The sequence below is a fragment of the Dermochelys coriacea genome, chromosome 4 (assembly GCF_009764565.3).
Source record: "Dermochelys coriacea isolate rDerCor1 chromosome 4, rDerCor1.pri.v4, whole genome shotgun sequence".
NCBI classification, from domain to species: domain Eukaryota; kingdom Metazoa; phylum Chordata; order Testudines; family Dermochelyidae; genus Dermochelys; species Dermochelys coriacea.
Window position 1 is genome coordinate 30,597,331 of NC_050071.1, and position 288,358 is coordinate 30,885,688.

Below are 288,358 nucleotides of genomic sequence, written 5' to 3' on the forward strand. Positions count from 1 at the left end.
ATTTTTAAAAAAATGTATTTATTTATAAATATTTGCTGAATGCTTTATGCAAACACATTTCAGGCTAGTTTTGTGTGTGTGAACTGTTCACTTCAACAGTTCATTATTTGCTATTCATAATAGGTGATGACTGGTCACCTAAGTCAGATGGTATTGTTTCTGTTCCCCGATTAGATGATTGAAATTTTTTAAATAGAAGAATAGTAATGATGATAGCAAAGAACTAAGAAGCCATTTTTATTGTGAATTTTCAGACAATAACTTCTGCTAAAAATCCAGATGCTCCTGCAGTTAATGAATACTTTCACGAGTAAACTGATGGTCATTTGAATGCTTCTGAACAAGTAAATAGTAAGGACCTATGATGAAGCAGAGAAACTGCTAGTCAGCACAGGAAGAGTTAGAGAGCCGTTGGATCCAGTTAACCCCATCCCTTTATATGTGCATCCAATGCCAGGCCTGGAGGGGGCAGAAAAGGAGGGAGTCTGGCTCCGGTCAGGGCTGAATGTTGAAGAGACAGGAGCTAGCTGTCTCCCTATCTGGTAGGAAGGGTCACTAGCCTGCCAGCTAAGGCAGCCACCAGGGAGTAAGTATTGTCTCCTTGGCCACTGGGGAGGAGACTGGCAACTGAGGTAACTGGATGACTGAAGCACAGAGACATTGTGGGGTTCAGCCTTACCAAACTTACAGCTACCCTGTCCGAAGGAGCCTGGGACTGTGGCAGGGTGCCACCCAAGTTCCAAGGGGAGGTGCTACTGGAGGCAAGCCACCTCAGTGAATTGGGTTATGGGGCCATGCCCAAAACTGAAGAGAAAGTGGTAGGATGTAGCACTGGGCAGTGGATTTAGACTCCCTGCTTGGAGGGCACCCCTGTTCAGGGGATGACTCACATGGGTCCCTAGGCTGGGACTTGGTGGAGAGGGAAGCCCTGGGTTCCCATACTCCACCACCTAAAAGACTGAGGCACCTCAATCAGGAAAGCAAAGGGCTGGAGATCAGGTAGGCCTACCGCTGGCTGCCTGGCTCTCCAAGCACTCTGTTAGACCCTCTAAATAGTGGTGCAATTAATTTGCCACATTTGCAAACTATTAGTGGATAACTTTTGGAATTATTTGGGAAACTATTTGTCAATCTAATACATTCCCTTTTGTGCTTGTATCTGTGCTAGAACAGGGCTCTGAAGCTGGACAATTGTGTTAAATGATTGTCATGTTCAAATGAGATTTTTTTCTCCCAAGGGAAATTAACTTCTGTTCATTTGCTTTCTATTCACAGCTTTTTCCAAATGTGAAATATAATTCAAATAAAATGTTGCTTTAATTGATACACAGTGCTTCATTTTTATGCTGTTTGTTCAAAGGGAAATGAACAATAGGTGTCGACTGTTCTCTTTTTGTAATGAAAAAGAGTGGTGCTGATCACAAATTAGTGTACTGCATTGTAATTCAGCTTCCGTGACCTTGAATATCAATGACTCAGTTTTCCAAAGATGACAACAACAAAAAAAATGTTAATCTTGTTTACTCTTTTAGGGCTAGACATTCAAAAGGCAGTGCCGCTTTTATGTAACTTTTGCCCCATATTTATATGCCTGTATGTATTTGTAAGTTGTTGCACAAGGATGCTATTGAATACTAATCAATTGCACAACATGCTCAAGATACTTCAAAACTGGACAGGGAGCTATAAATCTAAGCCTGCAAATAACATCTTTAAAGATTACATAGCTTCCTCTAAATCTTTCCATATGTACCCTGCCTAACAGGTCTCTCTCTCTCTCTTCTGTCCTATCTGATTTTATGAGGAGAGTCAAAAAGAAGCCATGGAAAATCATAAGCTATTTTTGCAGAAAGTGTGACTGACAGTTAAGTAGACCAGTAAAACAAATAAAAGAAATAAATTCAATATTTAAGTGTATATCAAGAAGACACCAGCACAAAAAGTAACAAATTTTATTACTCTTAAAAAAATAAATTTTCAATTCATATTTCGTGTGTCACCATGTCCTTTCACAACAGATAACGCTCTGCTCATTTTGTGCACACTGCACACTCAAACGCAATGGAAGCGAATTCGGGCCTGGAACATGCAGACCTTGCATGGCATAGTTCCTAAAGATGTCAACATGATCTTTTCCCTGTGCAAGCACTAAAGTAATGAAATTAGAGCTGGTGAAGTCTTTCGGTGAAACCATTTTGCAGATTTGGTATCACCAGGGCTGGCTCTAGGATTTTTGCCCCCACTTTTTTTTATGCCCTCCTCCTGCTCCGCCCCAACTCTGCCCCTTCCCAAGCCTTTCCCCAAATCCCCGGCCCCACCTCCTCCCCAGGTATGCCGCATTCCCCCCCGCCCCATTGCTTTCTGCTGCTATCCCCCGCAACAGCTCACCTCCGCTCCGCCTGCTCCCCTGAACACACTGCTGCTCCGCTTCTCCCCCCTCCGTCTGAGGCGAGGGAGAAGCGGGGTGTTCAGGAGAACAGGCGGAGCAGAGGTGAGTGAGGGTGGGGGGGGGAGTGCAGGAAGTAACAGGGGGGGTAGAGGAAATGCTCCCTGCCCCAACTCCACCACTGCCGCCTTCCCCAGGCGCACCGCCACGCTGCTCCTCCCTTGCTCCCTCCCAGGCTGGGCGCGCCAAACAGCTGTTTTGCGCTGCAAGCCTGGGAGGGGGAAGAAGCGGAGCAGCGGTGGCGTTCTCAGGGGAATAGGCAGAGGCTGAGCAGAGGCGAGCTGGGGCGGCGGGGGCACATTTCTAGGGGCGGCATGGCCAGCACCAGAATGCCGCCCCTAGACATGTGCCGCCCCAAGCACCTGCTTGTTTTGCTGGTGCCTAGCGCCGGCCCTGGGTATCACCAAAATGTTTCACAAACTTGTTTTGGTTTTGCCAAATTATTTCTGTGGGGGGGGGGGGAGGGGAGGTCCAGAATCCAGAAAAGTCAGTGTTTTGTTTTGATATTTTCAGAATGAACCATTTTGATTTTTCAGTTTAAAATTACTTTTCAATTTGAAACTTCCTTAAATTTTATTTTTAAATATTCGTAAACATTAAGTGCTCCATCTAAACAAAACACTGTTAGACCCAAAACTACTCTTTTAAAATACATTTTGATACACCAAATATTTGGAAAAAACCTGTGTTTGGTTCAACCCAAAACATTTTTTTAGAATTACCAGAGGAACAAAAAAGCTATTTGCACAACTCTAAAGGTGATGCATTGAATGGTGTAAGCAATCTTTCCCCAGATTTTTAAATCTTATTTCAAATTTTTTTTTAAATATGGGCATTGATTATTTCTCAACAAGCTTATCCTCTTTTCTGTTTGTTTATTATTCTATCAAAGAATTGCACTTAATTAAAACTACACTTAATTAGAGTATTTTAGTTTTTGTTGTATGCCTATTAGCCACTCAGAAAACAAGCCATAATAATAATATCCATAAATAGGACAAATGTTCTTCAGTTATCAGTCATATATTTATCAGCTAAACTGCAGTCTATGGCTTTTAAGCAGAGGTGAAAGTAAAGTCGGGGCTCTGGCAGCCGGGCTCCAGCAGGAATTTAAAATGCCCGGAGCTCTGTGGCGTCCAGGAGCCCCGGGCTCTTTAATTCACCCCTGAGCCCTGGATCTCCCAGCCGCCTCTGCAGCGGGGTGATTTAAAGGTCCTAGGGCTCCCAGCCAGAGCCCTGGGACCTTTAAATCACCTCTTCCGGTTGAGGCCACGCTCCCACTTAGGACTCCGGCGTACCAGTAAATCCTTTAAGTTACTTTCATCCCTTCTTTTAAGCCATGTAACGCTTTAAGGAAAAAGTAAACCAATGAGGTTAAAGCTACTAATGGCTTAACTGAGAGAGCAGCACTTTATCATCCATAGAATCCTTGAAGGGGGAAAGAAGCAGAAGTTAATCATCTTAAAAGTGTAAAATTATATCCATGGAAACTAATTACTTTTATTATCCCAGCAAGTGGGATAATGATAATAATAATGATGAGGTGGAAATTAGATTTCTATAGCTTAAAGGGCAAAACACAGACAAAAATACCTTTACAGTTTTGAAAACTGAAGGTGAACAGTAATTTGCAGGTGAATGGTATTGCTGAGTCATACTGGGAACTTTTGCTCCAAATACTTGTTAGAATTTGAAATGCAATGGTGTCAGTGAGAGTTTTGAATAAAGACTGAAGAAAAGTGGCAGGATTTTGCTGTAACTGAATGTGTGCCTTTACGATTATTTATATCTGATGCTAGAGAGCTTTTTAATCTAGCAGACAAAGGCATAACAAGATCCAATGGCTGGATGTTGAATTTAGGCTATGTCTACACTATAATCTTAAATTGACTTCTGTTAGGTCGACTTACAGCCACTACATTAATTACTGTGGTGGCTGATGTCCACACTACCCTCCATCTATTGGTGGTGGGGTCCTCACCAGGAGCACTTCCACTGACTGAAAAGGGGCAGTATGAGGGACTGAGAGCCATAGCTCTCAGCTCTGCCCACTCCCCACTGGGAGCCCAGCTGCTCCACAGGACTTCTTGCTTCCATGCTCCCAGCTGAGACCAGGGGTGGGAAGCTGCCGCAGGCTTCTCGCCTCTGGCAGGGAAATCCATGTCCCGGAGTCTAATTGGCTGCTGTGCTCCCAGCAGGGAGCTGGGACCCCAGGCAGCAGCCCAAGCCAGAAGCCTGGGTGGCAGCCTGGCTTGGAGCAGAGACGTGGCAACAGCCTGGCTGGGGAGCCTGTAGCTGGCTTTCTTGTTGGCAAGAATGACCACCAACAGCCAATGTAAGAAACACAGTGTCTACACAGACACAAGTCCTAGCACCTCTCGTCGAGGAGTTTTATTACGTCGGCGGGAGGAGCATTGCAGTTTGTATACCTCCACTGTTTTGTCGACAAAAGCTGCCTTTTGTTGACAAAACTGTGTAGTGTAGACAAGGCCTTAGAAAAATTCAAAGTAGAAATAAGACATGCATTTTCAAAAGTGACTATAGTTAACCATTAAACAGCATATGAAGAGATGTGCTAAATTCTCTGTGCCTTGGAGTTTTTAAAGCAAGACTGGGTATCTTTCTAAAAGCTGTAGTCTAGTTCAAAGCAAGATATTGGGCCCGATGTTGAAATCAGTTGGGTGAAATTCTATGGCCTGTTTCAGAGTAGCAGCCATGTTAGTCTATATTCACAAAAAAGAAAAGGAGTACTTGTGGCACCTTAGGGACTAACAAATTTATTTGAGCATAAGCTTTTGTGAGCTACAGCTCACTTCATCGGATGCATTCAGTGAAAATACAGTGGGGAGATTTATATACACACACAGAGAACATGAAACAATGGGTTTTATCATACACATTGTAAGGAGAGTGATCACTTAAGAGGAGCTATTACCAGCAGGAAGGAGGGGGGGAAGGGAGGAAAACCTATTGTGGTGATAATCAAAGTGGACCATTTCCAGCAGTTAACAAGAACGTCTGAGGAACAGTGGGGGGTGGGGTGGGGGGAGAAATAACATGGGGAAATAGTTTTACTTTATGTAATGGCCCATCCACTCCCAGTCTCTATTCAAGCCTAAGTTAATTGTATCCAGTTTGCAAATTAATTCCAATTCAGCAGTCTCTCACTGGAGTCTGTTTTTGAAGTTTTTTTGTTGAAGGATAGCCACTCTCAGGTCTGTAATCGTGTGACCGGAGAGATTGAAGTGTTCTCCAACTGGTTTTTGAATGTTATAATTCTTGACGTGTGATTTGTGTTCATTTATTCTTTTACGTAGAGACTGTCCAGTTTGACCAATGTATGTGTGGCCTGTGTTATACAGGAGGTCAGGCTAGATTATCAGCATGGTCCCTTTGGCTTTAAAAACCGATAAATGTATACATATTACTGTGATGGGGTGTCTGCCCCACACTGGCCCATACAGGGTAATAGAGCCCTAGGGAGGCTGCACAGGAAGCAGCCAATTAGAGAGGGGCAGTCAGGAGCAGCCAATCAGGGCCGGGGAGACCCATATAAGAAGGACTGTAGGGCAGAGCAACTTCAGTTGCTCCCTGGAGCTTGAGGATGGAGGACTGGCTGCCTTGCAGGAGGAAGAAAGCTAGCACCTTGGACAGAGCAGTGCTGGGCAGGATCAGGGGAGTGAGGGCATGCTCCTGGCTGGCTTCTAAGACTGGCATGCTGAGGCCCAGAGATAAGGGTGGAGAAGGAGCTGGTGCTGGGGGGAAGTGGCCAAGGGAAGTAGACTGAGAGGTTGGAGGGGATGAAGCATGTGGATGCCATCTACAGGGTCCCTGGGCTGGGACCTGGAGTAGTGAGTGGGTCTGGGTTCCCCTCCTTCCCCCCACTCACTACTGCGGAAGTGGCTGGACATTCAGGCTGCAGTACTGTGCTAGTGATGACAGGTGAGACACCACTGGGAGTTGGTGTACTGACCTGTGGAGCTGATTTGCAAGGGGACCAGCAGGAGGTGCTAGCGTGATGAGTCACACCCTGTCACAATTACAAATACATATATTTTTAAAAACAAACGGAAGTTTCTTTTTTTACCTGCCAAAACCTGAGGTCAGAGTTCTCTTTTTCAGTCCTTCGACTCAGGCCCTGGGAGCTAAGAAAGAAGAAACAAATCTCTAGTATTTAGTGTTCAAATGTATGTGTTACGTCCTAGATCCTCAGCCATGGCTCTGTCCTCCCTCACCCCTCCATTTACTTATGGGTAGAGAGGGGAGCATCAGGCATAGAATTCCTGTTCTCTCCAGCATGCTCAGAGGTGATGTCTGGAACACTGAATGCAGCCATTGATTGGGGTGCATTGGGGCTGGCCCTTACTCCTTTCTACTCCATTTGGGCAAGGGACAAGCTATCCTAGTTACTTTCAGAGGGATACTGGGACAGATTGTGACTATTAGGTACTGGCCTGTACTGGGGTTGGTGCAGGGCAGCACCTCCCCATGGTGTACCAAGGGATTACAGCCACAGTTACACCTCTTAGGACTGAACATCATGCTACTTCCCTTGCATTCAGCCAATTATGTTGGCTGGTGCAGAGTGGGGCAAGGACATGGCCCCTACCTCCTTGCCCCATTTGGGGTGGCAGTGCCTATGAGGATGTTGTCAGAGAGCAGTCTCTATCTTCAGTACCTCTAGCTGGATACAACCCCTGTGCCTAGAGGATGTACAGAAGGAGGGATAATGATACTTCATTTCCCATACACATTTGTGATGGCTGGTCTCTTGGCTGAGACACCAGGACCTCTGGACATAAAATCACAAATTGTTACAGCTTAAGCTAAAGAGTCAAGGTGTGATGAGGCACCTGCCCCACTCTGTGCTCTAAAGGGTTATTAGAGCCCAGGGAGGCTGCAGGAGGCAGCCAATCAGAGAAGGGCTGAAGGGAGCAGCCCATCAGGGCCAAGCAGCTCCCGTATAAAAAAGGAGCTGCAAGGCAGAAGAAGGCAGTTCTCTGCTGGAAGCCCAGGGAGGAAGGACTGTATATTTGGAGGGCTGATAGAACTGCCAGAACCCTGGACAGAGCAGTGCTTCTAGCAGGGATGGGGGGAGCAATTGAAAGTCCTGGCTGGCTGCTGGGGTTTGCAGCTGAGGCCCTTAGGCAAGGGCAAAGAGGATGCTGGGGCCGAGAGAAAGTGACCAGACAATTTGCTGCAGTAACCACTAAGGGAAGTGGCTGAACAGCGGATTGCAGGTCCCCCAGAAGGGAGGAGCACAGTGTGTGGCAGGGCCAGTGGGCTGTGTCGCTGAAGAGGATGCCACGGTCCTTGGAGAGTTGTGGGTCCTAGAGCAGTAGTGTTGGCGACAAGGCACCGCCCAAAGAGTGCACACTAACATGCAGACCTAATTGCCATGACAACCGGCAGGAGGTGCCAGAGTGGTGAGTGAACCCGTTACACAAAGCTTTGTAGCTAGGGGCTGTAACAACTCATATCCTCTGTGGATCATCTGACATTCACCAGTGGATTACACATTCTTTCGGGGACTGGTCTGACCCAGAGTTAATAGATTTGAGCATTTATTAGCAACTAATTAAGTCAGGTTTCAGAGTAGCAGCCGTGTTAGTCTGTATTCGCAAAAAGAAAAGGAGTATTTGTGGCACCTTAGAGACTAACAAATTTATTTAAGCATAAGCTTTCATGAGCTACAGCTCACTTCATCCGATGAAGTGAGCTGTAGCTCACGAAAGCTTATGCTCAAATAAATTTGTTAGTCTCTAAGGTGCCACAAATACTCCTTTTCTTTTTAATAAGTCAGGGTAACTCCAGAAAGACACAGGGTAGGCAGATGCAACACAGCTTTGAGAGTGTGCCTTAATCTTGACAATAACACAAAGTGGAGTGGAAAAGTAGCCATCAAGGGATTACCTGTCAGCAGGTTGCAATTTACTAAATATATCCTGTAACAATTCAGTTTCTTGTTAGTGTAACCATTCCTTCATCTTAACAAGGAATTCTGGTTAGTTTGTTCTGAGTTAAAATGATTTTTTTCTTCTTAAAGCTGTTACTTCCTTTACTCCATTAATTGGCTTTTAATATGCAGAAACCCTAGCTTCTCACACTTGTTCAATTTATTACAGAGACGATATAGATCTTTATTAACTCAGGGTTGAGCACCAGTTAGGCTTATCTTCTTGTTATACTGGTTCTTTTGCCATCAAAGACTGCCACCAGCATGGCCGGGGAAACTGATGTTCAGGAAGTCTGGTTGTCCCAATGGATATGAAAGTTGAAGTCACCTGAACTACACTGAAAAAATCTGTCCACAGAAAGATTGGTACCTAAATTCAACAAGGTTTTCAACAAAGACTCTTCACTAATGGGGAGGTTGAGCTTTTAGATTCAGCCCTGAATACAGGGTGATCTATAGCTACACTACCCCAGTAAGAGTTCTGAGAAGGAAATATGCCCCGGAGAACCAGGATTCCTCCCCTCTTTTCTTTGTGCTGTAGGGGAAGGTAAGAGATTACACCACTTTTCATGATGTGGCTACTTTGTCTTCCAGTGCAGGCCAACTCTGCCTTTCCCTGTCCCCTCTCCACCCACTTGGTTATGGGGGAAAGAGTATTTGGAACACAGGCTGAAAACAGAATCTGAGATGGTCCTACATGGCTGCACAAGTGGTGGGAGGCAGGGGCCTTACTTGTGTATTTGTACTGGGACAAGCTGTATATAAACTTCCATTGAGAGGAGTTGGGTAACAGTTGGCATATAACTTAGTGGAGATGTTGTTTCATTGTTGTTGAAAATATTTGTTCAAAAACTGCTAATGAAAACTCAGGCCTGTGCCAACCAGAGCTTTTGTTTAGCTACAAGTGTAGCTGTGTAATCTATCACTTCCTCTGGAGCTTGACAGTCAAGGGACTACATTTCAAAGCATGTGCCACACAACTATTATTGTGACATTTCACCTAATCAGTGATTTCTTCCACTTACTGCATGGACTGACTAATATCAACCCAAAAAAATAGCCTTGAAAATGTGCTGAATAAAGAAACATCATTTGTAACAGTAACCTCAGGGGGCTGGGGGAACCTTCAGGAATGATGCAATGCTCCTCCCTGAACCCCTCTTCTTAGTATACCCTCTCACTATTCTGATTAAATTTAAGTACAGGTTACTTTCCATCAGATCATGTTCAAAAATACTTTACTATGTACTTTCCTTTGAGTTATTGGTTTTAACTCTCTTTCCTTCTAAAACATCATCTTAGAAGAAAGAGACACTTTACCACATTACTAAAAAACCACTTGCTGGGATTTTAATGTTTCAATCACACAAGACAATCTATGAAGGTGATAGCTTTTTATGACAACAATGAGGCAAATGCTTCAGCTGAATTACACCGGTGATTTTTGTCACATAGTGTTACACATATCAAGCAAGTCAACACAATCAGTTCCAAATGCTGGTTCTCTCCTTCACTTCGGAAGGGAGATGTAATGGGTAGGGCAGATGGCTCATTGTCTGGATCCTTGAGATGTGGGCCCTACCTTTGGTTCAGACTCAGTAGTGAGGCAGAGCATCAGGCAGATATTTGATCCCTGCCAGTTCTGTTTGAGGGTAGGCTGGGTGATAACATGGAGCAAATCCTGAGTCCAGCACCCTTGCTAAGTAGCCAGGTCAAGCGCTAGGTATATGTGTACTGGGGACATAGAGAGGAATCCTCCATATTTATGTGACAATGGCAAAGCATCACAGATATTCTTGTTGTTTTGTTGAAAAAGGGGTCTTGTGAAAAATTTTCAATTACATTTTAAAAAAAAATCAAACCTTTTGAGGAAAAACATAGGAAATGTTTGGTATTTTTGAAATTTTTAATTTTGAAATTGTGGCAAAATGCTCATCCCCAGGACCAGATTAAGACCTTTAGGAGCCCTAAGCACTGAAAAGATTATGGTGCCCCCCCCCGTAATTCAAAATAAAAACAATACTATATCATAATATAAAGTTTTATTTTTTGAAATGACACAAAACTTACATGTATGCTGAAATTAAAATAGCTTCTTTCTAGATTTTCTGATTGCAAAATCTGATTGCAAAATTCGGGATAAATTCATCGAAGCTGACTCAACGAAGCATGTCTGCTTCCATACACAATAGGGAAAGTGAATCAAGTCTGTCCTGACACATTGTTGTTCTGAGGGTTTTTTATTCTTTTCAGCTGAGAAAAAGAGCGTTCTGCGGAGCAGTTAGTAATCATCAATGTTAGAAAAATACGTAGTGCGATCTCTACATTTGGAAATACACATTGTGATCTTCATGACACAATATTGAAAGAGGGAATAAAGTGACTGAATTTCATTTTTCCTGTTTCATTAAACTTTGTGCGGATATAACAGTGGAACTACTGTACTTCTCCACAGAGATTCATGCTCAAGCCAACAGGGTATGAATCAACTAGCTTTTGGGAACCTTGTGAATATTGTTCGTCGATAAGTCCATATCATTTAGAAAAGAAAATCCTACTTGATACTACTTTGTACACTTCACCTCTCCTCTTCATATGAGCTTCAAGTGTATAAATTATAGCATACTAAGTAGATACATGAAACTTGTCTCTAGGATTCAATGCTGTTTCTGTTGCACTGCTATCATTTGCTTGTTTTTTTTTTCCTGATTCGCTTGTGGGACTGGGCTGCTTTGTAGTCGGTATCAGGCAAGGTATCTTTTGGTATGTCTTCAAATCTTTCAAAATTATTCCTCAAAGTATGTAAGTGGTCTGCTAATGATTGACAGAGGTCTGTACATGTTTTCAAATCCAATTCTTTTTCTTGGAGAGCTTGATTTTTGTGTGGTAAAAGTGTTGTAAAATTTCATTCCACATGGTCAACAAAACTCTAGTTCTTGCATCTTGTTTGCAGTGTTTTCTGCCTCTCGTATAGTTTCTCTCTTTTATGATTGGTCTTCAGCTATACTTTCTAATGCATCCACAATCTTTGAGTAGGACTCCAGAATTGCACTTGTTGCCACTGCATGTGCCTCCCAGCGAATATTAGAAAGATTTCAACACATGACCATTGCCCAAATATGTTTTAAGAACTGCCATCAGTGTGTTGAGGCAGAGAAAAAGGTATAACGTAACTGGACTCTTGAGGAAAAAAACTTACTGCTACCAGACAACAAACAATCTTGTTGGCCGCAGTGCTAAGAGTATGCAGCACATGATATGAATATGGCATATTTGTTCTGTTCTAAAAGCTTCTGAATTCCTTGATAATGCCCTGACATGTTGGCAGCATTGTCATAAGATTGACCTCTGCACTTTGAGAAATCTATTTTGCAAACTTGGCGCAGATAATGCAGTGCTTGATTTGCCATTTCTTCACCATTGTGGCTTTTCAAATTGAGGAATGTTATAAATCATTCGACTGGTTTTCCATCTGTGGGAGACTCGCATCTTAGTACAATACTCAATTGATCAATATGTGAAAGATCAAGTGTAGAGTCGACAGATAAATACTGCTGGGTACTTCAGTTTATTTCATCCACAATAGCTGAACGAACTTTGTCACTCATTAGACCAATGAGTTCATCACATATTGTCTTGGATAAGTATGATGGGTTACCTTTGCCAGCATTCCCATATTTTGAGATATGGCCTGCTAAAAATGGATCAAACTGAGCCACAAGCTCTAACAATCCCAAGAAATTTCCATTCTGCAATGATCCAAATGTGTCATTTGATCCCCGGAAAGGCAGATCGCATTCAGCTAATGTTTGAATAACAGCTATAACACACTGCAAGACATGTTGCCAGTATTCACGCTCCCCTTTAATTTGTTCTTCCAATTTTTGTGTCAATTCAAAGCCCTGTCTTCGATTTAAATATGTCAACATTGAATCTCTGTGAGTAGTGCTATTTTCATGTTGTTCAATTAAAACAGTATTCCACCAGTCACTAAATCAATCTGCAGGAAACCGGGATGTTGAAGGTTTATATGCAAAAAGTTTGCAAACAAAACAGTACACAGACCCTGTTGGCTACTGTATTCACCATCATTCTCGAGTGTATTTCTCACCATTCGCTTTCATGCCGAAAAATATTTTTTGTGGACAAGATCTTGTTTTTTGTCATTGGTAAAAGTCTGACATGATTTCTCAAATGGCCCAATGTGGTGTTGACCGTCATTGGTCCACAATCTATCCAGTAAGCTACATCATCGATACTGAAATCAAGCCACATACCAGGATCTTTTCTCCTATTATTTACAGCGTGAGCAGGTTCAGTCTCTGACACATCCACAACTCATAAAACAATGTCTGTTTTACCACCAGGAATAGGATGATCAGTTACAGTCTGACACATCCACATGTTCTGGAATGGTGTTTGTTTCATCACTAGAAGAAGGGTCAGTCTCTGAAACACCTACAGATTTTGGAACTATGTCTGTGCTACTGAAAGAAGATGTTGTTGTTTCTGATGGATTCGCTTTGAAAAACGTCAGCTTTGGAAGATTTTTGGAAAATTTCACTAGTGTCTTTTGTTTTGTTTCTTCCGCCAGTTTACATTTCTGTGCTCCACTCAGTTGGTTGTTTCATCCTGCCCCTTATCTCAGTTATCTGAACTTAAACAAAAAAAAATTACACTATGTATACTATTTTGTGTGTGTTGTGACAAAGCTCTGTCCTTGCCTCCGTGGGTCCTGCATTTCCTGGCAGATTTCGCTAGCCTCAGAGACTCTCTGTGACCCTCTATGTAACTCTTCTTTCTCTAGAGACAAGGGTCACAGTCTACTGAGCCATTTTCATCATAAGCCAGCAAAGGAGGTGAGGAGAAGTTATCCTTCCTTGAATAGTCTCTGTCTCTCAGTCTCAGTGATTAATCAGGGGGCAAAGGTGGGTGGGAGGGAGCCCGGGTCCACCCTCTACTCCGGGCTCCAGCCCAGGGACCCTAATAGTATCAGCTATGGTAGCTGACCTTTTAGAAACATGACATGTACAATTCCGTGGACTACTTCCCCCACAGCAGCCCTCAATTCGTCAAGCTCCACTTCTCCCTTACTTCAGGGCCTCCTTCCTTGTGCCTGATATGGTGTGTACTACTCAGCCTCTCCAACTGCGCAACTTCTTCCCACAGCTCCTGACATGCACACCCACCTGACTGACTGAGAGGCTTTTAACTAGTTTCAGCCAGCCCCTGATTGGCTTCAGGTGTCCCAGTCAACCTAGCCTTCTGCCTGCTTTCTGGAAAGTTCTTAATTGGCTCCAGGTGTCTTAATTGACCTGGAGCAGCTGCCATTTCACTTATCCTGGTACCAGGGATTTGTTTAGCCTGGAGCTAATATATCTATCTCCCACTACTCTTTCATAGCCATCTGGCCTTGCCCCATCACAGTGTGTGTGTGTGTGATTTTATATATAAAGGGAAAAACCAAATCAAGTACGTATAATTCAGAAGAATATATCAATAATAAAACAAATTTATTGCAATACATGACAGGATCTGATTTTCTCGCATTATTTTGATCTACGTTAGTAGGACGCCCCCCTCATTTAGGTGGGGATAAGAAATAAAAAGAACAGAAAAACGGGGGAAGAGTGTGTAGTGGAGTGTAAGGAAGTCTAACAAAGTTCTGATTTTTTCCCATGATGATTACTTTGATGTGTTTTTTTTAAATATCAAATTTTTTCCAAGCCCCCCCTTTTTTGTGCCCCCTGTTTTGCTGGTGCCCTAAGAAGGTGCTTAGTCTGCCTATTGGGTAATCCAGCCCTGCTCACCCCAGAAATGGATGGGAGCAACAATGTAGCAGCGGATCCTCCTACTACACCTGCATCCTGCTGCTGTGCAGGGTGTTCCTATGGAGCATTTAAATGCTCCCCCTTTAAATCCTGCTCTGCCCCCATGCTTCTGTGCTTCTTTCTTCATTTCTTTCATGGTTCTTTCTCACTTGCTTCTTTCCCTGGACTCCCTTTTCCCCTTTTGATTTCTCCTTCTACACAGGCCGCAGGCTCATTCTCCTTTACACTCATCCAAGATTACCTTTGTTCTGTGGGATTTGGAATAATCATATGCTCTTATTAATGCTACCTAGCTGGAGGGATCAGACAGCAGCTCTTAGCACTTATACAGTGAAGAATATTTTTCTATGGAAAATTTTCATTTCCAAAAATGTAGTTCAGTCTCTCTTCCCTCCCCACCCTGCACTTTCTCTCATTTTTTAATCCTTAATAATAACCCTCAATCTAGGGCTGGCAATCCAAAGAAGAAGACCTACCTTGGAAGCTCTCCGAGAGGACCAGAGCTAAACTTGCAGTGAGTTGGTGAGCCACAACACCAGTGGCTGTGACAAGGGCTGGAAGCCCAGAAGGTGACGTTCCTCAGAGATGCACAGTGGCTGAACATGATATGGACTGGAGTAGGAAGTGGTCCTGGGAAGCTGAGTGGAGACTGACACCATATGAGGACAGATGAACAGCCGAACCATCCTTACAAGGTCCTGAGTCAGAAGCTGGTGGAGTAGGGTGGCCTAGGTTTCCCTACCCCATCCAAACTGTAGCCACTGGGCAGGACGGCTGCCATATTGGACTGTGCCCGCTAGATAGGAACCCCTGCACCGTCCTGATCACAAAGCTGTATTGTATGTTGGAGTTCTCAGAGGATGCATCTGCATATGAAATTTTCTGACTCTTGTAGTGTCACATCTACTGTGCATTCAGAATGGCTTGGCAAACCAACTGGGCAAGTTGTTCATCTTGGATCAGGAGTGGTCTGTCAACACAACGATACTAAGGTCAATATTTCAATTAGAAGGAATCCCTTTTGTGGAATTATTTGCAACCTGTCAGAACAGGAAATGCTGCCCGTTCAGGGGCAGGCTATAGCCCCGAAAACATCTCACATGCATTTCTCTGTCCCAAGGACAAGGGCCTACTCTATGCTTCTCCTCTGGTTCTGCTGATTCCCAAGGTCAATAAGCTTCCAAGCTGAAGCAAGAACAAGGCAAAATGATATTCATTGTGTCAGCCTGAGCAAGGCAGCCAGACTTGCACAGATTGTCCATCAGGGAACTCTTACCTGGTCTCTAGGCAAGGGCTTGATATCCTAGAATCATGGGGCAGATGTTGCACCTGAATCTTCAGTTGTTACACCTCATGGCCTGGTTCTGCAGTGGCTAAACCTAGTGGAGGGACACTGTTTATCTGGAAGCAGTCCAGAAAGGCCAACTTAATAATAGGAAACTAATCCACAAGGGCTACTTAACTTAGTGGAAGTATTTCTCTATCTGAGCAGCTAGCTATGATATATTTCCTATGCAATCTATGATTCAAAAGATTTTGGACTATTACACTTAAGAGTCAGGTTTGGTGATCAGTTCTATCAAAGTGCACCTAGCTGCAATTTGTGTTTTATTCTCATGTAAAGGGTAGGATGGTATTCTCTAACCCTATGTTCACCAGGTTCCTTAAAAGCCTAGAAAGATTGTTCACATCTATCAGAGATCCTACTTCACAGTGGGATTTGAACTTAGTTTTATCAGCCTTTATGGATCCCCCTTTCAAATCATTAGCCACCTGTTGGTTGCTTTACCTTTCAGCAAAGGTGGCCTTTCTAATAGCCATCTCTTCAGCAAGAAGAGTAGGGGAACTACATGCTCTAGTTACAGACCCTCCATACACTTTTTTTTAAACATTTTATTTTATTAATTTTTACAAGGACAAGGTGCAGCTTAGGCAGCACCCTAAGTTTCTCTTCAAAATAGTGTCTGATTTCCACCTCAGCCAATCTATCTCTATACCAGTCTTCTTTCCAAAACCATATGATCATAAAGATATCCAATAGCTCCATGCTTTGGATGTTCACTAAGCATTAGTGTGTTTTTTTTTTTTTTTTTTTTAATCTGCAAAGAACAAAGCCTTGGTGGATCTCTTCCCAGCTGTTTGTCTCCTGCATGGAACAAATGAGAGGACATTCTGTAACCACATACTTTCCAAGTAGATCACCAGCTGTATTGTCATGTACTACAAAATCACGGGTATTCAACAAGAGCACACTCAGCCTCTGTAGCATATGTGGGTCATGTCCCTATCATGGACATCCGAGGAGCAGCAACATGGTCTTCAATCCACACCTATTGTAGACATGAATGAGGATACTACAATCTGCCCCTATTTTAACTATTTACCTAACATTGTCTCCATTCATAGAATCACAAAAATGTAGGACTGGAAGGGACCTCAGTTGGTCATCTAGTCCAGTCCCCTGCACTGACGCAGGACTATAAGTATTAGCTAGACCAACCCTGACAGGTGTTTGTCTAACTTGCTCTTTAAAACCTCCAATCACAAAAATGTGTAATTTGTTCCTGTGTTTAACTACCCTGATAGTTAGGAAGTTTTCCCTAATGTCTAACCTCAAACTCTCTTGCTTCAATTTAAGCCTGTTACTACTTGTCCTGTCCTCAGGGGCTAAGGAGACAAATTTATTGCCCTACTCTTTATAACAAATGTTTATGTACTTAAAACATAAAACATCATGTCTCCTCTCAATGTTCTCATCTCCAGACCCAAAAAAATGGGTTTGTTTACAACTTTTCCTGTAGGCCATGTTTCCTAGACCTATAATTTTTTGTTGCTCGCCTCTCCAATATGTCCACTTCTTTCCCAAAGTGTGGCACGCAGAACTGTACACAGTGCTCCAGTTCAGGCTTTATCAGGACCGAGTAGAGTAGAAGAATTACGATTTGTATCTTGCTAATACATACCAAAAAAGGAAAAAAGCCAATATCATTTTGGGAACAGTTTTACATTGTTGACTCATTGAGTTTGTGATCCACTATAACTCCCAAATTATTTTTCTGAAGTATTCCTTCCAAGGCAGTCATTTCCCATTTTGTACTTGTGCAACTGATTATTCCTTCCTAAGTGGAGTACTTTGCATTTGTCCTTTATTGAATTTTATCCTATTTATTTCAGACCATTTCTCTGGTTTGTCATGATCATTTTAAATTCTAATCCTGTCCTCCTAAGCACTTGCAACCCCTCCCAGCTTGGTATCACCCACAAAATTTGTAAGTGTACACTCTATGCCATTATCCGACCCATTTATGAAAATATTGAATAGAAGTAGACCCAGGACAGGTCCCTGTGGGACCCCATTTAATATGCTCTTCCAGCTTGATTGTGAACCATTGATAACTACTAAGAGTACGGTTTTCCAACTAGTTGTGCACCTCCCCCCTTCTAGTTCGTTCATCTGGGCTATATTTCCCTAGTTGTTTGAGAAGATCATGTGAGACTGTATCAAAAGCTTTACTAAAGTCAAGATATACCACATCTACTGCTTCCTCCAACCACAAGGCTTATTTACCACATTCTCTGTCTTCAAGAGCATTTTCATTGTTCTTGCTATCATCAGCATTTGAAAAGTGTATATAGAGTAGGAGGAAACCTGGTACATTTCTGACCTTGGATTGTCACAAGCTACTTGTAAAATTCTACATCTGTCTTTTTTAAGCTTAAAATAAGAGAGGAAAAACCAAAATAAGCTCACCACAGTCACACAGTTTAAAGTATACAATGTATATTCATATACTGATTTTTATTAATACAATACCTATTTTTGTAATAGCCACACTTTAAAAAAGACAGTTTATTCAACAACCATACATTTTCTATACATAACTTCCTTATAGACAGAAATTGTACATGAACAACCAGAAGTTTACAATACACACACATAATATACAAGCACAAAGTTACTATGCTTAGCTTTTTGTAACCAGTCTGAACTCTCCCAGCTGAGTTGTGTTAGTATATCTTCATACATATTTAGAACTTTAAAATCAGGACATTTGAGGCAAAAAATGAAAATGGACATTTTGTATGCATCACATTACATATACTGAATTAGGAGAGGGGTGAGGTTTTTTTTTTAAATTATAAATTTTATAAATTATTGTTCATAAATACAGGCACTTGGCATGTATGAGCAGTGACTTAAGGTCTGGTCCAGAAATCAGTGGGACTTTTTCCTTTGATGTCAATGGGCTTTGGATCCTGCCCTTGCTGAGAAGGGCATATGTGACACTAGAATTGCAAGTTACTATATTTTTATAATTTTCTAAGATAAAAGAGTAATGGTTTCTTTAAATGACTTCTGCATTCACCTTTGGAATGAAGTTCTTGAGGTTAATGCAAAAGATGTCTTAATAGGGGGTCACAATCATACAACATTTCTCCATCTTGTACACATTTCTGCCCCGCGCACTACAGCTCTGAGTTGGCTTGTTTTGTGTGATAAAGTCAAGGCTCATTGTTGACTCATTTAGTCTGATCCACTATAACTCCCAAATTCTTTTTTTCTGCAGTAGTCCTTCCAAGGCAGTAATTTCCCTTTTTGTATTCAGGTTACATAGTTTCTTATCTGTCACAAAAGACTCTGGCTGGTGATGTGACAAAATGGGTCTCAAATTCATGAAAGCAAACCTATACTGCAGTATGCACATTTTCATGCATCTTGAAATACGATTTCTCTCAAACCTTGTTGCAGCTCTGCCAAACAGCCATTTAAACATATTGAGATTTTTATAAAGTCAGCTGTCATATCCTAGACATTTTAAAAAATTTTAATATTAATTGCACAAATTCTAACCATTGCCCTAAAATACCCCAAATCAATCTCCTATGTCCAGCTTTACCCACCCATCAGATCACCCTTTCCCCTAATGCTTGCAGAAAGAGAGAGGCATTGCAGTGTGTCTGGAAAGTTAATAAATGTCCAGAGCTGTGGCAATTCTAGGATTTGGTAAAAGATCTGTTTATAGAGCAACAGGAACTCCATCAGCAGGAATTTTTCATTTAAAGAGATTGTGAGAGAATTAGATGCATTTTAGAAATGAATTTTATTTTTTAAATCCTGAATTTCTAGTGTATATGAATACCTCGCAGAAGTTGAGCACATATCAAACATCTGTAGCATATTTTGCTCCCAAAGAACCTCTGAGCCAGATTCTTATCTCAATTATTCCAGTTTTAAAGCCTGAATAATGCCACTGCAATCAGTGTAGTTACCCTAGACCTCAGTGGAGTAACTGAGATCAGAATTTGGCCTTCTATTCTTAAGGGATAGTCTGGTGATGGGTTTTCTTCCATTGGGGAAATTGTCTCCTTTCTATCCTAGGAAAAACTAGGAAAAATGGCACATATTTTTTTCATTGTTTTGTTTATCTGTTTTAGGTAAAAGAAAACATTACAACATGGCATACTGACCTTTCTGCTTTGAATTTTTTCTTCTTTATTTGTGTATGTTAGTTAAAAATCTCTAGGAGAAATCTTGACCCCATTGAAATCCAATGCCAAAACTTCCATTGACTTCAGTGGAGCCAGGACTTCTCCCTTAGCTACCGGAACAGTGAGCTATAGTACATTCACCTAAGCTAATACAAAAAATACACCTCAAAAAGATATTTGTTGTTACTGCCACACCTGAGATGATGATTCTGGTTAAAATAAGTAGCAATATTCTCATTTTAATTAAATGTCATATAATGTATTCTATTAAGAAGCTGATGGTTCCATTATAATTTAATATTTTTAAAGATGTTTTCAGCTGTAGACTTTTCCTGACATTTACATTTTATCTTGTACAATTACACAATTGAAAACAAATAGTATTTTTTAAAGTTATCAAACATATTTGTACAAATAAAAATATATAAAGTACACCTATTCATGTTTATAAACAAACTCCAGAGTTTCCTGAAGTGTAATATCCATTGTGTTCTTGCTCTGAATTACTGTATTCTGCTTCAGCATAAGATCGTATTTATTCTTAATCATACTTCTGTCACAGAAAACCCTTTAGTCTTTTTTTCCACCAAATGCATCCGATGAAGTGAGCTGTAGCTCACGAAAGCTTATGCTCTAATAAATTTGTTAGTCTCTAAGGTGCCACAAGTACTCCTTTTCTTTTTGCGAATAAAGACTAACACGGATGATACTCTGAAACCTTTAGTCTTTATGCACATTAAAAAAAGCTTTTGGTTTTGTGTGATAGAAGTGCTGTATGATTAAAAATAGATACTATGTATATTATAGAAAAGATTCTGTATATTATAGAAAAGAACTGTATTTGTTCCAGTTCACCCCAGGTGTGTATTAGGTGGATGTGGATCTAAACTCTGTCACACACTAATACTTCTGGACTATACAACAGTTCTTGTTAAAGAAAAATGGGAAAATTCTGATATTAAAACCATTAAGGGGTTATGTTCATGGTTAAGTGTGTGGGTAATGTGGCAGTTAGCCTGAATAGTGATAATACTGGATTCTCTAATGATTTCCTAACATGCTGTTGCCTCATCCACCTTGTCTAAGTATCAGAAGTTTTAGAAATTTCCCTTGCTGTCCAGCAACAATAGGAGTGCGACATTAAAGATTCAGGATTGACAAATTTATGGTCTGACCTCCAAGGTTCAGAATGTCTCTTAAATGGTCCTGAGTGCCCTCAACCCATGCTGGGTGAAATCCTGAAACTTTTACTCAGTTCTTCAGTGGCAGTTTGCCTGACTAAGGACAGGGTAAAATCTGGATACAGATTTCAAGATTTGGCACAGTGACTTCAGTGGAAAATGAGGGTGTGCAGGAGCTCTCAAGAGGTGCTCAGCTCCTTGGGCTTTTACCACAGTAGGTAATTGTTAAAAAAGAATATTTTTTAATCTAATATAAAAATATAGGATGCTTAGATTTTTGTTTCATATTCACAAACAAGCTTTCAAAAATGTGATCACAAGATTTCTACATGCACCCATAAGAATGCACATTATTGAAGGAAATGTATATTTGGAAAACTATGGTCTATGAGGACAAATTTCTAAACATTGGGATCTTGGTTTTTTGCCTCTACAATTTGCAGGTGCAAGTAGCTGCAGGCTCCCTGTACAAAATTTGTTAGTTATCAGGTATTTAGACATTTAAATGATTTATTCTATTTTGTGGGTGCAGGAAAAAGAGCCCAAATAAAGGCTGGATTCCAAAGTAAGCCCTTAGAGTTCAATGAACAGCACTGCAATTCTCTGAAGCACCATGGAGATCTTGATGATGGATATTTTTTTTTCATATGTCATAAACATCACACACACGTCTCAAATGACTGTTGGAATCATGTTCCCAGTGTAAAGAGCCCTACCCGAATGGATTAGGATTAAGCTATCATTCATCCCTGACTCAGGCTTTAATCTGGAGTTCAAGTTTTGGGTTTGGAGTCAATTATGTCAAAATCCTGTGAACTGTTTTTAGCACAAAATGATGGAAAAAACTGGCAAGATAACATGATCTCAAAGAAGTTCTCTTTTATCTTGAATTAAAATATAATACGTTGGGTCAAAATCTTGCAAGAAAAAGATGCTTGTGTGAGAGAGTGGCCATATCTGAACCTGCACTGAAATACACGCTTTATAGTTTGGGATTCAACCCAAACCAAAACTGAGTGTGTGTCTGGGGACAGAGCAAGCAAGCTATTTATTACAATCACTGGTTTGCTTTTGCAGGAAAATGGATATCTGACCATAAGCTTCAGTTGTCTGAATTTAATTATGTATACAAGTTGGCTGATAGTCAAAATGAATACAAATGCGGTTATGTATTTTTGTCTGTCTAGTAAAGCATTATTTTAGCAGTGCCTTACTGAGGAAGTAGCTCTTCCTACTTCAGTGGGAGAGCACTGATCCATGTTTAACAAAGATCTCTTGATACAGACTATGTTCTGTGACCTTCACTTTGAGGTTGCAGTCTGGTGTAGCTACTGAAAGACACTCCAACCGTGGGTCAAAAAGTCCTACTTGCATCACACAGGGTGGCATTCCTGCATGTGCAAGGGCCAGAACAAAGCCTATGAACCACTTAAGCCCTATTTGGGGTTTGAGTTAATCTTAAGTGGATTTAAGTGGTGCACAGAGCTGAATCCCATCCACCTTGACTTCAATAGGATTACTCACATGAGTTTGTGTAACAGCAGACTGGGTTTGGAACTTATCAGGACTTGATACAAAAGCAATTTTTAACCCAATCTTGTGTAACTTTCCTCCTGTAGAATTCACAAATAATATAGGAGTACTTGTGGCACCTTAGAGACTAACAAATTTATTTGAGCATAAGCTTTCGTGAGCTACAGCTCACTTCATCGGATGCATTTGGTGGAAAATACAGAGGGGAGATTTATATACACATAGAGAGAACATGAAACAATGGGTTTTATCATACACACTGTAGGGAGAGTGATCACTTAAGATGAGCCATCACCAGCAGCGGGGGGGGGGGGGAGGAGGAAAACCTTTAGGTTTTTTTAGTCAAGGTTAGTTACCATGAAAGGTTTTCCTCCCCCCCCCCCCCCCCCGCTGCTGGTGATGGCTCATCTTAAGTGATCACTCTCCTTACAGTGTGTATGATAAAAACCCATTGTTTCATGTTCTCTCTATGTGTATATAAATCTCCCCTCTGTATTTTCCATCAAATGCATCCGATGAAGTGAGCTGTAGCTCACGAAAGCTTATGCTCAAATAAATTTGTTAGTCTCTAAGGTGCCACAAGTACTCCTTTTTTCTTTTTGCGAATACAGACTAACACGGCTGCTACTCTGAAACAAATAATATAAAAATTCAGGACAGTTTGAACTGTAGTTATTTTGAAGCTGCCTGGTTACATTTCAGTCAGTAAAATTTTAAATATCAGCAAGTCACCTATAAGTCTGCATTTGATCCTAATACAGGAGCAAGAGTTTTATGTTGTATTGTTTTAAATAATTCTTACAAACACTTCTATGTACAAGATGCCACTGTGTTTTTCGTACTCATGTAAACAGACGTCTTATAGTTCCCCCTTTTTTTTTTTTTTTTCCAAAGTACAAACGTAAGCAGGGCCAGTATTTACAACTAGGGTTCATCGACTGAATCTTGACTGCCATCCTGTAGCTTGGATATTGGTTCTAAGGTAGAATAGCATTGTCTCTTTCATGTACAATACTGCTCTTTTCACACTCAACACAAATTTACCCAGTGCTTTAAGAATACTCATCCACTGATGTATAGGGTGAGCCGATAAAACTCGAGGTTGAAGAGGTGGTTTTGGAATTCCTGCGTGAACAGCCATTAAAGCTTGTGTTCTGCGAAGCAGCTCTTTTCTTACGGGTAGACTTGAAATGATCTCCATCATTGGGGTCAAACACTACTGTTGTGCTAGACTCCATTCTGGACATCGTGTACAAGCTACTTTGTCTGGTGGGATGAAAACTGGCTGCCTTGAGCTCCAGCTCATCATAGCTGGATACCTCGATAAATGGGCACCAACGGAATGCTCTCTTGAAACCAGCTCGGAATCTGAAAGGAAAGATACTTGGTGAAAGCATTTATAGGCAATGCGCGGGGGGTCAAGTGGCATGCAGGGTCAAGTGCTCCTCCCCCACATATTTCTGCTCAGCCTTCCTGTGGGGAGGGAGAGGGGTTCTGTACTTCTACTGCACCTGGCACCTGTTCCTGGCAGCCAGGTCTGGGCAGGGAGCAGAAGGGGAGGGACAGAGTCGCTTCTCGTGCTGGCTGAGTGTGGCTACTCCAGGTTGCTGCCTCTGTGCAGCGCAGCAGCTGCCTGAGAGACAGCCAGGCTGGGAAGGTGGCAGCTTCCTGCCTCCTCTCCTACCAACCTGGGTTTCTGACTTGCTCAGCCCCTGTCCCTAGTAGCCTGACCTGGGGGGGGGGGGGAGTGAGAGGGTAGGCCGCTGCCTCCCCAGCCAGGTTCTCTCTCAAGCTCTTGATGGCTTTAATTCAGTAATACTAATGGAATCACTGAAAAATTAGCAGGTTTGTAAAAGTAGAGGCAGTATCATCTGTGAAGAAGTGAAATGGCACATATTCTGAATAGTATTTATTTAGACCCTGATCCTGCAATCTGGTCCAGGCGAGGTGACTCATGCCCATAAAGAGTCCCTTAAACAGTCGTGGCCTGATTTTTCAAAACGGTAAGCACCCAAAAATTCCAGGGAAGTCAACTGCAAATGCAGCCCCCTTGAAAATAAGAACCTAGGAGTATGTGTGACGTTTTTCCCCCCAGCATCTCCAACTACATATACTTTAGTACTGAGTAATAAGGCTATGAACATTCATTTTATCATCCAATTCAGACTGCACTGTATAATAAAAATATTGTGATGTGATCAATAAAAGCTTTATTATAAATTGCATTCTGACCCCCACCTCGTAAAGTTACGCTATGCATATCTTTGGAGTAATGATTAGTTAGTGGTGTATGCTGCAATCTGTTTGCTAACAGCAAAGCAACCTTGATTTACATGTGGTGTATTTTAAACAATTAGGGCCTGGTTCTGCAAGCCCTGACAAGTGCAACTTCCAATGATTTTTATTACGTGTTCTGTATGTGGAACGTGGCAGGCGGACTAAGCCCCCCCCCCCCAAGGCTAAATTTTGCTCTTACATTTGTCAATGCCCCAAGTGTTCATTGGAAGAATAGTATTAGCATTGAACAGAACCCTGAAGAAGGCTTTTACCTCACATGAGATGTATATAATTTTTCTCTCATTGGGAATCTTTACTAATGAAGTGAAAATTACTCTGTCTCTTTCACATTCAAATCATTTATATACTGGCTAAGCTCTCACACACCCAATAGTTTCATAATTCTCTCTTACCTCTTATTAAGGCAGCAGTAGATAATGGGATTGTACATTGTGGAGCTCATGGCTAGCCAAAAGCTGGCTAGGTAGATTTGCTGAATATATTTCCACCGATTTAAGTGTTGGTAGATCCCAGTAACTATGAAGTAAATGTGGTAGGGCAACCAGCAGATTGCAAATGTCAACACAACGACAATCATCATTTTTACCACCTGAAAGAAGGAAGCAATAAGGCCATTTTATAATATATGTTGTCTTGTGTCGTACCTAGTACAAAAGTGTCCACATCACAAGCACCACTGCAGCTAGCACCAATTGGACCTCTTCTTGATCATCTCCCTATTAAAGTTAGTGAAGTTGTAGCAGGGATGAACATTTTTTAACAGCATTTTTGTTTTTAATCTGAATTTCTTGTCTCCATTTTTCTCTGGAGAACAGCATCCTCCTCAATAATAGTATGAGAGACTTTTATCCACATTGAACTTTGTACCAAAAATTGAAAAAAAATTACTGACTGAAGCTTGGACTCGTTCAATATTATCATTTTCCTAGGTCATTAGCCATAGACTACGGTTATCCTATTTTCCATTTAGCCGCCCCTGCATGGCCTTTATTGCCCCAAAGTCTGTTGTAGAGAAGAGACTCCTCTCTAGCTGCTAAACAACTATATCCCTGGGCCCTTGATGGGAGTTGAGTGATCAGTGACCCGCAGGGAATGCCCACTAGAAGCAATATCTGAAACTAAATTAAGAACAGAGGGCATACATATAGAAGTATGACAGGCTGGTAATCTTCATCATCCCTGGTTTTGTGTGGCATCACAGTCCCCAAATCACAATAAAAGACAAATGAAGAGAAGCTTTGGTCAGTGTGAAAGGCAAGGAGAGAAAGTCTTGCAAGACAGAGGAAGTCATCATTAAACAAAAGGGTTTCTAGCTGCCATCTTGCCCTCTTCAGCTACAGATATTGCTAGACTAGTCATTCTCAACACCCAATGTCAGAAATAAGCATGGTAGATTTATTTTATGTGTATAAAATGAAAACTAGCCTGATTAGACTTGTGATGTAAATCTGTTGGCCGTGTATATATATGCATGTTACAAGCAGATCTGGTATTACCACCTATATTTAGGGTTGCCTGTCACTTCCCATTAGAAAGACCCTGTTTCCAGTTGCTTTCAACTTTGCCAAACTTTAAGCGCACGAGCTGAAATTTTCTATGTCAAGTGTCTCTCTCTCATGCTGTGTGTGGTGTTTTTTTTTTTTTAAAGCTTCAGCTAAACCTGTTCAACCTTAATTTGATCCTGTGGTACATATGGATGATGGTACAGATTGTAATTACATGAATACATGCTCATGTTTTTCACACACAAATTACTTTTCATTAAATTTCTGCTACCAGATTCAGCAGGCTAATAGAAATATTGTGTTTGAAACAATCATAGTTCAGACTGGGTATATTTCACTCTTTTTTTGGACATACTTTCCAGCTGTTCATCGGTGAGGAAACTACTCCTGCAACTATAAATTGCTAGAAGACTTGATGCATACTTGCACCACATGTTAGCATTGAATCCCCTGATTTTCAGAAGGGCCTCCAGTTTTGCATCCACATTTTTGTGCTGGTTAGGAACTGTTATCATTTTGAACTTGCAGGCATATTTCATAGCACTTAGATGTTTTATTACTTGTAACCAAAATTAGTCAGCTAAAAACCTGATACAAATATTTTAATAAAATTACCCCTGAAAATATTTACCTATGGAACAAAATAGGTGGAAAATGGGAGGCTGCTAATGAAAATCAGGCCCCAATTCTTTATAGTCTAAAAAGTCAGTTTAGCATGTATGCAAACAATCCATCTACACAGTGCTTGAGAAACTGAAGCAGCAGAGCCTTTCAGTAAAGTATTTGGTTTAAACTGGCTGCACACTGATTCTCATGCCCTGGAGCTGCAGGAATTGCTCCAACAGTAACATTACAGGTTACCAATTCTGGCATCACTAAAATGTGTTAGCCTGACAATTTCCAGAGAAAGTAGCCTTTCCGTTTCTAACACCTAAGCTGTTACAAAAGCAGGTTAATATGTAGACACTTAAAGGGCAAGTCAAGCCTCTCTACAGGAGTTGCTGATTTAAAAGATCGTCTGAAGGTCTCCTGAAGAAACACAAATAAGCCAGTGAATGCAGGGTCAGCTTAACCTGTTGCTGTCTCTGCCTTGATTTTGTTATATGAAAATGTTGTATAAGCACTGTGGCAGGGGAGAAATTATTGAAGTGAATTGCTTAGATGGCTGTACTGGACTTGTACAAAATTGACTTGTTTAGATGGCTAACATTCTTTCTGTTTAGTCTGCTACCGTGAAGTTAAGGAGTACTTGTGGCACCTTAGAGACTAACAAATTTATTTGAGCATAAGCTTTCGTGAGCTACAGCTCACTTCATCGGATGCATTTGGTGGAAAATACAGAGGGGAGATTTATATACACCTGTATTTTCCACCAAATGCATCCAATGAAGTGAGCTATAGCTCACGAAAGCTTATGCTCAAATAAATTTGTTAGTCTCTAAGGTGCCACAAGTACTCCTTTTCTTTTTGCGAATACAGATTAACACGGCTGCTACTCTGTACCGTGAAGTTGTGCACCACAGGAAAGTCAGGCAATGAAGCACATCACAATGTGATTGTATGGGGCTTTCTTGGGATAATGATTTAAGATGCACAAATTTGTTCTTAATGAAAAACAAAACTACTATGATAGAGGTCTATAAAATCATGACTGGTGTGGAGAAAGTAAACAAGGAAGTGTTCTTTATTCTTTCTCATAACACAAGAACTAGGGGCCACCAAATGAAATTAATAGCAAGTTTAAAACAAACAAAAAAAGAAGTGTTTTTTTCACACAGTGCACAGTCAACCTGTAGAACTCCTTGCCAGAGGTTGTTGTGAAGGCCAAGACCATAACGGGGTTTAAAAAAAGAACTAGATAAATTCATGGAGGATAGGTCCATCAAGAGCTATTAGCCAGGATGGGCAGGGATGGTGTTCTTAGCCTCTGTTTTCCAGAAGCTGGGAATGGGTGACGGGATGGATCACTTGATGATTACCTGTTCTGTTCATTCGCTCTGGGGCACCTGGCATTGGCCACTGTCAAAAGACAGGGCACTGGTCTAGATGGACCTTTGGTCTGACCCAGTAGGACCATTCTTATGTTCTACTTGAATGTGGTAAGGGATAGCTCAGTGGTTTGAAGCATTGGCCTGCTAAACCTAGAGTTGTGAGTTCAATCCTTGAGGGGGCCATTTAGGGATCTGGGGCAAAAGCTTTCGTGAGCTATGAAAGCTTATGCTCAAATAAATTTGTTAGTCTCTAAGGTGCCACAAGTACTCCTTTTCTTTTTGCAAATACAGACTAACACGGCTGCTACTCTGAAACCTGTCTTTAACTCTTGTGAGACATCTGCATAAAGACAATGTGAATAATGCAGGATTTCCTATAAAGAAATTTTCTACATTTGTTATATTACTTAGGGCTGATCTTGCAGATCCTCATGTAGGAGCAGGATTTTATAATTGTACTATAAGAATAGAGGTACTAATGTATGTCTTGATTTCATTTTACCAGCCACCCCATTTGAATAGCAGAAAGGAATGACCCTCTGGGACATTGGTAGAAATGCATCTGACAGATTGCCAGTGTCTCTATTGATGTTAAGGCAGGGACAGACCAGAACAATCCTTATGACTGATTATGGTCACCCTTTTGTTTTAGGATAAGTTATAATGTCTACTATGGTTTCCTATATGTATTACAAATTAAGCACTCTAGTTAAATATACATTTTTTTGTTTTAAGGTTTAGTAAGTAAGAGACAGGATCTTGTATTGTGTCTATGTTAAGGAGATTCAAAATAAACGGACAATGTTTGTATTCTCAAAGGTCTCTGTAAAAGACAGTTTGTGTGAATGAGGCATGTATGCATCAGGAAAAGATAAGGTGTGAAGGCCATTGTTATAGCCAGATGGTCAAGGAAGAAGGAGTGAAGAGACTTAACGACACAAGAGAATCATCAACGCACATCCATAATGAAGGAAGGGCAGATTGACGATCCTGAGGTGAAAGCTGGTACCCCTAAAGACAGGACAATTGATTAAATCAGAACCAGGACAGGATGACCCTCTCGGAGGTGTATTGGAATGTTTACATCAAAAGATACACCAATTAAGAAGTAACCGGTCACAAACTGACACAGGATTATCCATAGACTTCAACAGAGAAAAAAGACTATAAGAACAGAGTGCTTGGCCGTGGGACTTTGGGTTTGTCTTGCCACACTCCAGGAGCATCAGATCACAACTGACAGAGCCCTGCTTCCCTCTGTGACCAATTTGGCTGGCCACTAGATTGATCCAGACTCTGGACTAGTAACTGTAAACATCAACTGGCAGGACTGTGTGTGTGTGTGTGTGTGTGTGTGTGAGAGAGAGAGAGATTGAAAAGCATATGCTAACTCTTGTATTCTCAATAAATGCGGCGTGCTGCCTTCTCCCCTATAAAGGTCCCGTGTGCTTCTTATAAGTATAACACTCAGTTAGGAGAGTAATCCTTACTCATGCAAGGAGTCCCGTTAGATTACTCTCATGAGTGCAGCCTTACAGGACCGTCCCTGTCTGATGAATCAAATAAGGATTTTATTTAAGGGCAATCCTGGACTATTTATACAGATTTCGCACTCAACATGGAGATTATATAAAAATGAGTTAAATTGTGTACTTTGCAGCCTTGCTTACTTCTTAAATCCTTTCCTCACACAAGTTGCAGTTTCTCATTAATCAGCAGTGTGCAGCACAGCAAAGGGAAGAGTCAGCTGAAATGCAGTGTATCAAAAAGAACAAATTATGCTTATCTAGTGTGGGCAAGGGTACTTATGGGAGTGAGACTTTGCAGGATCCCCTGCCTTGTGAAATATTTGATGCTATTTTAAAAATGAATGGGAACTAAAGGATTCTGCTAAATTCACAAAGAACAGCAATGATGTTTGGTTTGTTGTATTATTATAATTTTATTTTGCACACATGGGAAGGGTTAGCCCAGGATGGCTAGAAAAATTAGTCTGGCTGATTCAGATGTAACATACAGCATGGCTACACTATAAATTTAAGTTGACCATATGTTAGGTCAACTTATAGCCAGTGCAGGAATTATGTGGTGGTTCATGTTCACACTGCCCTTCTGTTTGTGGTGCGCACCCTCACCAGGGAGAGCTTCCACTAATTTAAGAGAGACAGTGTGAGGGGCTGAGAGCCAGGGCTGCTCTCAGTTCTTCGTTCAGCTCCCTGCTGGGAGCCCAGCTGGCCCCTGGCCTCCTCAGTTCTCCGTTGGGAATGGGGCGGCCACATTCGAGCTTCTCGGTTCCCCGCTTCCCACCCAGAAAGGGACAGGTGCCTGGACACCGGGTATGGATCTCCCCGCTGGGAACCCGGCTGCTACCCCAGGCTCTTGGCTCCCCATTCCCCACTGGGAGCTTGGATGCCACCTGGGCTTCTCAGCTCCCTGCACTTTGAGCTATTCAGTATACTTCGAACAAGATTCTTAGGCAGGTCAAAATCCTTCTCTCCAAACTGCACTGCATCATTTTATTGCCTTTCTGTTGCAAACCTGATTCTGTTATTTCTACGAGGTGAATGGGATTGGATTCTGATCTCATTTGCACCATACTGTGTAACTTCATCAGCTTCAGTGGAGTTACAAAGATGGAAGTAAGAATCAGGCCCAGTTATTAAAGACCATATCTCTGTAAGTATATCTTCATTTATCCATTCATGGATTGTTTAGCTAGAATAAAGTGATAAAATTGCAACATGTACTTAAGGTTTGTAAGTAAGTGGATAATTTAATGTAAAACTAAATAGTGTGGCTTTGCTTTTGATTTTTGCCTTGTTATAGCTATATATAAGAACCTTCTCATTGTTACTGATATTTTTGCCTCAATGATTTTCTGAAAGATGAAATCTGTGCCATTTAAGGTAATAAGAGACTTTAAATTTTGATGTCCAATCTCCCTATTTAATAGACAATTTTTTTCTCTCTTGAAGTACTATAGTATACTTTAGCAATCAACCTTTCTTTTGTTTCATCTTTACACTTAACAACCCAGAAGGAAAATTCTTTTGTAATCTGATAAAGTGTATTATTAATGAGACTTCTCATACCCAGAGAAGGTTAAAAGGAACCTCTGTTACAAAGTGATGAGACTTTTGTCTTTGGTTATGAAAACCAAAATGTATGTGTCCTACATGCTCCCTAAATCAAAGAATCATAGTACTTTGATGGAAAACACCTACTAGATCATCAAATCAATTCTCCTTGAAGGGAAGAAATTAATCCACTCTAGAAATGTTGCCACATTTTTAATTATCCTTGATTTTGCCATTTTAGTTTTTTACCATTGCTAACCCTAGCCAAATACAAATTGCTAACTGTACACAATAGCCTGCATTCTTTCATATTAGTCTCTCTCACACACACACTCATACAGAGAGCGTGAGAGAAACAGGAGTACTTTTAGTGACAGCTGGTTGGTACCGACGACTATATTAAGTTCTTGGAGTGTTATTAAGGCACCAGTAAGTATGTGTTTCTTCCCTTAAATATGTCTCGTTCCATCTTTCTGCCTATCTCTTTTTAGGGATAAGGAGAAGGGAAAATACAGCAGCAAATGCAGATTCTTTTCTCTGTCCTCCTACTGTTGTTCTCATTTCCTTTTTTCACTATCCCTTCCTCTCCTTCCGCTTCCTTCCCCTGATCCCCAAGTCATTACCATCAGTGACCTACTCTGAGTGGTTGGTGCCTTTTCTCCCACTGCTTGCTAACACTTGACTCTTCATATGCCTAACCCTTGGCTCGAACCTTCCATTCTCCTCACTAAGGCTAGATTGTGGCTTTGCCACAGCCCTCAGAAAGGGGCAGCAGTTAGTTGCATTGCTCCAGGGCAGACTGGAAGCCAGATAGTTACTCGGAGAGTCAGACTGGTTCCTGGTTCCTTCCTCCCTTCCCCCTCTTTAGGGGGAAATAATCTATCTGCCCTATACCAGGTCACTTCCACTCACATGCTGGCTGAGCTGCCTTGACAGGCATTTTTGGGGAGTGAAGCCCAGGCTCTGCCCATTCCCTGCCCGTGGCTACCACCTGCTATCCTCTGGGTAGCAAGCCAAAGAAAAAAGGGGTGTTACACCCCTTTCTGCCATGCACTGTGCAGGTAGGATGGACCACAATCTGACCCTTTTTAGATAATTAGCATTAGAAGCCATAATCATTACTGGTGTAATTCTACTGATATCATTAGACTTATGCCACAGATGAGATGGCGCTTGAGAAGTCAAACATTGTTGGACATAATAAGGTTTACCATGACTTACTTTCAACACAATCATTCCTTTATTAGTCCACAGGCCACTTAGTGTTGGTTACATCCAAAATATCAATACAAGCCTATACATCCTTATATTCTGTACCCTAGCAACAATACAGTTATAAGTATTGGCTAAAATACCTACAACCGGTTCAGGCCTAGGTGACACCTTCCTATCACGGCATACTCCAGAGCAGTAAGGAAAAGCTCTGCCGAAGAACCCCTAGAAAACTTTTCTTTTTATACACTGTAACAAATGAATGATAGCATTGCTGGTTATTGGACCTTCGCTAAAGTTAGCTGAAGCAGTTTAGGACTGCATTCTGCTTTCTTCAAGTTTTTCACCTTATTGTGTGTAGCCTATTTTTACCCAGCTACTGGACTAAGCCTTTCTTTTAAAAACAAACTTGTATACCTAATTATTTTACTGACCCTGGTACCTAATATACCATGTTTTCTGTATTTCTATTGCTCCGTGCAAACTTTAAATAACACTGGTATTTCCAGGACCACTACAAGTTTAACACAAACAATCCCTCTGTCTCATGATCTCATTCTTTTGGTCACATGATTTGGGCTAATCAGTCGTGCCAAACTCAAAATCCAAACTCAGTTTAAAATGTATAATTCACTCAGTTAGTGCGGGCCTATATTCCTATAGACACTGAGACTTTTCACATAATTTTCACAAACCTAGTGATTTTGTTAACTTTTTAGTCTATATCAACAATGCTTTCATGATAATAGTAATGTACTCAGGAACAGTAAAGAATCACAAGGTTTGAAAGCACAGATAGTCTTTCAATCAGATAAGACAGGTGACAATTTCAGCAGTTCATAAATTTGTTTTGTTCTTCTGATTTATAAGACACTTTCTGCCAGTTTTTTAAATATCTATCTCTACATTTCATTTGAATAACCCAAAAATAAAAGTTTGTGATCAATTTTTTTGTTATTTAAATAGGAAAGTTAAAAAAGATAGGATCTTCATGTAGACTGGTTTCACCATCATCTATGCAACACTTCTGTTTCTTAGTTTCATAAATTTGCAATAATCTCTTACAAACTGTGGTCTGTTTTACAAAATCAAAGCCATTTTGACATTTTTAGAAACAGATTTGGCTCCTGGCATTGTTATACTGCACTTCACTGATGTTGCTGGTCCTCTGGAATTAAAGCTGGTAATGTCTGAGTTTTGCCAAAAGAAAATTATCCAGTCTGACTCTTTATGAAATTCCGTCAAATAGAAAATGGACATAGAATTTCCTCCAGTCTTGATAATTTTCGTTGGATTTTGCTTAAATGTCACAAATTTGGATTAATCCACAATATAAAGAGGGGGATGGGGGAACTCCAAATGGGCCTCCGGGAGTGGCATTGAGTAAGAAAAAAGCAGAAGGAATCAGAAACTAGAGATGTGAAATATCTATTAGGAAATCTAATACATCCCCTGCCAGTGCAGGATTGTAGTGTATTGAGAGCTTTTCCTGTTTTTAAATGACTTAAGTGGGAACTGTGTGATGCTCCACTAAGGTGGCTGCTTCATAATTTAGATCGATTAGACTTGCCTGCCTTTTTACATTAAAAATTAAATAGTAATGTTCTACCACTAAACTTCATATTTAACCCCCGATTATGTGCCAAATGTGTCTCTCTGAGTCAATGAGGGTGCATGGTGTGAAAGTGAATGTAGGATTTGGCTTTGGATCATTATGTCCACCTTCAAGTACTTGAAATAGAAAGTTCAACAGACAAGTTAACTGGATGCAAGAGGCCAAAGCATTCTTCTGCATCACCAAAGAGGAAATCACGTTTACCCAGTTCACAGAATTTATACTTGCTATTTCACAGATGGCAAAAGGTTATTGTTCCTGAGGAGAAAAAGTTACACTTGAATAGGTGTTTCACTCCTTGGCTGAAATTAAATCAGAAATCATTAGAGCAGTGGAAGAAATGCAGAGGCTTTCAGTATTGCCATTTTGGAGGATAGTGCAGGGTTCGTGACCTGGAAGATGGACTTAATTCAACAAAATTGCTCAGATTAAGGAGACCAAGGAGTCAAAGAGGAGGAACCAGCCTTAATTTTTGAGAGTTACCAGAGCAAATAGGGGGAGAAGACCTTATTGCATTTATCTAATCATACCCAAGTACTAAGTTTTGAATGGCTCAGCAGAGGTGTGCGGGGAGGGAAGAAGACACCACAAGTCCATTTTTTCCCAGTGCACCCATCAAAGCATCATCCATAATTTTGCTACTAGGACAGGGGAGAACTGGAGGGTGAACTCTAGCATTGCAGATAGTGCTAATCAGGTCAGAGGGGTCATGTCTAGGAGTATGTCTACACTGCAATCACAGGCTGTGATCACAGCTCCTGTAGACATTCCCAAACTAGATTTAATCTAGAGCACTGAAGCCGTGACAGCACAGGCTAGCCACTTGAGAGACTTGTGCAGGCCACGCATAATTCTGTTTTGCCACAGCTTCACTAGTTCAGTACCTGAGCCAGCTAGATTAAAGCTAGCTCGGGTGTGTCTAAGGGTATGTCTACACTACGAAATTAGGTCAATTTTATAGAAGTCGATTTTTAGAAACCGATTTTATACAGCTGATTGCATATGTCCACACTAAGTGCATTAAATCGGCGGAGTGCTTCCTCACAACTGTGGCTAGCCTCAACTTACAGAGTGGTGCACTGTGGGTAGCTATCTCACAGTTCCCGCAGTCTCCACTGCCCATTGGAATTCTGGGTTAAACTCCCAATGCCTGATGGGGCAAAAACATTGTCGCGGGTGGTTTTGAGTACATGTCATCAGGCCCCCCTCCCTCCCACCCTCTGTGAAAGCAATGGCAGGCAATCGTTTCATGCCTTGTTTGCCGTGCAGACGCCATACTGTGGCAAGCATGAAGCCCGCTCAGCTCACCGTCACCATACGTCTCCTGGCAGACGCGGTACTGCATTGCTACACAGCAGCAGCTCCTTGCCTTCGCGGCAGATGGTGCAGTCTCCTGGGTGCTCCTGGCAGACCTCGGTGAGGTTGATCAGGGATGCCTGGACAGACATGACTATCCTCCTCTTAAAGCACCAAATGGGAGCCAGAGACTCCAGGTCATTCATAGAATATCAGGGTTGGAAGGGACCTCAGGAGGTCATCTTGTCCAACCCCCCACTCAAAGTGGGACCAATCCCCAATTTTTTCCTCAGATCCCTAAATGGCCCCCTTAAGGATTGAACTCACAACCCTGGATTTAGCAGGCCAATGCTCAAACCACTAAGCTATCCCTCCCCCATTCTCTTCTTTAAGTTTTCTCTCATGGAGATTCAATCCTGCCTGGAATATCATGCGAGCTGGAGGCTTCTGCCTCAGGCTGCTCTCCCAGCCGGCAGCACCGCGCGGTCGCACCTACCTCAGCCTACCCCTCGCTCCCAGGGCTCAAGAAGCCTGGACAGTAGTAAGGAGCAGTTCAACTATAGGCTGAGCAAATGCAGAATGGTGGTAGAATGTGCCTTTGGACGTTTAAAAGCTCACTAGCGCTGTTTGCTGACTAGGTCAGACCTTAGCACAACCAACATTCTCATTGTTATTGCTGCTTGCTGTGTGCTCCATAATATAAGTGAGAGTAAGGGGGAGATGTGTATGGCGGGGTGGGAGGTTGAGGCAAATCACCTGGCATCCGATTTTGAACAGCCAGATAGCAGGGTGATTAGAAGAGCACAGAAAGGCATGCGCGCATCAGCATTTCAAAACCAGTTTCATGACTGGCCAGGCTTCGGTGTGACAGTTGTATGTATTTCTCCTTGATGCAAACCCACCTCCTTTGTGGATTTTAATTCCCTGTAAGCCAACCACCCTCCCCTCCTTCGAAATAAAGTAACTATTGTTTTGAAACCATGCATTCTTTCTTAATTAAAAAAAAATGAGATAATGGACAAGGTAGCCCGGGTCGGGTGAGGGAGGAGGGAAGGACAGGCCACATTGCTTATTGTAGCCACACTAAAAATCAAACTGTTTGAATGACTGCCTTCTGTTGCTTTGGCCATCCTCTGGAGTGGAGTAGCTGGGTGCCCGGAGCCTCCCACCCCCGCGTTCTTGGGCATCTGGGTGAGAAGGCTATGGAATATGGGGAGGAGGATAGGCAGTTATACAGTGGATGCAGCGGGGGTCTGTGCTCTTGTTGGCTGCCCTGCAGCTTCAACAGATGCTTTATCATGTCCGTTTGCTCCGCCCATTAGCCTCAGCATTATGTCCTGCCTCCGCTCTTCGCGCTCACTTTATTTTTTCCTGGCCTCTGCCACTGAATTCCTCCATGCATTAAGCTGTGCCCTATCAGTGCGGGAGGACTGCATGAGCATGTCATCGCGAGTGCGGTTTTTTCACCTTTTAATCTGCAATAACCTCAGGGACGGAGATGGTAGGGGGAGCACAGAAACATTTTACGCTCTATGATTCTGGGGGGACTGCATGGTCACCTGTGCTGCTGAGTTCACTACGCTGTCCAAACAGGAAATGAAATTAAAAAGTTCCTGGGGCTTTTCCTATGTAACTGGCTAGTGCATCGGAGTTCAAAGTGCTGTCCAGAGCGGTCACAATGGAGCACTCTGGGATAGCTCCTGGAAGCCAATACCATTGATTTGCATTTGCACTAACCCAAATTTGACCCACCAAGGTTGATTTTAGTGCTACTCCCCTCGCCAGGGAGGAGTACAGAAATTGATTTTAAGAGGCCTTTACGTCAATGGAATGGGGTTGGTTGTGTGGACGCATTCATTTTAAAATTGACCTAACGCAGCTAAATTTGACCTAATCCTGTAATGTAGACCAGGGCTAAGTGACCTGCAATCCCATTACCAAGCTCGGGCAAGAAAGCACAGCAAGAGGGGGAGAACAGCTTATTCACAGTTCAGTCAACTCCCAGTGTCCATTGTAGGCTCATAATAGCTCCTCCTGTCATCACAAGGGCGCATGAGGTTCTTTACTTCCTGCAATGATCCACTGCTATAAAAGCCATAATTTTGGTCTATACTGTTAAAATGACCTTGATCACACTGTTCTTTTCTTTTCTTTTTTTTTATGTTTTTGATTTGTTGTTGTGATTCTAAATTTTGAATTTTGAAATTCATCCCTGTGCAATGGGCCACCACAAGGCCTGTTCTCTGCTTAAGCTCTCAGCATTGGACTTCAGTGTGACTTAAAAATGGTGCATGAGCCTTGGGCTGGCCCTCGGCACAGGCAGGAATTTCACCTCTAGAGAACTCTAATGGGCACAAATGGAAATTAAATATGAACAAATAGGTAAATCAATCAATCTAGGGCATGCAGGTAAGCAGAAAACACATTTCAGCTCTAGAAATGGGGATCACATCATGCGACCTCTACCAATGGAAAGTATTCCCTTAGAATGAAAAGTAGCCTGCATAGCTTGGTACTCCTGGAGACCTGCAGGCACCATGACTGGGGAGTGGTCATAAAGGCCTTCTTCATTTATTCACTAAATTGAATTAAGTGCCTGCTTTTATAAGTAAGCCCTTTTCCCAGTAAAGTTATACAATAAGATACCACTTAAGATAATTACTGTATTTCTTTATAATTTATTATATGAAAATGTCATGGGGAAAAAAAGTGCTAAACATTTAATAGAAGAGCTACTTTTTTTTCTGTCCTGATGTGAACGAAACTGTGTTGGCTAAGATAAAGGCAGCACTTGTCTGTAACAGCACTTTTTCAAAATACATGGCTTAATGCAGCTTGCAAAGCAGTTAGACCTAGTCTTTTATTTCCATCATAATTGTGAATTTGCAAAGGTAGTAACATCTTTTCTTCAAAAGGTTGAAGCAAAGGGCTTCATTACTGCAGAAACAAAACAAAAACATAACCATAAAGCATGTGTTTGGCATTTCATTTAAATTGAGTTTGAAGTAAATTAATGTGAATGATGTTGGAGTTTTACTTATTGTATTTGAAGTGCTCAGCTTCTTATTCTGATTCAGTAAGGCAGTGATCTTCAAACTTTTTGGCTCGCGCATCCCCAGGGTGAAGACTGGAAGACCTGCCGCAGACGTGCCACTGACGGAAGAAGACCGGAAGATGTGCCGCAGGCGTGCCACAGACAGAAGAAGACCGGAAGACTTACCACAGGTGGGCCCCTGGAGAGGAACACCAGCTATGGATGTGCAGAGCTGCTGCCGAAGGAAAAAAATGGCGGAGTGCCATCTGGCGGCGCTCCTGGTGCCACGCACCCCCTGGGATCATCTCGTGCCCCAGTTTGGAGATCAGCCAGGTGTCACTATCCTAGTGGTAAGGAGAGTACTGCATCACACTGGTGCAAGAATCCCCAAATCCTTGCCCACTAATGGCCAGATTTTGCCAACTTGCCAACATTAGTTTGAGCAATTAGTACCTTACTCCCATATGGTGACTTGTGGAGTATGGTACAACCCAACTTGAGGAAGGGTGGTAGGATCTAGCTCTAAGAGGGCCTGATTCAAAGCCTATAGAAGTCAGTGAGTCCTTTCATTGATTTCAGTGGGTATTGGATCTGTCCCAGAAAGCAAATACAACAGCGTGTTGGATGGGTACAGAAAGTGCAACAAACTCAGTTGAGGGATCAGTCAAGGATTATGCCAGGACTGGAATTGTGCCTGGCTTCTGTGCCTGGCACAAAGGAGAAAGTCTGCTAGTAATATCTCCCCACCTGTGCAGGGCCGTGTTTGAGCACAATCTAGCGCAGGGATCAGCAACCTTTGGCATGTGGCACACCAGGGTAAGTCCCCTGGTGGGCCGGGCTGGTTTGTTTACTGGCTGCGTCTGCAGGTTCAGCTGATCGTGGTTCCCACTGGCTGTGGTTCACCGCTCCAGGCCAATGGGAGCTGCGGGAAGTGGCACGGGCCGAGGGATGTGCTGGCCACAGCTTCCTGCAGCCCCCATTGGCCTAGAACCGCGAACTGTGGCCAGCAGGAGCCGCGATCGACCGAACCTGTGGACGTGGCAGGTACACAAACTGGCCCAGCCCACCAGGGGCCTTACCCTGGTGGGCCGCGTGCCAAAGGTTGCCGATCCCTGATCTAGCCCATACTGAGTTTCATTTCATTCCAGTGAGCAGTTCCATTTTCACATGTGGTTTATCAATCACAGACTTGGGCCAGTTTTGTGCTACACTTTTCACTTTATGTCTTAGTATAATAAATACCCAAATATTCCAAATATTGATGAGTAGGTATCATTTGGTTTTTGTGTAGGAATTTTGACTCTATTGTTAAGAAATGTCTGACTCAGTTCAGCAAAACACTTAAGCACATGCTGAAGTCCTATTCCTGTAGAGTAGTCACTTAAGCCTGTGCTTAAAGTTAAGGTGCTTTACTGAATTGAGGCCTATGTGACTAAACACTATTTAGGATTCACATGTTGAGGTGGGATCAGTTATTCTGGCTTTGTCTAATACATGCTTAAAAATCTGGGATTAAAGTGATCCTATAACACCTAATTCAATGTCTTTGTTAGAGAGTCTGACTTCAGGTACTGACCAAAAGTTGTTGCTACCTGGTGGTTGTTTGGTGTTCTACATGAAATGAGCTAATGGTCTCAGTCTATTTCCCAGCGGACATTATCAAGCTGTAGTTAGAACTCTTGTCTAATTGAAACCTGCCTGTTTCAGGCACCTCCTTGCAGATGTCTAGCTATCAGCTCACATTCAACATGGCTAAAACACAGCTCTGAATCCTTACCACTACCTCCTTTCGTAGTCTTTGTGGACAACACCACCGTTCTACTTGTCACCTGGGCCCATAATTTGGGTATCCTCTTATCACTTGGACTCTCTCTCTATCTTTGTCCTACATCCAGGCTATGTTAAAGTCTTACAGATTCTTTCTGTATTAACATATCTAAGATATGACCTTTCCTATCCATCCAAACAGCTAAACTTCTTGTCCAAGATCTCAGTTACTGCAATATTCTTTTCTCTGGCCAGGTCACATGCAGTCTTGCCCTGCTTGTATCCATTCAGAATGCTGCTTGCAAAGATAATTTTCTTAGCCTGTTGTTTTGATCATGTTGTCCCTCTCTTAGCATCCTCCATCTTCTCTGTTGCATCAAACATAGGCTTCTTGTCTTCACTTACAAGGCCCTTCAGGACCTATCACCACTCAATTTGTCATCTCTGATTCAATATCAAGTGAGATTCCTGTCTCCAATAAGACCATGATGCCAGTCGGCATTGCTCACTTATTAAATCAAACAAGCACATCTGTTTTTTTCTCCCATGCTGTCCCTCACGCTTGGGAGAAGCTCCACCTAAACATCTGCAAAACTAATGCATTATCCTCCTTAAAACTCTCCAGTGCCATGACGTGTACAAAAAACTTGACAGTGGTTAGGCTGCTGCTGTGCTGAGACCCCTACTTATTATGCTAATCAGTTTTGTTTCATTGTTTCCTTGTACTCCCCCATCTGGGTGTATCCATCTGTGTTGTCCCTCGTCTTGGACTGTAAGTGCTTTGGAGCAGGGACTACCATTTGTTCTGTGTTTTTACAGCATCTAGCATGATGGGATACGGGTCCATGACAAGGGATGCTAAGTGCTACCATACCGGTACTACTGCTAATTTAGCAGTCTTGATGGATAGGCTAAAGGCTCTGAAGAAAACCTGAAGCAGAGTTCTGTGTGGCTTGAAAGCATCTCTCTCTCTCTCTCTCACACACACCAACAGAAATTGGTCCAGTGAAAGAGATGACCTCACCCACCTTGTCTCTTTAATATCCTGAGGCCCATATGGCTACAACAACACTGCACAGGCTAAAAGTGTCAGTCACATCCTGCAGAGTTTGCTCAAAACTTCTACAGCACAGGAGTACGTAGCTCCCCTCTTAGTCATGGTGGTCCTTTCTGCTTAGGAAAAGGTGGAGGGCTATGTGGGGAAGCATGTACTGCTGCTTACTATGCTGTACCTGTTCTGTGGATAAACAGCAGACTCCAGGTTTCCAGAAGTATCAAGTGGTACATTTTAGGAGCAGAACATTCACACTGATATAGAAAGGATCAGCCAAGCCTGACTTTCATTTACTTCTGCTGCAGGAAGGCAATAGTTATGGATAAATTCTAAGATTAATTGCCAAAAAGGTCTGTCAGGTGCAAGGGACAGATATATTAGGAGAAGGCAAATGATGTCTGATAGCCTATGAAAACGAGAAAGGATTAATCCCATCCTTTGAAAAATCTAAACCTGTACAATCATCCTAAAATATTTTGGTATGGGTATATTAATTTTGGTTTCTTTTAATAAATTCTAAGGAAATAATTTCCATTCTCTCATGTCTCATTTTTTTCCTGGGCAATTACTGAGTGCATGAAGAATGAAACAATAAAACCAAAAGTATGATGCATAACAGTGAGCTGCCTTTACAGTGGGTATTAGGTCCATTTAAACTTTATATGCAATATGATGGAAAGGATTTAATAAGTTATTTTAAACGCTTTAAAAAAACTTTCTCAGAGTAGGAATCATACAGCCTCATGTCATTTTAGGCTTGGGCCATGTTATCATTATGAATAGTAAGGTTATTCATGGAACCTCAATAAAGTTCAAGTTAATGGTATTCAGGAACACCTGAATAGAGTTGCATATCTTGATACTGTATTTGTGTTTACAGTTCTCATTTTTTAATGCCTAAGGGAGCCAATTGTTGGGCAAAAATAACAGGATATCTGTTTTTATCATATCTTCACCATCTGGTAATTGTGCTCATGGTATTTTGGCCCTTAGCCATTTAAAAAAGCTTGTGATGAACATAAATAAAAATAAACACAAAGTTTGCTGGGCTGTGGTGTATACCACACACTGGTGCTGAAATGGTTAATTGGAGCTGGAACATTCAATGAGGCCACCAGGTTGTACCTGGAGAGTGGGCTCTGCTCAATGAAAGATAAGTGCCAGCTGGTTGTTAAAAGAAAAGAAGCCCAGAGTAGAATGAGGTGAAGTCAAGTAGGAGCTGCGGAGAGAGAGAGAGAGAGAGAGCACGGTGGAGGGAAAGAACTCTGAAGTCCCTCTCTTGGCAGTAGAGTCCTGCAGGGTTGAAAAGGAAGCCCAGGGGAAGAGAGAGCCTAGGGATCCTCTCCTGAGTAGAGATCTCTGGCAAGAGGCCAGGAGACAGAGAAGCCATTGGGAGTCCCTGCCTTGAAAGGAGGGTAAACCCTGATTGGCTCTGGAGCATGAGGAGAATACAAGTACATAGTGGGCCTAGGATGGGGCTGTGTGAAAAGCCTATAGACTGGCTAAGGTAGGAGGAAGCCCAACGAAGAAGCAGGACTGGTCTGAATAGATGACATTGCTTGCTTATTATAGATTCCCTGGGCTGGAACCCAGTGGAGAGAGAGGGCCTAGGTTCTTCTACAGGCCCACTCAGAAAGGTGGTGTGAAGACACTAGGGGCAAAAGGACTAGTAAGTTTGGAATTGGACTTGGTGTGAGGCTGTTGAACTCTATTACCTGGGGGAGTGACTATAAGTGACCTGGCTGGAAGGATGAATCACAGAATCATAGAAATATAGGGCTGGAAGGGACCTCAAGAAGTCATCGAGACCAACCTTTTGTGCTGAGGCAGGACTAAGTAAACTTAGATCATCCCTGACAGGTATTTGTCTAACCCATTCTTAAAAATCCTGCAATGATGGGGATTTCACAACCCCCCCTTTGGAAGTCTATTCCAGAACTTAAATACCCTTATAGTTTATATATTAGGAAAAAGTTTCTAACTTAAATCTCCCTTTCTGTAGATGAAGCCCATTACTTCTGCTCCTTTCGATAGACATGGAAAACAATTGATCACCATCCTCTTTATAACAGCCATTATAATATTTGATGACTGATGAGGTCCCCCCCAGTCGTCTTTGCTCAAGATTAAACAAATCTAGTTTTTTAACCTTTCCTTATGCCAAGTTTTCTAAACTTTTATAATTTGTGTTCTCTCTCTCCAATGTGTCCACATCTGTCCTAAAGTCTGGATCCTAAAATCGGATACAGTTCTTCAGTTGAGGCCTCACCAGTGGTGAGCAGAACAAGACAATTACCTCCCTGGTCCTACATATAACTGTCATTAATACATGCCAGACCTTTTTCACAAGGGCATTGTATTCACTCAAATTCAATTTGTCATCTGCTTTAAACCCCAATAGCTTTCCAGCAGTACTCCCACCTAGCCAGTTATTCCCTATTTTGTAGTTGTGCATTTGACTTTTTCCTTCCTAAGTGAAATACTTTCACTTATCTTTGAATTTCATCTTCAGACCAATTCTCCAGATTGTAGAGGTTATTTTGAATTCTAAACCTGTCCTCCAAAGTTCTCCCAAGTGCTCCCAGCGTGGTGTCACCAGCAAATTTTATAAGCATACTTTCTGTTCCATAATCCAAGTCACTAATGAAGATATTGAACAGATCTGGACCCAGCACTGATCCCTGTGGAACCCCACTAGACATGCCCTCCCAGTTTGACAGTGAACCATTTACAATGCTCTTTGAGTATGGTCTTTCACTTAGTTATGCATCCACCCTACAGTAATTTCATCTAGACCACATTCCTCTGGTTTGCTTATGAGAATGTCAGGTAGGACTGTGTTAAAAGCCTTACCAAAATCCAGGTATATCGCATCTATTTCTTCCCCCTTATCCACAGGCCAGTAACACTTTGGATCTGCACTAATCGTCTTTGGATCTGCACTTCTCTTTCAAAGTGTTTGTTGGCAGGGAGACCCAAATGCGGAGAGCTTGCTATGCCATGATGAGGCAAGCCAGCAGTGAATACGCTCTTCAAAAGTCCCTGTCCTGTAAACTTTTATTCATGTAAGCATCCTAACCTGCATGAGAAATCCCATGGAAATTAATGGGGTGTTTGTAAGTCTGTACTGAATACTGGAAACACAGATGAGAAATACTTTTTATTGGAAAGATTTTTTTTGTTTGTTTTAAATTTTGATAGAGTAGAACAGATTTGCATGAAAGCATGGGAAACAAGAGATTTGTGTCAGGATTCAGAAGCATTCCCCTGGGCCTGAAAAATAAGGAGTTAATAATTCCCCATGTGTTCCTGGGAGGGGCTGTAAAAGCAGCTGCTTTTCCAGACTCAACACTCCTCACATCCCATTTGACACTTATGGATTCAGGATGTTTGTGGAAGCACTTTCATTACTAGTCTAATCACTATAAAGGATTTATGGATGTTGCACTGAACAGTAGAATTTTTATAGGCCTACAATAATCTAAAACGTTTTTCTACTTAAACTTCATGCGTTCATCCAAGTAACATTTTCTAATGTTCGATCAGAAATTGACAAAATGTTTGTAATTATTAATTATGGATCCAACAGAAGAAAATTTACAATAGTTTGGCTGGACTCTTTCATAGATAATGTACTGCAGTTAGTGAGGTATAAATTATTTTAGCCCATGGATTATAAAATTGCTTCAATCAAAAAAAAAGGCTGAAATTCAACCTTGTATGAAAAGAGCTTACTTACTAAATTGGTCCTGGAAGGAATATCCAGTTAGCAGTGCCACTGCAGTGACATACCGATTCAGGGCAAAACTGAAACCAATCTGCACTTGAAATAGCTTGGTTACTGTGAATATGTTACATCATTGCCACCAACCATGGTGCTATCTCACCAATTTAATTACCTATGCCTCTCTAGTGTAGACAATGCTTTAAAAGGACAGTTCAAGAGGACTGAATTTGTTGACTTACTCCATGGCTTCTGTGTTCATCCATCCTTGATACTAATTTCACATATCATAAGTCTGAAATTAATTTTCTTTAAGTCCAAAGTTAATTCATCTAGCTTCATTACCCAAGCCACTTGTCCTGCTTGTTCACATTTATCAAACGAGGCATTGAAGTTTAATGGTCTAATTAATCCCATAATTAATTTTGATGGATGTAATAGGTGGCAGCATGAACTACCATAATAGCCTCAGATTTTGAAGTATGGTCTCTGTCAACACATCTGAACAAATTCTGTTGTCCACTTTATGCTATGTAGTAAAAATGTCCTTTTTGTAGTTTCTTGTCTTGTAGCTAGGTCTTCTGTTCTTACCAGCTTATTCTTAACAAGTTTTAATATATAGTCACTAACCCTGCTTTCCAGCATGTTGCACATCTACCATGTCAGACTATTGCTTTATTTGACTGAGATGGTGAGAAGGTTTGAGAATAAGTCTGGCAAATCTTGATAGGGATAATAATACCGTCTCATTAATTGCAGCTTTAACCCTTTGACTTTTTCCTTTTCACACCCTATAGGAAGCTGTTCACATAATGAATACTATTATCTTTCCCTGACACATTTTAATAGCAGGCACATCTATTTATCATCTTTTCTACAGATGGGAAGATTATCTTTTCATGTAAAGATTAGGTTACAGATGATGAAGCTTTTATTTAGAGAAAACATTTTTAATATATTTTTCAGAATAAAAAAGGGCTTGTGCCAATGACATCTGTCTGAGATGCAGCATAGGAGGACAAAGCACCAAAAGTGATTTGACTTGAAGCATTGCTTCCCAAGCAGTATCTTACTTTAGGTTTAAAGAGATAGTGGAAAATGCGTAAGATCATGGCATGTGTATGGCTTTGAAGCCTGTCTCTCTCACCAACAGGAGTTGGTCCAATGAAAGGTATAATCTCACCCACCTTCTGTCTCTAATATTCTGGGACCAACATGGCTACAACAACTCTGCGTACAACTTTTGAGGCTGACAGTTCCAGAAATAACTTCTGGGTATGGTAGGAGCAGATAAAACAGGAATAGCACAGGTCAAAGCAGGTGACGATCACTTGGCTATGAAACTTTGTAATGATGTGCTAGAAATGCACAATTTAATTTACTTCCAAGAAGGAAATAATTTCTCTCCCCAGTCTACTTAGACAAACTTGAATGGCATATGGAATGGCTCTTAACTGGAGGCAGGATCTAAAGCTTTCAGAAGAAAAAAAAATACTAAGAATGCCTGCCACCTAGTTTAAATAGTATGTGAATTATTCTGAAAACAGAAACAGTAGCTGAATGAAGGGAAAGGGTCCTCCTCTGATCAAAAATTGTGAGAGCATGAAAGAAAATGTTGTTTAAGGTTGCCAATGATGAGAATTCTAACCCTGAAGTAAAAAGTATGAGAATTCAAGCATGTGAAAACTCTTTAGACTACTGTCTAATGTCCGATGGTAGCACCCCTACTTCTCTTTAGTATTTTGTGCATTTCATATAGGATAGGGTGAATGTGTATTACCAATGGATTCTCTGCAGTACTATACAATAGCATTGTATAATGCATATACACAAGCCTTGACATGGTGTCTGGACATGGCAACGTGTCATTAGTCTGTGTGTGCTGATAACTTGGACAACCTGCTCTTCCTATATGGGTTGTGTGGAATGCCAGAGAAAAGCCAAGAGTATTTCCTGAGGATTCATTCGTTGAGCTACACTCATAAATACCTTCTCATTCGTGAATTTGTTAAGGATCATAATCTTAATATTCTTGTTGTGATGGAGAGAGGGCTCAATCCTATATGTAAGGTGAGGCTAGCAGAATTCTGTCTGGTTACATGTGGAGAAGTGACTATTTCTTAGTGTGCTTTATTGTCATTTTTAAAATTTATACTCAATATTGTTTTCAGCACATTACTGTAAAGTGTTTGCTTAGGGGTGTCTTAATATGAGGTTGTGTTGAGCCTCTAGAGGTTCACTTGAAAAAATATATATTTAAAATTTCTTGAACTTGTCACTCTTTTTTATTCTGGGTGAGTTTTCCAATTTTCACCTCAGTATTCTAACTCTGCCTCAGAAACAAGTAATTCTGTCTTCTTTTTATATTTGGCTCCCCCACAGTGTGTGACTTCTCAAAATCATGTCAAAGATCAGAATCTTGACTTTATTAAATCCAAACAATCAACAAACTATTTGGAGTATCTTTTTCTCTCTAGACAGCAATCTTATATATCTATGTTCTTGTATTCTGGGCTTCCGTATCATACACACAGTATGTTAATTCATCAAATAGAGGGTTCTCATCTTAGTGGTTATGGTCATCTTTCCTCTTGTAACCACTATTTCAATATCTAGCTTTCCAAATTTGTTCATGTAATTGACACTATTGCACCTGTGTGCTTACCGATTTACTTCCTGGGATACTATGGCACAGTGGGAAACGTTCTGTATACTTCCAGGCTCATAGGACCACAAACACTTAAACATTTTGGTACAGGCCAAGTCTGGCTTTTATTTATACTGCAACGAAGAAGGAAGTTGAGTTAAGGCTGCATGTTGACAGTGTCAAGAGAAGAGAGAATGTGGACAGAGTCAAGTGTTGGGGTCGTGAAAATTGTCAAAAAACACACACACAGTGGAGGATCATTATCTTTACCTATTAATTTTATGCTAAAGTTAGAGAAACGATGAAAAATGCAGACGATTGAAGAATAGAATTTCCTATTCTTGGTCTAATCATTAGCCCAAGACTCTTCATCTTATCAAAACAATCTTTTTCACAAAAATGTTGTACCAGAATTGTATTACTATCATCTCTCACAGAATAGATAGAAGCAAGTTATTACTTTGACCTTTACAGTATAAGTTGGCTATTCCCTTTTTACAGTCTCTGTAAAGTTAGAAGGGGAATTGGAATTGATGAACAAAAAAATAAAGAACATGGTAGTAGTTGAAAAGCTAGGGATGAATGTGCATTTTAATGCTCAGGTGATTTTGATACTAACACTTAATAGTTCCCCATATTTATACACTTATTAAAAGTTTCTCATCTACAGACAATTGGGCCTGGAAATTGTTTTCTCATGAAAATGATTATAGAATGAGAGTACAGCCGAGAAACATGAGTAATTCTCATTCTCAAAGATTTTAATAAGAAGGAAAAATATCTCCCGAGTCTTGTTCTTGTTCTAAAGTTCAGATTGGTGTTGGGTAAACCTCAAAGGTTGGCCACTGAATTAGATTCAGGGAAGCATCTAAAAGTTCAAATGTGTATTAGTGGTATCTTGTAGACCTGTGTATGTTAGCAAAAAAAAAAATCTCACCCCATTTTCAGTAATTTCTGGTCTTGGCTTGGCCAGAAATAATGCAACAATAGCCTCTGTTGGAATGTTTCTGTCCTTTCCTCCTAGCTCTGGCTGAAACAGGAAACTGAAAGATTCACAAATGGCGAGTGTGGGGAATCCAAGACAAAAGTCAATTCCTAATATCAGGGCAGGGCTTAGTTCAAGTTTTGAGCATAGATGTGACAGGTGCTGCTGCAGCTGGTCAGGGGGTGACGGTGGGGGCCAAGTCCACTGGTCTATACAGGTTAATCTGGCCCAGGGATGGAGCATCATGTGGGTGGTGGGTCCTCTTCTGTCTCTGTCTTGGAAACTGATACTCTTTAAATTCACCCATATTGTCCTGAACTTTTGAAATGCCACAAAGCTGGAGCCCTCCAAAATACCAGGAATGGTTTTACTCATCTCTAGATGTAAAGTGATCTTCCTTGATTTCCATGTAATTTGGAAGTTACTTTGAGAAGAATGTTGGTATGTTGCAGTGCTGCATAGAGCCAGACAATGGGAATGTCTCCAAAGCTGTTGATAATTTGATATGTTGTTTAGGTGTTAACCATTTTCTTAGCAAACTTCTAATGACTTTTAAAGAAGTTTTACAAGTGCTATTCATTAACTGCTAGCATTTTATATGCTTTGCCCACCATTCCCAATAATCAGTACCTCATTGCTTAATGTCAAACTCCCCTAGTGTCGTTGTAGATTTACTTTTCAGAATAAATTGCAACCAGTGCAAGCCCTCCATGTGTTTAGGTAACTAGCCAAGTTTCTCTTCATTTGAATAAAGGCAGAGCTGTAGCTTTTTTTCCACCAAATTTTTTTTCCACCAAATGCATCTGATGAAGTGAGCTGTAGCTCACGAAAGCTTATGCTCTAATAAATTTGTTAGTCTCTAAGGTGCCATAAGTACTCCTTTTTTTTTTGCGAATACAGACTAACACGGCTGCTACTCTGAAACCTGTTAAAAGATGGTTGCTTGAGCAGGGCCTAACAATTGCTTCTTTAAGAAATGCTGGCACTTTGCCCTCCAGAAAGGAGCTGTTCAAAGTCCTTTTCAATGTTTTCTACAGGGTGTTACTAATTATTAAGGACATGGGTCCAACTTGCAGGTGGTAGCCTAAACTTCCTTAAGCATCCAGGACTTGGGTGAGTGAAACTGTTTGCACCTATACATAGAAGACATTGCATTCATCCCACTGTAGAGTGACCATATTTCCCAAAGGAAAAACAGGACACCACATAGAGTTAGCCTGAGCCTTCCCCCATTCCCCCAGGTGGGACTGGCCCAAGCCCTCACCTGGGCCTTTCCCACCCCCAACCCTGAGTTGCATTGCCACTCGCTCCCCCCCTCACACCCAACTTTTTGACAAAAGTGGGAATTTGTCCTGTTTGCTCTTGCCAAGTGATCAAGGCTGTATGATGTATACTGGGCTCAGAAACACTCTTGGTAGCCCTGACATCTCCCTTCCTAGGCCCTCTATTCTAAGGGTGATCATTTGTACTGTCTGGGAGCACTTCCTTCTATGTTCCTTTGTATGTTTTTGAAAAAACTGAAGCACCCAAGAATCCATCCCATGGTTTAATGCATACTGCATCAGGACTTTGAGGGTCCCCCCCGTTATTGTGGAGTGATAGCAAGCCAGAGTTTTATATGTAGATGGCCAGAAAGTATGGATGGGTTTAATTAAGGCTAATAGTTATTTACATTAAATTTTTGAATTCCAAGGTCACAGCTGTCTAAGACACAATTCTGTAACACTAGTAGTAAGCAGAATTTGGTGGTGTCCTCCTATGTGAATTTTAATTGTGATGGAGAGCTTGTGGGAGAGTTGGAATAGCTGATTCACGAGTATTTCACAAAGTGTTTTTGTTCAGTTTGTTATGACTCATGGGATTATGTTTATTATTCACAAATGATTGGATAACTTTGGGATGACCAGTCAGACTAATTGAGTATATGCTCACCAAAGCAAGTTAGAGTTCCATCATTGGGCTCAATGTTTGCAAATCCATTTTAAAGAATTTTAGCACAAAAATAAATAATTATCTGAAAATGAATAACAGAAGGGCTTATTTAATCGGTTGCTATCCTACTTAGAATGTTCTGTCATCCACTTAAGAAGCAGAAACAATACAATCTGATCCATGTGACCAATTGCACAACTACTGAGTGAATTGTCAAAGTAAATGGTTCACTAACAACGTATAAACTGAAATATTGATTATATAAATAATTACAACTAATTGGAAAAAATAATTGAAAGGATCAGTTGATTTTCACTTTTTCTTTTTTTTTTTTTTTTTTTGCGAATACAGACTAACACGGCTGCTACTCTGAAACTTGATTTTCACTGTAAAAGGTGCTAATTTCTAATGCATAGCATTCATTACATGAATAGGTAAAGCAGCTCTTATGTGTGTACTGAAATAGGCCAGATCCAAAACCTATTAAGGCATAGAAAGATTCCCATTGACTTCCGCTGGATTTGGATCAGGTCAATAAAGAGCTACTGTTCAGAGAACAAACAAAGCTGAACCCAAAGTTCCAGGATCATCACTTTAGTTCTGTTAATAAGGCAGGCCTTCTGTTTCCACATCTCAAGGACACAATTGTATGCTTGACTAAATGTAACTCAGAGCCGCCTAGAATTGGAGTAAAGAGTTAAAATCCAAACATTTACATCATTTGTTTGAACAACCACCACATGGTGGGGGTGGGGGGGGAACCCTGTCAAAATCAATTGCAATTTAAACAGTTCTTTTATAACAGTCTCAAATGCCATTCTGTTTGAAATAAAACACTTCCAATACTTTACAACATAATTGCTAGTGATTTCAGCAGGAAAAAAATCAATATAAATTTACTTAGCAAGGTTTAATGCAACAGTACCTTTCTCTTAGCTTTGAGCTGCTCATGATATTTGTCAGATGTGTCACCTGGAATCTCGCCTCCCCAAAGGGTAATTCCAACTATGGTATAAGTGATACCCATGACAAGCAGTGGAAAGCAATACACTAATACAATCACAATGACATGATACCTGCAATAAAAGAGCATTGAACTGATAAATGCTTTGAAAGGAACTATTCAGATAGAATTTTCTGAATGTTTGAGAAATAAACAAGACATTTTCTCTACTACCTAAGGGGTCAGTCTCAGATGGAGTAAATGGTGACTGTTTACACCAGCTGGGGATTTGGCCCAGTATTTTGTTTTTTACTGTTGGTCATGAAAGTCTTAAGTAAACTGCATTAAAAGCAGACAGAAAACTGTTTAAGATCTGAAGTCATAATTAAAACCTATAGTTCTGATTCTGAACTCATACTGGCTGCTATTAATCAGAAGTAACTCATTGAAATCAGTGTCAAATAGTGTCACTGAGACCAGTTTTCTGGATAGACAAATATTGCACAATAAAGTACCCATAAACAACTTTTAAAATCCAAATATTTGAAAAACTGGCATCTTCAACTACTGAGATCAGTGTACAGACTTCCTCGTTCACCCTGCAATGCATGGGGTTGCCTCAAAAACTTATATAACATAAGTCCTAGTTTTGGTGGCAGTGTGGTGAACTGCTATTGAAGAGCAAACACAGAATTTTAACTTTGGTCCTGACAGGTAAATGAAAGAAGATCTCCTTCCATATAAATTTGTCACTCATAAGTAATGCACCATCCCAAACTCCCACAGATTAAGGGCTAGATCCTTAGCTGGTGTAAATTGTTGTAGCTCCATTGTCTTCTGCAGAGCTATGTCAATTTACACCAGCTGAGGACATGGCTGAAAATCTCTGTAACCCAGATTGTGAGCATGGGATAGGTACAGGGCTTGGTTTCTTGGCCTGCAAGTTATTCTTGCCATCCCTCTGCAAAATTAAAATAAGCCTGCAGTTTAGATATAGCCCGGCCTGAGTATAAAAGCCGAAAAGCTTACGTAAAGTGCTGTTTTGGACCACCTGGCCATGCTACATAGCAAAGAGTTCTTCCAGGCATCACTTTGGTTATGGAGTAGAGGCACTGGGGAAATGCAAGCAGGAAAGCCAAAATCCATATACTCCCAATGACCACCTTTGTTACAGTTGCAGACAGTCTGGGCTTCAGGGGATCGATAATGGCCATGTATCTGTACAAAAAACAAACAAAAATCGTCAGTGATTACTGTGTTCCTATATCAAACCAGCTTGTCCAAAGGAGTGACAAGATCATAGTTATTTTCTTGTCTTGGGAAGGCCCAATGGTATTATATTCTTCAAATGATCAGTAACCTGACCCAGCTCCCATTAAAGTCAGTTGGAGGTGGTGTGTTTTTTTTTTTCTTTTTTCATTTGCTTCAATGGAAGTTGATTCAGACTCTTACTGTACATCTACACAGCAATTGAAAACCGCTGGTTGGTCTGTGCCAGCTGACTCAGGCTCACAGGGCTTGGGCTAAGGGGTTATTTAATTGCAGTGTAGACATTTGGGCTAGAGCTGGAGCCTGGGCTCTAGGACCCTGTGAGTTGGGAAGATCCCAGATCTTGGGCTGCAGCCCAAGCCCCAAAGTCAACACTGTAATTAAATAGCCCTGTAGCCCGATCAGCTGGCATGGGCCAGTCACGTGTGTCTAATTGCGGTGTAGACATACACTATGACAACACATGTTCTGTAACTAAGAATGAGGTTTGGGGAGAACCACTAACCTAAAACCATGGCAAAGAAGGTGGTTTTTTGTTTTTGTTTTTTTAATTTCCAGCTAAAGGAAATTATGTTCCAAATACTTTAACAGTTTTCCCTACTTTTCTGTATCTAGTAAAAGGTTAAAAGGAGTTTTAACAGTGTGCCTGCCATGGTACTAAGGCTGAGGACTCTTGATGCCAAACCTAAACCTTATTTTACACTGTTTAATGTTGGACAGTGATTGGGTTATGTTAAAACTTTGGCCTGTGTATTCCATCTACATTAATACAACAGTTGTCTCACAGAAAAACCTGTAGTAATATAGCAAACCACATTTGGCTCGTGATCAAGGTAGGATGCTTCAGTAATCTTTTGCTGCAGAAAACAGATTTGTTGTTAAATTGAAAATTAATGACCAAATTCTAATAGTTACAGTGGTGTCCAAGACCAGCATATGGCTAGAGTCTACTTTAAGAGCTGGCCTGTATCTAGAAAAACTGATACATACCCATGCATTTTATCAAGTAGGCATAAGTTTCCTTCAGTTTCACACAATCAGCAATACAAACAAGGCCAGATTGTGACTGGCCCTGCAAGGTGGGAGGATGGTGAGAGAAACTTTATCTCCTTGTTGCACCCTTGCCAAAACAACACAAAAGATAAAGGCACGAGTAGAAATGTGTGGCTAAGATAGGAAAATTATTGCAACCTCTTGCAATTTTGTTAGTGATGCTTGAGACAGAATATCATCTATCTGGCTCTCCTATAACTGTGTTGGCTATACGTTTAAGGTGGTACCTCATAGAAAACTATCAAATAGGAAAATACAGTCTTTCAGTAACTACAGTCTCTTCAGGAGAACACAGGATAAAGAACATGACGGAAGGAGCAGAGGGTCTGGGGAGAGATGTACATTAAAAAGTGAAAATTAACATAATCTTTCTGCCTTTTGATCTCTGAGTTGATGGAAAAAGCAAATCAAAACAAGGACCTCCAGTCCACACTTGTATATTTAATGTGCTTTTTACATAGCTCTGCATAGCTCTGCTTTGATCTCTAAACTGAGTTCCAAATTAACACCTTCTCCACTAAATTCTCTGATCACCTTCTCCCATTTCATTTACCAACACCCGATTAAAAGACTGATTCACAAAGGGTTGTTTTTCATTACCTAATTAGCACGTTGCAAGGCATGGGCCAACACCGTCTTTTAAAGAAGTATTTCTTTTTGTGAAAGGCAAAATAGCTCCCAGACTTACTGAGTATGTTTATTTGATCTGATGCCCTAAAGTTTTCAAAGCCATGAAATGGGAAACCTGGAACTATGGAGGCTCTCAGAGCTTCTAAACTCCCTGCCATGGAGCTGGGAGCCTGGTAGTCCTGGGGTGAGCATCCAGGTCTGTGGCTGTACGGCAACCCTGCCCTGGTCCTGGATACCCCAGGGCTATGAGGCTCCTGGGCCAGCTGGTTCCCTATGTTGCCTGACCCTTAAGCAGACAGCCCTGGGATTTTGGAAGTCCTGGAGTCCCTGGCACAGGGCAGTCTGCATAGTAGGGCTGCCCCAGAGTTGCAGACCCTCAGAACCCCAGCAGCTGCTGCCTAAAATTGACATTCTTATCTATTTGAGTCAGCAGCTCCTATGATCCGAGGGAGCATATTTTGTTTTAGAAATACCATGTGTCAGTGTTCTTGAAATGAAACTTTTTCGGGTTCATGGGAAATTTTAATTTTTTTTTGTTTCAGTCCAAATCAGAACAAAACCAAGTTTCCAAATTTCCCTGGAACTGGAAATCTGTAGTTTTGGCCAGCTCTGATCCCCAATTACTGATGTTTTCTATTGGGTTTCGTAAACTATTGCTTTTTCCTCACCAGCAACTGCAGTTGTTGTGTAAATTGCAAATCACAAGTAGACTAACAACATTAAAGGTTAAACTGTTACTCTCACTTCCACATAGTATTTATCTGTTATGAAAATATTAAGCATAGCCTCTAAAGGGAAAAGAAAACCCAGGGGAATATGGCTCATTTATCATTATCTTCTTTTTAAGAGTTCAAAAACAGCTATGTCTTTTCAGGTTTCACTGGCTTATCAGTCACAAAGTTGAATACTAAGTCAGCAGCAATTTATGACTAAGGATTATTATGGTGTTCTCCTCTCTCTCCTCCAGTGAACACCCTTAGCATCTGCCAACTCATCAGTTTGTTCTTTCTTTCTCTTTCTACCCTCTGTTTCGAGGATGGGAGCCAGAGAATATCCAATCTTGCTCCTACTAAAGTCAAGGGCAAAAAATTCTCACCGACGTCATTTGGTTCCAGATTGGACCTCAAAAGACTTTTGGCATCAGTGGGAACAGATATGCTGTGCTGCTGAAAAGTCATGCCACAAATGACGAATTCAACAAAAATAAATGGGGTGTGTGTGTTTGTGAATCAAAAATGCAAATCAACAGAAAAGATTTAGTGCAAAAAAATTAACTCTATGCTTGTTCATCATAACAGCCAGTTGAAAACTGTTGCTATCCCATCCAGCATAAACACCAAATCAACACTTGGAAAGTAATTACAAGATAAGATATACATATCTAGAAATGGATATATGTAAATACAGCTAAGAACTGATGACAAGTAACCTCAAAAAAAAAATCAGTTAAGTCACCACCTGCAAGAATGACTTGTGAAATTATTCATCCTCCGCAGTGAGTTCTGAATTTATATTTCGGATTTTAAGAATCTTTAGCAAAAAGAAAAGGAGTACTTGTGGCACCTGAGAGACTAACAAATTTATTTGAGCATAAGCTTTCATGAGCTACAGCTCACTGCATCCGATGAAGTGAGCTGTAGCTCACGAAAGCTTATGCTCAAATAAATTTGTTAGTCTCTCAGGTGCCACAAATACTCCTTTTCTTTTTGTGAATACAGACTAACACGGCTGCTACTCTGAAAAGAATCTTTAGGTGGCAGTTAATTCTTAACTTTCATCATTAAACTTTTGTTATTTGCGTTGTTGTGACCATATTAGAGCAATCATATGCCTACTGAAAATTTTTCTAGGTATCAGTTTGGACTGACGCTACTCCTATTAAAGTTAATGGTAGTCTTTCCACTGATTTAATCAGAGTTGGAGCAGGCCCCAGAATACCAAAGCTGATGTGTAGTGGTTTTCAGAGACACTGAACTCCTCCTTCAGGACTGATCTTATCTGTTGTGCTCAAAAGAGAAACAAATCTTGTTTCCTTCAGGTCCGCTCAGTTTGTCTGGCCAAGCTCCAGGATTTACTGTATGGTACTTGCTTCTTAGTCTCCTAAATCAGGAAAATCTGTCTCACTCTTCAGGAATCATTAAAGGTCCAGTCCTCACTCAAATAACATTAATGAGAGGTTTTAGTCATTGACTTCAGTGGGAGCAAAATCAGATATACTCTATATTTGTGAGAGAATGTTGCACTCTATTGGCTTGTTGCTGCTCATATATAACATAAAATCATTCTATAGATGATCCATAATGTAAATTTTCTGTTGGTTCATGTGTTTAAAGGCCTGTACAGTATGTTTGAAACTATAGGACCAACAATACAGTCCCAGCTCTGCAGGCATTATGTTCAGATAATAGGCTCTCAATAGCTTATAGCCTTATTTAGATTTCATTTGTGTGAAAAGGAAAAATCAGTTTGCTTTCAAATGTTTAGTGCTAAGTCTCCTTAGCACATATTTTTAAAATTGTGAAACAACTGAGTAAATACTTTTTTTCTTATATCCCACAATATATAAGAATATTCTTATATTCTTGTCAGGAACCAAGAAATGTGCATGTCTAAAACAAGCTAAATGCCATTCCTCCATTACAGAAGAAGCATCATTCAGTCCAGTGAAGAGTAATAGAACCTTCAGAGGATGGGGGGAAAAAGGCAGCTAAGATGGATAGGGAACTGCAAACTGTGTGTTAGTAAATAGAGATCAATTTTCCTGCATTTAATGCATTATTTGGACAATTGCGATAAAAATACATAGTCATTTTAAAAACAATGCCAAGTTCCAAATTGAATTTTACAAACACCCATCTGCAGACACAGTTGGAATCCATTAAAAGTCCTAAATGATTTGTCTAGCTTACTTACAGTTTGCTTGTAAACTCATGCCGGGGTGAGGGGGAGAATTAACCTACTCAGCCTAAATTGGAACAGGTAACTGGGATGCTGATAGAGGAAAGAGATTAGAAAAAAATTATAAAGTTTGCATAAAAAGATGTTCATCTGCAGCAGAGACCACTACAGTTCTTCACAGTACACAGACCCTTTTCCTCAAAGGTGTGATTAGTTACCCAATATTGTCTACTGCATTGGTGTTTGGATTGACTGGTAATTAAGAAACTCAAGGATAGAAGGGCAAGAATCCTAATTGTGGATGGATCTAGTTAAAAACACTGCAGTAAAGAATCCTCCAGGAGTTGCCTGGGAACAGCAACACAAGCTAGCAACCTGGAGGATTCTAAGACATTTTCTAAATGACCAAAATAACTCTTTAACCTTTGCATTGTTTTATGTACACCTACAACAGACACATGCAACCCTCGCCCTGCAAACCCTTGCTCATGAGAATAATCCACACTCAAGCAATTTAGTGTATTTGATTTCATGGGACTACTCTAGTGAGCAAGGGCTACCCACATGAGTAACGGTTTCCAGGACTGTGCCCTTGGATGCTGAACTACTGTCGCTGCCTGATTTTTATGGCCAAAATTATCAAAAGTATCTGATTTTGGGAGCCCAACTTGAAAGACTCTAAAATGGTTTTGAAATACACTTCAAAATCTTTCATCATATGAATGAGCTAGTATAAAAAGGGTCACACTTTATGTTAAATGATCATTTATAAAGGGTTAATACATGATTAAAACATCATTGAATCATTTAACTGATAAATTATATCAAGTCAATTGAAAGTATTTTGTCTGGTTTTTAGTTATTTAGTGACTGGTTAGACTATAACAACTGAGCAAACATCTATGAATTGCGATTAACCTTTTAAAATTATTTATAGATGTACCCTTAGTATAAAGTGAGACCATAAAATGTAAACAAAAAAGGAGCCTCCCTCCATGACAGTGGAATTCTCAGGATGATTCAAATTATTGTTAATGTATGTAAGTGTACACATTTATGCAGTTGAGCTTGATGCCCTAGAGTAGGTGAATGTATCAGACGAGTAACAAAGTACAAATTATAAGCAGCCTGACTTTAAAGATGATGAGCACCTGTAGTGGGAGGCCATAAACACAAAGAGCCATGTTTTAAACAGCAGCTAGAGGATGTCCTAGCCTGGAATTTCTACATTTATTAAGCTCCCTGCTGCAACACATCCTGATCCTCTCTGGTAACTCTGGAGGACCAGAAACTCTATAAACACTCATGTCCCTTTATTTATAATAAATTAAAATATAATTATAAAGCCATGTATATACACACAGCAGTTCAAAATAAACTACAAATTCCTTAAAACTATTTACACGATTATGTCCTCTTATCAATTGCATTTAAATAGTACTGAGCAGTATTCTAAGGATCAAGTCTTTGAGGAGGTTTGATCAGTCTTCCAGAGTGTATTCTCACTTCTATTGAGTTTGTGCATAGCGTTTTCTGTGGAGGGGGCTCATTTCCTGACAAAATACTCACAGGACCCAGATCCTCTCTTTGTTGTGTTGAAAAATGATAAAGATGAACCTGATTTCACCAGAGAAGGCTTCTCTGGAGTCTCCGCTAGGAAAGAATTATAACATTCAAAAATCAGTTGGAGAACACTTCAATCTCTTTGGTCACTCAATTACAGACCTAAAAGTGGCAATTCTTCAACAAAAAACCTTCAAAAACAGACTCCAATGAGAGACTGCTGAATTGGAATTAATTTGCAAATTGGATACAATTAATTTAGGCTTGAATAAAGACTGGGAGTGGATGTGTCATTACACAAAGTAAAACTATTTCCCCATGTTTATTTCCCCCCCTACTGTTCCTCAGACCTTTTTGTCAACTGCTTGAAATGGCCCACCTTGATTATCACTACAAAAGGTTTTTCCCCCTCCCCTCCCCCCGCTCTCCTGCTGGTAATAGCTCACCTTATCTGATCACTCTTGTTACAGTGTGTATGGTAACACCCATTGTTTCATGTTCTCTGTGTATATAAATCTCCCTACTGTATTTTCCAGTGCATGCATCTGATGAAGTGAGCTGTAGCTCATGAAAGCTTATGCTCAAATAAATTTGTTAGTCTCTAAGGTGCCACAAGTACTCCTTTTCTTTTTGCGAATACAGACTAACATGGCTGCTACTCTGGTAGCTGGTGACAGTTAGCAAGTGAGATTGCACTCTGACACCAATTAGTTCTTCTGGATAAGGCTGACTGGGGTAATTGAAGTTAATTACCTAATTAATTGAGGAGGCTGGGTGAGTTAAAGAGCCAATTAGCCCATCAGCTCGACTGATAAGAAGGGCACTGAAGGCAGTGAGGGAGAGAAGAACTAGGCTTGCTGAGCTCAGTCTCACTGACATCTCTGGAAAGAGAGATCTCAGGCCCTGGGGAAAGGGCTGGAAACACAGGGGACACTACACAGCATTACTGCACAGGACCATAAAGGTGTTAGTGGAGGGAACATAAATAAACAGCATGGTGTCGATATACAGTCACTGGAGTTAGTCATTTATGTGATGCTAGAAGACAGGAGCAGAGTGCACCCTACTACATAGCCCCACATAGAATCTTATTTGGTCTTTGCAGATCTCCATCCTGGAATCAATTATTATCTTTTTTGGAAATGCAGTTACTGCTGCCCCTGTATCAATTTTAAATTTACGGTTTCAACCATTTTTATTCATGCTTGTGCACCCAGGTGTTCTCTGTTCTATTAAGAATATAGTCTCTAGAAGTAAGCATTCACTATTATCTGATAACACTCCCTCTTGTATCGTTTCCACTACTCTTGGCGATCTGCATGCTATTGACAGTGTCCGATTTTGTGGCATCTCCTACCTTCTGCCTTGCTAGCTGGACATAGTTGCAAGCTGTGTCTTGTCACATATTCTATAGCTTTTCTAAGCTTCCCTCCTACTAAGGTTCTTCGGTCTCCCACTCTCCAGTTGTGCACTGTTCTTATGGTATAAATTTGGTCTGATTGCTCCTTTCACATCTGGGTCTTTTTCTCATTACTGTGTCAATTTTGTCTCAAGCAGTTTCCCATATACTGTTAGTATGCAAGTCACAAAGCTGTTTCTTTACAGCTTCTTAGATTCCTACTTTTGCTAAAAGAAAAGGAGTACTTGTGGCACCTTAGAGACTAACAAATTTATTAGAGCATGCTCGGGGATCGCATAAATAATAAATTTGTTAGTCTCTAAGGTGCCACAAGTACTCCTTTTCTTTTTGCGAATACAGACTAACACTGCTGCTACTCTGAAACCTACTTTTGCTAGTGTGAGATCTGAGTCTAACTGAAGCTGTACTGATAAACTGGTGTCTCTTATTAGTTCTGCTAGTTTATATTCAAATGTTCAGCAAGACTATGAACTGCAATAATAAAAGTCTGAGACTTTTCCCTTGTGCCTGGCACCTCCTACTAAATTTGCCCTTTCATATGTAATATTCTGTCTGCCTATGAAATTGGCATCAAAAGCCTCTTTCACTTTGGAGTATTTTATCTTTTCCTCATAAAAACATAACATCAGAATGGCCATACTGGGTCAGACCAATTGCCCATCTAGTCCAGAATCCTGTCTTCCGACAGTGGCTGGTGCCAGATGCTTCTGAGGGAATGAACAGAACAGGGCAATTTATTGAGTGTCCAGTCCCAGTTTCTGGTAGTCAGAGCTTAGGGACACCTAGAGCATGGGTTCATGAAGGATGGACCTATCCCCTGTCAACCCACTTATATTTTGACCTTCACAATGTGCCTTGGCAATGAGTTCCACAGGTTGATTGTGCATTGCGTGAAGAAGTACTTCCTTATGTTTGTGTTAAACCTGCTGCCTGTTAATTTCATTGGTTGGACCCCTAGTTCTTGGGTTCTGTGAATGGGGAAATAATACTTCCTACTTTATTTTCTCCAGGCCATTCATGATTTTATAGACATCTCTCATATCCCCCCCTTAGTTGTCTCCTTTCTAAGCTGAACAGTCCCAGCCTTTTTAATCTCTCCTCAGATGGAAGTTGTTCCCTATTCCTAATGATTTTTGTTGCCCTTCTCTGTACCAGTTCCAACTCTAATATACCTTTTTTGAGATTGGGAAACCAGAACTGCATGCACTTTTCTAGCTGTGGGCACACCCTGGCTTTATATAGTGGCATTATGATCCTCCAATAGGGAGTAGCGTGCACAGGTTATCAGCAGCAGCATCACCCATGGCAAATATCAGGGCATTACATGGAATTCTTCTGCTTTCTCTGTTAAAACAGAAGTCATCTAGAATTGCTCAAATCTATGGACCTCAACTGCCTGAGTTGCCAAAATCAGACTTCTCTCACAGACCCATTTGTACTATGGGCTCCATTGCAGTGCTGAGACAAGGCTCTGCCTCCGTCCTGCTGAAGCTTTCACAAGTCTCTTCCCTGATTTTCCATTTTCACTGCTTTGGCAGTTGGGGCGGGGGGGTGGGGGTCGGGTCTCATCTTTCCTTTATTCTGTCTTTAGAGAAAGGGATTCATTCACTTCTGAAACCATGTAGTATAAGGACATAGACACAAAGATCCACGCTTTAAGCAGCACCTAGAGAACTCCCTAACCAGGAAGTTCCTATGTTTAAACTCCCTGATGCACCACATCTTGGTCCTCTCTGGTAACTGTGGAAGACCAGCAACTCTGTTGCTACCCATAAATCCCACAGAGGTCCATGCCAGCTGTAGATGGTCAGCGCCGTTGAAATATAGGCTACTTCTCTTCTGGTGCTTAAACGTGGATTTAGGACCCACACTTTTGACACCAGTTGGCTCAGTCTCTGTCCGAAAGCAGAAGCGAGTTTAATGCAAAACATCTACCAGAGACTAGAAGATAAACACGGAGTATGTGGCAGGGGACTTACTTTACTTTTTCAGGAGGAAGACTGGAAATGTTCACATTTGAAATCATATTCTTTTCTTTAGGCAAAAATATTACACACATGTGCGTTGTCTGTAGAAAATGGCATAGTGTCAGCTTCTGGCTGGCAGACCCTTGAGAAGCACATGGACATAACTGAACTGGGAAAAAAGTATTCAGGAAGAAAAGCCCTATGATTCTGCATCCTTGCTCCAAGAAGACAGAAATGTATCAACCTGGAGTGAAATATGTGGAAAATCCAAAATAAGCCTTGTAATTGTTACCATTATACTGTAAGTGAAGTTACTGAGAAAATGAAATTTGAGACACACTGTCAGATTTGAATTTCTTAGGTCAGCATTTGGTTTGAACGTGTCAGATATTTCCTGCTTCAGATAGGGAAATTTGAGGGGAGGGACTATTGTAAATATTGTCTATATATCTGGAAAGATTGGCAGGGTAACCTCACTTTCCTCGCTACATGTAATAAAGTAGATATAAAAACAGTCTTGTTCAATGCAAAACAAAGAAGAAAACAAATAATGTTGTTTGTCCCCAGACTATCTATCTAGTTATCAATGAATCTGTTTGCAGGCACATTCTGAGTTCATAAAGCTCATATAGAGTAAGACACCTAATCTTTCTCCTGTGTCTTAGATTGGCTGACCCTAATACCATGTTGGGGGGGAGGGGGGAAGTTCAACAGAAACTTATTTCTCTTGTTTTCAGAGAGGGAACACTATTACCCACCCCCCAAAATCATGAGCTTTTTTACAACAACAAAAAAAATACATGTGATGTTCTTTTGTCTTTTGATATTTGGACTCACATTTGTTTTTCTCTGAAACTATTAGGACTAGAAATTTTAATTTTAAATGAAACCTGAGATACTCATATAATCACAAGACGGGGCTATAAGAAAAACACCAAATATCATAGAGACTAACAAATTTATTAGAGCATAAGCTTTCGTGAGCTACAGCTCACTTCATCGGATGCATCCGATGAAGTGAGCTGTAGCTCACGAAAGCTTATACTCTAATAAATTTGTTAGTCTCTAAGGTACCACAAGTACTCCTTTTCTTTTTGCGAATACAGACTAACACGGCTGCTACTCTGAAACATACCAAATATCATGAGACTCACAATAAAATTGCTACACAGACAGGGAGAAGCTGGTTTTCATCTGAGCTCTCTGATCTAATTGGCAAATCACGGAAAAAAGCCCACAAAGCCTCACAACATTTTATACCAATGTCTGTCTCTGGCATGCAGTGACCTGGGCTAGCGCAATATTATTAGTATTAATTCCATCAGTTAGTGCGAAGAGTGTTTGTTTCATCAATGCAGAGATCAAGGCAATTATATATTTTTGTACAATTGTGTTACACTAGGGGCAAATAAAATTAATTACCCATAAACTGCATCTTGAAAGTAGCATGTTTTGGAAACAGCAGCTTCCCCGCATCCATCTCTTTGGAATGTCACTTTAGAGGACTCTAAAAGAAAATGTCTTCTTGCAAAATCCCAGGAGAGATAAATCCACTATCATATTTCTTACAGTTTAACAACAAAATATCTCTGACTACAAAGTCCCAGCCCCATAATGCCTCTACATACAACATATTTGAATAAAAGATATAATGGAAGTCACAGTACTGCTTTTTTGTACTCATACATGAATACAATTATGATGAAAGGTAACTAAAATTTGATTCCTAGCCCCTATCCACATTTATTATTGCAAAAGATTTGTATATGACTATTCTTTCTATACATAAACTTTGACTTCTCCTGGGCAGATGGGAGAAAGAGCATATGACATTTAGCTTAGAATAAACAAAAAGTGTATTTTTACAATTTTTTGAAAAGTGACCACATTTGCTACTTCCAAAACCTAGAGGGGACCTAGGCTCCCAATTTAATTTCTCTTCAGCTGCTTTAGACATACATTTTGCATTGTTTAAAGCAGGGGTTCTCAAACTTCATTGCACTGCGCCCTCCTTCGGACAACAAAAATTACTATATAAACCCAGGAGCAGGGACTGAAGCCTGAGCCCGCCCGAACTCCGCCACCCCCTGTGGGCAGCGCAAAGCCTGAGCCTCACTGCCACGGGTGGGAGGGCCAAAGACCAAGGGCTTCAGGCCCAGGCTTCGGCCCCTTGGACTTCAGCTTTGGCCCTGGGTGGTGGAGCTTGGGCTTGGGCTCCAGCAAGTCTAACGGCAGCCCTGGTGACTCCATTAAAACAGGGTCGCAACCCACTTTACGGTCCCAACCCACAGTTTGAGAACCGCTGGTCTAAAGTAATAATAGGCAGTGCTATTTTGGCAGTGAGGTGGGAACAGGTCCCAGGGATATATCTCTGTCCTCCTGAAAGAATGCTACAATAGGGTCAAATCCTATTTCCATGTACCAAGTCCAAATAAGTGGCACAGAGCACTAATGCCAGGGTGGACAGGAAAGAATCCTTCCTTCTCCACCTTGTTGGTAGGCTGAGGAGCATTGGAGCTGTTGCAACCTCCACGTTCACCCTTCACAGGGATCTTGGCCAACAGATTTATATAGTTGCAGACCTACTAGCCACATCTTGCTTTTTTCCCCTTGCTGCTGCTCAAACCTCCCTAGTTGCTATATAAAATGTACTGTCCCTGATGCATACTGGTGCAAGTGGTGTGTTCTCTGTGCAATGGAACCATGATAGTTCTGCAACTTTGGAAGCCATCTGTGCTTGTGCAGAAAAAGCAACTCTGCCTCACATCTTTTATGGCCCTGACTTGCTACTCCACAGCCATCGCCTATTTCTCAAGCTCCCCCTGCCAATGGCAGCAATGCTTAGACAATGTCATCATGTCCTGCACCAGCCTGACCCAATATCTTTCAGATCCAGCAGATGCAGTGGGTACATACGTGACGAATATGAATGCTTATCTTCATGGCACCTGAATACCACATCACGTCTGCAACCATGCAGGTGCCATGCAACCTCTAGCACCTCTACATGTCTGAAGATTTTTAGGTACATGCACATAGCTGTGATCCTTAGACACTTCCCTGGACCTCAGTTCACCACATTGTGAAATAAAAGGACGAAGTGTCCATATGAAATAGGTGATGCTTTAGAATGTAGCTCCCAATTTCATGCAAAGTTATACTACTTGAAAGGTGCTGGAGGTGAGTTTGGCAGGCAGCAGCAATAGCTGGCAAGGGTTCATTGTACAAACATGCCTCAAGTGGTTTGTCAGGAGTAGAATTCAGGCAGAAGTAGATATCAACAGGGAGTCTATTAAAAATGAAAAGCTCTCTTCTATATGCAAAACTGCTTGTTTCAGAATTTCTAATGACTAATACCTTTTAAGGGGATTAAATTATAATCTGTTACAACAACAGAAGTTTCAACACCATATGTTTAATAGCTTGATGGGTCTGATTTCAACCCATAAAATCAAGGTATAACTTCAGAGTTCAGGGACTGAGATTTAAAATGACAGCATCATAACTAGTACCACACGTCTGACATTTGCTTTCGTATTAAATCAACATGTAAGACGCGCCATATGTTCATTACTGGGATACAATGGGAGAAGTACAGGCTAATGTAAAACCAGATCTTTAAGCGAAAATGGGTATTTGTGAGGTTTTGAAATGAGTGACTTTTTCTGTGGACAGGACAAAGAAATCAGTAAGGGTGGGATTTTTGTGGATGGGATTTTCAAAAACACTTGTTAGGTTAAAAGAAAAGGAGTACTTGTGGCACCTTAGACACTAACAAATTTATTTGAGCATAAGCTTTCGTGAGCTACAGTTCTCTTCATCAGATGCATTCAGTGGAAAATACAGTGGGGAGATTTATATACACAGATACACAGAGAACATGAAACAATGGGTGTTACCATACACACTGTAAGGAGAGTGATCACTTAAGATAAGCTATTACCAGCAGGAGAGCGGGGCGAGGGGGAGAAAGAAAACCTTTTGTAGGGATAATCAAGGTGGGCCACTTCCAGCAGTTGACAAGAACGTCTGAGGAACAGTGGGGGTTGGGGAGGTGGAATAAACATGAGGAAATAGTTTTACTTTGTGTAATGACCCATGAGCTGTAGCTCACGAAAGCTTATGCTCAAATAAATTTGTTAGTCTCTAAGGTGCCAAAAGTACTCCTTTTCTTTTTGCGAATACAGACTAACGCGGCTGCTACTCTGAAACTTGTTAGGTTAGAGCTGGTCAAAATTTTTCAGTTGAAACTTTTTTTTGGAAAATGGCTTTTTGACAAAATCAGAAATTTGTGACTACATTTGTTTTGGTTTAAAAATTTGGGTTTTTGCGGTGGGAGGGTTTATCATAAACCAAAAACTGAATATTTTATATTTCTTGGCAACTGAAAAGTGAATATATCTGGATTATTTAATTTTATTTTATATAATTAGAAAAAATAGATTTTTTTTTCCTGGTGCAGGTAGTAAGAATCTTTTCCCAACCAGCTCTAAGTTAAATCCCCAACTCCCATTGAAAGCCAGTGGGATTTGGGAATCCCTTTGATGCCTTTGCAAAAAGAAAAGGAGTACTTGTGGCACCTTAGAGACTAACAAATTTATTAGAGCATAAGCTTTCGTGAGCTACAGCTCACTTATCTTATGCTCTAATAAATTTGTTAGTCTCTAAGATGCCACAAGTACTCCTTTTCTTTTTGCGAATACAGACTAACACGGCTGCTACTCTGAAACCTTTGATGCCTTTGAAAATCCCATCATAAATGAACAATAACTTGTAAGTGAAGTGAAAACATTCCTAATTATATGGATGCAAGCTTATAATTTGTCAGTTCATATGGGCCATATGCCTTCTAGATTGGTGTGTGAATTCCCCTCTATGCACAGAATGCCTGGACACATGGTAGGGATGTTTGTCACTTCGGTGAACAGCGAAGGAAGAGGCCAGAAGCTGGGCAGGACAGGGCCATCTTCCTTTATCACCAATGGTAAATTAGAAGAAAGGATAATGCTGTTTCAAACTATGTGAACATTTCCATTGAGCCCCCACCACACTAGAGGCCACCCGAAGCAAGACAAGTTACAGTTGCAGCTTTGGGAAGACCCTGATAACATGGATTCTGAATATTCCAACCCCAGGCCAAAGACTCTGGGCTGAATTCTTTGCATATCTCTACTGACTTCAGTGGAGTTACACAAGGGATGAATTTTGTCCATGATTTCCTTTTTTACAGAAACTTGTCACTGGCTCCTTTAGTTTTTCAATTGCATATTCTCTCCAGAAGTAGTTGCCTGGACAGTACAATAACAAGTTACATTCACAAGGCAACCTGGTTCTTTGACTGTGAAAATGTGTCACAGTGTCAGTTTTTTATAGCAGCCCTTGTTTAGAGTTGTATTTGGGCACATGTGAGTGGCATTAATGAGCTCTCTAACACAAACATTTAATCTACTTAATATAACTCATAGCTTTTACAAGGTATTTCATTGTAGGTCTGTAACAAATGAAATTGATGTGTGAAAAACACTTTAAAGGAGAGTTTTTTCAATATTTCACCTAAAAAGAGTGGGTCAGATTGTTAGCTGATGTACATAGGAATGTGTCAATGGAGCTCTTCCATTTAAATCAGCTGAAAATCTGGCCCAATATTGTGAGGCTACTGCCCACTGGAGTCAACAGGAGTTATTCTACTGCTTCAGTGGGATTTGGATCGGCCCTTGGTCTCTTTGTCCAATTTAAAAATACAATCAAAAGTAAAACCAGCAGCTACTCCCCACCCCTAAATCAAAAATAAACAAGCAAAATTAAAAGCCCAATAATATTCTCCTTCCTTACACACACACACCAGCCCCTCTCATGTCTCTCCTTCCCCAAATGCCTGAGTAAATAGATGGGCCTGCCCTGAAGATCACTAAATCCTGGATATTCTGGACCAAGTGGGATAGCTAATATTTAAGTTGAGGGCCCCTCATGGAACATTCTATTGTCAGCTCTTTCTTTTGTACTGAGAGGGCTCCATCTGGAGTACCTCTGTGGGTTACAACTAATGTAATGTGGCCTGGAGGGTAAGGCGGTTTCTAAAAGAGGCTGATCCTAAGCCTGGTTTAGACACATCACTTAATAAACAGGCTGCTGCAGTTCACCCCACCCACTCCTGGCTTCAGTTTCTGGATTGTGTCTGTAAAGTTTCTAGAAATTTCTGCAGTCCCCACCGTGAAGGAAAGTTGGAATAATCAGGCTATTCACCTCTTCAAACAGATCCATTGATCGAGACTTTGCGGATGTTATGGTGGAAGCAAAGAACACTGTTGTTGCTTCTCACACAAGCATTGCAGAGAAGTTCAAAGAAGTCTTTATAATGCAATCTTAGGCAAAATTGAAATTGGATTGAAAATCTGATTTTTCAGGGACCTTGGCAGATAAAGCAGATTTCCTCTCTGATACTAAAGATGATCTTTCTCTCACCCTCAGTTCTCAAAGATGAGGAAAATTGAAGCTAGTTATGAAAAAGTGTCAGTTTTCCTCACAAAAGAGCTGCAGTTTCCTTTGTGGTTTTATCTTTCATCCCAGGCTATTCTAATTTGCAATATGTCCTTGGTTATGTATTTACTTAGCCTTAATTTAATTCCTCAGATTAAAGAGCTTCCTTTTAAAATAGGAACACTACCCAGCAGGGTGCTGTTGAAAAGTCTGGTAGAATCAGCCTTCCCAGCTCTGGAAGGGCTGAGGAGAGTTCTTTTTTTCTCCTGACCCTCCTGATTCCACTATGCTTTATTTATTGTCTGTGTTTCATTATGTATGTATGCTAGAGATGGGCATAAAAGTATCATTCCATAAACTTTGGGAGCAGTCAAAATCTGAACCTGGACGCAATAAAAATTTGCTACAGCGACACATTTCTAGTATAAATAGCTTATTTCAGCAACATTATTATATCCTATCTTTTATTTCCAGCCCCATCAGATAAATGCAAATCTCACACAATTGTGAACAATTTTATTTGGAGCAGAATACTAATGTTGTGTAATGTACATCCCAACCTGTAGGAAAATTATGAAATTAAAGATTTAGGGTTATCTTAACTTTGGTTAAGGAAATATATGTGTTGTGAAGAAAGGCACTCATTAGCAAATAGAAGAAAGGTCTTCTTCTAAATAATAAGTTATAAGGCCAGAAGAAATGAAGTAGGGAGGATGTCTGGTTCAAAGAATAACGAATGAGATAAGAGGAAGTTTCTAAAAGGAAGGCCTCCGCCTGAGAGGAAGAACTGCAGATGGTTTTAAATAAAACAAAGAGAATCTGTGTTAAATCAGCCATCATAGCCCTTCCCAACACACACACTAGTGTTAAATCCTATGTGAACCCGGGTGCAATGGAAAAACTGTTGGCAGTAAGAAGGAGGGGAAAAAAGGCCTTGGGAAGAAATGAGGTTTTAAATCGTCTGGATTAGGACTGGAAATAAGGGTGAACTATCTCAAGTTGTTTTTTAGCTAAAGTCAGTAATTGGCAATGACATTACTTGTTTATTAAAGGGTATAAAAAAGAAACTCTTAAAGGGTTCATTGCTAATACCTTCTTGATCACACCGGACCTGACCAATATGGGTCTAAGCACTCCTGGGTTTAGCCTGTTGGTAAGTATCTTCAAATGCTTATAAATGTTTTGTTACTGTATGGATGTAGTCAATTGCTTATTATTTAGGCTTTTTAGGCATGTTAGAGCAATTGTATAAGTACCATTTGGCCTTTGGATTTAATAAATAATTTGTTTAAATTAGTGTTTGGTTTCCATATTAATATTAATAATTTTGAATATTATTAATAATTCCAAGGCAACCCAATTCCTGTTAAAGCTGATTGAATTCCCATTGGCATCATTGGAAGTTGGATCAGAACCTTAAATATTGAATCCACATAAATCTTATTTAAATTATATAAAATTGTGAAAAATTTGATAGCTATAGGTGTTCATCAGCACCTCAGCCCTGCAGGGAGGGTCAAGGCTAGAATGTACAAAAATTATTTTGTGTGTATGTGAGAGAGACACAGAGATAGAGTGTATATGTGTGTGAGAGACAGAGTGTGTGTGTGTGAGAGACAGACACAGAAACAGTGAGTGAGTGTGTGTTTGTGTGATACAGAGACAGTTTGTATGTGTGAGACAGAGACAGTGTGTGTGTGTGTGCATGTGTGTGAGAGACAGAGTGTGTGTGTGAGAGAGCTACAGAGACAGAATGTGTGTGTATGTGTGTGAGAGAGAAACAGAGTAAGTAAGTGTGTGTGTGAGAGAGATTGTGTGTGCGCTGGCTGCTATGTTGGCAGGAGAGCGTCTCCCGCCACCATCGTGCTGCTGTCACCTATGTATTTTTTTCAAACCTTTTATTGACAGAAGTTTTACAGACAAAAGTGCTAGTGCAGACATACTATAAGACAACAAATATGCCATGAAGTCAATTGGTGATGGAGAAGTGCTGAAAATCAAGCCCTGTGTGTCTTAGATTGGGCACTCAAAAACGGACACAGTCAAAAGTAGAGGACATGTTTGAAAAAGAAGTCCTTGATTTCTCTGTGCTTTACTGTCCCTGTCTGTGAAATGGGGGAAAATGCTAATTGATCTCACTGGACGCTGGGAGGTCTAATCCATAAACTATTAATATTTGCAAAGTGGCTAGAGATATTCAGGTGGAATGGCACTATCCAAGTAAATTTTTACAATGTGAATATTTTTGTTGCTGTGATAAAATCCGAGGAGGATAATATATTAAAGTGATATTCAAAGCAAGCAACCTATCTTTGACCTAGCTGAAAGAATTAACTATCTGGATACTCAGATATTCTCTGAGTACAGATGTCAAAGTGCAGAGTTTTTTAGCTCCTCAAAGGAATAAGTCCAACAGGCAAACATGACAGAAAGGGTAATTCATATGCACATGTAGTGAGAGGAATGGGGCAAAGTATTGCTTACAGTCACAAAGAGAATTTGCATTCCAGATTTGTTAGCAGATCGCCTTCCTGAAAACCCCCCTCTATACTGCAAATTTTGTTTTGGAGGGTTGGTATGTTTCAGAATATATAACTATGTTGAGTAGATTCCATTTTGGGTCTGAACTTTTCAAAGCAGATGAAATGAAAAATAAAGATGGTTAGTAAAACATGGAAATATATATGTGTGTGTAATATGCTTAGACTTAAGATCAAACAAAGGTGAATCATGAACTGCATGCTTTGAAAATGCCAAAATGGCAATGGGCTGGCCATGTCACATATTGGGTCTATGGTATGAATCCAGTGTTATCAATAAGGAAAAGGAAAATAAGGAATTGAGAGACCTTGAGAGACCCCCTTTACACATTACGGCTATCTGTGGAGAGCATACCTTACCATATACAAAACAGCCCTGATATGAAGAATTCCAATTTCAGTAGGGTAATTTGTTGAGGTAGGTATGTAGCTACCCCTTCATTTAAGTCTGGAGCCTGAGAAGATTTTAGCATCTGCGGCTCCAGGATTAGTTGACTGATTTTTTTGATGCTGTTAGAGAGTCAATGACTCATTTCAGGATGTGATGTGTTATCCGCGCTGGCCACGATATGAGAATTATGATATCAGTATTTTTTAGCAAAAGAAATGAGGGTCTAAGTTATTGCACATAGAAAGAAACATATTGAACCAAACTTCCATATAAAATCAATCATGTATTCACTTCCATCAAGACGATTAATCTTAAAGTATAAAAAACTATGAAATCAATGATTTTTTGTGTGAGTTTTCCCCCAAAGCAACTAGTACTCTTGAATGCACTGTTTAGGAGGAAGCTTTTTCAGCAACCAGGCCTGTTGGGATACCATCACACCATCAGGAAGAGCTCTGCATGGCTCGAAAACTTGTCTCTTTCACCAACAGAAGTTGGTCCAATAGAAGGTATTACCTCACTCACCTTGTCTCTCTAACGAAGGCAATACTGGTTTTGCCTAAAAGAAGGCTGTGGGATGGGCCTGATTATGAAAGGAGTATGGATTTATTGGAAAGAAACAAGCTTTTCAGTTTCCAAGAGAAACATCAAGCATAGACTATTTATATGGAGCAAACAAAGAGCTCTAACACTATGTAATTAGTTCACAAGCAAAGGCAGTGATGATGTATGGAACATTCATATGTTCAAACAGAGTGTTAGATAAATTTGCTCAGCAGGGGAAGGGTGATGCAATAGAGGAAAAAGAAAATATTGAGTAGAATACAAGAACACAAGACATGGGCACAGAGCTGCACTTTTAAGAGTTTCTTTTGTTAAAGTGAATGGAGTAGCTCAGTGGTAGAACAAATTAGTCACTTTCAGTTTAAAACAGTAATTTTATATTGTAGAAAATGTATTGGATTAATTATTTCCTCTTTGTTTAAGAAAGGAGTGGTAATTAGGGCAACGGGATCTTTACATATTTTGCTTTGCAAAGAGGTTCCTGACATCTACTGAACCCTGCAGTTTGGTTCTTGTGGGTTGGAGACAAATCACCCTTGCAGAGTCATTTGAAGCTCTGACAAAATGCCTCTTCCTATTTTAGACTGAACCCTTCTGCCAAAGAGACCCCTCACTACTCCCCAACAAGCCCTATAATGCCTCATGAATGGCCTGAGCTAAACCTTTTGAAATCAGCCAAAAGATTCCCATTATTTCTTTTTTTTTTATTAAGCCCTAAGCCATCTAAAGGTCTAATGAAATACGTTATGGGGGTTGTAGGAGGGAGTGTAGTAATGGAGCGTAATTCAGGGAGGGAGGGTCACTGGCTTCTAACTTTTGTAGTTACAGGCTCTGGCTAGTTTGAGGCTCAGTACAAGTATTTCACAGAGCTCAAGTCATAATTGCCTGCTTTCACATGAAATAGTATAGCCCTAGAGTGAGGGGATGTGCACCCCACACCAGCCCTGAGAGGCCAGTTAGGTTATCCTGCCTCACCTGAGAGAAGGAGGGCCAGAGTTAACTGAGAATGAAGCCCAGCTGGAAAAAGGGGTGGGACAATAGTATAAAACCAGGAAGCTGAAAAACAGAGGGGGCTGCAGTGGGAGGAGGTTCTACTCACTTCCTGGGATGAGGGTGGTTCAGTGACAAGAAGGAAGTCTAGGGGGAGCATAAGGCCTGAGTGCCTATCCTCGAGTAAGCAGTCTGGTAAGAAGCTAGGAGGGGGTGAAATAGCCATTGGGAGCAGAGTAAGCTCCTGGGGCAAAATGACATAGGGAGGTTTGGCAGGAAGGAGCCTAGGGATGAGTACTGAGGACCTTGATTTCTAGTTATAGGTTCTCTAGGTTAGAACCCAGAGTAGCGGATGGGATGGGCTCCTTTGCTAGCTACTGATAGAGGCATTGACCCCTAAGCTAGGATTGAATGCTATTGGACTCTTGTCCTATGGGATTTTGTAACTTGAAAAGGGTGTATTAAATCATGTCTGGCCTGGAGGGCTGAATTTTGGGGAGAGAGACCACTGCGGTAATGGAACAACTGTCAGCAGGGGATGCCATATGGGGAGAGCTGCTATGCCACACCTGCCCATGAGGAAGTGCTCTTGTGGTGAGTGAACCTCTTCATATGTAAGCACGATGGTATGAGTTAAATATAAAGTAGAAACCTGAATCTCCAGACTAGGAAATTCAGAATGTAAGTTAAGATACTTATGTCAAACTTTATGCATTCATTTCTCTCGAGGTCTTGTTTTGCTTTATCAGAAATATGAATAAGGTAGGAAAAAACCAATTTAATATATATACACACACACACACACACACACACACCCCTCCTCTCTTTCCAATACCGGTGTCCTGCTTCTGATGCCATTGTTGCCCTCCTGCTGAGTAGTAGCAAATTCTGGGACCTTGCATGTTGATTTTCAAGTGAAGGAGAAATGAGTGATGCAGAGTCTGGCTATATCCTAAATGTAACTTGCGGTGTGTGTGTGTGTGTGTGTGTGTGTACACACACACACACACACACACACACACACACACACATATATATATCCTGGAACAGAGGCATCACAAATAGCATACAAGCAAATCACTCTTCAGAAATCTTAGCCTATACTCCAGCAATTGGTTCCTGGAAAGCTACTCCAAATCCAGAGAGCACTCTCTATCTGCCACAGCTTCCTCCAAGGACTACTGCATATAAAAAGCTAATAACAATTGGCATTTCTTCAAAGAGCAAAAACTTCTTTGCAAAGTTAGGAAAAAGGACTTCTGATATGTGTAACATTGCTATCTGATTACTCCTTACATAATAATGTGTTTATGAACCTTGGAAAAAGTGAGAGAATTATTATGGAAATGCTAACAGTATATGAGTTGTGATTTTTTTTTAGGGTGTGTTAATAGTATAAATACCCACAAAAAGAAAGAAATTAAAACCGAGATGCTAGTTTTCATTATGCACATAAAATACCCAAAGCTTTTTATCCTGGGAGTTTTCAACATCCATGCTGACAATGCCTGTGGTGCTATGCTCCAAAACCTACCCATTTTCACTAGTATTGTCACAGTTAGTTAATTTCAAGGCCTAAACACATAGTAGTTCATAGGGTAAGCCTGATTTTTCTAGACTGGAAATGGGTATAGGGAACACGCATATTAAACTACCCAACCCTTCCAGCATGACCACACCACCATCTCCTCTATGCTGAGATCAGTGTAGCTGGTAGAATGGGGCCATTGGTCATCAATGAATTAGACCTAAAGAGTAGAATTATCATGATCATTTACTGGGCCTGGTACCAGAGCATCCCCTTACTGCTTTACCCTTGGAACCTCAGAGTTTTTCCTCCCCAACCAGAAAGAGGGCAAGTAGAAATGAAAACAAATAGTGGGAAACAGCAAATAAAGTCAGACTTCAACACACAGCCTCCTTACAAGCCTACATGATGGCTGTGGGAGAAAACTAGATGTTTTACGTCTCCTCTGTTAGAGGCTGCTAAACTTACACTTTGGATTGTGAATAACTTCATTAACCCAAAATGTCTTCCTCCTCAACTTCTGAACTCAGCACCTCCTTGCTGCAATGAACTATGAGCTTCACTGAGGAGATCGCCAGATGGGATCTCGGATGGCCTGTGTGAGTTCCAGAGACCTCATACTGAACACAGTATTGATAAAGCACATCCATCCGAGAACTTGACTTAGTTACGCATCAGAGAGTCCTAGAAGTACTGAAGGAAATCCACATCACTTGATCAATGCCCTTCTTGGTAGTTAATGACACCTGGGACAGTGAAGAATAACCTGTGGATACTAATGCATACAATCAATAAAACTTAGTTACAGGTATGCATTTTTGAGTCTCAGAACCTTGATTTTAATAGCTTCTAGTCATATGGGACATATACACTTCTGCAAAAGAAGCTGTTTGTTTAATGTCAGTCCTTGGGTAGCATTTCCCCCCAGTGTTTTATATTTGATGCTTTGGCATATGGTTCTTAAATATTTTTTTAACATTGTTTTCTTGACATGCTAATTATATTGTATTTTATTTCAGTGGTGTTTCCTAAGTGCCCTGGCACACTACATGGAAGTGATTTATAAATAAAATAGCCATAAAGTAACATTTGCATTTCTATAGTGGCTTTCATGTGGCAAAATCAAGTATATAACAGACAGTAATGAACTAAGGCTTATAGCACCTCTGTGAGGTAGGCATGAGAAACAGATCACTTCACCCACTGCTGAAATGCATATGTGTCCAATGTGGAATGTGACACCTGTTTAACAGCACTAACACATCAGTTAAAGACAGGAAGTGAAGAATATAACATATCCAATTGATGATGTTGGTGGTATTTAGATTGGCAGAATTTAATTGCTGGAGTTAAAACTTGACCAGAATACCAGAAGCAACATCCTGGCTCTGACAGTAAGTGTGAGATCTTTCATGAAACCAAGCAGGATCTAACGTTATATCTCTTCTCTAGGAAGTGACCTCTTTGAGAACAGTGTCCTGTGAAGGACATGCTACCTATCTAGGTCCTATGAGGGGCTGGGCCTTGGATCCTCCTTGGGATTCCCGGCTAAACTGTTTCCTTATGAGTATGCAGGGATGTGCTGCAGAAGAAGGTGGGGAAGGGTTAAAAGATACGAAGCAGGTGCATTTGGGTGTCTGGCCCAGCTGTCTAGGTATAAAGGAAGGCAGCAGTGGCTGCAACTCTCCTGCTTGAGCCTCGGAAGGAGGGAGACTTTTGTCTTAAAAGACTTTTGATAAACCCTGCAGAGAGCCAAATATTGATTTATTCCTGGGCAAACAAAAGGATTCATTGAACAGTTGATTGCACGCCCCCTCCCACCAAGGGAAGATTGTGTGTTTTTTCTGGGTGGAAGTGCCTGTGGGGGAGGGAGATGTCTTCTGCTGACAGCCCCTTTTCTGATCTCTGAGCCCAGTCACTTGTTCTCATAAATAAGTTGGAGGGAAGAATGGCACCTAACGAATTTCTAACACTGTGTGCCTTTCAACCTGTTAAGACCAAGCCAAACATTTCAGATAAGTTTTAGGTCCATCATGTATGCTTTAGGCAGTGTGGAGCAGGGAGCAGGACAAGTGGTTTTTTTTTTTTCACTCATTCTAGAAATACACCAATCTCTCTTCCTTGGGGACTTTGTAACACAGGACAACTTCATCTTTGATTCCAATCTCTTAGAATAATCAGCAATATTTGGTGTAATGCAATATCTCAATTTTTTGCTCACAAAATGCAGACAAGGCATCTGGATAAATATGAATAAAATCTTAGGGCAAGATCCTCAGTACCCACTAAAGACTCTTTGGAGCACTGAGAACATTAAATTAGCCCTAAATGGGCAGCTGGGGAATCCTCAGCTGTCATAAGGATGGCACACCTGGCTTTATTCCATCTGTTCTATGTCCCCTTCAGCAGAGGGGTGTGTGTTGGAGGTGAGGTAAAGTGAGTTGATAGCAGGAGTGAAATGTACAGTGTACTCTTACAATTTGGGGCTGACAGAATAGCCCTCACTAGCCCCAGGAGCAGAGGAAGTGGAAAGGTGGCTTAGAATCACTCTTCCGTCAGCCGTACCTAGCATGAGTTCTTGCTGCTGAGAATTCAACCTTCAGACTTATAATTTAGTAGAACACACAAAGAAGTATTATGATCTTCTGCTCTGTAGGAATGCTGCTGCTGTCTTTGCACTTGTTTTTAAAGCTTCATATGATTGAACCTTTTTAAAAATTGTCACTCCAAAATTTCACAAAAAGAAAAGGAGTACTTGTGGCACCTTAGAGACTAACAAATTTATTAGAGCATAAATTCAGCCACCAGGTTAGCCGTGACATCGTAGAGCTTGGCTGTAGACAATGTCACGGCTAACCTGGTGGCTGAACTTTCTGCCTTTGTCCTCACCCATAACTATTTCACATTTGGGGACAATGTATACCTTCAAATCAGCGGCACTGCAATGGGTACCCGCATGGCCCCACAGTATGCCAACATTTTTATGGCTGACTTAGAACAACGCTTCCTCAGCTCTCGTCCCCTAATGTCCCTACTCTACTTGCGCTACATTGATGACATCTTCATCATCTGGACCCATGGAAAAGAAGCCCTTGAGGAATTCCACCAGGATTTCAACAATTTCCATCCCACCATCAACCTCAGCCTGGACCAGTCCACACAAGAGATCCACTTCCTGGACACTACGGTGCTAATAAGCGAAGGTCACATAAACACCACCCTATATCGGAAACCTACTGACCGCTATTCCTACCTACATGCCTCTAGCTTTCATCCAGATCATACCACTCGATCCATTGTCTACATCCAAGCTCTACGATATAACCGCATTTGCTCCAACCCCTCAGACAGAGACAAACACCTACAAGATCTCTATCATGCGTTCCTACAACTACAATACCCACCTGCTGAAGTGAAGAAACAGATTGACAGAGCCAGAAGAGTACCCAGAAGTCATCTACTACAGGACAGGCCCAACAAAGAAAATAACAGAACGCCACTAGCCATCACCTTCAGCCCCCAACTAAAACCTCTCCAACGCATCATCAAGGATCTACAACCTATCCTGAAGGACGAGCCATCACTCTCACAGATCTTGGGAGACAGACCAGTCCTTGCTTACAGACAGCCCCCCAATCTGAAGCAAATACTCACCAGCAACCACACAACAGAACCACTAACCCAGAACCTATCCTTGCAACAAAGTCCGTTGCCAACTCTGTCCACATATCTATTCAGGGGATACCATCATAGGGCCTAATCACACCGGCCACACTATCAGAGGCTCATTCACCTGCGCATCTACCAATGTGATATATGCCATCATGTGCCAGCAGTGCCCCTCTGCCATGTACATTGGCCAAACTGGACAGTCTCTACGTAAAAGAATGAATGGACACAAATCAGACGTCAAGAATTATAACATTCAAAAACCAGTTGGAGAACACTTCAATCTCTCTGGTCACTCAATTACAGACCTAAGAGTGCCTATCCTTCAACAAAAAAGCTTCAAAAACAGACTCCGAGAGACTGCTGAATTGGAATTAATTTGCAAACTGGATACAATTAACTTAGGCTTGAATAGAGACTGGGAATGGATGAGTCATTACACAAAGTAAAACTATTTCCCCATGGTATTTCTCCCCCCCCACCCCACCCCCCACTGTTCCTCAGATATTCTTGTTAACTGCTGGAATGAGCCTACCTTGCTTGTCACCATGAAAGGTTTTCCTCCTTTCCCTCCCCTGCTGCTGGTGATGGCTTATCTTAAGTGATCACTCTCCTTATAGTGTGTATGATAAACCCATTGTTTCATGTTCTCTGTGTGTGTATATAAATCTCCCCTGTTTTTTCCACCAAATGCATCCGATGAAGTGAGCTGTAGCTCACGAAAGCTTATGCTCAAATTTGTTAGTCTCTAAGGTGCCACAAGTACTCCTTTTCTTTTTGCGAATACAGACTAACACGGCTGCTACTATGAATCCAAAGTTTCAGATTTTCTAGCAAGTTAAGTGAGCAAAACTACAGAACATGGTTTTAATAGCTTATGTACTCTCTTGCATTTAAAAAGTTATAAATGCACTGCAATAACAAACACGTTCTAAAGAGTCTTAGAAATAACTACACTTCCTATTGCTGCAGATCTGCATCTTAAGCTACCAATTTTTCTGAATGTAAACTAAATTGCTGAGGCTCAGGAAGGAAGTGCTGAGTCTCCCTTTCAAGATAGTGTATGTGAAAGTGATCAGGAAGAAGGGAGCGCTTCCTAAGGGAGAGCCACAGACTGATCTTGCAAGAGTCAGGGAACAATCTAGTGAAACATTTTTCTGAGATTTGATGGTGTCGTCAATAGGAACCTCTGTATCAATCCTATCCCACTAGCATCAAGAACACCAGGATGAAGTTTTGTCGCTATTCTGTTTTGTCTCATGATCACAGGCTTCCTTGCTCTGATTATTGAGAAGGAAATCATACACTTTGTTAAAAACATAATACCTCCTGCACAATGGCATGAACTGTATGGACGGAGCATCTTCCTGGGTAAAGAACACACCGAGAGCAGGCGCTGGCATAGCGCAATCATTATTGAAAGGATGGGAGCAAAGACAGCTGCTGAAGTCATCACACAGGAAAAGAATATGAAAGAAAGAGACCAAGGAGGCAGGAATAAAAGATGACAAGGAGAGAGAGACTGAGAGGTAAATCAGACAGAGGGGGAAAAAAAGTTAAAATGAGCATTAGGGAAGGATCTTGAAAAGGCACGGAGTGTCAGTGCTGATCTGTCTAACAGACACAAGGACTGCAGCAGGATTTCCACACAGAGCACTTTGGGTGCAGTGTTCATCACTCAACCCCCTCACCTATTTGGCTTTCTCCCTCAGGGATTTTTGAGCAGAGAGATTCTGTCTCCATCCCATCATCTCCACCTGTCCCCACCCTTCTCTCACCTGTCCACGGCAATCGCCGTCATGGAGTAGATGCTGGCGAAGACCGCAGTGATGGGGAAGAAGTTGTGGAAGCGGCAGTAAGCCTCCCCAAAGTACCACTCGCTGTGCACGGCATAGATAAAGTTGATGACGGTGTTGAAAGCAGCCATGGAGGCATCCGAGAAGGCCAGGTTCACCAGGAAATAGTTAGTCACTGTCCTCATACGCTTGTGAGCCAAGATGATCCAGATGACAATCAAGTTGCCAAAGACAGCCACGGCCACCACCCCGCCATAAGCCAGAGACCACAGGGCAATGCGCCAGGAGGGCTGCACAAATTGATTGGAGAAGTTAGCTGTTGTGGGTGCTAACGGGGAGGAGATGTTACCAGCCTGAGCTCCCAGAGGCTGCCCCCAGTTGCCTCCTGATCCAGAAAAGCTTGTGTTCCAGCCACTGCTCTCATTTGCACTCCAGCTGGATGCAGGTATAGAAGTCATCTTGAATGTCTTCCCTTGTCCCAGCAATATGAAAGTCTTCCCCCCCACTTCCCTTCCCACCCCACCCAAAAATAAGACAGTTGATCAACAAAATGAGAACCACTTAGTGGAAGTGAGAGGGATCAGAGCAGGCTTGAGCAACACCACATGTGGTTATGCTGCTTAAACTATAAAAGGATGCTACACTAGCTGGACCAGGAGAGCTACTGCTTGTGAGTAGTACATGCTGTCCCCTTCCTTCTCTGTGCAGCCAGCTCTCTCTCTGCTTTGCTGAAGGGGATCAGGAGCTGAGGCACCTTTTATAGGATTGTGTGTTCCCCGGCGTCCTAAAGGGAGTGGGGTGATGACACTTTTTTCCCTCTCTTCTCCCTCCTCCCCTCCCCAGCTTCCATTCACTCTGAGCAGCATCCACTTTCAGTAGCTGTGAAGGAAGGCACACGGAGAATAAATCCTCTTTCCCCTCCCATTCCTTCCCCCTTCACTTCCCTCTTTATCTTTTCATGCTCATGTCTGTTTTTTTATAATACTCCTTTCCCCAGCTTTGTAGGGATCTGTGTTACTGGAATCAGTTGAACATTCCAAGTCTCGGATGCTAATAAAAACCCACTATATCGTCATTTCCATTCTGTGTTTTCTCAGAACATTCTCTGAGAAATGCTGGGCATTCTGCTAAAGGCAGCAGCTAGTCTGGCTGACAGTATTGGTGGACATCAGATACATCCCTGATTTATATTAACACATTCTTTAGAACAATTTCTTAGGATCCTCTTTTTATGCTCTTGTCTCTTTCCCCTCCTCCCCCCTTCACCAAGTTTTCATTTGATCACATGTTACTTGTTCCTGCTATTACAGATCTAAAGCAGGATTCAGAGTAGCAGCCATGTTAGTCTGTATCCGCAAAAAGAAAAGGAGTACTTGTGGCACCTTAGAGACTAACAAATTTATTTGAGCATAAGCTTTCATGAGCTATAGCTCATTTCATCGGATGCATGCAGTGGAAAATACAATGGGGAGATTTATATACACAGAGAACATGAAACAATGGGTGTTACCATACACACGGTAACAAGAGTGATCAGGTAAGGTGAGCTAAAACCTTTTGTAGTGATAATCAAGGTGGGCCATTTCCAGCAGTTGACAAGAACATGTGAGGAACAGTGTGTCTGTGTGTGTGTGGTGGGGGGAGAAAATAAACATCGGGAAATAGTTTTATTTTGTGTAATGACACATCCACTCCCAGTCTTTATTCAAGCCTAATGTAATGCTGTCCAGTTTGTAAATTAATTCCAATTCAGCAGTCTCTCATTCAGACTCCAACGCCTGGAAATGGCCCACCTTGATTATCACTACAAAAGGTTTTTTCTCTCCTGCTGGTAATAGCTCACCTTACCTGATCACTCTTGCTACAGCGTGTATGGTAATACCCATTGTTTCATGTTCATGTATATAAAATCTCCCCACTGTATTTTCCACTGCATGCATCCGATGAAGTGAGCTGTAGCTCACAAAAGCTTATGCTCAAACAAATTTGTTTGTCTCTAGGGTGCCACAAGTACTCCCTTTCTTTTTGCAGATCTAAAGCAATGACATTTTTCATGAGCTGAAATGAATGAAAAATCTTGCTGCTTTCTACTGCCATTTTTTATACGTAATAGCAATTCTGTCAGGAAACATTTATAAAGTTTAAACTAATAAATCTTTCCTCATAGAATAATCTTTGGATCTTATAAAGCTACCAGTTTATTCAGCAACTATTGATTTCGATTGATAACATGATATAGCCTTTTCTGTAAAATTGACAGTAAGGTAAGATTTTCCTAAACATGGGGAAATCAGCAGGATTTTATTTTCTTTGTACTGAAAAAAGATCCAGTAATCCAAGTTTATTATTGTTTATATTGTAGAAACCCTACCTGCTCTGAATTCATTGGGCAATTGTAAACATTTTTCATTTACCTGAACTTCTTGTACTTTTATTATTTTGAGCAATCAGTATAGCTGTCTTCATTGATTGACGTCAATTTCTAAACTGGATGAGGTGAAGCGGCTGGGTTTAACCTGGTGTAATGCCTAAACCCACATATTTTTTAGCTCTTTAACTGCCGTTGGCATAGAGATTATGCTTCGTGCAGATGTTGATTGGAAGACACTGTCAAATCTGTCAAACACCGACTATCTGAAGCATTGCACTCTGAAGGCAGTGAGTGCATTTCAGTGCCATTCTACTTAGGGTGACCAGATGTCCCAATTTTATAGGGACAGTGCTGATATTTGGGACTTTATCTTATATAGGTGCCTATTACCTGCCACCCCTGTCCCAAATTTTCACACTTGCTGTCTGGGCACTCTAATTCTACTCCATACTTCAACAATTTAGAACTAATACTTGGCATCAGAATATATTTTCTTTGGGATGTCAGAGATGAAGTATTACTTTGTGCTGTCTCTTGGCTGATGTATTTACTCAATGAATGTGGTATGTATACTTTGCCTTCACTGCTGAGTTAATCTGGGGGACTGGCATTTAGGTGCGAGCAGCCACACTCTAAAGCCATACTGGAGTTGTAGCATCCACACTGATACAGAACTCACTTGTGGGGTCTTAGTACTGCAGTTATTTGAGCTGTTCTGATTCTTTGCAGTGAATTGGGGGAGAACTTGTTTGATTTTCTGGGCACATGATGGGAATTGTGGGAAGGCATTGGAGGACAATCAACACTGGAGCGATTCAGCCTGAGTCATAAGTGTGTGGGTTGCCAGTGTGTGACTGTTACTCAGGCTTAAGTCTCTACCCCATGATGGATGGGCTCTCTCAGGTTGAAAGCAGCACTTCACAGATGGGGGAGAGTTATGTTTGTAGATGGGAGCCAGGCTAGTCCAAGTTAATGTTGCAGTGAAGACAAGCCCTGTGAGAGTCTGAGTCTGTTGCAGGAGTGTTGAAATGCTGAGTTCAGTGAGTAAGGAGTGCAGGATTGGCCAGCTGTAACAATTATTGCAGTCTTCACTGTATTGACAGATAATGGTGCAAATGACTGGGTAGAAAGACCTAATTCAAGTGTGCTGACTTTATTTTTTTTAAGTCTGTTTTTGTGATTCTGTAGTATCTGTAATTTGGACACCCTCATATTCTTTCCTTTTCAAGGCCTTTTTCACGAATGATGTCACCCTTACACATGCTAATAATACTCTATAATGGACTCAATGCTGGCTTTGCCACAAGCCCCAAATAAGGGGCAGTGGCACTGTTCCAGGAGCAAATCCGGAGCCACATTATGTCTCAGACACCAGTCTGGTTCCTGATTCCCTCTTTACACTCATGGGGAAGTAATCAACTCCATCCCTATATACTGAGCAGATTACTTCCTCCCTCCATATTGGCTCAACTCTACACGCTGGTGCTTGGGGAGGGGCAGAGCCAGACTCCATTAATTCCTGCCTGCTTGCTGCCTGGCCACCAGTATGGAAGGGAGTGTAGTGGCCCTATGAATATTACTCTCCTCAACATTCTGCTACCCACAGACTTTCCTCTTACCCCACATCCCAGAACTGATATATTTTCTGTGTGTCAGCAGATGCCTGAAAGGGGAGATGAGTGCGAGAATGCCTGTCCAGTGAGGGAATTGGACCACTCTAAATCTGGACAACAGGGATATGAGATTGGGGAGCTGGATCAAGTGTGTACGGATATGGGATTTAGGATCCCTTTGGGGATTTACTGAGAGAGTCTGGTTGAGATAATAGGGATATTATCTTGCATCTTTCTCTGCTTGGAGTTTCCCACACCTAGAGATTTAGCACCTTATGGGACTAGCAATGGAGTGGAGCAGAACCTAGTGCTGTTACTTTCAATGGACTGAAGCAGACAGGTGAGTAAAGCTGTCTCCTAACAGCCACTTGGCCACCATGAGATCTAATCAGGTTAATGAGTAAGGACTGGGTTCTAGGCCCTTGACTAAGTTTGGGGTTGGCTGTACTCCTGATACACTCTTTATTTTGTTTTGTTTTATGCAAACATTTGGTTATTGTGTTTCCCCCAAATTAAAAGCATTTGTGCTTTCATATTCCCAAGGATCCCTATGTATTTCTGAATGGTAAAGAAACACCAAGTGGATCAAGATTAAATTCTCTGCATATGCTGCTGCAACATCCTTCAGGACTTCATTATAGCTGCCCTACACGCCTTGTAGTTACTTTTTAAAAGCTCCAGCGCAGAAACCTTTCATACTGAGCGTGCAGTGGAAACTTAAGTATTCATCCTGACTTCGATTTTGTGATAGTCTTGTAAGTTATGCTGGTTCTTTGGGAGTTCTGGGAGTTTGCTTTCATCTTCCACAATTCCCTAGGCACTAATCGTCTTCAAATCTCTCACAAGTCACTGCTTCAGGGCGCTGCAATAGGAAAAGTGGGTTTATATACCTAGACTGCAACAGTATGGATGTATAGCAAAACCGCACCCAACACAGCATAGCTACATACTGTGGATAAATTGCACCATTGGTATTTACATTGGTGCTATACCACTGATCAGTTATCTGTGATTCCTTTCTCTAATGTAGACACAGCCTTAGAATCTCACTACTTTCTTTCTTCTAACTCCCCAGGTGGGGTGGAGTGGAGGGGGCTGGGGCTTCAAGGAATTAACCTTTCACAAGATACTTTGATACTTCAAAAGTCTTCCTCAGTTGGGTTGCTTCTTGACTGTTTTGAAATTCACTGTTTATCAGTCTTTCATTCAGATTTTTACAGTGGAAGAATTGCCATCACTCAGAAATGATTAGCACTGTCCTACTTGTTATGGCAGCTTGTTTGCACTGCACTATTATCATGAGCCTGTCAGCCTACCTGGGTTATGAACAAATAGTTTTATTGCTTTTATTTATGGAGCTGTTATCAAACAGCTGAAAATCTGTTGGGATGCTGATTCCTGGATGTTGTTCATGTATGTTAAAATCCTAGCCAAGCTTGAGTAAGTCAGCAGGATGCGGGGGGAACTCCACAAGAGTGTGTGTGTGTGTGTGTGAATGTGTACATGTGGGAGTGCGGGGAAGGGAAGGTTACAGGAATCATTCTGTCTAAGCCACAGAGCAACAGCGGATCTTCTCTGCAGATGATACTTTACCTAATGGCTAGAATAGCCTCACCAGCCCCAGTACCCACACTCCACAGTAGAGAGTGGACCAGGGGACTATGTAGTGACCAATCATCTGGTTCCAGCCCTGCCTTATCCCTAGCACCACTTCTTTGTCTCACAGGGATACAAGTTCCCTGTGTGCTCCCTCTCTCCCTCTTCCCTACTATTTCCCTCCTAGCTTATGCAGCAGAAGCTTCCTAGCTTTTCTGGAAGGGTTCCCACACACCGGTACAGAAAGAGGCAAATTTGGGCCTCACTGCAGAATCAAAGAAACTACTGACTGTCAGACACCAGTTATGTTTGCTCAGTGCCCAGTAAGGAAGGAAATAGTGCTGTAAAGATGATTAGAAACAACACCCATTTCTGTTGGTTTTATAATATTTCTATACAAATGAGATCAAAATTGTCCTTTTTTGGATATGGCTAAAGTTGACAGTCTTAATATGATGCAGGAAATCTTAACATAGTGGGGTTTTCAGATGAAAATATAAGATACTTTATACATTTTTGTACTTGCCTTGTCTACAGCATTCTTCTGCCCTAACTCTTCATCTCACACACACACACACACACACACATAATGTGTGACTGGTTCCGGATAAAGGAACAAATCCAACAAATAGTTTGAGAGAGCCGTTCCTTCTGTACGTCACAGTGCTATGTTTTGCTAAATCCACAGTGATGAAAGTGGACTTGAACAATGCTTTTGTTTTTCTAGCTTAAGTATTTATTGAATGTAATACAGTTCAAATGACTAGGATGTTCATTCAGAATTCTCAAAAATAAATCAGCATTATGAGCTTAATCCAAAGCCAGTTGAAGTCTTTCCCTGTGGGAATCTTTCCCCGACTTCAATGGACTTTGGATCAGTCCTTAAAAAAAGAGGGTATGTCTACACAGCGAATGGCAGCCCAGGGCTGAGTCTTAGAGTCCGGGTTCACAGGCTTGGGATCATAGGACTCATGCTACCAGCTAACAATAGCTGTGTGGACATTGCATCTTGGGCGAGAACCAGGGCTCTGAAACAGTATGTTTGCAATATGTCAATGTTTTGATGTTTCTAAACACTTTTTCCCCCTATATTTTTTTGGCTGAAACTATTAACCAAATTTGACCTGAATTTGCAGAAAATTATCCCAGTCTCCCCAGGAGCATTTGGCATTACAAGGAGTTTCTCAAGAGAAGCCTTCCCTGAAGACATTTCATTTCCCTTGCAAGGGTTTTGTCTGGAGAGAAACATTTACCAAAACCTTTCCTCCTTTCTGTGTCTAGAGAGAGAGATGTTTCCCCAGTTTGTTTGTTCCATAGTACAGAGACTTATTTATGGGATAATAATTTTAATGGGTGACTTTTTTTTGCATGAAATCTTCAGCACAGAATGGTCACAGCCTCGGGATTGTCTAATTTAGCACATGCCACAAGCTCATTGATTTCAATGTGATTTCCCAGAGTGTAATTGAGAGCAGCAATTGTCCCAGCATTTTTAATCTGCTCCAGTGTTTTTGATTTGACAAATAAAACCACAATAGCAAGAAGCTGCCAATGTCTGCTCCCAAAAACACAGAATATTAATACTTTTGATAAAAATAATTCAGAGAAATAAGACTTACAGTTGCCTGTATCTGCTTCAGGAGCTTAAGTTTTCTGCATGTCCTTATCAATGTAAAATATGTTGTTTAATTCTGGGACCCTTGGTGTGGAGAGTTCAGGGGGATACCAGAGGAGGCTCTATACAGAAGGATTCCTTTGTTCTTGGCACAATGAGGTCATTTTGGGGGCTTGATGTTAGCCTTAATATTTAATCTCATTTTAACAAATTCACCACTGTTCAATTTTCTGCTGCAGAGCTGTTTGTTTTCAAAGCCTTTTCTCTATTTCAAAAGGTTCCCTTGTGGAAGCAACATAAGGTGGAATGTATTTGAAGTGATTTCCCCACCACCATTTCCTTTGAGGGAGGTCTGGGTAAATGCCATTGTTGGAACTAAAAGAAAAAAGGAGTACTTGTGGCACCTTAGAGACTAACAAATTTATTTGAGCATAAGCTTTTGTGAGCTTTTTTGTGAGCTGTAGCTCACAAAAGCTTATGCTCAAATAAATTTGTTAGTCTCTAAGGTGCCACAAGTACTCCTTTTCTTTTTGCGAATACAGACTAACATGGCTGCTACTCTGAAACCATTGTTGGAACTAGTTTCTTTAATATTGTGCAAAGAAATAATTTACCTACTTTATGACCTTATCCTTCTTAATTGCTCTTTTAACTATATGGTCATCCAGCAGATCCCATGACTCTTTTGCAGGTTAAAGGGGCTCCACAAACTGATTGATCTCTGCTTCAAATCCTAGGATGTATAAGAACATGATTGTGATGGCTAAAAACCAAATAGCATGAAGTATGCAAGCATTCACCTGGGAAGTGCCTGTCCCAACACAGGTTGAATTGTGCCCTAAGTTCATTCTTAAGGTGTGTGCATGAGCAGAGCTGCAACAGGTTGGCAGAATTCAGAATCAACCCAGGTAGCTATTGTATGATAAAGTTATCATTATTATCTGCATAGCATCATTCACAGCCACTAGCTGGTCAGCACTGATTTAGAATAACTCCATTCCTCCTGTAACATGTGATTGCACCAGTATATGTAAGCTTCCTACAAGACAATTGGATTTACAAAACTGAAGAGCTGGCACAAATGCCAGATTTTAAAAAGATATTTTGGCAGCTAAAGACACAGATGAGTGCTTTGTGAGGTGCCTGAAGCCATTGGGAGTGAGGCGCATAGCTGCCTAGAGTGATTTTTAAAAAGCACCTATCTGCTTGTTGAGGTACATAAATATCTTTGAAAATCTTGCCTTAGGGCCTAATCCAATCCCTGCTGAAGTCAGAAACCTTTTTAATTGACTTTCATTGGTCAACATATTCATTGACTACAGCTCTCATTGACTTCCTTATACCAAAAAGAAAAGGAGTACTTGTGGCACCTTAGAGACTAACAAATTTATTAGAGCATAAGCTTTCGTGAGCTTTGGTTTTTCCACCAAATGCATCCGATGAAGTGAGCTGTAGCTCACGAAAGCTTATGCTCTAATAAATTTGTTAGTCTCTAAGGTGCCACAAGTACTCCTTTTCTTTTTGCGAATACAGACTAACATGGCTGCTACTCTGAAACCTTCCTTATACCAGTTGCTGACTGCAGGATTGGTTATCTAACGCAGGAGTAATTACATGACTAAGACATGAGAGGAAGGAGGAATATGAACTCAGACACACTGTCCCATACTGTAAGGCTGAATATTTGCAATTAGAGCTGACCAGGAAATGACAAGTGCATTTTATGTCAATTTTTGGTTTTGTTCCAATGCAGAAAAAAACCAACACTTTGAACACTTTTGTGAAAACATAATGGTGTTTAAATCTGCACTAATGCATTTTAGTTCCTGCACACAGGACATAACTAAAGCAACTTTCTTCCACTGTGCTAGTGGAATGCAGACCTAAAGCTGGTTTAAGCAGCTCCTTGAGGATTTCTCCTCCCTAGGTGGCCTTGGGGCTTTTCATGGAACTTTATACCATCCATACTGAGAAGCCCATCTGATGCAGATAATCTCAGTGAAGAAAGATACTAGTTCCTCACAGAGCATGATGCTGGACTCTGCTGCAGAGTGCAAGCATGTGGTGTAGTTAGTCATCCTAAATACCTCCTATTGGGCATGATTTGGGTTGTTCCTATGAAGGTTGAAAGGAATGATCCTTTGGCCTTTGTATAGGCCTCTTGATATTTTTTGTGTGTTTCAGTTTAGTTTCTGCCATCACCACTCAATTTTTCTGTTCTGCTCTCTTCATCTGGTGTAGAGTCTCTAAGAACCAGTGGGATCTGTGTGGGAGATGAAGCAGAAGGGAACATTTCGGGTGGGAGTCAAGATGCTGCTTGTCCAATCTTGTGGATGATGATGATGATGATGATGATGCCTCACTAAGTCCACAGCATCTCATTCCGTTGGTGGGCCAGAGTTGTCCCTCATTGCTTAGAGTTGTGCTCTGTGTCAAAATATAGCCCTAAGACCTGGACTGAATAGCAGCTAGCTACATACATGGGTTGGTCCAGAAATTGCCTGCAAGAGTTCTAAGAAGGAGAGAAAGGAAATGAGGTTTTATGGTTTTGTAGAACTTTTGTGAACATGGATGCTGAAGTTCTCTTTGCCGCTTCATAAAAGTGTTGATTACCCAGCAGCTTACTACCTTACCTTCTCTAATGTAAACACAGAGCAATGTGTATATTTATGTGCACATATTAAAAACAAAGAATCTGGTCCCAAATACTTAAATAATTTATGAATTGAAAATTAAAAGGGGATTTGCATGTTATGAAATATGGTATTATGTGCATATAGTAGTGATCTATTCCTGTCAGTTATAAGTCAATATAGTTTAGTAACCATTAAGAAAATAGTGCTTCCTCCTTAATGTTCCAGTACTTTTATGTTAAATAAAATACTGAGCCTGATTCTCTGCTACCTTGCACCTTGTGTAGTTATTTACATCTCATTGCACTGAGAGCAAAATGAGTGTAAATATGACCATTCTGTCTTGGGTAAAAAGAAGGCAGTGGAGAATCTGGTCTAATAGTTTTGAGTATTGCATTTTGTTTTGTTGCAAAATTGGTATGAATCATGGCCAAAAGGGACCATTGTGATCTGACCTTCTGTATAACACAGGCCATGGAACTTCTTCAAAAGTCTAGCCTTAAAATATGCTTATCATTGTTTCTATGTGCACTGATTGTTATGATTCCTGCTAAGGAGCCTCATTTTACTGCCTCTTCATTTATATCACCTGTGATTCCTGTTGGAAGCCCCTGCATGGAGCACTACAAACAGGTTCTTGGTAAAATTACTGGTCTTGCTCCAGCATTTTTAGGGACATTTCCCCACAAACATTGGTTTAAGTGAGGCCTCTCACTGTCCTTCTGTCTGTTGTGACAGCATTTTCCACTGAATGCATCCGATGAAGTGAGCTGTAGCTCACGAAAGCTTATGCTCAAATAAATTTGTTAGTCTCTAAGGTGCCACAAGTACTCCTTTTCCAGCTGTAACTGATGTCCTGCCCTTCCCTTGTTTCTCATTTCATGCTGTGTTTACATTTCTTGGTGCACTCTGCATTAATTTTTCTCTGATACAAAATAGTCTTCTGTAACTCAAGCTCAGATGTTTTCCTGCTCCCTCCAGAGCTCTCTTTACAGTCTAAAGAGGAGTCATCTGAAGCCATGTCTTTGTGGCTTATTTCCAGGCATCTCTTGCTTTTCCTTTTTCTCTGTTTGCATATCTGTCTCCCTCTCTCTCCCCACACATAATAAATAAAAGGAGTTGGTTTTCTGTCCCATCCCCACCCCTTTTCTGTCAACTGCTTGTGCTAAGTCATCGTTCTCGTAACATGCTTACAAAAATCCCTTTATAAAAGTTATTTTCATAATGGAATTATAAAAGCCTAGAAGTTAGAGATGAAAATAATCTACTTCATTGGGTCATATAGGGCCTGATCCTGCAGCACTGAAATCAATGGGAATTTTGCCATTGACTTTAGTAGGAGCATTCTTGCTCCCATAGGCCCTGATTCAAAGTCCAGTGATGTCAATGGATAAGGCCCATAGTCATTGCAGATTGTTCGCTATGGAACTTTATCTTATTTTAAATCCCCTCTGATGGGGATTTCAATGGCAGTATATAATAAACAATGAGTCATCCAGTTGTATTGTACAATGGGAGTATTGTGGAGGTACCATGCCCTATTGAGGGTGATGGTTACATCACACTCTGGTGATCTTATCCACTGATCAGTGTACATAATACCATTGGCAAGATCTAGAGGGAGTTGTCCAACATCTCCGATTCACCAGTGCTTGGTTGCCAGTGAGTATTGTGAATCTGAACTTTGATCCTTGCTGTTAGAGTAATAGATTATAGGATTTTATTGTTAATTTTTAAATGCCCATGGCACTTTGTTGTAGAATCTGATCCTGTAAATAATCTCAAACCCTTGCTATTTGCCTTGGAGCTATATACAATTCCACATTGTATTTTGGGCCCCCCCTTCTCTCCAGTGGGCTTGGATGCCAGGAAAAATACATCTTCTATAATGCAATTCTGATTCCCCCTAACCAAGTTCTTTGTGATGCTTCATGGGAGATGTAGTCAGGCCTGGAGCTCAGCACATAGGAAAGAATGGGATATCGGGTTCCTGAACTAGAACTCCCATGAGGCAATATGCCACTGTAGGAAAAATTCAATATTAACTGACTTGAAACAGGTCAGTTCCACAAACTGAAATGAAACATTTTGATTTAGGAGTGTTAAATGACTGACAGTAATTGAAAGTGTAAAAAGGAAATATGGTGACATTTTAAATGAGATTTTTTTTCAGAATTTCCAATCTGATTTGTTTTTATTTTAATTTCAACTTCTTGCCCCGATTTGGAATGAAAACATTGAAATGTCAGAATTTATTATGGGATGGAAATTCTAAATTTCATTTGGCTCTGCTGTTTTCCTTCTAGGAGTATAGGAGCCAATGGTGCTTAGCTCTGAACATTCATCTCCAACTGCTACATGTGCTGATTTGCACAAAATGTATATCAGAAAAGTGTTCTTTTATTAAGCCTTGAACACCAGTGAATAAAAATGGCAGCCAACCACTTTCCTCATCCTGAATACAGCTGGCACTTCATTAAAATTGAATGTAGCACACTTTCAAGCAGTTGTAACATGCATCTTAGAGAAATTGCATAAATGTTTTGACATTCTAAAAACTCCAAATCCATAGATTTCATTGAGAAGAAACTGGAATGGAATTCCCCAAGAATGAAAAGTGAATGGCAGAATATCAGATTGGAAAGTGCAGTGTCTGGAGTCTAATCCTAGAGATGAAGAGGAAAAATGAAATAAAATAGAGGCTTGTAGTTTTGACTCAGTGTCAGAAGGTGTTCCAATATTATGGTTATGGAGCCATATAAGTATTCAGATTGACAGAGAAACTCACTTGGAAATCATGCTACTAGAATAAGAAATTTAAGTATCATTAGTGAACCTCAGCAGTAGAGCTTGGTGAGCTGGCTAAATAAGCTTCTTCTGATTAATTCTACCATAAGGATCCCTCTTATAAAGATATTTGTACCTTGAATCCCACGACTGTCTTAGTCATGGGTAAACCAGGGACTGTATTAAATGATAAAGAGAAACTGGAATTTAATAGACTGTGTATTGGCAGTTTTCCATAATACACTTCCAGCCCAATCCCAAAAGACATGTTTGTTCTGTTCAGAAACCAACTTGATGAACTCCTATATCTATCTCCCTTCAGGTCTTCTTTAAGGGCTAGGGCTAAGAATAGAAGATACAAGTTACAGGTACATATTTTGAACACCTGAAGATGCAAAGGATTTTATTTTAGCAAAACAGGAGGAAGCGTCCTTCCAATAAGGAAGATTGTGGGGAAACCTGAAATGGAATGTAAGTGGCAGATATTACTTTAATAGAGGCTTTCTAGTTATCTGTAGAGAACCTTGTGCTATCGGGGCACTTGAGCTTGGCTCATTTGATTTGGTTGTTCTGAATACGTTTTATGGAAAAAATCACTCACCAATACTTTGTTCAATAACAATATTAAGCTGTCCTCTCATTGAATGAGTTTGTCTTGATTTAGGTGTTTCTTGCTCTTAGCATTACAAAGCATATAAGGAATAGCCAGATGACATCACATCTAGACGGTAATGTTCCCATTATTGTCTTAATTCTCTTGATTCAACACTGAGATAGTGGCAGCTGTTTCCTTTATTTAAAACATTTTCTATAATTTTTTCTTCAGATGGGTCCTGAAGTATCACGACAGATTAAATGTTTGCAGCAAAACAAGCATTTCATATAAAAAGTATTTCTTAGAAAATCCCATCTATAATCAAAATCATTTAGAGGCTAATACTGCTTATATTATGATACCCTGGCATTATAGCCATAGCCTGTCTTTGTCTACTTTATGTAAGAGCAAGTTTTCTGAAAAAAAAAACCCCCCACATTATTTTATATCATGTTGTGAACTGAATTATTCCTGTATTCCTTATTATGCCTGACTTATGGGCATAATTCTGATACTGTAATTACACCTTTTTAAGTATTTGGATGCTTACATAAAACTGATATAATTTGAAAATGAAAAAATGAAAGTTTGTTTTGGTACCAACTGTCTGACTTTAAGTGAGATTTCTACTCTACTCTCCTGGTTTCTGTCCATAGCATGAAGACCAAGCAATAGTACTAATTTTCCTAAAAACTTTCAACAAACCCATAGTCCCTTTGATGTAATAATTTATGAATGAGAAATGGGAATGAGCAAACGTTTCCTAGTGTGGACCACTTCTGAATAGGAAACTTCCAACCTAGACTATGTGCCCTCCCATTCACACTTGTACAACATCATTGTATCAACTATAGTAGAGCAGACCAGAGAATGACTATTCCATTTCAGAACAACTTACAGGGTTTTGAAATTTATTTTCATTTCATTACAAAAGCACATATTTCAGATTTGAAACAGTATATTTTGTTGAAATTTCATATTGTCAAAAATGGTCCTACCACTTCTAAACTGTAGCAATTTCTTAGAGGTACACTAAGAGATTTTATGTAGTTATTTTAACTATCTTCAGAATAATGTGATTTGATGGTTTTGAAATAGACTGATAAATTAAATTAATCTACATATGTAGGTTCTTTTCTGCAAACAATTGGAAAACTGGGTTCTGTTTCCATGAATGTTGTTCATTTGATTTCCTATATTGATTGCCTATCCTGCATTTTAGGTACTTTCTCTCCAGGATGATGAGAAAATGTTAATATTGCTGCTCAGTCCAATGCCACTTTGGGGGAAGATTTTCCTGTGTAATTGAGTGTGTAATTGCGCTACTTCCAGTTTGATATAACATCTGACACCATGTCATATTTGCATTCAGAGGGCAAGTTGGTTGAAGAGAAGTTCCAATGCTTGAAATGCACGAGCCCCCAGCTGTGACTGAGGCTAGGCCTTAACTAGAAATTTTCTTGCATAGCGGTGTCAGAGGTTACTTTTTTTTTTTTTTTTTTTTTTGCCACTATAAGCTGTCTACTATAGGAAGCTTTTGGCAGTATAGGTATACTGACAAAACTTAAATGTAGGCTAGGCCTGAGAATACTTAGACTTCTGGAAACATAGTTTACATCAGGCATTCTCAGAGGCTTAGCAGAAGCTTTAGAATGCAAACAATACATGATCTAATTAGCATAATCACTTGGATTCTAGTAACATGTTGCCTATTCTTACACTACTGCCTGTCTTTAATACAGAATTATATAAAACAAAATGAAGCCAGGTATAAAGAGGCTATCTCACACACACACACACACACACACACACACACACACACCCCCCATGACTCAGCAACTAGTGTTAATGTTTCCAAACAGTATCCTTAAAGTTCAATCAGACACACTAAGAATCTACAATGAGACCACGGGATACTTCAAAAATCAGATATCCCTGGGGAAAAACAGAAAATTAATCTCCTAATGCCTCAGATCATCCTACCCCAGTGAGTCATGTCATAAAAAATGATGAAGCCAGAAATGAAAATATTACCAATATGGTGGACACCAAGCAATGGACAAATGAGGTAGAAGAACATTAATCAGTATATCTTAACAATAACCTTTTTGAAAATGAGACTATAATTGTTGTTGCTATTGAAAGGCTCAATATTGTCATTAGTTGCAACACATCTTGTTTTAGATCTGTGGGTGAAGGTGGGGAAGAGCTGGCGTAAGCCAAATAAGAGATCAGGAAGGCCACAGATGTTCATAATATGTTTTACATCAGTATTGTGTTTTGTGAAGGGAAATTTCAGTAAATAACTGAATTCATTTTTCCTTAAGGTAACTGCTCAGGATTTCTCAATGTGATGATAAATTTAACAAAATTGACAAAAGTGACACCATTATTGCTAATGCTTGTGCTATTAGTAGTTTGAAATACTATTTTTCTACAGTTTGTATTTGCTGGAGTTATGGTACTGAGAAAAAGAGGATGAGAGAGGGATTTCAGTCAGGCATGCTGGAAGCTACAGAAGTAGGAAACAAAGTATTTTGCCTTTATTTCCTTTGTGTAATGGCTGCCTGTTGTGGCCTAACAATGTGTTTTCCCAGAGACAATGTATATTTTATTGGAAAATGCTGCAGTGGTACCCCCAAAAGAAATGCTTCCATGTGATCCAGAGTGATTTGAATTTGGGGCTCTTGGTGTGAAATTCTGGTCTCTTGATCGCAGCCAAGTTTTCCCATAGGAAGCTGAAGAAGAAAGAAAGCCAAACAGAGTATTTCCCGTGGCATGGTGTAGAGCAACTGCAGAGACTGGTGGAAGCTGCAAGTACCTTCCATACATCATAGTAATGGCCATGATCCTTCTCCCCCAATACACACACTCACATAATTTATGGCCAACGGTTCTATCCATCATACCCCAGGACTCATGCCCTATGGTAAGGAGAAGACCAGAGGTAAGTGGCAGAGTTGGGTAGGCTGGATTTAAATCACACAAGAATTCCCCTATGTAAAGGTATCCCCAGGTAACCAAAGCCTTTCAAAGATTAGGGGTGAGATTTTGGGCCTCACTCCATCTGCTTTGCTCTACTCTAGAGGCAGAAGGGGATGGAAAGCTGCCTTAAGAGGTCAGTTCCTGAAATTTTAATGTTAGTACAAAAACCAGTTACAGTTCTGGGTACCATCTTGCCCTGGTATGCTAAGAAATTGATAAGTTTCTCAATTGTCTAAGGGCATAATTATGCAAATGATCTGTGGGCCTGATCCGAAGACTGTGAAAAGATTCCCAGGGATCTGAATGGACATGAGATCAGGACCCACCTGTCTAACACTCACTGAACATGGAGTATTATGGAGTATACCCTATTTGTGTAAACAATTAGGAAAAATCCATGCATTCTTCTCCTAAACTGTACTTGAATGAATAATTCCTCTGTCAATTCTGTTCATATTTGCGATTATTACTTGGATTGGTTTAAAAAAAATCCCTCAACTGTTTTTAATGAACAACTGGGTTTTTGAGTAAATAAAACTGTTTAAAAAAAATCTGGAACATGTTGACTGTCAAATCTCAAATCAAGAAGTTTCCAGTTTTTTTAAGCTAAAAATATTCTTGGCTTGTGGCTACCAACATTCAATTTTCATGTTTTTCAATAAGAAATCAACTTTCCACAGAAGATACTAATTTTTTTTCCTTGACTCTTTCCATGGTAAAACAAATTCTGATCAGTCCAACTGTTACTGCAAAAGTATTTTAAACTGGGTAAAACTACTGGAACTTGTTTGACCAAGTTATGCTCTCACCTATGCCACCATCTTAGGTGAACATTTGTCATGCAAAATTTTGAGAAAAAAAGGGCCTCCTGTGTCGTAATTCATGATGGCCCATCACTGCATGTTAGGGAACTATTGGAGAATTTAATGGTGATTCAGTAAAATGATTACTGCTGTCCGTCACAAATGAAAAGATGGTTCTCCATTCAGGAACACTTTAAAGGGGAAGCAATTTTATCTCTAACTCTTGTCATGATTTTTTTTTATCCATAGTTTTGAAGGTAGTATAACATTAGTCATCATATTCAAAAAACCTCTATTTCCTGTGTCATCAAAGCATTCTTTGTAAGCCTAAATTATTTTGAACTGAAATGTGGTGAAGGAACATTTGTGGATTAATATTAAGAATCATTTTTTCCTACAGAACGCCTTCCATGTAGCTCCAAAATAATTTTCCAGATGTAGTTTCTTCTATACTAAGTGTCCTATATTTCTTTTCAAGCACAAGTATGGAAATATTCATTCTTTGGCTCTGCTTTACTCTTTTCCCCCCCCACTTATTTGAAACAATCCAGTGGAAAAATGGGTTGCCAGTGTTTCCTCTTGTCCCCACACTGCCTCTATATCAAGCTGAATTATTTTGAAGGAAGTCAGATCACTAGCAGCAGATGCCTTTTCTGCCAAACAAGTCTCTCTGATATTTGGAAGGGGAGAAAAGAACATAGTTTTGCATTTAGGGATGCACATTCATAGAGAGAATGTGGTCTGAATTTTCAGTGTGTGTTACAAGGTGTTGCATAGATAGCATAGCTCATGCATGTATGTTACCTTATTGCAGCTGCTTAGATCCCACCATAATATTTTTGTCTACAGGAAAATAACTTACAGTGGTGGAGAATATATCTGTGACACTGCACCCCACATTCTTCTTAATTGTATGACTGATATAATTATGATGCATTTTGTACAAAATGGTGTATGTAAGATGTCATTGGAAAAGTTATGATTTGCCTCGGAATCATAGCTCAAGGGGCAGGGGCTGTTGCATTTCTTGTCCACATTGAGGGAGGGGTAAACTCTATGAGCTTACGCTGTACAGTTTCCTGTGCAGTGCAAGCTGGTATAATTTTGGGTTTATACTCAAGTGGTGGTGGGGGATTCTGGGGGTTATCTGGATGTGGACTTTCTATTGTTGGTTCATACATGCAGGCTCTCTGACCAGCCACCGTAATTCCAGCTGGGTGTGTCCCTGCCTGTGTGAATGCTGGTGGAAGTGTAGGACCGGGAGTGGGTCCGTGGCTTGTCACTGTCTCACAGTGTGAGGGGGAGTCCAGGCTGGTGGTTCAGAGGGCTCAGTGGTACCCCAGTTCCAGGTGGCACCCCAAGGGAACCTGTCACACGTGATTGACCATTTTCTCTTTCTTGTCTGAGAAAAATGCTCTAGTTTCTTAGAAAAATTTCTCATGCAGCTGGAAACTTTTAGATTTTTGAGAAATCCCATGAACAAATCTTTATTTTTGTGCGAAGAACGTTTCAATATTTCCCATCTTTTGAACATATTGAAAATGTTTGCCCCCGTTAGTTTGTTATCCAGATGAACAGCAAATATTGGGCTAATCAGTGAAGACATGGGATGCAGCCTGTTGATTTCATAAAATAATCCAGTCTTGATTTACTTTTACACAACTATTTCATTCATTCAATAGTTAAGATACAAAATATCTGACAATCAGTATCTGAAGTTTGTCGAAGACAAATTGTGCTTCAAGGCTGAGATACCTCAGGCCCTCATATTGAGGCAGACATGTGCTAAGCAAACTGGAAGTCTGGCTAATTCCCCTTGTTTGGGATGCTGAAACTACTAAGGAACATCCCACAGCTGCTCTATTATTGTGAAGGAAGAGGACATAGGTATAGGTAGGTAGAAGAGGTTGCAGATGCCATTGGGTATCTGCCATTCATCTCTAGTGAGAAAGTGGGCTTAGAAGTTGGGCCAATAAAAGATATTACTTCACCCACCTTGTGTCTCTAGTATCCTGAAATCAACACAGCTACAACACTCCATACATTCCTCTCTAATAATAGATTGAACACCACAAACCTGGGTAATTTTCTTCAGCTGCTTTTATGCAGATTACTGCATATTTATGCAGAATTATGCCAATTCTTCCATGCTCAGAGTTTGCCCAATTCTTCCTTCGCTCCTTTCTGGGAAGCCATCTTAGGGCTTGGCTCCACTTACCAGGGAATTGACGTGCAGCAATCGATCCACCAGTGGTCAATGTAGCGCAGGGGTCCCCAACGCGGTGCTTGTGGGCACTATGGTGCCCACCGGGGCAGTTGTGTGTGCCCGCAGGAATTCCGCCACAAAGCACGGCTGCCGGAGAACCACCCTCCAAAATGCCGCCGAGACGTGTTGCCATTTCTCAGCGGCATTTCGGCGGTAGGGTGTCTGGTGCCCGCCAGTCTTCTGGGAATAGGAATATGCTATTCCCACAGAGGTTGGGGACCACTGATTTAGTGGGTCTAGTGAAGACCTGCAAAAATCGACCGCAGATCACTCTCCCGTCAACTCCGGTACTCCACCTGAACAAGAAGCATACGGTAAATCCATCCAGCGTGGTGTAGACACCGCAATAAGTTGACCTAAGGTACATTGATTCCAGCTACATTATTCACGTAGCTGGAGTTGCATAACTTAGGTCGACTTAGCCCCATCATGTAGACCTGCCCTTAAATCACCACCACTCCTTGGGATGCCTTCCTTTGATTACCCACAGCTATACTGACTGCAAATCCCTCTGTCCTGCTTCTCTTGTCATTAATTAGTCTGGTGCCAAATATTTCCTCTGTGTGATCTTTTCCCAGGCACCTATTTTGGCCCTCTGCCTATCAACAGTGCCCAGCTTAGAACCTCTTCTTCTCCTTTACACAGTACTGCAAGCTTCCCTTACACTCACACCCATCCCCTCCCTACTCCAGCTCCTGCTGTCTTTTCCTCTTAGCCCTCCTATCAAGCAGATACCTGCAGGGTTCCCAGGCAGAAATGGTGCTGGGGGGGGGAGGGGGAAGCATGCAGAAAAACTTGCCATCACCTGTCTGGCTCTCCAAACTAGGTCAGCATGTGGAAACTGGGCAAAGGGCAGTCCTCTCTCAATCCTGGGTGTGCTAAAGAAGAAAGAGCCATGATGCCAACCTGCCCAGAGAGCAGTGCATGTCACAGGCTGATTGGGCCCTTTAAGAGGTAGTGAGTAGAGCCCCACCTGTGCCTCACTCAGCTTCCCTTCCTAGGTGAAAGTTAGCACAATCCTATGACAGGTTGGTCATGTGGCTAAAAGTCCCAAACATAGGGATAAAAGAGATGCTTCCAGTGAGGCACAGGGAGAGAGACTGAGTGGTCAGCTTGAGAGGGGCTGGCTCCAAGAAGCTGACTAAGGGGCACAGCTTTCCCGAGTTGCTGACAGAGGCTCCAGAAGGAAGGCTGTGAGTCTCCCGACACAAGGAGGGGAAAGTGATGCAAGTTACTGACAAAGGCCCCAAAAAGAAGGGCTGTGGGATTCCGGAACCAAGGAAGGGAGGACTTCTTCCTTATTCAGAGCACGGCCCTCAAAGGGAGTTATCGGACTCCTGGCTTAAAGGAGAACAAGGTCTGGAACTAAGGGGCTGCATTTTCATAGGAGTTAATAAATAAGACACCCCCTTCCCCCCCCGGAAGATCTTACTTAAGTGTTCTAGTGTGTGAGCAAATCATTTCAAGAACCCTGCTAGAGCAGAGGGTGGGATACATGGAGAACCATGCCATGCTGCCAGGAGGTGTGATCTGGGATGGCCTCCAATCACAGGGAATATGGGCCTTCAGTTAAAAAGTAAGAAAAACCAGAGGGGAGTGCCTGTGCTATTCTAGGATGTCAGGAGATGATCCTGTGGAAAGGGATCCCTTAGGGACTTGTATATGCTCCCATTTCCTATACTGTTACCATGCTGCTCTCCCAGTGGCTCCCTTTGTCTACCTCATTCACCTTGTAACTTCACATATTTCCTCATTCTTTACCTTGTGCTTGAAACAGCCAGTTAGATGCCAACCTCCCTTCTCTTCTTTCAGGAAAAAAATATCTGTAGATGCACGTCTAGTACAGAACATTCCGGCTAGCAAGGCCATACACAACTTCATGCTTGTTTCCTATGACCTTGTCTTCATAGCAAAAAAGGGAGTTTTTACATCAAGTAACTATGCTGATGTAAAATCCTGCTGCAGTCATGTCACAGGCAATTTTTACCTCCATGTAGCTAGTCAAGGTACCCCCTGGTGAGGGAATGAGTAATTTTAACCTCAGCTACTACATTGACAAACCCTACTTGCGCCTTGTGTCCACTAGGATTTTACATTGAGCTAAGTTAGCGATCTGGAGGTAAAACTCACCTCTCCCTTCATAGATACTAAGGTCAGAATGGACCATTCTGATCATCTAGTCCGACCTCCTGCACAACGCAGGCCACAGAATCTCACCCACCCACTCCTACGAAAAACCTCACCCATGTCTGAGCTATTGAAGTCCTTAAATCATGGTTTAAAGACTTCAAGGAGCAGAGAAGCCTCCCTCAAGTGACCCGTGCCTCATGCTACAGAGGAAGGCGAAAAACCTCCAGGGCCTCTTCCAATCTTCCCTGGAGGAAAATTCCTTCCTGACCTCAAATATGGCAATCAGCTAAACCCTGAGCATATGGGCAAGATTCACCAGCCAGATACTACAGAAAATTCTTTCCTGGGTAACTCAGATCCCATCCATCTAATAACCCATCTCAGGGGATTAGGCCTATTTACCCTGAGTATTTAAAGATCAATTAATTACCAAAATCACATTATCCCATCATACCATCTCCTCCATAAACTTATCGAGTAGAATCTTAAAGCCAGATAGATCTTTTGCCCCCACTGCTTCCCTTGGAAGGCTATTCCAAAACTTCACTCCTCTGATGGTTTGAAACCTTCATCTAATTTCAAGTCTAAACTTCCTGGTGGCCAGTTTCTACCCATTTGTTCTTGTGTCCACATTGGTGCCGAGCTTAAATAATTCCTCTCCCTCTCCTGTATTTATCCCTCTGATATTTATAGAGAGCAATCATATCTCCCCTCAACCTTCTTTTTAGTTAGGCTAAACAAGCCAAGCTCGTGGAGTCTCCTTTCATAAGACAAGTTTTCCATTCCTCGGATCATCCTAGTAGCCCTTCTCTGTACCTGCTCCAGTTTGAATTCATCCTTTTTAAACATGGGAGACCAGAACTGCACACAGTATTCCAGGTGAGGTCTCACCAGTGCCGCGTATAATGGTACTAAAACCTCCTTATCCCTACTGGAAATACCCCTCCTGATGCATCCCAAAACCGCATTAGCTTTTTTCACAGCCATATCACATTGGCAGCTCAGTCATCCTATGATCAAATACTCCAAGGGCCTTCTCCTCTTCCGTTACTTCCAATTGGGAAGGGAGGGAAGGGAGTCCAGGAGAGCTGGCTGTATTTCAAGGAATCCCTGTTGAGGTTACAGGGACAAACCATCCCGATGAGTCGAAAGAATAGTAAATATGGCAGGCGACCAGCTTGGCTTAATGGTGAAATCCTAGCGGATCTTAAACATAAAAAAGAAGCTTACAAGAAGTGGAAGGTTGGACATATGACCAGGGAAGAGTATAAAAATATTGCTCGGGCATGTAGGAAAGATATCAGGAGGGCCAAATCGCACCTGGAGCTGCAGCTAGCAAGAGATGTCAAGAGTAACAAGAAGGGTTTCTTCAGGTATGTTGGCAACAAGAAGAAAGCCAAGGAAAGTGTGGGCCCCTTACTGAAATGAGGGAGGCAAGCTAGTGACAGAGGATGTGGAAAAAGCTAATGTACTCAATGCTTTTTTTGCCTCTGTTTTCACTAACAAGGTCAGCTCCCAGACTGCTGTGCTGGGCATCACAAAATGGGGAAGAGATGGCCAGCCCTCTGTAGAGATAGAGGTGGTTAGGGACTATTTAGAAAAGCTGGACGTGCACAAGTCCATGGGGCCGGACGAATTGCATCCGAGAGTGCTGAAGGAATTGGCGGCTGTGATTGCAGAGCCCTTGGCCATTATCTTTGAAAACTCGTGGCGAACGGGGGAAGTCCCGGATGACTGGAAAAAGGCTAATGTAGTGCCCATCTTTAAAAAAGGGAAGAAGGAGGATCCTGGGAACTACAGGCCGGTCAGCCTCACCTCAGTCCCTGGAAAAATCATGGAGCAGGTCCTCAAAGAATCAATCCTGAAGCACTTAGAGGAGAGGAAAGTGATCAGGAACAGTCAGCATGGATTCACCAAGGGAAGGTCATGCCTGACTAATCTAATCGCCTTTTATGATGAGATTACTGGTTCTGTGGATGAAGGGAAAGCAGTGGATGTATTGTTTCTTGACTTTAGCAAAGCTTTTGACACGGTCTCCCACAGCATTCTTGTCAGCAAGTTAAGGAAGTATGGGCTGGATGAATGCACTATAAGGTGGGTAGAAAGCTGGCTAGATTGTCGGGCTCAACGGGTAGTGATCAATGGCTCCATGTCTAGTTGGCAGCCGGTGTCAAGTGGAGTGCCCCAGGGGTCGGTCCTGGGGCCCGTTTTGTTCAATATCTTCATAAATGATCTGGAGGATGGTGTGGATTGCACTCTCAGCAAATTTGCGGATGATACTAAACTGGGAGGAGTGGTAGATACGCTGGAGGGGAGGGATAGGATACAGAAGGACCTAGACAAATTGGAGGATTGGGCCAAAAGAAATCTAATGAGGTTCAATAAGGATAAGTGCAGGGTCCTGCACTTAGGATGGAAGAATCCAATGCACCGCTACAGACTAGGGACCGAATGGCTCGGCAGCAGTTCTGCGGAAAAGGACCTAGGGGTGACAGTGGACGAGAAGCTGGATATGAGTCAGCAGTGTGCCCTTGTTGCCAAGAAGGCCAATGGCATTTTGGGATGTATAAGTAGGGGCATAGCGAGCAGATCGAGGGACGTGATCGTTCCCCTCTATTCGACACTGGTGAGGCCTCATCTGGAGTACTGTGTCCAGTTTTGGGCCCCACACTACAGGAAGGATGTGGATAAATTGGAAAGAGTACAACGAAGGGCAACGAAAATGATTAGGGGTCTAGAGCACATGACTTATGAGGAGAGGCTGAGGGAGCTGGGATTGTTTAGTCTGCAGAAGAGAAGAATGAGGGGGGATTTGATAGCTGCTTTCAACTACCTGAAAGGGGGTTTCAAAGAGGATGGCTCTAGACTGTTCTCAATGGTAGCAGATGACAGAACGAGGAGTAATGGTCTCAAGTTGCAATGGGGGAGGTTTAGATTGGATATTAGGAAAAACTTTTTCACTAAGAGGGTGGTGAAACACTGGAATGCGTTACCTAGGGAGGTGGTAGAATCTCCTTCCTTAGAGGTTTTTAAGGTCAGGCTTGACAAAGCCCTGGCTGGGATGATTTAACTGGGACTTGGTCCTGCTTTGAGCAGGGGGTTGGACTAGATGACCTTCTGGGGTCCCTTCCAACCCTGATATTCTATGATTCTATGATTCTAATTGTTGCGTCCCCAGCTTATAACTAAAATTTTTGTTATTAATCCCTAAATGCATAACCTTACACTTCTCACTATTAAATTTCATCCTATTACTATTACTCCAGTTTACAAGGTCATCCAGATCCTCCTGTATAATACCTCCCAGCTTTGTATCATCTGTAAACTTGATGAGCACACTCCCACTTTTTGTGCCGAGGTCAGTAATAAAAAGATTAAATAAGATGGTCCCAAAACTGATCCCTGAGGAACTCCACTCGTAACATCCCTCCAGCCTGACAGTTCGCCTTTCAGTAGGACCCATTGTAGTCTCCCCTTTAACCAATTCCTTATCTACCTTTCGATGTTCATATTGATCCCTATCTTTTCCAATTTAACTAATTCCCCATGTGGCACAGTATCAAACGCCTTACTGAAATCTAGGTAAATTAGATCCACTGCATTTCCTTTGTCTAAAAAATCTGTTACTTTCTCAAAGAAGGAGATCAGGTTGGTTTGGCACGATCTACCTTTTGTAAAACCATGTTTTTTGTCCATTTACCATTGATTTCAATATCCTTAACTATTTTCTCCTTCAAAATTTTTTCCAGGACCTTGCATACTACAGATGTCTAACAGGCCTGTAGTCACCCGGATCACTTCCCCCCCCCTTTCTTAAAAATAGAAACTATATTAGCAATTCTCCAATCATACGGTACAACTCCTGAGTTTACAGATTCATTAAAAATTCTTGCTAATGGGCTTGCAATTTCAGGAGCCAACTCCTTTAATATTCTTGGATGAAGGTTATCTGGGCCCCCCCCCGATTTAGTCCCATTAAGCTGTTTGAGTTTCGCTTCTGCCTCAGATATGGTAATATCTACCTCCAAATCCTCATTCCATTTGTCATGCTACCATTATCCCCAAGATCCTCTTTAGCCTTATTAAAGACTGAGGCAAAGTATTTGTTTAGATATTGGGCTATGCCTAGATTATCCTTAACCTTCACTCCATCCTCAGTGTTTAGCGGCCCCACTTCTTCCTTCTTAGTTTTCTTCTTATTTATATGGCTATAGAACCTTTTACTATTGGTTTTAATTCCCTTTGCAAGGTCCAACTCTACTTTTAGCCTGTCTCACTTTATCCCTACATGTTCTGACCTCAATAAGGTAGCTTTCCTTGCTGATCCCTCCCATCTTCCACTCCCTTATGCCTTCTGCTTCTTCTTAATCACCTCTCTAAGATGCTTGCTCATCCAGCTTGGTCTACAACTCCTGCCTATGAATTTTTCCCCCTTTCTTGGGATACAGGCTTCCGATAGCTTATGCAGCTTTGATTTAAATAATCCCAAGCCTCCTCTACCTTTAGATCCATAAGTTCTTCAGTCCAATCCACTTCCCTAACTAATTTCCTTAATTTTTGAAAGTCAGCCCTTTTGAAATCAAAAACCCTAGTTGCAGATTTATTTTTGTTAATCCTTTCGTTCAATTTGAACTGAAATAGCTCATGATCACTTGAACCAAGATTATCCCCTATAACCATTTCTTCTATGAGGTCCTCACTACTCACCAAAACCAAATCTAAAATGGCATCCCCTCTAGTTGGTTCAGCAACTACTTGAAGGAATCCATCAGCTATTGCATCTAGGAAAATCTGAGCCCTATTATTACTACTAGCACTGGTCTTCCAGTCTATATCTGGGAAGTTAGTCTTCCATGATCATACAGTTTCCATTAGTATTTACTTTATTAAAAACATTAAAAAGGGCTCTATCCATATCCAAATTAGATCCCGGCGGTCTATAGCACACCCCAAGCACTATCGTAGGGAAGACTCTACTAGTTTTCTTCCCCAATGTAATTTTTGCCCAGACGGACTCCGTCTTATCCATTGCATCGCTTCTTATTTCTTTACATTCTACCTCATCATTGATATACAATGCTACTCCACCACCTTTACCTTTATTTCTGTCTTTCCTAAACAGCACATAACCTTCAATACCTGTAGTCCAGTCATGACTACTATTCTACCATGTTTCTGTTATCCCTATAATATCTGGTTTAACTTCTTGCACCAGTAGCTCTTGTTCCTCCATTTTGTTACCTAGGCTCCTCGCATTGGAGTACAAACATCTTAATCTTCAGGAAAGCAGACTTTGACTCCCTCAGGGAACAGATGGCCAGGATCCCCTGGGGGACTAACATGAAAGGGAAGGGAGTCCAGGAGAGCTGGCTGTATTTCAAGGAATCCCTGTTGAGGTTACAGGGACAAACCATCCCGATGAGTCGAAAGAATAGTAAATATGGCAGGCGACCAGCTTGGCTTAATGGTGAAATCCTAGCGGATCTTAAACATAAAAAAGAAGCTTACAAGAAGTGGAAGGTTGGACATATGACCAGGGAAGAGTATAAAAATATTGCTCGGGCATGTAGGAAAGATATCAGGAGGGCCAAATCGCACCTGGAGCTGCAGCTAGCAAGAGATGTCAAGAGTAACAAGAAGGGTTTCTTCAGGTATGTTGGCAACAAGAAGAAAGCCAAGGAAAGTGTGGGCCCCTTACTGAATGAGGGAGGCAAGCTAGTGACAGAGGATGTGGAAAAAGCTAATGTACTCAATGCTTTTTTTGCCTCTGTTTTCACTAACAAGGTCAGCTCCCAGACTGCTGTGCTGGGCATCACAAAATGGGGAAGAGATGGCCAGCCCTCTGTAGAGATAGAGGTGGTTAGGGACTATTTAGAAAAGCTGGACGTGCACAAGTCCATGGGGCCGGACGAATTGCATCCGAGAGTGCTGAGGGAATTGACGGCTGTGATTGCAGAGCCCTTGGCCATTATCTTTGAAAACTCGTGGCGAACGGGGGAAGTCCCGGATGACTGGAAAAAGGCTAATGTAGTGCCCATCTTTAAAAAAGGGAAGAAGGAGGATCCTGGGAACTACAGGCCGGTCAGCCTCACCTCAGTCCCTGGAAAAATCATGGAGCAGGTCCTCAAAGAATCAATCCTGAAGCACTTAGAGGAGAGGAAAGTGATCAGGAACAGTCAGCATGGATTCACCAAGGGAAGGTCATGCCTGACTAATCTAATCGCCTTTTATGATGAGATTACTGGTTCTGTGGATGAAGGGAAAGCAGTGGATGTATTGTTTCTTGACTTTAGCAAAGCTTTTGACACGGTCTCCCACAGCATTCTTGTCAGCAAGTTAAGGAAGTATGGGCTGGATGAATGCACTATAAGGTGGGTAGAAAGCTGGCTAGATTGTCGGGCTCAACGGGTAGTGATCAATGGCTCCATGTCTAGTTGGCAGCCGGTGTCAAGTGGAGTGCCCCAGGGGTCGGTCCTGGGGCCCGTTTTGTTCAATATCTTCATAAATGATCTGGAGGATGGTGTGGATTGCACTCTCAGCAAATTTGCGGATGATACTAAACTGGGAGGAGTGGTAGATACGCTGGAGGGGAGGGATAGGATACAGAAGGACCTAGACAAATTGGAAGATTGGGCCAAAAGAAATCTAATGAGGTTCAATAAGGATAAGTGCAGGGTCCTGCACTTAGGATGGAAGAATCCAATGCACCGCTACAGACTAGGGACCGAATGGCTCGGCAGCAGTTCTGCGGAAAAGGACCTAGGGGTGACAGTGGACGAGAAGCTGGATATGAGTCAGCAGTGTGCCCTTGTTGCCAAGAAGGCCAATGGCATTTTGGGATGTATAAGTAGGGGCATAGCGAGCAGATCGAGGGACGTGATCGTTCCCCTCTATTTGACACTGGTGAGGCCTCATCTGGAGTACTGTGTCCAGTTTTGGGCCCCACACTACAAGAAGGATGTGGATAAATTGGAAAGAGTACAGCGAAGGGCAACAAAAATGATTAGGGGTCTAGAGCACATGACTTATGAGGAGAGGCTGAGGGAGCTGGGATTGTTTAGTCTGCAGAAGAGAAGAATGAGGGGGGATTTGATAGCTGCTTTCAACTACCTGAAAGGGGGTTTCAAAGAGGATGGCTCTAGACTGTTCTCAATGGTAGCAGATGACAGAACGAGGAGTAATGGTCTCAAGTTGCAATGGGGGAGGTTTAGATTGGATATTAGGAAAAACTTTTTCACTAAGAGGGTGGTGAAACACTGGAATGCGTTACCTAGGGAGGTGGTAGAATCTCCTTCCTTAGAGGTTTTTAAGGTCAGGCTTGACAAAGCCCTGGCTAGGATGATTTAACTGGGACTTGGTCCTGCTTTGAGCAGGGGGTTGGACTAGATGACCTTCTGGGGTCCCTTCCAACCCTGATATTCTATGATTCTATGATTCTAAGATAACAATCTTCTATTATGTACTGTCAAGTCTGATCACTTTCAAATGACCAGAGTAAATGAATAGAAATCAACCTGCTAGGAATATTTTGACACTTGTGTATAATTAACCACCTAAATTATGCCCCCTGGCAATTTTCCAAGAGTAGGAATAGCCATAATATCTTAATGTGTTAGACTGATTTGTTCACTTAGAACACCCAATGGAATGTTAGCAACAGTGGTATTGCTTCTGGAGACGAATTTCAAAGTGATACAGTTGATTATCAGTACTTCCCAGAAAGGAGGTTGTACAGTTTTTTAAGCCTATGTCTACAAATGCTTTACTTACTCAAAAGAGAGCAATATATAAATAACTTCCTATAATATTTGGATATTAATTTTGACAGCAAAATCAGTCACACTTCCTTGGCACAGTTTTTGTCATTTTATTAATTATGTGGCATGCCCATGGTGCAGATTGTCCTTAAACTACAGATGAGGGAGTATGTTGAGTGGTTACAAGATCACTGCTGAGTAAATACTATAGAATGTTGTAAATCAAAGTGCAATGGCATCTATTAACTGGACAGTGTCATCCAGTGCAGAGTAAAACATCTAAGATCAGAATTTCAGAACTGGTTAAGCCCTTTTATTTGGCGTAAAGTGGCAAGAGTAGGGGTATGATCTTGATATTTGTATATAACGTATTTGAGGCGGAACACTTACTAACCCAGCAATGAGAGTGTGCTTCCAACCCACTAACTAAAGGCTTGGCACAGATGTAATTTATCAAGTGAAGTGTAAGGGGCTATAAGACCACGCTCTTTTCACAAATAGAACTGCAAACAAACAAATTACTCTGAGTGAATATGACTAGAGATACGTGAATATAAGTTTATAAATCTTGTTTTATAGTGGTATGACATATGAACCATATTCGGGAACTCTTTGGCCTACGTATCTGCCAGGGTTAAAACTTGGTCCTCTAACAATGTTATAACTCGCTCAATCTTCAGCTGCACACAGTAGGGAGAAAGGGGAGCTGTAAAGGAGCCATCTGGGAGTCCCTAGTCTTGTGCTGGTTCTATGCTATCCCTGACATAGTTTATGGCAGCTTCAGGGCTGTAAATTACGTACACTAGCAATGGCCCCAAGGTGGGATAGCCACTAAAGCTACTGGCAGTATTAGCAGGTCTAGAGGGTGTGACCTGGGAGGGTGCTTTGTCCAGTCTAGTTTTAAATGTTCAAAGCAATGGAGCATCCACTGCTTTTTCTGCTGTTGTACTAATTCAACTGGCAGTCTCCAGTCTTCCTTCTGTGCTTGCACTTGAAAGAGTGTTATACTAAGAAAATAAAAACCAGCAGGATCTTATTAAAGGGGATAAGGCAATATGCCACATTTATTGTGAATACAGAAAGAATCATAGTAAGCAATCAGTTATAGCTATAAGATTCCATTCAATTTCATATCCATTCACACATTCATTCATACATGCACAGATTCTGCAAGGTTGTTATCATAGTTACCAGCCTTAGAGTTGCTCATGCCAAGCCACTGGCCAGGTGGTCTGGACACGAGGAGGGAGCAGGGCCTTGTCAGATGTGCATCTGATGCTCCTGGAGGTTGGTTTGCAGAATCAGACCCAAAGTCCTCAGTCTTCAGGGTCTGTTCTTATAGGGATCAATCCTAATGTATTTGCCTCATCATGCTGTTCTCAGGTTTGAAGTGATAATCAATGACTGTTCTCATGTTTAAAGTGATAGTCAATCATACAGGTGGAACAGCAATGATGGGATGACAGTATGTTGTTATCTTGCTCTTCGGTTCTTTGGTCCTTTTGTCATTGGGGCAAGTATGCCCTAAGGGTTATTGGGCTATCTAGTCCTCTGTATTCTTCAGCCAAACGGTCTTATTTTAAGGCTGGCACATCAATCTTTAATTTTTCATTCTTTATTCAATCATACATACAATCACACTCCAATGTATATCCTGTCATATCTGCATTTTATCACTTACCCATCCTTTAACATAACCATTCTAAAATCAGTGGGACATGGCAGACTTCAATAAGTCTATTCATCCCACTTGTTACATCTAAAAAGAAACAAACAAAATAAGCATGCAAGAGTGCGGGGGTTCACAAATCTTATTCTGGAGTTCAGGAAAACAAAGTTGTACCAGCCATACAGGACAGTTGTTATCTTGTTACTTTTAGAACAAACTCTTTTTTTCTGGATTTTTTTTTACAATTAGCACAGACCTTGCAAACTGGCAGGCCTGTTTCAATTAGCACAAACTCAACAGGTTGAGAGAGCAGGCTGAGAGACATATTTCTTTCTAATGGTCCTTCCCCAGATATACTGTGCTAGGTTCTGCCCTCAGTTACAGTCATGGAAACCTGCTAATTTCAATGAATACAACTGAATGCAGAATCTGGTCCAATTCTTGGTAGTCTCTCTAACAGTGAGTGACAAAGAGGAATACTCCTCATAAGAACTGTGAGCAAGGAATTCTGACACCTCTCTGGTATAGACTGCATGGTTAATTAAACTAACAAATAGCAAGAGATAACATACAACCCAAACCAGCAAGGTGCAAAGTGCGTGAAGATGAGGCCGCTCAATGCATAGTGGTATTGGGCCCAGAGAGCAAGATTAACTGGAATGCTCCAGATATATTGTGCCACTCTGGTGATGCACAAAAGCCATAAAGCTGGCTTTAGTGGCTGGCTAAAGCAGGTTTACAGCTGCTTTTCTCATCAGAGTGGCACAAAGAAGCCAAATCATACCAGTAAACTTGGTTCATAAACTGCAGTATTGCTGTCAGAGTCTATACACATCATGTTGGCATGGCAACCAATGGGTTAACACAAAAACCTGTCTGTCTGTTCAGCCAGAGCTTATTGGCAGCCCTAGAGCAGGTGAGAATAAAAGGTCTGAAAGGCAGGTAGGTGGGGGTAGCTTCCAGAGAGATTGATGGACTTTGGAAATAAGCTTCTGCTGAGAAACTGGTGAGAACCACTAGAGAAGCTAACATGAGAGACACAATAAGAGGTTGGAAAGCCCACAAAGGTAAGAAGCGGCTGAGGGAACAGCAAGGGACTCGAGAGATGCTAATTCTGGCTGTTCTGAACAAGACCCTGAGCTGGAACCCAGTGGACAGATGAACTTGGCTTCTGCTACCTCTTCCCCAGATTAAAGAGGGAGAGAGAAAATGGTAAAGGACCGAGTGTTACGCAGAGGCTGGAGGAGAGAGTCTGATGCTGTTGAAATATGAGTTCCTTATTTTTGGACTTTTCTGTTCTATGATTGAGGATTTACTAAGAATGTAAGAATGGCCATACTTGGTCAGACCAATCATCTGTCTAGCCCAGTATCCTGTTTTGTGATCGTGTCCTATGCCAGATGCTTCAAAGAGAATGAATAGAACAGGGCAAGTGATCCATCCCCGGTTGTCCATCTCAGCATCTAACAGTCAGGACATAGGGTTGTATCCCTGATCATCTTGGCTAATAGCCATTGATGGACCTATCCAAGGACTTGTCTAATTCTTTTTTGAACCCAGTTATACTGTTGGCCTTCACAACATCCCCTAGCAAGTTCCACATATTGACTATGCATTGTGTGAAGAAGTACTTCTTTTGTTTGTTTTAAGCCTGCTGCCTATTAATTTCATTGCGTGACTGGTTGTTCTGGTGTTATGCCAAGAGATAAATAACCTTTCTTTATTTACTTTCTCACAACCTTCACAATTTTATAGACCTCTGTCATAGCCCCCCTTTGTCTCTTTTCCAAGCTGAACAGCCCAATTTTTTAAATCTCTCCTCATATGGAAGTTGTTCCATACCCTTAATCATTTTTGTTGCCCTTTTCTGTACCTTTTCCAATTCTAAATATGTCTTTCTTTGAGATGGGGCAACCAGAACTGCATGAAGTATTCAAGTATTCATGGCATACCATGAATTTATATACTGGCATTATGATAATTACTGTCTTATTATCTATCCCTTTCCTATGGCTCTTAACAGCTTTTTTGACTGTTGCTGCACATTGAGCAGATGTTTTTGGAGAACTATCCACAACTCCCTGATCTCTTTCCTGAGTGATAATAGCTAAGTTTGACCCCATCATTTTGTATGTATATTTGGGATTATGTTTTCCAATGTACATTACTTTGCATTACTGAGCAGTGACTTAGCTGGAGAGTTAACCCACCAGAAGATGACAGATGGCCATGAGGCCAGAAGAGCTGGAGGGGTTGTTAGAGTGAAAGGATATCTGTAATACTGTGTACATAGGGAGGCACTCTAGAGGCAAGGGTATGCTCTTACAATTGCCAAGTGTGTTTATATGGGAATTTCTTTCCATTAGAAAACACCCTATAGCGGTCTAGGCAGCTGTCACCACGTTGTGCATGTCTTAGGTCTTCTTCTTGAATTCTGTGCACACAGGCCAAGTATTAATTATTCCTTGGCTTCGTACAAGTATTTGTTTAAAAGGAATTAATAAAAAATAAATAAGCAAAAATGTCGGAGAAAGGTGCAAAGTAACTAGAGAAAGCAGCAAATATATGTAAGACCAGGGCAAAGAGAAGAAGAGGCAGACAAGCTAAAGACATAAGAGGACAAATGATATTTATAACACAGGATAGGAATTTAAAAGGAGCTCAAGGGAGTTAGGCATCCTGAAAATGAGTTGGACCCCTAATTTCCTTAAGTACTTTTGAAAATATTACTCACAATCTCTGGTATATTTTCAAAATAAAACAACAATTTAAAAAAAAACAGTTTAGCTCTCTGATATGTAGGGTGAAGTTTGCTTTGAACTATAGATTATTTCTGCCTTTTGGTTGTTTGAGATATCTTAGAAATGGTATTGTTGGGGGAAAATATGTACAAAATGCTCCAGTGAACAGAAATAGGAATTTTCCTGAATTACCTTTAAAAATAAATCTCTGCTATTCTTAGGACAAAGAGTTGTCATTTGGAGACCATTCACTTTTGAAGGAAAGTTTAATTTGCTTTGAGCTAAGACAAATCTTCCAACACTCCTCTACTCAAAAAGTACTTTTGAAATTTTCAAAATCTCTCCTTCCAAAGTTGGTCTTTTGTTCAATTTGCGGACACATTTGTTTGCTAATAAAAAAGCACAGCTAGACAGATCCATGCAGACTGTCTTTAAGTAACATTTCATTACTCAAGTGCAGTTTTATGGACTTGTTGGATTTATTAACTCTTAACCCTTTGCTTTGTAATAGATGAATAGAAGCTTACTGCCCCCCTTCAGCCCCACCCCTTTCCTCTCTTTTTAGGGAGCATGAGCTAACTTTTCCCCCTAATGTAGCTCCACTTTTTCTTATCATTGGAGTTGTTGCTTCTCTCATCACAAGTGTGGCAATGAGGTCTGTGACAGAAATAGCATAGGGTTGCATATAGCCAATGGTAACTGAAAAAACAAGCCTTGAAACACAACCAGTGTATTTAAAATAAAATAAATATTTTGGTTCATTTCCTTAGCTGGTATAAATTGGCCTAGCTCCATTTGCTTTCAGTCGAGATGCAACAGACAAGCTAGGTGAGATAGTATCTTTTATTGGACTTACTTCTGTTGGTGGAAGGTGCATCCCTTAAAATTAGATATGAGCCTGAACCAAAACACAGCACCCAAACACCCCTAAGCTTATCAAGTTTTGAATCAAGATCTGAATCTTTCATCCTGAGACAACTATTTAATATCTGGAGGACATTCTCCCAGAACATAGTGAGGCTGAGTTAAATTTGTAGCTTGAAGTTCTTAATAGTGTCCCTTGCTTTCCATTATACAGTGATTATACAGTGAGAATATGAATGCAATGCTTTTATTAACATACCTATTTTTATAGGTGGGACAGCAATTTTAGAAACATTCAATGGGAGTTGGGTGCACCTATGTGGGTAGAATTTGTTTTAGAGCTAGTCATATAGTCATAGGACCTGACACAGCTACATCTGAGACCTTGAAATGTTTGAACCTTCAAAGCATTTTAGGCATGTTAGATCTGGATCCACAAGGAGACTTGTGGGAGAAGGGAAGGAAGGGAGAGCCTTCCTTAACTTTTAGCCCGGTGGTTAGGATACTCACACAGGATATGGGAGATATTGATTCACTTCCCTCCACTGCCTGATAAGGAGAAGGGATTTGAACAGGGCTCTCCACCTCCTGGATGAGTGCCTAACCTTGGACTAGAATCACTTAAACTTACTCTGACCCAATTAATATTAATTATTCCATTATTTATAGTTGAACAACTTCAACAAGAGAGACAGACCCACATACGACTATCCCACAGTCCAATTTTCAGATTTCTCTGGGAGTTCAGTACCTTTTGAAGCTCTGGGCCCTCGGCACGTCTGAAAATTCCACTAGGTGCCTATCTACATCTTTAGGCATCTAATACGTTAAAAATCTGGTCCACTAAGATTGTGACTCTTGCTGAAGATCTGCTTTCTTCGCTTCACCTGTGCGATCAAGTTATTTTTAATTTGGTTTACTGAAATTGTCTGGTCTGAATAGAAATGATGCAATTAAACTTTTAGTAAAATTTCTTTTCTTAGGATACTCTTAAAATACCATATTATAACTTTAAAAATACAGACTAGCACTCTTAAAAAAACCCCAAATACCCCCAAAACAAAGCAAAACACCACCACCACCATAAAAAGAGCAATTCAATGCACCTGAGAACAACAGGTTCTTCACCAAGGAGTCAAAGGAATTCAGAACGTTATCAAACATTACAGTGTGAACATATGCTAATATGAATATTATTAGAGCTTCTAAAAACTACTATTTTTTAAGCTTGTAAAGTTATGCCGTGCAGGCCCTCAGATGTTTTGTCTAGCTATGCCAAAAACAAGATCCAAGACAAGTGGGATATCAAAATGTCCCAGATCCTGCTAGGCATAGTTTTATATGGCAATAAAATGAGGCTGCATTTCCTTCAAATGTGATGATTTTGCCGTTATTAGTGTGTGCGCATTCTATCATCTGATTGTTCAATCTTGAATAAAATATACAGCCAGCAGATGCATAAAAATACAATTTCTTTCATAGATAAGATAATGCATACCAGTTTATAGAATATAGTTTATATTATTTTACCTTTTTTATTTTTGCTGCTGCCTTTCTGTTAACTTTGGGGTGCAATCCAGACCAGTAAAGGGTTATCACCACCTGGGATGTAGGAGCCATGTTAATTCTGTCTCTTGAGTTGAGACTCAAGACAACTCCCGCTTGTTTGCTTGATAGCTTTGTTTTTATGGCTAATATATAAATTGAGGTACACCTACATTCCTTTGTCTAGTGGACAAACCTGCCTTTACCTAGGTTAAGCTGTCACCTTTGACTTAGATGTATTTTAGTAACATTATACAGAGGGAATTTATAACTTCACATATGAGGTTAGCACATCCATTTTACAATATTAATGACCAGTGTTGTGTTAGTTTTTAAATACCTTACAAGGCATATTTTGTATGAACATCATTGCAGTGGTGAATACAGAGGTGCTTACCATCACAGCTTCCCTGGGTGAATTCAGGACTTCGTTGGGGTTTGACTATTGGCCTGACTCAGAAGCAGTCAGCCATTCGGTCAAAGCCAATGATATCATCATCAACTACTTCTTAAACTGGAAGAGCAGAGGACTTGGAAATCAGTAGTCAGAAGGACAGAGCTGTGGACAGGATTATCCCATTAGGAAATATGATCCAAGGATTTACATTTCTGTTGGTTTGAGACTAACACTCAAACTTCTTGCTGCTTGCTCACCTGCCAGAGACTCTAATGCATCTAGAGAGCTGTGTGTTTTTATGTCTTCACTTTAGGCTTGAGTCCCACTCTGGAATTAATTCAGGCATATTGACCACTTAATGCAGATTACATTATTAGCTTCCTTTTATTAAGGGGCTCAGAGATGGCTGAGTGGCAGTGCCTAGAGAGTGAATATGATACCTCTGGGTGGAATAAAGTTAAAGTACAAGACAGATCTTCAGCAGGAGTAAAGCAGCATAACTATCTCCAGTTTACCCAACTTGAGAATCTGGCCCTCTACTTACAGGCTGAGATCCTAGCTGCATTAAAGTCAATGGGAGTTTTGCCATTGACCTGGGTTAAAGCCACACTTTCATCCATATGAATATATTTGGTCAAAGAAAGATTCAGTTTTCAATAAGAGTAGCTTGGCATTTACAAGGGCACTACTGTTTACTTGCACTATGTGAACAGTTTTCTTTCATTTGAATGACAAGTTAGACAGCTGCTCTATTCATGATTTGTAAAATGATATTTTTTACTTAATTTCCTTTTTCAAAAGTGATATTTTTGGGTCAAATTACGGTGGAATCTTAAAAGGAGGTATGTTTCCATTTAATTACAAAATACTGCTGCTCTCTTATAGAGGAATGCCATTAATAAATAAAATATAAAATAAAGTAGAACGGTGTTATAACAAATGACTTTTGGGCAAACATCTGGTTGATCATTGCAACTGGATCTTCACACATCTGTCTTTTACAATGGTGACTTCTAACAAAACATTTCCTAAGAGACAGAGAGAGAGAGAGAGAGCAGTGCTCAGTTATGGCCAGGATTTAGAAAAGCAGACAGTGAATAGGAACAATTATAGAATATTAATCCATCTCTTAGTAGTGGAGAATGTTCTTTTCTTTTCTTTTCTTTTCTTTTCTTTTCTTTTCTTTTCTTTTCTTTTCTTTTCTGTCCTCTAGGTGCACTAAGCACAACAGATAGCCAGGCATACTTTGTTTCAAATGCTGGGTTGTGTATGCCATGTAAATTCTAAAGTTTTGTCAATTGGCAGTCACAGCAGCAGGATACTTCTGTTCAACAGGCATGGAAAAACAAAACAGCTCAGGCTTTCGGTATTTCATGAGGTGGCAGGTTGCTTAGGAGTTAAAAGTTGCAATGTCAATATCCCATTGTACATCTAACCCCTAACTCCAATGCTTATGCACTTTTATAAAAGTTCCACTGGGCACCTAAATACCTTTGAATAACTGGCTCCTAAGGCCTTATCCAAGACCCACTGACGCCTATAGGAATGTTTCCATTGACTTCAAAGGGCTTTTGATCAGGAATCTAAAGAGCTCTGGTTGAGCTCAGTTTTGGGGTGGGGGGAATTTTCTCTGTCAAAATCATTGAGATCAGAAAGGGTGTGTGTGTGGATGGTGGTGGTGGAGGAATAATCTCCTCTCGACATGCTGAGGTCAAGCTTCTTATTGCATATCTTTCTGAACAGTGTAGTTCTGGAATTTCAGGTTTCTGGAAAATCAGGCTTTCCTGACTGTGCAATCAATTGCATATGTTGTTGCAAGATTGTTTGTCTCCGGTGAGTCACTTTGCTTGTAACAGTGTAAAACTCCATGCTGTGTCCAGAATAGGTCGCTTCATTTTCTTTTACTCTGAACTTTATTAGAATAAGGAAAATATTATGATCTCAAGCTCCCTTCCCATCACTGCATTGTCTAGCTTCTGCCTGGAACCATCCCTAGCTCCCTTCTTGCCTGGCTTACTGTGACAGAGTTGATGCAGCAGTACACATCCTCACATCTTGTACTTTTTTTCTGTGTAAAGAATTTTGAACAGAATTAATATTTATCAACCAGTTATCTATCCAGGTACTGCACTGGTTTATCACTCATCCAGAACAGGCCATCTTCCATCCCTGAGAGAGACTGCCCAGGTGAATGTTCTTGGATTATCAAATTCTAAATGTATAGACTCCTGCAGAGCAGGGTAAAGACTCTTCCCAGCAGATTTATCTTTGCTAAGGCTGTGATGTGAGGACCAATGCAACTATGGTCACATGTCACTTCAGCTGGGATTGGAACCAACTGCTTACCTCTTCTGAACAGCATGACTTGAGCACTCTCAAACAGGTGCAAATGTATAGTGCAGCAATTTCCAGAGACAACAGCTACTGTTGTGCAATATTTTCCTTATCCATTTTTTTAGGATTGGGGCTCGTGTGGTAAACTTTGGGATGCAATATGACATTTAAAAAAAGCCTGAATCCTCTTAGATTTGGAATCTCTCAGCCTCACATCCTTTAAGGAGGGCCTGTTAGGGTGAAGATTTCATGTTCTGTTCTGATCTGATCCATAAGCAGTTGAGCTGATCATACTCCAGGGGATGAAGTATAAGTTGCCCTAAAGCTATGCATAGATAATTCTTCAACAGAGATCCCATATTATCTCAACAAACTTCACATATCATTCCAGCAGGCCACTTCCAAATGAGTGGTAGAGGTGGAAATAAGAAGGTTGAATTCATACTGTGTCTTCAAAAGCATAGAGTTCGGAACTGACAAACTGGCCCATTGTGATTACTGTGACACGGAGGCTCGTTGGTGCCAACTGGCAAAAGGTTCATAGTTCTTCACAAACAACTCCTGTCTCAGACCTGGCAAATTCATTACACCCACTACACTACTTAAATGGTATTTTTCTATAAAGGGTAGTATGTGAGCTCTCTACTGAAAGTTTGTAACTTATTGATACTCATAATCATTGTGAGCTGTGTGCATGGATAACATTTAAGGAATAATGTAACTATATTGAAAACTATGCCTTATGGTCTTGGAGTGAAAGCAAGTCATCAGTTTATGTAACATATTGTTCAATTGTTGCAACAACCCAGAAAAGTCAATGGAAAATCACCAAACACAAACTATAAACATTGAAACCACATGGCAGTGAAAAGGAATGATAGGACAGCCATGGGATTACACTGTCTGTATATGAAGACCACTGATTTGGTATATCATAGGGTGGGGAAAGACACTTTGCAGCCATTCACTGAAAAAGCACCTTGAAGACTGGGGATGCTTCATGAAAGATTGGGTTCTGGATCCTAGAGGCCAGCAAACACTGCAAAAGATTGAACTTTGGAGTGAGAATCTACTTTATTGGCTAGGAAAGGTAACTATTAAGTGTAGGCCCTAATTCATATCTTATGATTTTGTTTTATATGTCTGTCTCCATCGCTCACTTGTTTCTATTTCAGTTTCTAGTCTTAAGTAAACTTCCTTTTGTTTTACTATAATTGAACTCAGGTGCTGTGTGAAACAGGAGAATTTGTCCAAGGTAAAAATGCTAAACTGTAATACACTGTTCTTTTGGGAACAGAGGATCTGGGATTTCTGTGAGTATCCAGTGATCAGGGGCTGGATATCACATGGGACACTTTGAAGGAACCCGGGGGCTGGGGTTTATCTGCTTTCCACCAGGAAGGCTGGTATAGCCCAGAGGAGAATGCTTAAGTAGCTGATAGGCTGGCTGTGTTGGGGAGCAACACCCAGCTGACACAGGCAAGATTCCCTCATGCTGGAGGCAGATGGGCAACAAAATGACTCTTGGCCCTAGGTACCCCAAAAAGCATCACAATTACAATTTCTTTTTTATTGCTAAAATGAGATGAGATGCCTTTTAATTTTTTATGATCAATTGACTTGTGAGGGGCAAAATGTCTACAAATCTAGAAAAACAAGCAATGGCTGCAAGATACTTTTCTTTCACAAGTCTTTCCTCTAGTTGCGGGTTGTATTAATTCAAGAACCCCCTGTCTGAATAATTTCAAATTTGGCAGACAAATTCTAACTCAGTCTCATACCTAGTCCGGCCGTATGGATGGCCAGTGTCTCTTTGTCTAGTGAGTCTTAGGGTAGAAGGGAGGGGAACAGCATTATAATGAAAACTCAATAGCAACCTTCATTATCAAGTGGCTACTACAACTCCATAACTTACACTGTTAATTTAATGAAGCTCTGATCCTATGAGGCCAGCTCACATATGGAAAACAAACAAAGCACCATCACTTCTTTCCTGCTTCACAGATCCAGAGCCAGCACAGAGGAGTAAATTTATCTGAGTTTATAATCTAGTACTAGACTCAGATGGGTGACGGTTGGATTTCATGGACAACTCACCAACCTGCAAAGACATATGGACTAATCAGCAACACCAACTTTATTTCCAAGGGACAAGTATTAATTTATAACTGGCTTCATTTAACGCTTCTATGAGCAGAGGTAGCCTTTACCTGCAGCTGAATTCCCCTTAATAGGGGACAAAATTATTTCCTGTCTTTGAAAACCTCATCAGAAATGGCTTAGTCTGCTGATTCTTAAACTGAGAGCCTGCTGTAGATCATGATTTATGGGAAAACACACAAGTGGAAATGAAAAGAGGGCTGTAGAAAGCAACGCAGAGTTGCATCATCACTATTACTAGTGACAAATAAAAATGAGTTACACAGCATTATGAACTTAATAAACCAAACATTGCTGTAATATAGCAGAGGGAATGACTATGTTGTAGTATAGATTACATAAAAGACATACCTTTAACCAAGTTTACAGAAGAGTGTTAGATGTTTGGGATTTTTTAATTAAAATGTGAGGCTTCCCTAGGCTTTTTTCCTGCATCAGGTAATAGATCTTTTGATTAAATCTCTCAAATCCCCATTGTGGTGTTCTCTGAAAGTAAAGTCTTTATTTTCTTCTAGATGTAGCAAATACTTGGGATTAAAACTCTTATTAATCTTTGACTGTTGCCAAGTTGATCCAGATGTGATGTATTGATAAAATGTTTTTTGTCTCACAAAATTGTTTAACAATTTAATTTTGTCAAGGAGGACTCTGGGTGGCTATAACATACAGAGACATTACTTATGGACTGGAGAAACTCATTTCTTGTTCCATGTCTTCATGGATGTAGAATATTATCTAAGGAATTCTTTCCAAATTAATCTGGTGAAGAAAGAGCTTTTTATCTCTCTGGCACAAGTATGCACACTTTCTTTTATTAATGACAATGAGAAGGAAGTCCTGAGCTGGCATATGTGCTTACCATGTATTCTAGCAATGCCCCTATGAATTATCACTATCGCAAGAAGACAAACTAGCATTCCTTAAGCAGTAGTTTTTCAAACTGCTCATTGGTTTACCATGCATATACACCCTAATATTATTAATTTTGTTACAAGACTTCATACAGACCTTTTAAGGTAATTAAAGGTGTAGAAAGTTGATGGCGTTCTATAACTTCAAATGGAAGGGTGTTTTTAATAAAAAGTTGATATATCCTCTGACACAATATTAAGGAATCATGGTGGTGTTGGTTTTCTGTGTGTGTGTGTGCGCGTGCGCGTGCGTGCGTGCACAATGGTTGACTGTGGGCAGACTTTGGAAAATAAACCCATTCGCTCTAGTGATACCATGATATCTCTATGTGGTTTGTGGTCAAGGAGGGGCAGCTTTCAGCCACTATTGGTCAAATAGAAAAGCAGTACTTATGGCACCTTAGAGACTAACAAATTTATTAGAGCATAAGCTTTTGTGAGCTACAGCTCACTTCATCGGATGCATTTGGTGGAAAAAACAGAGGAGAGATTTATATACACACACAGAGAACATGAAACAATGGGTTTATCATACACACTGTAAGGAGAGTGATCACTTAAGATAAGCCATCACCAGCAGCAGGGGAGGAAAAGGAGGAAAACCTTTCATGGTGACAAGCAAGGTAGGCTAATTCCAACAGTTAACAAGAATATCAGAGGAACAGTGGTGGGTGGGGTGGGGGGGGTGAAATAACATGGGGAAATAGTTTTACTTTGTGTAATGACTCATCCATTCCAGTCTCTATTCAAGCCTAAATTAATTGTATCCAGTTTGCAAATTAATTCCAATTCAGCAGTCTCTCGTTGGAGTCTGTTTCTGAAGCTTTTTTGTTGAAGGACAGCCACTCTTAGGTCTGTAATCGAGTGACCAGAGAGATTGAAGTGTTCTCCAACTGGTTTTTGAATGTTATAATTCTTGACATCTGATTTGTGTCCATTCATTCTTTTACGTAGAGACTGTCCAGTTTGGCCAATGTACATGGCAGAGGGGCATTGCTGGCACACGATGGCATATATCACATTGGTAGATGTGCAAGTGAACGAGCCTCTGATAGTGTGGCTGATGTGATTAGGCCCTATGATGGTATCCCCTGAATAGATATGTGGACAGAGTTGGCAACGGGCTTTGTTGCAAGGATAGGTTCCTGGGTTAGTGGTTCTGTTGTGTGGTGTGTGGTTGCTGGTGAGTATTTGCTTCAGATTGGGGGGCTGTCTGTAAGCAAGGACTGGCCTGTCTCCCAAGATCTGTGAGAGTGATGGGTCGTCCTTCAGGATAGGTTGTAGATCCTTGATGATGCGTTGGAGAGGTTTTAGTTGGGGGCTGAATGGCTAGTGGCGTTCTGTTATTTTCTTTGTTGGGCCTGTCCTGTAGTAGGTGACTTCGGGGCACTCTTCTGGCTCTGTCAATCTGTTTCTTCACTTCAGCAGGTGGGTATTGTAGTTGTAGGAATGCATGATAGAGATCTTGTAGGTGTTTTTCTCTGTCTGAGGGGTTGGAGCAAATGCGGTTATATCGTAGAGCTTGGCTGTAGACAATGGATCGAGTGGTATGATCTGGATGAAAGCTAGAGGCATGTAGGTAGGAATAGCGGTCAGTAGGTTTCCGATATAGGGTGGTGTTTATGTGACCATCGCTTATTAGCACCGTAATACTAACTGTTAAACAAGTTTTGTTTTCAAACTCTTTCATGAGTAGAAGTGTGTGGAGTAGAAGTGTGTGTGTGTGTCTGTGTGTGTAACAGCAGTAATAAAACTGAATTGTACTCTTAAAGTTGTACTCTAATCCCTTTTTCATTGCTGTAATTCTAGTCCCCTCCCCTTTCACCCTCTCATTGTTTAAATCCACTCTTTATAACTTGACTTTTAAAATTACATTGTAAGCTTTCTGGGTCAGGGACAGTGTCATACAATATACTTATACAGCACATGAGGAATTGAGCTCTGATCCTGTCTGGGGCCTGGGGATGCTGCCATAATACAAACAATTTCATTATTGTTTAAGCTTATACTATTTGTGTCTATCATTAGTTTGTGGATACTGGAAAACAGGTGTGTGTGGAAAAAGTACTTGAATTGTGATAGTTTCAAGAATTTTACCACAAATGAATATTCCTCCAAAGATTTGTATCAAGTGGATTATTCATTACTCATTTATTTGTCATTATTTTTCTTTAATTTAAAAGATTTCAGTCTTCCAATTAGGAAGTCAAAGTAATACCATAAAATAGAGAGAACCATTCACACAACATAAATACCCAAAGTGGAGAGCTTGTAACTAGGGCTGTCAAGCGATTAAAAAAATTAATCGCGATTAATCACATGATTAAAAAAATTAATCATAATCGCAGTGTTAAACAATAATAGAATACCATAAATATTTTTGGATGTTTTATACATTTTCAAATATATTGATTTCAAATACAAATCAGAATACAAAAGCTCACTTTTATATTTATTTTTTGATGACAAGTATTGGCACTGTAAAACAGAAGAAATTGTATTTTTCAATTCACCTATTACAAGTACTATAGTGCAATCTCTTGATCACGAAAGTTGAACTTACAAATGTAGAATTATGTACAAAAAATGCATTAAAAATAAAACAATGTAAAATTTTAGAGCCTGAAAATCCACTCAGTCCTACCTCTTGTTCAGCCAATTGCTCAGACAAACAAGTTTGTTTACATTTGCAGGAGATAATGCTGCCCACTTCTTGTTTACAATGTCACCTGAAAGTGAGAACAGGCATTCTCATGGTACTGTTGTAGCTGGCGTTGCAAGATATTTATGTGCCAGATGCATTAAAGATTCATATGTCCCTTCACGCTTCAACCACCATTCCAGGGGACATGCTTCCATGCTCATGATGGATTCTGCTCGATAACAATCCAAAGCAGTGCAGACCGACACGTTTATTTTCATTACCTGAGTCAGATGCCACCGGCAGATGGTTGATTTTCCTTTTTGGTGGTTCAGGTTCTGTAGTTTCCGCATTGGAGTGTTGCTTTTTTAAGACTTCTGAAAGCATGCTCCACACCTCATCCCGCTCAGATTTTGGAAGGCACTCCAGATTCTTAAACCTTGGGTTGAGTGTTGTAGCTATCTTTAGAAATCTCACATTGGTGTCTTCTCTGAGTTCTGTGAAATCTGCAGTGAGAGTTCTTAAAATGAACAACGTGTGCTGAGTCATCATCTGAGACTGCTATAACATGAAATATATGGCAGAATGTGGGTAAAACAGATCAGGGGACATACAATTCTTGCCAAAGCTGTTCAGTCAGAAGTAACACATTTTTTTAACGAGCATCATCAGCATGGAAGCATGTCCTCTGGAATGGTGGCCGAAGCATAAAGGGGCATATAAATGTTTAGCATATCCGGCATGTAAATACCTTGCAATGCCGGCTACAAAAGTGCCCTACGAATACCTGTTCTCACTTTCTGGTGACACTGTCAATAAGAAGAGGGCAGCATTATCTTTCGTAAATGTAAACAAATTTATTTGTCTTAGCAATTGGCTGAAAAAGAAGACTGAATGAACTTGTAGGCTCTGAAGTTTTACAGTGTTTTGTTTTTGAGTGCAGTTATGTAACAAAAAAATTCTACATTTGTAAGTTGCACTTTCACAACAAAGAGATTGCATGATAGTACTTGTATGAGGTGAATTGAAAAATACTATTTATTTTATCAATTTTACAATGCAAATATTTGTAATAAAATAATATACACTTTGATTTCAGTTACAACACAGAATACAATTTATATGAAAATGTAGAAAGCCAACCAAAATATTTAATAAATTTCAATTGGTGTTCTATTGTTTAATAGTGTGATTAAAACTGCGATTAATCACAATTAATTTTTTAATTAATCATGTGAGTTAACTGTGATTAATCGACAGCTCTACTTGTAGCCCAATCATAATCTGAAAATTGTTCATCCAAGCTATTTAGCAAATGAATAATGAATACACTTGCAGAAATCAGGATCTGCTCGCAAACAAATATCAAAGAAAAAATTAAATGTTAATTGAATATTATTGGCAATGAATAATTAGACCAACACGAATAGCAATCGTGCAGAAGTGTAAGGAACAGCTGGCAGCAGAATCCTTGTGTAATTCTCCTGCAAGATGTATGAAATGTGTACATTGTTGTAGCAGAGAAAATATATAAAGTCTAATTTGAGTTGAACTAGATTGCTTGAGGGTGGCGGTAGGAGGGAATACTGGCTAACTCTTTTGAGGAGAGTTATATTTGATCTTCCTATTAAGAGGCTAGTAATCCAGATAGACTGAAATACTCTTTACAGGTTGTGAATTTACCCAGAAGGCACACCAGAAAATTTCACTGTCTGTATAAAAGCCTACTTAACCTAAAACTACCAGGCACTGTCACACACATGTTCTTAATAGTTACATAGAGAACTTCTCCTGGACAGTTTGTAATATAGCACCAGACTCCACAGGAAGCTGCTGTATGAGTGTTCACTCTTCTTGGATAAAGGGGGAATTATGGCAGTACAGGAGTTTAGGATCTTAAATGTTGGAGAGGAGATGAGAAAATCCTACGACACCATTAACTGCATCCCACTGCAAATGCAGGATATAGGCTTGTCTCCCCCCACCCCCCAAAAAGAGGTGGACATAACAAACTTTAAAAGGATGTAACATCTAAGGCTACATCTACACTGAGTGGGATTCCCAGCTTGCTTACATATACTCGCACTAGCACTCATGAAGCTAGCATGAATGTGCAGAGCAGGATAGTCACAGTAGCACAGGCAGTGGCAGCAGAGGCATGGCTGAGCTGTGCCAAATACGTATCCCTCAGTTTCAGGTGGGTTGTACTTTCTCTGGCTTAGCCATGCCTCTGCTGCTGTGACCTATGTTACTGTGCCTGCCCTGCTATTTATACTAGTAGTAGCATGAGTGTGCACACACAAGCTGGGAATAACACTCTTAGCTTGTAGTGTAGATGTAGCCTTAGGGTGAAATTCTGGCTCCACCGAAGTCAATGATAGAACTCCCCTGACTTCAAAGGTGAAATGGTGGCCCTATAGGTCTTAGGCAGTCTTCTCTTAGAAAAACTCCCCTCGAACATATGGACAATTAAATGTTTGTTCCACTTAATAATTCTCAGCTGATAACTGTGACTGAATAGTTAAAATTCCTATGGACAAGAGTTACTGCGAGTACAGAGTGGCACCTTGAATTCTGCAGATGAAAAAACGATTGTCCCACTATTTAAAAATATAAAAGGGATCTGTATATATTGTGAATTTCATTTGAATGAGGAAAAGTTACAATGATGCAAAAGTATACAAAATGGCTTTGCTGGTGCACCCTTTTTAGACACTTAAAATGTCCATGTAGATATCTCTCAAATTTCCAGATGGTTTATCATCCATTTCCCCCTCTAAATGAACATCAACTGTCTCTGAGGACAATCCATGTTTTTAAGCAAATAGATCAATTACACCATTCTCTAAAAATAATCTGACTCTAAGGCATTTCAAAGATGTTAACCTGACATTCCTATTTTTCTTTCCAGTTCTGCCTATTTATACATTTTCTTTCAAATTCTGACAAACATTTCTTTTCTCTTCAAAGATCCACCAGCCTTTATTGGCCTTTTCAGATAGTTATATAGGGCCTTAAAGTCAATGGGACTAGTCATGTGCTTCGAGTATCTAAGGCCTGGTCTACACTAGAAAGTTGGTCAACTTAACTGTGTTGCTCAGGGATGTGAAAAATCCACACCTCTGAGTGGCATAGTTAAACTGACATAACTTCCAGGGTAGACAGCTGCTAGATGAGAATTCTTCTTCTTTTGACCTAGCTACAGACTCTTGGGGAGTGGATTACTTAGACAGATGGGACAAGCCCTCCCATTGGCACAAATAGTATCTATACTGAAGCTCTACAGCAGTGCAGCTGTGCCACCGTAGCATTTCAAGTGTAGACAAGCCCCAAGTTACTTATTTAGTCCCCAGTACTGTAGTATTTGAGTATCTCACAATCTTAAATATATGTATTAGAGCGGATTGGGAACAAGAATTGCATTCCATGGGAAAGTCCAACATTCTGGAAAAAAGTTTGTTCTGAATTGGAACAAAAAGCTGAAACTTTAAAATTCCCATGAATTCCAAAAAAAATCTGAATTGGGATTATCAAAACACATTGTTTAGATAACTTTGAATCATTCCATTTTGATAAAACCATGTTGTTTTAATAAGGGAAGACGTTTCATTTTGGCTGTGTTGATTTATTTTGTTAATATTGTCATTATAAAAGCTAAAATGGAATTAACCAAAATGTCCTCTTTCTGCAGTTTTTTTCTAGTTGTATAAAAATGTGCAGTAAATCATTTAATCCTGGAATATTCTCTGCCCCTCTCCCCAGTAAAATAGATATGGTCTATTTTAAAGTTTTGTCTGTGGCTTGCTTTCTCTGATCTATATCTTGTCTATGGAGGGTTTTCCCCCCTAAACTTAACAGTCCAACTCCCACTGAAAATCATTTAAACTGCCCTTTGTGCCTTTGAAAATCTCCACTTAACCTATCACTGACTTTACTGAGAAATCAAGCCAATGGAAATACTCAAAAAAAAAATCCACTATGGTAACAACAACCTTTAAACCCATAGCTCCAAAAGTGTTAACTCAGAAGTATACATAGGATATTTTCTGAAAAAAGAAAAGGAGTACTTGTGGCACCTTAGAGACTAACAAATTTATTTGAGCATAAGCTTTCGTGAACTACAGCTTACTTCATTGGATGCATTCAGTGGAAACATTTTTTTTTCAGTGTTTTTCAACCGAATGCATCCGATGAAGTGAGCTGAAGCTTACGAAAGCTTATGCTCAAATTTGCTATTCTCTAAGGTGCCACAAGTACTCCTTTTCTTTTTGCGAATACAGACTAACACGGCTGCTACTCTGAAACCTGATATTTTCTGAGTAGCACAAGTATAATACAAAAGCTAGTGACGACATTCTTCAAAGTTGCAGAAGAATGTATGCTGTGAAGTTATGTGGAATAAATATTCTCCCCTCCCACAAACTTTACTAATGCCTCAATCATGTTTTTTTTTGTTGTTGGAGTGAAATATTTTCTATTTGAGCATCTGTTGTTTCATGCAAAGACAATGCTACATTTGCTCACAAGAATGAAACCACAATCGTTTCAGGTAAGAATGCAGATAGATTTTCAGTCTTTAGCAGCAGTAGATTGTTTTTAAGCTTCATTTTCAATGCCTATATTACAATACTAATGTTCAGTGTTCCCCTCTTTTGGTTATCCTGTCCAATTGGATTTTTACCCTCTTTAAATGACTTTTAACACTGTTTTTCATTCCTTTCAGTCTTTATTTTTGAAGAGCATTTTTCTTTATAACAAAGAATAACCTGAAAACAGTATCTTCTCTGTGATAAATATCTGAAAACAGGTAGTGATTAGAGAACAAATCAGTCTCTCATTCTAGTACTATAGTACTAGACCCATCATGGTGAGAGCCCCTTCTGTGTATGACATAATCTCTCCTGTGATGCTAAATTGTGGCAAGTACATTTTTCCCACTGCAGGGACACTACACTGGGAACTGGAGAGTCAATGGCAAAACTCCCAATGACTACAATAGAATCAGGACTGGACTGGACTCTGCAGGGGAGATTATCACCCCCACTTCAACTCTTTTACACTAGGGGGAGGGGGAAAAGCTGGAATGGTATAAGAGGGACCTAAGAGTATGTCTACATGGCAGCTTGGGGCATGCCACCCAGCCCAGGTACAAAAACTCATGCTAGCTCCACTCAAATTAGCATGCTAACATTAGTGGTGGATGTTGTGGCCCAGGTGGTGGTTCAGACTAGCTGCCCAATTCTGAGCTTGCCCAATCCCCCAGGTTGGAGCTCGGGTGACTAGCCTAAGCCTTTGCCTGTGCTGCTAGTTAGTGGTCTGAATATTGCAGCACAGCAATGGCTCGAGCTAGCTATCCAAGCTCCAACCCAATGGGCTGGTGGGCTGGGCCTCAGATGGCTAGTTAGAACTGCCACAAAGTCCAGACAGCTATTGGAGCTAGTGCAAATCTGTCCAATTGTGCTGGGATGCATGTTCCCAGCTGCAGTGCAGACACCCTAAAAGTCCTGGGTCAGGCAGAGCAAATTTCCCAGCGCAGGAACTAAGTCAGACAGCAGTAGGCTGTCTTCAGAGGATCCACATGCAAGCCCTTGCCTAGGGAGCACACAAGGAGTGTGGGTGGGGCAGAAGTGGCATGTTGGGGGTGTTGTGGAGTTCTGGGTTTTCCTGTTGCCATAGGAATACAGGAACAGGCTGTTGTAACTTAGTCCTTTGGTGATGCATTAATTATACTAGGGGTGGCTCGGATCCCTTAAGCAGCCCAAAATTGTGAAGGTTGCAGAGGTAGCTTAAAGCCACCATATCCCTCACTCCCCTTGGACTTCTAATTCTGTGCCATGCATCTCACCCTGAATCCTTAATGCAACAGGGATGTATCCCATCTCCATATGGAAGGCCTCCGTTTGCAGAACTGGTTATTCCACTGAGCAATGTGGAGTTCTTCAAAGACTTTATCTGGGGTCATTCAAGAGATGTGCATCACCTATTTCATTTGCTGAGTGTTAAAACTGTAATATCATAGTTATATGGCCTGCGCTGTACAGGACCTCATAATAGATTATCAAAATGGTCCACATGAAATCTCTGAATATTTTAAAAATACTTATTTTTGTTTTTGATTTCCCTACTTTCAAGAGGTTTTTAAGGACTTCCAATTACATATATTTTGATAATCCATCATAAACCTCAAAAGCAGTCTCTAATTATGTCATTTGGTATTTAAAAAATAAAGCAGTTAATGAATGTTCCCAGGCTCTTATAACTACTTTGAAAAACACCTTATTTATTCAATGCGTTGACAATAGCATAGCTGGATTTCTTTTTAAAATATTGTAAACTACTCTATTGTCACTAATGACTTCTTGGCTTACTTAGAGTCTAACACATTATGGTCTTACTTATGACACATTGTCAGTGATCCCATAACAGCTTGGAAGGTATCCATAGATTATATTGTATTGCATTATATTGCAGCATTTCATTCTCCAGTGTTGTATGAATCAGGTCCTTTTGATCCAAGGGCTTATAAGTGCGCTCCATTTTTATTGCCCTACCTTGTCATCTCAGTGAGGCTCATATTTAGCCACTTTTAAAAGATTTTATTTCTCAAGTGATTTGGCACGCCACCATGGCTTTTGTTTAACTGTTAATATTTTCTGACTTATTTATTTGGAGTTCTAAGTTATGTGTATTTTATAGGAGACCAATAGAATGTCAGTGGTGGATAGCTACCAGGGAAGGGTAGGAAGAAAAGTGCCAGAACTTTATTCCATTTGGAGTAGGGGCCAGGCTTGATCACAGTGGAAAGGTTCTTCAGGGATATTCTGAATGCCAAGAACACCAACAGAGATGCCTCCCCACTGACTGCCAGACCTTCTGCTTTGGATCACAAGACTACCTGTCCTCCTCTACCTACCACCTCCACCTGCTCCTGGAACCCTTTCACCAGTGGGGCATAGAGAAGTTTCTAAAGCATTAGACTGTGTTGTATTTTTAGCTGACTTATCATTGAAGAGGGGTGGAAGAAGGGATGATATGGATCCTTCTTACCCCCTCTTTATGCTCAAATACAGACTCCTATAGGGTCCTTCTCAGCCTGGGGTAGAAGGGGATGGCTCAGTGGAGGCAATAGCCCACCACCCCCTAGAACTAGAAAGTGGGAATCTGTGCATAATATTTCCCTTCTTGAGAAGATTGTGGGAAATTATCTCATAATTTCAATGTTAATATTGCATCTATGTAGGTCCAATGGGATAAACATGTTAGCAAGGCTATGGACAAAAGACCCAGTAGGCCTTTCATCTCTAAGGGACACGTTTTTTAATGGAAAGATGGTCTGGTGGATAGGCCACTGGACTAGGTATCAAGAGGCTTGGGTGCAATTCCGGGCTCAGTCACAGTATGTAACCTTGGGTAAGTCCCTCAGTCTACTTTGTACCTCAGTTTCTGATTCTGCAAAATAAGGCTAGTACTCCCTGCAGTCCCTGGGTAGATTGTTCAAAAATTGAGTGAGAACAGATGATGTTTTCTGTATGAAAACATCTGTATTTATGTATTTGTACTCTGCTGTGCTTTGAACAGGAACTTAGACAGCTTCTTATTGTAAATTGATCCAACTTTATAATATGCAATATAGACCACAGATAGTTATTCCTAGTAATGCAAGAGAATGTTTATGAAAGGTAGGGGACACAGAAGAATTAGAAAAGGAGTACTTGTGGCACCTTAGAGACTAACAAATTTATTTGAGCATAAGCTTTTGTGAGCCACAGCTCACTTCATCGGATGCATTCGGTGGAAAATACAGTGGGGAGATTTATATACACACACACAGAGAACATGAAACAATGGGTTTTATCATACACACTGTAAGGAGAGTGATCACTTAAGATGAGCTATTACAAGCAGGAAGGAGGAAAACCTTTTGTGGTGATAATCAAGGTGGGCCATTTCCAGCAGTTAACAAGAACGTCTGAGGAACAGTGGGGGGTGGGGTGGGGGGAGAAATAACATAGGGAAATAGTTTTACTTTGTAATGACCCATCCACTCCCAGTCTCTATTCAAGCCTAAATTAATTGTATCCAGTTTGCAAATTAATTCCAATTCAGCAGTCTCTCATTAGAGTCTATTTTTGAAGTTTTTTTGTTGAAGGATAGCCACTCTCAGGTCTGTAATCGTGTAACCGGAGAGATTGAAATGTTCTCCGACTGGTTTTTGAATGTTATAATTCTTGACGTCTGTTTTGTGTCCATTTATTCTTTTAAGTAGAGACTGTCCAGTTTGACCAATGTACATGGCAGAGGGGCATTGCTGGCACATGATGACATATATCACATTGGTAGATGCGAAGGTGAATGAGCCTCTGATAGTGTGGCTGATGTGATTAGGCCCTATGATGGTGTCCCCTGAATAGATTTGTGGACAGAGTTGGCAACGGGCTTTGTTGCAAGGATAGGTTCCTGGGTTAGTGGTTCTGTTGTGTGGTGTGTGGTTGCTGGTGAGTATTTGCTTCAGGTTGGGGGGCTGTCTGTAAGCAAGGACTGGCCTGTCTCCCAAGATCTGTGAGAGTGATGGGTTGTCCTTCAGGATAGGTTCTAGATCCTTGATGATGCATTGGAGAGGTTTTAGTTGGGGGCTGAAAGTGATGGCTAGTGGCGTTCTGTTATTTTCTTTGTTGGGCTTGTCCAGTAGTAGGTGACTTCTGGGTACTCTTCTGGCTCTGTCAATCTGTTTCTTCACTTCAGCAGGTGGGTATTGTTGTTGTAAGAATGAATGATAGAGATCTTGTAGGTGTTTGTCTCTGTCTGAGGGGTTGGAGCAAATGCGGTTATATCGTAGAGCTTGGATGTAGACAATGGATCGTGTGGTGTGATCTGGATGAAAGCTAGAGGCATGTAGGTAGGAATAGCGGTCAGTAGGTTTCCGATATAGGGTGGTGTTTATGTGACCATCGCTTATTAGCACCGTAGTGTCCAGAAAGTGGATCTCTTGTGTGGACTGGTCCAGGCTGAGGTTGATGGTGGGATGGAAATTGTTGAAATCGTGGTGGAATTCCTCAAGGGTTTCTTTTCCATGGGTGCAGATGATGAAGATGTCATCAATGTAGCACAAGTAGAGTAGGGGCATTAGGGGACGAGAGCTGAGGAAGCGTTGTTCTAAGTCAGCCATAAAAATGTTGGCATACTGTAGGGCCATGCGGGTACCCATCGCAGTGCCGCTGATTTGAAGGTATACATTGTCACCAAATGTGAAAAAGTTATGGGTGAGGACAAAGTCACAAAGTTCAGCCACCAGGTTAGCCGTGACAGTATTGGGGATACTGTTCCTGACGGCTTGTAGTCCATCTTTGTGTGGAATGTTGGTGTAGAGGGCTTCTACATCCATAGTGGCTAGGATGGTGTTTTTAGGAAGATCACCGATGGATTATCGTTTCCTCAGTGTCGCTGTTAGCAGGCTGGCTTGCAGCACAACTGAGACAGTTGCTGGTAAAAGCATTTTATTTCTGATTATACAGTCATATATATACGATAGTTGTTTATCCTTTTACAATTCATTATCCAATGTTCTTATCTTAGTGTTTCATTATTCTGCTGTGCTGGAAACTAGAAGTTGCTTCTCATGTTATTAGCTTTGTAGTGTAGCCAAATTCCCAACCTGTATAATCTTGTTTACTTCGTTACTCATGACCCATGGGGTAGCTTTATGCTCCGCCAAATTCTGCTATCTTCCATTGACAAATTCTTCCTTAGAACATTTGATAGTCTCCATCTCCCACACCTCCCCCTTTTTGTTTTTTAAAGGCAGCAGAAACCATGCGAGATATAGCCCAACGCATACATTGGATTATACAAGGACCACATAAACAAAAAATACAAATACAAAATCCCATTATTATTATAATATGCAACAACGAAGTTAGCCAGCCAGGCCATCCAAATTTAGTCAACCAATCCCATAAGGGACTGGTTTCCTTTTTTAATTTATGAAGATTTTGTTCTAACCGTGCTAGTAATTCATGGATGGAATGAGAATGGTCAGACAAATTAAAACAGCACATACCTTCAAAATCCTCACATCCATGCCCATGGGCTAACAGCAAAAAATCAATTGCAGCACGATTTTGTAATACCGCATGACGAATACTCTCTACATCCATTAGTAAAGCAGTCAATATTTCTGAAGTTAAATTAAATTGCTTAATACTCCAACAAGCCAATTTCTCTAAATCAACTAAACTCTTTACACTAGCGACACCAGGGGCAAGAAATGCCGCAAATATTTTTGAAGGAGTATCCCAAAAGGATATTGTATCCTTACAATCAGGAGTAAAGTCCTCCAATGCTTGCTTAGGGCGATTGTTTTGGTGTTTAATCATATTACGGTTAGGTGCATACAGTGTCAAGCGGCCTAAATAACATGGCCCTCCCATGGGAAAACTAGGGATACCCTGCCATGCGCGATTTCCACAAATAAGAAAGGTCCCTGGTGGTTATGCCTTTGCTGATCCATTATTCCATATACCCTTTTGTGGCAATTGTAAGCCTAGGTTGGCCCCTCCTTGCTGACAATAATTTCCCGCCACAAAGGAGGGAATTGGCGTAATATTTTGCATATTAGAAAACATAGAAGCATTCATTTTCCACCCATATTGAGAATACAATACATGGAATTGTCCACCTAATTCAATGCATCCCATTGAATGATTATGAGTATCGTTTATTGTTGCGGGTAAGGATCCTAATAATGTGAGTTCTTGGGGTGGGTTAAGCAGTGATTGATTTAATAAATTTATTAGCATTCCTTTCAATAAACTCCAAGCAACCCCCGGGCACTGTTGCCCTGGTGTCCCATTATATAATCGATAACAAGTATTATTAATATTAGTATCATTAAAATCACTCGAGCAAAGGACACTATCATTGCTAACGTACTCTCAATATCCATTTAAATCTATACTCGGATAACCTATAAGGCACGTACTAAAAGGGTCCGCGGGTGTTGCCATAGATAAACAAAATGAAGATTGCCCTGTCTGATTCGCCCAGGTGACCCATACGTTCTGACGGGGATCAATGCGTGTAAGCAGAGAAGAGACTAGCCATAGCGGCCATAGGATTATCCATAGAAGCAGTAGTTTCATCCTTCGTTGATTCTGTAATACAGGGCCGGACCGACTTTGCGGGTATCCACCGAGGACCTGCGTTAAGGGAGACACAAGCATAACCCCGACCCCAGGTTAATAACGGTACCGGTCCTTTCCACTGTTGAGAGGCATAATCGAACCACTTTACCTTTGGTTTTTCCTGCTCCTTTTCCATCCCTGTTCCCCCTAAATGCTTTTGTATTGGAACATTATTATTGTTATCAACAGTGTTAATAGGTTGGAACCAGTTCAATACATATATAGCCTTCGCTAGTCGCCCAGCAGGAGTCTGCAGTATAGCATCCTCCCCACATCGCGATTGCTTATCTAACATTCCTTTTAAAGTAGCATGAGTGCGCTCAATAATGGCCTGGCCTGTCGAATTCCCCGGCACCCCTGTTTTATGGTTTACTCCCCACAATTGCAAAAAGGCTTGCGTACGCCTAGCAATATACCCAGCTCCATTGTCTGTTTTTATTGTTTTTGGCACACCTAGTGCTGCAAAACATGCCTGCCAATGCTTGATTACATCCTACTACTACTACTGGTGGAAGCATGGGGCGTGGCCCAAATAGCCCCAGAGAACGTATCTATAGATACATGAACATATTTCTGTTTTCCAAACGGATTATATTGAGTAACATCTGATTGCCATAATATTAATGCTTCTAAGCCTCGGGGATTGACCCCAATAGGAAAAGCAGGGGCTAGTTTATTGCATTCTGAGCATGAGGCCACAATACTCCGGGTCTGAGATATGGGTAGGGAAAATTGTCGAGTAAGAGCTCTTGCCGACTGATGGAAGAACTCATGAGATAGACGGGCTTGCTCAAATTGATTCGGTACCACCACGGATCCTACTAGAGTGTCTGCTTGCTCATTCCCTATACTTAAGTATCCCGGTAGGCCCGTGTGGCTTCTTAAATGCCCCACAAAATATCTGTCCCTTCTCCCATCAAGTCGATGCCAAAGACGCAAAAGTATTTGTTGTAATCTAGGGTTGTGAATTCTTCCAAGCATCGCTCTCTCCAACTTATTCACCAAGCCCACAGCATACTTAGAATCACTTATAACATTGAGTGGTTCTTTGCTCCAATTTTCAAAGGCCATAAGTATGGCCAAAAGTTCTAATATCTGCACTGATCCTTCACTAATAATCTTTTTATGGGCCCAAACACATCCATCCCACCATACCATCCCCGCGGTTCCTGTTCGTCCCGCCGCATCAGTGAACACCGTTATTCCTTTTACCGGTCTTTCCTGCTTCATAAGGTGTCTTTCTAGTTGCAGAGGGGAGGAAAAGAGACGGTGGGGCAGGTAGTGACAGCTCAATTGGCCTTGATAATCAGCTAAGGCAATGGCGAACATAGTATCATGCATCAACAACTGTGTAATAACCATTTTGGAAAAGGGTAACAAAATCTGGTGCGGATCAGTCCCTGTCATGGTAGTTACTCTTTTTCGTGCTTGCATTATTAACATAGCTATAGCTTCAACTCTGGAAGTCACCGTCCGTATATTTTTACATGGTGGAAATATCCATTCTAACCCTATTAACGAATCTCTATCCGTTTCATCCCATTGAAATAACAATGCTTCCAATACTGAATCCAAACTAAAAACTGCTACCACAAAGGGCAGATTTTCTTTGTATCTGCCCGAATAACCCTTTCCAACCTTTTGACCAATTCGTTGTAATGCCTCCCGCTGTTGTGCTGATAATTGTCGTTTATCCCCGGGACTTCTCCCCCCTTGTAATAGAGGAAGGAGAGGGGATATATCATGATTTGTGATACCACAAAGTGGGCGGAACCACTGAAGTTCACCCAGTAATTTCTGAGCATCATATAGTGTCTGGACATGAGGTGAAAATGTCAAATGTTGAGGACGTACTGTACGATCAGTAACCCGAAGACCCAAATATAAAAAAGGGAGGTTGGGTTTGAACCTTTTCCGGGGCCACTACAAGACCTGCTTGCGCTAATTGGGAAGTAATCAATGTAATAACAGAGGGTTCAAAGGCTATAGGAGCCGCAAACAAAAGATCATCCATATAATGGTATATTTTCCAGTGGGGATACCTTGTTCGAATAGGGTGAATAGCCCATGCAACAAAAAGTTGACAGATTGTGGGTGAATTTTTCATTCCTTGAGGCAAAACCTTCCATTGGTAACGAAGGGCAGGAGCCTCATGGTTTACTGTCGGGACAGAGAAGGCAAAGCGTTCTCTGTCTTTTTGGTGCAAAGGAATGGTAAAATAACAATCCTTTAAGTCAATAATAAGTAACTGCCATTCAGATGGGAGCATAGACGGGGCAGGTAGGCCAGGTTGTAAGGAGCCCATATCGACTATGATGGTGTTAATGGCACGTAAGTCCTGCAATAAACACCATTTCCCTGATTTTTTAAGAATAGTGAATACAGGCGTATTCCATGGACTAATGGAGGGTTCCAGATGGCCGAGATTTACTTGTTCAGCCACCAATTCCGTTAACGCGGCAAGCTTAATTGTTGGCAGCGGCCACTGAGCAACCCAGATCGGCTCATCAGAATGCCAGGATAAGGCAAGGGTTGGCCGCTTCTCAGTGGCCGCTACTAGAAAGGCGGAGAGCTAATCGTGACTCCCCACTGACTTAAACAATCTCTCCCCAATAACCAAATAGTTGTATCAACAAGATAAGGGCGAACCGACCCCATCAATGTATGGTCAGTGACATCAGTAATGTTAATAAAGAATTCACTCAACATGGGATTACGTTGCCCACCAATACCCTGAAGAGGTGTGGTTACTGGCTGCAGTGGCCATGCCGAAGGCCATGCATGCAGGGGCAACACCGTAACATCCGCTCCTGTATCAATAAGAACTCGGTGCTCAAAGGAAAAGCCATCTTGGCCTCTGAATTGAACTACACGCGTAGGACAGTCCCTTCCGATTGATAGAACAAATGCTGTTGTCAGTGGCGTAGAGTCTGAGGACCCAAACCCACTGGTCCCTCTCACCTGAGGTAATGCAGAGGGAACAGTCGCACAGAAAGGTATTAGCTGTGCAATTTTTGTTCCGGCCATAATCGTAATGGGCGGGCCAAGTGCCCGTACCATAATTCCTATGTTCCCCGTGTAATCAGCATCAATCAGCCCAGGAAGCACAAAGAGCCCCCTAAGGGAAGAAGATAATCTGCCAATCAATAACGCACTTAGCCCATGCCCCAGCGGTCCAGAGGCCACGGAAGGGACAAGTTTTACCTCATCATTCTCTAATGTAAAGTCGGTGGCGGTGGCCAAATCAACTCCGGCACTGCCGGCGGTTGCCCCGCGGAGGCCATCCAAGCAGCCAGAGTATTGTTTGTCCTCACGGCCTGCCGGTTGGCGCTCCGCGAAGCGTTTCCCGCCCCCTGCAATGGGGTTCCATCCTTCTTAAACCGAGAGCGGCATTCCGTGGCCCTGTGGCCGAATTTTTCACATCGATTACAGGTCCCAGGAAAAGGGGCAGGGGGTGAGCCGCTTTGCGTTTGTGCCCTTTTCTTTGGGCAGTTTCGTTTTAAATGACCCATCATACCACATTGATAACACGCCCCCTCCCTTCCCTTTCGCCAATTCGGCTTGGAGGTATTCAAGGCTACCGCCAAGGCGCATGCATGAATCTTTGCCTTATCCTCCTCCTCCACCAAGGGGGCACGAGTGCAGGCTTCAATCATATCGACTAGGGAGGCTGATTTTGGCAAAGTCACCAAAATCTTCTTACACATGGGATTAGCATTTTGAAGAGCTAAATCTAATCCTAGCACCGATCGGGCTTCTGGTGTTAAATTGGGGCCCTATCCAATGCCGTTCTTAGACGATCCAAGAAGAGGGCAAAGGATTCGCCCATACCCTGCGTGATTTTTAAATATGGGGATGAAGGGGTGCCCAAATCAGGCAGCTCCTTAAATGCCTCCAATGCTAGAAGTTGAGACTGTTGTAATATTTGGGGAACCAATCGCGCCTGTACCTGAGGATCTTCAAATCGCCCCTCTCCCAACAGCATGTCTAATGTTGCTGCCTGGAGATGGTTGCCTTGGGGTTTATCTAAATTAGTCACTACCGCATGCTCAGCCTTCTTTTTCCACGAATCTTTCCATAACAATTTCTGTGTGGGTGTTAATAGCATGTCAGCAAATTTTTGTGCATCAAAAGGACACATAGCCTGTCCCGAAAACATTTGCTCCAATAATGCTTGTACATAAGGATTTTTTAGCCCATATGCCATAATAGCCTTTTGGGCTTCCCTCATTAGTTTCCAATCTAACGGTACCCATGTTCTAGCCCCGGTCTGTGATGCTGAAACTGGGAACGTAGCTGGCATAGCATCCAAGAATTCCCCTTCATTAATAGCATCCTTTATCAACCCATGCTGTGGGAACATGGTGTGTTTGTGAGATAGTTAAGAAAGTTTATGAGCTAGCGAAGGTCGCGGTGAACCTTTGATGACCCTTTAATGAACCTTGAGAAAGAGTTACAGGCTGGAACGTGACCCAGACAGACTGGCAACACCAGATCCTGTTGACAACAGATAGCGGACAGCTGTGCTCCAATCAAGAGGAAGAATGCACGTGTACAGCCCGTGCTAAGGCTGCTCGACCAACAAAATGTCTCCGTGACCGGATGATGGACTTGGGAGGGGGTTGAAAATGTTATGTAAGAGGAGTGTATAAAAGCAATGAGGAAATAATAGATAAACGGCTTTGCTACCAACCATATTGGCTGCTGTGCTTTGTCCGACTCGCATGAGAACCCCAACACCATGCCACCTCTTAATCGGATCAGGAGATCCTTCTCTCCTTTCTCCCTCTGTTCTCCAAATCACCCCTCTCCCTCTGTCCCCTTGTTCTCGTTTGACCGGAGAGTACTCAGGCGGCGGAGGCTTTGCCTTTGGTCGGACCGGTCACGTAATAGGATTCAAAAGTTTACGGTAGTCTTCCTCTGCTGTTGTCGTCAAGGCTCCTACCGATGTGAGATGTTCCGTACAGTCATAATATCCGCATAATTTGCAAACATGAGGCCACTGTGAAGGATCTGGTATGCCTTGATACAATAGCTGTTTCAATAACTGTGACTGTGATGATCCCGCTGGTCTACCCTCCTTTCGATCCAGTTCATCCATTATCTGCTGAGCCTTACTGCCCTCCTTGTACAAACGGCGAATTATTTGTTCCTGCGTCAGGTCACCAAATTCTCCCCCTTCAGGCAAATCAGTAATCCGAACCGGTGCAACAGGGGCCGACGGTAAAACCAAAGGATGCTCCACCGAAGGATATAGCCCGGATTTCTCAGGCACAGAAACAACCTTGCCCTGGGGAGATTGTCCCTCTGAAATCGATTGATCCACTGCCATTGGTTCTTCATTACCAGAGCAATCGGCATCTCCAGGTAGTGGCACTTCACCAGCCTCTGGGGGTGCCAAGGGGATTGTGGGTGTTGTTTTCCCAAAAAAGTCTCGCGCCCTGGCCGGGAACACCCCTTTTGGGGGCGACCCAAGTGCCTCACATAGCGCGATACGGGCTCCAGCCTGAGCCGCCGCATTTGTAACGGCTCGATGAACTATTCGCCAGGTAGGGCTTAATGCAATAGCCTCTTTATTCCCAACACCCACTGAATCCCACATGTCCTCCCCCAACGCCTTCCATACCGAAAAATCAAATACATTCTTTGCAGTAACCAAAAAACCCTGTCACCTTCCCCACTGAAGCAGTTTTTGAAGAGCTTCCGGGGAAAATTTTTCTTCCTGGTTACTGAGCAGATTGCTTAAGACCTTGAATACGGCCTGCTCATCTGCAGATGCTGCGACTCCCATTATGAGGGATGTCCCCCGCCGCTCACCTTTAATAGTGGGGAGCTCCCTCACCTCAATTGGGCGTCCCGGTTCCTCCGTTAAATCGAGGATACCGGCAGCGGCGGTCCCTGCTGTTTCTTACTCCGGACGTGGTGCCGAACTCACGGAATTCCTATCACATCGGGGTCACCATTTGTCGCTGTTAGCAGGCTGGCTTGCAGCACAACTGAGACAGTTGCTGGTAAAAGCATTTTATTTCTGATTATACAGTCATATATATATGATAGTTGTTTATCCTTTTACAATTCATTATCCAATGTTCTTATCTTAGTGTTTCATTATTCTGCTGTGCTGGAAACTAGAAGTTGCTTCTCATGCTATTAGCTTTGTAGTGTAGCCAAATTCCCAACCTGTATAATCTTGTTTACTTCGTTACTCATGACCCGTGGGGTAGCTTTATGCTCTGCCAAATTCTGCTATCTTCCATTGACAAATTCTTCCTTAGAACATTTGATAGTCTCCATCTCCCACACCTCAGGAAGTCAGTGGTGTCTCGAAGATAGCTCGGAGTGCTGGTAGTGTAGGGCCTGAGGAGGGAGTCTACATAGCCAGACAATCCTGCTGTCAGGGTGCCAATGCCTGAGATGATGGGGCGTCCAGGAAATCCAGGTTTATGGATCTTGGGTAGCAGATAGAATACCCCAGGTCGGAGTTCCAGGGGTGTGTCTGTGCGGATTTGTTCTTGTGCTTTTTCAGGGAGTTTCTTGAGCAAATGTTGTAGTTTCTTTTGGTAACCCTCAGTGGGATCAGAAGGTAATGGCTTGTATAAAGTGGTGTTGGAGAGCTGCCTAGTAGCCTCTTGTTCATATTCCGACCTATTCATGATGACGACAGCATCCTTTGTCAGCCTTTTTGATTATGATGTCAGAGTTGTTTCTGAGGCTGTGGATGGCATTGTGTTCTGCACGGCTGAGGTTATGGGGCAAGTGATGTTGCTTTTCCACAATTTCAGCCCGTGCACATCGGCGGAAGCACTCTATGTAGAAGTCCAGTCTGTTATTTTGACCTTCAGGAGGAATCCACCCAGAATCCTTCTTTTTGTAGTATCGGTAGGAAGGTCACTGTGGGTTAATACATTGGTTAGAGGTGTGTTGGAAATATTCCTTGAGTTGGAGACGTCGAAAATAGGATTCTAGGTCACCCCAGAACTGTATCATGTTTGTGGGGGTGGAGGGGCAAAAGAAGAGGCCCTGCGATAGGACAGATTCTTCTGCTGGGCTAAGAGTATAGTTGGACAGATTAACAATATTGCTGGGTGGGTTAAGGGAACCGCTTTTGTGGCCCCTTGTGGCATGTAGTAGTTTTGAGAGTTTAGTGTCCTTTTTCTTTTGTAGAGAAGCAAAGTGTGTGTTGTAGATGGCTTGTCTAATTTTTGTAAAGTCCAGCCACAAGGAAGTTTGTGTGGAAGGTTGGTTCTTTATGAGAGTATCCAATTTTGAGAGCTCATTCTTAATCTTTCCCTGTTTGCTGTAGAGGATGTTGTTCAGGTGGTTCTGCAGTTTCTTTGAGAGTGTGTGGCACAGGCTGTCAGCATAGTCTGTGTGGTATGTAGATTGTAATGGATTTTTTACCTTCAGTCCTTTTGGTATGATGTCCATCTGTTTGCATTTGGAGAGGAAGATGATGTCTGTCTGTATCTGTACGAGTTTTTTTTCATGAAGTTGATAGATTTCCACTCCATACGGCTAAATTCAGTGCCTTGCATAATAACAGGTTTCAGAGTAGCAGCCGTGTTAGTCTGTATTCGCAAAAAAGAAAAGGAGTACTTGTGGCACCTTAGAGACTAACAAATTTATCTGAGCATAAGCTTTTGTGAGCTACCACACACCTTCCACACAAACTTCCTCGTGGCTGGACTTTACAAAAACTAGACAAGCCATCTACAACACACATTTTGCTTCTCTTCACTTTGTTGGCATACCTATGGTATTTCTCCCCCCCACCCCACCCCCCACTGTTCCTCAGATGTTCTTGTTAACTGCTGGAAATGTCACACCTTGATTATCACCACAAAAGGTTTCCTCCTTACCCCCCTCCTTCCTGCTGGTAATAGCTCATCTTAAGTGATTACTCTCCTTACAGTGTGTATGATAAAACCCATTGTTTCATGTTCTCTCTGTGTGTATATAAATCTCCCCACTGTATTTTCCACCGAATGCATCCGATGAAGTGAGCTGTAGCTCACGAAAGCTTATGCTCAAATAAATTTGTTAGTCTCTAAGGTGCCACAAGTACTCCTTTTCTTTTTTGCGAATACAGACTAAAACGGCTGCTACTCTGAAAGAAGAATTAGAGAGAGCTTCTGGAATTTTTTTCAATCACTTATGGAAAGATTGGGTGAACAGAAAGAAGAAACTTTTTTCCTATTACAGATGTTTTATTAAGTTGCTGGGAGACAACCAATAAGGCAAAAAGGAATCCAATTCTATTTCATTCCAACCTAGATTTTTCTCACTTTGAAAATTTATAATTGATTTTGATTTTAAGGAAGGCACCTAACAATAAAAACTGAAGCTACAGTTGAATTATTTGATACATCTCTTTATTTACAAATTTCCTACACATCAAGTACAATTTCACCTACTTATAATCTTCCAACAAAATTATGTTTCTCTCAGCCAGGAAACATTGTTTGAATGAATAATGGCTTTCTTACTTTTAAATTAAATTTAGAATTACAATTATCTAGAAGTCAAGTGACACACTTATGTGGCAGTTTCAGACTGAAAAGATTCAAAAAGTCTATTGATTTTAAAAGTCTTTAAAGTATATTTGTTTTTCAAAAGAAAGGAATGAATAATTTTTTTTACACTTTGCAGACTTTTAAGAAGTCTTTTAAGAAGTGCTTGTGTTCTTAGAGAAGAACTAAACCCACCCACTCCTACGAAAAACCTCACATATGTCTGAGCTATTGAAGTCCTCAAATCGTGGTTTAAAGACTTCAAGGAGCAGAGAATCACTCCCTTAAGTGACCCGTGCCCCATGCTACAGAGGAAGGCGAAAAACCTCCAGGGCCTCTCCAATCTGCCCTGGAGGAAAATTCCTTCCCGACCCCAAATATGGCAATCAGCTAAACCCTGAGCATATGGGCAAGATTCACCAGCCAGATACTACAGAAAATTCTTTCCTGGGTAACTCAGATCCCATCCATCTAATATCCCATCTCAGGGGATTAGGCCTATTTACCCTGAATAGTTAAAGATCAATTAATTACCAAAATCACATTATCCCATCATACCCTCTCCTCCATAAACTTATCGAGTAGAATCTTAAAGCCAGATAGATCTTTTGCCCCCACTGCTTCCCTTGGAAGGCTATTCCAAAACTTCACTCCTCTAATGGTTAGAAACCTTGGTCTAATTTCAAGTCTAAACTTCCTGGTGGCCAGGTTACCCATTTGTTCTTGTGTCCACATTGGTGCTGAGCTTAAATAATTCCTCTCCCTCTCCGGTATTTATTCCTCTGATATATTTATAGAGAGCAATCATATCTCCCCTCAACCTTCTTTTAGTTAGGCTAAACAAGCCAAGCTCCTTGAGTCTCCTTTCATAAGACAAGTTTTCCATTCCTCGGATCATCCTAGTAGCCCTTCTCTGTACCTGATGATCCAGTTACCTCCCTAATCCTATCACCAAGAAACTAGGCGCCTTCCATATCCACTTACTCATGTCAAGCAAGGCCTACAATGTCAAAAAAAAAAACCCTGCAGTCTCTCACCCATATTTGTAACTTTCCTGTATGGGAAAGTCCTTCTAACAGGGTAGCAAGATTCTCCTGTTTCCCTATCCAGACAGCAGGATCTCGAATGCATGTTAATTACTACTGACTCTTTGGGGTAAGATTTAGAATGCAGTATTGCCAACTATCAGGATTTTATCCCAAATGTCAATGTACGTGGCACTCAAATCCCAGCTCCTGAAACCAAGTGATTATGTGAGAATCTCAGCTTGCATTATAAAAAAAAATAAAAATTTCTAACCCTCATACTTCTAGAGAAAAGCTGGAAAATATGATCTGAGTACAACATATGGACCCGGAAACCATAAGGCAAATTAAAAAAAGTAAGAAACGGGGGTGAGCTTGTTGACTTAAAATAATGATCTTTTTAAAGTCTCATTATTTTTTCTGCGATCCGGCTTGTGAGTTTTGAACATCTGGGGGGAGGGGGCAGGTAGCCTTCTACAGTAGAGAGCTAGCGTCTGGAACAGACAGCCCCTCAGCAGCCAATCCTTCAGAGAAGGCTTAGGCTGGAGTAAAGGAGCCCTAGGAGCTACCTGATCTGGTGAAACGGCTGATTAGCGTTGATTCATGTGTTGTTTTGGAGTTATCTTCTTGTCAGTGAACCAGACTCTAGGAGCAGTTACTATTCATTGATATTTGGGCACCAACTCCGATTAATTTCAATGGGAATTAGTTGCCTAAATGCTTCTTGAGGATCTGGGTCCTTCTGACTATATAATGAGCGGTTAGCTTTTACATGATGCAGCCAGGGCCTCTACCAGCTTAATCCTATAGAGTATAACAGAAAGTGATCTTGCCAATTTTATAAATTTAATGTAGAACAATAGTAGAGAATACTCTGCTGTATAATTCTAATAGAACAGTTTTTAAAAAACTATAGAAAAATAGCATTCTCTATTAAATTCTATGTGTTTTTTAGAAATCTAGGGGGATCATTGCTTTTTCCTTCTGTAAAAGTCTTATGGAATTTAGATCATGATGTATTTATTATAGAAAATGCCTATAGTAGATTGAAACTAGTATTATCCAGAAATGCAATAGGGTTCTATGGAAATTATAATCCTACAAAATTTAACAGAGAATTGCACCCCTGCTTTAGAATAAAACTTGTAGGTTTAAAGATTTACATAGGTAGACTCTTAGCCTGTGTTAAATTTTATAGGCTTTTTCAAAAAGGATGTTAGTTATGATGGAATGATCAGCAACATGGAAACAAATATTAGAAGCTACAGCCATTATAATCAACACACTTTTTAGAGGGTTAGAATAAAGCAAACAAGAAATAGGTAGCATGATGAATTAGTAAAATCATAAATGTATCTGACAAAATTAGCTTCTGACAGCACATGTTTAATTCATCATTATCATAATCAAGCTGAGCTTGTTGATTAATTTGATCGTCTACGTTGCCTTGTGTCTGACAAACAAACTCTATGCCAAAAACACTTTGACTGCATAATTGAATACCATTTCTCTGAGGATCAAACAAAACAAAAAGAAGGTTCATCAAAGTATTGTACTGTAATTAAAGAAAAATAAAGAAAATGTGACTGGCAGGAAAGAAGGTATATTTGCCTCTGGGATTCAAGAGTCTGATACTTCTACTTGTGCTAATCTGTTTAATTCTCAGGCAAGTTTCTCTTCTTGAAAATACTAGATTGGAAAATCATTTCATTGACCCCCAAGACCAGGGCTGGGCAAACTTTTTGGCCCCAGGGCCACATCGGGGTTGCAAAACTGTATGGAGGGCTGGGTAGGGAAGGCTGTGCCCCCCAAACAGCCTGGCCCCCACCCCCTATCTGCCCCCTCCCACTTCCAGCCCCCTGACTGCCCCTATCAGAACCCCGACCCATCCAACCCCCCCTACTCCTTGTTCCCTGACCACCCCCTCCTGGGACCGCCCATCCCTAAGTTCCCCCTGTGGGACCCCACCCCCTATCCAACCCCCTTGAATCCTATCCACACCCCCACCCCCTAACCACCCCCCCAGGACCCCACCCCATCCAACCCCCCCTTCTTCCTGTCCCCTGACTGTTCCAACCCCTATCCATACCCCTTCCCACTGACAGGCCCCCCAGGACTCCCACGCTTATCCAACCCCCCCGTCCCCTGACCACCACCACCACCCCCGAACCTCTGGCCCATCAAATTGACTCCTGCTCCCGGTCCCCTGACTGCCCCCCAGGATCCCCTGCCCCTTATCCAACCCCCTGGCCTGGCCCCCTTACCATGCTGCTCAGAGCAGCTTGTCTGGCAGCCACGCCACCTGGCTGGAGCTAGACACGCTGGCACGCTGCCCTGCAGGAGACCTGAGCTAGGAAAAGACTTGGGGGAATGTCTCACATATGGTGAGACATTCTGAATGAGGATTTCTAGTTCCTTATGGGAGAAGAAAGGAAAAAACTTTCAAATTTACAGTGTGTAATTGATATGCAGCAGGATACAGTCCTCTGCACACAGATTTCCCACTGTCAACAAAAGTTGAACATGTGAATTGGGAACATATATTATCCTCAATAGTTAGATTTTTCAGAAAGATATCAAGTCTGTAGACAGGCACTCCAAGCTTGGTAAATATTCTGAAATCTTTGGCGAGCACTTAAGGGCTGTGGGAAAGCTCTGGACCAAATCCTCAGCTGGTGTAAATTGATATAGCTCTTTTGAAGTCAGTGGAGCAATGCTAATTTGCACTAACTGAGGATCTAGCCTTGTAAATGTTGCTCGTTTGGCTAGTGTCTGAGAAGGGAAAAGCTCGGTTTCTGTATCTTCTTTAAAGATTATCAATAGTAAAAGTAGGCTGCAACTAGCAACTGTTTATATTAGCCTTATATCTATTCCATTTTCCTTTTCATTAACATATAACATGCCACCAAATTTGTCAAGGTATCTAATACAGTTTTAGAATTCCAAAAGCTCTCTGAATTATACAGTTTCTTCTTGTGACTTTATATTCCCTGTCTTCTGACATAAGTTATTAACATTATCACCTGAAAGACAAGAAGACAATGCCTGAAACATGGTTGTGCATTCTCTGAATAAGGATATTGTTTGTGAGTTTTCATACCATACCTCCCATCTGATCAAATTCATAGTCTGAGCTGAGCATTTGGGAATGCAAATGTTATGGCATGCTCCAGGGTAGTGTCTAAATCAGCGATTAGATGTTTGCAGTCATAAACAACCTACAGAATAAATGAATAGCAAGATATATGGCTAATGTATGGAGACAGTTAAAAGGAGTCCAGTGGACTATGCATAGTATATTGCAACAAGAGCTGAGGGAAAACTTGGTAAATCTAATTCAATCCCAATTTATGCTGCCTCCTTTAATTTTAATGGGAGTCCAGGGCTGAGAAGCTGGCAGGATCAGTCCCTTAAAGAGACACTTGGATGATATTTTAAAATATCATCTTTAAAAAAATTCTCACCCATGTTACTAATAACACTTTTATATTTCAAACTAAAAAAACGTTTAGAATTTCTTTTCACTGTTTCCCTTGTGCATTTTGCTCAGCTTGGCCAAAGAATGAACTAACAAATTTAATTTTGTTTATGCTCTAATTTATGCTGGGATTCTTGAACACAGCACAAGATTTGTCAAAAGTACTGCTTGAGTGCTTAAAAGAGAACAAATAGCGTTTTCATGTTTTGTTTTTTTTAAAACAGGTTTTGCAAAGCCTTCCTTTATCTTTTCTTTAGCAAAACTAATTTTAGGGGTCTCTCATTCAAGTTCTGTTAAGATACTAGACAGCATATTAGAACTCTTTAAATAGATACATCTTTGGAGAAGAAAAATGTTTTCAAACTCCATTAAATAAAATCTGTTTTGAGGGTCTTATGGTGAAACAGAATGGAAAAATGACTCTCCTTCCTGGACAGGGAGAACTGCAATGTAATGCTTAGTCTGGGAAGTCTGATTAGAACAAACCCAAGCTAAAAAAAACCCCTAAGGTCGGTGGTTGTTGTTGTTGTTGTTGTTTTTTTAAATGCCATGTCTGTATGATGACTTGGTTAAAATTTCTTTAGATTCAGATAATGAATTCTGTTTGAGATTGATCTCTGTATGTTTAAATCCATATTATCTTTTAGTTCTTGTGTTAAGGAGATGGAGAGGGGCACCTAAGACCAGCACCTGAATAGATCTTGCCCAAACATGACAGTGGGATGGCTGCGTCCTAAGAGAAACCAGTTTTCTCCAACTTATCTACAGAGAGCTAGGACTATAAGGAGTGGAAAATCCCAGAAGGGAATAAAGACAGCTGTCAAAGGAGGTGCCTAAAACACATACGGTGAGAAGTTGAGGAGAGACTCAGGGCTTGTCTACCCTTATAGTGTTGCACCAGTGCAGCTGCATCACTGTAGCACATAGTGAAGAAGGCCTCTCCTGTTGGCATAGGTACTCCACCTCCCAGAGAGACGGTAGCTATGGCAATGGAAGAAGTCCTTCTATTGACATAGAACTGTCTACACCAGGACTTTGGTCAGCATAAGTGCGTTGCTCAAGGGTGAGCAACATAGTCATAACAACATAAGTTTGTAGTGCAGACCAGGGCTCACAGAGGACAAGAGAAGTACAGAAGGGAAGGTTTTAGGAGGGAGAAGGGATTGGTGATTTCAGGACCACCCAAAGCTGATGGAAGGTGACTTTACAAGTCAGAGTGACTATATATTTTGGAGGAAAAGCCCTAAGCTAGAGAAGTGGGTCCAGCAGAGGGGTCATGGACCCCTGAAAGGACACTGACCTAAATTCCAAAGCCCGCTTGAGTGGTAAGGCAACTGAGGCAGGAAATGACATGTAGGTGTGTGTTGTTTTATCTGGATCTGTCTCTTTCTTGTGCTGTCTACAGAATGATATTTAGAAATTCTCCTGCAAAGCCTTTGCCCAAGGGTCCATCAAGCATTAAACTTTAAATCAGACTGCCTACAAGGTGAAACTCTGGGAAAGGGAGTGCTTAAGTGACTCATCGTTGGGCTAGAATTGGTCCTGGGGGCCTAGGGAAGCTTGGCTGCAGGGCCCCAGTTTTGGGGAGGGTTGTCAGAGAGTCTGTGCAAAATAAGTGGGCTAGAGAGGCTGAAGCCAGAGGCTGTTGCTGGCTAAAATCTACCCAGTGACCAAGAGGAGCCTAAAAAGCAGATAGGCTAAGCAAGCATGTGGGTCCAAACACATCACACTAGGGAGTGTTCAACCGGGGAGCTCAACCAGGGCTCTGACAATATGTTTACACTCAAAAATAATACATATGCTCCCTTTGATGGCTTAGCAGCAGTAACAAATCCTATTCTCAGGGTTGTATTCACTTCAGTTTATTTCTGAGGTATAGTTCTCCACTTCCTCACACACAAGTCAGGGCTGAAAGTTGAGCCTTACACTCTGTAGAGGGATGGTACAAAATTAGACACAACAAACATGGTGCTGTTTGTTTTCAGCCCCATTAAGCAGAGAAGGAGGAAAATAACTGTCCTCTTCTCATTTGACAAATTGTCAGGAAAAGTATTACTTATTCATTGAAAACGTAGAGTGCCTTAGGAATGTGCAGTTTTGCTAAGAAGTACCGTAACTTCCATGATAAAGCTATATAGTCTCTAGCTAATAACATTGGCCAAACCGGACAGTCCCTACATAAAAGAATAAATGGACACAAATCGGATATCAGGAATGGTAACATACAAAAGCCAGTAGGAGAACACTTCAATCTTCCTGGACATTCTATAACAGATTTAAAAGTAGCTATACTTGAACAAAAAAACCCTTCAGAAACAAAGAGAAACTGCAGAATTAAAATTCATTTGCAAATTTAACATCATTAATTTGGGCTTGAATAGGGAATGGGAGTGGCTGGCTTACTACAAAAGCAGCTTTGCCTTTCCTGGAATTGACGCCTCCTCATCAATTATTGGGAGTGGACTACATCCATCCTGATCAAATTTTCACTCCATGCATCTGAAGAAGTGTTTTTTTACCCACGAAAGCTTATGCCCAAATAAATCTGTTAGTTTTTAAGGTGCTACCGGACTCCTTGTTGGTTTTTTTTAGCTAATAACTGGTCTTTCTAATGAGAACCAGGATATTCTCCCATGGAAAAACCAGTGAGTCAGGAAAAATTAAACTAAAACCTATAGCTTTCAAGTCATGGATGTCTGGAACTATGTGGATTAGGGGGCTGTGGGCAGGTGTGTGTGTGGGGGGGAAGCTACTGTCTTTAGGAAAGAGCTGTGACATGACCCCCCAAACCATACAAACCCCAGACATTAGGAAATAAGGGGCCATCCCTTCAGTTCTTGGACCTCTGCATTGAGGGTGTGACCTCCATTTCAGCCACATGTGTACAACAGGATTTTGAAGCAACTGTGCTCTTACACTAGTATAAACAGAACAGAAGGTGTCTCTTTATCATTTTAATCAAAACCATTACAGTTGTTACGATTTTGTTCAGTAACAGCCTCAAATTGAATAGCTCAGTGGGTAACAATATCTCTTCCTTTTCATTTCTGATTACCAAGCTATTTGCTGTACAAAAAGGAAACAATAAAGTAAGTGAAGAAGTAGAATGTGCACTTACAAATACCAGGTAATTGTACTATCTGTGAAATGAAAATAAAACCCAATTAATTATCCTTCCCCACTTTCTCAGCAATCAGTCTCATTAGTACTTATATTTCATTAAACTGTTGTTGGTGCTGTGATCACATCAAGCAGTTATTCTGTGTTAGTTGGTATAACTTAAAGCATAGGACAAGATTGAAATACCCTTCTTCAACTTTACATTGACTTCAGAAGGACTTCTTGTAATGTAAGGTTCTATTACAGTCTGGCATAGCACAGATAGTGCAACTAAATAGGTAAGAAAATAATAATGTAGGCTGATTTACTGCATGTTATTTCTTTTCTTTAAATTCTTGAAATAAAGCCTTTTAGTAATGCAGCAATACAATGTCAGTTATGGCATGTGGCACACTGGGTGCTTTAGGCAATGTTATTTCTTTAATTAGATATACCTTTGTGAAAAAAGTCCTCTAGAATTTAACAGCTATGAGGTCAAGAAGGTCCTGCAGAATTTAAATAGTATTTGATGGAAATTACTCTAAAAATCAGTGGAGAATGTTAGCCTTTTCTACAGAATTTTTAAGCCTTTAAGGGAATGTCCCTATTGTAGAAATTTCTGGGTCATTTAAAGAGTCTAAACATTCAATAGAAAGATTGATGCATCCGACAAAGTGGGTATTCACCCATGAAAACTTATGCTCCAATACGTCTGTTAGTCTATAAGGTGCCACAGGACTCTTTGCCACTTTTACAGATCCAGACTAACACGGTTACCCCTCTGATAATAGAAAGATTGTTAATCCCAACTAACTCCTTTTGGGACTTCTCCATGAGGGATTTGACACAAATCTATGTTCATGGTGATCAGAAGGAAACAAGTTTCAGAGTAGCAGCCATGTTAGTCTGTATTCGCAAAAAGAAAAGGAGTACTTGTGGCACCTTAGAGACTAACAAATTTATTTGAGCATAAGCTTTCGTGAGCTACAGCTCACTTCATCGGATGCATTTGGTGGAAAATACAGAGGGGAGATTTATATACACATACAGAGAACATGAAACAATGGGTTTTATCATACACACTGTAAGGAGAGTGATCACTTAAGATGAGCCATCACCAGCAGCGGGGGGAGGGGTGGGGAGGGGAAGGAAGGAGGAAAACCTTTCATTTGTGTACACAAAGTAAAACTATTTCCCCATGTTATTTCTCCCCCCCACCCCACCCCTCCACTGTTCCTCAGATGTTCTTGTTAACTGCTGGAAATAGCCTACCTTGCTTGTAACCATGAAAGATTTTCCTCCCCCCCTCCCCCCCACGCTGCTGGTGATGGCTCATCTTAAGTGATCACTCTCCTTACAGTGTGTATGATAAAACCCATTGTTTCATGTTCTTTGTATGTGTATATAAATCTCCCCTCTGTATTTTCTACCAAATGCATCTGATGAAGTGAGCTGTAGCTCACGAAAACTTATGCTCAGAAGGAAACAAGTGATCCAGTTCATTCTCCTGTCTTTCTAGAAGACAATCCTCTGGACCTGCCTCCTGCTGCAGAGCCAAAGCACAGCAGAACCTCAATATGAGAGTGAAGTGGAGAGGCTGTAAAGGAAACAGCGGTAGGGCAGCTTTTTCCATGGGATCACAGGGACTGGGGAATGATAGGGTCGTGGTCAGTGGCTCCATACTCTGCTAGAACTAACTGATTGATTAACTCTCATATAAGGGGTTGGATGAGTGGGCTAATGCTGTGATGCAGCTACTCAAGTGCTCACTCTGCAGCCCATGTGATGGGAGGGAAGATTCCCCTAAACCTAAAACTCAGTTTAATTTTCCCCACACAAAGCTTCTGTATTTGAGCTCTGTGCAGGGAATATGGGCTTAATCTTAAAGACTTAATCCTGTAGTGTCTCAGGCAAACCTAATATAAACTTCCATGGGAGTCTGACCTGAATTAGAGCTCAGTAAGAGTTGTAGGATTTGACCCTCAGTGAACAGCTATTTAGCAAAAACTTTTGAGTAATAATTTCATATTAGTTAATATTGCTTTTAATGCACTTATTTGAAGCTGTTTCATTTTCCTGGACACAGCAGGAAGGAAGACAAGAGACCATAAATTTAACGGTTTAGCGGTTTAACTGGATGACAGCTTTATTAAGTAACACATCTGGGAACTCTCCAGCAATGTCCAGTGCTGGTCATTCTTCTCTCATCCATTCCACTTGGAGGGCTTCTCTTGCCCCTTCTTTGACATACACACACCCCTTTAAGCAGTCTCAGCACCACTACTTGGGCCCCAGTCACTGCTCACTGTATGAGGGTTGAGATAGAGGGAAGAAAGAGTTGTCTTCTCACTGTACCAAACATTAGGACCCCTAACAGCCATCCTTACCTTCTTTAGAGATACATTCTCATAATCAGCTTCCAATTCAAATTTCTCCTCTATTGAACATTTACCAGCACTGGATGTCTGTAAAACTTGTATTGTTGCAACCTAACCTACCAAGCAGGTCCCTGGGATTTCTGAGAGGAAAGTGGAAAACCCCCAAATCCTGCCTAAAATGTTAATTCTTTTGAAAGGTTCCAGCTTGAAAGTAAGAAAAGTTTTCTTTCTAGTCACAGGATATGTGCAGCATGGGGAGTAACCACATAAACCTCCCCATCCTATGCCACCACCATTGTTCAACCCTGCAAAAATCACTTCTAGTGGTAAGAGGGAAATTTGTTTGCTATTCTTATTGCCTTGACCTCTCTACTTCGGCTACCATCCATGGTGCTGTTCCCAGCTGTGGCGATGGATTCAGTCTATGGAAGTGAATTGACTGCTGATTAATTTCAGATTGCCTATCAAATAGCCATTAAATGCTAGAGGTTTTTGCCTACATTCTGGTGAATTTTAGGTTAATGTCTTCACCAATATTTAACTATAAAATCCAGATTAGTCAGCAATATTACTCTAACATAAATAGCCAGTGGTAACACATATAAAACCAGGTTTCAGAGTAGCAGCCGTGTTAGTCTGTATTCGCAAAAAAGAAAAGGAGTATTTGTGGCACCTTAGAGACTAACAAATTTATTTGAGCATAAGATTTCGTGAGCAACAGCTCACTTCATCGGATGCATTCGGTGGAAAATACAGTGGGAAGATTTATATACACACACAGAGAACATGAAACAATGGGTTTTATCATACACACTGTAAGGAAAGTGATCACTTAAGATGAGCTATTACCAGCAGAAAGGAGGGGGGTGAGGAGGAAAACCTTTTGTGGTAATAATTAAGGTGAGCCATTTCCAGCAGTTAACAAGAACGTCTGAGGAACAGTGAGGGGTGGGGTGGGGGAAGAAATAACATGGGGAAATAGCTTTACTTTATGTAATGACGCATTCACTCCCAGTCTCTATTCAAGCCTAAGTTAATTGTATCCAGTTTGCAAATTAATTCCAATTCAGCAGTCTCTCGTTGGAGTATGTTTTTGAAGTTTTTTTGTTGAAGGATAGCCACTTTCAGGTCTGTAATTGTGTGACTGGAGAAATTGAAGTGTTCTCTGACTGGTTTTTGAATGTTATAATTCTTGACATCTGATTTGTGTACATTCATTCTTTTAAGTAGAGACTGTCCAGTTTGACCAACGTACATGGCAGAGGGACATTGCTGGCACATGATGGCATATATCACATTGGTAGATGCGCAGGTGAACGAGCCTCTGATAGTGTGGCTGATGTGATTAGGCCCTATGATGGTGTCCCCTGAATAGATTTGTGGACAGAGTTGGCAACGGGCTTTGTTGCAAGGATAGGTTCCTGGGTTAGTGGTTCTGTTGTGTGGTGTGTGGTTGCTGGTGAGTATGTGCTTCAGGTTGGGGGGCTGTCTGTAAGCAAGGACTGGCCAGTCTCCCAAGATCTATGAGAGTGATTGGTCATCCTTCAGGATAGGTTGTAGATCCCTGATGATGTGTTGGGGAGGTTTTAGTTGGGGGCTGAAGGTGATGGCTAGTGGCATTCTGTTATTTTCTTTATTGGGCCTGTCCTGTAGTAGTTGACTTCTGGGTACTCTTCTGGCTCTGTCAATCTGTTTCTTCACTTCAGCAGGTGGGTATTGTAGTTGTAAGAATACATGATAGAGATCTTGCAGGTGTTTGTATCTGTCTGAGGGGTTGGAGCAAATGCGGTTATATCATAGAGCTTGGCTTTAGACAATGGATCATGTGGTGTGATCTGGATGAAAGCTAGAGGCATGTAGGTAGGAATAACGGTCAGTAGGTTTCCGATATAGGGTGGTGTTTATGTGACCATCGCTTATTAGCACCGTAGTGTCCAGGAAGTGGATCTCTTGTGTGGACTGGTCCAGGCTGAGGTTGATGGTGGGATGGAAATTGTTGAAATCCTGGTGGAATTCCTCAAGGGCTTCTTTTCCATGGGTGCAGATGATGAAGATGTCATCAATGTAGCACAAGTAGAGTAGGGGCATTAGGGGACAAGAGCTGAGGAAGCGTTGTTCTATGTCAGCCATAAAAATGTTGGCATACTGTGGGGCCATGGGGGTACCCATCGCAGTGCCGCTGATTTGAAGGTATACATTGTCCCCAAATGTGAAATAGTTATGGGTGAGGACAAAGTCCTCCTTCCTGCTGGGAATAGCTCATCTTAAGTGATCACTCTCCTTACAGTGTGTATGATAAAACCCATTGTTTCATGTTCTCTGTATATAAATCTCCCCTCTGTATTTTCCACCAAATGCATCCGATGAAGTGAGCTGTAGCTCACGAAAGCTTATGCTCAAATAAATTTGTTAGTCTCTAAGGTGCCACAAGTACTCCTTTTCTTTTTTACATATAAAACCAGGAGTCTTGCTTTGATTTTTGAGGGTGATTTATAAATTGTCTTTACTTGAAAATGAAATTTTCCTCCAATTATGCTATGGAATCCAGAATAACAAGGAATATTCAATAACATAAGTTTTCCAAATCACCATTCCACTCTTTCTCCCCATAGTTAGAGAGGCAGGGCATCTCTTTGAAGTACAATTAAAATAAAAGAGCACAAGTCAAATTCATGAACCTGATAGTTCTATGTCTCTTGCTTCCTAAATCCCAAATTCATTTCCTTTTTACCTTTTTGTGAATTGTTTTGTGACTTGACTACCTTCTTACTGCTTTTCAAAGAAAAATTAAATTCATTTTCTCAGTGCTTTCTCTTTCATAGGGCCTGATTCTGTATTGTGTGATGCACCCTGAACTGCTGTTGACTTCATTGCAAATTGGAGGTGATCAGCATATGATAGGACTGGGTCCATATTACTCCATCCTCTGTCATCCTTGCTGTTCCCTATCTTCCCATTTGCACAACTATTTTGTTCTCTGCTGCCTTGCTTTCTGAATTCATATCTTGCCCCCCCGGGACAGACAAGAAAATTCAAATGGGAGCAAAGTCCACCTACTCTTCTGTGATGCATGGCTAGAAATGGTTCAATATCCTGCAAAATAAATGGCTCAAATGCAACCCTTGAAGACAAGTGCAAAGCTCACCATCTCCGCTATGAACCTGAATCTTAAGAATTGAACTCATGTCTGTATGTGTATTTATCCTTTAACCATACTCTCCCTTTTGTTTTTTAATACATTTTAGTTTAGTTAATAAGAATTGGCTGTAGCTTGTATTTTGGGTAAGATCTGAAACATTCATTAACCTGGGAGGTAATGTGTCTGATCCTTTGGGATTGGTAGTACCTTTTCTTTTATATGATGAAATAAGATTTTTCAGAAATCATCATATTTGACTTAAGTACCTGGATGGAGGCCTGAGGCTGTTCACTTTAAGGGAACTGTGTTGTTTGGACTTTTGAGTAACCTGTAACGTAATAAAGAAGCTGTTTTATGCTGTCTTGGTAAATCTAAGTATTGGGATATTCACCAGCTTTTTGAGGTTTGTCTGCCCCATTCTTTGCAGTTCACCCTAATTGAGTGACCACAGCTGGCCCCCACTGGGACTCCGGTCACACCTTCTCTCTCTAGAATAATATGTAATGTTTCCTCCTAGGCATTCCTGTCTCTTTGGTTACTGATCTTGGCCTCCATCACCAGCGTGTCTACCCCACAAACATTAATATATTTATACTACCCAGTATAATGCTTTACAAATTATTAATCACATTACGCTTATAGATAATTAACTCCATATCCTAGCTGGGGGAAAATCTTAAGTGAGTTGGCCATGGTCACAGAGGGAGTTGTTGTCAGAACTGGGATTAGAATGCAGGAGATATTTGTGCCATAATTATTCTACTAGACAACACTGCCTTTCATACACTGAGATACTTCTTTCTTTGTGGTCAGAGACTACTACTCTGCAGAGAAACCAACACACCTACCGACAGATTGCCATCAGCTGGGAGGAGGTGACGGGTGGTCCCAGGACTACTGGTTACAGCTCAAACAGCAATCTACTTCCCATAGGTGCACATGGGTTTCATTGGTTCCAAACATCAGTACTAAAGTCTTTAGGAGAAAATGCAAAAAGTAAAATGATACCCTGTTCATCCTGAAATTACCATGCCAAACCTCTCGACCCTACCAGTTAGTTCATATTTTCAAGCTGTGTCCTGCATTAGTTAGTCATGTGGTTCTCCCCCTGCTTGTGCTAGTCTGCCAGCTTCCCACTAGTATCTTTTAGGAAAGTGCCCTATGTGTACCTCACCTTTGCCTGTGTGAATGCTCAAAATCCTATGCTGACTTAACCTCCATGGAGGTCAGATGATGGGTTGTTTTTTTTTTCCTCTTCAAGAGCATCCTACAAATTTTGTCCTCAAATGGTTCCTATGAATACTTCCAGATAAGTAAGCATCGATTTACTTATGTTAGCATGGGAGTGACAATGAAGGGAAAATCACAAAATGATATAGCAGAATGAGACTTAGCTAGATTAACACTGTGGAAAGCATAGTGAGCTAGGTCAGAGCTCTTAATTACAGCTTATTAGCTAAACGAAGCCTTTCACCCATGTAACTTTCTCTTTTAACAGCACGATGCATTTTATGATTCAAGGTCTCATCCTCTCTGTGGGATACTGAAAGACATGACCCAGGTATGTCTCATTGCCTGCACAGTTGGAGATTCTAATAGCTGTTCTCTGAGACTGCTGAGCCAAAGATGTTCATTATGACAATATAGATTACCTCCAGATTTTAGTACAACCTGCAACTACATAGCATTTCCAAATTAAACTATTCTTAAATTCACTAATCCTTTGTAGCTTCCTCTGAAAACTTCAATGGTCCATTTCCTATATGGTGTGTCCATTTCAAAGAAGTCTTTGAATTGTGTAGGCATCTTTGAAATTGAATTCCCAAATCTTGCACTCAAACCAATTAAGGAATCCATGACAGTTACCTTTGACATCTTGGAAATTTTCAAAGGTCCTCCAACTCTCCCCCTCCTTTGGTACATCTGAATGAACATCCTCCCCTAATTCACCTATCCCCACCATATTCGAGATGCTCTTAGATATAATAAACTCATTAAAGTTCAGAACACAAATACAGCTTGAATGGTCAGTCAAGATTCTGGCCAGTACAGGCAGAAGTTTTTATTTTGCTTGAAATGATAACTGAGGTTAGCCTTGATATTTATAAGGTCCCAACAATCAGGATGTTGGGTGGGGGTAGGGAAGTAGTTTTAGTCTTTGTTAGCCCCCCAGAATGAGCTCTGGCACTGAGACAATGTGGGGAGCTTACACAGAGGGTGTGCTTACTGTATGTAACACAGCCATGCTCTGCAGGTATTCCTGTTGTCCAGTGTGCTGTGTTTGAGGAGGACCAGGCTGTGGCTGATGGACTGACAACTGTGAGACTCCATTGGTCACATTCATCTCTTTGTGGGGTGCAGAGCAAATGTGGATATGCAGCATGACTCTGCTCCGTAGCCTTGGTGGGAGGATTTCCTTCTCGTGCTTTACAAACCCAGCAGGAAATACCTTGTACACAGCTTGAATACTTAGGCTTCAGGATTTGGTCCAAAATTATTAACTCCAAAACTTGCTCAAGAACCTTTTCATTCTGTACAATGATGGCTATAATGATAACATATCCCATGATTTTTCCTGTTTTGATAATGGTGGGGTCCATAAATGTCTATTACTCAAATGCTGCAGAATCTATTCCTAATCCAAGAATAAAGGACTACAGAGACTGGACAGGAATCCATTCCATTAATGAACTTTGCCTGCTGCTGTATCATCTCTGATTTGTTTGGTCCCCCCATGGACTGCATGTTGAGTTGTATGCTGTGGATTGCACAGTCACCTAGCACGGCCTCTCTACAGAGTAGAACTGTAGCTGTCCTGCTGTTTTGGGAACTCTGTGGCCCCCTAGGAATTCACTTCAAACAAGCTGTGTTTTCTTTGCCTCTACACCCAGGACCCCATTTCCCTGGACTGCTGCAGAGCAAGGCAACGCAACTTCTTTATTGTTTCACCCTCTAATACGCCTGAAGAATCTAAGATGCTCAACTCACTGGGTGTGAGTTGGAGTCCTGACCACAGGTCTGTATGTGGAGACTGTTGGTTGTTGCTCTCTTTGATTTGCTAGTGCTGGTTTTGTTCTGTTTGGACTCAAGTTTTCATAATATTGGCCCTGGGGAAAAGGGACAGCAAATGACTGGTGGCTGCCGGACTTATTTTGTGGACTGGGAAATCCGTGTACCAGCCCCCCAGTCACATTAAACTCTTCTGAAAATGTTTTACCTAGTGTTCCTGCAAGGAAGACTTAAGAGTATAACTGAAAGAGTAGAGGAAAAAATATATATTTGAATTAAATTTGATCTTTTGACAGCACCTTCATATAATTTGTTTAATTGCTTCCCTGAATAGTCAGTTTTTGCCTTTTATTTGTGTGGGACTCTTCCATATATCAAAAGGACAAATTCATTGTAGAAAATCACAATTGTAAAACCACAAATTGTCAGGTATATGCAGGGGCAGGAATAGTACCTAAAACTACTTCTAACTCTCATTTCTAAGTGGTTAAAATTCAAATTTATTTCCTTTTTTTGGAAATAAACCATAATTAAAATAAACTTCTAAAAACTTTCTGATACATAAAAATATATATTAATTTTAGGGTACATATTTCAGAATGTATTTCATCCACAGTAACTTACACTGTGAATTTTTAAAGTTACAAATAAAAATGACATCTTGTAATGAGTTGGAGTATTTATAATATGAAATAAAACACACATTTTAACTGATGACAAAAATTGTCATGAAAATTTTTGCAGCTTCATTACAACTTAGCACCTTTCAAAAACTTCCTGCAGCATCTTGCATCGCTTTCTCAGCATATCTCATTCCCAGGTATTATAATGTCATCTGAACGTTTCTCCTAGTCTTTTCAGTATTTCTGGCTACTTTTTGCATTAGTTTAATTAAAATGAGTCCAAATCACCTTTGCTCTTTGTATCTGAGTGCTTTGAAGAAAGATCAGAGTCAAATCAAGGCTTGTTTGTGAGGTTTTTTCATATTTAATGCACAAAAGTTTCAAAGCTACACTTGTTTTCAGAAGGCCTTTCTTCCCCAAGAACACTACTTCTGTATTGAAGTTGTGATCCTGTATGAGCCATATAAGGGGTGATATGGAGATCAAGCAGAAACTATGTACTCACTGGTTATCTCCACTAATGTGATCAGAGGAGAACAGATTGCCTCCTGGCCCAGCTATTTTAAAGAATTGGGGATCAGTGGCTCTGTGGCATACAAATGTTGGCTGGTTGAAGATTTGACAAATTGCTCCTGCTCAGAATGGTATAAAACATGCATGTTGCAGAACAATGAGGGAATTAGAATACTGTAATCATATGTAAGAAATGTTAAGAACTTCTTCTGTGGATATCCTAGCCATATGGTACTTCAGTGAAAATGCAGAATAACTCCACTGACTTAAAAAAAAACAGGAGTACTTGTGGTACCTTAGAGACTAACAAATTTATTTGAGCATAAGCTTTCGTGGGCTACAGCCCACTTCATCAGATGCATGCAGTGGAAAATACAGTGGGACGATTTTATATACACAGAGAACATGAAACAATGGGTGTTACCATACACACTATAATGAGAGTGATCAGTTAAGGTGAGCTATTACCAGCAGGAGAGAAAAAAAACCTTTTGTAGTAATAATCAAGATGGGCCATTTCCAGAAGTTGACAAGAACATGTGAGGAACAGTAGGGGGGAAAAATAAACATGGGAAATAGTTTTACTTTGTGTAATGACACATCGACTCCCAGTCTTTTTTCAAGCCTAATTTAATGGTGTCCAGTTTGCAAATTAATTCCAATTCAGCAGTCTCTTGTTAGAGTCTGTTTTTGAAGTTTTTTTTGTTGTAATATTGCTCCTTTTGGTTCTGTAATCTAGTGACCAGAGAGATTAAAGTGTTCTCCGACTTGTTTTTGAATGTTATAATTCTTGATGTACAATTTGTGTCCATTTATTCTTTTATGTAGAGACTGTCTACTGACTTTAGGCCATCATAAATTTGAATGAGAAGTATGGCAAAAGCAAATGACTTGATTCTTTCATCATTAGTGAAAAATAATTCTGGTTCCTGTTCCCCCATCCTATTCATTATTGGCAGATCAGAAACAAATAATATAGTGACTTGTTGCTCCCCATGGAGGGATTTCTTGCCGTCAGTTTTTTCTGAATAATTCAGTTGTTTGAAATAAGCTCTGTAAATGCAGAATGACTTTAAACAGAGAACCAAAAGCACTGTTTAGAGCCAGCCAGTCGTCACCACTGAGAATTTAGCAAAGTACATCACTGAGATGATTCAGGAATGACCTTTTAGAGCTGCTTCTAGTCTCTTCCTCTGCCCATAACACCAATCAGCGCATCGCACACTATGGGGTGGTGAAGGGCTCTGAGGAGGAAAAAAAGCTGTCAGCAAGGTAGCTACTAAAGATAAAAGGAAAAAATAATTAGTCCATCTTCCAAGTCCAGCATATCCTACTATACTCTGGAGCAGGGGCAGGCAAACTTTTTGGCCTGAGGGCCACATCAGGTTTCCAAAATTGGATGGAGGGCTGGTTAGGGGAGGCTGTATCTCCCCAAACAGCCAAGCATGACCCGGCCCCCGCCTCCTATCCGACCCCCCATTTCTCACCCCCCGACGGCTCCCCCGGGACTCCTGCCCCATTCAACCTCCCTATCCTCTGACGGCCCCCCGGGTCTCCTGCCCCATCCACCACCCCCTGCTCCCTGTTACCTGACCACCCCCAGACCTCCCACCTCTGACTGCCCCCTGCTGCCCCATCCAACCCCCCGCCTCATTCCTGACTGCCCCCCCCGGGACCCCTGCCCCATCCAACCCCCCCTGTCCCAACCCCTATCCATACCCCCACGACTATCCCAAACCGCCGTTTCCTCTATCCAACCCCTGCCCCCTTACCGCGCTGCCTGGAGCACCAGTGGCTCGTGGTGCTACAGCCGCGCCACCCAGAGCACCGGGTCAGGCCGGGGATCTGCAACTGCGCTGCCCAGCCACCCTGAGCATTGCGCCGGCGGCGCGGCATGCTGAGGCTGCAGGGGAGGGGGAACAGCAAGAGAGGGGCTGGGGACTAGCCAGGCCAATGGGGGCTGCAGGAAGGGCAGCCAGCACGTCCCTTGGCCCGCGCCGCTTCCCGCAGCCCCCATTGGCCTGGAGCAGCAAAGTTTGGCCAGTGAGAGCCGTGATCCGCCGAACCTGCGGACACGGCAGGTAAACAAACCAGTCCAGCCCACTAGGGCTTTCCCTGAACAAGCGGCGGACCGGCTTTGAGAACCACTGGCTTAGATGATAGAGCACAGGAATGAGATTTAGGAGATCTGGACTCCATTCCCAGCTGCGCCAGTGGCTTGTTGGTGACCTTGGGTAAGTCCCTTTGCCTCTGTACTTCAGTTTCCCCATTTTAAAAATGAGGATAATGATGCTGATATCCTTTGCAAAGTGCATTGAAATCTACTGCTGGAAATTGATATATAAGAGGTAGGTATTTTAACTCTCTTTCTTTTAACAGGAATGAGCAAATGCAATATAAACTCAGTTCCATAACTATAAATCTCTTTCTATGGTGCTAAATCATCCAGTAATCTCATCCTAAAACAGACACCATTTTTTTGCGTAATTTGAGGAGTCAGAATTTTTGTTTACATGAAATGTCATGGTCCAAAGATATACAACATTTTTATAAGATAAGCTTGTAAAATTCAGTTGATTCCTTCACCCAAGTCCCCTAAGCAGATGAAGCAGTTTTTGACCTCTGTCTCCTCCCCCAGGGCATTCCATTAGTCTGTTTATGATTGGTATATTACTCAGACACCAAGACAATAGGCACGCTATAAGAAGATAGAACTGAGTGCTTCTGGTGCTTTTGTACCTAATGGTTTGATTTTTTTTTTGTAAGAAACCAGGGCAATGTTACATGAAGACACCACAGATCTTCCATGGGAATTAAACCCACAGATCTTCAGCTCTGAAAGGCATGCACCAGCCCGAATAGAAACCATTGTTGCATTTCCAAAGCACAGTACAGGTATTTAAATATAGGGGACTTTCGTTTAATAAGGTACTTTGTTACAAAATTTGTATTGGCGAAAATAATTATTTTAATTTGGATTCAATCTGAGGAAAGGTTCTCTTTCATGTGCTTTCTCTGCACCACATTCTCCTGTGTGTTTCCCATGCTGCTAAAATGTAATGCCAGGGGTCTATGGAAATTTCTCTAAGACAAATGTATATATGACTTGTGACTGGAATAAGAAATGAGCCTGGATGATGCCGAGAATGTTAAAATCCTGTACCAATATCTACAAGCTGGTGACGAATAATAAATCAGATGTTTTCATTGTCAGTTTAACAAGTTAAGTAAAATGAGCCCATAGCATGCAATTGTCAATGTTCTTGATAAAATAGCCTAGCCAACAGAGCCCCATTTTCCAGAAGGGGTTTTATTATCTCTTTAAATGGCTTTGTATATTACATTAAGGTCCAGGCTGTTCCTGGCCCTTGCACAGAGTGAGAGGGCAAAGGAGCCTTCCCCACATTGCATACCCAGATACAGCCCCAGCCTCAGCACTTAGAGGCGTATTTATTGCCTTCTCCATCTGTCCATATCACTATAAGGAGTCGTCTCCCCAAACCACTGACCTGCTGCTTTCACACTTTCCCTGAGCATCATGGGGCACCCTGAGGAACAGTCTCTCCTTGTACATGCTGAGAGGCCTGTGTCCAGTAGCAATCTGTCCCCAGTTCGCACGCCTGAGCTCCTGGTGATCATACCATCCTAGGTCCATGATGAATTTCACTTATCCTTCTCTACTTAAGGTATCTCCATTTTACTGGGAATGACTATAAGCCAGCTTCTTTTCATGCAGGAACTCTTACAGATTTTGGGTTACCTTCCTGATGCCACTGTTGGATCCTGATCAGAGGCAAATGGAGATCTGTAATTTCTCTTTGGGGGGTGGGGGGTGTGTGTGCATGTTCAAGTCTGAAGTCCCTTATGATTTTCCCCAGTGGTCTGTCTTGGACACCACTGCAGGCAACAAAGAGTAGGTAGAAACAATTCTCTTAATTGAACAGCAGCAACTTGAAACCTTAGGTTTTTGAGCCTGTAGCAGCAGCAGAGAGCTGAGCTAGAGCAGAGGTGGGCAAACCACAGCCCATGGGCCACATCTGGCCTGCGGAACCCTCCTGCTTGGACCCTGAGCTCCTGGCTCGGGAGGCTAGTCCCTGGCCCCTCCCCTGCTATTGCCCCTCACCTGCAGCCTCAGCGCACTGCGCCGCCGGCACAATGCTCTGGGCTGCTGGGTAGCGCAGTTGCAGATCCCCGGACTGACCCGGTGCTCTGGGCGGTTCATCTGTAGCGCCACCAGCCACCGGTGCTCCAGGCAGCGCGGTAAGGGGGCGGGGGTGGGTTGGATAGAGGGCAGGGGAGTTCGGGGTAGTGGTCAGGGGTCAGGAGTGTGGATAGGGGTCAGGGCGGTCAGAGGGCGGGGAACGGGGGTTGGATGGGGCAGGGGTTTTGGGGGGGCAGTCAGGAATGAGTGGGGGGTTGGATGGGGTGACGGGGCAGACAGAGGTGCGGGTCTGGGGGTAGTCAGGGGACAGAGAGCAGGGGTGGTGGATGGGGCAGGAGTCCTGGGGGGCCATCAGGGGACAGTGGGGTTGGATGGGGCAGGAGTCCTCAGGGAGCTGTCAGAGGGCAAAGAAGCAGGGGGGTCGGATAGGAGGCGGGGGCTGGGCCATGCCTGGCTGTTTGGGGAGACACAGCCTCCCCTAACCAGTCCTCCATACTATTTTGGAAACCCGATGTGGCCCTCAGGCCAACAAGTTTGCCCGCCCCTGAGCTAGAGCCTGAAATTTAGGGGAAGAATTGTGGTCTTGGTTTTGTCCCTGCTCCACTTCTAATCTTGACACAATGCAGTTTATTTCTAAACCCAGGACAGACCCTTGTATTGTTATATTTGCTTTTTAAAATACTGTGTGTATTTAATGAGTTGACTTGTGTGAAAGTTAATGTGATAATTAGCAAGTGGCAGCTTTGGACCAGGCATGAGTGGGAGTTTCTCTCATCTGGTATGGTTCAGGGAGGTGGAGACAAGTCTTTCTAAATGAGAAGTCACTACCTCAGCAAATCAGGTGACAATTCAAGAAGACTGATTTGCTGCGAGTGACGAGGAACATGCACGCTCTCACAACCTGAGGCAAAAAAGTGAGCAGCAGCAGTTCTGTACCTAGATGAAGAATGATACAATGGATAGGGCCCTGGTCTAGTCCAACTTATGAAACCTGGGTTCGGGCCTCTGATCTGCCACTAACTTCTGTGTGACCTTGGGCAAGTGGCTTTGAGCTAGATCCACAAAGGGGATTTAGTCTCAGCATTGTAACATCTAATACTTAAGTCCCCATCTGCCTAGTGCAATCCAGAGCCCTGAGTTAAGTACCCAGGCTCCCTAAATGCTGGATGGGGAGAGTTAGGTGCATGAGAATGGGATTCAGAAAACCCAGCCCGGTGAGCAGGGAGCTACCTGTGCCAGCCAGTAGAAAATGCTGAGGAGAGGGGTGTGGCCTAAGCCCTACTCCTCAAAGGTGCCTAGCTCTGGAAGAAGACTCCAGTCACAGCTGTGAACCCTCTCTTGCAGTTAGGGCTGAGGCACCTTTCTCACAGAAAATGAAGGAGGTGCCCATTTATACCTAATTGCTCAGGGGTTAGAGCACTCACCTGAAGTGTGGGTTCAAGCCCCTGCTCTGAATCAAGGTGACTGGGGATTTAAGCCTAGGTCTCCCACGTCCTAGGCTCTGGGTATTGGGCATAAGGGAGCACCAGCACAGCACAGGAACAAATGACACTTTACACAGGAACAAATGACTCCACAAAGGGAAAGCTAGTGGAGAGTTAGGCCCACAAACACTATTGGCCGCATCTGCAGAAGAATGAAACAGTGCATCACTCTTTTGGCTTTATTGGCTTTCATTCCAATTATATTTTCCTGGTGGGAACAAAACAAGAACTGCATGAGAACTTAACATGCATTTGGGTATCCACAAAGCATTTTCATCCTCAACTGTAAGAAGCAAAGCTGGTCAAACATGGAGAAAATTATGAACACTGTGTCCACCTCTCTCTGCAGAGCATTACAATGAGTGCTGGTGGTAATCACATCCCTTCAGATGCGGGTTCTGCATATCACAAGCTCGGAGGTAAATGCTGTAAATGCTATAATCACTTGGCTATACAGACTCCAGCCATTGGTGGGTTCCTCTTAAAACACTCAAGTGCTTCTAGTAAGTAAAAGAGGAGTCGGTGCTAGGTCTGGCAGAAAGTAACAGGTGAAATACATTGACTTGGACAATTAAGACAAATTATGCATCTTATTTTAACTCTGACCCTGGGAGCAGTCCAATGGAATGGTAATCATGCCCCATAGAGCCTCTCAGGCCTACTGTATGGAGTACCCTTTGTCCATTCCTCTATTGGAGAGCTAGTCTATAGATTGTACTGGCCACAGTTTAGCCTCATTGTTAGTAGTCTTGTTGGAGGCTCCTCTATGCTGCCTAAATTGCATTTTAATTAGTTTCCAAGTGGGATTGCCCCTCTAATCTGCCTCTAAATCCTGGCTGGGAATCACTCCCCAACCCTCAGGCTGTTCAGCTTCTTGAAATCTCATCCTATGGGCCACTGGGCTGTGGTGTAATTAATTTTTGGAGTTCCCAGCAGAGTTCTGAAAGACCCTGTAGTCATCATCATAGCCTCTATAAGACCTTTTTTGAAAAAAATCCTTCCATCCCTCACTAACTAACTGATGGTAACTTCTTCAGAGACAAACTGCTTTGTGAGATATTGAAGGGAGAAATGAAGAAACATATGCTTTTTTTTTTTCTCTTTTTCTTTTGAGCCAGCTAAATCAGTGGCTGTGAATCAGCAAAACTTCACTAAAGTCCATGGAGTTCCATTGATTTACACTAACTGTGTTTTCTGGCCCAATATTCTAAGATGTTAATGTTTCCAGAAAGTAAAGATCTATAAGAGGGATATATATTCATCTGTATCTGCTTTCCTCTTATTTTCCCACAGCAGTACAGATAAGTTTGTTCTCTGCTTCCGTTTTTCTAACTAGTAGCTTTAAACAGAAAGTTTGAATGAATGCTCTAAGTCAATTTGTGTGAACCTGGAACTCTACAGTGGTTGCATCCTGCTCAGACACTCCTTTAAAAGATCAGTGATAAAAATACACATACTATTTTACTAAATTCCTTGAAATTTTGGAGTAGCTTGTTACCATTCTTTACAATGCCTTGGAAGTGTAATATAAAATAAAGTTGTGGCTTTGTTGCAGGAGGAAGATAAGAGTCTTGCACTACGCAGAAAATACAGTCACCTGCTTGTATTAATGGTGGTACAGACTCCTGAGTTCACTTGTTCAGTCTTATTGCAACAGTTCTCCACAATGTCTATGGCATGGCACATTTTTATTTGCTTAGAAAAATACTATTTTACTGTTCAGATCTTGACTGAGAAAAATCATTTTTCAAACTAGTTTCTAAGATTCTTTTTCTCTTCAGGAATCCTCATTTCCCCCTACCTACAGGTACTTACATGACCCTAATATTGTCTACAACCTCACAATCACAAATGGACTTTTTTTCTCATAAAACCGCTATGAGGTTCTACTGCTAATTTAAACAGAGTCTTCACTGTACCTCAGTTTCCTAAGCAACTTACCCACAGTCAAACAAAAAGCCCGTGGCTGATCTGGGAATTATACCCACATCTCCTAAATCCCAGCCTAGTACTCTGTCCACTAGATAATCCTTTCTAGGCATATTTAGAGTGTAGCATTTGGAAAAGCAGATACTTAAAGGGCAGCAGGAGAAGTTGCCTGGTAGTCAGCTAGAGAAAAGGATAGTTTAGTGATTTCAAGATGTTTGTGTTGATAAATGTACCAAAATTAGGCTTCTTTGTGAGAAACCTGTGGCTCTAATAAACCACAGTCTATTTGCTCTGCTAAACAGCTGCTGGTGGCATTTCAGCTGCCAGGCAGAAATCCTGCCTATGCTTCCAACATGGCGGAGGGGAGGGAAAGATTGGAAACATCTTTGGCAATGCTCTCTCCAGCTTAACCTTCAATTTGGGGGTAGCAGGGTATAAAGAACTATGGCTTCTCCTCTTATTATCTGTTTGGAAAGAATGGTTGTGACCCTAAGAACCCCTCAATGCTAACTGGCAAGGACGTTACAAGAATATCCAGATCCTGATTCTGATTCATCAAAGAATATCATGTGAGGTCTTAAATGAAAGCTGGGGTCACACTGGTTATTAATATCATTGTAAAATGTGCATATAGATACTATGTAAGGCATTATGTGACTATGCTGAAAATATGGTCCAAAAGTCTGTATTAAGGCAGAATTGATAAACCAGTTTTCTGTCAGACAAAGGATGTTTATTCACCTGTCTGGCATATAAACTAACCATTGTAAGTTAATACAATGGAGAGTCATTGACCTAGGATGTCAATGGAGAGATGTGAAATCAACAGGGAGGCAGCACACCAGAGAATAAGCTACAGGGTCATCCTGTCTGACGCTGAGGTACAGACAATGAACTTTGGGGAATATAAGGAGAAGTCCGGAAAGACATCCCTTTATCCTGCACCCAGGAGGTAATCAGGCAGTGCGATTACATTCACAAAAACAGGATCACAACCTGCCCTGGTTGGAAACTCTGCAAAGGACATTTGGGTGATACTAACTTCTTCAGACAGATGATTACCCTCTTGAGTTAAATTTAGTCTCTACAAATAGGGTTTTATATGTAACCCTTTTGTTTCCATTATCCTTTCTCACTGTCTCTTGACTCTTGAACCTTTAATAACAAGCTTACTGTTGTCACTATACATATATCTCAGTGTTGTGGTATTATACAAGGTGATGATCCTGAGTTGAATTATGCAAGCTGGTGTGTACACTGTTCCCTTGGGGACAGTAGACTTGGTATTTCTGTGCGTGTCATGGAAAAGGGGTTGGATACTACAGAGGAACTCTTTTTGAAGGGGCTCAGGGACTGGGATATACCTATTATTGGGCAAAGTAAGGCTGGCATAGCCCAGAGGAGATTGTTTGGGTCGCTAAGAGGCTGGTAATGTCAGGAGACTGACACCCAGTTAAGCACCAGCAATGATGATTTAGTGGGTGTTGGTCCTGCTTTGAGCAGGGAATTGGACTAGATGACCTCCTGAGGTCTCTTCTAACCCTAATATTCTGGGGGTAACAAGGGGACTCTCAGTCCTGGGTTCCCTGAGAAACATCACAATGGTGTAAGAATCTCCAGCTCCTATTAGCTCTTGGGCAGGAGTAGAAAAACCCTGTGACAGAGACTGGGGGAGAAGAAACTCTGAGAGTGCTATGCTTGAGTCCTAAAGAGAATCCCACGAGCTCCAGTCTCCAAGTCCTGTCCCTCTAGCTCTATGTGGGAGATGAATGGCTATGGGGAGCAAAGAATGATTGCTCAATAGCCCAATCTGCTACTGCCTGAGGCACCAAAACCACTTTCTGCAGATCCTTTGTTATTTTCCTGGCAGTCTTCCAGTCTGCCCAAGTCTGCACAAGTCTGACCAAGCCCACTTGTGACTGGGAAATCTGACAAGATCATACCTTGCTATGGAATAGCTGGGCATTTATATGTAATTTCAGCTGTGTGTCGAGGGGGATAAATCTTCTTATACTGGGATAAATCTTCTCTGCTGGACACACAGGAGTACATAGATAATTACGAGATTAGTTGAAGAAAATTACTTATCTGGATATTAGAATACATATACAATGACACCTTCTCCTTTACAGCCAATGTGAGAAAATCCTAGAGTTGCTGGATAAAAATCATATGATAAGAATTAGTAGGTTCAAATAAATGTAATTCTTGATTATTTCTACTTTTTATATGTCCTGTATTGCTTTGAAGTAAAGAGATTATCCCTCCCCAACTTGTTGGCAAGATTGAAATGGGAGGACTGGTTGAATTATCTTCCCTAGAAATGTTTACACTTAAACAAAACAAATAATAAAAAAACCCTCAGGTGGCAGTTGTTACAGATATTGGGCCAGATCATCAGCTCATGTAAATGAGTGTATCTCCATTGACATCAACGGAACTATGCCAGTTTACAATAGATGAGAATCTAGCTCTGGTTTTCCAAAAACTTCTTTGGAGTGGAAATATTATTATTTTGAATCTTGTACAGCACCGTGGCTATTGTCAACTCTTAATAAATAATATTAATAATATCCCAACAATTTTTTAAAAATATACCGAAGAAGCTATTGGTTACGTTAACAAAAAAAGCCTGTTAATAACTCTATATTTCAAGTAATATTTCTCTATAACCTGACCAGTAGGCAGATTTCCTTATAACAAGAGTTACATAAAGTCACTCTCGTAGCTTACTGCTTGAAGATAAACCCTGCCACATTTTTAAAATACACTTTGAAATTCAAATAGTGTGTGTGGGGGGGATATCTTTCTAGTGATGAGAAAAATGTGCATATCAACATACAATTGGAAAAAAAATACATATTTGGCTGCTTATCCTAGCATAAGCAACAGCATGCTTTGTTTTGTTTTGTTTTGTTTTGTTTTTTAAAAAGCATGTGTGCCATATGGATCCCTTCATCCACATCCACCTACATTACCCCCTATTGCAAGTTACATATGTCAGGTTGTAATGTGCAGCTAATTCCCAGACATCATGTTTTTGCAATAGTCTAATTAGCAAAGCAGGATTGAGCCAGTCATGCCAGGTTTCCATCAATAGTGAATACAAAGAGAAATGTAATCACATGCTGTACATTAATAAAATGGAGGGAATTGGAGATCTTTGCTTGCTACTCTCAATGGCAATTAAATTCTTGGGGCACAATCTCATTCCCATTGCAAGGTAATGGAAATCTTTCCACTGACTTCAGTAGGAAGTGGATTGAGCCCACAGCCAGTCTTATCTGTTTAGTATATAAAAGCTTATGCTATTTCCAGAAGGAAATAGACCACTTTGGACATAATTACATCCAGTATGATCCTCTGAAGAAGCAGTTGACTCTGCCAGCAGCCATTCACCCCCCATTGCTTACCTGTTGGCATGGGAAGAGCCTTAACCACCCAACATTGCCTGCCATTAAAAGTTTTCTGTTGTTCCTTCAGATGCCTAAAAGTCAGCATCTACTAATCCTGGTATGTGAAGCAGCCACATCAACCAGGAATGCTCACTGGTGTGCTGAGTAAATTCCTCTGGCATCTGCCAACTTATCAAATATCACCTTAGTGTGTATCTAGCACTACAAGACAGGCACATAACTAAGCCACATCCTCCTCTAGCCTGACTGCAGATGGACAGGGGAACTCTACTCTAGGAAGTAGGTTGTTCAGAAGCCCATGGACATGAAAGATAATGTGAAAGGCTTGGTTTAATTTTTGGCCTAGTTCTTGTTTCATTGAAACCCACCCACTCATAACATTGATGCATTGATGTTACATAAAGAAAATAGACATAACGATGGATCTTTATCCAGAACCTAACAGTCCATATAATGTGTTGCATTAGACTAGTTTTCATCACTCCAGTATTAAAGAAAGATCTTCCTTTTAGTCACTTTTCAAAGAGAGAAAAACCGAGGATGATATTTGATATTTAGGCCTGCTCTACACCCAGTGTTGCATTGCTTTAATTAAAGATTCAAGGAGCAAAAAATGAGCACAAGTGTCTAGTAATTGCATATTTTGATTTGTATCCAAAATGTGATCTATGTGCTTGACTTTTATGTTTGTAGGTTAGACCAAAAGGGGTCCTGTTGACTCCCTATATACTCAGCTTATTCAATACCCTCACTCAGAGTGGGGAGACAGCCATCAGGCAAGTTATGAAAACTCATTAAAACTTCATGAGTCTAAATAAAGGAGCAGCCATGATGGGGACATTTTCCTAGATAAGCCCTAATGGATGCTCCTTCTGACCAGAAAAACCTAGTTTGAAGCACCAAGAGACTTCACATCAAGGAACAACAAAGAAACTATGGTAACTGGGCTCAGAACTCACATAGAAGATGGGGGATTTCTTTGAAGCAGTCAGAGGGAGACAGACAAGCCTGGCTACATGGATGACCAAAATTAAGTCAGTCCTGAGGGTGACAAGTGGTTGGTACCTGGGATAGGGTACCACGGTCTTGGTCGAAGAGTGGAAGAATCACAAGATTCTTCCTTCAGACAGGTAACAGCAAGAGGCCCAAGACCTGAGCTGGGTGTCTCAGAAAATAGACAAGGGGAGTCCAGCTAGCCCTGTAACCATAACAGAATGATTCTGAGGTTTTTTTTACAGACCTGAAAAAGAGCTCTGTGTAGCTCAAAAGCTTGTGTCTCTCACTGACAGAAGTTGGTCCAATAAAAGATATTACGTCACCCACCCAGTGTGTTTTATAAACTGATTTAGTTAAACAGGTGCAAATCCGTGTATAAGCACTCTTGTTTTGTATTAAATTTGATTCACATTGGTAAAATTGCAGGTTCAAGCTAAATGGATCTAACAAGTTTTAAACTGATATTTGATATAAGAGTATCTGTGATGGGGTGTATAAACTCCATGGTAGGACTGAAGGTGTTAAAGAGCAACTCAGAGCCTGGACACCGCACCCAGCTGCACCTGCAGGGCATGTGCCAGATGGAGGTGGAGCTTAAAAGGAAGCCAGACAGCTCAGAAAGGGGCTGACAAGGCAGGGAGAAAGAACTGTCCTGGGAGCTGCTGAGAAGGAATGTGGCAAAAACCTCTCTGGGAAAAGAGGAGCCTACCAGCTGAGCCCAGGCAGACTGAAGGTGCAATTAGTACCCTTTTTTGTCCTTACATCCTTGCTAGAGACTGTAAAACTTGGATAATAGAATGGGGCGTAGGAAGTGGCCCAGGGAGGGCAAAAATAAGGTGCTCTTGGGTGCCAGACATTTGGTAACCATCATGGGGTTCTGGACTGGAGCCTGGTGGAGTGGGGGGGGCAGGGTTCCCCTACCAATCTCCCTCTGCATTAAGAAAGGAACAACCCCCTCTAGCCACTAGGTGATGATTCCAGCAAGCATTAACTATCACAGTGTCAACACTGTGTCACCGATGAAGTGAGCTGTAGCTCACAAAAGCTTATGCTCTAATAAATTTGTTAGTCTCTAAGGTGCCACAAGTACTCCTTTTCTTTTTGCGAATACAGACTAACACGGCTGCTACTCTGAAACCAGTGTCAACACAGTGGCTTAACTAAATCAGTTTTAAAACCATTTTTAGTTAAACCGGTGCAGTTTCTGTGGGCAGGAAGATCTTATTCTCTCTAGAAGGTAATGTCAGCATTGGTACTTATGACTTTCAATGGTACTGATCATCACAGTACCTGAACCTCTGACAAACGTTAATGGATTTATCTCATAATACCATGGTGAGATCAGGAATAACCAGTTCCTCAATTTTACAGATGGGGAACTGAGGAACAGCAAGATTCAGGTGTCTTGTCTAAGGTCACACAGATCCAGGAACAGGACTCAGGTCTCCTGGGGTGCAAGCCAATGCGTTAACTATAAAGTTGAATAAAGCGTAATAAGGAACATGTCTTGCCAATCTTTTTTTTTTTTAGTAGAAATACCAGAAGTAGAGTAAGGGATTGGGATGGATATAAAATACTTGGAATTTAATGAAGTATTTTATATAGCACCTTATGAAATCTAATTGAAAATGAGTTCAAATTGGTTTGAACAGGAACACAGTCATGTAGGTTGAAAACTGACTAGAATACTGTACGTGAAGGGTAATAATAAATAGCATTCTGTCTGTTTGTTAGAAACAGTCATATTAAATGCCTTACTGAACAGGGAGAGGAAATAAACAATGTCTTAATGAAATTTGCAGATCATACTAAATGAAGAGGATGTGCGCATACACACCAGTCAGAAGAAAGAATAATACAAAAGCAGTTATAGAGATTAGAAACATGACTAGAAAATAAAAAAAGGAGATGCAGTGGAAAAAATGTAAGCTAATGCAGTTGGAAAAAACTAATTCAAAATAGTGAATACTGTTCACTACACAAAATACATACATACTCAAGGTGGGAGAGTAATCTGAGAAGTCAGGAATTTTGAAAGACACCTGTGATAAGAAAAGGAGTACTTGTGGCACCTTAGAGACTAACAAATTTATTTGAGCATAAGCTTTCATGAGTTACAGCTCACTTCATCGGATGCATTCAGTGGAAAATACAGCGGGGAGATTTATATACATAGAGAACATGAAACAATGGGTATTATCATACACACTGTAACCAGAGTGATCACTTAAGGTGAGCTATTACCAGCAGGAGAGTGGGGGGGGGACTTTTGTAGGGATAATCAAGGTGGGCCATTTCCAGAAGTTGACAAGAACGTCTGAGGAACAGTGGGGGGGGGGGGTGGAAAATAAACATGGGGAAATAGTTTTACTTTGTGTAATGTATAAAGTACTCCCATCCACTCCCAGTCTCTATTCAAGCCTAAATTAATTGTATCTAGTTTGCAAATTAATTCCAATTCAGCAGTCTCTCATTGGAGTCTGTTTTTGAAGTTTTTTTGTTGAAGAATTGCAACTTTTAGGTTTGTAATTGAGTGACCAGGGAGGTTGAAGTGTTCTCCGACTGGTTTTTGAATGTTATAATTCTTGACGTCTGATTTGTGTCCATTTATTCTTTTACGTAGAGACTGTCCAGTTTGACCACTGTACATGGCAGAGGGGCATTGCTGGCTGTTCTGGGCCAAGGTACTCGAAGCATCACAGGCCTGTTAGGAGTACTCTGAGAAAAATGAGGCTTACACACAGCTGTGAGTTATTGGCTTTACTGAAGGTTAGTGACCCACCTGCAACGGGGACTCCAAGCGTTGCAGTCACAGAGGCGGGGAACCCAGCACACCGGAGCTCTGCCTGGGACGGAGTCCAACAGAGGGGCAGACAGTCAGCATTAATAAGCACTACACAAAAACAGCTCATGAATATAGAATTAGGTACTTCCCAAAGGGAGGCTTTTCGCTACCTGGCGAAGGGTCATGCAAAGCAGCTGTGTCCTTCAGTAACTATCTATGTCCTACAGTAACCTCTCGGCTGGAGAAAGTGGAAATTCCCTAGCTAGGCCATAACAAAGTCTTCCTCAGTCCCTTACACTCCTCCCCTCACTTTCTTGAGTGATGTCAAGGACCATGAGGATACAATGTGGAGAGGAAACCGTGCACAGCACTGGGAGACTAGGCCACAGCTACAAAGGCAGCAAAAATAAAGACAAGAAGACAGAATGAATACATAGACGCATCTACATGACGCACGGCCAGAGGGGCTCATCGGGCATAGCGCAGGAGTTGCTGCCAGAGTGCTGCTCCCTATAGGGGCCGGCCTGCGAGTTCCCAACTCTTCGCTTTCCATGCAGTTATCCAGGTCCAGAGGCCCTTGTATAATACCCAGCTATTCGTATTTATCAACGCCACGTGTTGGACTCCTCCCCTCGGCCAGCAAATTGCTAGGGGTACATGGGGCGTCGGTCCTCCGTGTCCCTCCCACGTGTGGCCGCCGCGATACATGGAATGGAGGACCTGCCATGCCCTCAATATGGGCGCGGCAGCTTCCACTCGGCTGGCGGAGCAGAGGGCTCCGCTGGCTTGGTTCGCTCCACACTCTTCTCCTCTTTTCTTCTGGCACTACGTTTGGTGGGGGCAGCTGCATCCACAGCTTATATAAATCAGCCGTTGGCTTTTCATTGATTTTCTTGCGAGAGACACCAGCCTGCAAGAGATCTAGCCACAAGATCTACCGGGGCACCTGCAACTCTCCTTTCTCCTGTCCCCCACCTTGCTGTTCCTTTGCAGCTCGTATGGCTCTTGGCCTAGCACCCGCCAAGGCAGCCTCCAATTGCATAAGGGTGGCCGCCAAGTCTCCCACGCGCCCATTCTTTGCCATGATGACTGCGAGAAGGGAAGGTTTTAACTCATCAGGGGCCAGGCGTAACACTGGGACTTTAATTGATTTTGTCAACGGTACATCGTCCAGCCCTATCTCCCCGCCTGTGGCGACGGCCCAGGCCATTCCCAATTGACGGAGGGTTTGCACCCCTTCTGGAACGGTCTTCCAGGGGCGTGCCTGTGCCTCCAACTCCCCCACCGAGGGGTAGGCCGCCTCCACTGCAGCCGCCAGCCAGCGGTACAATGAGGGGCTTTTGATTTCTTGTCCCCCGGCCTGCGGCCGCGGCAGATTCACCAATTGTGCATGTACCTGAGAGTCTTGTGATAGGACCCCGAACTGTTGAAATTCATAAGAAAATCGTGTTACCTGCATTGTCCCAGACCCTCACGAGCCACTGCAGGACGCTCTCCCCGGGCTCCTGTTGGAACGTTTTCACAATTTCCTGCAACTCACTTGTTTTAAACGTGCGGACAACTTCTAGTTGTAGGGCGCCTCCTTGCACCTGCAACTCCCAGACCGGGCACACCAGAGCCAGGGCAGGGGACTCCTCCCACCCCTCGTCCGAGGATGTGGGGTCCCAAATGTTTCCATCCCAAATCTCGGGGCCCCAGGAGGGGGCAGTGTTCACCGCACGCACCTGGGCGGTGGTGACCGGCTGCCGCTGGTGCCTGAGGCGCCTTTTATTCGCTACCCGGCAATCCACACTTTGCAGCATCATGTCAGCTCCTGGGCGCGCTCCACCTGGGAGGTGACGACTTCTTGCGCCACGGCCCGGGCCTCCGCCTGCGCCGTGCATTCCTGAGTCTTCCTTTCCAGTGCCCGCTGTAAGCGGAGCACCTCCTCGTCCTGGGCCCGGACGGCGGTCAGCAGGAGCCACCCTAGCTCCCCCATCGCCCGCCACTCCGCCCCAGAGCGCCGGTTCGCTCGCAGCCGGTGTAATCCCTCAACCAGCTGCACGGGCATGACCCCCGCAGCCTGTTGAAACTCCGGCCAATTCGCCGGGGCAGCCCACCCGGCCATAATCCGCGCTACCGGCCTCCAGTGCTTCGTTGGGGGCCATCCTGTGCGCTGTAGGGACAGCGACGGCTTCCCCACTTCCCCTACCTTTGGCCAAAGCAGCATTGCTTTTCAGAGTACCCTGCTCGCTGCACCAAATGTTCTGGGCCAAGGTGCTCGAAGCACCAAAGGCCTGGTAGGAGTACTCTGAGAAAAACGAGGCTTACACACAGCTGTGAGTTATTGGCTTTACTGAAGGTTAATGACCCACCTGCAATGGGGACTCCAAGCGTTGCAGTCACAGAGGCGGGGAACCCAGCACACCGGAGCTTTGGCTGGGACAGAGTCCAACGGAGGGGCAGACAGTCAGCGTTAATAAGCATTACACAAAAACAGCTCATGAATATAGAATTAGGTACTTCCCAAAGGGAGACTTTTCGCTACCTGGCGAAGGGTCATGCAAAGCAGCTGTGTCCTTCAGTAACTATCTATGTCTTACAGTAACCTCTCGTCTTGAGAAAGTGGAAATTCCCTAACTAGGCCGTAACAAAGTCTTCCGCAGTCCCTTACCCTGGCACATGATGGCATATAACACATTGGTAGATGTGCAGGTGAACAAGCCTCTGATAGTGTGGCTGATGTGATTAGGCCCTATGATGGTGTCCCCTGAATAGATAGAGTTGGCAACGGGCTTTGTTGCAAGGATAGGTTCCTGGGTTAGTGGTTCTGTTGTGTGGTGTGTGGTTGCTGGTGAATATTTTCTTCAGGTTGGGGGGGCTGTCTGTAAGCAAGGACTGGCCTGTCTCCCAAGATCTGTGAGAGTCATGGGTTGTCCTTCAGGATAGGTTGTAGATTCTTGATGATGCATTGGAGAGGTTTTAATTGTGGGCTGAAGGTGATGGCTAGTGGCGTTCTGTTATTTTCTTTGTTAGGCCTGTCCTGTAGTAGTTGACTTCTGGGTACTCTCCTGGCTCTGTCAGTCTATTTCTTCACTTCAGCAGGTGGGTATTGTAGTTGTAAGAATGCTTGGTAGAGATCTTTTAGTTGTTTGTCTCTGTCTGAAGGGTTGGAGGAAATGCGGTCGTATCGTAGAGCTTGGCTGTAGACAATGGATTGTGTGGTGTCATCTGGGTGAAAGCTGGAGGCATGTAGGTAGGAATAGCGGTCAGTAGGTTTCTGGTATAGGGTGGTGTTTATGTGACCATCGCTTATTAGCATCATAGTGTCCAGGAAGAGGAGCTCTTGTGTGGACTGGTCCAGGCTGAGGTTGATGGTGGGATAGAAATTGTTGAAATCATGGTGGAATTCCTCAAGGGCTTCTTTTCCATGGGTCCAGATGATGAAGTCATCAAAGTAGCGCAAGTAGAGTAGGGGCATTGGGGACGAGAGCTGAGGAAGTGTTGTTCTAAGTCAGTCATAAAAATGTTGGCATACTGTGGGGCCATGTGGGTACCCATGGCAGTGCCACTGATTTGAAGGTATATATTGTCCCCAAATGTGAAATAGTTATGGGTGAGAACAAAGTCATAAAGTTCAGCCACCAGGTTTGCCGTGACATTATCGGGGATACTGTTCCTGATGGCTTGTAGTCCATCTTTGTGTGGAATATTGGTGTAGAGGACTTCTACATCCCTAGTGGCCAGGATGGTGTTTTCAGGAAGATCACCGATGGATTGTAGTTCCCTCAGGAAGTCAGTGGTGTCTCGAAGATAGCTGAGAGTGCTGGTAGCGTAGGGCCTGAGGAGGGAGTCTACATAGCCAGACAATCCTGCTGTCAGGGTGCCAATGCCTGAGATGATGGGGCGTCCAGGAAATCCAGGTTTATGGATCTTGGGTAGCAGATAGAATACCCCTGGTCGGGGTTTCAGGGGTGTGTCTGTGTGGATTTGTTCTTGTGCTTTTTCAGGGAATTTCTTGAGCAAATGGTGTAGTTTCTTTTGGTAACTCTCAGTGGGATCAGAGGGTAATGACTTGTAGAAAGTGGTGTTGGAGAGTTGCCTAGCAGCCTCTTGTTCATATTCCGACCTATTCATGATGACGACAGCACCTCCTTTGTCAGCCTTTTTGATTATGATGTCAGAATTGATTCTGAGGCTGTGGATGGCATTGTGTTCTGCACGGCTGAGGTTATGGAGCAAATGATGCTGCTTTTCCACAATTTCAGCCCATAAACGTCGGTGGAAGCACTCTATGTAGAAGTCCAGTCAGTTGTTTTGACCTTCAGAAGGAGTCCACCCAGAATCCTTCATTTTGTAATCTTGGTAGGAAGGTCTCTGTAGGTTAATATGTTGTTCAGAGGTGTGCTGGAAATATTCCTTGAGTCGGAGACGTCAAAAATAGGATTCTAGGTCACCCCAGAACTGTATCATGTTCGTGGGGGTGGAGGGGCAGAAGGAGAGGCCCCGAGATAGGACAGATTCTTCTGCTGCGCTAAGAGTATAGTTGGATAGATTAACAATATTGCTGGGTGGGTTAAGGGAACCACTGTTGTGGCCCCTTGTGGCATGTAGTAGTTTAGATAGTTTAGTGTCCTTTTTCTTTTGTAGAGAAGCAAAATGAAGTGAGCTGTAGCTCATGAAAGCTTATGCTCAAATAAATTTGTTAGTCTCTAAGGTGCCACAAGTACTCCTTTTCTTTTTGCAAATACAGACTAACACGGCTGCTACTCTGAAACCTGTCATTAAATAGGAACAAAGAACAACAAGAAAAGTTTTTTATGTGACAGTCTAAATGCTTTTGTCTTGCTTAAATTTTAGCATCTCCCCAATAGCTTAGGCAGGTCACACTGCTTAAGACACACCACACAGGCCTGTCTATGTGTCTCTCTGCTGCCCTCAAGCAGATGTAACAACTCCAGTCCCTCTCCTGTTCTCCAGGGAGTCTTTATCTGTTTCAATGCTCTTTGTTCTAGTTCCTGCCTGGACTTTCCTCCCCACCAAAGCCAGGTTGCTGATGGACAGGGTAAAAGTTTAAAGGTGTTCAAATATGTATTGTCCTCTGAGTCTTAGTGATGGAGTTATCTAAAGCCTTTGTCTGGTTTTCTGCAGACCTACAAAACAACACAGTAGAAATACTGATTAACCCTAGTAATCCTATAGCAAACAACACAATGGCAATGGAGGGACGTATAATACCTGTAAAACAATACAGGTATCTCCCACATTCTCCTGTGTCAGTTAGAATTTATAGCAAAGTCTCTAGTGGACTTTTTGGAGCCTTCCATTCTTCACCCTTCTCCGGATATAAGGAGCTCAGCTTGGGCCTACTTTATTTTTTGCATTTATTTATTTATTTTGTTTATTGAGGAGGGAGCAGTAATTATGTCAATGGACTTTTTCATGAGAACTGAGTGCAGAATTTTGCCAATTATTATCTTAACTAAGAAATGTAAACTCAGTTGCTTATACACAGCAATCACACAAGCAGATCTTAAATACAAAAGGAAAACAACTCCTTGGGTCATATGCGCAAAAAAGGCTTGTGAATTGTGATTAAAGAAACAAAAATTTCCAAACAGGTTTTAACAAGTTGCATTAAACATGGACCCAGAAGGGACCTCAGTGCCTCCATTTTGTGAAACAAATTCACAAAATTTAATAGTATTCATTAGAGGGGTGCTTTAACAGAGGTAAATAGCAGAAATTAAGTGAATTGCTCTAATTGCGGTAAGTAATTTTATCATTAGGAAAACAGCTGATTACCCTTCAATTTCAATTATCCAAATGCAATGGGGATATTGAATAGTTTAAGATAATTAAGGTTTTGCATAGTTGAGGGAAATTTTCAAAGTAATTTATATATATTGGGGGATATAATCTTATTTCAGATAATCTATGATATTGGATAACTGAGGTTCAAAGAAGCTAAAGTAAACTGTACAATGATTGATGGAGCATACAAACAAGGAAAACTGAGGTTAAGGAATTTTGAAAACCTAGTTTTTAAAAAAAGCTGGCAAGACAGTACTTTTTAGCTTCTGTCATCCAGAACCACCTAAACTGAGACTCTTTACTGCATCTTTTTAAATCTCAACTTGCTGTTTTCATAGCTGAAACCCTGGTTACCTCCATAATTTTTCAAGTCTGTTGCTAATCATCTCTCATAACTCCTTAGTCCCTAGAGACTAGTAAGAGGTGTTATTAGTATCATAAACATGCACAGAGACAACATGATCTATAACAGTATAAACGATATATGACTGCATTTTTTTCCAATGATCAAACCATCAGAAGAGAAATGTATTTCTGTTAACTGAGGGAGCGATACTGCAGTAGCCACTATTTAGAGAGAATTTTAATTCAATATAGATTCATAGACTTTAGAGCCAGAAGGGACCATCGTGATCATCTAATCTGACCTCTTGCATGTTGCAGGGCACTGAACATCACCGACCCACTCCTATAATAGGCCCATAACCTCTGGCTGAGTTACTGAAGTTCTCGAATCATGATTTAAAGACTTCAGGTTACAGACAATCCACTATTTAAACCAGCAAGTGACCTGTGCATCATGTTTGGTGAAACATTAGTCAGTTGAGTGCTCAGGGAAGAATTTACTGTCCTCTCATCCTGCTATGCATCCTTCATTTTACTGTTCTCATTATTGTGGTCTTGAACTCTTACAACTTTCCATGTATTTATGAATTGGAATTAATTTCACAGATGAAAAAGTATGGTGTCCAGTGCCCAGATAACCAGACCTTCTGAATAGTATCACGCTTTTGTACTGAAGAAAACAACATACATCTGAATTTATCTAGAAAATGGAATGTTCTTTGAATGAATAGAGTCCTGAGTCTACATCAGAGGTATCTGAAATGGTCAAATTCCTGGTAAAATGAAATTTTTTTAGGTTCTACAGCTGAACGTAATTGTGGTTTAATCTCTGTCAGAAGTATTTCACACTCTTTGATCTATTGTACTTCATAGGCCTGTTTTTCATCAGCCCTATCAGTGCTGCTACAGTGCCTTGAGATTAGTGAGTTTATGGTATCACATCTCCTGGGCATTTCAGAAAAAATGTCATTTTAACTTTTTAACACCTCAGGCTTCTAACTGCAATTTCAGGAAACTTTTATTGGTACAGCAATTTCAGGCAACAGGTCTCTCTGCTTAGTGCATGCATGTATTTATTAGTGTGATATTGAAGGGTGTTCCCCTCTCCTGCACCAAGGACTGAATTGGGAACCCTGAGTTCAGGCCTATGGTATGGACTAGAGGACCCCTTGAAGTCCCTTCCAGCCCTTTCTATGATTCTGGGAATGTGATTTAGGAGTTAATTGGTCATTTTGTTCTTGATGTATCTGTCTGCATTGGTTAAATTAAATATGTAAATTCTTTAAAGATTATTTTGGTGTGTTTTTAAATGCGACAACAACTTGCCTAGTCAGATTGTATCACTTCTGAGTAACTTTCTGTTCTGAATGAAGTGGAAATTTATAACCTTTTTAGCTATTTAAAACTTGGGAAAAGTCATTTGAAGTATGTAGATTTCAGAAGTAAACCCAAGAAAGAGGGGACGGTGCAGGTGAGGGGCCTAACTTTGAAGAAGTTGGATGGAGTTTTGAAATCAGTAAAAAGAGGATCATAGACAGATGCCATGTGCTGTGAAAGAGTGACTAGTATTACTACTGGAGATTATGACTGTAGCTGCAAACTTGAAATGAATGCTGGTGAATCAGGCACTGCGGCAGAAATGTCATCTGAGGGAGAGTTAACAATCATGACTGCTAATATAAATGTTGAGAGTGCTGATAAACTCAGTGTGATATCATGATGCAAATAAATATTTAATACCTGACCCTTCTGTGACATCACCTGTTGTAACACTGCCTGCAGTGACTCAAGAACATGACTACCAACCTTAGGGCAAACTGTTAAGAACCCAGGCAAATTGGTTGAGAGTTCTATACTTAGATTTCATCAACCAATTATCAAGGGTAAACTCAGGCACTATAATAGCATTAACATGGAGTCTCAGACAATCCCCTTGGGTACTCCAATCTATGTCATCACCCATGTGAGCATACCTATGTGATAGATGCTCCCTTACACCATGAATCACAGCAATATTCAGGTTACTCCCAGTCCCAAAGAACCAGTTACTTACGCCAGTTGCACTTTAGATCTCACCCCAAAGACAATGCTTGTAGCCAAACCTATAATAAACTATATAAAGATTTATTAAATAGGAAAAGGAAATGAGAGTTATTTACAAGTTTAATGCAGGCAATCATATATACACAAATGAGTTACAATCTTAAATTTCAAAAGGTAATTGAAGCTTCTATAATCAGCAAGCTCTATATGTCGCTTGGGGCTAACCCAGGCTAAGTAGCTAGGGCCTCATGTTTATGCCTAAAAACCCTTTGCCTCCACAGAGTCCAAGAAGCATAGAGATAATCAGTTCCTTCTTGGTAGGGGTTTTTATCCCCCTACTGCCATATGCTCAAAATCCACTTGCATGACTAATCTTCACGGGAATGGGGGAGGGAGAGTAGAACAACAAACATCTTTTGTCCCCCTTAACATCCCACAGTAGTCTGTCTGTTTGTCGATGGAGCTTTCCTGTTGGGAAGGACATCACACCTTCTGTTGCTGATCACCTTCACACTAATTAATGTCTCTCTCCTGTACAGTGAGTTACTCAGTAAAAGGCTTACAATGCAACCACTCAAATATTACCTTACTATATGAGATATGGATGTTCTAAATGAAATTAATGCACGCAGCGATGCACAAGCATTCAATAAAGTCTAAACACTAAGCACATTCTTAGAATTTTAATGCCTGTTTTAACAATACTAATGCACAGGTAAGCCAGACTGATTCCAGCTATGTATTTGTCAGCACTCATCCGAGCCATGGGGACTTTGGTATGAGCTGCCACCTGATCTGCCAGCATCACACCTGTATCAGGTAAAGGAGTTAAATTAACAGATGAGGATGAGATATCACTGCATGATAAAACATGGTCACTCTGTCTATTGAGATGGAAATAGGTAGCCCAGTTTGTGCTCTATTTACTTGAAAAAGTCCAGTATGTCTGTTAATGAGAGAGCCTTTGAATAACCAAGAGATGACAATAGTGTAAACCAAGCTGGTTTATCCTGTTACGTTTCATAAGAATGTTATGGTCAAGCATTTTGAAGTTGTGAATATTGGCACAATATTGCTACTGGAAAATCTCCACTTCTACATGTTATATATTGTTTTATCATTGAGAACATGGGATCAACTAGAGCAGGGCAATCAATCAGTGGTAATCGGAGATGATTTTTCTCAGTGATTTGGAACATTTCCACTTGCTTGTACGGTAGATTCCATTTTCAGATGTACTGCCTATTGGGCTAACATCTACTCTCTGTTACACTTGTGCAACCTCTTATCTTCTCTACTGAGTACTGAAGTGAATGTTGTACTCAATTGGAGGTCCAGCAGGTCTGAATGTGGTCTACTGCATTTGCATTGGTGAGAGTTCACACTGAATTTTCTGAATGTAAATGTATGACTGAACGTACATTGACTGTCCCAATATAACTTTGGTTTAAAATGTAAACTGTATTATCTCAGCATAAGCTTTCGTGGGCTAAAACCCACTTCATTGGATGCATGCAGTGGAAAATACAGTAGGAAGATATACATATATATATACACAGAGAACATGAAAAAATGGGTGTTGCCATACCCACTATAATGAAATAATTTTCTATTTTTGTAGAATGTTCTTCAGTTGTCTAGACCATTTATATAATCATAATTGAAAACCTGGAATTAAGAAATTGGATGAAAAATGAGAGTGGATTTTTGAGGAAAAAGTTCCAAGCATATACTCTATGGTCTTTTTATGTAAAGCTGTGAATAGGGTTCTGGTAGGAACTCAAAATTGCACAATATCAGCATAGACTTTGGTTGTAAACTAACTCAAGAATAGTCAGCCATGGCTATAGAAGTTCTCCAGTGGGAAAAGACCAGTTCCATTACTTTCTAGACCCTTTCTTGTCCCATTGTTGGGGGAGCCCCTTTTGAACTATTGCTCTTGAAATGCTAGGTCCTTATGATCGTGCTTGGTGGGTGGATGCTGCAATATGGAATACGTTGTGTAAGCTATATGGACTCACTTGGCAATGCTTGCACATTGATTCACAAAAGAAAAGAAAGAGCTGAATGTACAAGGGGTCAGACTAAGAACTGCTGCGGTTGAAATTGACTTCCTTATATTTAAAAATAACAACATTGTCTGATCTCAAAGGTCAATGTCTACATATAGCAGGAAATCACAAAAAGTAAACGGATGTGATTAGTGCAGAAAGGTAAACGCAGATGTTCTTAAGAGTTAGTAATGTAGTGTTTAAAAAACCTATTATGTACACTGTATGGAAGGTACAGAAGGTCACTGGGAGCATCTAGGCTCGCAGAAACAAGCCAACCAGTAAAAATTGCATGACGGGGTTGAAATACAATGCAGCACATGAGGTGTGCAGTTCACTCCCGCACAGTCTGGTAACACACTAGCAGAAGGGTTTCCACTGGGACAAAGGGAAGCAATCAGTTCTGTGCCCTCCATGTCATTTCTGACAGATCTGGGTGCCTTCTAATCACAGTAAGAGAGGGAGTGATCTAACCTAATTTAAATCAGAGCAGCAGACATATCATATTTAGGGGTAAATAGAAAGGATAATAAGGTGAATTAGAAACCAGCTTGTTCCCAGCAACTTCGAATGACAAGGCAATCCACTAATATAGGTCTGAGAGAACCATTCAGTTCAGCACATTTCCTGCATTTATTTGTAGGCAGCAATTCTGCCTCTGTTGTAAGAGAGGAGGATTAATATTCTGTATCACTTTCTCCAGGGTTTCTTTTGTTTAATTTTGATGTGTGTTTGTTAATCTAGGTATATTACAAATCAAAAGAGTCAACAAGAAGCTGCCCTCAACAGAAGACATGATTTTCACATTCTTACTTTTTTTTCTTCAGAAAATTTGGCCTCTGTGATCCAAATAGGACAATAAAGGTTGTTTTTTAGTGCAGTCTTTCTCCTCATATCTTTATGGCATTCTTGATGAAGTATAGTGCTTGACTGATTTCCACTCAGTTTTGCAAATTACAGGAAAAGGAAGAAAATATTTTCCACAATTTCTCTGGTACATTTCCTTTTGAGATGACACTTCCCAGATGCAGTGACAATACTGACTGTCATGGAACACATGCCTTGCATTGTGTATTACGGGGAAGCCCTTGTTCATGTTAGTAAGTAGTTACAAACAGGAGTAGCGCCAATGAAGTCAGTGAGACTCTCTCTGTAATGCTCCACCGTTTGGCCCTGTGTTTTTAGAATTATAAATTTACATTAATACCGTGCTATTTTCCTACTCTGAAATGTGCTTACCAGAGGCAATATTCCCCTGCAGAGAGGCAAACAGCCAGTGTAGATGGCATGGCTTTTTTTTTCAATTTTATTGGCCTCCAGAAAGTGTCCCACAATTCCCATGCTGCCGCTCTGGTCAACACTTTGAACTCCACTGTCCTGCAGCCGACCCGCCCCTCCCCCTTGCAAGCCCCGGGAATTTTAAATCTCATTTCGTGCTTGCTGGCTTCCCAATGAGCTTCCCAGGTGGCTTCCCAGGTGAGCATGGCTGGCTATCACACCAAACGTGCTCCCGCTTTGACCACTGCTGAGTTGTTGTTGGAGCTGATCAGCATATGGGGAGAGGAGTCTGCTCAGTCGCAGCTGTGATTGACCCATAGGAATCAGGACACATATGGGGACATTTCTCGAGGCTTGTGTGAAAAGGGCTCTGATTGGGACATGCAGCAGTGCAGAGCGAAGATAAAGAAGTTGAGACAGGCATACCATAAGGCGTGGGAGGCTAACCGTTGCTCCGGTGGTGCACCTAAGACTTGCTGCTTCTATAAGGAACTGAATGCTATCCTCAGTGGTGACCCCACCTCCATCCTGATAGCCCCTGTGGATACTTCGGAGGTAGCAGAAAGAGGGGGTAACCCGGAGGCTGAAATTCTGGATGAAGAAGTCGAGCTAGAAGAGGATATGGTGCTCCCAGCGGAGTCACCCTGTGGGGCAGGCACCCAGGAATTTTTCTCCACTCCAGAAGTGCTCAACAGGGAGCAGGAAGTAGATGAGACTCTGGGTAAGTTGCTGTGGCTTGTATAGGGAATCGAAAAATGGGAGACAGGTAGTGTATTCTGTGAGCTGGACATTTGCCCTGTGTAGCTAATCTGCATGGCCAAGCAGGATGTCGATGGACATCGAGACCTGCAGGGAATCCTCCAGAAAGAGGCTCTGGAAAGTTTCCAAGAGATACCTGTTAATCCTCTGTCACAGATTCCAAGGGATTGCAGCCTTGTTAGTTCCCCCATTGCAGGAAACTGTACCATGCCATTTAGCAATCACTGGAGCTGGGACCAAAGCGGCACATAGCTGAGCTGCATATAGACCGGGGTGAAAGCCACAAGCATGCTGTAGTTGGGCCCTGGTTTCCCTGGTTACCCGCAGCAACGAGATGTCAGAGAGCAGGTTGGCCGACTGTGAAAAAGAGTATGATAATTTTAGAACGAGTTCCCTGTAAAGCTGCCCTGCAAGCTGTGACTGTTTTGTCCGTACGCGCAACTGCCTTCCCCCCACTCCTGACACTCACCGTGATTGGGGTGCTTGCGGCGCTGTGTGCCTGCCTAGAGTCTCAGTGAGAAAGTTATTGCTATTACCAAAAGGCCCTTGTTACTCAAATGTTTCAATCGTTTGCTGGAATGTAACAATCCCTCTTCTGTGCAGCTCAGATCTTGCGGAACACACCACACACCCCTGCCAAACGTCTTTGGCAGATAAGGAAGAACCCTAGACACAGCAAAGGAGATATTTTCTGGGAGGTGCTGGTTTTCAATTTAGAAAAATGAATCTCAGAGAACTTAAGAGATGTGCTCAAGGTCATTCAGGAACTCAGTGTCAATATCAGGATTTGAATCCTACTTTTCAGTCCAGTCCTCCAGAGGACCACACACTTGCTAAGGTAAATCTCTTACAGTGAGAGTTTTCAAACATGCTTACAGGGCTCAACTCCCATAGGAAATCAGTGGGTGCTGGGTGCCTAATGTTCTTAGCCATTTTAGAAAATCATACTCTTTTGCACCTCACTTTTGCTTAAATTAGCTTTATATTTCCTGTATCCAGGAGTATGTGTCTCACTATCTTGAGTTTAACAGAAGAAATTGTTGACAAACTTGAAAAAAAAAATAACTTTAGTTTAACATTCATGTTTACAATACATAGTCCTCCTGGACACTGGCATCTAAGCAATACTGTAATATAAATGAATAATAATGAAATTACTAAGCAATTCTCCTTTATGTGCAGACATTTTGTCTATTTCCATTGCATTATTCTGCTCTCTTCTACTCAGATTCTTAGCTTATTGCTGTGCTATGAATGCCTTTGAGTTTATTGTTTAGAAATGAAGGGGAGCTCCTTTTTCTATGTATTTCTACAGTATCCACTACAGTCTCTGGCTTCTCTGCTTGAATTCTGGAAGATAGTGTTTAGAAATAGATTGAACTAAAATGAGCGTGAACTAGACAAGAAACTGGGCCTGTTCTTCCACCATCTGACACAAGTAACTCCTATTTGTTTCTGAATATGTTTTGTATCCCTGAATCATTTCAGTTAAATGATGTTGTGCAATAGTCCTTTAACTGTTATACGTTTTAGTGGTCTCTAATATACTAAGCATAAAATTGTGACCCTCAGTCCTGAACTCATAGCATACATCCCACCTAATTAGTTTACTGAAAGGAAAAAGTGATTCCATAGACATACAAGGGACTGTGGAAACCCTTGACCTTCTCAACCTTGTCAGATTGATCAGACTAGGGTTGCAATCTAATGAATTTTAGGAAACTCCATTGGACTCCCATTTATTTGACCCTGTGGCTAATAAAATATATTTATTTTATTTGTTGAAACAAAAAATATAAGTTAAAACAGTCTTAGTGCAGAAGGGAAGGTTCACAGAATTGAAGTTTTGTAGATGTTCTTCACTGATATAGAAACATGACTTTCCTTGATGAATCACAAAAGACATTTTGAATGAGATTTTTGAGCGCTGTGGAAGTTGTCAATTTGACATGACAACAAATTTACAAGATTATATCTCTGTGCAATGACAGGCTAATTTTAGATTTTAAAGATGCAATTAACTGACTATGTAAAAGTAATCTCAGCTGGAGCAACCAGAAACTGTCAACACTGCAATTTATGAAAAGCTACTCCACTACTTCTTTTAGCAGAAATGAAAAACAATTTCATCCAATTACTATGTCCCTAAATATCCAATGTCTTGTTTTTCAGTTACCTGTGCTATTATTTGAGCTATTGCAACACTGAAACAACAAAATTAGGCCTATAGTATGATCTACTTATTAAGGGCCAAATTCTACTGCACCTGGTCACATTTAATAGTAATTACTTAGATTTTAACTCACAGAGTAAGTAACTCATCTGGGTAAAGTGGCAAAGTGTTGCCCATTACATATGTTTACTCAAAATGTAAATGATATTTATAATTTTTAAAGAATAAAATGAAAATATGCTCACAAGATACTCTAGCTATTGAAATATTTATTCATTTTAAATAAGACTAATACATAAAATATTCCTGTCTAGTCCCAGAAAAAAGGTATGCTCACAAATTTTATTTTTCATTAGAAAGGATGTGGATTTCATAACTAATTTAAAATGTGTTAATTGGCAGTGTCTGAGAAAGATGCCTATAGAAAATATGAAAAATGCAATGGAAAATATGTCTGGCTCACTAAGGCCTATAATGTTTAACTTTATTCACACCAGGAGCCTCACTGACTTCAGCTTATGTGAGCAAAATTAAGCATGTTAGTAAATGTTTACAGGATGCAGGTATGATTGTTTTCCTTCCTTTAGGGTAGGAAACATCTCAGGTACAGCTCCCACTAAATTCTAAACCAGAGGCACCCAAATTTTTCCTAATCAAGGGATACCTTGGCAGTGTTCCAGAGGGCAGAACACCACACTGGAAGCTCAATCCCACTCAGTGCTTTTCAATGTATCCTGAAATCCAAAACATGGAGAATGTTTGTTTGTTTCTCTCTCTTATTTTTCAGAATAATTTGTATTAATAGTATAACAAAGATTCACATACACTACTCATAGTTCCCCAATTGAAAATCTGGGGGATTAGGGGAAACAATAAACTTCAGTCAATCAGCTTCCTCAGGTCAGTGAAGAATTAATTAAGTCAGCCGCTAGTCAAGCCTAAATCACATGATAGAGACACTAGGCCTGTTTTAAGGACATTACAGAACAAATATCAGATGACAGCTGCCTGAATTAGGACATTGTACACTATAATGTGATAAATATTAAATGTGAAATATTGCCAATTAGTGATCATCATAATCAGTTCCTAAAACCGTTTGATTGGAAAAGTCATATTTTTTTAATATCTTACAGAACAGCTGTTGGACCACATTTGGCTCTCACTGAAATCAACAAGAGTTTCCAATTGACTTCAAAGGGAGCAGATTTTGTCCATAGCTGTCTGAATAATTAATATATAGTCCAAAAGAGAGAAAGTGCTGGGGTTTATTCCTAGTTTTGCTGCAGACTTGTGTGACAATAGGCAGATAACTTCAGCCTCGCTCTAACTTCAATGGAAATCAACTGAAGCCTTTACATTGACTTGAATGGGAGCTGCATCGTACATCCAATCTTCCCATGCTTCAGTTTATCTATGGTATAAAATGGGAATTATAGTCACCTCCTGCACAGCTTAATGTCCACAGAAACTATGGAATTGAAAAGTAATAGTATTAGTAATAATTACAATATTAAATTATTAATTTTCAAAACTTTGGATATCCTGTTGTTAACTTCCTTCCTCTAACCTCTTTCTTCCTAGAGTAATTACCAGTGATACCCATTCACTTTTTCTTGTTCTTAAATCCTCTTTTCTAACTAACTATTTTACCTTCTCTGTAGTGACTTACCTTAACCAATTTTATTCTGTGTAGGACTTCATCAAATGCCTATTGAAAATGTAAGGATGTCACATTCTGTACATTTCCCTTTTCTATGATAGTAGTAACAGCTCCAAAAATATCATGAAGTTTATTATACAATACCACTCTCTAATTAATATATTTCTAGTCAAATTCTAGTATTTATTTCTTTACTAAAGTTCTCAACAGTATTGCTGATATTTTTCACACCACCAATTTAAGGCGCAGTGGTTTGTAACTGCTTCTGCTATTGTGTCCCTATTTGAAATAATGATATTTGCAACTTTCAATCCTCAGTAAACTGGTCTGCCATTTAGGAGTCTTTTAAAAAAAAAATTGTATTCAAAAACTTCTAAAAATATTAGCCAGCGGGGTTCTAATCTCGTAACTCTGTTATCTTGATTCCAGGAGTGTATTTATCTTTCAGAATCATTTCAGTTTATCTGCAAACTATTTAGTTTCTTTTCAACTACACTAGGGAATATGATCCCTATCAGCCCTCTATTCTTTTCATTCTATATAAAGAAAGAAGCATAATAACTGCTTGGCAAATGAGCTATCTTCTTACCTTCCATTTCTAATACCTCACTATTATTTTTGTTGGACGATGTTTCCTTTTTCATGAAAAAAGAAAAGCAGTACTTGTGGCACCTTAGAGACTAACAAATTTATTTGAGCATAAGCTTTCGTGAGCTTATGCTCAAATAAATTTGTTAGTCTCTAAGGTGCCACAAGTACTCCTTTTCTTTTTGTGAATACAGACTAACACGGTTGCTACTCTGAAACCTGTCCTTTATCATGGGTGATTGTATTTGTAGAATCCTCAGGTTTTAGTGGAAACAGCCACTGCAGTTTGGCATGGAAGTATTTTTGTGTGATGTATTTTATTCCTGCAATGATCATGTTAATTTGTTTCTGCTCTGTTTAGTAGATAACCTTGTTTCAAATGATGATGAAATGATGTAGATGAATTTGTTCTGCTTTTGGATAGAGCCACAAAATGAATTGCACCCAAACCCAGTCTGTGACATGAAGCGATAATGTTTGAATCATGGTTTAAACATAATGAAACACAAAATTTAACTAGAGTTGGCCAATATGTGGAATTTCTGGGTTCGTGGGAAATTTCAACATGAGATTTGAAAAAAAAAATGTTTTGGGAACAATGAAACACAGTGTTTCCAAAATGCATTATGTTCCCATGATCTCTGGCAGCTGCTCGGTGAAGATACACTGGTCAGTTTCACCATTTCTATTAGGTGGTGGGCACCAGTGAACCTTACATGAATCATGTCAGCAGCTGCTGGAGATTCCAGGGTATACAAGGTCCCAGGAGTTCAGCAATGTGGACTGCCCCAGGGCCAAACACTCCAGGGCTTCCAAACTTCTGGGCCAGCTGGCTCCCCAGGCTGCCTGATTCCTGCAGTCTGAGGAGCCAGCTACCCATGAGAGTCAGTCAGCCCGAGGAGCCCACCAGCCTGGGAGTTCAGCTCAGGCAGGGAGCCTGGAAGTCCTGGGAGTCCTGATTAAAGTCAGAGCTTTCAGGGCTTCCAGGCTCCCTACTGCAGCTCTGGGAGTCTGGAAGCTCTAGGAGCCCCAGGGGGAGCTGGAATTCTCAGGGTTTCCAGGCTGCCTGATGTGGAGCTGGGAGCTGAGGCCTGGTTATAGCAAAGACTCTCAGGACTTTACTTTATGTAGCCTGGTTCCCCGGCTCCAGGGCAGTCCAGAGAGTGGGGCTACTTTGGAGCTGTGCACCCTGCCTAGGATTCAGTGAAAATACATCAAACCTGACATGTTTTCATGAAACAATTTGGATCTGATGAACTGGCATTTTCTGACAAAACTCTGTTTCGTTAGAAAACTTCTAACCAGCTGTAATTGTAAAACTAGTCCAGAAAAACCCAAGTTCTGAGAACCAATCACTAGATTTTACGTAGCAGCATAGAGCCAACTCCTGTAGAGGTTTGGCCTTCTGAGAAGCAATGGAGATATTCCTGTCACCAGTGGTCTGAGATAGCTCGTGTAGCATGGCCATATTAAGTTCCTTATGGTTTGAGTTCTAGGTATGTAAAAACACCACCTCTCTTTCCATGTTTTCTCTTCACAGCTGCGATTAACTGGTTACTCATGTTAATGATCCCTGATATCTGTCACTCAGTGGAGGGTCTCTCTCTAGAATTCACTTCTTTCCTGAGTCCAACAACCTGAGTTAATTGGTCCTCAGGACTTGCTGCAGGACTCATATCTCTTGTATGTTCAGGCCTTTTTCAAAGTGGATGGCTGAATGAGGATGCTTTAATTTTTTTTGCATTTGTGTAGTGGTTTTGTTTGAGGAGATTCATTGTTCTTGTTGCTAAGTAGCATTTTAATTATTCCTTTACATATAGTAAAATATTGAAATGATTTTTCTTCAAAGGCTCAAATGTGCAAACTCAGCACGGAGTGGTCAGTTCTCTTTCCAGCCACAGTGGTCACTGAGTTCCTTTTGAGGACAGGAATGTGCTTCCCCAGTCAATGACAAGTTACATATTTAGGTGCTGTATTTTTCTAGTAAATACGCTCTGTGTTTTAAACAATGGCCACCTAATTGAGATTAATGAAGTTAATGGAAAGATTTCTGTAATGATAGTGCTAAGAGCTGTCACCTTTCAGAAGGCTCTATAGTTCCCACTTATTTTTATTCTCCTGCATAATTTATATGCTGTAATGGATGCTTCCTAAGCAGGAGGTGCTTTTGCTGGAAAAACTAGAGGATGATAGAGATACTTGTTAGGTAATTTGATCATATTGTTATAATTTGTTTTGTTAAATAGCTGAGACATATCAATTGGTTTATGGAAATATTTGGCTGTATGATGGGTTGCATGATTGGTAATTTTATAAATAGTTAACATTTAATAAAGTGCAAATTTAAAAAAAAAAGAGTTCATCCAATAGTGATGTCAGGTTATCTAGAGTGGCTCATGAGTTACAATACCAACCTCAAGGCACATTGTTAAGGAGCAAGGCAGAAATCCCAAACTGGTTGTGAGTGTTATACTTAGATTTCACCAATGAAGTAACAAGTGTAAACTATACAACCTTAACATGGCATCACAGACAGTCCCCTGAGGCATTCCGATCTATCTTGCCATCGGCAAACTTGACTCTGTGATAGATGATCACGTTACACCAAAGATCACAAAATATTCAGGTTACTTCCAGTCCCAAAGAACCAGTCACTAAATCCATGTCAGTTTGCACTTTAAATCTCACACCAAAGATCACGCTTGCAGTCAGCCCTATAGGAAACTAACTAAGGATTTGTTAAATGAGAAAAAGAAATAAGAGTTATTTATAAGGTTAAAACAGGTAAACATACACACACACATGTGTTGCAGTCTTCGGTTTCAGATGGTGATAGAGCCACTGAAATATGCCAGCTCTAAAAATCCCTTTTGTCTAACCCAGGTTAACCCTGGGGATCTCTTGCTTATGTTTAGGAATCTTTTCCCCTTAGTGTCCAACCCACATAAAAAAAAACCCTAATTCCTTCTGGTCAGGGATTTTTATCCCCATCTCCCTAGAGGCCAAGCTGAATGGACAAGCACTCTACAAAATATATAACTAGTTTGAATGTATGCTTAAGGTGTCTTAGCATACAAGTTGGCTTGAATGAGTGCTTAGTTCTTTTGGGAAAGAGGAGTTGGGTATTGGGGTGTTGTACATTTTGCTAAAATATTTAATTAATACGTTCTTCAAAAATGTATAAGAATTAAGAGTCCTCTACTATGCATCAGCCAGTAAGTACTTATTTTGAATAAATATAAAACATAAAGAAATATATTACCTTGAGTAAATGGAACATAGGAAATTGGAATGAAGTTTAGGCATGTAATTCCATTAGGGTCTTTACCAGTTTTTAAAGACAAATGTTAAATGAGTTGTGTTCCTGGTCTAGAATACATAAATAACCCTAATTGCTAAATTTACATCAATTTTGTAAAGAGTTTGATAAAGAAATATACATATATGCTCTTTTAGATTTGCTAATAATAATTCCATAAAAAGCCGTGGGATTACTAAAAGCTTCAGATTGGCTCAGAAACACGAGATGCAATTTAAAAGTCTATTATATACGATTCTGCAAAACGATATGTAGCTAAAGAATTGCTTCTGATTTGCTCTGCTAAGTCAATGAGGCCCGGTTTATCACAAGCTTCCAGAACTATCATTTGGCTGGCAACAGTCAGTACATAACATAAGAATGGCAATACTAGGTCAGATCAATAGTCCCTCTAACTCATTATCCTGTCTGTCAGGTGCTTCCAAGGGAATGAACAGCACAGGCAGTTTTCGAGTGATCCATCCCCTGTCCTTCACTCCCATCTTCTGGCAGTCAGAGGCTAGGGTCACCCAAAACATGGGGTTGCACCCCTGACCGTCTTGGCTAATAGCCATTGATTAAGCTGTCCTCCATGAACTCATTTAATTCTTTTTTGAATCCCATTATAGTTTTTGGCCTTCACAGTATTCCCTGGCAATGAGTTCCACCGGTTCACTGTGCATTATATGAAGAAGTACTTCCTTTTCTTTGTTTGAAACCTGCTGTCCATTAATTTCATTGCATGACCCCTGGTTTGTGTGTTTTGTAAAGGGCTAAATAACACTTCCTTATTCAGGTTTCAGAGTAGCAGCCGTGTTAGTCTGTATTCGCAAAAAGAAAAGGAGTACTTGTGGCACCTTAGAGACTAACAAACGTATTCACTTTCTCCACATCATTTATGATTTTATAGACCTTTATCCTATTCCCACTTAGTCATCTCTTTTCCAAGCTGAAAAGTTCAAGTCTTTTTAATCTCTCCTCATATGGAAGCTGTTCCTTACCCTTAATCATTTTTGCTGCCCTTTTCTGTACTTTTTCCAATTCAGAACTGTGCACAGGATTCAAGGTGTGCGCATACCATGGATTTCTATTGTGGCACTATGATATTTTCTGTCTTATTATATATCCTTTTCCTAATGGTTCCTAACATTCTGTTAGCTTTCTTGATTGTCACTGCACATTGAGCAGATATTTTCAGAGAAGTAGCGGCAATGACTCCAAGATCTCTTTCTTGAGTGCTAACAGCTAATTTAGAGGCCATCATTTTGTATGTATAGTTGGGATTATGTTTTCAAATGTGCATTACTGTGCACTTATCAACATTGAATTTCATCTGTCATTTTGTTCTCTAGTCACCCAGTTTCATGATATCTCCTTATAACTTGTCGCAGTCAGCTTTGGACTTAATTAGCTTAAGTAATTTTGCATTATCTGCAAATTTTGCCACTTCACAGTTTACCCCCTTTCCCAGATCATTTGTGAATATGTTAAACAGCACTGGTCCCAGTACAGATCCCTGTGGGACACCACTATCTCCCTGTCTCCAGTCTAAAAACTGCCATTTATTCTCACCCTTTGTTTCCTGTCTTTTAACCAGTTACTGATCCATGAGAAGTCCTTCCCTCTTATCACGACTGCTTACTTTGTTTAAGAACCTTTGGAGAGGGACCTTGTCAAAGGCTTTCTGAAAATCCACGTATACTATATTCACTGGATCACTCTTGTCCACATGCTTATTGTCCCCTCAAAGAATTATGATAAATTGGTGACGCATGATTTCCTTTTACAAAAGCCATGTTGACTCTTCCCCAACAAATTGAATTCATCTATATGTCTGATAATTCTGTTCTTTACAGAATTTTACAGAATTTCTGTTCTTTCTGTGGGACAAGATGCTTCCCTCTCTCCCCCAGCCCCCGATCATTTTTCCCCTTTCTGTGCTGTTTTAAAATTTTCTTGGACATCTATGAAAGATGGCTGTGTACAACTGAACCCTGTACAATGTAACTAACTCTAAGGTTATATTTTTTTCCTCTATAGATTACTAATAATTTGTGATCTTAGTGCATTTCTGAATACAATCTATTGTATAAAATACATAGAAATATTTTCTCTAAAAATGAGGAAAATGCATGTTTATATATATGCATATATGCGGGGGAGAAGCATCTTTTATATATATAAATATATATATTTTCCCTTATCTGGTTTGAATGTGACATTCTGAAACAAGTATCACTTGAGTATCGACTGCCTACTAGATACCAGCACCGGCAAGGGGAAAGCTACATTTAAAAGCCTCCTGATTGCTATCTGTTGTTGAGATAAGCAGTGTATATACCAATGAAGAAATATATATATTGCAATATGTATATATTGTGTGTATTAACACTTTCCCTTTATTTCTGTCATGAAGACTTTGTTCAATTATTTAATGGTTTTTATTTAGAAATATACTTGCTGCATAAAAGCATCTTTTCTTCCAAAAATGAGGAAAATGCATGAATATATAAATGTAACACTTCTTTATTCCTCTTTCATTAAGATTTTGTACAGTTGTTTTATAGTCTTTAGTTAGAATTGTACTAACTGCATAAATCCCTCTTAAAATGAAGAAGAGCCATGGAATCTATATTTATTTATGTATTTTTAATGCTTCCAGTAAGGATAAATTAAATAATTAAACAAATCTTTTCAAAATGGCCAGCAGTACCAAAAGATGCCAGGAAAGGGTGGAAGGGTGTGGGATAAATGCATCAGAAATGCATGGAAACCTGTCAAAAATACATGAGTGGTAAAGGTATATAGAGTTGTTACTACTACTGTATCAAGCATAATGAAAATGATGACAAAAGGAAGGAGATACTTACTGATTAGTGGGGAAATGTCTTAAAATATGATATTTTAAACTGAAATTTTATATTGAAATTGCACTTTTGGAACATTGTCTGTGATAGTAGGTGCTAGATATGGGATAAGATTGAATTATCAGTCCAAATGTCATTCTTAGTATTTATCCAAAAGCTACTATTTGCCGCCTACAATGTACCTGATGTATGTTCACCATTGTTGCGGCTCATCTCCAGGAAATAAGACGGATACTTGATTTCAAGGAACCTGTCATTAACATTGCTCAAGATAGTTGCCGTTAGAGCTTAATGACTATGCTGATGTCATTACCCAGCTCAAAGCCAAACCACAGAACCCTGTTTTGTGTCCAAGAGTTAACTCCCAAGTCTCCCACATGAAAATGTAATATCATAGCAGACAAACCTCAGACACTTCAGACAAGCTTCACCAGGCAAGTGACATATGTCACCCATACTAGAAGAATGTGTCTTTGTCTTTGCTGATCCACATAAGAGGTTCAGGAGTCTGCTCTTACTGCTGTACTAAACAGAGACACTCCATTAGCTCAAGTGCTAAAAGCTTATGCTTTTAGAGCTGAATGTGCCAGATTCAAAACGTGCTATCAAATTAGTAAAGCCCATTATACGAGCATGGTATTTTCATTGCATGACAGCAAGTGAGTGAGATTTAGAGTTGAACAGATATCCATGGTATCCTGACAAGAAGACAGAAAGTAAAGGAATATAAAATCCATATCCCTATTATTGGGTAAATTGGAGTTAATGATAACAGAACTTTGGACGGTGTGTTGTGTTCTCAACATTTCATGTGTAGTAATGTACTCTTTGTTTTATCCTCATTGATGGCAGTGTTTTGACTTAGAAGTGTCTCTTAGTACCTTTGTTGGGCAAGGTTTTTGTCCACATTTGATGTGCAACACTTTGGTCATTACTGCACTCTTGATATGGTGTCATTTCCAATTGACATTACTGCAACTGAATAAAACAATACATTTCAGTAACTTAAATAGCCACTGCTCTTTGTAAAACTTCCAAAGATGATTTCAGAGTTATAGTTGATGGTGACAATCTCATTTCCTTCCAGAGTCTAGCGTGGGCATCAGAGGTATAATCAAGAACTAATAGATGTTAGAATTAATCCTTAGAGCCAGTCTATAACCAGGTAAGTGCTACCCAACATAGTATGTACAGGGGATAAATCTTGTCTCTGCACCATGCACTCAATACAAGCTTAGGGGAATGCCAATCTACCTATGAAACAGTAACATTGTAATATAATTATGTTCTACTGCAATGGAACACAGCAGTTAAGGGGTTAATTACATTATCTTCTGACTAAAAACTTACTATCTAAAAATTTCTAGCTGGAAAAAGAATAAAATATAGTAAGAAGAACGTGTATCTTGTAATCAAGCAAAAAAAAAGAAGGAAAAATTGATTTTTAGGAATGACATCTGCAAGAAGATAAGAAATAGGACACAGCAAGTTTGTGGTGCGATTTCAACGTGTGTGTGTGTGTGTGTGTGTGTGTGTGTGTGTGTGTGTGTGTGTGTGTGTGAGAGAGAGAGATCTGTACTGCAGATTCTGCTTCCACACATCCCAAACACTGAAAAGATCTATTTTCCCTTATTTGGTTTGAATGTGGCATTCTGAAACAAGTATCACTTGAGTATCGACTGCCTACTAGATACCAGCACAGCAGGGGGAAAGCTGCATTTAAAATCCTTCTGATTGCTATCTGTTGTTGAGTTAAGCAGTGCATATACAAATGAAGAAAACTCTCCAAAAACCCTCACTGATTTCATTTCAGAAGTAATTCTTTAAAGGAATTCTCACAACATAGTGAACTATTGCCCCCATACCGAGCCCAGCATCATGTATGTAAATTTAGTGCAGGTGAGAGGTGTCAGATTGACAATCATTTTTGTGACTGAAGTGAGTTTTTATAAACTATTTCATTTAAACAAAAATCTATCCACAGAATTTAGCAGGGTTACCCTCCTGCTATGCCGAAGTGCTTCTACCCTAATCTGGAGGCATCTCTGAAAGGAGTATTCTTCTTGCCTACTCATTCCTTGGTTTTGCATGAGTCCCATGCTCTGTGTATGGATCACTGGGGGAGGTGCAGGATCATACAACACTTTCATTCGGCCTTTGCCAAGGGAGTCCGAGTCTCTTTTTTGTAATTTCCTGAACAAAGCAACAGAGTCTGCTCCTAGTTACTCTGGTGTCAATCGACTGAAATTAATAATGGTAGTCCCTTAAAGGAATGGGGTTACTCCAGATTTTTATCACCGTGTCTAAGAAGTGAATCTGGTCCCAGGTATTTTAATTACCAGTACTATGAACTGGAACTATGGAGAGCTTGCACTTTCTTATATTTAGGAAGAAATTTTGATTATTGCACATGAAAACCTCTGCATTTTTTGGTGAGGGAGGAAGAGCTTGTTGTTTGTTTTGTTTGTTTGTTTGTTTCCCCAGACTGGTCAAAATTTACAGCTTGTTTCATACAATAGGGTGAAATTTAATTAAAAATCTATTTTAGATGCAGTTGTGATGCACCTTTATTGTACTTTCATTATTTTTCCTAGCATAAAAACATTGATCAGCAGCTGATACACTTGGAAAACTTTGAAAGACATTCTACTTAGAAAAATATTTTATTTCAATATCCAAAATTTTTTGCAGTTCTCCCTTGTTTGTTTTGCTCAAGATATTTGGGTGAAGACAGTTTTGTTTCTTCAGATTTCATCTGCTTTTGCAACTTAGTCTCTAACTATCATGAGGCTACATTCTTGTTGGCAAACCATATTAATTTAAATGGGTTGCACTGGGGTGGCAGCAGAAAATTAGTTTTACTCTCTTCAATTTATTTGTAGTGTCAATAGTTTCCATGGTAACCAAATGTCATGTCACAGTTTGCAGGATTAATTTACTTCACATGGTGAATAAGCAAAAGAAACAGATTAACTTTTGGGCAAAAGACACAAAGATCTTTTTTCATGCAATATGCTTGTTTACTAAACATTCGATGGACTAAATATAGATAATTAATAAGACATATTTGCAGCGTGGTTTATGAGGGTTGCTTTCTAGAACTGGATGAGTAGCAGAGTACCACCTGTTATGACAAGCTAGACTTAGAGCCCATAATCACCCACTCAATTTATTATCAGTTAATTCAATTACCAAGTCCGGTATCCTCTCTGGTGACCTTAAAGGAAGTACCCTTCCTGAAAGATTTGCCCCAGAACTCTTGCTGAACCTTAACAAAGAAACAGGAAAGAGTTTCCAGCTTGTAGAAAACCCCCAAGGCCAGCCAAACAAACCTTGCATGCACTCTACTTACTTACTCCTAGGAGCCAATAATTGTGGCCACTCCCAGAAGAGACACTTTCAGGGCTGAGACTTTCTGTGCCTACATTACAGAAGAGGGAGCTGTGTTGCTATTCAGATGGTGTCAGACAGTCAAATGTATGAGTAGTTTGCTGTTATGCATGTAGGTCTGTTTCTTTAATGATTGGCTTTAGAATGTATAGGTGGCTTCTAAGTTGAGCTGGCAGAAAATAAGATTTCTGTTTTGCAAAAACCAGTGACGTTTCATTCCACGTTGGGAAGAAACAGAGTTCTTTCACATTTTTAATGAAAAAACAGAGAGGCTATGTCCATGTTGTTAGGGCATTCATCTTGGATGTGGGAGACCCAGGCTCAATTCCTTGCTTTAGCAGGGACTTGAAGGTTGGTGTCCTACATCCCAAGTGAGTGCCTTCAGCAGTGGGCTGCGGTGGAGCTGGATTGGTGTCTCTCTCTCTCTCTCTCTCTCTCTCTGTGCTTCTTTCTCTGTCTGTCTGTCAATTCCAGCCTGGACCTGAGAAACCTCCCCAATGAAAATTTTGTCAAAATGAAAAGTTTTAGTTTCAATGAATTCATATTTTCTGACAGAAAAACCTTGTCAAAGGATTCCCGAACAGCTCTGCTTCTAATCTATCTTCTGCGTAGTTATCTTGATGTAAATAGGTCAGATCCTGCTTCTGTTGAAATGAATGGAAGTTATGTAATGGGAATAGGAGACATTCTTTAGTTTGTACAATAATTGAAATGCTGGGCTAGTTCACTCCCTGTCAGTTTAGTAATTTACTGAATGAAACAACTTCAGCCTAGGCTATTGTTGTGATTCTGAGAGGTAAGAGACAGAAACAAACATTCTGTTACTGTATGTTCTGGAGGGGAAATATATATATTTTATTAGTTCTGAGCCACTGTGGTTTCAAAGCCTACACATATCAACCAAAAGATGGATCTGGCCGTTCCTCAAGGTGTACTCCAGGTATGTAGCTTCATCCCCTATTTTGCTGTAACCTGAGTTTGTCATCAACCCAACATATTCTATGGTCAGGAATAGTGGCTCTCAGGAGTACACATAGCCCTGGGGGTACACAGAGGTCTTCCAGGGGGTATATCAACTCATTTAGATATTTGCCTAGTTTTACAACAGGCTACATAAAAAGCACTAGTGAAGTCAGTATAAACTAAAATTTCATACAGACAATGATTTGTTTATACTGCTCTATATACTTGACACTGAAATGTAAGTACAATATTTATATTCCAATTGATTTATTTTATAATTATATGGTAAAATGAGACAGTGAGCAATTTTTCAGTAATAGTGTGCTGTGACTCTTGTATTTTTGTGTTTGATTTTGTAAGCAAGTAGTTTTTAACTGAATGAAACTTGAGGATACGCAAGACAAATCAGACTCCTGAAAGGGGTACAGTAGTCTGGAAAGGCTGAGAGCCACTGGTCTGGAAGACAGCCACCACTAGATTTAGGTGGGTCTCCCAGTCGCAGCTATCAAAATGACCATGTCATCCAAGTAAGTTGTGGCAATTTGGATAGGTGGTGGGAGTATGCAGTCCATCAACCACTGAAAGATTGGGGGGGAGGGGAGGTCCAGGAAAAAAATAAAGGCATACCTTGGAACTGACAGAGCCCCTACAGAGTGGAGAAAGCAGTCTTCTTGTGGGATTCAGGCATAAGATGGATCTGCCAGTATCTTTTTGTAAGATTGTATTTTGATGATGTATTTTGGCTTACCTAAATGATATAGCAGCTCATCCACTCTTGGCATGGGTACACATCAAATTTCAAAATTGTGTTAACATTTCTGAAATCAATACAGACCAACCAGTGCCATCTAGTTTGGGTACCAACATGAAAGGACTTCTCCAGTCGCTGTGGGACTTCTTGTTAACGCCCAGTTCAGTGTGGCTTGGAGTTTCCATTTCACAACTTTGCACATCATCCTGGAAAGGGGCCAAGCTGATCCGCTACTGCAGCATGGTTTGGATATGGTGGTAGGGTAAGTAGGTTAGCCCCACTAGAGGTAAAAATACTATGAAATTTCTGCACTTGAACTTTTTGTGCTGGCTTAAGATTCTCCCCTACATGTCTGGGTTCCGCTGCCTCTGTGGAGGGAACCTGAGGTCCTAAATCTGGCTTAGGCAGATAAGAATCTATGAAAAAATCTCTCCTGGTCCTTCCTAGGTCTCAAGAAGTTTATATGGCACACTTGCATCTAATTTTGCTTATCCAATTGCCTAACATTCTAATTCATTGGTCCTACCTGCAGTATTATTTCATATGGCCACTGCATTTAACTGAATTTGAACAGGGGGGATAATAGGAGTACACAATCCCTGGATTTAAACATATGCATGTGAGTTCCTTTGTTATATACTTGTCTCGTTGTTTGTTGAACTAATGTAAGAATAACAGTGGGAGAAACTGAGAAAATCCGTAGTGTAGACAAGATCTTACAGAGCTGTATACCATCACTCTCTGGAGTTACTCTGTTTTCCTTTCTAAAGCAGAGGAAATAATGAAAAGCATGTTTTATGAATAATCCATATGCAAAAGTAAAACATTTAAAATAAACAATTTGCAAATATCATTTGACCATCTCGATTTCTTTTGTTGATTTCTAACTGCAGTGGAGGAAATAATTGCCTTTCATAATTGGATGGGATTTGACTCAGAGATACGTAAGATAATCAGAACAGGGAAGTTGTCAATACTTTTCTAGTTAATTTTTTAAAAATAAACAACAACAGTGATAATTAATACTATTTAACAGGCTGATTCAGACAATCCTATGAGATTAGGATTTTTTGTTTCTATAGAATATCATTTCTTCTGTATGACATGCTGAAAAGTAATTCTTCATATATCTAAGGCCGAGTTTATCTGAAGTTTTGCTCATTTGTCTTTTTTGCCTGAAGCTGGACTGCAGATAGAGTGCTTATCTTGCATTCCGTTCAGCAGTGCCAAATTGGCCTGGTACACTCAAGTGCATCAGTGATACCATGAAAATTTGTGTCCATAGATCCCAGTCATATCACACTTTCTCAGGCACAGAGTGTACTTTATCATCAAAGAAAGAGCAAAGAAGAACACCACAGAGAAATTACTCGAAAAATGATTCATACCACTTTAACAAAGATAATCAGTGTTCTGCTGATTGACTATATACAGAAGTGAAATCTCTGTCATAAAGTGCATGTCAAAACTCCTGAATCATTAAATACTACTGAGGTGGAGATCAATTAATGATACAGAAAATTAATCTCACTGAAGGGAGAAAATTGGCACATATATCAGCACCCATCATTAGGACCAATTGGAAATTTTCTGCCAAAACAGATTTGTCAGAAAATGCTGATTCATCAAACCAAAATTGTCTTGCAAAAACAGTTAGGGTTGACAAACTTTTGTCAATTCATCATTGGTGTTCTAACAGAAACCTGTCAGCAGGCTTCTGGGGAGCCTGAGCTTCCAAGGTCCGTGGGTCCAGGGCAGCCCCCGGGCAGGGACTCCAGGACTTCCAGGTCCCAGGCCATCTGGGTCCCAGGATTGCTTGACTCCATAATGGGCAAACTGTGGGAGTCAGCTAGCTCACCAGTCCGGCAGCTCTGACAAACTGACATTCTTCGAGAGAGAATGTGGGTGAGGTAATATCTTTTATTGGACCCACTTCTGTTGGTGAGAGAAACAAACTTTTGAGCGTACACAGAACTCTTCTTCAGGTCCGAGAAAGGTACTCAGAGTGTCACAGCTAAACGCAAGGCAGTTGAGGTTGCATTACAGATACAATCAATGAAGAGAGGATGAGAGACTGCAGAGAGAGTCAATGTAAAGCCAATATTATTATATAGGCCTTGGATCTCATTCCTGTGCTCAGACCACTAAATCATGTCTCTCTATGCACAAAGAGGATCAAAAGATAACAGAGATATGAGTTCTCATGTAATTACTCAAGATGTATTAAATATTCTATTAATTTGCAGAACCAGCATTTCTGGGTGAAAATGTTTGCCCAGTTCACCTAGAATTTTTACATTCTATCTGAGCCTGTTTCTAGTCTATTATGTTGACTGTCCACTTACATTACTGCCAGAGTAAAACATTTATTTTTCTAAGCTTAATGACTCTAATAAATTTGTATTTAATATCATCTGCAAAATCAATTTGAATTTTATAGCATTTATGAGAATTAATTTTGGATTGGATTGGATTTCACAGGCTGCAAAACTCTGTTTCCTCAATAAACATTTTGCAGATTGCCAATGTTCTATTTCAAACTATTTTTGTAATTACCATTGTTTTTCATTGTGCTATTGTTCAGTTATCATGAAATAACTGTGCTAATGGTAACTATGTGGTTAAACTGTGTCATCTCCGTATCTGTGTCAGTTTTGACCTATGATTGGGCTATCATATAATAACTGATATCATACAAACCATCATGCTGGTGTTTGGTATACTCCCAAATTCTCTTGTCATTAATCATTTGTATATCAACATGATGTCAGTATTATTGGGCAGAAATCTGAAAATAATTTGGTGTTTTTTATTTATATACATACACACACACACACACACACACACACATTAATGTACAAATACAGGCTATATAATTTGGTGTATGTGTGCATGTGTGTGTGTATATATGCAAAGTTTATATATATATATGTAATGTATGTTGCCATGATATATATACTCCAAGTTACATAGTCTGAATTTGTGAAGGAAGAAGGATGAAACTTTGCTACTTCTCAGTTTTCATGGTTAAGAGAAAGATCCACCTCCCCCTGAAATCAACAGAAGCCTTCCCTTCACTTCAGTAGAAGCAGGATCAGGTTCCAAATGAATTGTTCTTTCACTTTGCCGCTTGTCCACTTGCACATGAACTGCCGCCTGTGGGTCATAGCAGTAATTATTATAATCAGCTGTTACTGCAGCAACATTAGAGTCTTTTGATTCTGTCTCCTCTTATATCTGCCATCCTCTTTGCTTGCTTAAAAATTATCTTATTGGTACTAGTTTCATATCATCAGAAAAATTAGGGAACTTGGGACACAAGAGCAACTGGAGGAGAGAAGGGGATTTTGTGGATAGGCTGAATGAGTAGCAGGGCGGGGAGTATGTTTGGAGGTATGGAGTAAGCAACATGCAAAAACTAGGTGATTTGGGGATAAGAGATAGGCAAATGGAAAGAAATACAGAAATAGGGAAAGGGTATTGGACAGGAGGGGATGTGTTTTTGGCAGAAGGATCTTAGATCCCTCACTTGACACCAGGATTTAAAGTGACTGTGATACCCAGTAGTAAAAATAATGTGGCACCTTTCCCAGTGGTATAAATATTTTTAGACTAGGTGGAAGCATACCAGTCTCGATACAGTACAGCTCATTACTCAACTTGACATTTGACTGCATCGCTTCCCATCAAAATGTCAATGCAAAAAGTTATCTAAGTTCCTCAGCAGACAAAAAAAAAATAAAGAAAAAAATTTAACAAAATCTGAAGTTTTTACAGAGATGATTTGAAGAGAAATTTTCCCAGTAAAAGGGAAATATAATTATAATGCTTTTTACTCAAGCAGTTATCAGCTTTGTCTCATAAATAACTATAATCAGCCTTTTTGGCATAACTGTTGTTTGAGGTTGACTTCTCAATGCAGCAATGACAGTAGAAGCATCTAATACAAAAGGAATCTATATATGAAGGTTGCATCAAAAATCTTTTCTGTTTCAGTTTATTACTTTGCAAAGGGCTCCCCCTTTTCTTTTTCTTTTCTTTTCTTTTTTTTTTTAAAAGAGTGGTCACAAAGAGCAGTGATCTTTGGCCTTCATTCTCTCTCTCTCTCTCTCACCATATTCTGTTGAATTTGGCAAATGAGTTCAGCAAGCATTAGGCATCCCTTCAGGTGGTTCCTTTTCAATGGTAACAAAACTGGTTAATTTATCTTCTTGAGGTATTATAATTTAAGAGCTCTTCCTGAATGTAAGAATTTTGTTGTCCATGTCAATATTCCTGTTTATAAGAAACTAGTATTCAAGTGCTACAATATTGGAGAAATTGGATTGCTAACGTAAGATCACTTATAAGTAGAAACAAAATCCCACACTATATTGGTGCTAGAGTAGCAGCCGTGTTAGTCTGTATTCACAAAAAGAAAAGGAGTACTTGTGGCACCTTAGAGACTAACAAATTTATTAGAGCATAAGCTTTCGTGAGCTAAAATGCATCCGATGAAGTGAGCTGTAGCTCACGAAAGCTTATGCTCTAATAAATTTGTTAGTCTCTAAGGTGCCACACGTACTCCTTTTCTTTATATTGGTGCTTTAACTTAGATCTACAGCTAAAATGTATACATGCAGAGATAAAACATAAATATTGTGCTATGCCAAGCATATACCATAGCTAAAAGGCAACATCTGTTATATAGTGGGTGCTGTTATGTCTTTTCCTCTGCAGATCAATTGTTGAAAAAAATCATGTTTATCCATCATGCACACTTATGCCTGTGTTACTAAATCAACCGATTGTTTATGAGCGGGTATATATTAGACTGTTTTTCATACTATTGCTGGTGAAGTAACTTTAATATGTATGTTTAAAATATATATAAACATATGCTTTAGGAGCTTGTACAGTTCTTATGTTTCTTTCTGTGTACATGGTTGAGAATCATGCTACTACAAACAACTGATCTGATCATTTGTTCTATCTGCCGGAGGACTGAAGAAGTTTACATCATTAGCACTCGTAAAATTCAGTTAGTATACTATAAAAATCCACAGAAGGCTCAGCATCTGGTTTTACACATCCCTACAAGTACCAAGCTTAATGATTTCCTGTGTTTATCTTATTCAGAACAAACATAAAGCACACACGGAAGAGTACAGTTTCACAAATGTTGTACAGGAGCAAATTGAGAAAGAGGTTATAACAAGAAAACAATGGGTTGTTTATACTCAAACTATTGGGAATACTCAAAGGAATTCCTCAATCCCCATGGCCACCAACTTCTGTTGTTGACACTCAAGCTTCTGCTCCAGCCATTGCAATCGCATTTCTTCTGCCATTGAGATCATGTTCCCATTGGTCTTCCCGGCCTTGATCTATAAAGATATTTAGGTGCCTAATCTCCACATTTAGGCAGCTATATCTTGGGTTTAGGCACCTAAATCCCAGTTTTAGTCACCACTGTGATCCACAAAACTCTTGCCAAACCCTGTAGGCACCTAAACTCACTTGCCACCTAAGTTTTAAGGGTAAAAGTTCCCTAGGCATCTATGTTCCTGCCTCTGGGCATGCACACTGCTGCCTCCCTCCAGGCATCTGGATGCCTATCTCCCCTCTAATCCCCAGAGCAATTCACAAGCTAGGGGAAAATAAGAGGACAAATGCCTATCTCACATGAGGGAGGCCAGATCCAGTAGGCATGCTCAGATGCTACCTATTGGATAGGGTCCTATTCAAAATCTGATGATAGCTGGTAGTTATGGTGCCCACCTTATAACTTTTAGCCCAATGGTTAGAGTACTCACTTGGGATGAGGAAGACCCAGGTTCAAATACTCCCTCTGCCTGAGGAGGAGAAAGGATTAGAATAGACATCTCCTACCACTCAGGCAAGAGCTCAAACCACTGAGCTATGGGATAATCTTATGTGAGGGGTCGTATCTCAGTCTCTCCTGCTGATGCTATTCAACTGTGGCTAAATAATTAAAGTTATTGGAACAGGGAGACTGGACCCTAGGTTTTCCACATGGATGCCTTAACCCCCAGGCTATATCGTTATGCCCACTCTCTTTTTGGCCAAATTCCTCTTTATATGCAATGGGACATTGGGAGAACCCTGTTCAAATCCTTTCTTCCCATCAGGTGGAAGAGGACTTGAACCTGGGTCTCCCACATCCCAAGTGAGTGCTTTAATCAGTGGGCTTCTCCTCCTTTGCCAGCTGTTTTTTTGTGGAGTGAGGCAGGTGCCCAGGACCGGCTCCAGGCACCAGCTTTGCAAGCAGGTGCTTGGGGCGGCATTCAGAATGGGGCAGCATTCTGTGTCCCACGGCAGCAATTCAGTGACAGCTCCGCCGCTGTTCCCGCCACGGCGGCTTATGGGCCGCAGCTCTGTTGCTTTTCCGGGCAGTAATTCGGCGGCAACTGCTTGGAGTGGCAAAAATGGTAAAGCTGTCCCTGCAGGTGCCTAAAGCATTCCTGAAAGAAACTAATCAGGCATCTAAGCTGCCTGACCTCCAAAAGAGGGGTTCCCTCCCATGGATCACTCAGCAGAAATAGACACTTCCTTGTAGCCTCAATTTAGGCGCTTAACACCACAAGGACAGAGTTTAGCACAAACCCCTTTCGTTGACATCTCCCATTAGCTAGCCTTGGTAGCCCTTATCTCCTAGTGTGCTGGCTTTATTTTATCACATTCTGAGCCCCTCCCCCCTTCATTGTGTAGGCACAATTAACTCAGGCTTTATGGATTGCAGTGCTGTTCCTCTGATTTTCAAGGTGCTTAAAAGTTAGGCGCTGTTATGCTCAGCATTGCAACACCTAGGGCCCTTAGTGGATCTGGACCTCCAAACCTTGTGATTGTCAGTAATATCCTTCTTTATGTGTGTATCACTATTTGTGTCCACTCCAACAATAGGTTTCCCCAGCTCACACAGTCACTATCTGACATCATTTTACACAACCATCCACAAACTGGGTCTATTTCAGATTAGGATAATTTAGGACTTGATCCTGCAAACACTTATGGTATTGGTCAAATGCTCAGATCTGTCCTCAAAACTTTGAGCTGTTAAATTGGAATTTGGCACATTTTGAGCCTTATTGAGGTTTTAAAGAAACATAATAGCTGAATACACACAATGCAAATGATTTCAGCTTGGTTAATCTTTTGACTGTTTCATTAACAGCAGGGTAAGAAATTACAGCGAATGTGCCTGAGTGACCTCCTCTTGCTGGATTTTTTTCACATTCTTTTTACAAAACTTCATCTACTTTTAAAGAAGATTTTATTCAGAGGAGCTTTGATTCAAAAGGATTTAGGGTTTGTCTGCAATAACCAAATGTTTTCTTCAGTCAGGACTGAAAGATGTGTTAACCTGCTGTCAATTTGCTTAATTACTATTAAAACCTGATCATGCGTGTAGGGATTTTCCCATGTGAAACTGATGAAAAAAATTGTTCTCCCTTTAAAAAGGTAAATTGCACCACACTGCTGGGAGAAGGTTAGCTTGGGCTGGGTGGAGGAATGGAGCTGGATGGGAGGAGGAAAAGGCAAAGGTGGGAGGAAAAAAGAAAACAATACCTGGAGGTTTTAAACCAACATGTTCAAAACAGTGTGATTTTATTCATTTATTCTATACAGAGTAATATAAGAGAGTGTTTTAAAAGTAGGAATTTGTAACTAGGGACTATTCTTAGGGCTCAGGTTAAAGCTCACCAATATTTAGGAAGAAGAAAAGTTCCTCTGAGGAAAGAGAGGGGCATCCTAAAGAGAAATCTGAGAAAAGAGTGACAGAGGGGACAGTGAATGACACTAGGTTCTATTCTTGCTGTATTGAATCTAAATGTTTAGTCTAGCTACTAAATGTGCTCAGCAGATAATTCAAGGAAATATGTAGATAGAAAAATATTCAGGAAGTTGGCTAATATCTTCTGTGCTTGGTGCCCTGGATTCACTTCTTGTGTTGTTTCAAAGGCCAAGGAAAACTGGATGAATTGGTTACAGTTTAAAAATTTGAAGAAAGCAGGAATCAAAGGACAAGGTGGAGCAGTTGTCTCCCATTCCCTTTCCCTCCACCCCCAAAGTGACCATCATAGTCATTCCTTTAGGTGGACTTTTCACTTTTTATGAAGCAAAGAGACAAAACTGTGTCTAATAAGGTGCTGTGCATCAATATGTATTGCCAAAGTATGGAGTCCTTCCCAGCTAGGGAGGTAGGCTGGAAACCCTTCACTGGTCCTTTTGTGAGCTACCAGTATGGTATTCAAGAGTGCATGTCAATGAGGCAGAGGAGGGGAGAGTCACTCATAGTTTTAACTGACGTGTGCTAAGCATAGCCGGAGTAGTACAAGGAACTGTGATGTAGCCAGTGTGGTGAAAGAGAAAGAAAGTAGAGAAACCTGAAAGGGATACTTTGTCTGGGGGTTGTATAAGCAGCAGTGAAATTAGATTACTGCAATTTTATTAGAAAAATATTGTTTTCCTGCAAGAATCTCTGAATCAAGCACCAACCAGTAAACTGCACTACTTAGGGAAATCATTGAAGAAGCATTTTTCAAGTCTTGTTAGATGCCTAGGGAGTACCCACATAATGAATGTTTCAAATACAATGCCTCTGAAACAGCATATGCTTTCACCTATTTCTTCCCTTCGTGCAGATAGTCAATACAAGCATAAAAGATTGCTTATTTATCAGAGGTCTAGAGCTGTACAAATCCTTCTAAATGAAATGGGTCTGCAATTTTTTTTTAATCAAACCATTTCATAGCCTCTGACATTCAAAAAGGTGCAGGCTCAAATGAACCTTATTTTCTCATGGTTCATCCTTACTGGGAACTTGTAGTACAGGTTTGGGTTCAACAGGTTTGCTGGTCCTGGTATTGGAGCAAGTACTGATCTTTGCCATGTGATCAGATATGGCTAAACATTTTTAAAAAATGACTTTTTTCCCAACCAGCTTATAGATTGTCTTAAAAACTTGATTTTAGATTTATTTGAATTAAAAAAAAACCTTTCTGACCAGCAATAGAGGGGATCTATCTTACAGAATGTGGTTCAAACACACAAAATGCACAGAGCACAGAAGCTTCCTAACGGTTGCCGATATCCAGACACAGCAAGGGAGTACACGGATAGCTTTGATGGAAATTCAGTAGATGCAATCAAAACTCATATGAATCACTGCCACTTCTCAAGCTTAGCTTTAAATTAAACAATGTCTGATTTCCTATGTATTGTGAGTCAAGTGTTTTTCTCAGTTCTCTACTTAGACTACAAGTTAATGTTTCTAAGTTATCCATCAGTTCAGTTCCATCACTTGGGAAATTATAAGACAATGGCATCCATAGTTAGTGACTGTGCTAGTGATTAGACATAGCCTGGTGCTAGGCTAATGAGAGAGCTGCACACAAGACATTTTAAATCTAATGTATGCTAATATACACAAATTTGAGGAATCTGGGATTCTGAATTTTGCCATGTCTTTTCCAGGTTAAATTTCCAGTCTTGCTCTGCAATCAGATATACAAGTCAGAGAGTATTATGTCAGCTGAAGTTGTTGTGCAACTAAATCCCCTCCTCCCCATAGTAACACTTTTCATTGTGAGATCCCAAAACTTGCATAGGGCAATTGCTTGTCAAGTCAAAGAGCATTCTTATTTCCCATGTGTATAGGGGACCATTAAGGAAGCTAGTGAAGAGGTTTGGGCTGCATTGTTTTCAGTATGCAGATAACCCTCAGCTTCATGTTTCTACTTCTGGTGACTTAGTAGCTGAGAGAGGGAGGTTAGGCCATTGATGAGAGTAAACTGGCTGAGGCTCATTCTGGAGAAGACAGAGATGATATGGGAGATACAACAGAAAGAGATGGCAGAGATTAAGGGCAAGAGAAGTAGGTCACCAAATGTATAATGTCTATGCCTGGCCAGACAAGGGTGGCTTTAGCTTTGATGGATGGCAGCTGGGGTGGATCTTCATGAACTTGTCACTTCAGGATTAGGTTATTGCAATGTGATCTGTTGGAGTTACATTTCAAATAGATTCAGAAGCTGGAAATGGTCCAGGAGTGGGTGTGAATCTCACTCATCCCTTTTTAATTTCACTGCCAACAAAAACCAAACTTAGCCCATGTAAAAACTCCAAAACCTGTGTCTTTCTTTTAAAAGGCAGATTCTTCTGCATTTCAGTAAGGCATAATGTAGGAAAATGTTATGTAAACTTTCTTTATGTCACTTGGCTAACTGACCTCAATCCTGATCTCCAGCTAATACTTTCATACCTTTCATTATCTGCTATATTAGCCCTATATTTACCATTGTCTCACAAAAGTGGTAGATTTCAGAGTAGCAGCCGTGTTAGTCTGTATTCGCAAAAAGAAAAGCAGTACTTGTGGCACCTTAGAGACTAACAAATTTATTAGAGCATAAGCTTTCGTGAGCTACAGCTCACTTCATCGGATGCATTTGGTGGAAAAAACAGAGGAGAGATTTATATACACACACACAGAGAACATGAAACAATGGGTTTATCATACACACTGTAAGGAGAGTGATCACTTAAGATAAGCCATCACCCACAGCAGGGGGGGGAAAGGAGGAAAACCTTCCATGGTGACAAGCAGGTAGGCTAATTCCAGCAGTTAACAAGAATATCAGAGGAACAGTGGGGGGTGGGGTGGGGTGGGGTGGGGGGGAGAAATACCATGGGGAAATAGTTTTACTTTGTGTAATGACTCATCCATTCCCAGTCTCTATTCAAGCCTAAGTTAATTGTGTCCAGTTTGCAAATTAATTCCAATTCAGCAGTCTCTCGTTGGAGTCTGTTTTTGAAGCTTTTTTGTTGAAGGATAGCCACTCTTAGGTCTGTGATCGAGTGACCAGAGAGATTGAAGTGTTCTCCAACTGGTTTTTGAATGTTATAATTCTTGACGTCTGATTTGTGTCCATTCATTCTTTTACGTAGAGACTGTCCAGTTTGGCCAATGTACATGGCAGAGGGGCATTGCTGGCACATGATGGCATATATCACATTGGTAGATGCGCAGGTGAACGAGCCTCTGATAGTGTGGCTGATGTGATTAGGCCCTATGATGGTATCCCCTGAATAGATATGTGGACAGAGTTGGCAACGGGCTTTGTTGCAAGGATAGGTTCCTGGGTTAGTGGTTCTGTTGTGTGGTGTGTGGTTGCTGGTGAGTATTTGCTTCAGATTGGGGGGCTGTCTGTAAGCAAGGACTGGTCTATCTCCCAAGATCTGAGAGAGCGATGGCTCGTCCTTCAGGATAGGTTGTAGATCCTTGATGATGCGTTGGAGAGGTTTTAGTTGGGGGCTGAAGATGATGGCTAGTGGCGTTCTGTTGTTTTCTTTGTTGGGCCTGTCCTGTAGTAGGTGACTTCTGGGTACTCTTCTGGCTCTGTCAATCTGTTTCTTCACTTCAGCAGGTGGGTATTGTAGTTGTAGGAATGCATGATAGAGATCTTGTAGGTGTTTGTCTCTGTCTGAGGGGTTGGAGCAAATGCGGTTATATCGTAGCGCTTGGCTGTAGACAATGGATCGAGTGGTATGATCTGGATGAAAGCTAGAGGCATGTAGGTAGGAATAGCGGTCAGTAGGTTTCCGATATAGGGTGGTGTTTATGTGACCATCGCTTATTAGCACCGTAGTGTCCAGGAAGTGGATCTCTTGTGTGGACTGGTCCAGGCTGAGGTTGATGGTGGGATGGAAATTGTTGAAATCATGGTGGAATTCCTCAAGAGCTTCTTTTCCATGGGTCCAGATGATGAAGATGTCATCAATGTAGCGCAAGTAGAGTAGGGGCATTAGGGGACGAGAGCTGAGGAAGCGTTGTTCTAAGTCAGCCATAAAAATGTTGGCATACTGTGGGGCCATGCGGGTACCCATCGCAGTGCCGCTGATTTGAAGGTATACATTGTCACCAAATGTGAAATAGTTATGGGTCAGGACAAAGTCACAAAGTTCTGCCACCAGGTTAGCCGTGACAGTATCGGGGATACTGTTCCTGACGGCTTGTAGTCCATCTTTGTGTGGAATGTTGGTGTAGAGGGCTTCTACATCCATAGTGGCTAGGATGGTGTTTTTAGGAAGATCACCAATGGACTGTAGTTTCCTCAGGAAATCGGTGGTGTCTCGAAGATAGCTGGGAGTGCTGGTAACGAAGGGCCTGAGGAGGGAGTCTACATAGCCAGACAATCCTGCTGTCAGGGTGCCAATGCCTGAGATGATGGGGCGTCCAGGATTTCCAGGTTTATGGATCTTGGGTAGCAGATAGAATAAAAAGTGGTAGAGTCTCTTTAATTTCATTTGTTCTGTAGTGTTAACAGGAATAGCTTCAAAGAGCCAGAAATGCTTACAAATTGGCCTAAGACATTTTGTGGTTTATCTGTACAACAGTGTTTCTGTGAATGACCATTCTCCTATGCTCCTGCTTCCACTGATTTCAGGGCAAGTAGGATTGGACCCTCCAAAACAGTGCACAGTAGTTTGTACTGAAAATATATTGAGAATTAGAGAAACTGGAGCAGGCAGTCATGTTGTCAAGTATATACTTTGCGGTTTGTTTTTTAAAACTATTTTCTCATCAGCCAAAAGCAAGTCCAATTAAAATTAATGGAGACAATAATTAAAAATACAAAGTTTTTCTTTTGGGACTCTTCACTCTCAGTCAAGAAATGACATATCCAGTATGTGGTGGTTATGAGATACTGTGTGCTCTAACAGCTCATTCTGTGCTGCCTCTCAGAAAACTGAAGGGTTTTGGTTTGGGGACTTCAATTTCTTTCTTTTGTTTCAAAAATTTCAGGATTTTTTGTTGTTTTGTTCTCAGCTCAAACAGGCAGAAAAGCCCAATTGTTCTTAACCTTCTCCTGGATATAAAATAGTATTGTTGGGTATCACTGCTCTGAGAGTTTAAAGAAAATGATTTGAGATTCCTTCTCTTTGTTTTCTTCACTATTATTTACATTGTACAAGTATGTCCAGTAAGGCAGTATGGGTGACTCTCCCAATGGGCCCTTGCTAAAATGTTGTGCATCTCATCAGGCCACCCCAGCAAGAAATGTATATATAATGAACTTGAGAGCACAAACTCCTCCAATTTTAAAATATTGATGTAGGCTATACATAGACTATGCACATCTGTACTGCTGCACTTGCGCCACTGTAAGGTCTCCTGTGTAGTCGCTCTACACCAGCAGGAGGGATCTCTCCACCACCCCCAACGAGCAGTGATAGCTATGTCGGTGGGAGAGCATCTACTACTGACATAGCGCTGTCCACACTGGCGCTTTCATCAGTGAAACCTTTGTTGGTCGGGGTGTGTTGTTTTTTTTCCCACACCCCTGACCAACAAAGTTTTGCTGACAAAAGTGCTAGTGTAGACAAAGCCTTAGTTTATTTCTTTATTCACTGAAACCTTAAGCCACAGACTAATTGTAAATACCTGCATTAACCATTTCTCTCCATTTTACAATGTTTTTAACACTCCCAGCTCTCAGGGTGGATTATTTTGTCAGGCATGCTCTAGTTCCTACCTGCAATTTTGACACATATAGGGGATGCCGAATACTGTTCCTGGGTATGAAGGGGAGAATGTGGAGAAAAAGCAAGTGTGGAGTGCTACTTAAAATGTTTGTGAAGCAGGCTGTCTTTCCCACATACTTCTCCAACTCACTGTGTCTCAGTAAATCAAGGGCAAACAGTCAAAACTGTAAAGATTTTCATGGCAAGCAGTGTACATCTGCAATCATCCTTCAGAGAGGAGGGTGGAGAACATCAGTCACTTTTACTTTCCCTTGTCTAGATTCTTATACCAATTGTGCTCATCTGTGACCTTGCTCTACGCTGCCCAAAGCACCCTCTTCCTGTCTGGCTCTTCCCCCGACCCCTTCCTCTGTGTGACTAGTTAAACGCCTGCCTAGTCACTTGGTATCTTTTGTTCCTCTCCTGGTACATTTTCTCTCCTGCTGCATTCCCTCCTTCCCCAAAGGACAAGATAAAACTAGTTTTCCAAGTATGCAGCTACTCTTCAGCATAACTATTGTTGATCACAGCACAGTTGTTAAAGTTAAGATCCTTACCATTATATCAGTTCTTGGAGGATGTGACACAACCTTGCTAGTTCATACTGTATACATAGGGTGACCATATTTCCCTATGCTGAATACAGGACACCTGGTAAAATTATTCGTATTCAAGTGAGTTCAATGGCAATCCATCAGAACTATGCAGTACAAACATTCAAATTAACATCAAGTTGACTGAGCCCCTGTTAAAAAGAAATACTATGTAGTTGAATACTTTTCATTTACCTTCTTATCTTTAAGGCTTTAGGGTTCACAGAGAGAGGGATGACACACACGCCCCTACCCCCTCTACATGCACACACTCCAGTACACCTCTCTCACACGGGGGTGGGGGGTGACCGACCTACCTTACTCTCCCTGCCCAGTGCTCTCCACCCTCCATGCTTGGCTGGGCACTCAGGACTGACCCCGCCTCTCCTGGTACCTGGTGCCATGTTTTCCTGAGGCAATACATGTGGGGAGCATGCAGAGTCATATTCCCTTTCCCTCCCCCTCCCCATAATCAAACTGGAGCAGGTACAGAGAAGGGCTACTAGGATGATCCGAGGAATGGAAAACTTGTCTTATGAAAGGAGACTTAAGGAGCTTGGCTTGTTTAGCCTCTAAAAGAAGGTTGAGGGGAGATATGATTGCTCTCTATAAATATATCAGAGGGATAAATACAGGAGAGGGAGAGGAATTATTTCAGCTCAGCACCAATGTGGGCACAAGAACAAATGGGTATAAACTGGCCACCAGGAAGTTTAGACTTGAAATCAGACGAAGGTTTTTAACCATCAGAGGAGTGAAGTTTTGGAATAGCCTTCCAAGGGAAGCAGTGGGGGCAAAAGATCTATCTGGCTTTAAGATTCTACTCGATAAGTTTATGGAGGAGATGGTATGATGGGATAATGGGATTTTGGTAAGTAATTGATCTTTAAATATTCTGGGTAAATAGGCCAAATCCCCTGGGATGGGATATTAGATGGATGGGATCTGAGTTACTATAGAAAATTCTTTCCTGGGTATCTGGCTGGTGAATCTTGCCCATATGCTCAGGGTTTAGCTGATTGCCATATTTGGGGTCGGGAAGGAATTTTCCTCCAGGGCAGATTGGAGAGGCCCTGGAGGTTTTTTGCCTTCCTCTGTAGCATGGGGCATGGTTGACTTGAGGGAGGCTTCTCTGCTCCTTGAAGTCTTTGAACCATGATTTAAGGACTTCAATAGCTCAGACATGGGTGAGGTTTTTCATAGGAGTGGGTGGGTGAGATTCTGTGGCCTGCGCTGTGCAGGAGATCAGACTAGATGATCAGAATGGTCCCTTCTGACCTTAGTATCTATGAATCTATGAATCTATATTTCTGCCAGGGTTCACACCAGAATCTGGCCAGCAGCAGCCTTTCGGCACTGTGAGGGAGGGAAGGGATGGGAGCTGCTTCCAGCTGCAGGGGAGGAGGAGAGGAGAAGAGATGACCTGGCCCATTTCTTTGCAGAGCTCATCTCTTCTCCGCCTGCCCGCCCGCTGTGTGGCTGGAAGCAGCTTGTCCCTTCCTGCCCGCACAGTGTTGAAAGGCACCTAAAACCTTCAGGCTGCTGCTGCTGGCCATCAGCATAACCCAGCTGCCTCCAGCCACAGCACAGGCAGGAACAGATTCCCAAATCATCACACCATCATCAGTGTATAGGTATGCCTAGTCTGTAATCTGTGGGGGGTACTCTATGCTTTCTCCATGACGGTCTGCAAAGAGGAGTATGACTTGGATCGAAATAAAATGCGGATGAAAATATAATTGAAACTCTTTGATACTTCTGAAATTTACTGAAAAAATGGGGTTGTCTTTGCCTATATACTGGAGACAGAAGGGACCTTACTGAGACATACCATATTTTGCTTTAGTGATGTTGCTTGCATAGTTCAGCTAGTCCACATTTTTTAGGATTAACTGTGTAACTTTGAACAGAATTGACAATTGATTTATAATGGGAAAGACTTTTTTATTGAATTCAAGAAATGGGTTTTATAAGGAATCTGTAGAGTTGCTGTAAAAAATAAAAATACTGTATCATGACTTTTGTTGTGACTTTCTTAAAATAAATTGGATGGACTCCACCACAGCTATTAAACCTAAGAAATGAGACAAGGACATAGATGGAACATATATTACAGTTTATATTGTACACAACATTTATTAATACAGAAGCAAATATTTGTTCCCTGCCTTGTTCCAAAACAAAAATGGGAACTGTATAGATTGTCATTGGCAGAAAAATAGAACAATCTCTTCCTAGGATGCATTTCCTGCTGACTGTACATTGAAGAGTTGCTGCTTTACTATTGTATATCAATAACATTTTATACTATAAAGCCAGGAGGAATAGCCATTTTAATAAGGAAAAGATTCAGAGGCAATGATTTGGCAGCTTTGAACTTGAAGACACTGAGCTTAACTGTTTCCCCGCCCCCCAGCGTCATTAACATTTTTTAAAAAAATTTCCAAACACAACAAATATACCAAAATACCAGATTCATCACAATACACTAAGTAAGTAAAGAGGGTTAAGATTGATTTTTAGGGTCTACATTAATCATAGACCTCTAAAAAGTCAGAACAAATTGCCTTGAACTGTACCGGCATTCTTCTGCTGCAGAATGCCAGTCGGTTGTTAGTTGTGAGGTCAGTCGTATCACTAAGCCGGGCAGCAACATCTGGTGAAGATTGACTTTTCCATTTTTACGGGATTAATTTTTTAGCTACCAAAGCTGTGCATTGAAACCACGCTTCCTTATTAGCAGATAAGCTCTAGGTATCAGGAATATATCCAAGAACAAAAAGTAAGGGAGAGGGCTCCAACTTTAGCATCCAATATCAAATTGGACCATTGACTCACCTCATACCAGAAATTCTTGATTCAGGGGTACTCCCAAAACATGAGCTAATGCAACACCAAGGAAATTATATTTCCAACCGTGGGCAGAATTTATGGATACATCATTTTCAAAGTAAAAGTGGCGATAGACATTCAAGGAGACTGATTTTAGTAAAACATGGGAAATGTGACAAGGAAGGCATTGATCAAAATAGGTTCTTATGGACCAAATTCAGACTCCGAAGGCACTTCATAACTCCTTTCTTAAATTAATGGATTTATCATTGGTCTATATAATGGCTAGGCAGTGATTAAAAAATGATGTGTAATTGAATTCTTGACAGTACTTAAACAGATCCTGTGAGGAAAAAAGTGACAATTTCTAAGTAAAATGAAAATTGTAGTAGCTGCACCTGAAAAATGAGCTGTCATATATCCAGAGGACAAAGTTTCCTTTTCTATTCCAGCATGCTCTCCTGACCTAGACGGGACTGAGTTCTGTTACACAAAACTTTATATAGTTGTGATAATACAAAATAATATCAGTAAAGGTACCAGCCAACCATGTTTAAAACTTCTGTTAAAGGGAAATATAAATTGCTATTTAGTTTGTCTTTTTGCTACAGCTTCCCTTTAAAGAAAGAGATTGTAACATTCTTTACAACAAAATTCAAAATTCTTTTGAATTGTGGTCCACAGAGCCTGTTATGATTGTTCTCTATCAGTCCACTAACCCTGCACCATCCCTCAAGTAGTACACAAAACCTCCAGCCGAATATGCAATGGTAGGATAATTATGCAGAAACCATCAGTGTACGCTGGTCTCTACAAAGACATAAATCATGGTCAACCTTCAGGCAGCAGTGATGAAGTAGCTGACAGTTTCTGCACGTGTAGCCTGCCAGCAGCCTTCCTTATTGGTGGATTGATCTGTGACTAGATGGAGTGTGGAGTGAAAAACTGGTTGCATGAGCAGCACTTGGAGGTTGGCTATGTATGCTACTGTCCTAGGCATAGTCTTTGTGGCAATCTGGCCCTAATTCTACCTTGATTTGCACCTTTATGCCAACTCATTGAAATCAGGGCAGAATTAGAATACAATGGAGGGCTGAAAACCTAGTAGACCTCTGTGAACTTTCCAGCCTTAGATGAGATCACACCATATACTCAACCTACCATCTCACAATGACCTGTGTTAAAGATCTCAGACATGACTGTCATCAGCTGGACCCCTGCTCTGTGTCTGCAAACTTGACTTTTGTGTGTTGTCAAAATTTGTCTATTTCCCCCATATTTCCATAAGTTACCACTAACAGAGTGCAAATTGTTGGGAGGAGGGTTGCTGAGAGTCTTGACTCCATTAATTCTTTTAGGGAATTAGTGTCATGAAAATGACATTCTGTAACATCCTACTCCATATCTCACTTGCCTGTTAAGGGAGAATTTCAAACCACACTTTGTTGTTGTAAATTATCTCATTAAAGTCTGTAGGTCTAAGGAACAGAAGGAATGGTGTGCAGATGACATTAACACAGTAGGAGTATAAATGTCATTGATGGTTTCATTTCACTGAACTACTTTAAAGCCACAGCAATGCTGGTGTCCTGGTGTTAATACACCTACTCTATAACCATTGAAAACCACATGCAACAAGAGAAGCAAGTTGCCTGAACTCACTACTCCACTCAATCTATCTATAGCCACAATAGAAATATCTTAATTTCAGAATTAAGTCCCAATCCTTTCAATCACTCCTCATATAGAAGTTGCTTTTACTGGACCAACTTCTGCAGGTGAAAGAGATAAGTCTTTGAGCTACACAGAGCTCTTCTTCAGGTCCAGAAAAGGGACTCAGAATTTCAGAATTTGATAGTATAATCACAAGCAAGAGTAACGATCAAGTTGCTGTTGCCACCAAAGTATCCAAAGCAAATTAACATGAGGAAAAGCTGCCCACAGAGAAACTTTCCCTCTCCTTTCCTAGATAAGCAAAGAAATTGAAGCTCAGAGTCTCCTAGGACACTATTTCCCCCTCAGCCCATCTTGTTTAACTCACTGGAAATAACTGGTATCCTATGGAAGGAAGGGGAGAATAAGGCCCCTTGATTGGCCAACCCTTTTTGGCCTTTTCAGAGTCTAACACAGAATAATTGTTTTCATAATATGTGGGCATGCTCAGTTCTAAAAGTAGAGGTGCTATGGGGTGTGGTGGGGGAAGCATACTGCAACCCTTCTTGAACTTAATTGGCCCTTCAGAACTCTTTCTGCACTTTTCCTCTCTGGTCTCTTATTGGTTCCCCAGCCCTCTTTCCTCTATTCAATCAGTGCTGCCTGTATACCTGTATCCCACATGTCTTTCTGCTTTTTTCATGTCATGAGGTCCACATGGAACAACCTCTCTGAACAGGTCTGTAAAGCTGCTCTCCTCTTCATATCTTTCCTCAAGACCCATTTCTACTGTAATACCTACAAGAAATAAGTCAAGTTAGCAATAGATGGTAGATAAATAGATTTAGAGGTGTGGGAGTATGTTGCCTGCAGGTTTTATCCCTTCTTGCCAACCTTTATCTAGTTGTTGCTTGTTGTCTTAGACTGTGAGTTCTTTAGGACTATCCTGTCTCTGGACAGTGTCTAGCATACTGTCTAGGATACGACTATTGAACAAATAATAATGTATATAAAATGAGTTTGGTGATCTTTAGGTCCCATCACCACCACCACCCCCAGCTTCCTGCTGTGGGAGAAGTGGTGCCCCACTGATTGTTGAGGCTTGTTGTTAGGTTTTATTCATCTTTTCTAACACTGACACTGGTGGGGTGGGCTGTTTCTGGGAGACATGGGTTGCTTTTTTGGAAAGGAAGAACTGTCCAAATAAACTGGGGGTCTGGCAACCCCTAAAATACCAGACTATTGGAGGGTTTTGGGGAGATTCTGATGAGTTTTAGAATTTATAGCTTGTAAAGGCCACCACCTCTTTATAAGCCACTACCTCCTTATTGTCACAACCTTTCTGTATGGTAGATAAGGGTAATTCACATTTCACAGAAGTCAAGACTTGTGCTATAGAAAAATAAAGCCAAACATTTTAAAATGGGGGCTCCAAAAGTTAAACACCTTCTAAACCTGCACCTTTGGATTTAAGTTCCTAACTTTAGGCACATGAGTATGAATATTTTGTTCTGTGTGCCTTGACAAAGGCCACTGAGAGAATCAGTGCTGGAGTCAGGATTAATCTCTTGCTCGTGTTCAGTCCATATGACAATGCTGCCTGTCATGCTATTAAGATGCCTCTCCTTGTGGCCAAAGGTCATCTTGGATGCTTCGATGAGGACCCGGAAGCCAGCCAATAAAGAGCTTGCAGTTGCTCTATTGCTGTCAAAGACAGTCTGAGTGACACTCCACCCCCAGATCTGACTCTCCCAGCTGTGAATCTGATTTGGGGTCTTCTCCAGCAAATCAGACTGGCTAAACAGGCCATCTTGGCTTTCTCCTTAGAGGCTATAAACAGTATTGCCCACAGGTAAAAGTTACCACAGAGCCCTTTCCAAGCAAGCACAATTATTCTTAAGGCAAAAGCATTACAATGAAAATACAGTAACTCCTCACTTAAAGTCGTTCTGGTTAACGTTGTTTTGTTGTTACATTGCTGATCAATTAGGGAACATGCTCGTTTAAAGTTGCGCAATACTCCCTCATAACGCTGTTTGGCAGCCGCCTGCTTTGTACACTGCTGGCAGGAAGAGCCGCCCATTGGAGCTAGCTGGTGGGGGCTTGGAACCAGGGTAGACCGGCAGCCACACTATCAGCTCCCTGCTCCTCTACGTTCCCTGTACAGCAGCCACCCAGCAGGCTATCAAATGCCGGGCAGTTCAGCTGTCCCTCCCCACACTGCCATGTGCTGCTCCTGCCCTTTGCCTTGGAACTGCTCCCCTAGCCTCCTGCTTACTGGTGTGGGGGGGAAGGGAGGGCTAATGTCAGGGTGTCTCCTTCCCCCCGCTCCTGCACCCTGCTTAGCCCATCTCCATAAAGCAGGGGGGACACATGATAGGGCTCAGGATGGAGGGAGCTTCCTGGCAGCAGCTGCTGCTGCGATCTCAGCTTGCTGATTAACTTAACAAGGCAGTGTACTTAAGAGTAGGGTCAGCATACTTAAAGGGGAAATGTGCATCTCTCTCTCTCTCACACACAGGGGGTATGTCTCTGTCTCTCTCTACCATGCTGTCTCCCCTCTCTCCATTCGTGCTGCCTTGTAGAGTGTGAGGCTACATTAACAATGAGTTAACCCTTGAGGGCTCAGCCAATTGCTAGTTCATCAGTTAGCAGTAAGGCATTCCCTGGGAAATATCCCACTCTCTGACTCCACCACCTCAACCAAGCTTCACAATCATCATCACTGTGTACAGTATTAAATTGTTTGTTTAAAACTTATACTCTGTGTGTGTGTGTGTGTGTCTGTGTGTGTGTACATGGCCAGCTCTAGGCACCAGCAAAACAAGCAGGTGCTTGGGGCATCACATTTCTAGGGGTGATTTTACATTTATCCCATAGAGAAGCAGCACCCTATAATCTTTGCCCAAATGGCATGCTTTTTAAGAGGTTAACCAAACCAAAGAACAAGGGTAAGGTCTCCTGGAGAGACTGAGACCTGCTCACATGACATACACTGCAACTGAACATATTAATAGCAGCTATCTCTGCAGCAGGAAGAAATTCATTATTCTATTTAAAGGGGCAGTATGTAGAAAAAATGTCATCATAGATACAAGTTACATACACTACAAAGGGAAAATGTGATACCACAACTGAAACTGGTGCTGCTGGGAGACCTGAAAAGTAAAAAGTTCTGCCTCACCCGCTGTTTTTATGTGGCTGTTAGCCAACTGCTGTTTCGTATCAGCTACCCAAGTTCTTCTCATCTCCCCCTCGCCCCACACACACGCACATGCTCCTTGGACAGTGGAACAAAACTGCAATCAGAGAGTGTTTAAGACTTTAAAGCCCTTAAAGCTTGAATGGGACTTTCCTCCTCTCCTTTTGAGGTGCATTGAAAGAGCACTGCAGACTGAGAAAGCCTGTCCCACAGGCTGTCCAAATGCAGGAGATGAGTGCACAGATCCTAGCATAGCAATGGGCCTCTCCAACAACATCTGAGGTGCACTCATTCCATTGCTGAGAGATTTCCCTTCCTGACTCTGCATGGTTTTTCAGTTTTCAGTGTACAGTAACATTCTCTAGCATCCAAGCTCTCTTTTGGAATCAACAATATGATGGGGGCTAATTTAGCTACAACTAATCAGGAGAAAGATCTTGGAGTCATTGTGGATAGTTCTCTGAAGACGTCCACGCAGTGTGCAGCAGCAGTCCAAAAAGCAAACGGGATGTTAGGAATCATTAAAAAAGGGATAGAGAATAAGATGGAGAATATCTTATTGCCTTTATATAAATCTATGGTACGCCCACATCTTGAATACTGCATACAGATGTGGTCCCCTCAACTCAAAAAAGATATACTGGCATTAGAAAAGGTTCAGAAAAGGGCAACTAAAATGATTAGGGGTTTTGAACGGATCCCATATGAGGAGAGATTAAAGAGGCTAGGACTTTTCAGCTTGGAAAAGAGGAGACTAAGGGGGGATATGATAGAGGTATATAAAATCATGACTGGTATGGAGAAAGTGAATAAAGAAAAGTTATTTACTTGTTCCCATAATATAAGAACTAGGGGCCACCAATTGAAATTAATGGGCAGCAGGGTTAAAACAAATAAAAGGAAGTTCTTCTTCACACAGCGCACAGTCAACCTCTGGAACTCCATGCCTGAGGAGGTTGTGAAGGCTAGGACTATAATAGGGTTTAAAAGAGAACTGGATAAATTCATGGAGGTTAAGTCCATTAATGGCTATTAGCCAGGATGGGTAAGGAATGGTGTTCCTAGCCTCTGTTTGTCAGAGGATGGAGATGGATGGCTGGAGAGAGATCACTTAATCATTACCTGTTAGGTTCACTCCCTCTGGGGCACCTGGCATTGGCCACTGTCGGTAGACAGGACACTGGGCTGGATGGACCTTTGGTCTGACCCAGTGTGGCCATTCTTATGTTCTTATGTAATATCACTGTTTGCTAATGGACATAGAGCACATTCATGTTCATCTCTGATCAGGAACATAGGCCCATTCACATGTTCAGTTGAGGAGGAATTATGAGTGGTGGATGGACTAGCCCATCCCCTCATTATTTTGTCCACTAATTAGGTCTAATACCAACACATCAATTTTATTTCATTAACTTCCAGCTCCACATCATCTGTTATTAACAAGCATAAATCCAACAGTCCTTGGATTATATCAACATGGCCATTTTGGTTTAGACTTATCCAGTTTCTCTGTCTGTTTTTTCTTGCACCTCTTCCTATGAATCTACACTCACTTTTTACGGTAAAACTCAAAAGTGGGATAAATTTGTAGGCCCAATTATCACAACAGAGCTCAGAGCAGTGTAAAGTGTGACATGGAAGAAAAGGTTAAGGTCTAGAAGCTTTATTATTTGAAAAAAATGTTATATTATTAGTCTTGTTATGTGTAACACCGCACCATTTGCTTGATACCACATACATTTACATGGGAGAAAAATGTAGCAAATGGATTTAAATTTAAATCCAAGTTAAAAAAATGGGTTTAAAAAAAACCCCATGTGTATATTGGATATCCTGAGGTTTTTAATAATAAAATGTATCAGAATCAAGTAAATGTTACTCTATACACTTCACCTTCAGTAAGATCTCTCTTTGGGAGTTTCCAGTTGTTTGGTTTGACCTTTAAAAGATCATTAGTACTTGACCATCCCTCTTTGCTAGTCCCTGAATATTATTTGCGTCAGGTTTTCACTGTATTTCTGAATTATTATGGCCTGGCTTATGGAAATGATTTCTTTTTAAGAAAATTCCTGCGTTTCCTGTATGGAGACTGAGTGAACTGGACAAGCTACTGCAAATGCAAATAATAATATTTTGTATTTACATAAAGCCTTCCATCTAAGGATCTCAGCCTGTTTCATAACAATTAATATGTCAAGCCTCAAAACAAGTATTTTCCCTATTAGTGTATTAAGGATAATGAAGGATCAAGAGGTTAATGGCACATCCACACTGCATTGTAAGATCTGAAGCAACGAGTTTACAGATTGGGTTTGTGCTACTGTGCCCACTACCTAGAGCCCGAGCCCAAATGTCTGCACTGCTATTTTTAGCACCTGAGTCTGTAGACCTGTGCTGAGATTCATTGCCATGGGCTTTAAAACACAATGTAGACATACTTAGTCTAAGTGACTTCCCCAGGGCCAAAGGAAATCTGTGACAGCACTGGGAGTAGGATCTGGGACTGTCAGATCTATGCCCTAACCATAAGATCATTCCTCCTCCTCCTGCACACATGAAGTGCACTGTTGTGTATTGTTTGTGCAAGCAATAGTTCACGAATACAAAAAATGCTCCCTAAGTTAACTAACTATATGGAGAGGCATGTATTAAGCTTCCTTGTGCATTTAAAGGAGAATGGGATCAATAGGAATGCAAATGGGGTGAAGTGTGCATAAATCAGGGTGTGGATATGGCCAGGAGTGTGCTCTGGAAACTGTAATTAGGCACGTCTACATAAATTGAGCATAGCCGATAGCACTTCCCAGGTGACTTGAGCAGTTTATAATAGTTTCCCCCATCAGCAGCAGAAGCATAGTCAGTTTACTATATTAGCAAGCCTTCTCAGCACTGACTCACCTGTCAGCATCCAGCCAGGCTATGGTGTTCTGTAATTGTAAGTGGCTTGCACCATGCAGAGCCACTGATTTTCTTAAGAAAACACTTCTCCAGTGTCACTGGCACCCCAATAGCAGACCATGCATGTTTTCCTCGCTGCCACAGACAGCAAACAGCAACAGCTAGAGGGCAGGCACAACTATGGAGATCTACCTTTGGAGATTTATCTTCCCCAAATATCTTTTCATCCAGAAGTACATTTGTTTGATGGAGTGCAGTATTCATAATCAGTCAGACAGCACAGAGGCAGACAGAGAACACTTCACGACTATAACATCTAACTGCCAGCCAGTCACTGATGAGAACAGGGTCGAAATAAGAGAAACTACCCATTGCTACCCAGGGAAGGTGTTACCCATTATAGTGTCTAGACCCTGCCCATGTACTCCTACAGTCTGATTCCAAGAGGTGATCAGTTTCGTGAATTCCCACTGACTCCAGTGAGAATGGTGCATGGCTGGCACCTCCATAGACTTGATATAGATGTTTGCTTGCAGATTGGTATCAAATAGGCAACTTGAAAGATTTTGGCGATATAGGCCATAGGATCGTTGGTGTTGGTCTACATATTGTGCCTGCAGCATATATTTTGAGTTCACTGACAGCATGCTAAGGGTAAATTTGCCACTCTCTTATTCCAGTTGTATGCCACTTTAACTCCACACATGCAGTGGAGCTCTTAAATCCTGGCCGGGTTACTGGAACAATTTTTATAGTGGGGATGCTGATGATGGAAACCATGTGTTTGGTGTTTGTTATTACTACTTCAAGCCAGTGGGTATGGCAGCACCACTGATCCTGGCTGTTAATCTCACCACCCTTCAAAACAGTTCCCCTCTTTTGTGGCTCAAATGAACATCATTCTGATTTAGCTACTACAGCTCTTTATGTTTGGTGTTGTACAAAGTAAATGACAGTCCAAAGATCTTGCAATCTAAAAGCTAGACGGTCTTGTGGAATCATCATGATCTGAGCCTCAATTTTTTGTTTTTTTCCACTGTAAACAGGATACGTTAGAGATTGCATGTGGCACAGCATGGAACAGGGGCTGTATGGTTAGAAATTCATACCAAATGTGTACTTAGATATTCTTCTGTTGCAGTAACTGTTGAACACTCAGTGACACAAAATATTGGCCTGTTCGTTTACATCTACCATACAGGTTTTTCCTTTGTCTGGGGCAGCACAGAACAAGCAGTAAGCAGGGTTTTTTTTAAAGAGCTAATTTGTACACTTTGGGCCGTGTGAATATTACCTCATAATATGCAAATCTGCTTGTCTTTAAATAAGTGACAGCTGCTGCTCATTCCTCCTGTCCCTTCTAATACCTTCTCAAAACTCACAAGGACCTTGAGAAGTGTTATGTAATGCGGTACAGAAACATGCACCCAGGTGCATAGGCAAAAGAACATTTTGGTCCTCTTAAGATATACCTCCATTGTGTGCACCAAACTGGTGGAGCCATGGTACTGAAGTGGAAAATATGCCAGATCATGTGACATTACCATGGACCTGAGGAAGAGAAACCAAAAAGGGGAGAGAGATGAAGTGTGTGTGTGGGGAGGGGGCTTACTGATGACTGGAGACATTTACACATCTAAGGAGTAGATATTGCTACAAATGCATATTCAGAGTCCATTCCCTGAAGAGATGATAATCACAACAGGCAGCGCAGACCCAAAGGGTGGGAGAGGAAACCGAAACACAGAGGTAATGTGACTTACTCAACATACATAGCAAGTCGGTGACAAAACTAGACATGGACCCCAGGCTTCCTGACACTCTCTCAATCCATTGTCCTATCCACTGGACTGCTTTTGCCTTTCACTAAGTACCAGATATTTTTCAGGTTAGAAAAGACTGAGGGGAACTACAGAAAGGTAGGCAACTGGGCAACAGTATAGTAGATAAGCTTCATTGTAAATAAATGGAAAGGAAAGGACAATTTGAACTCCTGACACACAATGGTGGGTTCTGAATTACCTGTAACCACAGAGAATAAATATCTAGGCATTACTGTTAACAGATCAATGAAAATAACTGCTGAATGCACAGTGGAAGTAAAAAACAACCCAAGATGTTAGGCTGTACTGAGATAAAAAATAATACTGAAAACAGTACAGTGCCTGTGTAAAAATCAATACTATGCCCTCACCTTGAACCCTATGCTTAACTCAGGTCCATTTCTTAAAGAATACACTTAAAGAATACAATTTCTTAAAGAATACACCAAAATGCAAAGACACATTAAAGGACTGAATCTGAGATGAATATGTTCACCAACAATATCACAACAGTGTACTCTTAAACAAACAGCTCTCTTGAATTATAAAAGTATACATTTATAGAGCAATTTTCTTTCAGAAATGGAAGGCTTCTATTTTGTATTTGGTGGGGTGGAGGCAATATGTTATCAGAGGAGCAGTCTGTAGTGATGTCTACACGTTAGGGCCACATCATTGCAAGAGTCTCTGTCAAATCTTTACCCTTTCAAAATGCAAATAAGACCAGATATCAGAGAACCAAAGAAGAAGCATTTTAATAATCTCTTCAGATGCTCTTTATGCAGACTAGTATATAAAGTGCTGAGTCACTATGGCACTCTAGATACTCTGATTCCCTCCAATGAGAGAGGCATGGTAACTCTCCACTTCCCATAAATATTCTTGCCAGTAAAGTCACTTGTTAGTATATTCAGATTCTACCATTTGTGGGCAGGGAGGAGGGCGATGAACACAGTAGAAGTGAATTTCATTTAGTAATTGAGCAAATATTTGCAGATTTTTTTTCTGAGGTGTGAGCTCAGTTCCATTAGCTATAGTGCTGCTTTGTACCAAAGCCTTCCCGGAGTAATAACAAATAAATATTTGTATTTCCATTTTAGCCTCCCTCTTAGAGAGAACATGAACCTTTCAAGTATTACAACCTGGTTTAGCTCGATGCCTATATTCCCAGTCAGATCACATACACTAAGAGCTTGGTTCAGCACTGTTTGGGAGATGTGAAGGAGTTTGCACAAGTGTTCAGCGTGATGCCAAGACTTTGTGGGAGCTACTGCAGCACTCATTGTATACATCTCTCACTTGCAGAGCATGCTACTCAAGGGGATTAACTGCATGGAAATCTCGCCAATCCTCATTTCTGTTTGGTGATGGTATTTTAATAAGTGGTTCCCAGGTGCTTTCAAGACCCTCTCCACCAATCCGCCCACATACTCTGAAGTATATAAGGACAATGCATGAACTTGCATCAACAATACTCATAATTCAGTTATTATAGTTTAATGACAATAGTACTGCTGTAGAACTCAGAGGTCCTATTAGAAAAAGGGCTCCATTGTGCTCGGTGCTGTATAAACATATAAAGGCACGTCCCTGCCCCAAACAGCTTACAGTCTAAGAAGACAATAGTTGATTAACTTTCCTTGACAATGCAGGTTTCACTAGGTTTGAAAAAAAAACAGGAGTACTTGTGGCACCTTAGAGACTAACAAATTTATTAGAGCATAAGCTTTCGTGAGCTACAGCCCACTTCATCGGATGCATTGAATGGAACATATAGTAAGTCATGGTGGGAGTCTGCTATAGACCACCGGACCAGGGGGATGAGGTGGATGAGGCTTTCTTCCGGCAACTCACGGAAGCTACTAGATCGCATGCCCTGATTCTCATGGGTGACTTTAATTTTCCTGATATCTGCTGGGAGAGCAATACAGCGGTGCATAGACAATCCAGGAAGTTTTTGGAAAGCGTAGGGGACAATTTCCTGGTGCAAGTGCTAGGGGAGCCAACTAGGGGGAGCGCTTTTCTTGACCTGCTGCTCACAAACCGGGTAGAATTAGTGGGGGAAGCAAAAGTGGATGGGAATCTGGGAGGCAGTGACCATGAGTTGGTTGAGTTCAGGATCCTGACGCAGGGAAGAAAGGTAAGCAGCAGGATACGGACCCTGGACTTCAGGAAAGCAGACTTTGACTCCCTCAGGGAACAGATGGCCAGGATCCCCTGGGGGACTAACATGAAAGGGAAGGGAGTCCAGGAGAGCTGGCTGTATTTCAAGGAATCCCTGTTGAGGTTACAGGGACAAACCATCCCGATGAGTCGAAAGAATAGTAAATATGGCAGGCGACCAGCTTGGCTTAATGGTGAAATCCTAGCGGATCTTAAACATAAAAAAGAAGCTTACAAGAAGTGGAAGCTTGGACATATGACCAGGGAAGAGTATAAAAATATTGCTCGGGCATGTAGGAAAGATATCAGGAGGGCCAAATCGCACCTGGAGCTGCAGCTAGCAAGAGATGTCAAGAGTAACAAGAAGGGTTTCTTCAGGTATGTTGGCAACAAGAAGAAAGCCAAGGAAAGTGTGGGCCCCTTACTGAATGAGGGAGGCAAGCTAGTGACAGAGGATGTGGAAAAAGCTAATGTACTCAATGCTTTTTTTGCCTCTGTTTTCACTAACAAGGTCAGCTCCCAGACTGCTGTGCTGGGCAACACAAAATGGGGAAGAGATGGCCAGCCCTCTGTAGAGATAGAGGTGGTTAGGGACTATTTAGAAAAGCTGGACGTGCACAAGTCCATGGGGCCGGACGAATTGCATCCGAGAGTGCTGAAGGAATTGGCGGCTGTGATTGCAGAGCCCTTGGCCATTATCTTTGAAAACTCGTGGCGAACGGGGGAAGTCCCGGATGACTGGAAAAAGGCTAATGTAGTGCCCATCTTTAAAAAAGGGAAGAAGGAGGATCCTGGGAACTACAGGCCGGTCAGCCTCACCTCAGTCCCTGGAAAAATCATGGAGCAGGTCCTCAAAGAATCAATCCTGAAGCACTTAGAGGAGAGGAAAGTGATCAGGAACAGTCAGCATGGATTCACCAAGGGAAGGTCATGCCTGACTAATCTAATCGCCTTTTATGATGAGATTACTGGTTCTGTGGATGAAGGGAAAGCAGTGGATGTATTGTTTCTTGACTTTAGCAAAGCTTTTGACACGGTCTCCCACAGCATTCTTGTCAGCAAGTTAAGGAAGTATGGGCTGGATGAATGCACTATAAGGTGGGTAGAAAGCTGGCTAGATTGTCGGGCTCAACGGGTAGTGATCAATGGCTCCATGTCTAGTTGGCAGCCGGTGTCAAGTGGAGTGCCCCAGGGGTCGGTCCTGGGGCCCGTTTTGTTCAATATCTTCATAAATGATCTGGAGGATGGTGTGGATTGCACTCTCAGCAAATTTGCGGATGATACTAAACTGGGAGGAGTGGTAGATACGCTGGAGGGGAGGGATAGGATACAGAAGGACCTAGACAAATTGGAGGATTGGGCCAAAAGAAATCTAATGAGGTTCAATAAGGATAAATGCAGGGTCCTGCACTTAGGATGGAAGAATCCAATGCACCGCTACAGACTAGGGACCGAATGGCTCGGCAGCAGTTCTGCGGAAAAGGACCTAGGGGTGACAGTGGACGAGAAGCTGGATATGAGTCAGCAGTGTGCCCTTGTTGCCAAGAAGGCCAATGGCATTTTGGGTTGTATAAGTAGGGGCATAGCGAGCAGATCGAGGGACGTGATCGTTCCCCTCTATTCGACACTGGTGAGGCCTCATCTGGAGTACTGTGTCCAGTTTTGGGCCCCACACTACAGGAAGGATGTGGATAAATTGGAAAGAGTACAACGAAGGGCAACGAAAATGATTAGGGGTCTAGAGCACATGACTTATGAGGAGAGGCTGAGGGAGCTGGGATTGTTTAGTCTGCAGAAGAGAAGAATGAGGGGGGATTTGATAGCTGCTTTCAACTACCTGAAAGGGGGTTTCAAAGAGGATGGCTCTAGACTGTTCTCAATGGTAGCAGATGACAGAACGAGGAGTAATGGTCTCAAGTTGCAATGGGGGAGGTTTAGATTGGATATTAGGAAAAACTTTTTCACTAAGAGGGTGGTGAAACACTGGAATGCGTTACCTAGGGAGGTGGTAGAATCTCCTTCCTTAGAGGTTTTTAAGGTCAGGCTTGACAAAGCCCTGGCTAGGATGATTTAACTGGGACTTGGTCCTGCTTTGAGCAGGGGGTTGGACTAGATGACCTTCTGGGGTCCCTTCCAACCCTGATATTCTATGATTCTATGATTCTATGATTCTAAGACGATTCCACAGAGAAGGTAGAATTTGCCATACAAACTGTAAGAGGCTAATTAGTTAAGATGAACTGTTATCAGCAGGAGAATAAAAAACTTTTGTAGTGATAATCAAGATGGCCCATTTAGACAGTTGACAAGAAGGTGTGAGGATACTTAACATAAACACCACCCTTTACCGGAAACCTAACGACTGCTATACTTACCTACATCTCTCCAGCTCCCATCCAGGACACACCACACAATCCATTGTCTACAGCCAAGCTCTAAGATACAACTGCATTTGCTCCAATCACTCTGACAGAGACAAACACCTACAAGATCTCTATCAAGTATTCTTACAACTACAATACCCACCTGCTGAAGTGAAAAAACAGATTGACAGAGCCAGAAGGGTACCCAGATGTCACCTACTACAAGACAGGCCCAACAAAGAAAATAACTGAATGCCACTAGCTGTCACCTACAGCCCCCAACTAAAACCTCTCCAGCGCATCATCAAGGATCTACAACCTATACTGAAAAATGATCCCTCACTCTCACAAGATGTTGGGAGACAGATCAGTCCTCACTTACAGACAGCTCCCCAACCTGAAGCAAATACTCTCCAGCAACCACTCACCACACAACAAAAACACAAACCGAGGAACCTATCCTTGCAACATCGATGCCAACTCTGTCCACATATTTATTCAAGTGACACCATCATAGGACCTAATCACATTAGCTACACCATCAGGGGTTTGTTCACCTGCACATCTACCAATGTGATATATGCCATCATGTGCCAGCAATGCCCCTCTGCCATGTACATTGGCCAAACCGGACAGTCTCTACGCAAAAGAATAAATGGACACAAAACCGGTAGGAGAACACTTCAACCTCTCTGGCCACTCAGTAAAAGACTTAAGGGTGGCAATTCTGCAACAGAAAAGCTTCAAAAACAAACTCCAATGAGAAACTGCTGAGCTTGAACTAATATGCAAACTATATACTATTAACTTGGGTTTGAATAGAGACTGGGAGTGGCTGGGTCATTACACATATTGAATCTATTTCCACATGTTAAGTATCCTCACACCTTCTTGTCAACTGTCTAAATGGGCCATCTGAATTATCATTACAAAAGGTTTTTTTCTCCTGCTGATAATACCTCATCTTAATTAATTAGCCTCTTACAGTTTGTATGGCAAATTCCACCTTCTATCTATCTATCTATCTATCTATCTATCTGTTCCATTCAATGCATCCGATGAAGTGGGCTGTAGCCCATGTAAGCTTATGCTTTAATAAATTTGTTAGTCTCTAAGGTGCCATAAGTACTCCTGTTTTTTTTTTTTTGCGGATACAGACTAACACGGTTGCTACTCTGAAACCTGTCTCTAGGTTTGAACTGTCAGTTACTGGCTGTAAGGCCATTCAGAAAGTTTGGCACTCAGTGTGAAGACCATTATACAATGGTATAAAAGAGGAGATAGCATTCTATTGTGACTACATTCTCAAATTCTGGTGGAGTAAGTGGTTATTGATATTGGCAATGCATGAGACCACTTCAGGAATTGTGACTTCCACTTCTTCTATCACAGGGGTTCTTTTACATACCTTAGGGTCATCATCAATCATCAAGACCAGGCAAAATAATCACAATTATTAACTATGGCTATTTCCATGTTTAAAACAGGAAAAGAAAACATTAGACAAAACAACACAAATGACAGAATACAAGCGATAAACGGGTTACTTCCATTACAATCTCTTCTGTGTATTTTTCTGTGAAGAACTTTCAGCAGATGTTACATCACTCAGAGCAAACCACTTTTGGGATGTTCTTAATTTGGTAAATTAAGACCAAATTATATTGTTTCTCAAATTTATTTTGAATCCAGGCTTAATATCTTATTGAATACTTTAAAATATTTATTGTGGATCCAGTTGATTATTAATAAATAATTTGATAATTTATAACTGGGCAAAGTAAGCAACTTTTAATCCTATGAAACTGAAGAGTATATTTAAATCAGTCACTTATAAGAAACCATTTAATGAATTGTCTTAAAACAGGCTAATTACACATATTGAGAATCTTAAATTAAATCAAATCCCACTATTTCTGTTCACCAAAGTTTAACCCTGTCTCCTCTCCAGGAATACATGGTTTAACCACCTGGTGATTAACAGAAGAAACTGTAATATTTTAAGTTACAACAACATTTCAATATCCCAGTAAAATCATTGTTATATAAGTTTAAATGTAGTCCCTTGGCAGCATCTTAGTTAACTTTCTCTCACCAATCCATGTTGATGTTTTGGGGAGGTGGGTCCTTGGGTCCATTTCTTTTTAAGTCTTCTCTGTTTTTCTTAGCTGTCTGTGGCAGCTTGCTTGTAGAGGTGGACAGAATAAATTGATGAGTGTTTGCTGTTGTAAGTGGGATAGCACAGAGGTTGTGAGTGTATGAGGAGTACTCACTTCAGTTTCAGATACTCTTCTTCTTCCAATGTCCATGAAATTGTAGGAAAACACACTCTTTCAAGCTTGTTTAGTTTCAAATGTGGTTGTTGTCACCCTTTCATTGGCTCCAAGCTGTTGGGGTTGGGTTAGGTGGTCCCTCCAGCTTCCTGAATATGCAGTCTGCTTAATGAATATGCAACATTTCTTTAATTGTTTTTGTTCTTCTTGTACCAGGAAAGCATCAGATAACTTTTAAAGTTACTTTTAACGCTTTTGTTTATTCAATCCATTTTCTGAGATCATTTTTAACTTCATCAGAGTTTGACAGGAAATGAAATTCTGTTTTCAAAAAGTCGAACTCTTCTGTTCTTTAGTTCTCATAAGAGTCTTTGGAAATGAAATAACTCTACAAAGTCTTTAGTTTAAATAAGTAAAAAAATTTTACTCGGAATTTTTGGAGAGATGATTCTTGTTTTCATGAGTTTGGTGAGGGGGCTGCTTAATCATTGCCAGATAACTAATTTTCCAATTAAAATAAATATTTCTATACTCAAATGGAAATAAAGATTTCTATACTCAAATTTATTAGTAACCAGTTATAGCATTATTTGACCTTGCTATATTGGTACCCAAAAATCTTATAATAATGACATCAGGCAGCTACAGACTATTCAGACATTTTGAATTACTAATGGGCATATACACCCAGCAAGACCAAAAACTTGTCACGTTTAGTAACTGCTGCTTGCCTGTTTATATTGCAAAAGGGAGCTCCCCTTTTAACCAATTGCTGTCTAAAGTAGAAATCCTGTTTGGTTACATGCTAATCCATACCTAATTATATCTATTATCTCACAGACACTTCTCTCAAGCTTTCTGTCTATCCAGACTGTTATTTTGGTGTCAGTCACCATAGTATCTGATTACATGAATTTAGATTCTTATTTAGCCTGTTTGGGCTAGACACTGTCTTTTTGTTCCATGTTTGTACAGTGCCTAGCAAAATGGGGTCTTGATCCATGACTAAGGCTCCTAGGCACTACTGCAATACAAATAATAATAATCATTCATAAAATAGACTGTAATATATACCCTGGAAAATGTAGGTAACCAGTTGCTTGCACAGTCTTAATCTGGAAGCAACCTCTATATAGTAACATGAAATACTAGGAACAAAGTGATGCTGTTATAAAAGTTAATGAAAGAATAAGATGTCTTTTTTTATTTCAATGTATGTTTAACGTCCATACAAACTGGAGGCATGGGACTCTGATATAATAAATTTTGCTGCTGATGGCATAACAGCATTGGTTGTTTAAAATAAATAACTCATTTCTATGATATTGTATACTCCTAACACAGAAATATCCAGCAGAACAAATCAAAACAATTGCATATGACAAATAATCTTGTCCAAAGCTATATATTTAACAAGTGTACTAATGATTCACACCAAGCAGTGAGAATATATGTCTATATGTCAGAGATCGTCTAGATAATACTTAATCCTGCCATGAGATTAGGGGACTGCACGAGATGACCTCTCAAGGTCCCTTCCAGCCCTATAATTCTATTATTGTAATCCTGGAGAACACAGCTACATTAACACTACTAGACAATACCTATCGGCATATTTGATGCTGTTTCTTTTTTCATTTCCCCCCTCCAGTTTCTGTGTGTCTGGTCATGTCAAAACTGCTGCTCCTCACCCTCCTAATCCAGGAAACACTGTAAGCATTTCCTTGGGAGGAGCCAGCACCTTGTAATATTAACTAAATTGCTCCCAAATTTTAACAAGGGGCTTCCTCGAAAATATTCTCCTTCAACCTGCAATACATGCAACATTACTTCATTAAAAACCACCCTATACCAGAAACCTACTGACCGCTGTACTTACCTACATGCCTCCAGCTTTCATCCAAACCACATCGCATGATCCATTGTCTACAGCCAAGCTCTAAGGTACAACTGCATTTGCTCCAGTCCCTCAGATAGAGACAAACACCTATAGGATCTCTATCAAGCGTTCTTACAACTACAATATCCACCTCCTGAAGTGAAGAAACAGTTTGACAGAGCCAGAAGGGTAGCCAGAAGTCACCTAATACAAGACAGGCCCAACAAAGACAGTAACAGAATGCCAGTAGCCGTCACCTACAGCCCCCAACTAAAAGCTCTCCAACACATCATCAAGGATCTACAACCTATCCTGAAAAATATCCCTCACTCTCACAGATCTTGGGAGACAGGCCAGCCCTTGCTTACAGACAGCCCCACAACCTGAAGCAAATACTCATCAGCAACTACACATCACACAACAAAAACAGTAACCTAGGAACCAAACCTTGCAAAAAACCCTGATGCCAACTATGTCCACACATCAATTCAAGGGACACCATCATAGGACCTAATCACATTAGCCACACCATCAGGGGTTTGTTCACCTGCACATCTACCAATGTGATATATGCCATCATATGCCAGCAATGCCCCTCTGCCATGTACATTGGCCAAACCGGACAGTCTCTATGCAAAAGAATAAATGGACACAAATCTGACATCAGGAATTATAACCTTCAAAAATCAGTAGGAGAACACTTCAATCTCCCTGGTCACTCAATAACCAATTTAAAAGTGGCAGTTCTTCAACAAAAAAACTTCAGAAACTGACTCCAATGAGAAACTGCAGAACTGGAATTAATTTGCAAACTGGACACCATCAATTTAGGCCTGAATAGAGACTGGGAGTGGATGGGTCACTACAGAAACTAAAACAATTTGCTAGTGTCTAAAGTGCCACAAGTACTCCTCGTTGTTTTTACAAAAACTTATTTCCCCTTACTAAATACTCACACCTTCTTGTCAACTGTTTGAAATGGGCCACCTTGTTTACATTGACTTCATTAACACTACAGAAGTGATTTCCACTCCTTCTTGTCAACTGTTGAGAATTGCCTACTTTCAACTTAAATTGAATTGGCTCGTTAGCACTGACACCCCCCCCCCTTGGTAAGGCAACATAATGAAAAGCCTGCATCTGCTCCAGACAGCTTACAATCTAAGAGCTAATTATTTACAGTTCTCTTTACCTGATCTGATACTTTTGGTTGTGTATTTAAGTGATAAGAGCTTTTCTATCTGTACTGCTTGTTCATATACATATGTAACAAAAATGGAGTAATGATTTTGGAAAAATAGTTTGTATAAATGAATTATTTTGGTTGCTGCAGAGCAGGAAAGTAGCCCCACGTATGAAGCATGACCTTGATAGGACAGATCCAGAATGCATAACCATTTACCATTTTGATAGAGCTGTTTGATGGACCTATTTATTCTGCTGAAGGAGGGTTGACAGGGCAATAACAATGACACACATTCCTAGTTCTGTACTATATGTTAAAAAGAAAAGGAGTACTTGTGGCACCTTAGAGACTAACAAATTTATTTGAGCATAAGCTTTCGTGAGCTACAGCTCACTTCATCGGATGCAGTCCTGGAAGTATAAGGGACTGTATGATCTGATATGCTACAGGATCCCTGACTAACATGTCTCTATCCTCTGTCTCCTGGCTTCATGAGGATTTTCTGGCGGCAATGATGCATCACACTGATAGCTTTAAAAAATTTCTATTGAGAGATCAGGATTTATAATCAGTGAAGGCAGCATTTATGTTAGTGGCAGGTCTGCAAATTTAATAGACTGTATTGATTGCAAGCACACCCTAATTGCATTGAGGAATACACCATTAAAATCCCCAACTTCTCAAAATGGTTTTTCAGCTTGTTTGAATTATTTTTAGGGCCTAATAAGAATGACCTGGCTCCAACTGGTGTTGTTGGAATATGTATCGGGATACATCTCTGGACACTTTAAATGATTAGAAGTAGAGATAAGTCCAATATGGAATGGTAGAGGTATAGTTCAGAACTTCCGTCTCTTTCTTCATGCACCAAAGGACTAGGGTAAAGTGTCCAGAGATGTATCCCGAATCAAATCTCAGTAATGGCTAAGTGATGAACTGTCTAAGGTGACTGCTCCAGGTATTAGAAGTGAAAAATGTATGTCCAGTATCTCTTTTTCTGGCCTGTTGCTGTTAGTTGGTATAAAATGTTTTGTTTTCCTTTCCTTCCTATTTAAAGAAGTTTGGGTTCTTCTAGACATGTTCCAGCCCAACCCACTAGATCAGTGATTCCCAAATTTGTTCCACCGCTTGTGCAGAGAAAGCTCCTGGTGGGCCAGGCTGGTTTGCTTACCTGCCGCGTCCGCAGGTTCGGCCTATTGCGGGTCCCAGTGGCTGCGGTTCGCTGCTCCAGGCCAATGGGAGCTTCTGGAAGCGGCAAGGGCCGCGGGAACAAGTTTGGGAATCACTGCACTAGAAGCTAAATACCTGTGGAAGGAATTTTGACCTCGATACAAAGTGCCTACCTAGGCTTAATGGTATATTTATAATTGGCCAGATCAAAACCTTGGTTCTATAACCCCTGTGGTGGTGTTGTTGTTTGTTTGGTGTGGGGGTGTGGGGGGGTCTATTTTGGTTCTGCAGATTTGCTGCTTAAAACACTTACTTTTCTTTATTGTTTTCATATTTTTTGCCAATCCCTAGTTTCCCTTTCTCTGGTCATTGTTCTGCGTACTTCGTATAACACACATTAGTAAATATTATCAATATACCTATACAACATTTTTCCCAAAGTCCCAAGAAGGATCGGGGTCACATTGTGCTGTGTGGTGCACAAATACAGATTAAAAAGAGATTATCCTCTAATTTTATAAAATGCAACACATATGTTGTCAGGCAATCAAAGAGAATGGAGAGGGTGGATGAGGGACACCATGATAATCCTCTCCTCCTCTCCTTTCTCCCTTACACCACATATTTTGTGCAGCTAATTTAAACTTTCCAGATTTACCTCTATGGGCTGGGCCCGGCAGCGGATAACAGCATGATCTCCACTTCTACCCCACAAGCACACACACACCACCAGTTACTCCTGTATCTTATGTGCAGGAATGAATAGCGAGATGATCCATTTCCCAGAGAATTCTTTTTTAACAAAAGGAAAGTGTTTGAAATAGAAGATGGGTTAAATTCATTCTGCTAAAGTTCAACTCACTGTTTCACTTCATATAAATAAATCAACTGATGTTGCCTTTCATTACAGAATAATATAGAATTATAATTAGCCAATTAATCCCCCCACCCCCCAAAGACATGTTCTATGTGTTATTCATAATGGCCCAGATCCACAGAAGGAACTTGACAGCTAGAAAAATCACAAGAACAACCCTATAATCCAGAAAACTGGATTTAGGCACACAGGCTCCTATTGTCAAGACCTGGTCTTAGACCCAGGCCCATTGGTAGGGTTGCCAACCCTCCAGGATTGCCCTGGAGTCTCAAGGAATTAAAGATTAATCTTTAATTAAAGATTATGTCATGTGATGAAACCTCCAGGAATACGGCCAACCAAAATTGGCAACCCTATCTATTGGATGCTTGGGAAGTAGCCTGGACTGTCACACCCTGCCAGCTCATCTATTTACCAGGGAATTTACAGACTTGGGCAGTCCTGGTTCCTAACTGGCCACATGATTTTGACCTTGATTTGTTGTGGACCGTGTAAAAACTTGTTGCATCCTTTCTGTCCTTGCCATCGCTAATTGGACCTTGGCTTACTCCCCCATCTAATCCTGTCTTGCCATCTCACCTGACTCCACCAGCTACCTTGCTGTATGTTCCCCTTGGATTGGATCTCTGGGCTATTGGACCTCCTGCATGAACTCTGACCACTGAGCTGGACTGCCTTTTGACCTGATTGACCCATTATACCATATACAGTGAATGGGGGGAGAGAGAGGCACCTTAGAATGTGGTTCACAAAGCCAGCATGCTAGGTGGGGAGTTGCTTTAGCTAGCCAATGGGAGATGCTGATGAGAGGGGGTGTACCCTAAGCCCCACTCTCTCTCGGAGTTCAGTCCGGGCTGCCCAGAAGCACCTATCTCTGTTTTGAGTCAGAAATCTGAGAAGATAGGAGTTTAGCTGTGTAAGTTGCTTGCAGGCCCCTATCTGCGGGGTGTGCTCGGAAGCCACCTATCACATCAGGACCTCAGAGGAGTTCACACAAAACATCTGTGGGGGGAGGAGGAGGACAGCCCTCAGAATCTGTAGCCCAGTGGTTAGGGGAAGTGGCCAGGATGCAGTGAAGCTTGGCATACGTGAGAACAATGCTGGGAGCCTGGCTCATTGTTAGCATAAGCACAAAAGCCTTTTAGAAATATATGATATTAGCTAGCAACAGGGATCTACCACCGCGCAGGTGAATACCCTAACCACTGGGCTAGGGAATATATGATGTAAGTCTCCCTCAGTCTGTTCGGCTGTAGTTGGTCCACTTTCAATCTTTAAATATTAATTGAGCCAGAGGTAAAGTCAGAGTGACTGTATAGCCTACTGGTTAGAGCACTCACCTGTGAGGTGGAAGAGCCCTGTTCCAATCCCCTCTCACCAGGTGCTGGTCTCCCACATCCCAGGTCAGTACCCTAACCACTAGGCTAAAGGTTATAAAATAAGGACTTTTCCGCTCCCTCTGCCAGGGCTATTTCATGTGAACTTGCCTGACAGGCCCAATCTGGTAGGCAGCCTCTGAGCATGTCTAGCAGATCAGGCCTTGCAGGTCTTTTAGGTAGCCACACTCCTACATTCCCTGGTTCACGATCACTCTGGGGCTTAGGTGGGAGATGGGCACCAGAGGCCTAGAAGAAAAGCAGTGTGCATGCTCAGCGGCAGAAATATAGGTGCTGAGGGGAACTTTTACTACAAAAACCTAGGGACTGTATGAATTTAGGCACCTATGGGACTAGGCAGCAGCTCAGCAAGAATTTTGTGAATCACAGGGGCACCTACAGATGGGATTAAGGCACCAAAGTAACTTTGACAATCCCACCTACTATTAATCACAACCTCTCAGCTCTTTGGACCTTCCTCCATGAGATTAGGAAGGTAGATTTCATTACAAATAATTGCCATCATGGCCTGAGAAAGAGATATTTATGTATTTTATATGCAATACTCTGATGTTCTGTACCTCATGGGAACACCCCTATGTTCATCTTTATAAAATGATTGTGTGGTATCCAGTGCAAAGTTTGTCATGTTGGGTGTCTTTGGAAGGATCATGACGCACTGAACATTGTTGTTATAGTGATGTTATAGTAATTGTTGTTACAACAATGTTATAGTAATGTTATAGGTTATAAATTTCATGTGTATAGTTATGAGACTGAAAACGTGTCTTCATGGCTTAAAATAAGCCCAGGCAAAAACTCTCTCTAACAGTTCACCCCTCATCAGGGCATGTATGGAACAAACCCAGCCCCGCCTCACAGGAACAAAGGACGCTGGCCTAGGCAGCAACAAAAGGATCTGTTGGACTCTCGAGTGAGTCGCCCCCCTTCCTTTAGTCAGTTTGGAACTGCGATGAGGTGATGCTCTCCTGACTCTGAAAGTTGGGGGGTGGGAGTGCGAAGCCAAGAGGGAAGAAAGAACATGATAAAAGGGAGAGATGTTTGCCATGCTCTTCCTCCCTCTTCCACCTACATCTACAGACACCACACCAAGCGACTGAAGTACTGATCAAAGGGGAGAGCCTGGCTGAAGAGCAACCAGCCGGCCTGTAATGAGAAACATCTAAGTTTGTAAGAGCATTGAAAGTGTTAAGATCAGCTTAGAATGCATTTTGCTTTTTTTTCATTTGACCAAATCTGACTTGTTATGTTTTGACTTATAATCACCTACAATCTATCTTTATAATTAATAAATCTGTTTGTTTATTCTACCTGAAGCAGTGAGTTTGGTTTGAAACGTGTCAGAAACTCCCCTTGGAATAACAAGCCTGGTACCTATCAATTTCTTTGTTAAATTGACAAACTCATATAAGCTTGCAGCATCCAGCAGGCATAACTGGATACTGCAAGACAGAGTTCCTAGGGTTGTGTCTGGGACTGGAGATATTGGTTAGTGTCATTTGGTTGCACAATTCAAGGAGCAGCTTACATGCGTGAACAGCCCAGGAGTGGGGGGTTCTCACAGCAGAGCAGGATTGGATTGGATTGGAGGACCTAGCAGATCACCGGTCTGGATAACACCAGAGGGGAACATCACAAATATTTTAAATCCCTATCCAGGAACCTGAATAAATATTAAAAAATACAAGCCAACAGCCTTAATGTTCTTAATAAACTTTACTGCCAGTGCTGCTTTACAGTTTTGTCCATTGAATATTACTTCCTAGCCCATTAACCATTGAGCACTGACCATAAAACCACATGTGAGATCAGATGGTCTAATCAACAAGTGAGAAAGTTGTTTGTTTCGGCAGCTGCAGTTTGACAGAGTGCATGGAGTGATACAGGAATCAAAAAGGCCTGAAAAAATTAGGTTGTGAAAGGACATAGGTGGCAAGTGTTTTGGCTGGGACAGAATGAAAGGACCAGAAAAGGGCACAAGATATGATAACCACCTGGATGTGTGACAAGAGGAGGGAAAAACTAAAGGTTGCAGCCAGGTTACAAGCATCAGAGATGGGGAAGACGGTGGTGGTGTCAATAGCAAAGGTGAAAGGAAGAAGTATATTAGCACTTATTGTTTGGAACTATGTCAGCAAACACTTCTGAATAACAAACACACATGCAGAAATCCAAATCAGTCTGTGAATGATTTGCTAATCGAAAGGGGGCTATATGAGTCATGAATACTATTCAAAATGACTAGTTTGACCAGCTCTGAATATGAGGAAAATTGCTTCCTGTAAAGACAGGCCCATTTAAAAGAGAAAAGAAAAGGAAGCAGTAAATAAAACAGAACCAATTGGAATAGCTATCAGGTTGTCAGGTAAACTCTTTCATTCTTCATCCTCCTCTTCCTCTTCCTATCTGTCTAGACAGCAGCTCTCCCAGGTGATGACAGGCAAACAGTCCCGTTAAATCTCCTGTCTTTTCCTGCCATGCTTCTTTCCAAAGGAGCAATGCCTGACAATTACAGCTGTGTATTAATTGTTTTTCTGAAACTCCAAACCTCATAACTGTTCAAAACTGGGACTAGAATTTCATGAGAACAAAGTTTTCCAGTGTGAGCCTCCAAGGCTTGCCAGGAGCTCTATTGCACTTCCCAGTGCATCGTTGTCTGTACGTGAAGAAATTTTTCATGGACAGTTCTCCAAATAAGCTGTAGTCCTGCGTCCCACTGGAGGGTAATTTTTCATAATCCATAATCCATAAAATTTAATTTATTAGTTTTTTAGCAGGGTGAAAGAATAAAGAAGAGTAAAATAACCTAAGATTCACAGAATGCAGCCCCCATTTGAAAGATGGTCTCTTCAGAAAAAGTTTTGCTTGGCTTTGTCCCCTTGCTCTATTTATGTCCCATGGACCCTAATGCTCATATGGCTTTCACTGTTACCTGTGCCTTTCCATTCCTCCCACTATGGTTTCTTTCTGATCTGACCTGTCCTCAAAGACTTCTGTTGTCCACCTGGACTTTCCTCTCTGCCCTTCCCTCCTCACCCTGGCCCTTCTGCTTTTCAGGAACTGGCATCTGTGTCCCATGCAGACTCCTTTTTTCAGCATCTCAGCCATCCTCTGTCACACTCCCTTGCAGCTGCCCTTTCATCTTAGCAATAACTGTCTCCAGCTCTGCCTTCCAGCCTTGACAGCTGAGAAGTAGCTGCAGGTGGAAGGGACTGGGAATGTTGCTGCTGAGAGATAGAAGTGGCAGCCCGGAGGTCCAGGGAAAGAAAGGGGCCACTGGGAGATGAGCAGCTCTTGTTAGAAAAGCCACCTCTTGCTGCTACATGGCCTTGGAATAGTGATCAGGACTCCTGTCACCTGGGATGGGTTTAGAAACCTTTGGACTATCCTGGTCAAACTGCAGACTGTTGGCAGCTATGTCAGCAGCAATTCCTGGAGACTGCATGTCACTGTCAGGCACAGCATCTCCCACAACACTGAGGGAGTGCAGCCTCCTGCCATCCTTGACGAGTGATGCCAACTCTGACTTGCAGTTTGCCTGCTGCATCTCCCACAAGCATTTCTGTGCTATTTTTCCAATCATCACCCCTACACATGGCACGCCCCTCCTGAGCTGGTTGGCAAATAGAACTGGTCAACATTTTCATTCAGAAACATTGATGGATGATGTAGGGCCTTCGCTGAAACAAAGATTTAATGGAGAGTTTATTTCCTTTGAAATGTTCTGCTTTGGGAATATTGAAAATATTCTGGGTTTTTTTGTTTTATTTTTTCCCCCTTTTCAACACTGGAAAAGAGAAGAAAAAGGAAATACGAGACGGGGAGAAAAATTGAAAATTCGAAAACAAAAGCTTTCATTTTTTCCAAACAAACCTGATTTTTTAAAAATTCTCTGTGAAAAACAATTACCACTTTTCAAGCAGCTCTATTGCAAAGCCACTCATTTCTTCACATTCAAGTACCTACTTAAAGTTTTACGATGCCTGCAAGAAAACCAACTGGCTACTTTTAGTAAAGGTGCTTGGGGGTAAATTATTTATCTTTACATTAAATTAAAGTATAATATTTATGTAGCCAATCACCTTGTGACCACTTCTTGTGTGGTGTACCTCCTTGTCAGTCTGTTTAGCCTTTTTTTAGGGTTGTAAACTCTTCAGGATAGAGGCTATGTGTTTGTGCAGTGTTACTACACCTTGGGAGCTACCAAACTCAGTAGTATTTCAGCAAAGTCATATAACTGTAGCAAGAGGAAAAGCAGTGAAGGGTTCATACACCCACAATGATTAATAATTATTAATTGGCACATTCTTTATGCTCCTAATGCAGCAAGAAATATGGTGGCAGGATGCCTAGACTGGTAGGAAGGGGAAATTTTTCACTATTTAAAAAAAATAAAAATAACAAAAACAATCAAACAGAAAAACCTCATTATTTTATAACTGTGCTGCCTGACATGATGCCCAAATAAAAGTTCCTTGTGCATGCTCTCTAGCCCTGCTGGAAGATTAGCAATCAACTCTAAATAGGGAAAGCCTGTCTTCATATTAAAAATGAAATAACGTGTGTTTTGTGGAAAGCCAATTTCCATACCCACAGCTCGGGATGCTTAGTGCATTTCAGCTTTTCTTTTCTTTTTTTTTTTAAATTAGTTTTGCCCTGAAATATTTCCAGACAGCAGCCCTCTCTTTTTTCGTGTGCATTGTCTGTCACTAACCACCCACTGAGTCTTCACTTGTGAAGTTGGCAAGAGCCTTCCAGCCCGGCTGCTGGAGACAGAGACAGTTAGGATGCTCAGCCTGGGCAGCCAACCAGGAAAGCTTTTGTCAATTTCACTGGCAGAAATAATGATTTTCTGACCAAAAAACCCATCCTTTTTGCAAAACTGAAATTTTCTGTGGTTTTTGGCTTTTCCATTGGGAAAATTAAAATGATTCCCCCCACCTGCCCACCTGGTTGTCTACTCAGTCTGAGCCTCCTCCACTCCAGCTCTAGAGTCCCACAGGTGGAGCACCCCAACTCTCTCTCTGTCTCCATTTTCCCAGTGGAAAAGCCAAAAACCACAGAAAATTATGATGAAAATGTCTTGACCAGCTCTAGTGATATGTTGACCTGTGTGATATGTAGTATGGTTTCTGTTGACCAGCACCTGCTATTCAAAGCTTACTCCTTAACTATTGTCAGTGTTATCACAATGAGTAATGTTTCTCCTACTGGAATAGCTGATGAATCATCTTGTTAATATTTCTCTTTAATAAAACAGACAAACAGTAAGCTGTACCATTGAAAAGTAACAACAAATCAGGTGCAGTACTATGGATGGAGTGCCCTGTTTTGGAAGAGCTTTTGTACCCCATATGCAGCAAAAGTGTTTTTACCATGAGAATCCTGCTTTCGAGAAGCTTGGTCAGCATGCCACACTCCTTTATGACCATAAAAGTTCATTCAGTGATGTATGGTTTTGATAAAAAATTTTCACACAAAAATGTCAAGAAAGCCACTTTTTTTTACTTTTTTTTCATTTTGGAAAACAGGCCTTTTTTCAAATTTTGTTGTTGTTCTTTTTTCTTGATGTTCAGGAAATGTAATCTGCTCTGCTTAAGGCACAGGAACAGGAAGTCAAAATACGTGGCTTCTAATGTCAGATCTGCAACATAGGGCCTTAAGCCAGTTATCTTCCTATGTGGAGAGTCACTTCAAGCGGTGGCTCAGTTTCCTCATCTATAAATGGATATGATTGAATTGTGGGGACAAATAAGTTCAGATCAGCCTCTATTTTTCAGGGCTTATTGAAAAAAAATCTTTTGAGTTTTGTCTATTATTCTAAATATTCTAACAGTACAATGTATTGAAACAGACGATAAAGATACAAGTAATTTAATTATTTCCACGTCATTACTACTTGGATTTAGTAAGATTTTGATTCATAGTTTACTGCAGCTTTAATAAATACTTGTGAAACTCAAAAGTTCCACTATTTATATACTATTTCCACAGCCTACACATTGCCTTATCGCAGCTAATTTAGGGCTAAAACTTTGCTTCAGTTAGTTGTTTCTTAAAAATATTAAACACAAATGATAATTGTTTATATTCTCTGTAAAAACTCCACCTTTCAATCATTTTCCCATTCTTTCATTATAAAGCTTTGCTTTCCAAATGGAGGTTTTTAATGCATCTATAAGTATTATAGACATTGGATGAAAATATTTTGTACAGTTTTGTATCAGTAACAACTGATCTGAACTACTTCAGAAGAAAAAATCTCTAGCTTACATTTCTATGGGGATTTTTAAGTGCCTTTCTCTCTGTTTATTGTCCATTACTTCATAATTAGTAATACATTTTAAACTATTAAATTAGCTACAGGAAATATTCAGTGCTGGAATTTTAAGTATCTGCTAAATAACTTTGGATATGAGCTAATAATTTAGATTTAATTAATAAAAAGATGAACCTTCTTGCATACTAATTCATTTTTAATAGCCATCACCCTAAATTGTTTCATAAGTGCAAAGACTCCAACATTAAAAAACAACAACAACAACGAAGTGGTTGTTGCTACTCATTTGCCCTTCAATCATCACCACATACTCTTTGTGGCAGCAAAAGGGACAAGAAAAGAAGAGATATCTAGTTACATGCATGGGGAGAGGGGAGGGGTGAAATATAGAATCTGTCTGAACAAGCATTTTTAGGAACTGATTTTCAGAGATGCTGACAAATTCTGATATCAGCTGGATTTATGGATCCATGTTCTCAGGCCTTCTGAAAATCAAAAAGGTGCGAAGTTATAACAAGGAATAAAGTTTAGGAGGTTAAAATATATTAAAAATCTAAGCTGAATATCAAGAAAAAATGACAGTGACTAAGATGAATTGTCCCCATAAGTTTTTTCTAATCAGTGCTCAATTCAGTGATTTCTATAAAACTGACTACAAAAAGACCAGTCTAGTTTCACAGTCTGAGCTGAATAAAGTTAATGTGAACAAAGATTATGAAATGTGAAAATAGCATTTTAAATTTCAGCTTCAATAATTAGAATTGTTATACTAATAGATCTTGCCAACCTATTAGTTTAGAAGAATATTTTGAAGTTAGTTCCTTTTGTGGTTGGTAAATTGTTCACAAAGCAATCCCAATTTCTGCCAAAATGTGTTACTGCTATTTACCAGTTAATATTTCTGTTCTTTAGGTGTTGTTCATGTCTTTGACTCATTGGTTTTCCTTATTCATGTCATTTGGTCACCTACATCACATGGCATTGTTTCTACTCAATATCTGGATAAACTTTTAAACCAGGATTATAACATATTAATCTCTAGTGTGAGTTTTTGGATGAATAAACATTTGTGTAATCATCAAGATGTTCACAAAGAGCAAATAACAATTCCATAAATTACGGTGCAATAACTGTTTTAGTCAGAAATCGGTTAGTTTTTTCTACTAATTCAACCAGTTCTAATTAGTCACTGTTGAAAAAATAGTTTATCTTAATTATGATATTTTATATATAAAGTGTATGGCATGTACATTAATTTGTATTATTTTCTGTAGCGTAAGTGATCAATACAATGTTTTCAAAATTTGTCACAAATCAAGAGCTAAAAAGCCTTCTGAGAAGCCCCTTATGAACACAAGTTCATTTTTATCAGGTCCACAATCCATTCAAAAAGTTTTTGGTAAATTCATTGCTAGCTACTATTTGCATACACAGTTCCAAAGCCCCTAGAGGGCAGCCAGAAACAAAGATTCAATTGATCTAAAACAGCCTTAGATAATGTGTCTTTATCCTCTTTACACAGCTAGACTCCTCTGAGCTAGCATTAGCACCTTCCTCCAAGCCTCCAAATCTTGTTTTGCCTTCCAACATGACTTTTGACAGAAAGAGAAAGGGCAAACACAAGACAGTGCTTTCAGCCACATTAGTGCTTAATTATTCCCAAATACAGAATCAACCTTTGGTAGTTTGGGGCCCACCCATTAACAATGTTTGCCACCTTTCCTCTGTAAATGAAGGGTATATCTACATTAGAGCTGGAAGGTGTAAATTCCATCTTGCAAAGACATACCAGTGCTAGCTCTGTTCAAGCGAGTATGCTAAAATTGGAAGTCTAGCAGTGGCTACATGTGCTGTGCCAGGGGCTAGCTGCCTCAAACACGATCCTGTCCAAGACCATAGGTATATATTTGGAATGGCCAGCATCTCCCATCACTCATTGCTGCAGCTACACTTCTCTTTTTGTTAGCACATTAGCTTGCTCAGAGCTAGCACAGGTATGTCTACTCAATCTGGAATTTACTCCTTCCAGCTTCAGTGTAGACATACCCATAACCAATTTCTGTGCACTGTTCTCACACCACTAGGCACAGGCATGGCTGAAACCGTTTGGAGGACCATTAGCGGGATGCTTCTTTGGCATGTTCTCCAAATTTAGCTGACTCATTTTACGTTAGAAGTGTAGTGTGTGCATGTGTGTAGGGCAGGGTGAAGGGGTGTGTATTTTTAGGTTCCCCCTGTTCAATGTACCACTAGCTGGGTGTCACAGTTTAGTCAGGGTTTGGTGGTGCAATGCAGACCAGTGAGGGGTTATATCACCACTTGCCCTGCAAATCTAGGCTGTTCACAATGCTTCCCTGTTGTAGATCCCAACTTGGGCTGCTCACAACCAGGCTACTAGCATGGAGATCACACATGGAGTATATCATGTAGCTGCAACCCTAGTCCAGTAGGTCTGACCTCAGCTACACACCAGTCGAACTCTGGCTTCCACTAGCCTTGGTTACAACCAGCAATAAGACCCCAGCACACTCCCAGTCCCAAATTTTCACCAAACCATTGCCCTGAAGTGCCTGGCCCTCTCCTTGACAGCTCCAAAAAAAAAAATTAAAAAAAAATATTGCTTCTTTAAAGAGATAAAACTACATCACAGCTTATTAACTTAAGTAGAGGTAAATGTACCCTTCCCTTTAAACACTGCACTGAGTTGGTTTATGCTAAAAGATGAAATAAATGTACAGTATTAACAAACCATAGACAGGATTAAGTGAGTTCAGGTATGAGCACTGAAGATAGTTAAACATAAACAAAACAAAATATACTTCTAAAAGTCTAAAACTTAATCGAGCAAGATACAGGCTTTGCTCAATATAATTACTCTCACCATCACTCTTCTTCCGCCATAGCTGACTTTCCCTGTCAGGATCTCCCACAAAAGTACAAGATGCTGGCTTCCCTTGTCATATGAGGTGAGAGATCTTTGCCTGAGCAGGTTTCTCACCTATATTCAGCACCAGAGACTTCAAACCACACCATCCCTGCCCTTTAGTTGAAGGACCCATCCTTCTCAGCTTTCAAGATCTTTGTTTCCTTACATTTGCCTAGTGATGGATGCCGAAGGTGTCTTCTCCTTGTTTATATCTTCCCAAGTTCAATTAACTTGTTTCAAGATGACCTCAAGGTGCTTTTCCCTTCCTGTGGCCTTCCCATCCCCCTGCTGATCTGTATGTAAATGGAACTTCCATTGTTTCTGGTCACACCATGCTTAATTTACATAGGAGATGGGTTGATAGCCATGACATTCCCTCCTGTCTGGGCAGAGTGTACAGTACTAATATCCATGAGTATCCAAAATTCCTTATATAGTGTTAAAACATATATTTAATAGTTATATTAATCACTACTGTCAGAAAAGACCTCACTCTATGCACTCTTATAATACAGTAATATTGTGTACAATCAATTGATTCAATTGCTCATCCCTTGAGGTTCAGTCCCATGTTTTTATAGACCAGTAAACTCTTGAAATGGATTCTTCTGTAAGCAGGGTCTGAATGAACAGAATGAATTCTCCTCTGAGAGCTATATGGGAGGGGGAGAGACTTCAGGAGCAAACTGCATTTACATTAACACATCTATTCTGCTCAGATATCCAGCAGATAGAGTGGTGTTACTCAAAGTAATTAACTTTGGCTGGTGTTGGGTTACAAATCACGTTAGTACTGAATGCAGGGGTAGTGAAATGCTGTTATCAATGTGTTGTAATTATTGTATGAATGAAGGGGAGCAGAACTGTGCTTAACCTGCCCCAAATGAGGGGTCACCCTCAGCTGAAAGGACCTTATTAAGCCAGGGGCTTGAATGCCAGAGTCCTGTAAAAGTAAGAGGGGTGGGGACAGGTTCATAACTCTTAACACTCACATTGTACCTACATCACACAAGAATATTGATGACCAGTGAGTTATTAGTTTTCAAATGATTCATAGATTCATAGATACTAAGGTCAGAAGGGACCATTCTGATCATCTAGTCCGACCTCCTGCACAGCGAAGGCCACAGAATCTCACCCACCCACTCCTATGAAAAACCTCACCTATGTCTGAGCTATTGAAGTCCTTAAATCATGGTTTAAAGATTTCAAGGAGCAGAGAAGCCTCCCTCAAGTCAACCATGCCCCATGCTACAGAGGAAGGCGAAAAACCTCCAGGGCCTCTCCAATCTGCCCTGGAGGAAAATTCCTTCCCGACCCCAAATATGGCAATCAGCTAAACCCTGAGCATATGGGCAAGATTCACCAGCCAGATACTACAGAAAATTCTTTCCTGGGTAACTCAGATCCCATCCATCTAATATCCCATCTCAGGGGATTAGTCCTATTTACCCTGAATATTTAAAGATCAATTACTTACCAAAATCCCATCATACCATCTCCTCCATAAACTTATCAAGTAGAATCTTAAAGCCAGATAGATCTTTTGCCCCCACTGCTTCCCTTGGAAGGCTATTCCAAAACTTCACTCCTCTGATGGTTAAAAACCTTCGTCTGATTTCAAGTCTAAACTTCCTGGTGGCCAGTTTATACCCATTTGTTCTTGTGTCCACATTGGTGCTGAGCTTAAATAATTCCTCTCCCTCTCCTGTATTTATCCCTCTGATATATTTATAGAGAGCAATCATATCTCCCCATAACCTTCTTTTAGTTAGGCTAAACAAGCCAAGCTCCTTAAGTCTCCTTTCATAAGACAAGTTTTCCATTCCTCGGATCATCCTAGTAGCCCTTCTCTGTACCTGCTCCAGTTTGAATTCATCCTTTTTAAACATGGGAGACCAGAACTGCACACAGTATTCTAGGTGAGGTCTCACCAGTGCCTTGTATAATGGTACTAAAACCTCCTTATCCCTACTGGAAATGCCTCTCCTGATGCATCCCAAAACTGCATTAGCTTTTTTCACAGCCATATCACATTGGCAGCTCATAGTCATCCTATGATCAACCAATACTCCAAGGTCCTTCTCCTCTTCCGTTACTTCTAATTGATGCGTCCCCAACTTATAACTAAAATTCTTGTTGTTAATCCCTAAATGCATAACCTTACACTTCTCACTATTAAATTTCATCCTATTACTATTACTCCAGTTTACAAGGTCCTCCAGATCCTCCTGTATAATATCCCGATCCTTCTCCGAATTGGCAATACCTCCCAGCTTTGTATCATCTGCAAACTTTATTAGCACACTCCCACTTTTTGTGCCAAGGTCAGTAATAAAAAGATTAAATAAGATTGGTCCCAAAACCGATCCCTGAGGAACTCCACTGGTAACCTCCCTCCAACCTGACAGTTTGCCTTTCAGTAGGACCCGTTGCAGTCTCCCCTTTAACCAATTCCTTATCCACCTTTTGATGTTCATATTGATCCCCATCTTCTCCAATTTAATGAGACTTCACAAGGAATATTTGTACAAAGATTATTACAATAGTGTGTAGGACAATAGTGCAGGGGTGCTTAGTATCACATGGGATAATAACTTGAATGGATTCCATACTTGTACAACTAAACTGGGTTTTTATTAAGAGAACTATTTACAGAGATGCTGACAGCTGCAGATAGGATTCTAGCCATGTGCATGCTGACTGACTTCCTTGTGCTTCTTCCAAACTCTTTCCTCCTGCAACCTCCGGCCTCTAAATTCCATGGAGATTACTATCCCCCCCAACCCCACCTCCTGCTGCAGAAGTGGAGGCCTTTTGCTTGATCCTTTTCAATGTTACAGTTCATTTACTCTGCTTTATATTAGCAAATGTCTCTTTTTACGCCTGCTCTCTTGGCCTACTTTTCCAGCTATGGATCACTGATACACATTTCCAAGTTCAGCTAAGGTCCACTCATTTCGTCTGCTGGCTTACAGGCTCAGGCCCTGTCCACACTACAGGAACTACAGCAGCAAAGCTACAGTGCTGCATCTCTGTGCCATTGTAGTATCTCAGTGCAGACACTTCTTACAGTGACAGAAGGAGTTTTTCCATGGTTGTAAGTAATTCACCTCTCTGAGTGGTGGTAGCTAGGTCAATGGAAGCATTATTCTGTCACCGTAGCCATGTCTACAATGGGGATTAGGTTGGAGTAGCTAAGTGGAGTTCAGGGATGTTGAATTTTTCACATTTCTGTTTGGTGTAGCTATGTCAAGCTAACTTTTAAGCATAGGCTAGCCCTATAATTAGAAACACAACAAACTTACTTGAAGGGTTTATTCATGAAAATAAATATGTTCTGTCACATCATTATAAGATATTCACTGAATTTAAGTGCCTCATTTCTAGCTAGGTTCCAGCAGTGAAGAACAGTCAGAGTTACAGTAGAGTGCCACAAAATTACATTCACAATAATTATGCATCATATTCAATCAACTACAATTTGCCATTTTTAAACTATATACAGTTCTTGGCAGGTAGAAAAATAAAGAGCCCAAATCTGACCTGACTTGCCATATGACATGGAAATGACTCCATCTCACAACTTCCTGACCTAAATAATAAGGAAGATTATTAGGAAGAATAAAGAAGTCTGATTTACTCGACTCAAAATAATGTGTTTATTCAACAATGTTCAGACCAATTTTTTTCCCTTATGGAAATAGCACTTATTCTGCACCTGCTGCTCTGAAAAACGTTATTCTGGCATGTACTTCAAGAGTGCTATTTCATAAGGGGGGGCCATGAACAAAAATAAAATATTGATGAGTGCCTCCCAGACAAAATGCCTAAATTTTTATAGCACTTTCAGTATAGTCTGTGCAACGAGGATAATAGGATTCAGAAGCCAACATTAGTACTTTCATTAGCATTTCTGCAGCAGTGATCATTTCTACCCAATACTTAGCTTTGCAGACCAGGAATCCAAGGCTTTTTATGATTCTCTGAACAAGGGATTTTGTTCTTAACATTGAAAGTATTTAACTATTTCACTACTTTTGCAGTTAGTATATTTTTGTGTATAGAGACGAACAGCTGTTGAAGACATGATCTAATATTTCTAGAGATGAAGGTCAGCAATATGGTGTTTTCTACTTGAAGGTTTTCAAAGTCTATTGCAAAACACTGTTGTTAAATTAAAAATTTACGATGTTGCACTCCCATTCTTGCATTTATTTTCACCAATGCCTGAAGTCACCATTACAAATGATGTTGGTCTTACAAACTACCACACCATGGAGTTGCCTTTTAATTACTTCCGTTAATTTTTTCCTTCATTTTGATTTTGCTTCCTTTCCATTGCATTTTTTGGCATTGTTAAGAGCTGATGGAAATAGTTGGACTGAGGAAGCCATATGCTGTTAGCAACAAGAAGTTTTTTTAAATGCACACAAAATGATTTGGGGCCAGAAGCTATGCTACATATTCTTGAGCATCATCTACTGACACTGTACCTATTTCCTAAATACAAAAGTGTTTTGTATCTGTATAGATGTAACAGGTCTCTCCCTCTCCTGGCAATACAAAATCTCTCAGCCTCTTGTACAATCAGAGAAACAACTTATTCTGCTATTATAGCAGATATGACCCAAATGTTGTTCTGATACACTACTGTATAGAAGAGCTGGGCAATAGCAGATTTTTTGGTTTGCTGACAATTTTGAAAAAAAATTGTTTTGGGTTGAACTGAATTTTTTTCATAAAAATTATTGGCAAATCAAAAGTCAGAAAAATTGTGCATCAGACAAAATGGTTTTCAGTTTTGAGCATGGAAACTGTTTTAAATGGTATCTTAATAAGTAAAAGAAATTTTAAAACAAAATCATTTCAAAGAAAACATCAAAATATTTCATTTTGAAAATATCAGAACAAAACAGTTCAATTTTTTTTCCGATTTTTAAGCGGGTTTTTTGCCTTGTTTTTTTGCGCCAGAACAATTTGATAAAAATGACACAAATTCATGAAATGTTTCAGTGTCACTAAATCTGCAATTTTTGACAAAAAAAGTTTTGGTTGAAAAATTTTGCACAGCTCTGCTTTGTACTTCATGTATTTCCTTGGTGAATATTAACGTACTAGATGAAGATCAAGTATCATAGGTGTAGCCGTGTTAGTCTTGATCTGTAAAAGTGGCAAAGAGTCCTGGGGCACCTCATAGACTAACAGACATATTGGAGCATATGCTTTCATGGGTGAATATCCACTTCGTTGGATGCATTAAGATATTATTTCTATTTTACAGATAGGGGAAAATTAGGCAGAAGTGTTAGCTATGCAGAATAGCCAAAGCCTGCAGCTGTGTCACACCTGCCAGATTCCAGCCCCAACTATCTCTCTGCTGGCCTCCCCATCTTGTCTCACTTCCAGTCTTCCTTTGCCCTACCTTAACTTGGGTGCTGAAATCAAGAACCTGGAATAGATTCCTTGTGGTGCTCCTACCATGCTAGTTCAGCTTCTGAGTAGGTTAACTGGTTCTCTAGTACTGCTGGCCACAGGACTGGGCTACTGGGCATAGTAGAGATTTCCCTTGATGTCCCATTGCAATAGGGATTCAAAGAAAAGCTGTCATTTTCCCTGTAGTGTGGCTGCAGTTCCCAAGAAGCAGGAGAAGAGCAGCTGGCCTGCTTTGATATGTTTCCTTGGGTAGAAAGCTCAGCTAGGAGTTGCACCACGGGTTGCAAGAACTGTCAGGCTATCACTACTGTCAAAGGGAAAAGGGAACAGAGGGTAGGGTCATGGCTCCACTTTCCCATCTGCACTAGCAGCCAGTAAAGCCCACACCATAGGGGCAATGCACACTGCTCTGCTGGAGGCAGGGCTCAGTCAGAATTTTGCTAAGGAGTGGGCCAAGGCTGAATGTTCCTATGGGCTGCTGGACAACACAGTGGCTTTCCCCGCCCCTCTGTGTCCCACTCTTGTTTCTGCCCCCTGTGAATGTGTACAGTTCATAGGGAATGACACACAGGTGTGGAAACAAAGTTTGCAACGCACAATATTTTCATTGTGGAGGCAGTAGCTCCCCCCAACCCTAGTTCCACCACCCCTGAAAGCAGTGACCCTTTGGCATGTCCAAGCCCAGCGTAGTGGAAGTGGACCTAATCACTGGGGTGTGGGGCAAAGGGTCTCCCTCGAGCCTGGCCGCAGCCACTGAGGAACCCACCAACCCACATCTAGGCAGCCAGAGCTCGAGCTGCCAAGCCCCAGGAATCACAGCCCCGGATCTGCCCCTCCCCTGGGGTGGGCCAAATTGGGGCCCTGGAGGCTCCCCCTGCCTCATGCAGCTCAGGAGCTTCTGCTCTGCAATCTATGGCCAAGAGGAGAAGGGACCTGGCTGGAGGGGATGAGGGACAATCCAAAAGGAGACAAGAGCAAATAATTAAGTAGTGAGAGGCAGAACTAAGCAAGAACTTGGATGCAAAGACAAGAAGCTTGAACGTGAAGCAGTGGAAGAAGTAGAGCAAGTATGGGGATTCCAAAAGGGTGGTGGCCTGAACAGATCCATGGGCAAGGAAGAAAAATGACTGATGTTAGCGTTAGAAATCTCTTAATCTGTTCCTAACCATTGTTTTTTTCTCCCTAACTTCAGACAACCCCACTCCTTCCACTAGCTCACACCAGAACTTCTTGTCTTGGGGACCATGTTTTCTCCCTTCTCCTTATATCCTCCTCTTCTGAAATCTCCTAAACACCTGCCTTTGATGGCTTGTTACCCAGCACATGAGCACTTTTCTCTATTGCCAGTTTCTATGTCAGTTGTCTCCATGTTGCTACCCCTGGCAATCCATGCTTATCAGCCATCTTGCCACTTATTACTCCTTCCCTCTCAATTGTAATTCCTTTCCTCTTCCTTCTCAACCCAATTCCCATTTCTCTTTCTGGCATCCCCTTCATTATTCCTTCCTCGCCTACAGCTAATGACAGAAGAATCCCCTCCCCCTCCTTCTCCAATCATTCTGCAAGATTTTGTTTTTGCCTGTCCTTGTTCCTTTCCATGCCTTACATGTCCTATCTATGTACAAACACTCCCCTTTCTCAGAATGCATATGGATCCCAAAACATAAAAGAAAATTGGGGTGGGTGCAGTGTCTTGGTGATCAAAGGTAGCAAAAGGAAGAGATATTTATCAGAAATACCACAGAACACCCAACAAGTACAGAAGTAGAATCACTGTTCACTATGGTGCACTGTAGTTTAGGGCAGGATATGCAAGGTGAATTCCATTGCCTGGTTTCCTCATCAAACAAAGTCTGGAATTTTATTTGAAAATGCACCGAAAAGGGGGGGGTCATTGACTAAATCTTGAAAAGAGTTACCACTTTGTGTGTATACAGTCCACAATCTACATTTCCACTGCAGTGATACATATACATTATAGGACAGAGAACCAGGATCACAGTACCATTCATTAGAGTAAAAAGAAAAGGAGTACTTCCGTTACCTTAGAGACTAACAAATTTATTTGAGCATAAGCTTTTCTGAGCTACAGCTCACTTCATCGGATGCATTCAGTGGAAAATACAGTGGGGAGATTTATATACATAGAGAACATGAAACAATGGGTGTTATCATACACACTGTAACCAGAGTGATCACTTAAGGTGAGCTATTACCAGGAGGAGAGCGGGGGCAGGATAGTAGTGATAGTAGTAAAGTATCACTTTTGTAGTGATAATCAAATTGGGCCAGTTCCAGCAGTTGACAAGAACGTCTGAGGAACAGTGGGGAGTGGGGGGGGGGGATAAACATGGGGAAATAGTTTTACTTTGTGTAATGACCCATCCACTCCCAGTCTTTATTCAAGCCTAAGAAGATTGTATCCAGTTTGCAAATTAATTCCAATTCAGCAGTCTCTCGTTGGAGTCTGTTTTTGAAGTTTTTTTGTTGAAGAATTGCAACTTTTAGGTCTGTAATTGAGTGACCAAAGAGATTGAAGAGTTCTCCGACTGGTTTTTGAATGGTATAATTCTTGACGTCTGATTTGTGTCCATTTATTCTTTTACGTAAAGACTGTCCAGTTTGACCAATTTACATGGCAGAGGGGCACCGCTGGCACATGATGGCATATATCACATTGGTAGATGCGCAGGTGAACGAGCCTCTGATAGTGTGGCTGATGTGATTAGGCCCTATGATGGTGTCCCCTGAATAGATATGTGGACACAGTTGGCAACGGGTTTTGTTGCAAGGATAGGTTCCTGGGTTACAAGCGGGAGGCATGTAGGTAGGAATAGCGGTCAGTAGGTTTCCGGTATATAGAAAACACCATCCTGGCCACTATGGATGTAGAAGCCTTCTACACCAACATTCCACACACAGATGGACTACAAGCCATCAGGAACAGTATCCCCGATAATGTCATGGCAAACCTAGTGGCTGAAATTTGTGACTTTGTCCTAACCCATAACTATTTCACATTTGGGGACAATGTATACCTTTAAATCAGCGGCACTGCTATGGGTACTCACATGGCCCCACAGTATGCCAACATTTTTATGGCTGACTTAGAACAATGCTTCCTCAGCTCTCATCCTCGAATGCCCTTACTCTACTTGTGCTACATTGATGACATCTTCATCATCTGGACCCATGGAGAAGAAGCCCTTGAGGAATTCCACCATGATTTCAACAATTTCTATCCCACCATCAACCTCAGCCTGGACCAGTCCACACAAGAGATCCACTTCCTGGACACTATGGTGCTAATAAGCAATGGTCACATAAACACCACTCTATACCGGAACCTACTGACCGCTATGCCTACCTACATGATTCCAGCCTTCATCCAGACCACACCACACGATCCATTGTCTACAGCCAAGCTCTACGATACAACCGCATTTGCTCCAACCCCTCAGACACAGACAAACACCTACAAGATCTCTATCAAGCATTCTTACAACTACAATACCCACCTTCTGAAGTGAAAAAACAGATTGACAGAGCCAGAAGAGTACCCAGAAGTCACCTACTACAGGACAGGCCCAACAAAGAAAATAATAGAATGCCACTAGCCATCACCTTCAGCCCCCAACTAAAACCTCTCCAACGCATCATCAAGGATCTACAACCTATTCTGAAGGACGACCCATCACTCTCACAGATCTTGGGAGACAGGCCAGTCCTTGCCTACAGACAGTCCCCCAACCTGAAGCAAATACTCACCAGCAACCACACACCACACAACAGAACCACTAACCAAGGAACCTATCCTTGCAACAAAGTCCATTGCCAAATGTGTCCACATATCTATTCAGGGGACACCATCATAGGGCCTAATCACATCAGCCACACTGTCAGAGGCTCGTTCACCTGCGCATCTACCAATGTGATATATGCCATCATGTGCCAGCAGTGCCTCTCTGCCATGTAAATTGGTCAAACTGGACAGTCTTTACGTAAAAGAATAAATGGACACAAATCAGACGTCAAGAATTATAACATTCAAAAACCAGTCGGAGAACACTTCAATCTCTTTGGTCACTCAATTACAGACCTGAAAGTTGCAATTCTTCAACAAAAAAACTTCAAAAAACTTCTCCAATGAGAGACTGCTGAATTGGAATTAATTTGCAAACTGGGTACAATTTTCTTAGGCTTGAATAAAGACTGGGAGTGGATGGGTCATTACACAAAGTAAAACTATTTCCCCATGTTTATTCCTCCCCCCCCACTCCCCACTGTTCCTCAGACGTTCTTGTCAACTGCTGGAAATGGCCCACCTTGATTATCACTACAAAAGGTTTCCCTCCTCCCCCCGCTCTCCTCCTGGTAATAGCTCACCTTAAGTGATCACTCTGGTTACAATGTGTATGGTAAAACCCATTGTTTCATGTTCTCTATGTATATAACTCTCCCCACTGTATTTTCCACTGAATGCATCCGATGAAGTGAGCTGTAGCTCACGAAAGCTTATGCTCAAATACATGTGTTAGTCTCTAAGGTGCCACAAGTACTCCTTTTCGTTTTGCAAATACAGACTAACACGGCTGCTACTCTGAAACCATTCATTAGATTGCATTTCTGACAACATACAGGGGTAGCCAGAAGGCACCAAGAGGCTTCTTATGTAGCCTCATAATAGAAGAACTACCGTTTAAACAAATAAGGTTGAAGATTTCTCAAAGTGAGTGATAGATGAGGAAGGGCAGGGTTATGGTTAAGGCACTGTATTGGGACTTTTGAGACCTGGTTCCATTCCTAGCTATGGCACAGACTTCCTATGTGACCATGGGAAAGTCAATTATTTAGTCACCTAAGTGGGAGAAGGAAGTGCTTTAAAAATCATTGTCCCTATCCAGACACAATCCCCCTAGCACCCATCTGGGTGCATTTGCTGTAGCCAGCCTGAACGGTGCCCCATCTAAGTTTAACCTTTTGTTCACAGTTTCGTATAAAATACTAATGCTAAGAATTCTTAGATACATTCACCAAACCACTTCCTTAGCAATATTTAAGACAAGAAATGCCCCAGGTAGGAAACATGATCAGAAATCAACATCTCTTCTCTGATCAGTCGCAAAAAAGGGCATGTTTCAGAGTAGCAGCCGTGTTAGTCTGTATTCGCAAAAAGAAAAGGAGTACTTGTGGCACCTTAGAGACTAACAAATTTATTAGAGCATAAGCTTTCGTGAGCTACAGCTCACTTCATCGGATGCATTTGGTGGAAAAAACAGAGGGGAGATTGATATACACATAGAGAACATGAAACAATGGGTTTATCATACACATTGTAAGGAGAGTGATCACTTAAGATAAGCCATCACCAACAGCAGGGGGGGGAAAGGAGGAAAACCTTCCATGGTGACAAGCAGGTAGGCTAATTCCAGCAGTTAACAAGAATATCAGAGGAACAGTGGGGGGTGGGGTGGGGGGGAGAAATACCATGGGGAAATAGTTTTACTTTGTGTAATGACTCATCCATTCCCAGTCTCTATTCAAGCCTAAGTTAATTGTATCCAGTTTGCGTCCAGGATTTCCCATCATCTCAGGCATTGGCACCCTGACAGCAGGATTGTCTGGCTATGTAGACTCCCTCCTCAGGCCCTTCGTTACCAGCACTCCCAGCTATCTTCGAGACACCACCGATTTCCTGAGGAAACTACAGTCCATTGGTGATCTTCCTAAAAACACCATCCTAGCCACTATGGATGTAGAAGCCCTCTACACCAACATTCCACACAAAGATGGACTACAAGCCGTCAGGAACAGTATCCCCGATACTGTCACGGCTAACCTGGTGGCAGAACTTTGTGACTTTGTCCTGACCCATAACTATTTCACATTTGGTGACAATGTATACCTTCAAATCAGCGGCACTGCGATGGGTACCCGCATGGCCCCACAGTATGCCAACATTTTTATGGCTGACTTAGAACAACGCTTCCTCAGCTCTCGTCCCCTAATGCCCCTACTCTACTTGCGCTACATTGATGACATCTTCATCATCTGGACCCATGGAAAAGAAGCCCTTGAGGAATTCCACCATGATTTCAACAATTTCCATCCCACCATCAACCTCAGCCTGGACCAGTCCACACAAGAGATCCACTTCCTGGACACTACGGTGCTAATAAGCGATGGTCACATAAACACCACCCTATATCGGAAACCTACTGACCGCTATTCCTACCTACATGCCTCTAGCTTTCATCCAGATCATACCACTTGATCCATTGTCTACAGCCAAGCGCTACGATATAACCGCATTTGCTCCAACCCCTCAGACAGAGACAAACACCTACAAGATCTCTATCATGCATTCCTACAACTACAATACCCACCTGCTGAAGTGAAGAAACAGATTGACAGAGCCAGAAGAGTACCCAGAAGTCACCTACTACAGGACAGGCCCAACAAAGAAAACAACAGAACGCCACTAGCCATCACCTTCAGCCCCCAACTAAAACCTCTCCAACGCATCATCAAGGATCTACAACCTATCCTGAAGGACGAGCCATCACTCTCTCAGATCTTGGGAGATAGACCAGTCCTTGCTTACAGACAGCCCCCCAATCTGAAGCAAATACTCACCAGCAACCACACACCACACAACAGAACCACTAACCCAGGAACCTATCCTTGCAACAAAGCCCGTTGCCAACTCTGTCCACATATCTATTCAGGGGATACCATCATAGGGCCTAATCACATCAGCCACACTATCAGAGGCTCGTTCACCTGCGCATCTACCAATGTGATATATGCCATCATGTGCCAGCAATGCCCCTCTGCCATGTACATTGGCCAAACTGGTCAGTCTCTACGTAAAAGAATGAATGGACACAAATCAGACGTCAAGAATTATAACATTCAAAAACCAGTTGGAGAACACTTCAATCTCTCTGGTCACTCGATCACAGACCTAAGAGTGGCTATACTTCAACAAAAAAGCTTCAAAAACAGACTCCAACGAGAGACTGCTGAATTGGAATTAATTTGCAAACTGGATACAATTAACTTAGGCTTGAATAGAGACTGGGAATGGATGAGTCATTACACAAAGTAAAACTATTTCCCCATGGTATTTCTCCCCCCCACCCCACCCCCCACTGTTCCTCTGATATTCTTGTTAACTGCTGGAATTAGCCTATCTGCTTGTCACCATGGAAGGTTTTCCTCCTTCCCCCCCCTGCTGTTGGTGATGGCTTATCTTAAGGGATCACTCTCCTTACAATGTGTATGATAAACCCATTGTTTCATGTTCTCTGTGTGTGTGTATATAAATCTCTCCTCTGTTTTTTCCACCAAATGCATCCGATGAAGTGAGCTGTAGCTCACGAAAGCTTATGCTCTAATAAATTTGTTAGTCTCTAAGGTGCCACAAGTACTCCTTTTCTTTTTGCAAAAAAGGGCATATTAGTCTCTAGTCTAACATTTACAAATCTAACATCTACAAAAAGAGCTCTTTGCAATGGAAGATAAGAATCATTATTCTCATTTCACTTACACAAACTGAGGAATGGAGAGGTGAAGTGATTTGGCCAAGCTCACACAGCGAGCCAGTAGCAAAGCTGGAATAAAATCAGCTATAGATAGGACTTGGACAAAATCCTGGATCTGAATGCCCCAGAACTTTGTGAGATGGGTGAAATCCACACCCAGAGTTTGACTTTGCAAACAGCCTCTTGTTGCTCCAATAGGATGATTGAAAACATCAGAGCTGAATGTCCTCAAAACCTGGGCTGTTTGGAAGCCCAACTTCAGATCTAAATTCTGAAGCTTGTGCTTGTCTTTGAAATCAAGACATTACACACAGACACACACACACACTTCTGAGAACAAATGTGCTGTAGAGATAATTAGCTCGCTCCAGAGAAATGTGGAAATCGACCACGTTATAGTACTTGCTTACTGATCAAATTGTCTGAACAGTTCTCTGTATGAGCACTCAAAAACTACAATGGCTTCATTCAAAGGGCCTATTGGATGTTCCCTGAATATTAGTTTTCTTCTCTGAGCTACACATGGCCTTACGTTTTCATATTCTCCTTTAATGCCAGATTGTCACTCTGAGACACGGGCCCACACAGATCCCCAGGCTAAGAGATGGGATGGTGTGGAGCTGCTCCATGCCAGGGTGAGCACAGAAGTGTTGCGCTTCCCATGGCTCTCTGGTATGGAGGGGGATACACCAGTCTTTAACCTATCTGTGGGCTAGTGTTCGGGGGTGAGGCCATGGCCCTGTCACTTTCCCATCCCGTTCCCTTTGAGCTGACTAGCACCTCCAGGCATCCCTGAAGGGAACAGTCCCTGCAGTGCTGGGTGTGCAGAGTGGAAAGACAAATTGTTCCTTATTCACTTCCCCTAGGACAGTCTGGCCTTTTGAATGGGCTTTGGGGTTATTTGTGGTATTTAATGCAGATAGGCCTAGACAGGGGACAGCCCCTTTGCAGGTGAGCAAGGGGAGGGTATGAGGAAGCCTCTATGGAGTGTTTTGCTACAACCACAATTCCCAGGCAGGAAAGACACATTCTTCGTAGCACTCCTCCTGGCAGGATGGGGTAAGGAAAAGGATGGGTGATGGCTCCTTTGTCATGCTTGCAGGTGGAGCTGGCCAGCAGTGAGGTGGAGACACTAATGTAAGTTGCAGTTGGAAAACTCCTTGCATATTGAGGAGCTCAGCAGATATTGTACCCATCTGATGCCGCCTAATGTTTCCATTGAGGCTTTGAAACTGCACCACCCCCCAGTGCAAACCAGTGCCTTAAAACTGAGACAAATAATTGGCATTATTATTGTATTTCCTCTCCTGCACTTTCCTTGTTTTAACAATTTTACTGAATACCAAAAGAATGTTATCTTCTCTCATGGAAGTGCACACACAACTACCTTTGCATCTCTCTAATTTGGGCCTTGGCGGGAGCGGTGTACGGGAGGGTGGGGGGTGTCTGCCAGCCTTTCAGCACAACTAATGAGAGAGCCAAGACTACTCTAATGATCTACTATGGAACAGAACAGCCAGAGAGCAGTGTACTCTGGCTGAACCCCCGCCTCCCTCCATGAGCCAGCCCCTGAAATATGCTGGATGGCTAGGAGTTAGCTAGAATAGAACCTTTGCACCAGCCCTCCACTGGCCAGGGAACCTCCTTATGATGGGTGAACTAACTGGGGGCCTGTAAGACCATTTTATTCTGCCAGAGCAGTGTAAAGGGGCCACATCTTGAGGCAGAATTAGGGACCATAAGATTTCAAACTTCTGATTTTTAAAAGATCTCAACATTCAATTAAAAATGTAGATGGACTATGGGCCATATTGTGCAATGAATGGACAATTTTGCCTAATAATTGCTGGCACGTGTCCCTACATGCTAAGCACCTATAAAGATTGTAACTCCCACGTTACGTTAACAATGGGATGTTAGCCTGTAATCTGCATCATAAATGCATCATGAAGAATCTGGGACAAAAGCCGCTGATACACAAAAGAAGTTATTTCTTTTGATAGTTGAATAGATGCTGACAAATTTTAATAGCTAACACCAGATCTGAAGAAAACTCCAAAATATAATGCAGTATGTGCATTTACAGTTACCATATGTTGTTAAAACTGAATGAAAAAAATAAAAGAACACATTTCCAAAAAGGTGCAAGAACTGAAATGCCAGCAGTGTGTGCACATGAAGTAAACGTACACACAAGATAACACAAAGAGGGCTTGTGTGAACCAAACATATGCATGCCAAGCAGCCTGCAAGACAAAATATGGATATTTTGGGTTGATATCAGCATGCCGTGTCTAGTTTCAGAGTTTCTGAGCAATTAGATATTTGCATTTACAGAATAAGTAAGGGTGGCTAGAAATGCTTTAAGCATAACCTTCAATTGGCTGGTAAGCCATCTGCTCAAATATAGAATGGCAACTCTACACACAGGATGGAAGGACACAGCATTTGGGACTCGGAGGGTTAATAGTCAAAGGCAAAAGTTCTAGCAATGCTGAAACTCTTGCTACAAAAGCCAATGAGATAGAGGTTTGAGTGTTACAGATGCAGTGCATCAGCATTCAGAGGAGCAAGCATACCAGAGAGATAGGTTTGGCAAACAATCTATCAGCAATGAGAGGGGAGCTGAAACAAGAGAGCCCAGCAGCATAGTCATGTTAGATCAGTCATTGTCAAGGCCAAGATAGCATTAGGATACTTAGACATGAGATGGGAAACATGAGTAGTGGGGGCCCCTTACTAGTAGTCAGTAAGCCACCTTCTTATTTTCTAGATGCTCTTCTGGAGAGAACTAGTCCTTGCAACATACTGAGTGCCTCTTTAGAAATACAGAAGGCCTTCAACTCTCACTGGCTACACCAAGCCCCCAAACTCAACTCAAGCCCCCAAAGTCCAAGGAATTTTGGATCCAGAGCCAGGTTTTGCAGTTCAAACTTATCTCTTATTCAGAGCCTGAACTATAAATGCCACATTTGAACACCCTAATTGATCATCTCCAAAATTTGATCAAACCAAAGATTAACTTTATTATCTATAATTTGTATGATGTTAGCACCTAGAGGCCCCAGTTGAGAGCAAGGCCCCATTGTGCTAGACACTGTACAGAAGTGTAGTAAGGGACCATTTCTGCCTCAAAGAGTTTATTATTGTAAACTGAGAGAACAGACAAAGGGTAGCAGGGGAAATAGAGGCACAGAGAAGTGAAGTGACTTGACCTTGGGGTCACACACAGCAGGTCAGTGGCAGAGTTGCAAATGGAGCCAATGTCTCCTGACTCCCAGTTCTGTGTTCTATCTACTAGCCATACGACCTCCCTCAGCTTCATGATCAATATAATCATTGTATAACACTGATCCCATTGGAATGAAGGGTGCAACGGTAGCACCAAAAGCAAAACATAACAGAGTTTGTTAACATAACTCAGTACCCATCTGCCCTGGGCATAGCAGATTGCCTGCTTATCCCTGTGAGACCATGGAAAAGAAGCCAAGCAGCCTACAAGCACAAGAAATCCACCTACTCTGTAAACATAATGGTTATGTGTAATGCCAAGCTGCAGTTGCAAAATAGCTAGCATTGTGTCATTACTCCTATATATTTAGACAGTCTGGTCTGGCTGAGCTCTTTCATATGGATGAAATCTAGGATTGGGATGAGTGGGTAAGTAGCACCAGACATAAATTAACAATGAGCATTTGTAGTTGTGCCATGATTATATGATTTACAATGTATAATCTTCTTTTCAGCTGGCAACAGAGGCTTGCCCTTGGGGAGGTGTGGTGGCACTGAATTCACACCTATTATAGCGATAAGCCTGAGCTACAAAACATGGCCCTGGATCCAAATTTCTCTGGTTTTGTGCACATGTGGGTGTTGGATCCACGGTTCCATTTCAGGCCCATCTTGAATACAAAGACATTTGGAGAACAGCAGACAATGTGGACTGTGTGCCAGATCAATACAAACTAATAAAGGCTGGCAGACTGTTAAGACAGCAGTAGAAATAAACACTGGGAATACCTCCATGCTTCAGTGCCAGATGAGAAGAGCTTTCTCTTTATAGCTCTACTGATTGGTAATAATCTGCTTTTAATTAAAAGAATCTGCAATTGAATTGGTCTAAGTATATTGTAAATATCCATAACTCAGACCTCACTTAACTGCATATCTGAGTGGTTTAATGGTAAAGACATCTACTGGGCAAAATATTGTGGCATATGAAGTAGAGTACAATTTGTATTCTTGGAGAAATAGTACATGATCACAAAGTTTAAAGTTACCAGTGTAGTCACAATAGATCAGAATTAAAGTTGTGCATTGAATCATATCTTTAATATTTCCTAACTTTTCAGGGATTAATTGCGCAACCGTATTGATGGACTAAAGTGTTTGTCTTTTTTATTATTAAATTTTCAAGTTTTTATTAAAAGAGAAAAAAGACGAGGTGGATGAGGCTTTCTTCCGGCAACTCATGGAAGTTACTAGATCGCAGGCCCTGGTTCTCACGGGAAACTTCAATCACCCTGATATCTGCTGAGAGAGCAATACAGTGGTGCACAGACAATCCAGGAAGTTTTTGGAAAGTATAGGGGAAAATTTCCTGGTGCAAGTGCTGGAGGAACCAACTAGAGGCAGAGCTCTTCTTGACCTGCTGCTCACAAACCGGGAAGAATTAGTAGGGGAAGCAAAAGTGGATGGGAACCTGGGAGGCAGTGACCATCAGATGGTCGAGTTCAGCATCCTGACACAAGGAAGAAAGGAGAGCAGTGGAATAGGGACTCTGGACTTCAGAAAAGCAGACTTTGACTCCCTCAGGGAACTGATGGGCAGGATCCCCTGGGAGAATAACATGAGAGGGAAACAAGTCCAGGAGAACTGGCTGTATTTTAAAGAATCCTTATTGAGGTTACAGGGACAAACCATCCCGATGTGTAGAAAGAATAGTCAATATGGCAGGCGACCAGCTTGGCTTCACAGTGAAATCCTTGCTGATCTTAAACACAAAAAAGAAGCTTACAAGAAGTGGAAGATTGGACAAATGACCAGGGAAGAGTATAAAAATATTGCTCGGGCATGCAGGAGTGAAATCAGGAAGGCCAAATCACACCTGGAGTTGCAGCTAGCAAGAGATGTTAAGAGTAATAAGAAGGGTTTCTTCAGGTATGTTAGCAACAAGAAGAAAGTCAAGGAAAGTGTGGGCCCTTTACTGAATGAGGGAGGCAACATAGTGACAGAGGATGTGGAAAAAGCTAATGTACTCAATGCTTTTTTTGCCTCTGTCTTCACAAACAATGTCAGCTCCCAGACTACTGCACTGGGCAGCACAGCATGGGGAGGAGGTGACCAGCCCTCTGTGGAGAAAGAAGTGGTTTGGGACTATTTAGAAAAGCTGAACGAACACAAGTCCATGGGGCCGGATGCGCTGCATCCAAGAGTGCTAAAGGAGTTGGCGGATGTGATTGCAGAGCCATTGGCCATTATCTTTGAAAACTCATGGCAATCGGGGGAAGTCCCGAACGACTGGAAAAAGGCTAATGTAGTGCCCATCTTTAAAAAAGGAAGAAGGAGGATCCTGGGAACTACAGGCCAGTCAGCCTCACCTCAGTCCCTGGAAAAATCATGGAGCGGGTCCTCAAGGAATCAATTCTGAAGCACTTAGAGGAGAGGAAAGTGATCAGGAACAGTCAGCATGGATTCACCAAGGGCAAGTCATGCCTGACTAATCTAATTGCCTTCTACGATGAGATAACTGGCTCTGTGGATGAGGGGAAAGCAGTGGAGATGTCGTTCCTTGACTTTAGCAAAGCTTTTGACACGGTCTCCCACAGTATTCTTGCCAGCAAGTTAAAGAAGTATGGGCTAGATGAATGGACTATAAGGTGGATAGAAAGTTCGCTAGATTGTCGGGCTCAACGGGTAGTGATCAATGGCTCCATGTCTAGTTGGCAGCTGGTATCAAGTGGAGTGCCCCAAGGATCGGTCCTCGGGCCGGTTTTGTTCAATATCTTCATAAATGATCTGGAGGATGGTGTGGATTGCACCTTCAACAAGTTTACAGATGACACTAAACTGGGAGGAGAGGTAGATACGCTGAAGGGATAGGATACAGAGGGATCTAGACAAATTAGAGGATTGAGCCAAAAGAAATCTGATGAGATTCAACAAGGACAAGTGCAGATTCTTGCACTTAGGACGGAAGAATCCCATGCACCGCTACAGACTAGGGACCGAATGGCTCGGCAGCAGTTCTGCAGAAAAGGACCTAGGGGTTACAGTGGACGAGAAGCTGGATATGAGTCAACAGTGTGCCCTTGTTGCCAAGAAGGCCAATGGCATTTTGGGATGTATAAGTAGGGGCATTGCCAGCAGATCGAGGGACATGATCGTTCCCCTCTATTCGACATTGGTGAGGCCTCATCTGGAGTACTGTGTCCAGTTTTGGGCCCCACACTACAAGAAGGATGTGGAAAAATTGGAAAACGTCCAGCAAAGGGCAACAAAAATGATTAGGGGACTGGAATACATGATTTATGAGGAGAGGCTGAGGGAACTGGGATTGTTTAGTCTGCGGAAGAGAAAAATGAGGGGGGATTTGATAGCTGCTTTCAACTACCTGAAAGGGGGCTCCAAAGAGATGGATCTAGACTGTTCTCAGTGGTAGCAGATGACAGAACGAGGAGTAATGGTCCCAAGTTGCAGTGGGGGAGGTTTAGGTTGGATATTAGGAAAAACTTTTTCACTAGGAGGGTGGTGAAACACTGGAATGTGTTACCTAAGGAGGTGGTGGAATCTCCTTCCTTAGAAGTTTTTAAGGTCAGGCTTGACAAAGCCCTGGCTGGGATGATTTAGTTGGGGATTGGTCCTGCTTTGAGTAGGGGGTTGGACTAGATGACCTCCTGAGGTCCCTTCCAATCCTGATATTCTATGATTCTAAGATGAAGAAATGTTAGTCTCCCAGTCTTCTACACTCCTCTGTCCCAAAAATAAAAACTGCAAATCAAATTTGTAAATTGAATAATCTGAAACTATTAATCTTGCCTGAATAATTTAGGTCTCCAGAATTTGGTTACCCTTTACTGAGGCTACTAAGCACAATAACCGTATAAGAGGACCTCCTGAATACTCAGGAAAGTATGCCCCTTAATCTTGATTTGGAATATGTGTATGTTAAATAGGTCTGAATTTGTAAACTCTGGACTTTTAATTCCTGGTAATTACTATTTTGCTACTTGACACTGGCTAAATTCCACTCCAATGTGTAGAGATGATTTATGGTAATACAGGCTTGGCTAAGTTTTTGCTCTTCTTCATCATTGGGGTACATCAGTGACCCAGGAGACATCCCAGTAAAGAAGCTATCCTATCTTAATGTACTCCTGTGTAGTAGATTGTACACTATGTAAACTTTAATCCTAAAGTACTGCACATTATATAGGACAGATTTTAGACACAGGTCTCTATTTTTGTTGCCCTTAAGTTGAGTAGTACTTTTCTCTGTAATTAGTTCTATAGGTATTAATGGACTACATACTCTCTCTCTCTCTGGTGTAAGGTGAACCAGTTCCATTGACTTCATTGTTCACAGCAGCAGAGAATTTGGCCCAATGTGACCAATCCTGGATTTAGGTAACAACATATTGTGAGTAAGTCTGGCAGAATATGGGCCTTAATCAAATAGAGCAATACTTAGGGTTGAATTCTGCCATCCCTATATTGAGTAGGGTATTACAGTATGTAAGTACTGATATGGTTATCAGTGGGACAATTCATACAGAGCCAAAATCTGATACCCTTACTCACATAATGAATAGCTCTTTACTCCACAAATGGTGCTACAAAGTGAAAGTGTCAGGATTTGGCACATAATAAGGAGCTATTCAATGAGAGTTAGGGTGACAGAATTGTGTGCATGGTAAATATTTAGTTTATTGGTGTAAGAGATACTGTACATAAATGTACTAAGAGATTGTTAAAGGCTCTTTCACTCCCTTCAAGACTTCTACCATGTTGTTCCCTGTTTATTATGCCAATTTATGAGGAACTCAGTGTTTTCCTCCTCTCCCCATAACATATTTTCTTGAAACTGATAACAATGGAGTGCTTGTGGAGTAAAGTTTTACTCTGAGAGTAAGGATGACAGAATCAGGGCTGAGCTATTAGCAATTCCATGATAGTGGATAATAGTCCCAGCAAGAGGACAACATGTTATAACTACAGCATACACACACACATAGACATACTGAAAATAACGTTCACAGCCACAGTCTCATAACAGCAGCTCTCTTTTTTCCCATGCAAGTTGTCAGGCTAAAGATGAATTAATGAGAATAGGAATGTATAAGGACATAAATACCAGCAACTTTTTAGTCAGCCAGCATAACTCTAATGACCTTAAAAATCAAAGGTTACAATGTCTGTGCAACAAGATCCTTTGCTTTCAACAAATATTATAGTTTTTATAAATGCAGAATGGAGCAGCACTTTTGACAAGCAGTGAAATGCCCCACATGTACCTTGGCTCTAATGTTTCATCAAATCACCTCAGTTCTTTCCAAAGAAAGCTGGATGTTTCCAGTGGGATGGCCATTATGGCAGCTAAAATGGCTGACATGAAGGCAAAAGCAACACCGTTCATCGGCTTGGCGATGCCAGAAGCAGTTCCTCCAGTCAGACACTCAGTATTCAGTGCAAAAGCAGCAGATCAGTGGGACAGAAGGAAGGTGGTTTTCTTCAGAGGGAAACTGTCCCTCCAGTGCTATATGATCTTTTCCTTCATGGCTTGGAGGACCAGGTAGGCTGGCTCTGAAGTGGGACAACTCTGCTTTATGTGCTGCATCTACAAATATTTCTCTCTCATTCACTGACCATTGTAGCAATCCTTATTTAATTATGAGAACCTTGAGTTGTTTTGCCCTCTAACCTGCTCTACAACATATGGGAGCCAGGACTGGGGGTGGCCCACAGAATAAAGGAGCTGTAATTGGCAGCAACCCCAATTCTCTTGCACTGAGCAGATGTTGGAAAGAATCTGGCCCAGTGTCTGAAAATAAGGCTACTCCTACATACTCACTGCTCAAGATTCTTTGAGAACCGGACATGAGTGATCACATTGTTAGTGGTGCAAACCTGGCAGGTGACCCATGTTGGGTGAGGGGGGCGCCGTTATAGTTGTGCACGATGACATTTCTTTGGGGTTTTTTTTTCAGTTTTCTTAAACACCCACCCACCATTCCATTGGGGGAAAAAACAGTTAAAATAATGTCATTAAAGCTGCAAAATCAAGCATGCAGAAGTTAGGAAATACCAAAATCAAGGCTGCTCGTGCAACATGGATTCTGCCTTCTTGTTCATATGCTTTACGATACAGTCTATAATTACACAATCACATACTATTTTTCCACAGAGGACCCCTGCCTCATTCACTGGATAGGATGAATGGTGCTCAGTGTATGAGGCAAGATGCTCAGTATCTTTTCTTTTATGTTCATCATTCGATGTGTCACCCCTTAATTTATTTACAGAACACCATCCACACACTGCACTGAATATGGAATTTGTTTTCTTCTACTGATCAGATCTGGCCTGCTCTGAAGAAGAGTCCCTGTGTTCCCAGCTATAGCAGGAGCACTGACAAAGTTCTTCTTCAATCTCATGGATGATCTGCTCTCCAGAGACCACCCAACCCTGGAGGCATTATTAAAATATACCAGTATACCATGTTCTACCTATTTTTGCTTCATCTCTTCTGCTGAATGACAGTAAGGATGAATATGCAGTTATTCCATAAGTCAAAGAATCTCCAAGTACTAGAATACCAAAGTTCCATTAAAAACAAAATGCAAAATAAATTTTAAAGGTTGATTTCTTGTTTTCTGGGAGAAAAAACTATCAAGAAAGCTCTTATTTTTGTCAGAGAAGCTGATTCTGCTGTTCACTGAATTTCTCATTGCAACATAAAATTTCATCTTCAACATGTGTAGCAAAGCAGGTTCAGGACTGGTGCTTCTTATCTGGCTTGGCTCCAATCAGTCACTCATAGGATTCCGATCATGGAATGGATCAGCCACTGCAGAGAAAATAGGAGCAGCATATCTGAGACAGAAGCAGCCACTGCAATGAGGTAACTAATCATTGAACAATTTTATGGCAAAATCCTCCTCTGGGATCTATAGTGCGCATCGGTGATAAGGAGCAGATTTTTAGCTGGGTTTCATACGTGAACGGTATCTTCAAATATGTCTGTGCTCCTAAACAGATTTATACTGCCTGTGAATCACAGTTGGATGGCACTCAACAGGTCCCCAAAAGGTGGTCTGATTTGGGCTAAAGTGTTTTAAGGCTAGAGTACTCCCAGCACAGAACTGTGCAGTCTATGCCAAACAAATACCATAGCCATCCCTTTGTTCATGTAACTAATATGCTACTGTCATTTCAGAAACAGAGAACACTAGTATATCTTGGTACTTATCTTCACAACATCCCCATACAAAGGGGGGAAATGCTATTATCCACAATATACAGATGGGCATTGAGAGATTAAGCAACTTGCCCAAAGTCACACAGGAAGCCGAGCAGAGAACAGAACCTGGACTTTAGTCCCAGACTAGTGCCAACCACTGGAACATCCTTCCTCTCACACTAACAAGGCGGATGGACTATGTTAACTATCACAAAGCAAATGTGAGCATCCCAGAACATAGGAACTAACCAGAGATCCATCTAGTCCAGCAGCGTGTTGTTGCCAGGGGCCAGTACCAAATGTTTCAGAGGAAGGTGTCATCCACTGGGCAAAGCTGGCTGAACAAAAGGATGGAGTTTGTTTCATCAGGTAGCAGCCTCGCTCAGACTACTCGTCCCAAAAAAGACTCTTCTTGAGGAATTAGGATAATCCTATGCTTTAACTCATGCACTGCAACATTTTGTCATCTTATTCCCTTCTAATGAACCACAGCTTTGTCTTCTATTCCCTCCCTCCCAACCTGGATTGCTCTGCTTCTAACCGCTCTTCCCTCTTGTTGGGGGTTAAAAGTTGGGAAACTGAGTCACAAATCCACCCAATTTAGGCTTAAACAATTTTCGCTTTTATACAATTTCAGACAGAATTATTGTCACTTCTAGTGTCTAGACATACATTTATGCCAGACAAATAATATGGACAAGACAGAACTGGTAAATGGACCCAAGTTATCACATTCTGGGGCACCAGGAATATCTTCCATCTTCCATGATAATCTTCGCCTTCTCTGATCTCTTGGTTTTATGCTTCAGTCTTGTGCTTTGGATTTTAGGTAACCCATATATTACGCATGCACAATCTTCAATTACCCAGCTTCTGTATTTTTCCTGCTGGTTTTGCAGTGTCTGGATTATATTGTCTTTGTATCACACTGTCTTGAGTCTCCCCAGAAAAACCGGGGGGGGGAGGGGGTTATTTCTCATTACTTGTTCGTGTAGCTTAGGCCTGGTCTACTCTAGAAAATTAGATCGGCATAACCATGTTGGTCAGAGGTGTGAAAAATCCCTGAGCTGCGTAGTTACGCTGACCTAAGGCCCCATGTACACAGAGCTATCCTGACGGAAGAATTCTTCCATTGAACTAGCTACCTCCTCTGACGTAGCTACCCACCGGTGTAGGTAGTGTCTACATTGAAGTGCTAGCAAGAACATTTTAAGCAGGTTAGCAATTCTACGTAAATACAGATAATTACACATCATTAAAAATATAGCTGTCAAAGCTCTTAATCTTACCATTAACAATTCTTCATTTTATATTTCAATGTATAAATCAGCATATGTTATTCTGTGATATCCTTAATCTACTAGAAAGGGAAGCTTGGGGAGCACCCTGATTCTTTAACATCAACATTTTTTATCTTCTTTAAACATGGGTTTTTCATTCAATGTCCGGTTTTGTTTGGGAATCATGACAAAGAAACGTCATTAGAAATTTTCTTGTGGATGCATTTTAAGAGGTGTCTCAATTTTAAGGCCTTGATATTTAGTTGCTTTGGATAGTGCCCCCACACTCTAATCCCCTCAAATGTTCCTACAGATCAATAGTTGGACCAAATCGATCAACTTACTGTAGGACCAACATTGGTGACTCATATGACCCAGAGAACCACTAATAGGTTACTCTGAATCAGGCCCTTAGGGGCTGATTCTGAACCCCTTTCTCACCAATGTAAACCAGAAGTAACATCCTTATTGTCAATGTAAAAAGAAAAGGAGTACCCGTGGCACCTTAGAGACTAACAAATTTATTAGAGCATAAGCTTTCGTGAGCTACAGCTCACTTCATCGGATGCATTTGATGAAGTGAGCTGTAGCTCACGAAAGCTTATGCTCTAATAAATTTGTTAGTCTCTAAGGTGCCACGGGTACTCCTTTTCTTTTTGTGAATACAGACTAACACGGCTGCTACTCTGAAAATTGTCAATGTAGTTACACCAGGGGAAAGCCAATGAAAGTGACCCCCGAACGAGCCCCCTTATTGTGTAATTGCAGTATGGTTTTGTGTGTTTGGAAGTGCTCTCAAATCATCATCACAACACATGAAGTGCTTGTGAGGTTAAGCTGCACAAATTTCCCACCCGAACAGAATACAACTGTTCGAATTCATGCAGAGACTTCCAGTGTGAGTGCAGAAAAATATATCTATAACTTGAAGGCATTTGTTATTTAGTAGCTCATCATGTTCACATCTGCTATCCCATCTATTGCCATCTGTTGCAAATGGGAAGCTTCTTTCGCTTAGGAGTCAAAAATATCAGATTTTCATCTCGCATAAATGGAAACCAGATCATTTTGTTTTCTTTGCGATGTTAACTGTAACAATCCAGATGTGTCTAGTGCATGGACATCACCAGTTTTTATTGTTCCTGTAGAGCTATTAATTTTTGCAACATAGTGACCGAATATTTCTATATTTTGTTTTGTTTTACCGTGAGTTAATGCTTTTCTGCTGATCTATTGCTACGAAATGAAGAAATTCATATCTATGTAAAAATGATAAGCAATTTTGCACAGTTTTGGGGTTCAACCCAGACCAGGGAAGGGTTGTGTCACCACCTAACCTGCAACTACAGGTGCCTTAAATGCTCTGCTGCTGTGGCTCACAGCCTTGAAACCAACAGCCAGCGGGCAAGCATGCAAGTAACTCCCTGGCTTCCCTTGCCCAATTACTTTTGGCAGGGTGACCCCAACACCCACCAGTACTGAATTTCCCTGAAACCATCTGTGCTATAGTGTCCAGCCCTCTCTTATGGAAGTTATTACATTTGCTGCTCCCTTAAAGAGACAGACAGTACCCAGCAACTTATTCTTTTAACAGGGGTTAACAAACACCCTATTTAATCAAAACACTGAAATTTATAGTAAAAGTAAAACAAGTTTACATGGCAGGTGGAGTCCCCCTTTGGGGAGGCTAGCCCCGGCTCTGCCCCTTCCACCTGCCTGAGCCCTCCTCCCCCGCTCTGTGGCCGGAGCCACAAACTCCACCCCCACCCAGAAAAGCCCTGAGCACCCCCTCCTTGGCTGGAGGAGCCCCAGGTTGGCTGAAGCCCCGAGCCCCTCCCCCGCACTTGCCCAGAGGAGTACTGGGCCAGCGGTAGCTGCGCCTCCCCTCCCCAGACCCAAACCATCTGGGGGAAAAGCATCTCTTTCTGACATGTTTGATATGCCCTATTCAGGTTCCAGGGCATCTGGAGTCCAGGGAGTTTACTTAGGAACCCAGGAAGCTGAGTAGCACATATCCTTTCCTCAGCTACCCCAGAACCTGCATGAGGCATAATAAAGCAAAAACTCTTTATCATCAAGTCTCTTTTCCAGCGTGGCTGACTAGACTCTCTGACTATGACCCTCCACAGAGCTCAGAGCGCTTGGTTCCTTGGTGAAGGATGCCAAAATGGCTTTTTTCTCCCTCCTTATATCTCCCCAAAGTTCATCGACCCCACTTCAAAAGGCAAGAAGGCTTCCTGGGAGTGCTCCATCCCCTGTCAAATCTGTTAAGTAGTCATCTTTTCTCACTTGCTCTCCTGATGGTTTTGTTTTCCTTGCATGTAAATGTGCTTTTTCTGTGTCTTTGGCCATACCTTGGTTAAGTTACATCAGAGACACATTCAAGCAAGTACAACCACATTCCTTTGTCTGGAACAGGTGAGGCTTAGGTGCTGTTTGCCAAATACATTTTAAGAACATATTTCCAGCACATATCTCTGCAGTAATTTGTGGGCTTATTGTACATACATTAGGCAAGAATACTAATGATCAGTGAGTTATTAGATTTCCAATGATATATTACATGCTGCCTTTTGGGTATATATCATGATAAAAGTGTGCCAGCTGGCATTAGGGTGCTCTCAGGGTCACACATGTACATACTTCAGTTTATCAATAAAATTAAATTTGATTTCTAGGAAAAATATAAAAAAAGACAAAAACATGTATAATATGCCACACATAACTTAACACACATAACCTTCACCTAAGTAACTTAGAGTTATGATACACATTGACAAAAGGCATGGACTTTCCAAATAGAGGGTACAATGTGAGCCTTGAAGATGATCTGCGAGAGGATTTTTTTAAATTGACACTATGTCCTTGTTTGTTGCTTTATGATGAATAAAGTCCACCTAAGCAATGGATATTTTTCCTAGCAATTTTTACATGTAAAATGTCAGGAATGTCATCTTTGATCTTTCCGCAGTTCTGCCGGAGGGACCACCTGAATATCGCTGAATACAGATATCCCATCTCTCACTTTTAATTGAAGGGATGATGTTGACTCTTTTAGAAAAAACATCCTTTCTCCACAATGTTAATTCTACATTGGAGTTAAATGTGTGTTTTTAAAAAAGGTTTAAAGAGACTGAGAATTTCTTTCCCTCTGTTTTCACATTCCTAGCTCTTATGATGTCAGCCAGCCTCTTATCAAAATGTATTTGAACTTTATTCAATTTCAGCAAGATGCAATTTCAACAAGCATTTTAGTGGAGCTTACATTAAATCATTAGAAGAGAATGGGACCCTTTGAATAACATTTTTCAATCATACATAAATTATTTTCAATCATACATACAAGCAATCATACATATGCAAGTAGTAAACGCTCCAAAATCTACCACCCAATCCACACTTCAATTATCTGTAAAATTTTGTTCCTAAACTTTTAACATGTTTCTTTGTTAAGGCCATTATCTATTGTTGATATTATTTTAGCTGTAAGTCCAGCTCCAGCAATTTTCTATACTACAACAAACAATTAAGAAGGGAAACAAAAATCCTTATATCTATATATCACAGAAAATGAGTTCTCTGATCTATTTTAACCTTCAGTCTGTTGTGACTCCCTGGAGGTATTTTCCTAATCCAGTCATTTGACTGGATAAGTGGGGAGGAAAAGTGGCAACAGTTTCAGGTTTAATATCACTAACAGAATTTAGCTGGTGACAGATATATGGAGACTTTCCCCTGAGCACCATAGTGGTAGCCAAACATTCCAAGAAAATGCATATATTTTTGTTGTTAAATCTAGTTACCAGTTTCTCCTCTTTTTCAAAAGTAGACACAATTTCTGAAATGCAAAATTTTAACATCCATAGTACACTTCAGGGCATTACTCATGGAACGAATAAAATTACTCTGCTTCACAGTAAGCTCTGTCTGATTTTCTCTTGTTCCTTGGGGAACCATCACAGAAGACACTTAAAATTTCAGTTTTAGGACCTGGCCATATTGAGCTCTTCTTAGCTGCACCATGCATAATCTCCAAAAAGTTACTGTTGTTCATGAAATGTCACCATAGTTCACTTCTGACCTCTAGCTAGATGCTTTTTATCTTTTAATTCCAAAATAAATTGTGTGTGATTTTGGGTTTGTAGAGTTGCAAACCAAACCTTGCTGCCCCACAGAAGGAGATGCAAAGAAGTCTTTAAGCTACCTTTGTCTCCTGATGCAGGGGGCCCCAGTGGCCTCAGGATCTGGCAGTCCTCTCTGAGCTATCCAGAGGTGATAGAGCATTCCAGAATCACTATAGAACTGTGCATTGCAGTTCTGGCTCCACTCACATCATGCCTCATGCTGCAGTTTATGCGGATGAGGTCTTGTAAGGAATCTTGTGGCTACCTTGCACAATGCCTGTGCCAGGGAAATTTTCCTCTCACTGGCCTCTGGTGTTTTATGGCCCTCATAACCTGCTGCAGCAGTTTACTGGTGCCATAACTGGGCCTAAAATCATGCCCTGACAACTAAGACAATGAAACAATTAACACGTTAACAGGGAAGATGTATAAAATGGCATGGGAAGGAGTGCTGGGCTGGAGTCTGACAAAGGGGGTACCCTGAGTAGAGACACCTCCCCTCCGCCTTTGGAGAAGGATTTAGAAAGCTGAGATTCAGTGTCAAGGTGTGGAGACACTGATATGTATTGGTGGAGAGATTAAAACACAGTCAATAAACTGCACAGTGATGTTTACAAGCTAGAAGGTCTCAGAACCGTCCGTGTTCATGGAAGAGGCCAGGGTGTGACCTGGTGCGCTGTCACAGCAAGAATGTGCAAAACAATTCAGATAAAACAGAAACTAAGCTGACCTTTTACCCTGACACAATCCAAGCTATACTCTGAGGTTAAAAAATTTTAACTTAAAAACATCTATTGTGGGCCTGTTGGTCCAACTTGTTTCCCCACCACCACCATCCGCACAAAAGTTACTCTTTACTTGCTTTTCCAACCTGACAGAAACTGGAAGGCAATGTTAATATCAGAGTCTGATTAAATGGATTTCCAATCTCTTCCAGGCCAAAGAAATTTCAGGGATCCTTTGAATGCCTTTCGAACCCCTAAGCTTTCTGAAATTTGCTTTTTTGAGATCACAACTGGATGTTTGTAACAATTACAGGTAGACAAACAATTCATAACAATTATTTTATTAATAAATATTTTCCTTTGGTGAATTATCTTAAAAACAGATTATAACTACTGATTTGTTCACTATTTAGAATTGTTTGAGAAATATCTTATGTTAATAAATTTCATACTAAAGATTGCCCACAAATAGATTTCTGTATTCTTTCTAAGCATATGATACCTGTAGTTCCTTGTGTGAACAGTCACTTAAGTCACACAGGATGAAAAGTAAAAAGGGAGTTTTGCCATTGACTTCTGTGGGGCCAGGATTTCACCTACAGTAGTGTTCCTGTTCCTTAACTGAATAACCTTCCTACTCCCAAACCCCAATAGGGAGCTTTACCATGGACTGCAGTGGGAACAAAACCAAGCCATGACAGCTAAATCACATGACAGGAAGCTGCTCTCTTTGATTATTCTTCTTTTCAGTTGCTTATCAGCATCATTCAAGAATGAGGTTCAAAATACAGCAAGTAAGCTCCTTCTAGTGGAAATCTGCTGTTCAGCAAGCATTTGCCAACTGTGAATACTATAACAGACTTGCATACTCTAGAGCAGTGGTTCTCAACCAGGGGTCTGGGGGCCACGAGCAGGTTTCAGGGGGTCCGTCAAGCAGGGCCAGCATCAGACTCGCTGTGGTCCACGGCAGAAAACTGAAGCCCCACTGCATGGGGCTAAAGCCCGAGGCCCTGAGCACCACCACCTGGGCTGAAGCTAAAGCCTGAGCAGCTTAGCTTCATGGGGCTCCCTGTGACATGGGGCCCCAAGCAATTGCCCTGTTTGCTAATGCCACCCCTTGCATTTATATGCAGAAAATCAGTTGTTGTGACAAAGATGGACCATGAAGGTTTTACAGAATGCTGGGGGGGAGGGGGCTCATAAAGAAAAAGGTTGAGAACCTCTTCCTTCAAGTAGCCTTTCCCCAGAGTTTCTGTCCCTGTAACTAGAATAAATACAAAAAGGTTGAGAAAGTTAAAGCAAAACAGGAGAGAGAAGTAATACAATAAGGATAAGGCATTCATTAGACACCATACTTGTACTGTGTGCAGCACTGTTCCTAAACAGAGGTAGAATTTAAGTCAGTTGCGTATTTGACTAATCATTTATCAGGGATTGATCCCAAGATCAATCTGAGCCCTGCAACTTCCAGTAAAGTCAAGGAGGGTTATGGATGCAGCACGCTTTCCAGGATCAGGCCCATACTTTTTCCTTTTATCAACACCTCGCCCCCCCCTCCCCCCCGCTGAACAAAAACTGGCCAGCATTTAAGCTATGTTGAGAAGGCAATTCCTGATACTTTTAAGTGAGTAACATGGGGCCTAGCTATAGCTACAAGACTGGGGTAAAGAGCATATGCTGTACTTTTGCCTCTGGACAACATATATCTTGTCACCTACACTATTCTGCTTTAGATCTCATGTAGTCTGGTTCTGACCTTTCCTTTCAAACAGCCTATGTCATATTAGGATAATAAATCTAGACCTTTTTCTCTCTGTACACTAATTGCCCAATGTTTATGCTGTCACTTTGCTGATGTACAGCTGAAGCTGTGTGCAAAAAATAAAAAAATAAAAACAAAAATTCCAGCAACAGCTGTAAATCAATGATTATATTCTTTACAAATTATCTGCTGCCATGTTGAAAAACAATTCAGAAGGAAATCTTATATTGACACTCATCATCATTAGGAAAGGACACAATCAAAAAGTTTCAATTCAAGACATTTTAAAAGATGAACTTCCACCATTCCAGTTCCTGCGTCATTACTCTCATATAAAACCAGTGTGAAAGATTAATCCATTATTAAAGGCATGGCTATGGAATTAAATGTTTATGGATTGATGAGCAATGCAAAAGCAAATAGTGAAACTGATATACTTTTTTATTTGAGAGGTCAGATTCTTCTGTTGCACTGGTATAAATTGGAAGAAATTCTATTAACCAGGCTGATGTGACTGAGAGCAGAATCCGGATCAAAAAGTTCAGTAAATATGTTGCCATCTTAATGAACTAAAAAGAAAAAAAATCTGTTAAAGGGTATAGTAAGTATTTCATTCGAATACCTTCTTAGCCCTTGGCTAAGTGGATGTAACATAAACCTAAAACTTAAAACATGCTCAGTAACACTGCTGAAGCCAGCTGCCCTCACTCTGTCCCCCTACCCCCCACTGTAGGCAGGCAGGGGTCATCTCTGAAGATTAAGAACCAAACTCTTCTTCTCAGTTACATCAGTGTAAATCCAGAGTACCTCCACTGCAATCTATGGAGTTATTCTGGGTTTCCATTGCTGAAACTGAAATCAGAATTTGACACTCAATGTTCAATTTTCTTGTTTCTTTGCATTTTCTTCTGCTTTCATTTTCAACCACAAGTGATTAATATTGAAAGACAGGCAGGTCTCAAAGATCAAAAATCTTACAAGAAAAGCAGTTCTAATGCTGGGTCAGTGCAGGCCATGGGGTATGGTATTGTACTGGGAGTCTGGAGGTTTGGGTCCTATTTGTAACTCTGCCTTGTGGCCTTGGGCATGTAATTTCACTGTTCTGTGCCTTTGTTTCATTTCCTACCCTTTGTCTGCCCTCCTGATTAGACTGTAAGCTTTTTGGGGCACAGAATGTCTTACACATTTGGGCAGTGACTGGTGCAATAGGGTTCTTGTCTTGGTTGAGGCTTCTAGGTGCTATTGTAAACCACTGATGGATTTGTGTTATAGGTTCCCCTCTGGGCTGAGTGCTGATCCACAGTGGATATGAGTTGGTACAGCCCCAAGCTATAGAAACTTGGCTTCCTACCTCAAGCAGTAGGAGCTTATGCTTTTAGCCCTGGAGATCCCCAGTTCAATCCCTGGTGTGTCAGCCCTGGAGGGCGGCTGTCACACTGCTGTAATATATTAATGATGATGTTTGCCAAGTTTTGCAGAGTCAGGAGGATAGCGTGCTTTGAATAACATTCAAATAAGCAATAGCATCTAAAGTTCTGAATGCTTGGTTTGCTCCACCATTGGTATTCATTGCATCATAGCCTGTCGATGTGGAAATTAATCAAGAGTCACCCATTCAGCATTGTCATCACTGAAGATTGCCACCGGATGGCCTGTGTGCCTGAAAATCCTTTTTCAAGCATGACAAAATTGGTAAGAAAATTAATTTGTAAAGTGTATTTCAAAATTATTTTGGCTTAAGAATTTTGGTGTCCAGAAAAATGAATTTTTTGGCAAATTTACTGTTGAACAAAAAAATTCACTCACTTCTAGTTCTAAAAACTCATTCTGTTTAGAGATGTGAAGGAACAGGTTTTGGGCTTGTGATGATTCAATTTTACTTTATTGATCAGATAAGGTGGGGGGGAGGGGCGTGCCACAAGAAATTAAGAGAACATTTTGTAACAGACCTGCTTAAACCAACAAGCCAGTCCAGATCTTGGCAAGTGCTGTGCCCTACCTATCCACTCCTCTGCTAACATCTTCATTTTCAAACACCTTTTCTCAGGGGTTTATAACAATTTTGCCACAACAATTTAGCGGGATGAAACATTACATATCCAGTAAAAGGACTCTCTACTTTTTCGTGGGGGAATGCAAAATTTAGAAAACTACATTTCAGAAGAATAAGGTTGCAAGCAAAAACAAAAAAAAGACTTTCCTGACAAGTATAATTTAGAAATGTCATTTTCTAAAACTGTGTGCAGCATTATTGTGGCCATGTTGGTCCCAGAATATTTGAGAGACAAGGTGGGTGGAGATAATGTCTTTTATTGGACCAACAGATATTACCAAAAGATACTACCTTCCCCACCTTGCCTTTCTAAAACTGGTCTAGCAGCAGCTGCACCAGTGCCAATATAGAGGTAAAATAACCCATCTGCTCCCACTAGGGAGTCCCTTGTTTACATCCCAGGATTGCATTAGCTTTTTTGGCCACAGCATAACACTGGGAGCTCATGTTCAGCTGATGATCCACCATAACCCTCAAATCTGTTTCAGTCACTGCTTCTCAGGATACAGCCCCCCATCCTGTATGTACAGCCCACGTTCTTTTGTTTCCAGATGCATACATTTACATTTAGCCATTTTAAAACGTATTGTTTGTATGTTCCCAGTTTACCAAGCGATTTGCATCACTCTGAATTACTGACCTATCCTCTTCTTTATTTACCATTCCACCAATGGTTGGATCATCTGCAGACTTTGTCAGGGATGATTTTATGTTTTCTTACAGGTCATTGATAAATATATTAAATAGAGTAAGGCCAAGAACCGATCCTTGAGGGACCCCACTGGAAACAGACCTGCTTGACAACAATTCCACATTTACAGTTACATTTTGAGACCAATCACTTAGCCAGTTTTTAATCCATTTAATGTGTGCCGTGTTTATTTTATATTGTTCTCGTTTTTTAATCAAAATGTTGTGTGGTACCAAGTCCAACTCCTTACAGAAGTCTAAGTATATTACATCAACATTTTTAGCTTTCTCATCCACATTTGTAATCTCATCAAAAAATATAACCAGTTAATTTGAGAGGATCTATTTTCCATAAACCCATGTTGCTTTGCATTAATTACATTACTCTCCTTTAATTCTTTATTAATTGAGTCCTATATCAGCCACTCCATTATTTTTCTAGGGATTGATATCAGGCTGACAGGCCTATAATTACCCAGGTCATCCCATTTACCCTTTTACAAATTGACAGAATATTAGCTTTCTTTCAGTCTTCTGGAACTATCTCAGCACTCCAAGTCTATTGAAAATCAGAATTAATGGTCCATCAAGCTCCTCCTTATTGCTGAATGATGATGTTGTGCTCAGCATTGTACAGACATAGAGAATGGAATGTTCCTTTCCTTAGCTTTAAATCAAATACAGATAATACGGTACAGATTAAATTAAATACTGAAATTTCTAATATGCACCTAATTGTCCTTCCCATGATTATTCCTGCTAAGGTTCCCTGGAAGAGATTCCTCCTGCCATGTTTTTTGTTTGGGGTGGTAGTGTGGGAAGGCTTGCAAGAGGCCATGGGAATCCTCTCCAAACCATAAAGATCCC

The 288,358-nt window shown here is 41.3% G+C and overlaps 1 protein-coding gene and 1 long non-coding RNA gene across 2 annotated transcripts; one reads left to right on the plus strand and one right to left on the minus strand.

Annotated features, from left to right (window-relative positions):
• Positions 1-23,024: 23,024 nt before the first annotated feature.
• TACR3 (tachykinin receptor 3) lies at positions 23,025-80,735 on the minus strand. Its single transcript, XM_038399796.2, has 5 exons — positions 80,255-80,735; positions 52,547-52,735; positions 51,500-51,650; positions 25,128-25,324; positions 23,025-23,805 (listed from the first exon to the last, which is right to left on the minus strand). The coding sequence occupies exons 1-5, from the start codon at positions 80,728-80,730 to the stop codon at positions 23,490-23,492; spliced, it is 1,329 nt and encodes a 442-aa protein (XP_038255724.1). The 5' UTR covers positions 80,731-80,735; the 3' UTR covers positions 23,025-23,489.
• On the plus strand, positions 69,431-165,722 carry LOC122459888. Its single transcript, XR_006280846.1, has 3 exons — positions 69,431-69,947; positions 129,149-129,234; positions 164,278-165,722. It is a non-coding gene; the product is annotated as an uncharacterized LOC122459888 (long non-coding RNA).
• Positions 165,723-288,358: the final 122,636 nt, after the last annotated feature.

Bases quoted from the DNA above. Each gene is read 5' to 3' on its own strand.
- TACR3 (XM_038399796.2), bottom strand. From the start codon at position 80,730: ATGACTTCTATACCTGCATCCAGCTGGAGTGCAAATGAGAGCAGTGGC. The intron at 51,651-52,546 runs GTAAGCTTTTCG...CTTTTATTGCAG, and splicing joins GGTCCAAAACAGCACTTTAC to GTATCATGTCATTGTGATTG. The intron at 25,325-51,499 runs GTACTGTTGCAT...TCCTTCTTTCAG, and splicing joins AGCTCAAAGCTAAGAGAAAG to GTGGTAAAAATGATGATTGT.